Source organism: Delphinus delphis, chromosome 2 (assembly GCF_949987515.2).
Source record: "Delphinus delphis chromosome 2, mDelDel1.2, whole genome shotgun sequence".
Classification (NCBI taxonomy): domain Eukaryota; kingdom Metazoa; phylum Chordata; class Mammalia; order Artiodactyla; family Delphinidae; genus Delphinus; species Delphinus delphis.
The window spans coordinates 106,934,214-107,200,889 of NC_082684.1; the positions used below are offsets into that span (position 1 = coordinate 106,934,214).

A 266,676-nucleotide genomic window follows, 5' to 3' on the forward strand; every position below is an offset into this window, starting at 1 on the left:
GTTCTGTACCACATCTCATTTTGCTTGAAATAACCAGAGTGTTTCCTAGTTCCTACTCTGAATGATACGGATATGAAGGTGAAAAAGAATTTGTTCTCACTGGGGAGATTCACTGGTTCGCGCAACATATATGGATTGGGCACTTCCTTCCTGCAGGCTCTGTGCTGGGTGCTGGGGATACGAGAGAAACCAGACACGGCTCTCAGCGAGCTCACAGCTGGGTGGGTGTGTGGGTGAGGGCGGGGGGAAGCTAAGCCACCATGGCCATGTGATCCACACCACAGGGTGCGCTGGGAGCCCAGAGGAGGGTCCTGGCATCAGTCAGGTTCAGTTTCAGGAAACAGAGACCTTTCCAGATATTTTAATACAAAAGGCACTTAGTATAGGGAATTAGGTGCTTACAGATCTTTGGAAGGGCTGGTGGGTGGGCTGTCAGCTGGGCCTCCAGAATGACTTCCAGAACTGGGCCTCTAGCAAAGCGACCATCCTGCCACAATCACAGCCACGCCTTCAACTTTGCATCAGTGTGGCACTCCAATGTCATGGGGAGAGCTGCCTGAGCTTCCCAGGCTGGGATGGCCTTCCAGGCTCATCACCATGTGGTTGCAGCAGTAGCTCTGGTGACCTTGGGCATCTTGTGTTCTCAGATGAGAATGTTCATGGCCCCTGCACGCTTCCTGAAAGAGGATGCAATCAGAACGCTTGGTCACCATCTGGTTTGGATCACCCCCATGGGCTAAGCGTCACCTCATCGACATTTAGTCTCTTTCAGACCTGGTTGGTCCACAGCTACCTTGACTCAGGTACCTGCCTGAGTCCAGCCAGTTGTGGCCAGGGGAGCACAGCTGGTTTGCTGGGGATGGGGCCTTGGGCATGGCAGGCCTTTGTGAGCCTCCTGGCAGGATCCCCCCCATGGCCACTGACCCCACCAGATGCCAACCTGAGCTGCTTCCCGGCTTTATGCTCCGACGGTAATGATTATGTGATTGAAACTAACCTCTGCCACCTGAAAGTGTTTCTGGAACAAAGCAGGGAGGGACTAAATAAATAAATAACCAGACCAATCTAAACTGAATGGCACATTACAATTACCAGACATTACAATTTCCCCTGAAGGACAACAGACAGAATCTTGTCTCGAAATCCTGACAATTGAATGCCAAGGCAAGATGACCATTTTCTTCCAGAAGCAGGATACCTGGGATGTTCCCCTACATGTAAACACCTGATCTCAGAGAGTCTTGCTCTCATTTATCCCCCAATGAATGAATGACTTAAACCTTTTTTTGTACCTGGGATGGGATGGGGTCTGTCCCCTTTTAACAGGAGAGCAAGACAATCTCCACAAAAGTTCTAGGTGCTTAGAGTTTAGCGCAACTTAAGGAAATGTCTCTGCAGGAGAGAAATATGCATCTCTTTTAATCCCACAGCCTATATTTTGAGCTTAAAATCTTTAGTGACAAACAAATGGCAAGAAACCCATTTACCATCTCTGGTGGGTGGGCGGAGTAGTCACTGCAGGTCAAGGCTCCGTGGGTGGTGCTGTGCTCATCCCACAGGGGGCACTGCTCGCCAAGCCGGGCCTGGCCGGGATCTAATAGATTAGGACATGGGATTCGCAATTTTGCAGCTGGCAAAACAGGCCACAGGGCCCTGGCCAGGGCTTGGAGCCCATGGATATTTCAATCCCTCAGGAACTGAAGGTTCTGCCCTTCTCTGTCTGGAAGGACACACTGCACTGATGCCATGGCCCCCAGGATGGATCCTTGTGGGGACTTTTTTTTCAGTGATTTGTAGAAATGTCACTTCCAGAAGTTGGCATTTGTTTAGTATGTGAAGTATGTACAAGTATGCAAATGTATATCAGAGAAGCCAGTTCAGTTGCCTTTCTCGTGGCATGCACATGTGGATTGAGATGGCTTGGGGCTGATTAACATCAACGTTTTAAGAATGAAATTGTCTTATTGACCAAGAACCTCATCTTTTTCCGTTGCGGAGCACAGGCTCCGGATGCGCAGGCTTCGCGGCCATGTCTCACGGGCGCAGCTGCTCCGCAGCATGTGGGATCTTCTCAGACCGGGGCACGAACCCGTGTCCCTTGCATCGGCAGGAGGACTCTCAACCACTGCGCCACCAGGGAAGCCCAAAAACCTCAACTTTATCTTAAACTAAGATACGTTAACTGAGTGTCTCCTTACTATATAGTGTTCATAATGTTCCATTCTTCTGAGGGAGGAACTTATTTTCAGGTGTGGATTTTTGTAAACCGGCTGAATTTCTTGCTGGTGTCTGTTATTTTTAAATTTTATATGTTGAATTATACATTCAATGTATATTTACTATATAAATTAGGTATTCTATAGCTGTATATATTAAAATTATATTTATGATGTGATAGTTTTCAAGTTATGGTAGAAATAAATCAAGTTTTCTTTTTAAATACTTCTCTGTATCAGAGATATCTCCAGTATCATAAATTGTTGTGGAGAATCTTGTGTATGGCCTGGTCTTATCTTGGTGAAATTTACTTCGGTGAAATTTAGCTAAAGAGATAAAAAAAGAAAAGCTCGATCATTTATTCAGCAAATATTTAATGAATACTTAATCCGTGAGAGTTCTTTGCATCACAAGCAACAGGAAATCAACCCAAATGAGCTAAAGCAAAAAGGGGCTCTTGCCATTGGAAATTTCAACATTGACTGGCTATTTGATGGTAAGGAAATACTGTTCACTTTTTGGTGGAATGCCTGCTTGGCTCGGCGTCATTAATAAGCCCAGTCCCTGGCTGTGGGGACTGAGTCAGCTCCTCAGCCCTGGCCAGGAGTCAGGAAGGGACTATTGGTGTTGGCCAGGGGTGGGGTGGGGTGGAGGGAGACAATAAGCGTCCACCTCTATGTGCCAGGTTCCATGCTAGGGACACACAAATGGACAGGGCACGGTCTCTTCTGGTCAGGAAGCTTCTCATCCACAAGACCAAGGATTTGCATTTCCATTAATTCCCTTTTTCCCTTAAACTACACAGGTTTGACATCAACAATTACCCCTCTGAAATATGAAGCACATTTTGAAAATAGCCCACACCTCTCATCCCCAGTTTTACACACATGCCAACTTGATCCCATAGGTGGTAGACGGAGACCTGGCACGGCAGGAGCTGACCCCAAACGAGCCCTCCCCTTCCCATGTGTTTTTGCTAGAAACAGCTCAAAAGAGATGGTCGCCTTCTGCTTTCTGAAGTCCGGTAGCACAGGTGTGGTTATTTCAGGGACAAATGCCCTGGAGGTGCTCATAGTGCTGGCACAGCTTTTATGGAGGTGCTGACGTAAGAATAATCACACCTTACACTTTGTGAGCGATTACTCTGGGCCGGGCGCTGTTCTCAATGCTTTACACGTAGAGCTCATTTGACCCTTGCAGCAATTCCATGGTGCTGGTGCTATAACGTCCCCATTTTACAGATAAGGAGACTTATGAACTGCGTGGTAAATAATATTTGGTTAAAAGACCCCTCCCCTCCCCCCTTCTTCATCCTGTTCCTCCTGTTCAACTCCCTTGGGGGTCCCACTGGTCAAGCACAAAGGAGGAAGACTCATGAAAAATATTAATAAACTCACATGTTGTACACACTGCTGTATTAGAAATGGATGACCAACAAGGACCTACTGTATAACACAGGGAACTCTGCTGAATATTATGTAACAACGTAAATGGGAAAAGAATTGGAAAAAGAATAGATAAATGTATATGCATAACTGAATCACTTTGCTGTACACCTGAAACTATCACAACATTGTTGGTCAACTATACTCCAATATAAAAGAAAAAGTTTTTTTAAAAAAAAGACCTGTATCACTCAGATACAAATATAAAGTGTTAAAAAAATAATAAAAATAAACTCATGTTGCCTTCTGACAAATATTGGGGCAGCTATTAGCAATGACCTGGGATCTTACGCCAGTCACTCTGGTGTGAGCCCGTAGCAAATCCAGGATCAGTGTTGGCTTTCTGTCTTCTCAGACTCCCTTTCTCACATGGGGTGTTTAGTGGGCTTGCAGAAATGCCTGGTGGGTTTGGAATCATACAGTGCTTGGGTCCTATTCCAGGCCCTGCGCTCACTGTGTAATTTTTGGATAAGTGAGTCAACCTCATACTTGTTACTGGAGACTTTTTCCTTTTTCCTCTGTAAAATGGAATAATAATAGTACCTACGTACCAATAGTCCCAAAGGGGTTATTGAGAGGATTAAAGCAGATGGTACCCTAAAATGTTGAGCCTGTTTCATTTGGCAGTGGTAGCTTTTGATAGAGGTAGAACAGTGATATTTTCTCTCTGAGTCAGAAACTGCTGAAGCTGGGCTTGGCAAACACGACAGAAAACGGTCACCAGGAAGTAAGCTCACTAGAGGGACCCTGGAGGAGCAGGCCGTGACCGAAGAGTCCCTTAGTCAGCAGCAGTGATGCAGAGTCTGCACCAGCCTGCATCTCCAGCACCAGCCCATGTCTGGCACGTAACCTTGGAGCTGGGGGCCTCAGCTTTCAGGGTGAGTGGGTGTTTACTGTGTAACGCAGTTATTGAAACCCTTGCCCCTAGAGCAGGTCTCCCTGGGTTCAAATCTTGGGGAAGCTCTACCACTTACCCGTTGTCAGGCTTTAAGTGCCCTACTTTATCTCTCTGTGCCTCAGTTTCCTCATCAGTAAAAGGGGATAATAATAGTACCTCTATCCTAGGGGTCAATGCGAGGATTAATTAATTAGATGCCAGAAACTGACATCTAATAAGTGCTGTTGTTATTACCAAGCTCCAGCCACGGCCTGGAGCAGAGCATCCAGTGAGACACAAGGTCAGTCTTCCTGGGCATTTACAACAGTGGAAGGGGAGATTTAAAAAAAAATCAGCTTTTGTTACAACTGAGGTACATGCTTTCCAAAAAAGTACAGTGTTTCAATTTGGACAGGGGGTTCCTAATAAATTTGTCTCTTGCTATGTGGGAGGAGAGGTCCAGGGAATTGTAGGGAAATGTACGTGGCTTCTCAGGTATTACTAGTAAAAATAGACTTTTCTAGAAGGACACACTCTCACAGGAGCTCCCGGAAAAGACGGGAGGGAAGGTTGGGGAGCTGGGCTCAAAACCCTGGAAACAGTGCAGCTGGGCAGGAAGTGCTCATGCCTCCGGGTACCCTCCCTCAGCAGGAATCAGTGTCAATCAGTTTTATTCTTGCTGAAGATTCTGATTCCAGGGCCAGGGTATCAGACTGTCCTGAAGTAGCTTCTGGGAGGCGCAGGCATCCTGCTGGACATTTCCTGACACTGAACCTATGGGGAGGGCTGTTCTCTTAATGGATATCAGGCAGGTCCAGCAACACCATCCCCGGAAGTGACATTCAGGTAGGGCAAGAGAGCTTAGCTTTTTTGTACCATAGACACCTTCTAAGAATAATGTTTTTTAAATGCATAAAACACATAGGATTACAAAGGAAAACAAAGATAATGAAATATTAGAAAAAACAAATAGATGATATAATATGTAATTTTTTTGTTAACTCATGAAAAAGGAGATCAGGGCAGTGGCCTACCACACTGTTATTCTGAAGTACAGATGAGTGTATATTAGCCATAAAAAGGAATGAAATTGGGTCATTTGTAGAGACATGGAGGAACCTAGAGACTGTCATACAAAGTGAAGTAAGTCAGAGAGAAAAACAAATACTGTATATTAATGCATATATGTGGAATCTAGAAAAATGGTACAGATGAACCTGTCTGCAAGGCAGAAATAGAGACACAGATGTAGAGAACAAATGTATGGACACCAAGGGGGGAAATGGGGGGGGTGGGATGAATTGGGAGATTGGGATTGACATATATACACTAACATGTATAAAATAGGTAACTAATGAGAACCTGCTGTATAGCACAGGGAACTCTACTTAGTGCTTTGCAGTGACCTAAATGGGAAGGAAATCCAAAAAAGAGGGGATACTTATCGCTGTACAGTAGAAACTAACACGACATTGTAAAACAACTATACCCCAATTTAAAAAAAAGAAGAAATGAAGTACAGATGAGTGTAAACAATATTTTGAAAAATCTGCAGCAACTGTAATGTGTCATGGACATATCTGTGATTGCTACTGGGGACAAAGCCCCAGGTGCTGCTGATACTACTGTGGCTGGTAGCCTAACCTCATAATTGAAGGAAATGCTAAATTGCAGTAGGAGATTAGAAGAAATAATGAAAATGTTTTCCCCATTTAGGGAGTCCCTGATTTAAACTGAGAACCTCTTCTCTCGGCATTTTGTTAAATATCAGTGGTACAAGGTTATGTGAAAAAGCCCAGATTTTAAGACACTGAATTTTCATTTGCTTGTATTTTTTGCCAAAAGAAAGAAAAAAAATACATTTGTGTGTATATTAAATACATCTAGAACAATGTATAAACAATATTTCATACTTAAAGAAAAGGGAAATGTATGGAAGGATCTAGGTTCAACGCCAGTGCAACCTTCACAAGCCTTGGTCTGGGGCTTCTCTCCGCCTCTCTGGGCAGGATCAGTCCGCAGGACAGGCGGAGGAGTGTGTTTCCCTGGGTATCCCCAAACCACACCCCTGAAAAATACCGAAGTCGGTTTTTCAAGTCAGTTCACGGTGTCCTGGCACACGCACGGCCTGGGAGGTGGGCGTCCACTTTTTGTGAGGCCTGAGTTTTGTCCCTAGTCAGCTGTGTGTCCTCAGGTCTGTTTCAAATCTCTCTGATCCTTGCTTTCCTGGGTCTCCAGCATCCAACTCCCAGGCTCTCGTTATCCACGTGGGCCTTATTCTGCGGCGCTTTGCAGTTTATCAGAGGCACCTGGAGCAACAGGAGGTGGATGCAGAGATAGGAGCCCGCAAAGACTGGAAGGCAACCTCTGGTAGCTCCTCGGGCGCGGGGGAGCCGGACGCGCCGGGGCGAGGGCTTAATCTACCGGTGGCAGATTCGGGTTCAACGAAAGGCAGTATTTTTACCCATCAGAATTGCCCAGGATGAAGAGAGGGAGGGTGTTCCCCTCAAACGTGAATCTCTGTTATTCCCACTTATCAGTTGATTTAAAATCGGGGTTTCCGCGTAGGATGCCCCCCCCCCCACTCTACCAGCGTGGGGGTATGAGCCCGGAAGGTACATTTTAGAAAAATACCACTACTCCCGCCCCCAGGGCAACTAAGGGAGCAATTTCAGTGGGTCATACTGGGTGTGGAGTGTGGTGGTAGTTACTTCGGCAGATCTTGGTGTTCCCAGACTTCCACGTGAGGTGGTAATCGGCGACAGCGTTTCGTACTGTCCCGGTATTTAATTACCAAGAAGGAATAAGGCAAAAATTGTAAATGACCCCTACGACCGCGGCAGGACTCGAACCTGCAATCTTCTGATCCGAAGTCAGACGCCTTATCCATTAGGCCACGCGGCCGCTCGACAGTTGATCGTCTTTAGACAATCTAAAAAGTATTATTACCGCCCACCGGCTTGCCCAGGACGAATCCATCTGCTTCTTGAACAGGGGAGGTTGGACCTTGGTTCCCAGAGTTCTTCAGGGAAGGCCCACCCGGAAGTCCTTCCTCCCCACCCCGCGGGCGGACCGGTCCACTTTTGGCTCTCCTATTGGTCGCGCTGGGAGTCTCCCTCTTGCCTCTCGGGTAGCGGCGGGAGTGAGCGGGGCGCAGACGGGAAGTTGCGGCTGCCAGCGAGGCGGACTGCTTCGGTGCAGGCCACACGCCACCCCGAGGCTGCATAGGCCGCGCGGAGGGAGACGCCGCGTCGCCGGCCTGGGGTCGGGAGCCGCAGACCAGGAAGCACCGGGCGGACTGAGGTTTCCGGCGGGTTCGCCGTTGAGGGGAGGCCGGGTCCCTGAGCGGCGGCGCGGCCCCTCCCTCTCCAGTCAGGGAGCGAGGCCCTGAGCTGGGCGGAGGCTGGTCCCAGGGCGCACCGCGGCGCGGCCGCCGGGCTCAGGCTAGCGGTCGGGCGGGCGGGCGGCCGGGAGCGCGGGGGCCGCTGCCGACGCCCCCTGCAGGGCGCCCTCGGCCTGCTGGGCCCAGGCTCAGGCGTCGGTCGGGGCCCCGCGGGACGGCGGCCCACCTGACGGGTTCGAATCCGGGCGCTGTCTCCTAAAGGCGCTAGGCCCTCGGGCTGCGGCGGTTGCGATGAAGGCAGCCACCATTTGCCGAGGACTTGCCGAGGGCCGGGCCGCGCGGCGTGTTTGCCCTGTGTCACCCAAACAGCAGCCCTGTATGACAGGTAGAATCCGTAACCCCATTTTACAGAGTAGGAAATTGGGGCCTAAGGAGCTTGCCCAAGGTCACACGTCTCGTAAGAGCCAGAGCCAGCATTCAAACCCGCGTCCTCCTATTCAGAGTTTGCCCTCTTAACCACGTCTCTCACCTTCCCTGATGAACTTACGTGAACCTCAGTTTTCCTCAGGAGGGGTATTGCTATTTCCCAAGGTTGTTTGATGATTCACTGAGAAAATGTACCTAAAGGCGCCTGGCACTCTGCCTGGGCCGCAGAAGATGCTTAAGGAATGATGGCTGTTAATATCACACATGTTACGTGTGTCATTAGTAACACTGTATATCATCTGTCTTCTTTAGGATTTGTGGGTGGAAGGCAGGCATGGTCAGAACCATTTCACTGACAGGAAAACAGAGACAGGACGTGTCTCTCTCCACGTCTCTCAGCCAGTAGAAGCTGCCAAGCTGGAGCCCAAAGCCAGGTGTGCTGACTCCCAGCGGGGGGCTCCCTGCACCAACCATGAGCCGCCTGCTCTGGAGGAAGGTGGCCGGCGCCACCGTCGGGCCAGGGCCGGTTCCAGCTCCGGGGCGTTGGGTCTCCAGCTCCGCCTCCGGCCCCGTCCCCAGCGACGGGCAGCCGCAGCCGTCGCCGCCGCCGCGGCCAGTGCCGTCCTCGGAGGGCGGGCAGCTGCGGCACAACCCATTGCACATCCAGATGCTCTCGAGAGGGCTTCACGAGCAAATCTTCGGGCACGGCGGGGAGATGCCCGGCGAGGCCGCGGTGCGCCGCAGCGTCGAGCACCTGCAGAAGCACGGGCTCTGGGGGCAGCCGGCCGCGCCCTTGCCCGACGTGGAGCTGCGCCTGCCGCCCCTCTACGGGGGCAGCCTGGACCAGCACTTCCGCCTCCTGGCCCAGAAGCAGAGCCTGCCCTACCTGGAGGCGGCCAACTTGTTATTGCAGGCCCAGCTGGCCCCCCGGCCCCCGAGCTGGGCCTGGGCGGAGGGCTGGACCCGGTACGGCCCCGCGGGGGAGGCCGAACCCGTGGCCATCCCCGAGGAGCGGGCCCTGGTGTTCGACGTGGAGGTCTGCTTGGCAGAGGGAACTTGCCCCACATTGGCGGTGGCCATATCCCCCTCGGCCTGGTGAGTACGGGCAGGGGTCAGGGGACTTGAGCACATGTGGGGGGCCCAGCTTAATGGTTTGGTGAGCTCCCACTATGTGTTTGGTGGGTGGATTTCCAGGGACTGTGGACTCGGTGAACTAAAACAAGCTTTGACCCCAGCATTTACAGACCTTACTTTCTGGTAGGAAGGTATGGGTAGTAAACAACACCCAAGCAAATGTCACGTGGTGATAGGGGCTGTGCAGAGAATCACGTGTGTTGAACTTGAGACTGACTGGGAGACCACTTGAGATCACCTTGATTTGGTGCCTTCCCACTTGCCCTAGTAGCTTCCTGAGAAGTTAGTCCAAGACATTTGAACAGTGTTTCCATTTGGGGATGTTATTGGTAATTTTGGGCAGGAGAAACCTACCTTTTGCGGGAATGGCCCAGGCAGTATAGGACACTCAGCATCCCCAGCTGCTCCCTTAAATGCCAGACCAAATCCTCGCCGCCCCGACCCATTTCAGTGTTTCCAAATACCCACTCCCCTCGGGAAACTGCCCCCACCCAACCCGTGACCACCCCCAGCTGAGAAACTGCTTCCTTCCCCCAGCCTTCCAAGCAGGCTTGCAGGCATTTTTGTCCCCAAAAGGTATATTCAATCTCTCTTTTCTTTTTAAATAACTTTCTAAGTGCTACCCAAGTTTCTTTTTCAAACAATGATGGCAGTACTTTTCTCCCCTTTTTTATTCTTCATTCCAGGATTAAAATACTATTTACAACCTTAATGCTTTCAGGCATGGCCAGCAAAAAAGTTGGCAGTTTCTTTATTCCTATTGGAAGCTACATCTTTGTAAAGAAAGCTGCGAAATGTTAAATATGCAGTTGAAAATGGTGAAAGCATGGCTAAATAGATAAGGTAGGCATTAACGGCTGAAAAGAGCAAAACTAGATGATTCCTCATTGATGTAGTTCCAGTTAAGATGAGAATCTCAGTGCTTACTGTGTAACTTGATGGTCAAAATAGAGGGAATGCTGTCCATCATTTGAGAAAGTAAAGTAGACTATGGTGGCTGAAAGGAAATTAGGAAACCAGTGATAAGAAGGACTTGTTTTTTTGATCTTTGGTCATTCTTGGCCAATTTCCCTGAAGTCCCCCTTTTCTTTTCCTCCTTCTTCCTCTCCTAATTTTTCATCTCTTTCTCTCCCTGTCCTTCCCATCCTCCTCTCATTCTCATTCCATTTTTGCCGGTGGTACTGGGGGCACTGTGCAGTTTGCCTGGCGGCAGAAGTCATTGCTGAGGACTGGACTCATGCTGGGGCCTTCCTTCTGGGAGCCTGACTATGGCGGGGGGTGGGAGGTGCCAGACGGGACCCTGACGGCAGTCCACTTTTAACCTGGGCACATCCCTGCCGCGTGGCTGTGTAACATCAGGTTCCTGAGCAGCCCGCAGTTTCCAGTGGGAGGGAAAAGCCTTGGATGGCCCAGAGGGCAGCTTCCCGAAGGCTGCTGGTAAGGGCTTTGGTCATCAGACCAGAGGGACATTACACAGGCTGTCAACACCGATCTAAGATTCACAGGAAAAGTGTAGTGTTAACGGCGTTGGTCCTGACTCATCTTAAATTTGCCAGAGGTGTTTGCATTTTGGCGTTCTTCTTTTTTTATCACAAATAAATTTAAAAAGATGGTTCTCACGTACAGCTGCAGACCCGGATCTTGACACCAGTCTGGCTTTTTATTGCAACTAAAGTCCCTGTCATCACCACAGCCTCAAATATTTGACATCCTTCAGCCTTTTCTTCTGTGTTGTGTTTGTTTGAGGGCTTTGACATGTTGAATTGAAAGGGGAGGAGGTTTCAACTTGAGTCCCTGAGCGTTTTCCCATCATTTGGAGTGTGAGTTAGATTTTACCAGGTTTAACACTAGGAACCTCTTTTTGCTGGTAACCCCTTCCCCCAAAGAAACTAGTTTTATGTTTGTTTTATCTGTTGCGGCAGATAACCCCTCCTCCCCGCCGTAAGGGAAACGGGCAGCTTGTTCGCAGCTGTGGTGGCCACACATGTGGCCTCGTCACTCACTGTGATGCTGAGTGGCCTTGACCCTTTGGTGTAATCTGCGGTTCACAAAAGGCTTTTGCTCAGCAGCCATTTCCCCACACTTAGTCTTGTGGATCTTGAGCAAACTTGAGCCTTTTCCTGAATCAGTGTCCGGCCCCCAGCAGGCAGCACTCATCCCCTGCCCCTCCCACCCCAACCCTAGCACATATTTCCTAGCACATGTGCATACATTTCCTCCATTCTGGCACTTTCCCTGGTCTCTCACTGAGGGTGGTTGTTCAGAGACACAGCACCTTCTACAAGGTGCGTGTTTCGCTCTTTGTCCTTCAGAATCTTTCCAGCCGTCAGATGATTCATCCTGTACACGTGTGCAGCATTTGTCTTTTTTTTTTTTTTTGCCACTTTGAATTAAAAAAAAAAATTCCACTTTGGGTTTTATTATAATTGTCTCTTTTCTTTACTAGCACTTTGAACATTAGCCATTTTGTGCTTATCAACGTGAGGGGTTGATAACGGTCATTAAGACACCTCAGAGCCAAGCACAGACTTGGTGAGCCCTGGGCGTAACAAACACCTTGATGGCCCGGGCTGAATGCCCATCTGGGACCCCCGGGACTGTGGCACTTAGCTCCCTTTCTCTCTGTGGAGGTTGAAAAGTAAAGCTTTTGTAACTCCTCCGCACTCCCAACACATACCCGGGCAGCACCCCGCCCGACCTCTAGCTCTAGGAGCACCCCGTGGTCTCCCTTGTACCCCCAGCTGCTAGCGTAGGGCCTGGCATGTGGTGGTAGGTGTGCAGTGGGGATTGTGGGGTGGAACTTGAATGCCTCCGTGCTGAACCTGCCTGCCTCTCACCTCCCTCAGGTATTCCTGGTGCAGCCGGCGGCTGGTGGAAGAGCGTTACTCTTGGACCAGCCAGCTGTCGCCGGCTGACCTCATTCCCCTGGAGGTCCCTGCCAGTGCCGGCGGCCCCACCCAGCGAGACTGGCAGGAGCAGTTAGTGGTGGGGCACAACGTGTGCTTCGACCGGGCCCATATCAGGGAGCAGTACCTGATCCAGGTATGGTTCATGGGGCCAAATGTAGCCTCTGGCACCGGGTGGGCTAAGAGCCCTGCTCTCAGTGGCTAGGGAAGGCATTGCTTTTCCTGGCCAGTGCCTCCATCACCTTTGTAGAAGCTACAGGGCCTCCTGTTGACCAGCCCTGCCCGTGGTCCCTGTACCCAGCTGTTCTGTCCCTAGGGTCTGCCTGGCACAAGACCTGAGTTGTCAAAGGGTACTAATGGCCCTTATCTCTGTGCGGCATTTTAGAGCTTAGCGTGGGTCTTTGGAGGCTGTGGGCCCCACGGCCTGGGCTCCCATCCTGCCTTGGCCACTGGTGAGCAGCTCGAGCCTCTTAACATCCCTTTTACAACTAAGGAAACCGAGCCTCAGTTTCCTTATTTGTAAAAAGAGGGAGATGGCGGAAGCTACGTCATAGGATTGTTGAGAGGGTTTGAACAGTGCACACATCAAACACTCAGAACCATAGTTGTGGCAATTCTTAATTCTGTGAAAAGTGCCCTAGGAGAAAGGCAGGGCAGGTGAGAGTAGCCTTAGCCTCTAGCTGAGTGTGCTGAGGCTCAGACAGCCTTGTTGACTTGCCCAGGGCCACAGAGCTTCTGAGCGGCAGGGCTGGGGGCCGAGCCTGATAGCTTGGAAGGCCTCGTTTTGGCCACTCTGTTCCCAAGGTGCCCCTGGAGCTGTTGCTGGATGCTGGGAAGGCCTGTGTATTGGGATTCAACCAGGCCTGCGCTTTCAAGCGTGGCTAGGGTTTGAGAAGGCAGGCCCCTCACAGGTGGAGGGACAAGCGTGAGCAAGCATGAAGACACTCTTTAGCGCTGGGAGGCTGTGGGCTGGGAGGGGAGGCTGAGGTGGGGCTGGTGGGCTGAAGTGCCGAAGCAGGGGTAGGCTGGCCCCTCAGCTGCAGCCTCTCCTCCTCAGGGCTCCCACATGCGCTTCCTGGACACCATGAGCATGCACATGGCCATCTCAGGGCTAAGCAGCTTCCAGCGCAGTCTGTGGATGGCAGCGAAGCAGGGCAAGCGCAAGGCCCGGCACCCCACACAGCGAGGCCAGAAATCCCAGAGCAAAGCCAACGGCCCAGCGGTGAGAGCACACTGTGGGAGGCCCCCCTCCCCGGCCGGCCTGTCTGGCTTGAGACTGAGCTGATCTGCCGTGTCCCTTGCTCTGGCCTCCAGATCTCATCCTGGGACTGGCTGGACATCAGCAGTGTCAATAATCTAGCAGACGTGCACAGCCTCTACGTGGGGGGGCCTCGCTTAGAGAAGGAGCCCCGCGAGCTGTTTGTCAAGGGTAGCATGAAGGACATCCGTGAGAACTTCCAGGTATGGTGGTGGAGAGGGGCTCTGGGGACATGGGCTGTGGCAGACCCCTAGTGACCCTGGGGAGTGTAGCTGCCAGACCTGACCCTGAGAGGCCCGGTGGTGGTAGTGGGATGGCTGCCCACCCAGCGCCTTCCTGTCGCCTGTGCCAGGACCTGATGCAGTACTGTGCCCAGGACGTGTGGGCCACCTATGAGGTTTTCCAGCAGCAGCTACCGCTCTTCTTGGAGAGGTGAGGGAGAGCCCCTCTGGGAACCCATGGGGGTCAGTGGGTTCCTGGTACCCGGGCCCACCGTAACCAGGTGGTGCTGGGCCTTTCTCAGGCTGGGGGCCTTAGCCTTTCTGGGCTGAGAGCATGGAGCCACTCTGTCCAATGGTGGCCACCTGGGCCTTGGACTCTGGGGTTTCTACAGAGGCCCTGGAGGGGGGCGCTGAGGCTGTGCTTGTTTCATGTGCGTGGCCCTGGTTTGCTAAGCACCGTCTCTGAACCCGGATCCTGACCCAAGGACTTCACATCCGTCTTGGTTATGTTTGCTAGTGAGTCAGATTTATGATGTGGTCAGAGTCATAAGCGTCAGCCAGACCTGGTTCTAATCTTAATTATCCTATCCAACTCATTTGACCTTGGGCAAGTTACTTGGTTTCCCTGAGCCTCAATGTTCTTATCTGTGAAACATACACAAATATACTTGACTACAGTTGTGAGGTTCTTGTATGATCTTTTGTGTGTGGGGGGTTGTAGCACAGTGCTTGGCGCTTAGTCATTACTCAGCAAATGGCAGCCATTTTCATTTTTGTGATCTGTCATTCCCCCCATTACCCCTGAGGATGGGATGATATTATTCCCATTTTATAGATGAAGGAACTTAGGCTCAGAGAGATGAAGTGACTTAGCCAGGGTCTCATGGCTGGGAGACGGTAGAGCTGGGGTTTCAACCCCTGTCTCTCTGACGTGGGTGGTTGGGTTGAGGATCGCCAGGCTGGCCCAGGGATTGGGCCAAAGCCTTGCCTCCTGTGGTCATTTATGGCAGCCCTGGTGTTTGTCCTCAAGGTGTCCCCACCCGGTGACTCTGGCTGGCATGTTGGAGATGGGTGTCTCCTACCTGCCCGTCAACCAGAACTGGGAGCGTTACCTGGCGGAGGCACAGAGCACCTACGAGGAGCTCCAGTGGGAGATGAAGAAGTCACTGATGGACCTGGCCAACGATGCCTGCCAGCTGCTCTCAGGAGAGAGGTAGCCAGGCCTTGGGTGGCTGGATCCCCCTGCAGGGGATGGGCAGGTGGGAGGGCTGGCCTTCGGCTTGGCCTTAGCCCTGCCCTGGTGGACTGGCTGTGCAGGTACAAAGAAGATCCCTGGCTCTGGGACCTAGAGTGGGACCTGCAGGAATTTAAGCAGAAGAAGGCAAAGAAGGTGAAGACGAAGGAGCCGGCCGCAGCCAGCAAGTTGCCTGTCGAGGGGCCCAAGGCTTCTGGGGATCCCAAGGATCAGGAAGGTGGGGAACATGGGCGGGAGGTGGAGCAGGGATGGACCCTGGGAAGGTCCTGACCGGGGTGTCCCTTGGAAGGGGTTGCTCCGGCCTTCTGGACATGAGTAGGCTGGGCAGGCCTTTGTGAGAGACCCTCCTCTGGTCCTGATTGTCCTCCCCGACCCTGTGCAGACCCTGGCCCCCCCAGTGAGGAGGAGGAGTTTCAGCGAGATGTCATGGCCCGCGCCTGCTTGGAGCAGCTCAGGGGGACCACAGAGCTCCTGCCTAAGCGGCCCCAGCACCTTCCTGGGCACCCAGGGTAAGCCCTGTCTCCCTAACATGTCCAGCGGCCATCCTTACCCCTCCCTCCACCCTGGGACACCTCTATTCTGGGCCCCAGCACAGGGGGTGGTGTGCATATGGGCCCTTACTAACCTGCTGCCATCTGTTCCTGCCGTCTTCCAGTCCTGCTCACTAGTTTGCTCTGACTCCTGGGTCACTGGACTTAAGCGGTACAAGTGCACTAAGCACCTGCTGTGTGCTGGACCTCATAGTAGCCTCTGAGAGTACAAATAGGAACATAACTCCTTCTTTCTAGTAGCTTCTCCCTGGGAGGAGCCAGTTGTGCAGACCAACCAGCGCAGCTGGACTTTATATCCATGATGAGACAGAAGAGTCATCAGTGTTGAGGCAGTGCCTGACTCTGCTTGGGGAAATCAAGGAAGGCTTCCTTGGGGAGGTGACCCTTCATTCACACCCCATAGAGTGGCAGAGATGAGAAAATAGGGGCAGCCAGGGTGAACAGCAGAGTACCAACTTTTTATTTGCCTGAGATGAGGCCGCCTTAAATTTTGTGCCCTGAGTGCCTCACTTGCCTCACCCTTGTGTTGGCTCCGGTGAACAGCACGTGAGGGATGGAGCTCTGAAGGCTCTGGTGTGCCTCTAGAGCAGTGGTGGGAGGGCAGATCTACTTGCTCCCTGCATGAAATGGACTGGGGAAGGAGTCCAGCCCTAGGTTATGCATGTGGGTCCTGACTTCTGAGTAGTACAGGGGGGCTGACATAGGATCTTTCCTTCTGGGATATTCGAATTATTCTAGGGGACTCCGTGGGGGTCCTGGCTGTATCCCAGAGGGAAGGGATGGTGACTGTAGGCCGAGGTCACCAGAAAGCCTTGGGGTCTTGGAGAGTGGGTGGGGCCCTTGCCGTCACACACTGTCCTCCCCCGACTACCATGACACTGCTCTCTTCTGGCGGGGCATAGGTGGTATCGGAAGCTCTGTCCCCGGCTAGATGACCCTGCGTGGACCCCAGGCCCCAGTCTCCTCAGTCTCCAGATGCGCGTCACACCTAAACTCATGGCGCTGACCTGGGACGGCTTCCCTCTGCACTACTCGGAGCGGCATGGCTGGGGATACCTGGTGCCCGGGCGGCGGGACAACCTGGCTAAGGTGCCACCAGGCAGCGGCCTAACGTCGGCTGGGGTGGCCTGCCCCTACACGTAAGGCTCTGGCTCAGGGAGGAAGGGGCTGGAGGCTAGGCACCCCTGCCCCTTGGCTAGAGAGACCAAACCCAGCTCAGGCTAGTGGAAAGAGCTCGGGTCTGAGAGTCTGGGTTCTAGTTCTTTGTTTGGTGGCTGCCTTTTGTGTCTGGACCTCAGAGCCCTGTGGGGCTGAGGGTGTGGTGCTTGGAGTGGGTGGGACTGAGGCCCTGCTCCTGGGCCCGGCAGCCCAGCTGCCCTCACAGGAGTGTGCAGAGGGAGGGCTGTTGGAAGTGACGGGGGATGAGCTTTGTCCCTCATTTTTGAGTGTAATTTATTGAGCACTGATTATATTCTGTGTTAATAAACGTTTTACAGTGCTTCCCTTGTTTGTCTCCCAGGCAGTCCCGCGGTTATCTTCATTTTAGAGTTGGCAAAACAAAGGCCCTAGGGAAGTCAGTTTCTTGTCTGAGCTCACAAACCCTTGAGCTTTTGACAGGCAGGTGTTGGGGAGAAGCCATAGCACTTGAAGTGGCCCAGAATTGAGAGTCCTGGCTCTGCGGGGCAGCCTGAACCACCCGTGGGGCCTTAGGACAGAGGGGCAGGGATCAGTCTGCCCCTTTGCAGCTGAAGGATGGATGAGCGGGCAGGAGCCAGCCTGGGGCAGGGCCCAGCCCTGACTTCCCACTGCTGGGCTCCCAGACCTTTTCCTGGGGAGGTGGTGGCTCTGGGGAGAAGCGCTTAGATTTGAGTCAGCCCAGGCCTCGAAACCCAGCCTGCCACCATTGTGCCGTCATTTTCAATTTGTCACTCCCTGTCTATGAACCAGGGGAAGTGCTGTCCACTTCCGCCCCAGAGCTGATTCTGAGGCTAAACGGAGGGAATCGCGGAAGGCCCCCAGCGAGCTGCCTGGCCCGGAGGGGGCACCCGGTAACCAGAGGCTGCTGCTGCTGTTCTCTGCGCAGAGCCATCGAGTCCCTGTACAGGAAGCACTGTCTTGAACAGGGGAAGCAGCAGCTGGAGCCGCAGGAGGCAGACCTGGCTGAGGAGTTCCTGCTCACCGACAGCAGCACCATGTGGCAGACGGTGAGGGCGGGCTCTGAGCCTGAGCTCTGGGGAGGGGGCTCTGTTCCCTCAAGGAAGGGGTGGCCTTTTGGGTGGAGGCGGGGTGCTGGATGCGCTCAGTTGTCCACCTCAGGCTGTCCTGGGCTGTCTGCGTGTTGCAGGGAGGGGTGGTGGATTTGGGTCAAGCCAGCCCTCTGCTTCACTTCCTTGGTACCTGGGCCCATCCAGGTGGAAGAAATGGGCTGCTTAGAAGTGGAGGCCGAGGCCAGGATGGAGAACTTGCGAGTGGCAGTTCCAGGTCAACCCCCAGCTCTGGTGAGCTGGGCACCTGCTCAGGGGTTGTCTGGGTGGGTGTTGGGTGGCAGGGCCCTCCTCTTGTGCCCAAGTAGCTCTTTCCCCCCAGAGAATTCCCAGGATCTTGGGGAGCTGGGAGATGGCTGCCCTGCCTTTGGGTGGCCCCATACTTGGAGGCCAAGGAGGAAGCCTGAGACCTCATAGCCATCCTGTCATTTCCCAGCTTACCTGCTTGCCATTTCAGGCCCTTTTCCCACCCCCTACCCCATGGCCCTCGCTGAATGCAGGTGCTGGAGCAGGGCCTGATCTAGGTGTGTGGCCCCCACAGACTGCTGCTGGTGGCCCAAAAGCCAGCCAGCCAGCTTATCACCATGGCAACGGACCCTACAATGATGTGGATATCCCCGGCTGCTGGTTCTTCAAGCTGCCTCACAAGGTGTGTGTCCTGGTGTCCTCGCTGTGCTCAGGGTGCACAGTAGGCCTCCAGAGTGACTCAAACAGGGAGACTCCCTTTTTGCAGGAATGCTGGTAGTAGTGGCGCAGAGTATGATCTCAGACAAATGCTGTCATCTCTCTGAGGCTTTGTCTTCCTTCTGAAAATTGGGTGGTGAGGGGCATGGTGGTGGAATTAAATGACACAGGGCATGTCAGGTGTCTGTGCCACATCTGGTACATGATAGGATCTGTTGACTGATGGCTGTTACTGTGAGGGGAGCTAGGTGTGTGTGAGGGGAGCTAGGTGTGTGTGTGTGTGTGTGTGTGTGTGTGTGTGTGCGCGTGCGCTGCAGTCAGGAATTTGCCCCAGACCGCTCTGCTTGAGGTTGTGGGCTCAGTGCTGGGCAGAGCCCAGGCACACAGGGCATCAGTTCCCCAGCTAGGGGTCTGCCATGTGCCTCCAGCCCCTGCTTCCCTTTGCTCGCTTCAGGATGGTAACAGCTGCAATGTGGGCAGCCCCTTTGCCAAAGACTTCCTGCCCAAGATGGAGGACGGCACCCTGCAGGCTGGCCCAGGAGGTGCCAGTGGGCCCCGTGCCTTGGAAATCAACAAAATGATTTCTTTTTGGAGGAATGCCCATAAACGTATCAGGTGGGTCACTGTGGGAGGGCAGAGACATGCTGTCTGTCCATGCCTCTGGCTGGGTTACTGCAGTCTTGGGATCCCTTCCCCTGCCTTCCACCCAGGGGCCCCTGACAGCCTGTGCTGCAGTGGAGGGACAGCCTGGTCTAGAGGCCTGGCTGCTTGTGGTCCTGGTGCCATGGGACCGTGGACAAGGCTCGTTCCCTCTCCAGCTGCAGTTTCCCTGTTATGTAAAAAGAGTGGTACTGTAGGACCTTCGCGGCCCCTCCCAGCTCTGTGGCACCTTCCATGGAGGGCTAGTAGCCTGTAAGTTCTGTTGGGGGCTGGGAGTGGGTCCTGTAGGCTGGGAATGGCAAATGGGTCGAAGGCTAGTTCTGAGGGGTTTGTGGCTGCCAGCGGCACACTCTTGTGAGAAGCGTGCTGTGATGGGTTGGTAAAGTCTGCCCTGAGCCTGGAAAAGGCAGTGGTGGCAGGGCTGGTGCTGGGTGCCTCATGGATACTCCAGGACGGGGGCCGAAGCTGCGTCAGATGCCTAGCTAGTTCCCGGTGGCTTATGCTCCTAGACGGTAGATGCTAGGCCCAACCTGTCAAGTCAGTGGGAAAAGGGTTGAGGCTGGGCAAGGAGGGGGCACAGCAACCCCCAAAGCTGGGCAAATGAGGGCCGTGTTGTGATGGGGGATGGAGTGTGTGCTCCCTATGGCTGTGCTGAGCAACCCGTCTGTCCCCATAGCTCCCAGATGGTGGTGTGGCTGCCCAGGTCAGCTCTGCCCCGTGCTGTGACCAGGTATGTCCTGGCAAGTGGTTGTGGGAACGGGAAAACGGGGGCGGGTCCTAGGACCCAAGCAAGCTGCTGAGCCTCATGTTCTCCCCCCAGGCACCCACACTATGATGAGGAAGGCCGCTATGGGGCCATCCTGCCCCAGGTTGTGACCGCTGGCACCATCACTCGACGGGCTGTAGAGCCCACATGGCTCACTGCCAGCAATGCCCGGGTATGTGTCCTCTGGACCTCTGGTCCTGCCCTTTCTCTCCTGTGTGTCTAGAAGCTGGGTTGCAGAGGGACTTTGCTGAGGAGCATGAAAAGGAACCTAAGATCTGGGTCAGGCAGGACTCAAGTTCAAATCTAGCTTCACAACTCATCCAGCTTTTCAGCAAATATGTTCTGGGCACCTGCTCCTGGCTGGACATTGACAAGGCATGCTAGGCACAGCTATTGTGGAGTCTAGATGGGGCTGGGTATAGAGCCAGGCACGGAGCAGGGATTCTTTACCTGGAACTGTGGAGTTTGGGGCACTGCTGGCTGGCATTCCTTAAAACCATCCCCTCAGGAAGGGCTCCAGCATTCTCCCGTCTAGTCAGGCTCCAGGGATGGGTGGGAGGAGTCTACTGGGGTATCTAGGTCGGGGCTGACCTCACTCTTCCTGCAGCCTGACCGAGTAGGCAGTGAGTTGAAGGCCATGGTGCAGGCCCCACCCGGCTACATCCTCGTGGGTGCTGATGTGGACTCACAGGAGCTGTGGATTGCAGCTGTGCTTGGAGACGCCCACTTTGCCGGCATGCATGGTGAGCAGGAGCCGGGGCCGGAGCAAAGCGGTGGCAGCCTGATGCCTCGCCAGGAGGATTATTTCTGAAGCCTGTTTTCTCACTCCTGCCTCGCCCCCCAGGCTGCACAGCCTTTGGGTGGATGACACTGCAGGGCAGGAAGAGCAGGGGCACCGATCTACACAGTAAGACAGCTGCCACAGTGGGCATCAGCCGTGAGCACGCCAAGGTCTTCAACTATGGCCGCATCTACGGGGCCGGGCAGCCTTTCGCTGAGCGCCTGCTAATGCAGTTCAACCACCGGCTCACGCGGCAGGAGGCAGCTGAGAAGGCCCGACAGATGTATGCGGTCACCAAGGGCCTCCGCAGGTGAGGGTGCCTCTCCCATCCACGTTACCCCAGGGCCTCAGGCTTGCTTTACTACCTTTACCGCCCCATTCTTTTCTACCTCTTCCCATTACGTGAGTCCTCACCTGGCCCCTCTTCCTCCAGACCCCTGTGACCTAGTTCTAGGGTGGTTTGTCCTTGGGTTGTGACATCTGCTTGCTTAATGCTCAGTTTTTCTCATAGAGTTAAAGCTGTGCTTTTGTTATGCTGTCAGAGCTCTGGTCTTGCAGAGTGAACAGTAACGTGGGGTTGCAAACTCACGTGCCTACAGAGAGTGAGAGCAAGTGCAGCAGGCGGTTTAGTAGGACAAGTTGACAGGAGGGCCTATGGAAAACCAGAGACTTTAAACTGATTTTGACAGAGGAGAAAGCCTTCCCAGGCTTCAGTTTGCTTCCGCCTATAGTACCTATTGTTTGCTCAGGGCCTCAGCAGCCTCCTAGGAGGGTTCCTGAATCGAGTGTGAGGGAGGAGAGGTGCCTTTACAACTTGCGTGGGTATAACATACGGTGTCCACGTTTAATTAGCTGACCTCCTCATGGAAAGACTAAAAGTTAAGTGATAACAGTTCAGTAGTAACTGCATAAAGGCAGAAAAGGGGAGCCGAGTATTGTCCAGGGAGGTGAGAGGAGGACATGGGGTTGGGGGTGGCATGCACCGTGGGCGGTGTGTGCTGGCGGAGGCAAGGCAGTGACGACAGAAGAGGTTGGGCCTTAGTTGTGGAAACCTTTGCTGGCCTCACAGAGGAGTCTGGACTGAGGGGTGGTGGGGAAACCCTGGTGCACCTTTGAGCAGGTGAGTGGCGTGGCTCTGGAGCCATCTGGAGACAAGCCTGGTGATGTCTGAAGTTGCATTGAAGCTGGGAGTCTGGGGCAGTGGGGACTGAGAAGGGTCAGTCGGGCCTGGCTGTAGGTTGTCTTCTGTCCTCTCCCTTTCAGGGAGTAGCCTGTTCTATCCCCTCTATGCGCACCGCACCCCTCCCCCCCAATGTGGGGTGATAGCTCTTGCTGCCTTCTGGACTGCTACATGCCACCTGTTGGTCATGGGGCAGTGCAGTGTTTAGGGCATTAGGACAATAATAACAGTAGTGGTTCTCGTGTTGGAATATGTCCTTTATCGGGCTACCCTCATGTAGTCCCCAGAATCCTGGGTTCCTGTCTAGGCTCTACCTCTTCCTGGCTGTGTGATCTTACAAAGTCACTTAGTATCTCTGAGCCTTTTCCCCCTCTGAAGTGGAGCTTGTAGGGGAAAGGCACGACCCCAGGGTGGTTGTGGAAGTGGAGAAGGGATTGAACACTCCTAGCCCAGGGTTTGGCATAGAAGAGGTGTTCCCGTGGGAATGACAGTTGTGACACTGCACACCCCCCCCCCCCCCCCAAGGTATCGGCTGTCAGATGAGGGCGAGTGGCTGCTGAGGGAGTTGGACCTCCCTGTGGACAGGACCGAGGATGGCTGGGTTTCCCTGCAGGATCTACGCAAGATCCAGAGAGAAGCTTCTAGAAAGTGAGAACTGTCTGTGTGTTAAGGATGGAGGGTGGGTCTGGGCTGGCCTGGAGAAAGCTGGGATGCTTTGTTTTTAGCTCTAAGATGCTAAAAGACAAAGCTTGCCCTTTCTTTGTTCCTTGCCCCCCAGATCACAATGGAAGAAGTGGGAGGTGGTTGCTGAACGAGCCTGGATGGGGGGCACAGAGTCAGAAATGTTCAATAAGCTGGAGAGCATTGCGATGTCTGACACACCATGTACCCCGGTGCTGGGCTGCCGCATCACCCGAGCCCTGGAGCCCTCTGCTGTCCAGGGGGAGGTATCCTACTACCCTTGGAACATGGGGAGAGGGTCGCAGGGAGGGCAGGGTTCCTGTACTACCTCCTACTCTAGTGAACTGGTATGTGGTTTAACCCTTCTCGCCTGTGCCTACCTTCCCTCCCCAGTTTATGACCAGCCGTGTGAATTGGGTGGTGCAGAGCTCCGCTGTGGACTACTTACACCTCATGCTTGTGGCCATGAAGTGGCTGTTTGAGGAGTTTGCCATTGATGGGCGCTTCTGCATCAGCATCCACGATGAGGTTCGCTACCTGGTGCGGGAGGAGGACCGCTACCGCGCTGCCCTTGCCCTGCAGATCACCAACCTCTTGACCAGGTAGGCAAGGCCCGTGGCCTCTCTGGCATGACTATATACCAGATATGTGGGGCTTGGACCAGGCTGAGCATGATCTGAATTTTCATCCCCCCAGAAATAAATGTTCCCACTTTTCTCTCTGATTTTTAAAACTTGTAGTAGTCTTAAAAAAGACTGGCCTCAACCTTTAGAAAAAATTTTTTGGGGGATTGAAAGTGTCATATACCAAGACTAGATCACTGAGGTAGTGAGAAGGTAGAAGCCAGGGCAGTTGTTCCAAAGAGTAGTTCTCAAATTGTGCTCCCCTCAGAACACACCTTTCTGTTTTGAAAATCAACATGACAGAGGCTTTTCTCAACCCGTAGAAAACTGAGATATTTTCTTCCATTCGTAAATGTTAATTCTTAAGTGCCAGAAGTTTGTTATTCTGAATACTGACAGAAAACACTGTTAATGGGGAAACTCAAATGTGATTTTAAAAACGTATTTTTTTATATATTGAGTTGTGTTTTTTTGTAGTAAAATTCCTAGTTTATATGGTTACATTAATGATGTTACAGTTTCATGTTGATCTGCCCCAGAACCAGTTTGGGAACCATGATCTATCCTGATTAATGGGTAAATAATGTTTTACAATACTCAACACTGTCTCCGCTGCCCTCTTAATCATCTCCTGGGGGGTTATGTTTAACAGAGCTAATGAAAGTCCTCGTATATTCAAATTCTGGCCCAATAATTGAAATTTTGACATCAATAAAGTATACCAAACTGGAAAAAAAAAGGTGTGTTTTGAGTCCATAATTGCACGTGTCTCAGCGGGAGGTGTTCGGCTGCTGGATAGCGGGCAGTGCTGGCCCTTCAGCTTTCTTTGCTAAGTGAACAGAGCTGGCTGGGGGGAGGCTCTGCCTTACGGATACCAGGTCATCTCTCCTGGATTCACAGCAGGGACATGACTGTGAGAGGAGGTCGGGTCTCTTTCAGGTGCATGTTTGCCTACAAGCTGGGTCTGAATGACTTGCCCCAGTCAGTCGCCTTTTTCAGTACAGTCGATATCGACCAGTGCCTCAGGAAGGAAGTGACCATGGATTGTAAAACCCCTTCCAACCCAACTGGGATGGAAAGGAGATACGGGATTCCCGAGGGTGAGCACAACACCTTTGTTCCTCGTTACTCACTCGTAGGACGTTAGGCATAGAAAGTGGTCTTGGACAACACGAAGCTTGGGGCACCAGAGGATAAGAAGTCTACTTCTTGTGCTGTGTTCTGGGCTGTTTCAGTTTATAATGTGCCCTGGCTCCAAAGTGAGCATGATGCTCAAATCACAAAGGCATGTGTTTCTAGAAAGCTGTTCACAGTAAATGAAGGAATGTTTGAAACTCTGGTTTCTTCCATCTGTTCCCTTCCCTCTTCAACCACAACGGAAATGTTTGAAGATTTACTGTATAAAGTCAAAGTACATTCTTAAGTGAAAAAACTGTGCTTTGAGTGCCAAACAAGTAAATCAGAAAGCTTATTTTCTATGTGTCTAAGATAAACTTATTTTATACAAAAAAGAAAACAGATCCTCCCCAAATGTAACATTACCATTCCTGGCAATTACTCTGAACCCTTCTGTACTTTTTGACGTTAACATTAATTAAGTTCCTTTTCTCACTTCTGACCTGTGAGTTAACAATTCTTGAGGAAGCATCCTAACCAATTTGCACTATTTTTCAGGTGAAGCACTGGATATTTACCAGATAATTGAACTCACCAAAGGCTCCCTGGAAAAATGAAGCCAGCCTGGACCATAGCTCTGTCTGGAGGCTCTGTATTTGCTCCCGTGGAGCTTCATCGGGGCAGTGCAGGCTCCTAAACTCAGGCTTTCAGCTGTGCTTTTTTTGCAAAAGGGCTTGCCTAAGGGCAGCCATTTTTCAGTAGCAGGACCTGCCAAGAATGATTGCCTCTAACTGATGGTGCAATTAGTTCAGAACCAAGATGCCAACACTGGTGCAGGCTGTAGGACAAGGGGGCATTGTTGCTTGCTGGGTGAAAAGAAAGCAGAAGCCCCAAAGTTCACATTAACTCAGGCGTTTCATTTATTTTTTCCTTTTCTTCTTGGCTGGTTCTTTGTTCTGTCCCTCATGCTCTGATGCAGTGCCCTAGGGGAGAGAAGTAACGCTCTAAATGTGATAAGCCTGCTCGGAGGCAGTGGAAATAAAAACAAAGATCCTTTATCTTCTCATCAAAGCCTGTGTTAGTCATGCTTTCTCCCCTTTCCCACTCCTGGGAGGTAATTATGTTGGAGAAGGGAAGAGTTCTACAGTAGAGTAAGGTGGTGCTAACTTCTTTTTTTTGGGCTTTTGTTATACCTGGGGACATGCGTGGGACAAGATGACAGAGAAGGGGCATCAAGATGCTACATAACTCCCCTGAACTCAAATGCCTAATAGGCAAAGGGAGTGGATGGGGCCAGGTGCATTATGGCTTGGAGTGTGATAAACTGAAGAATGTAAGTTAAAAATTTTTGAGACGCTAGAAATCCAGGGTGTTTTATGTAAACTCCCAGTTTATGTTAGACAAACCGAGGTGATAGAAATTTTAGGCACTAGAGGTAAGGAAACATTGAGTTCTGCTTCAGAGATGCTATAGGGCTCACGGTGTGCTGCTGTAACTGGTTTGTTCCTCTCCGTTTTAGTCTTATCAGAGGGCAAAAGGACGATAAGAAACTGGCATGACAACCTGAGCTGATCATAGAGTGGCCCTCCTTCGAATGAGGGCATGATAAAAGAGGAAGTAAACTGCTTTCTGAGCCAGAATGCTTGGGCTCGTGATTTTCCAATGGTTCAAAAGATCACAGGGGAAGACCCACAGAAAGGGGTCTTGTTTTCATCACCCCCTTTCTGGAAATGTCTACCCAAAATGTATACAAGCCTGGGCAACTGGGTATGGTTCCAAGTTTACAACCCCTCTCTTGAGGAGCCTGTTTCATCTTTGACCACCTTTTGGCCCGTTCTGTGGTGGTTGCTCCTCCACTAACCCGTGGCTGCCCCCAGACAGGCTGCTAACCCCAGTTAGAAAGGGTGGCTAGGGCTTGCTGCACTTCAGTCAGAAGCAGGCACTGACCTCTTCATCGTCATCCTCATCCTCTTGAAGAACCATGTCCAGGATGTTCCCTTTGATCTTGAAGTCTCGTGAGGTGCTGAGCTTTATGTGCTGCATCAGGTTCACCTGTGACAGGATTGTAAACATGGGCACATTTTCCTACCGATAGGTCCTGCCCAGGACAGCCTAAACTATCTCTGACAAACCCTTCAGTTCCTCTAGGAAGGCACACACCCACTTGAATCCATGAATGTTTGGATTCAGGCCATCAGAAACAGAAAAGAACTGCAGATTTTTCCCCCACTGCAGTTGTGTTGCTTCAGTTTGCCAGGTCCCTTCACAGGGTAAATGGGATTGGTAGAAAACAGAGTATGTTTACCTTGGACCTCTTAGAAAGGTGGATGAGAAATTTTTCATACTGTTCAATGGCAAAGATGAGGTTAGGGATTGGCTTGGTTTCCCGAAGAGCTCTGGCCTACAGGGCAAAGAAGAGAAGACCTAAGTTTTGGGTTCAAGGTGTTTTGTTTTTTTACATAAATTTATTTTTGGCTGCGTTGGGTCTTTGTTGCTGCACACAGGCTTTGTCTAGTTGTGGCAAGCGGGGGCTTCTCATCGTGGAGGCTACCCATTGTAGAGCATGGGCTCTAGGCGTGCGGGCTTCAGGAGTTGTAGCATGCAGGCCTCCGTAGTTGTGGCTCATGGGCTCTAGAGCACAGGCTCAGTAATTGTGGCACACGGGCTTAGTTGCTCCACGGCATGTGGGATCTTCCCGGACCAGGGCTCAAACCCATGTCCACTGTGCTGGCAGGCGGATCCTTAACCACTGCGCCACCAGGGAAGTCCCTTCAAGGGTTCTTGAAGTCCTCTGAAGCTGTCTGTAGCAGAACTGCTCATGGCTTTGGAAGAAAGCTAGTCAGTCTTCCAATCAAATGCAGTTTTACTTATATACCAGTAATTAAGATTTTTTTAACAGTTCACTCTCAGCAAAGGACCTAAATGCTAGTGGAGATTGCAATGAATCCTCCTATTTATAATTCCTAAATATCTGTTATCTAGAAACTGGCTGAGGGATGGACCATTTGTAGATACTTGGTTGCCTGACTTGATATTCTTGTAACAATGAGCCCACTCTACACTACCTCTATTTCCTCTCTAGTCTACATATGAGTTTTCATTGCTGGTATTAATATATCTCTTTCCCCTCAACTTGAATTGTAACTTGTAGATCCTTCCATATGTTTCTTAAGTATATAGACATGTTTCTATATATATATTTTGAAACTACAAATGAGAACATTGTTTTCATCTTTTTTTTTCTTTTTAACATTATCTTGGGAGAGAATCCTATATCTGAACATTTAGATTTGTATTTTTTTCATGTCTGCATAGTATTCTGCAGTATAAATGTACTATAAACCCATTTAGCCAGTCCTTTATTAGTGGGTATCTTAGTTTTCCCAGTATTTCACTTTTACTTTACAACATCGCTAGGACTATTCTGTACATAGGCCTTTACAATTTCTATATCCTAAAAATGCAATTGTTGTAGTAAAGAGTGTGTGTGTGTGAATGTATAGGTCTAAAATTGAGCAGTTATTGCCACACTGCCCCCGTAAGAGAGTACTGAATTCTCACCTTTGCCAGCAGTGCACTAGAGAACCCACTTCCCTGCACCCTCTCCAACTCTTTCACATCCTTTAGGGAGCACGTTTTGCACTCGCTAACTTTTCCTAAAACTAGTTCCTTCTCAATGGTTATCCTAAGCTATTTCTATTTTTAAAGAAAGAGCTCAAGATTTTCCGGTACTTCCTGAATAAAGTATATGTTTTTTGGTTCAGAGGGAAAAGATGTTCCATCTGAACATAAAGTCCATGAGCTGAGAAGGAGCCATACACAAACATTTCCCCCCCCAGCTTTACTGAGATATAATTCACCCATTTACATTGTACAGTTCGGTGTGTTTTCGTGTATTCAGAGAGTTGTATAACCATCACCATAATCAATTTTAGAACATTTTCACCCCCGCCCCGAAATCCTACACCCATTTTAGCAGTCACCTTCCCAGTTTCTCCAACACCCCCCTTCCCCCCACTCCCCAGTTCTAGGCAACCACTAATCTGTCTTTTTAGATTTGCCTTTTCTGGACATTTCATATAAATGGACTCATATTATGTAGTCTTTTTCTGACTGGCTTCTTTCACTTAATATTTTCAAGGTTCATCAGTAACCACTTTTTTTTTTTGGCCGTGCTGTGCGGCATGCGGGATCCCAGTTCCCTGACCAGGGATCAAACCCATGCCCCCTGCAGTGGAAGCTCAGATTCCTAACCACTGGACCGCCAGGGAAGTCCCAGCAACCACATCTTGATCACTGTCAGCAGCTTACCATGGCTGTGGGCCCAGCAGCGGTTTTCTCCTTTTTCTTTTCTCCTGTATGTTTTAGGCTCTTACTCTTCTTGTTCTAAAGAAATAGAAACAAATTCTGTCATTCCTGAAGATTGTTCTGTAGAGCTAGCAGGCTAGTGGTAAATTTCTAGTATGATGATTACAGTGGAGCATGGGGGAACTCTTAGGGGGACCAAGTCTGGGTGAAGAGATTATCCTGCAGCAGATGCCAGAAGGTGGGAAGCATTCTGGGACGCTTTATAATCCTCATTTTTCTATTTTTTGTTTGGAGGTTTACCATCTTGCTCTTGGATGCATCTAGCACATGGAAGTGAGGGCAGGACCAACCATTACTATAGCAGGGCAGCCAAGGGACTAGTGAGGCACAAAAGGACTGTCACGGTTAAGTAGGAATAGGTGTTTCCCAACTGGGAAGTTAGCTAAAAGGGTTGCATAAAGAAGAGGAAGCTGGAGAAGCTGTTCCCGGAGTGATGTATCTTACATGACAAGTGGTTACATGCTCCAGAAGGGTTTAAAGGTCATAGGAACATTTATTTCCCTATGTTGTACATAATTAGAGAATAAAGAGCTCCTGGAAAAAGGAAGAACCAATAAGAAAGGGAACCAAGAAGAACAGGATTCTGATAAGGCAGAAGAGAATTGAGACATGAGTCAGGAGATACCACCCAAGTGTGAGGTACACAAACAGGAACCTTTTACCTGAAGGGGAGTTCTGTGCCCTCCAGGAATGGAACATTACCACGTTCCACGTGACAAGGAAAAAAATTAAAAACAGAGACCTGCAAATGGAGACAAATTATACTACTGGAGCTATATGAAAGGCAGGAGGCTTGGTCCACACGGCATGTTCTGGAAAATAAGAAAATGCAGGGATCCCAGAGATGCTGGTATGAAGAAACTTGCTTTTGGCCCTGGAAGGCAGGGTAGAGGGTGAAGACTTTTTAAGGGAGGGGCAGAGTATCAGCCATAGATAGAACTCATGTGGACCAAATGGGAAGTGAGCCATCTTCCTAAAAGTTGTACCCAACATGGCACCTTGTTGGAACTCCCTAAATCAACCCCATCTACTGCCCATTTCTGCTGATTCAGGTAGGACTAAAATTGTAGCTGGAAGAGAAGCAGATTTTTTTTTTTTTTTTTAAGATGTTGGGGGTAGGAGTTTATTAATTATTTTTGCTGTGTTGGGTCTTCGTTTCTGTGTGAGGGCTATCTCTAGTTGTGGCAAGCGGGGGCCACTCTTCATCGCGGTGCACGGGCCTCTCACTATCAAGGCCTCTCTTGTTGCGGAGCACAGGCTCCAGATGCGCAGGCTCAGTAGTTGTGGCTCACGGGCCTAGTTGCTCCGTGGCATGTGGGATCTTCCCAGACCAGGGCTCGAACCTGTGTCCCTTGCATTAGCAGGCAGATTCTCAACCACTGTGCCACCAGGGAAGCCCAGAAGCATCTTTTAAAGGTATACAGTTCTGAGCAGGATGCTAAGGGTTTTGGAACAATGGCTTTCATTGCTTTCTTCCCACTGAGATCCAAGGCTATGAGAAAAAGAAAGGGGCTATAAGAGAATAAACAGCTCTCTGAAAGATGTGGCAAATGCAATCCAGATTTCTAGATAGAAGTTGGAGTTAGTGGAACCGTGTGGGCTCTTGCCCAAGGTCACTCATTAAGCACATCTCACAAAGAGAAAAATGCCTGTGGATCAGCTGACTTGTCAAGTAAGGCCTTAAGTCAAATATGAATCGAGAAGGGGGGAAATATCCAGGGAATACATAAACTGGTTTTTCTGTAATGTAGAAAAAAAGATAGTCTAGAAGGTGCCTGGTGATAAGCAGAAGAAGAGCTTGAGAATGGGGTCAAACACAAAACCCCAAAACCTCCCAACATTTTACATGTCAATGAGTACCAAGTATGATTCTAGAGCAAGGGGTAACCAACTACAACCCAGAGGCCCACTGCTTGTTTTTCAAAATAAAGTTTTATTAAACACAGCCAAGCTCATTCATTTGTGTATTGACTATGGCTGCTTTTATGCTACAACAGCAGAGTTTAGTTGTGACAGTGACTGTATGGTCTGCAAAACCTAAAAGCATTTACCATCTGGCCTTTTGCAGAAAATGTTTGCTGACCCCTGTTGTAGAGTCAAAGTACTTGGGTTCAAGTCTCAGCTTGGCCTCTTAACTAGCTGTTCTTGGTCTTTTCTTTTTTTTTAATTTTTTAAAAAATTAACTTATTTATTCACCTATTTATTTATTTGGCTGCGTTGGGTCTTTGTTGCCGCACGTGGGCTTTCTCTAGTTGCGGAGAGTGGGGGCTACTCCTTATTGCAGTACGTAGGCTTATTGCGGTGGCTTCTCTTGTTGCGGAGCACGGGCTCTAGGCATGCACGCTCAGTAGTTGTGGCTCACGAGCTCTAGAGCGCAAGCTCAGTAGTTGTGGCACACGGGCTTAGTTGCTCCACGTCATGTGGGATCTTCCCGGACCAGGGCTCGAACCCATGTCCCCTGTGTTGGCAGGCAGATTCTTAACCACTGCGCCACCAGGGAAGTCCTGTTCTTGGTGTTTTTAATACCTAATATTACTATCTGGCAAAACGTTCCATAGAGTTCAGCTTGGGAAATGATGCTGTAAGGCCACGTTCATTTTTTAGTACAGCTAACATTAGAGAACACTTGCCTGATGTTGTATTAAGCACTTTCCATGCATCACCTCATTCATTCTCACTATGGTGCTACTTTACTTACATTCCCAAAGGATGCCCAAAGGCATGGATTTGGAATCACCCAGAAATAAACCAAGTCACTGAGCCCAAGCATGTTTGTTTCTCCCCTGCTCCAAGTGTACACATATCAAATGCCTTCTCTCTCTAAATCAAACTTTTTTTTTTTTATATATAAAGATTTCCTTGCTGTAAAGACTTCAAACCTTGGCTTGTTCTCATATGGGCACCTTTGGCTTACTGTAAGTAGGGAAGAAACTTTATATACGCTTAGCTCAGGTGACCTAGTGGTCCCCTGGGAATATAAGGAGTCCTTTCTTACTTGAGGATGCATTTTGGTACAGACTCTGAATCACTTACCTGTATGTAAGAAATGAAAGAATAGCATAGCGGGGTCAGATGCGAACCTGACAGCTTCACCTGCAGCAAAGGAGAAGGAAATCAATGTAACTGTAGGAATAAGATGCTTTCCCCGTTCCTAGGAAAGGCATTCTCAACTCACCAGCTTTTCCATATTTTTCGGAATTCCTCTGGAGTGCTGACACACCTGGAGATACTAACAAAAGATTCCAAGATTTAGCATGCCCTCCTATATAAATGTCCCATGAAACTATAGGTAGTGACTCAGTGAGCCAATGGAGTATGACTTATTGCTCTGACTGGAGAGGGAAAAGAAAATAAGCTACCATATTCATGGAGAATCCTAGACTCAAGGCTTCCTTTTTCCCCTCCTCTAAGCTCCAAAGCTTCCCAGACAGCAGGTAATAAAGGGTTTCTGTTTCTGACTTGTTCTGTTTATTGCTTTAAAAATCCTTCAGGCTGGTAGTCCCTGTATCTAGAAAACCAATGACTTTGCTGTTTTTGCTTTAGAAAAAGCCAATAAAGATTAGAGGTTCTCAGTATTTCTACCACAGAAGCTTAGTAGCCATACCTTGTAGCCTGAGCTGCACCTTCTCAGAAATGGCCACACTGCTGTTTGGGTACATGGTGTGAGGCGGTCTACTATCTTTCTTGGGCTGTCTGTGCCTTTCTAAGTATTTAATGTGGGTCGTTGCTAGAATCAGAACTAAATTACCTAGTTCTTATCACTCTCTGAATGTCTGCTGAGAATCAAAATATTGCAAGTACAAAAAGAATTTCTTGTTAACAGATACTAAGAAGCATTAACTTAAACCCAGGGCAAGTTATGCCTTTTATTTTTAAAAAATAGACTTATTCCCTACCCTAGTACCTGACCTGTGAGGCATTTAACACTCACTTGTTAAAGGAACAAACACCTTGTCAGTGCCCAGACTGGTCTGCAATAGTCTAATTTTTTGTGCAACTGGAATCAGATTAAGTTCTATAGCTATAGTTTAGACTGAGCCTTAGAAGGTGTTTGAAGAGGCATTTACTCTCCATCAGGTGCTACATACTCATATGCTAAAGAAACAAGGGCCTCTAAAAAGAGATTTAGAATTATGCCTCAACTGTTATTTCTGGGCCTGTGGAGACGGCTGTCACCTACTGATCAAACCATCACTTGCAAAGATGTAGGCAAGAGCTCTCTGCACAGGGGCATTCTGCAGCAGGGGGTAATGTCCTGGCTGGGTGGGACAGAATGATAGTAGTGACTGTCTCTCCAATACTCACATATCTGACAAGCGCTGTAAGAATGGTGTACATTTTGCAAAGGTCCTTTAATAAGGTGTCCACACAGCTGCCTGATGGCAGGGCTGTCTGCACCAGCTCGTGGAAAAATGTAAGCAGAGTTCCCAATTGTATGATGATGGCTTTCTCAATGGGATGATTTGGTAGGGTTGCCTGAGAAGAGGCTTCTTCTGAAAGGAAAGGAAACTGGCATATTCAAACCCAACTGGCCTTATTTTCTAGTTCAAGTGAAAGAGATTTAGAAACCAACAAAACATCATTAACTAGGAAGTCTGTAGGGAAAATGAGCATGTATTTAATTCATCATGCAGAATACATTAATAATCATGCTGTCATAAGGCACACTACCTTCTACTTCCTTCATTACTTTGGAAATCTAGCACAAACAAACAGAGCTCAGTGTATCTGCTCTTATGCAGTCCTCCAGTTCAGATTTTAGTTAACTTACCTGGTATAATTTCTTGGCTCACTTGTCCCTTAAGCTTGGTGATTAGCCAGTCCACTTCTTCTAGGACCTTCTCAGCCTGACTCAGAAGAAGTAACTGTGAAAGAAAAGAATGCCTGGCATGGCTCATTGCACACAGCTGCTGGTGTAATATGATAACCATGGCCACCTGCGGGTGGGTTACAGGCCTCAGGAGGCGAGCCACTATAATTCACTCTTCACAGGGAATAAAATGGAAGGTAAGACAAGGCTATTTCCAAAGGGTCGGGGATCAACACTTACACAGACAGTAGGGGCAGCTGTTCTCAAATTCACCACTGCAAAGTGGTTTGTTTTCTCCACTTCTACATCCTGGGGAGGGAAAGAGAGGTGAGATATGACAGTAAGGCTGTTCCCCTGGCCTCTATCCCCTCTAACTCAGGGTGTTGTATTAAAGGCTCACTATGGTACCTGGTCTATGTCTCCAAGATGTCCATGGATATCCTGGGACAAGTCACGCAGCAGGGTCACAGGACTCTTACACAAAACATGGAGGCTGAAGAGCAAATTCATCAAGCCCTTGCAAAATGAGGCATCCTCTAGGAGTGGGAAGGAAAGAAAAGCTAAGTTATAATCCAAGTCAGTCCTTTGGCGGGTGTGGGGTGCCTAACTGGAACATGTAGCTCGTCATATTTCAGGCACAATATCCCTGTGCTGCACACATTCCAATCAAGGCAGCTCTCCCACAAAGGTGCACTTCTATCCACGAGTCCAAACAAGGGAGATGTTTCCCATTATTAGTCACTATCACTGCATAACTAGCACACAGGTCAAGAAATAGAACACTACCAGCACCCCAGAACTGCCCCCTCCCCCCACCAAGGAAACTGTTATTCTGCCTTGTAACTGTAATCCAGTTTTGTCTGATTTTGAACTTTATCTAAATGGAATCGTACAGTAAGTACTCTTTTATCTGTCTGTTGTCTTTTGTTGAATGTTATGTGTGTGAGATTCCTCCATGTTGTGTGTCAGTGGAGTTTGTTCATTCTCATTACAGTATTCCACTGTGTGTATACAGCACAATCCCTTGATCCATTCTACTGCTGATGAATGTTTGGGTTCGATTTTGCCTATCAGAATAGTGCTGCTGTGAGAATTCTTCCACCTATTTTTGCTGGGAGTGGAACTGCTGGATCATAAGCATATGTTTAATTTTAGTAGTTAGATATTGCTAAACAGTTTTCCAGAGTGGTTATACCAACTTACAGCTCCAGTAGCAGTGAACGAGAGGTTCAACTGCTCTATATTCTTACCAACACTTGGTACTGGCATTGTGTGTGGTTTTTTCATTTTGGCCACTCTGGTGAATTTTCTAAATGTTGTTTGGTGGTGATGATTTTATATAAAGCCTAAAAGGAAACATGTCAGGAAACTTACCCCAGCTGTTTTCCTTGCAAATCTTAGTTGTCCAGGATAACATCTGCACAAACTAGAGATCATTCAGATATTACAGAAACATGCCAAAAGACAGACCTAGGTGTTGCCAGACTAAAAGAGCCCTAGACCTTTCCAAGTCTAAGCAAATCACCTGCTAAAACACGTGCCTGGATCTAAAGTGGTAGTAATCTACTAAAAATAGCATAAAAATAAGTCCAAAGTTATGAGAAGACTTATTGATACTTTTCTCAAATATAGCATATGACTCAATTCTCAATGCCCTCATTAAGGGCCAAAGGTCCTGGGGTCTGGGCTCTTACCCTTTGAGCTTCCTCTGCCCCTACCACCACAGTCTAGGGCTAAAGTACCCTTTTTCCTCTTCCCATGCCCCACATTCTCTGCATTTGAGACATCTTTAAGGATAGTAAGCTAACAGAGGTGCAGGAGAGTAAGATCCTGGCCATAGTGATAGTTGAATTAGCTATTAGGAGCCAAGAGGCCATAGGAGGTTAAAAGGGAGGAGGGATAAAAAAAAAAAAGAAGAAGAAAGAAAAAGAAAAGAGTTCAGGGAAGCTTAAGGTCTTGGGATAGTAGGTCCTATGTTGCCAGATACACACTCAGCTTTCTGCTTCAGCAGTTGTTTGGGATAGGCTTTCAGCCACAAAGGCACTGAAATGCCGTGATACTTAAGAGTAAAACAATGATTAAGAATCTAGTTTTTGGGGCTTCCCTGGTGGCGCAGTGGTTGAGAGTCCGCCTGCCGATGCAGGGGACGCGGGTTTGTGCCCCTGTCCGGGAAGATCCCATGTGCCGCGGAGCGGCTGGGCCCGTGAGCTATGGCCACTGAGCCTGCGCGTCCGGAGCCTGTGCTCCGCAACGGGAGAGGCCACAGCAGTGAGAGGCCTGCGTATCACCAAAAAAAAAAAAAAAAAAAAAAAAAAAAAGAATCTAGTTTTTGATCTGTTGGGGAAAAAGATCAATTTAGAGGCTAACTGAAAGCTCTCTGTGAACTGATATAAAAAGTTTCCAGAATACAGTGATTACTGTAGAATACTGATTTCCAGAATACAGTATTAAATGAAACAAATAAATAAAGCAGGATGCTGAACAAGCTTTTGTGTGAAGAGGGTAGGGTCAGGAATAAGAATCTATATTCATATTGCTGTATAGGAATAAAAAACTCTTTACATAAGAAACTAAAAGAAGATTATTTACTTATCGGGGGAAAAGAAGAACTGAACAGATGGAGGACATGAATAGAAGGGAGACCATTTCCTGTAAATCTTTTTATAATTTCTGGTTTTCAAATCATACAACTTTATTACCCATTCAAAATTAAATTAAAAAATTTTAAACAGACTACCTGAAGTTACGAGGGGGTACGTGATGAAAATTAAATTTAAAAAATTTCCTGTTTATATTAGCCTTTCCAAATCTATTTATTTTCCCTCAGATGTCACCATGTTCCAATTCTCTGTCCGTGTTTCCTTCCTAATCCTGGGCTCCTTGCAGCAAAAGTAGCAATATGAAAGAATGAAGCTGAAAGTAAAGTGCAGATGCGTTGTTTGGATCTAGGATGACATAAGTAACAAAAGGATTTTCTTTGGGCTACCTGGAACTAGGACAACAGGAAAATCAAGTCTGCTTTCCAGTGCTCAAACACCATAACACACAGGGCTGGTCTGGCTAGTGCTTCCTAAAGCAAGGCCTTACACAAGGAGGCTTGCATCTTAGCACTCCAACTTGTCTCCTCACAGATCAGGAAGGAGGTGTGGTAGAACCACACAGCCCTAGGCTCTCAAGGACTCTCTTTATCATCCTCTAGGGAAATCACTCCTGAATGGAACAGACCCACAAAATGTGGCACTTCTCTTATTCTGTATGTGTGAATGCTCATATGGGTACATACATTCTTCGTGTATGTGTGCAGACCCATACACATATACCTAAAACCTGTCTGGGCAGAACTGATTCTATTTTAGGATATGATCATGCTTTCTGACTTATCACCTTTTGTTGAATCTCTCCCAAACTCAGTACCAGCTAACCTTGATGACAAAGTTAACTGCTGAATGTCAGCTACCTTCTTGATAATTAACATACTTTCATTTTAGAAAAGAAGAGAAAACACCAGGAGTGGGGAAAAACCCACATTAAGAAGGCTGAACTCCACAGATAAACAAGATTTTTTCTGTAGTGTTTACTGTTTACCCTTGACAGTGGCCAAACAAACAAAAGCAGTAATTATAACATGATAGAAACACTATGTTGCGAAAGGTACATCTTATACATCTTATATTAATTCAGAAGCATAACTGAATATATTATTTTAAATAAGCCAGATTTCAAGCAGACATTTAGATATATACTTTAGGACGTAATACTCCCCATCTTCTGAGGGATGCTAAGTGGGAGTGAATGAGTGGTACTCATACCTGAGTGGAGGAGGGCTCCAGCAGCTTGGACAAATTGGAGAGAACAGTGACGAGTAGGAGGGCTTCTTTGCTGTTAAAGTCTTCTTCTTGGCTGCTAAGTATATTCAACAAGGACCTCTGAGAAAGGAAAAGTATACACAGAAACATTAGCAGACATGTTACTAACAGGGAGAAGAGACATCTACCTGGAGATTCCTAAGGCTGGGACAGAAAGGATTCAAAAACACCAAAAATCCGGGGCTTCCCTGGTGGCGCAGTGCTTGAGAGTCCGCCTGCCGATGCAGGGGATAGGGGTTCGTGCCCTGGTCCGGGAAGATCCCACATGCCGCAGAGCTGCTGGGCCCGTGAGCCATGGCCGCTGAGCCTGTGCGTCCGGAGCCTGTGCTCCGCCAACGGGAGAGGCCACAACAGTGAGAGGCCCGCATACCTCAAAAACACCAAAAATCCAAGAGGATAAAAGCTGAAAATAAACCTGGATTGAACAGGTGGTTTCTTACCCTGTTTCTGATTCTAAGTCTAAGTGTTCTCTTGAGAACTATGGACTCCTTCTCCAACCCCCTGCCAAATGTACATCAGGAATGAATTGTGCACCCAGTTTTTTTTTCTCTTTGTTTTGGCCGTGCCACACAGCTTGCGGGATCTTAGTTCTTTAACCAGGGATTGAACCCGGGCCCATGGCAGTGAAAGCACTGAGTCCTATCCATTGCACCGCCAGGGAATTCCCGTGCACCCAGTTTTGGATGGTTCGCAACTCCCTGAAGCCCATCCACTGACCTCAGGGCTAGACCACGCCCCAATGCTGGTATTCCCTCACCACCTGAAACACTGTATTTTGTCTGTTAGTCTCTTCCCACTATAATGTAAGCTCTGTGAGGGTAGGGTTTTGTCTCTTTTATCCCTTGCTATATCGTCAGCACCTGGAACAGTCCCTGGCATATAATAGGAACTTTAAAATTATGTATTAAAGAAATCTTCTGTGATAAAAGATTCTGATATTGTGACAACTAGTGGTTAGAAACTAATAGGAGAGACTTCCCTGGTGGCGCAGTGGTTAGGAGTCCACCTGCCAATGCAGAGGACACGGGTTCGAGCCCTGGTCCAGGAAGATCCCACATGCTGCAGAGCAACTAGGCCCGTGAGCCACAACTACTGAAGCCCGCGCACCTAGAGGCCATACTCCGTAGCAAAGAGAAGCCACCACAATGAGAGGTCCGTGCACCATGACGAAAAGTAGCCCCCACGCTCTGCAACTAGAGAAAGCCCATGGGCAGCAAAGAAGACCCAACACAGCCATAAATAAATAAATTTAAAAAAGAAACTAATAAGCTTCACTGTCCAGTCTTTATGCAATCTGACGGACAATGCCAAATTACATTTGCATGCATTAATGGGCTCCTGGTTGTCTCTCTGTATCAGCTCAAACAGTGATTCTTAGAGGCAATGACTCCTGCAGGTTGGGGTGGCTTAAATACACATCCTTCCTAGAATCCTTTCAAATGCATTCTCTCTCATTCTAAGAGCTCTGTCTTGTTGCTTGAATGATGACCCAGAAGAAATTCCTGTTCTACTTGCTCACTGTCTGCCCATTCTCACCAGCTGGCCCTGCTAACAGTCCCTTTCCAAGGATCCTCACAAAGTACTGCAGTTTCCCAGGCTTCTCACCTGAAACTGCCGGATCTGGAATGCTGCTCTTTGAGTGACACTGACTTCCACCTCTTCCTCCTTATCTGTGGCATCTAGGAAAGGAAAAGAACTCTATCTTCTTTGAAATGGGCTTGGGCTTTTTTTTTGCCTTTTCATACTAAAATTTTAGGAAGCCAAAAAAGTCTGGAGGCAGATTTAATTATATTCCTAACATTCTGCAATTTCTTAATACTATATTCCATTTTCCAGTCACTGTTTGTGAATAAATGTAATCCAGTAAGTGTCAATTCTGAATCCACTAGATGTCACTCCTTACCAACATTAGGACTTCTCAGGTGTCCTCTGGTAGGTTAACAACTAGAATCAAGAGGTTTGGTTAAGAAAGACAAACTCAGAGCCAATTTATCAAAATTGAAATGCCCACCCAGAGCCCTGAGAAACTGATGAATCTTGGGCTGGTAGAACTGTTGCACGACACTGAATATTTTCTGCAAACCCTCCAAGCACAGTAGCGAGATGCTCTTTCCTTTCTCTTTCTTTCCCGACTCTTCCACTGAAGTAGGAATTGAAGTGTATCTCCAAAGCAAGACCCTGGGGAAAAGTGATTTCATTTTCAAAGTCAGGTTCACTAAGGTACAATTTACATACAGTAAAATTCCCATCGTATAGATGTATAGTTCTATAAATTTTGACTAACTTACACAGTTGTGTACTCAGCCCCACAATCAAGATATTTCCATTACCCCAAAAGTTCCCATGTGCTCCTTTGTAATCAATTATTTCTCCTCGATTTTGCAAGCAACCACTGGTCTGTTTCCTGTCCCAGTGGCTTTACTATTTACAAACTATCATATAAAAATGGTATCATTATGCAGCCTTTAGAATCTGGCTTTGCTAACAGCATATGCTTTTGAGATTCACCTATGTTGCTGCATGTATTGGTAATTTGTCCCATTTTATTGCTGAGTAGTACTCCAGGGTATGGATGTACCACAGCTTACCCATTCACCAATTTATCCACCCATCTATTGACAGACTTCTGGGTTGTTTCCAGATTTTGCTGTTACAGATAAAGCTGCCATATACAAACCTTTGTATCAACATCTACTTTCGTTTCTTTTGGGTAAATACCTAAGAGTGGGGTGGGAATATCATATGGTAGGTGTGTGCTTAACTTCTTAAGAAACCGCCAAACTATTTTCCAAAGTGGCTGCACCATTTACATTTCTGTCAACAGTGTATAAGAGTTCAAATTCTTCCACATCTGTGACAACACTCTAGTATGGTCAATCTAAACTTTTAGGCATTCTAATAGGTGTTTACTGATATCTCATTGTGATTTTAATTTGCATTTACCTAGTGTTTAATTATGTTGACCATCCTTTTGGGTTCTTATTTGCCATCTATACATCTTCTTTGGTAAAGTGTTCAAGTATTTTACCCATTTTGCAATTTGATTGTTTTCTTAACAAGTTTAAGAGTTCTTTATATACTCTGGTTACCAGTCCATCATCAGACATGTGTTTTGCAAATATTCTCTCATCTGTGGCTTGTCTTTTCATTTCCTTAAGAGTGTTTTTCAAAGAACAGAGTTAAATTTTTTAAAAATATCAACTGTGCTTCTGGTATTTCATCTAAGAAATTTTTACCTAAAACAAGGTTGCAAAGCCTTTTCTGTCTTCTAGATGTTTTACAATATTTGGTTTTACATTTATGTCTCTGATCCATTTCAAGTCAACTTTTTGTATGTAACATGAGAAATGGATAAAAGATTCATTTTTTCACATATTCATGTCCAACTGTTCCAAAACTACTTGTTGAAAAGACTTTTCTTTCTCCATTGTCAAAAGTCAAGACCATACTTGTGTGGATCAATTCTGAACCATCTATTTCTGTTCCATTGATTCTAGCAATACCACACTACCTTAAACACAACAACTTTATAGTAAGACTTGAAATCACATAGTGGGAGTCCTCTAACTTTGTTGTTTTATTTCACATTTTAGTTACTTTAGGTCCTTTACTTTTCCATATAAGTTTTAGAATAATCTTGTCAATTCCTACAATAAAGCTTGATAGGATTTTGATTGGTGTTGTGTTGAATCTATGGATTAATTTGGGAATAATTCACACCTTGACACACTGAATCGTCCAATCCCTGGACACTGTATGTCTTTCCATTTACTTGAGACTTCTTTGATTTCTTTCATTAATGTTTTATAGTTTTCATCACATCAATCTTGCATGTTTTTGAGATTTATCACTAAGTAGTTTTCATTTTGTGACACTATAGTAAATGGTAGTTTTTAAAATTTCAATTTCCAGTTGTTCACCACTAGTATGTACATAAAAATACAGTTTTCGAAAAAACTGACCTTGAATCCTGCAACCTTATTAAACTTAATAGATCTAGTGGCTTTAAAAATAATTCTTTGGAAATTTTTATGTAGACAATTATGTCTATAAAGACAGTGTTATTCTTTCTTTTTCAATCTTTTGTCTTTTATTTCTTTTTCCTGTCTTACTGCACTGACTAGGACCATCTCCAGTATGATTTTGAATAGTAGTGGTGAAAGCACAAGGGGGAAAGCACTGAGTCTTTCTTCATTAAGTATGCTGTTAACTATAGGGTTTTTGTGGATATCCTTTATTAGACTGAGAAAATTCTTTCATTCCTGGTTTGCCAAGAGATTTTTTTTTTTTTTTAGATGTCGGGGGTAGGAGTTGATTAATTAATTAATTTATTTTTGCTGTGTTGGGCCTTCGTTTCTGTGCGAGGGCTTTCTCTAGTTGTGGCAAGCAGGGGCCACTCTTCATCACAGTGCGTGGGCCTCTCACTACCGCGGCCTCTCTTGTTGTGGAGCACAGGCTCCAGATGCGCAGGCTCAGTAGTTGTGGCTCACGGGCCTAGTTGCTCTGCGGCATGTGGGATCCTCCCAGACCAGGGCTCGAACCCGTGTCCCCTGCATTAGCAGGCAGATTCTCGACCACTGCGCCACCAGGGAAGCCCTTGTCAAGAGATTTTATCATGGTTTATGTTGAATTCTGATTGCCTGCATCTACTGGGATGAACATATGGTTTTTTCTTTAGTCTGTTGACATGGTGAATTACACTGATTGATTTACAAATTTTGAGCCAACGTTGCATCCTAGGAAAAATTCCACTTAAATGATAAGTTATTCTTCTTATAAACTGTTGGGATGAATTTGCTAATTTTTTTACATCTATATGCATGAGAGAATTTGGTCTGTACTTTTCTTATTAATGTCTTTGGCTGGATTTGGTATCAAGGTAATTAACACTGGTCTTATGAGTTGGGACATGTTCCCTCCTCCATTTTCTGGAAGAGTCTGCATAAATTGGTGTTATTTCCTAAAATGTTTGGTAGAATTCAACGGTGGAGACATGCAGGTCTGCAGTTTTTGTTGAGGGAAAATTTTGAATCACAAATGCAATTTCTTTAATAGAGATAGGATTACTCAGGTTACCTATTTTTTCTTGAGTGAGGTTTAAAGAAATTTGTGCGTTTAAGTTATGAAGTTTATTGGCATAAAGTTAACATTCTGTTATGAATTTTTAATATGTGTAGAATCAGTAGTGATGTCTCCTCTTCCTCATATACCTGGTATTTGTAATTTGTGTCTTCTTTTCCTGGTCAGTCTGGCTAAAGTTTATTGAATTTATTGATCTCAACTAGATTTTGGTCTCATTTTCTCTATTGTTTTTGCTTTCCTTTAAAAAAAAAATTTATTTATTTATTTGGCTGCATTGGGTCTTAGTTACGGCACGTGGGATCTTTGTTGCAGCATGTGGAATCTTTCATTGCGGCACATGGGCTCTAGTTGTGGTGCGTGGGCTCAGTAGTTACAGCACAGGCTTAGTTGTCCTGAGGCATGTGTGATCTTAGTTCCCCAACCAGGGATCAAACCTGCATTCCCCTGCATTGGAAGGCAGATTCTTAACCACTGGAAAACTAGGGAAGGCCCCTGTTTTTATTTTCAATGATTCTACTTTTGTCTTTATTATTTCCTTCCTTTTGCTCACTTTCATTTTAACCTGATCTTCTATTTTCTTAATGTAAAAGCCTACATTAGAGATTTCAGATTTCTTTCTAATATAAACACTGATTGTTCTAAATTTCTACCTAGACACTGCTTTAGCTGGACCATACAAAATTTGGCACGCTCAAATGTTCATCTTCATTAAGATATTTTAAAAGTTCTGACTTTCTCTTTGACTATGGGTTATTTAGAAATGCATTTAATTTCCAAATATATGGGGATTATCCGCATATTTTTGTTACTGCTTTCTTGTTTAGCTCTGTTGTGGTCAGAGAACACGCTGATTTCTATTTTAAAAATTTGTTAAGTTTGTTTTATGGCCCAAAATATTGGTCCATCTTGATGAATGTACCATAAGCACATGAAAGGAATGTGTATTTTGAAACTTATTTAATGTTCTATAATGTCAATTAAATCAAGCTGGATGATAGTGTTGTTCAAGTCTTCCACATCCTCCCTGATTTTCTATCTATTTCTACTGATTACCAAGAGAGGTAGATTATTATTTGTATATTTCTCCTTCAGTTCTATCCATTTTTGCTTCAAGTATTTCGAAGCTCTGTTGTTAGGTACATATACATTTAAAATTGTTATATCTACTTGACAAATTATTTAGTCATTATGTAATATCCCTCTTTATTCCTGGTAACAGAATAACGTTTTACATGTGACTAACAATCCACACCAAAATATGACTAGGAAAAAGAACTCAATATAGTGACTGTACTTTCACCTTTAGGGCAATGCCCAACCTCAAACCCACCTTCATCCCCACCCCCAATTTCTTCTCTTGGAGACTCCACAGCAAGTGGAAACGGTTTCTAAGGGTGAGTGGGGCTTACCGAGTTATGTCACAGAGGTTCTGAAAGACCTTCTCTGGGTTTTTGCCATCAGGGCCACTCACATGCCCCATTTCCTTTAGTTGCTGTACCTTCTGCAGAGCCACACTCACTGCATAGCGCATAAACTCATTGCTGGACCTTAGAACAGACAGGCTCTCTTCATGACTTTGGGTACTGTCCCTAGAGAGAGAAAAAGAGAAAGATTCCTCTACAGCTATTGGGACCTGGAATTAGGTTTTCTAGAGACTGTTCAGGGTAATAGTACAGAGCAAGCTCTAAATGACAGACTCTAAGCAGCCCATGCCAGAGTCACTGCCATGGCTGTCCTACAAATATCATTCTCAGTGTTACCTCACTTTCTCCCCCTCCCCCACTCCTTTAACTCTGATGAAATTTAAATGTCTTAGTTTTCTTTAGTGGTTTTTTGTTGTTGTTATTCTTCTGTTTTTTTGGGGTTTTTTTGCGGTACGCGGGCCTCTCACTGTTGTGGCCTCTCCCGTTGCAGAGCACAGGCTCCAGACGCGCAGGCTCAGCGGCCATGGCTCATGGGCCCAGCCACTCCGTGGCATGTGGGATCCTCCCGGACTGGGGCATGAACCCGTGTCCCCTGCATCGGCAGACGGACTCTCAACCACTGCGCCACCAGGGGAGCCCCTTTGTTTTTTTTAATTCAGGTTTTTCTTTCTTCTTTTTTTATCTGTTAGCGTGTTTGAGCTACTTAGGTTGATTTTCTTAGAACACATTGTTGGAATTCATCCTATTTTTTCTTTCACTAGTCCATTGTTTCTGATTTTTCCTTTAATAATTCAAAGTATCTCTTTAATGCCTAGGTAGGATTGTTCTGCCTTCATTTCAAGAAAATTACAAACCTCCTACCTTACTTCTTACTGTATATGTGCTAAGAACTGTGTGAATCCAAGCTAGGTAATATCACTGAGCCTGGGTAGGTATTTTTATCTTCACCACACTGCTGTCTTTAAGCACTCTGTTAGAACCTTACCTGAAAAGAGCGGTGAGAAGATCAGACACAAATTTCATGGACAAAAAACTATCATTTGTTTTGTTGGCCATTTTAGTTTTGCCTTTACCAGCTTTTTCATTAAGGATGTCAGAGAGTTCCTTGTAACACATAAATAAGCTCAGAACGTCCTCAAACTTATTCTTACTGTGTAAAAAAGAAAAAGAGACCATCAAGGACAAGCATCAGAATATTGTGGTTTATTTTCACAAACAGTAATAAAGAAATCACAATGCTTCTTTAGATGTCATAGTTTAGACCCAACATTACAAATGAATGGATCTTCATTAACATAGCACTCCCAGGTCATACCAATCTGGGTTATTTCTTTTCTTCCCTTATTTATACCAGTCACTGCAGAGAATGAAAGTTCAATACTACCACCAATCAAAATTTCTCTGTTAAAATCAGGAGTTCTTATGTTCAGGGTCTGGGGAATTTTGAATACATTAAAGCCTGCTGGAGGGACAAAATTCACCAGCCTCTTTGGCATATGCTTTGGTGTTCCCTGGTAGAAAGAACATAGATTGGTCTTAGGCTACATGTCCATTAATAGATAGTGTATGGTCTGTGGTCTGTTCATACCTAGCATATTGTGTTAAAAAAAAACACACACACACACACATAAAATGAACTACAAGTAGAGTCACAGCAATACCTTACCTGAAATTACTTACAGAGAAATTATATTCTATTAGAACCTCACAAACTCCCATAACAAGAAAAGCACAGATATTGTTTTTGATGCCAATACCAGTGCTCTGAGAAAAATCTGCTGATTTGTCCTAAAAAACAGAAGATAAAATTAATAAGCTACTAAAAACCTCCATTATTCAACACAGCTGAGACTTAGCAATTACCAGTTCAAAGTCCTCTAGTTCACTCTTAATCATTCTACTAGTAATAGACTCCAACATATCATCTAAGTCTTGGTAGAATCCCTCTTCTTCCTCCTCCTCTTCTTTCTGCTGTAGGGGCATCACTCTACTCTTATACCAGGCCAAACAGTGTTGAATACAACAAAGCAGACAATCCTGCAGAAGAAAATAATAATTGAATATTCTTGTTAAAGGATAACCTATGAAGCTGTTGATAATCAACAAATAATCCTTATCTATAAGGCTAAAGTAAGTTATTCATTAGCATCACAAGTTAAGTCAATCTGGATTAACAAAACTGGAAAAAAAATAATTGAACTAACAGAGGCATTGTTTTCTGGCCTTTCCCAAAGGCACTGGCTTCATAAGTAGCTGACACCTAAGAATGCAACATCAGATGTGCTGCCTCTGATTTGGTACGAACACCATGGAGCCAGGCTGTGAAATTAAATCCTCTCTAGCTCCTTTGAGTCACAGAGGCTATTCTAAAGATAGGGGTTTATGTTGAGGGAATCTTTGGGAGACCAATCTTTAGCATCTCTGATCCAGGCTGAGGACATCTGTTATAAGTCACTTGGGATGAGACAGTTTCAGTTTTTATCTTTTCTTCTCTTTCTGAGGCTAGACAACTAGAATAGAAAACCAACCTGTCCTAGTTCCTCTGAAGGTTCGACAGAATGCCAATTCTAGCTCAGCCTAAATCATATACCCCAGACTAATGAAGCAGGTCCCCTGGGTTCATCTGCTTCTGGGTGACCTCCTTCTCTCCATTCTAAACTATATTTATTTAGTATATGTAATCAAAGAGCCATGAACGGGAGATAAAATGCTCCTTGGGAGAAACAATGGATGCCTTGATTTAGTAAAGTGCTGACATGCAGATATCTTACCAAGAAAACCAAGGTGAAGATGGGTCAGAAAAGATAAGCAGTTAAGAGTTAAGAGTAAAAATTCACTGGGAGTACCAGGAAGAGCGCTTCACAGGGGAAGGTATCTGTTTCTGAAGATCAACCATATCAACAGGGCTGATAGTTTTACTTAAGAGTAAAAATAATGGTTCTGGAAGGAGGGAAAAAAGTCTCACCAGTGGTTCCTGTAGAGAGATCTGATCTCCTTGGGTCAGAATACAAGCTTCTAATTTCAGAGGTGGCAGCATATCAGGTTCCGGCTCATAGAATTGTTTTAACTGTGTATGGTAAGGAAAAAGATACCATGGCTCATGAATGTTTTTCACTTTTTTAGCGGGTCAAGCTAATAGCACCTTTAATGCTTTCTAAGACATTATTTCCCAACTGTCCAAAGAACACTGCAGCAAAATTTGTGTTGCTTTGACTCAACCATATCCTTTGCCCTTGCTTTAGGTACTGTACCAACTGAGATCTTCTTTCCTATTTCCACTTCATAACCTCTCCTATAAAACATCATACTCTCTCACACCAATTCCTAAATTTGTATAGGCAATCAGCATTTTCAGTATAGCTTGAAGGTTAAGAATATAGGCTCTAGAGTCAGACTGGCTGAGTCTAAAATCCCAGTACCACCACTTATTAATTCAATAAAGGTATCCATGCGTTGGTTCCTCATCTGTGAAATGAGGATATTTATTAATATAAATGTATAAATTCGTATAAGGATTAAACATGCTAACATATGTAAGGAGCTTCAAATACTACTTGGCACATAACAGAGCTCAAAAAACTGTTAGTTAACTCAGCCATAAAAAAGAATGAAATAATGCCATTTACAGCAACAAAGATGGACCCAGAGATTATACTAAGTCAGACTGAGAAAGACAAATACTATATGATATCACTTACATATGGAATCTAAAATACGAGACAAATGAACTTACTTACAAAACAAATAGACTCACAGACACAGAAAACAAACTTATGGCTACCAAAGGGAAAAGAGGCAGTATAAATTATGACTTTGGGATTAGCAAATACCAACTACTGTATATAAGATACATAAACAACAAGATCCTACAGTATAGCACAGGGAACTATACTGAATATCCTGTACTAAATCATAATGGAAAAGAATATGAAAAAGAATATATATATATAACTGAATCACTTTGCTGTACACCAGAAACTAATACAACATTGTAAATCAACTATACTTCCATTAAAAAAAGGTTATCATTTTTTTTTAACTTTTGGAGTCTGTAGAATTTTACAGGTCCACATACTAACCTAAGTTGGGAAGCACTGGTCTATGCCTTCAGTCATCATTTGCGATGTTAAATGTGCAAATGTAGATGGACTGATCATTACAGTTTGACAGATACAGTATACCAGGATACAAATTTTATATAGGATCAGGTCCAAGGCCCACTGAAAAGCTTTCGATGAATAGTATAGGACCTCCCAATGATTTCTCCATATCTGAGACCGTACTTTCAAATGGAGCTTCGTTAGCAGAATTATCACAAAGCAATGGCATAAAAAGGACGGAGAGGGAGAGGGAGAGAAAGAGCAGTTCCATTTATAGCAAAATGGTGGACTAGGGTTTAGAGAAATCCTCATGGTAAAGAATAGTAAATAATATTGCATTAAAAATTTTATATAGACATATTTATTAAATAGATAGCTAAGAGGAAAGGAAAAGGAAAGTAAAAAGGAATCATGAAATTAAAGACAAAGCCTAGGGTCCTCATGCGGTGGAGGTTGGATCAGAAACCTTCACATAAAGCTCGAATTCTCAGGAGATATTCTTAGTGGATAAACCTAAAAAATAAATCCAGCATATGGAGGAGGATGGTAGAGGGATATGTATCTGCTTAACTGACCCCTGACTTCAGGTGAAGGGGGAAAAATGTCTCTCCTGGGACTTTCTAACCACAAGCCAGTCTCCAAACGTAGATGGGGTAGCATTCACACTACCTGTGTAGTCCGAAAAATCAAAAGCCAAAAATCTAGCTGAAAGTTTAAAGAAAGATAACATATAACTTTGAAAAAAGTTAAGGGAAAAAAAGGAAATAGAGACAATTTCAAATTTTACATAAACTAGACAAAGAGGGAACATCCCTAAATCATTTTATTAATAAGCTCATACTAAACCAAGGAAGTTCAGTATAAGAAATGAAAATTACAGGCCATTCCCTCTTATAAACATATATGTAAAAGTCTTAAATGAATACCAAACCCAGTAGTGTATAAAAAAGGTAATATATCATCATCAATTTGAGTTCATCCCAGGAATGCAATTTTTTTTTTTTTTTTTTTTTTGGCCGTGCCACACGGCAGGCAGGATCTTAGCTCCCTGATGACCAGGGATGGAATCCACGCCCCCTGCAGTTGGAAGTGCCGAGTCTTAACCACTGGACTGCCAGGGAAGTCCCCCCACCATGTTGCTTTAAAAGATTAAATAATATAATTCATCACAGTAATAGGTTAAAGGAGTAAAATCATAACGGTCATCTCAATAGATACAAAAATGTATTTGATAAAATTCAACATACATTCAAGAGTAAAACAACAGATCTGAAATGGCAGAGGAGAAAGTAAACTTGAAGACAAATTATGAGAAAATATCAAATCTGAAGAAAACAGTGTAAAAATATTGAGGAAAAATGGGACAAGTCTCAGAGATGTGTGGAATAATATCAGGCATTCCAACATACATACCAATGAAGTCACAGAAGGAAAGGAGAGAAAAAGGGAATAGAAAAAAATATTTGATGAAATAATCAGTGGACATTTCTCAAATTTGGTGACAAGCATCAACTTAGAGATCCAAAAAGCTTAATCAACTCCAAATAGGAGAATAACATGCTTGGACTCTTGAGCTACACGATCTGAGTTCAAATCCCAGCTCTGCCACTAATTAACTGTGTGACCTTGGGCAATTTAAATTACTTAACCTCTCAGACCCTTAAAATATAAATCTGTAAAATGGAGATAACAGTTTTTATTTCACAGGGTTTTGTGAGGACTAAATGAGATCATCCACCATATAATGCTTCATAAACTGCTTGGCCTTCTGTAAGTGCTAAACGTTAGGTACTGTTGTTATCACTATTAGTACATAACAGTATCTTGAACTCTCTCAATATATAAAAAGATTCATGTAATGAAATATTATTTAGCCATAAAAAGGAATGAAGCACTGATACATGCTACAACATGGATGACCCCTGAAAACATCAGGTTAAGTGAAAGAAGTCAGTCACAAAGGACCACACACTGTATGATTCCATTTACATGAAATGTCCAGAATGGGCAAATCTATAGAGACAGAAAGAAGATAAGTGATTGCTTAGGGGTAGGAGGTTGGGGGAAGGATGGGAGAATTAGAGGGTGGTAGCTAAATGGCATAGGGTTTTTTTTCCTGAGGTGATAAAATGTTCTCAAATTGATTATGGTGATGGTTGCACAACTCTGCAAATATATGAGTTATATTTTTTAAATGGGTGAATTGCATGGTACGTGAATTATATCACCACAAAACTGCTATTAAACTGTTATTAAAAAAACATTCAAATAAATTCTTTTTTTTTTTTTTTTTTGCGGTACATGGGCCTCTCACTGTCGTGGCCTCTCCCGTCGCGGAGCACAGGCTCCGGACGCGCAGGCTCAGCGGCCATGGCTCACGGGCCCAGCCGCTCTGCGGCATGTGGGATCCTCCCGGACCGGGGCACGAACCCGCATCCCCTGCATCCGCAGGCAGACTCTCAACCACTGCGCCACCAGGGAAGCCCCAAATAAATTCTTAATGAATAAACGTTGAGTAAAAGGTCTTATTTACAGCAGATATTCTCCAGTTGAATTCTTCTCATCTTGATAATCCTCTGAAATATTTCATAATTTAAAGCTTTTTTTAAAACTGAGAAATACAGAAAATAACCTAATAGACATTCATTAATATGTCACTCAGATTTAACAAATGTCAATATTGTGCTATATTTTCTCCAAATCTCTCTTTGTCTTCTTTCAGAGATAAACATAACAAATAAAGCTGCTGATGGCCTCTGTACAAATGGTTCTTCAGAACGTCCTTCTAACTTAGGATGCAGACTGTTAACTGAGAGGGATAACTGTCAGATAATGGCAATAAGTGGTGATTAAAATAAAATAACATGAAATAGCATCACATACCTCAGGCATGGTCACAATGCACCACTGCACTAGTTGGGAACTATTTCATATTTTGAAAATTATGAAGAATGTCAATCGCCTCTTAATTGCCTTAGTATCTGTTCCCTTATATCCATAAAAATACATTTTACCTGTGAGAGCAGAGTTTGCATGATTGAATTAGCCAGCTGAGAATTTCTTCGAAGGACATCATAGAACCCCTAAAAGGAATCAAACAGAGGACAAATAAGCTCTTTGATGAATAAATGAACAACAATATCCTAACAGATTTAGGTCTATGATCCATTACAAGGTAATTTTTTTTTTTTTCCAGCATCTGTAAACTACATTTACTGAGTGCTTACTGGGCACATCGGATACAAAAGAGTTGGGACTGGGGCAGGTAAGAACTTAAGAAATTAAATATACACATTAATTTTACCATGAATTTAACTACTAGGGAAGTACAAAATTTGTACAAGTTATACTTTATAATGAAATTTTGATGTCTGTCCAAAGGGTAAGTTATACATACAATGCAGTAAAAATGTTTTAAAATTGTGCTTAGTATCACAGAACTGCCCCGAAATGGGTTGATAAAATGCCTATACAGCATTATACAGATGTATTTCACATTAAAGATTGCTTGTAAAGTACAAATACTTTGACCCCATTGCTGAGAAATCTATGGCTGACAACTGTATGTGCAGTTCCTCTAAGAAACATCGCAGTATTTGTAGTCCATCTCGCCTTTAAACTCCACCTTATTTTTAGTTTCACTTACGAGTTCTCTTCAGAACCGTTTATATTTCTTTTGTCTGATCATCTTCTTTGAGTTTCCTGATTTCATTTTTTAAACAATTTATAGTTTCACGACTTGCTTTTAATCTCTTTAAGCTCTGCAATTTCAAAGTTTGTTTTTTTTCCCCACAGCTTCTAATTTTTCTCTGGTTTTCACTTCAAGTTCTGCAAATTCTGTTTCATGCTTATAGGTTCCTAAGGTAAGCTGACGAGATGTTGTTGTTAATAATTATAGCATCACTGCTGTTGGGTCTTGAAATATCATTTCATCATAGAACTCTGAAACCACTGTCTTTTTTCCCAGCATTGCACTGGTGTCTGATTGAAATAGTTTTTTTTTTTTTTTAATTTATTTATTTTTGGCTGTGTTGGGTCTTCGTTTCTGTGCGCAGGCTTTCTCTCGTTGCGGCGAGCGGGGGCTACTCTTCATCGCGGTGCGCGGGCTTCTCATTGTCGTGGCTTCTCTTGTTGTGCAGCACAGGCTCTACACGTGCAGGCTCAGTAGTTGTGGCTCACGGGCTTAGCTGCTCTGTGGCATGTGGGATCTTCCTAGACCAGGGCTCGAACCCATGTCCTCTGCATTGGCAGGCAGATTCTTAACCACTGCGCCACCAGGGAAGCCCCTGAAATAGCTTTAATAAACGATACGGGGTTACAGGTCTTCCATTAGGATCAATGAAAAATATTTTGATGATTATTTCGAATTCACCCCAACCTGTTTCAGTAATTTCAGATGGAGGCTTAGTAACAACTCTTAAAGGATTGCCATAGCTTTCATATAACTTAAATTGGATTTTCTTCACGTATGCTGACATATCCTCATTTCTGTATGGTTTTACATATACTGTCCACTGATGGGTGTGCCCATCCTCTTCTCTTTTCTTTCCAAAATATGGGGCAACATTACCATAAACTATTGGTTTAACGACAGTAACCCCCTTCACTCTCCCGCCGGAGTCAGGTTCAAATTCAGCCATTCTCTTGAACATACTGTCCTACGGAAGAAGCCACCGCTGCCAGGGAAAGAGACTGGGGCCAGCGGACTCGCCGCTGTGCTCCTCCCGCGCGGGCCCAAGGAGGAGGGTTTCTGGCCGAAGGAAGACGAGTCAGCAGTGCTCAGGGTGCTGAGGAATCACCAACGCCTCACGGCAGAGGGCGTCACGGAAGCCCATTCAGCCCCACGCAAGACGGGAAAGGTGGCGGCTACAAGGTAATTTTTAAAATTTGGAGGTAGATAAGATTGCGATTTTTTTTTTTTGAATATGGATGACTGTGCAGAAAAGAGTTATCATTAACACAGTGGTCTGAGATTGCTATCCTTAGAAAGGTCTGCTTCCAAGGTTGGCCCTTGGCTGGTGGCTGGGAATTTGGCTGGTAAACAGTTTTTTCCTATACTGATATAAAACTCCCTAAACAATGAGAAGCTTACTGTGCCTAAACTGTTTGTACAAACAATATAGTTTATGCTGAAAACCTGATTTCCCTCTGGGAGTTAGGAATTTTGGTACGTGCTAAGTAAGGGTGCCTATGTGACCAGCTGCCAATAAAAAGCCTTGAGTGCTCTCTAATAAGCTTCCCTAGTAGAATATGCTTTGCATATGTTATCACAACTTATTTGAATATGCTTTGCATACGTTATCACAACTCATTTGCTGGAAGAATTAAGTTCATCCTGTGCAATCTCACTTGGAGCGGACTCTTAGAAGCTTGCACCTGGTCTCCTGTGGACTTCACCCTATTTGCCTCTCGCCTCTGCTGTTTTTTGCTTTCTATCCTTTAACTCTAAATCTCAGCCATGAGAACAAATTTACGCTCAGTTTTATCAGTCCTTCTAAAGAAATCTTTAAACACAGAGGTGGTTTTGGGGACCCCCAATACAACAAACAATTGTTCCAGCACCGTTTGTTGAAAAGATCATCCTCTCTCCACTGAATTACTTGGGATTTCCGTGAAAACTCCACTGACCAGGGACTTCGCTGGTGGTGCAGTGGTTAAGAATCTGTCTGCCAATGCAGGGGACACAGGTTCGAGCCCTGGTCCGGGAAGATCCCACATGTCACGGAGCAACTAAGCCCGTGTGGCACAACTACTGAAGTCCACCTAGAGCCCGTGCTCCACAACAAGAGAAGCCACTGCAGTGAGAAGCCCCCGCACCGCAACGAAGAGTAGCCCCAACTCACTGTAACAAGAGAAAGCCTGTGCATAGCAATGAAGACCCAACACAGCCAAAAAATAAATACATTAATTAAAAAAAAAAAGAAAAACCTTAACTGACCAACTTTATACTTGTTCAGTTGTTTTGTTCATTTTAGGTGGTTTACACTCCACATTAATTTTATTATTATTATATACATTTTAAAATGTATTTATTTATTTTTGGCTGCATTGGGTCTTCGTTGCTGTGCACGGGCTTTCTCTAGTTGCAGAGAGCGGGGGCTACTCTTCGTTGCAGTGCACGGTCTTCTCATTGCAGTGGCTTCTCTTGTTGTGGAGCACAGGCTCTAGAGCACAGGCTCAGTAGTTGTGGCGCACGGGCTTACTTGCTCCGCAGCATGTGGGATCTTCCCGGACCAGGGCTCGAACCTGTGTCCCCTGCATTGGCAGGAGGATTCTTAACCACTGCGCCACCAGGGAAGCCCCACATAAATTTTACAATCAACTTCTTAATTTCTAGAAAAAGAGCCTGGGATTTCATTGAATCTACAGATATTTCTGAGACTTAAAAACATTAACAATATTAAGCATTCTCATCTGTGAACATTGCATATCTCCCCATTTATTTAATTCTTCTTTAATGTCTCTCAGCTATTTTGAGGTCTTCAAGTGTACATATCTTGTGCATATTTTGTTGAATCTATCCTTAAGTATTTTTTTTTATCTACTATAAATATTGCTTTCTTTCAATTTCAAACTGTTCATTGCTAGAAAATAGAACTATAATTGATTTTTGCATGGTTACTGATCTTGCATACGACCTTACTAAACTCATTTTTCGCAGACTTTTTGGTATTGTCTATGTACACTAAGTGAACAACACAGCTTTACTTCATCCTTTCAAATCTGTGTGCCTTTATTTCTTTTTCTTGCCTTGCTGCATTGGATCAGACCTTCACTTTAATGCAGAATAAAAATTTTGAGGACAAATATCCTTGTTCCTGATCGAAGGGGAAACACATTAAGTGTCTCACTATTTATATCAGATGTAGGATTCATAGACACCCTTTATCAGGTTGAGGAATTCCCCTTTAATCTTAGTTTGCTAAGAGCGTCTGAGAGTTTTACCACAAATGAATGTTGAACAAAGATATTTTTAATTATTATAAAAATTCAATGCTTGCCAGAGTATGCCAGTACACTTTAAAATGTTCTAATCTTTAACCCAGCAATGTGGTCGAATATTCAGGTACAACAACACTCATGGTGAAAAACTGGAAACAACAGAAATGACCCAGGACAGTTAAATAAATCACTGTATACACAAAGAACACTTTTTAGCATTAAAAATTATGTGTCAAAGAACATTTCATGAAATAGGAAAATACATATTACAACATAATATTAAGAGATAAAAGCCAGATAAATCTTATGATTCCAATTTTGTATAAATATACATATATGAGTGCTGGGATTAGTAATAATATTTTTAAAAATATTTTCCTGGGGCTTCCCTGGTGGCGCAGTGGTTGAGAGTCCGCCTGCCGATGCAGGGGACACGGGTTCATGCCCTGGTCCGGGAAGATCCCACATGCCGCGGAGCGGCTGGGCCCATGAGCCATGGCCGCTGAGCCTGCGCTTCCGGAGCCTGTGCTCCGCAACTGGAGAGGCCACAACAGTGAGAGGCCTGCATACAGAAAAAAAAAAAAAAAAAAAAAAAAAAATCCTGTATTTTCTATATTTTCTACAATAAACCTGAAAAATCCGATGTCTGGTACAGTGCCTTGCAACCACTGTAGCTCAATAAATGTTATTTTAAAAAGGGCAAATAGGGGCTTCCCTGGTGGCTCAGTGGTTAAGAATCCGCCTGCCAATGCAGGGGACTCGGGTTCAAGCCCTGGTCTCGGAAGATCCCACATGCCGCAGAGCAACTAAGCCTGAGCGCCACAACTACTGAGCCTGTGTTCTAGAGCCCATGAGCCACAACTACTGAGCCCACATGCTGCAACTACTGAAGCCCGCGTGCCTAGAGTCTGTGCTCCACAACAAGAGAAGCCACCACAATGAGAAGCCCGCAAACCACAAGGAAGAGTAGCCTCTGCTCGACAAAACTAAAGAAAGCCCGCGTGCAACGAAGACCTAATGCAGCCACAAATAAATTTAGTAAAAAAAAAAAAAAAAGGGCAAATAAAAGTATTACAATAGCTGTTCTCTGAAATGACTTCCACTTAATCTACTTGCTAGATCATCTAATGCTCTCCATCCTATGAAATATGTATGCTGAAGTACACAGCATACTAAATGCTAGCAATCATAGTGCAATCCCTCATGACTGCAAACTTTTGTTCCCACTGGCTGAATTAAATCCTAATCACAAGTCACTTGTTCTCTCAGTTTTTGCTAATTGTACCATCATTGTTAATTATGTGATCTAATCAGACATTCTGTAAACTGTTGGAAACCAAGTGCAAAATGAAAAAGAAGTTGTTTCTGGGAATTCCCTGGCCGTCCAGTGGTTGGGACTCTGCACTTTCACTGCCGAGGGCACAGGTTCAATCCCTGGTCAGGGAACTAAGATCCCACAAGCCATGTGGCATGGCCAAAAACAACAACAAAAAAACGAGAATTTGTTTGCATAGAAACTAAGTTGAATGTTTTGGAAAGACTTAATAAAAGTAAATCTCTAAAACCAATTTCTGATGAATTAGGGGTAAGACAATTCTAAAAACTTAGGGGAAAAACTGAACATATCTAGAAGATTTCTATACTAAGACTGTATCTGAAGTGTTTTAAAGTTTTTATCCTACTTTACATAAGCAAAAACTTGAAATTATAGGCAATACATTAAAGTTATGGTTTGTTTGAGAGACAGGAAGTTCCAAATGGCAGACTCATACTCAAAACCAAAAGGATTTGGCCTTAAAGCAAAAGACTGGTAAATTAACAGTACATTTAAATATTTCAAATTAAAATAAAACATTTAAGGTGTTTTAACTATTCTTTATGATTCCTCACCTTAAACGACTTTTTGGCTAATCATCACTAACTACTGGTCCTAACTGCATTAAATAAGAGCATATTTACTGTACTTTGATAATCAGAAAAAAAATTATTAAAATTAAAAGGATTATTAGCGGAGTTGGGGAGGGAAGTACTACATCTCTTCACTCTGCTGATTTACCTCATAAAGCATGAGTCGAACATCAGCCTGCTGGCCTAAGCATCTCCTCAAACTATCCATGATCTCAAGGCAAAAGGTTTCATTGGCGACAGAATTGTAACGGCTATGGACATCCACATGGACCTGAAAAGAAGAGAGGCCAGTTCATGTCTATCTTACTAGAGTAAGTAGTTTCTATTAAGGGGGTAAAATGAGCTGATGTACTTGGTCAAAGAACCTTACATTTAGCTTTCCCCATATGCCAAAACCCAGGACTGAGGCAGATATTATAATCATTATTAGGCCATGATAAGTTATCACTCTTATTCTAGTTTGGACTAAGAGAATTTTCAAGCACTTAAAAAAATTAACTCTTCCTTATTCCTTAAGATTTTCCTTGGCAATGTCACCTGCTTAGTAAGGCACACAGATTATTTCATGCTTCTAGAATTCAGTAGTCATAATAAACTTTATTTTACATAAAAGGTCTAAAAGACTTCCTTACATGTCTTCAATAGCTAGAAGAATTGAGCTATTTTTGGTTCCGTGAACTCCTGAGAGGTTTAGGGGTAGGTAGTTATTTTCTTCAGATATGGACTTGACAAAGAATAACACTGCTTGTTTGAGTCATATAATAAATTCAGCCATTATAGACCAAGAACTCCTAATCCTCACTTCAGGCATCTTAGTGAGGAAGTTAATACTGACTGAGGTCAAATCCCAGTTCTACCCATTACTGGCCATGTCACCCTGGGCAAGTTATTTAACCTGTCTCAGTCTCAGTTTTCTTACCCTTAATTTGGGGATAATAACAATACATAAATGATAATAACAATACATAAATGATACTCTCAGTCTCAGTTTTCTTACCCTTAAATTGGGGATAATAACAATACATAAATGATACCCAGTGTTCCTAATATTTAATCTATGCCATATGTTATAAACAAAAGTTTTGTATAGTTATACCAGAGCAATAAAGGATTCTTAATGAAACTAGTAAACAGATACGTCTCTTATTATAAATCGTATATTACTGAATTTAAATGACAATTTTATTGCTGCAAAACCTAGATTATCACGTTACTGTAAAATGTTTTGTTTTCTCAGGTTACAGGTTTTAATAGATGTACAAAGTAAATAAACTATTAAAACTGGGGACAATAACAGTATTTAGCCTCAGAGAATTGCTGTGAAGATTAAATGAGAAAATAAATGTAAAGCACTTAGCATAGAGTCTAGCACAGTGCTGTCCAGTAGAAACACAATACAAATCACAAATGCAAGCCACATATATAATATTAAATTTTCTAGTAGTCAAATCAAAAAAGTAAAAAAACTGGTGAAATTAATTTTAATATTTTATTTAACCCAACACAGCCAAAATATTATCTCAACACATAATCAAAATTAAAAATTATTAACGAGATAGTTTACATTCTTTTATCTCACACAGAGTCTTCAAAATCCAGTGTGTGTTTTACACACAGAGCAACACTCAATTTGAACTAGCGACATTTCAATCAATATTCAGTTCAACAGCCACCTTGAGGCTAGGGACTACCATATTGAAAAGCACAGTTAACACACAGCAAATTTTCCATTAAAAAGTGTTGGCTGATATCATCATCATCATCAGACTCTCAGTTTCAGGATCATTTGTACAACCAGAAAAGGAGTAAAAGAAAAGAGTATGCACATCATCAGCTCCTGCATCAGTGCACACACTATAAGCTGGTGTGAAAAAAAATCCTTACCTGGCTAATTCCAATAGACTGACTGCACTGAGAAGACGACAAGCTGCCTAAAACTTTAAAGTTCTTCAGGAGCAGCAAAAACCCAGCAACTGCAGATTTTCGGGCATCAAGCTGCCTAGCTCAGGAATAGACAGAGAAGAAGTTACCAAACAGTACTGATTTCACAGGAATAGGCTTCTGGGTCAGAAAAATTCAGTTACTTCTGTACAGGAAAGGAATATGTATAAACAATGAAGTACAGAGCAAAATAAATTGAATTTATATACTCAAAATAAGGCATTGGGGCTTCCCTGGTGGCGCAGTGGTTGAGAGTCTGCCTGCCGATGCAGGGGACACGGGTTCGTGCCCCGGTCTGGGAAGATCCCACATGCCATGGAGCGGCTGGGCCCGTGAGCCATGGGCGCTGAGCCTGCGCGTCCGGAGCCTGTGCTCCACAACGGGAGAGACCACAACAGTGAGAGGCCCGCGTACCACAAAAAAAAAAAAAAAAAAAAAAAAAAGGCATCGGCTGTTCACAGCAATTAGTAGTATAGGAATTCAGCTGAATTTTGCATTATCTACTTAACCTCTGGCACTATCTATACTTTCTTCTATCCTGCTGACAAGTCTATGAGGGAAATGAGAACAAGAGTGCTGAAAGGCTGTACAATGGGTTGATAACTCAAATGTAAGTACTAAATATAGCAAAGGAAATTGCTGATTTTCTCTGAGTTTAAAGGAGCACTTCCTTTCTTCATAGAGGAGTGCAGTGCTTGGTGCCTTATAAACCCTCCATCCAGAAAAATGATACACTCATCTCACTGAGGCTCAATGATTAATGCATGTTATAGATGCTACAATATACAACCTTGGCCTATCAGACATGCTTTTGGGTAAGGAGTAACAACAAACTGTCAATTCTAGAATAGGGATAAACAGCATATGGCTACTTACTAGTTGCTCCTCTGAATATCCATGTGTATTATAATATGGCCAATGTGGTATTAATTTGGTATCTTATCCTTAAAGTAACAAATGCTTCCCACATATTACCCATCTCATAGTATCTTTAGGAGATGGTATTATCATCTCTAAGTTTGGGTTAGGAATTTGCATGACTGCTGTGAATAGGTTGTACTAGAGATGACTGCAGAGAGGACTCTAAGTAACATTAGAAAGCATCACTTCCTCAGATCTCATGGGAGGCTACATACCTGGCAAACATAGCTTTCCGAAGGACAAGTATCAAGGAGTCTCTTATTGACAAGCTGACTTTTAGAAGGGGCTGAAAGAGGAAGAATCAGTAGGTAAAAACAGCAATTTGTTTATTAGCCTTAGCACATTTCTACTCAATACTGTTACCATTTGGCTTTTATAAGAAAGTTTGGCTCTGTTTTATAAACAAGTTGCATTGTTTATTACACTTAGTAATAAGGACAATTTTATATTTTGAAATGCTAAATTGAAACTAGTTGTGAATACCTTTAAACCTACTGTCCTCAATTAATAATTTCCTAAGAGCCTTTCAATTACTTCACTAACTTGAAACTGAATCAAAGGAGAGAGAATAGCACTATGAAGAGGGGGTAAACTTGGAAAATAGACTCTATTTTAATAGAAAGTTTTATGTTCTAGAATCAAGGAAAACAGTATTTCTTACATGTATATGTGTAAGAAATACATCAGACCTCCACTCGGCAGTTCAACCTCAGTTGTGGTGAGCTCTTTAGGAGTCAAGACTTACCTGCACTGCCTTCATCAGCCCTTGTACGGTTTGAAGGGGCAGAAAGGACAAATAGTCAAAAGTTTCTGTGACTTTAGAAGAACAACTTTGAAGAACTAAGGGTGAATACATGATGATATCTGAAAGCAGGTCTGAAAAACAGAATCTATAATCAGTTGCCTCAAATAACTAAAAACGTTTCAAATAAAAGGAACATAAAATGGAGAAAGAAATGGTAAAAAGTTTTTTGTTTCTTTCTCAAATAAGTCAAGTACACTGCAACATAGATTTCTACTGATTCTATGTATTAAGACTTTAAGGTCAATGTAACCAGGATACTTGTAAAATTTCTTCTGGTGATAGTGTAAGACTACAAAAATTAAACTGTCTAAAAGAAAGGAAGAAACCCATTATACTGCCTGAATAAGTAGTACACATTGTCTTCATATTTCCAAACTGAAATAAATCAATAAATATTTATGAATTTCTATTATATGCAAGCATAATAATATGGTCCTATAAGGAATATTCAAAAGCACAAAACCTGGTCTCTCTTCCTTCAAGAATGTTAATTTAGCTGGAAGTGAAGAAAAAAATATTTTAAAAGAATGAAAGAATAGAATGATACCAAAAATCTAATAATTCCAAACATTGTTTATTGTCTAGCAAATGGTAAAGAGAGAGTTTAAACAGGAGCGCAAAGGAAGAGATCATTATGAGATGGTGTGCTTTAGGAGAGCAAAGAGAAGAAGGAATTTAAGCTGGATTCTAAAAGATGGGTAACATTTAGATGCACAAAGAACTGGAAAGAACTATTATATTTAAAGGGAAAAGTACGAGTAAAAGTACAGGAAAGGCAAGTGTAAGACATATTCAGAGGATGGTGGGGAAATCTGTGGAGACAGGGTGAAGCATTCAGAAAAGTAAATAATGGAAGTTAATGCTGGAAAGGTAGGTTGGATCAAATTGTCAAGGACTTTTTTTGGCCGTGGCACGTGGCTTCTGCGATCTTAGTTCTGCGACCAGGGATCAAACCCAGGCCCATGGCAGTGAAAGCACTGAGTGCTAACCACTGGACTGCCAGGGAATTCCATCAAGGACTTTAAATACCAGGATAAAGAGCTGGTAATTTATGAAAGGAGGTATTAGTGAGTTTTGAATGACAGAGTGGTATTTTAGGAATACTGATCTGGCGGCAATTTGCAGGCAGAATCGCTGCAGAGAAAAAAGAAAGCAGGGAAACCAGTTAGGAAGCTGTGGTAGTAGTCTAAATGCAAGGTTATAAGACTGGGAATTAGGCAATGGGTGTATGTGTGTGGGGGAGGGTATAAAAAAGAAGAAAGAGGTAACAGTATGACGGAAAGAATGAAAGAACTTAGGTACCAAGTGTATTTGAGAAGATTAAAAGGAATTCTAGCCTCTGAGACTCAGAGCCGTGTTTCAGATAACAGAAACAGGGACAACGGAAAGGGGAATTTGTTTGAAGGCAACAGTATTGCATTTGAAATAAAAGGAAAAAAAATACTAAATGGAAATATCCAGCAGGAATGAAGTCACTGAAGCAGTGAACTAAGGAAAGAGGAGAGTCTTGACATAAAGATTTGGGAGCCATGCCCACAAAAGACCCCACCAAAATAACTGAAATCATGAGAAGTGGTACGATATCTGCAAGTAAGATAATATATAAAAAGAGGGACAGACACTGCCCACCAAGATGGAGTAAGAGTAACCAGATTTATCTTCCCACTTTAAACATCTACAAGAAAATAAGCCAAATTACATGAAACAACAATTTTCAGACACCAGACAAGAAGCAGTACAGACAATGATCCCTGAGAGAAGGGAAATAAATGAGGAGAGGCTTATAATAATTGCCCCATCTTACTGCCTGGAGGGTTTCTAGGCAGTAGCACAGAGAGGGGAAACTCAGAATCCAGCGGTCTTCCTGAGTTACAGAGACAGAGTTGACAATTCAGGAAAGCTAAGGCAGCTAGAATTCATAGGGCAGAGTACCAGAAAGGAAAGAGCTGCATGGAAAGAGGGCCCTGGAGATGTGCAGGTAGCTCCCCTTGTATGTTAGCTGCATGCTAGTCAGTGCATCTGTATGAAAAAACAATCTAAGTCAGGGAAAAAATCACAGGCAAGCAGTAGGCAAATCCATTCTCAGAGGTCATAAAGGACAGGAAATAGTTTATATTCACAACATCCACAGTGGAGACACCTCATAATATACAAGGAGCATTGCTTTAATTGTAGCACCAAGTTGGCCCTAGATTAAAGACTGTCTGGTCTTATATAACACAACATAAAAATAATCATAAAAAGGATTAAATGCTTTCCAAGAAACTTAAAGCTCAATAATATTCGAAGGAAAAAAAAATCCAGCAAATTAACAATGTGAAGTTCACAGTATCTGCCATCCAATCAAAATTATTCATCAGGCAAAGAAGCAGGAAAACACAACTCATGACGACGAGGAAATAAATCAATAAAAACAGATCAGAAATTACACAATGATAAGAGTTAGTAGACAAGGACATTAAAAGAACTAAAATAAATATATGTTCAAGAAGGTAAGGGAAGGGAATTCCCTGGTGGTCCAGTGGTTAGGACTTGGTGCTCTCACTGCCAGGGGCCCAGGTTTGATCCCTGGTTGGGGAACTAAGATCCTGCAAGAAGATGTGGCACAGCAAAAAAAAATAGGTCAGGGAAGCATGTTTAAAAAAAAAGACAGGGAAGATACGGAAGACATAAATCAAACATCTAAAAATGAAAATTTTAATGGATAAGATCACTGCAGAAGATTTGGGAATCTGAATTTACAGCAATAAAAACTATCTAAAATGAAACACAAAGTAAAAAAGACTAAAGAGGGCTTCCCTGGTGGCGCAGCGGTTGAGAGTCCGCCTGACGATGCAGGGGACACGGGTTCGTGCCCCGGTCCAGGAAGATCCCACATGCCGCGGAGTGGCTGGGCCCGTGAGCCACGGCCGCTGAGCCTGCGCGTCCAGAGCCTGTGCTCTGCAACGGGAGAGGCCACACAATGAGAGGCCCGCGTACCGAAAAAAAAAAAAAAGAAAAAAAAAAAAAAGAAAAAAAAAGAGAAGGGAGAAGAGGAAAAAGGGAACAAAAAACAGACAAAGTAGAAAACAAATAGCCGGATGTTAATCACATTAAATGTAGATGGCCTGCCCTGATTAAAAGTCAGAGACTGTCAAATTGGATAAAAAAAAGTAAAACACAATTGTATGTTGTCTATAATAAAACGCAAGTTAACTATATAAAGACATAAATAAGTTAAATCTAAAAAGATGGAAAAAATATACCATGTTAACACTGATAAAAAGAAAGCTGCAGAGATTATATTAATATCAAAGTAGACTTCAGAGTAAATAATATTGCCAGGAACAAAAAGGTCATTTCATAACAATTAATGGATCCATTAACAAAGAGGACATAACAATCCTTAATGTTTATGCCCTATAATAGAGTTTTAAAATTCCTGAAGCAAAAACTGATAGAACTGAAAGGCACAGACAGTCATTTCTATAAATACAAAGTCAGAGATTTCAACGCCCCTCTCTTAATAGTTAACAGAATAAGTAGACAGAAAATCAGTAAGGACACAGGAGACTTGAATAATCTGAATTCAGTGATTTATAGAAAACTACCTAATAATAGAATACATATTATTTTCAATAGCATGGAGAACATTTATCAAAATGAACCATATTCTGAGAATAAAACAAGTCTCAATAAATTTTTTAAAATTCGCATCATACAAAGTATGTTTTATAACCACAAATTAGAAATCAATAACAGAAAACCTGGAAAATCTACAAATACTTGAAAACTAAACAACACACTTCTAAATAACCCACTGGTTAAAGAACAAATCACAAAAGAAATTAAAAGTATTTGGAACGGAATGAAAATAAAAAACAAAATTTATGGGATGCAGCTAAAGCAACGTTTAGAAGGAAATTTATAGTTTAATGCTTTATTGAAAAAAAAGAGAAAGGTCTCAAATTAATGACATATGCTTTTAATCAAAAGAAGCACAGACTGACCCAAAGTAGCAGTAGAAACAAAACAAAAAAGAGCACATATCAATAAAACTGAAAACAGAAAAACAACAGAGAAACTCAATGAAACCAAAAGCTGGTTCTTGGAGAAAAATCAATAAAATTGATAAACCTCTTGCTAGACTAATCAGGAAAAAGAGAAAAGATGCAAATTATGGCTTTTAGGAGTCAGAAAGGGCAAATCAATATAGATCCTACAGACATTAAATGGAATACTCGGAACAACTTCATGACAATAAATTTGATAACTTAAGATGAAATGGTCAAATTCCTTGAAAGACACAAACTACCAAAGTTCACCCAGAAGATTCAGATAACCTGACTAGCCCTACTTCTATTAAAAGAATGGATTTTGTAGTTAAAACCCTTCACACAAACAAAAGGAAACTTCAATCATCAGGAAGGAAAAATTAGCAGTATCAATATCTAGGTAAATATAACAGACCAGAAGTTGGCACACTTTTTCTGTAAAGGGCCAGACAATAACTATTTTAGGCTTAATGGGTCATGTGAGATAGATATATATATCACGAGTTGGTATATGTATGTATGTGTGTGTGTGTGTGTGTGTGTGTGTGTGTGTGTATATATATATATATATATATATATATATACATCAACTCAACTCTGCTGGTAAAGTATAAAAGCAAGATAGACAACACATAAATGATTGAGCATGTCTGTATTCCAATAATACTATATTTTATGAACTCTAAAGTCTAAAATTTTCATGTATCATGATATATTCTTCTTTTGATGTTTTTCAATCACTTAAAAGAGCAAAATGAACCCAAAGCAAGCAAAAGGAAGGAAATAATGAAAAGCGGAATTTGGTGAAATTGAAAAAAGAAAAAAAAAAAGAGAAAATTCAAACTAAAATCTCATTCTTTCAAAGATTAGTAAAACTGGCAAGCTTCTAAGCCAGACTGGTAAAGAAAAAAAGAAAAAAGACATATCACTGATATCAAGAACGTCTAGATTTGGAGATCACGTGATTTCTATGTAGAAAATCCTAAGGAATTGCCAAAAAGCGACTAGAACTAATAAGTGGGTTTAGCATGGTTGCAGGATGTAAGGTCAATATTAAAAAAGCAACTATTTCTACACAACAGCAATCAACAATCAGAAATTGAAAATTTTAAAAATACTATTTACAACAGTGTCAAAAAAATGAAATAGGGATCGACAAAAGATATGCAAGATCCACGCAATGAAAACTACAAAACATTGCTGAAAGAAACTGAAGAAGTAAAATAAATGGAGAGATACATTGTGTTCGTGGGTTAGAAGACTCAATATTGCTAAGATGCCAATTCTCTCCCCAATTAATCCATACATTTGAGGCAATCTCCATCAAAACTTGAGACCTTTTATAAAAACTGACAAACTGATTAGAATATTTATTTGGAAATGCAAAGGACCTAGAATAGTCAAAAGTTAAAAGACTTACACTATTGCTTTTAAGACACATTATGACGCTATAGCAATCAAGACATAACACACACATAGCTCACTGGAATAGAACAGATTCCTAAAATAGACCCACACATGTATGGTTAGTTGATTTCAATAAAGATGTCATGGTACCTCAATGAAGAAAAGATAATCTTTTCAAAAAATTGTGTTGGAACAACTGGATAGCCTTAAGCAAAAAGATGAACCTTGTTATGTCACATCCTATAAAAAATTTAACAAAAATGGATCACAGATCTAAGTATAAGAGCTGAAACTATAAGGCTTCTAGTAGAAAATATAGGAGAAAATCTTAGTGACCTTGGGTTTGGCAAAGATTTTTTTAATACATGACATAAAAAGCAGGAACTATACAAAACTGATGAACTGGTAACTGATAAATTAAAAATGTTGGTTCTTCAAATGACACTGTTACAAATATTAAAAGTCAAACCACAGACCAGGAGAAAATATCTGCAAAACATATATCTGACAAAGGACTTGTATTTAGAATATATAAATAACTCTTACAACTCAGTAATAAAAAGGGAAACAACTCAATTTTTTTAAATGGACAAAAGACCTGAACAGACATTTAACCAAAGAAAATATAGAAATGACAAATAAGCATGGCAAATGTTCAATATATCATTAGGCATTGAGGAAATGCAAACAAAAACACAATTAGAATGAGTAAAATTAAAAAGACTGATCATACCAAGAGTTGGTCACAATGTGGAGCAACTAGAAACACTGCTTATAGGAATGTAAAATGGTACGACGACTGTGGAAAATAGTCTGGCAGTTTCTTAAACTATAAAGCCTACACCTACCATATGGTGTACCCATTCCACTATAACATGTTTCCATACAGAAATGAAAGCATACATCCTCAGAAAGACTTTCACATTAATGTTCATAGCAGCTTTATTCGTGATAGCCCCAAACTAGAAACAACCTAAAAACCTGCACACAGGTGAATGGATAAATAAATTGTGGTTATATCCGTATTAGGGAATACTAACAATAAAAAGGAAATCAATTATTGATACGTGTGACAACTACAGAAAAATCTCAAAAGAATTATGCTGAGTGAAAGAAGTCAGACCAAAAAGAAAGGAAAAAAAAAAGGAGTACACACTGTAGGATTCCATTTACATAAAATTTTTTAAATTTATAGTGACAGAAAGCAGACCAGACTAGAGATGAGAGATGGGAAGGAAGAGAGGGATGCAGGAACAAATTACAAAGAGGCACCAGGAAACATTTGTGGGTGACAGATATGTTCATTTTGACTGTGGTGATACTTTCTGTTTCGCTGGTGTATATGTATGTCAAAAGTTATCAAACTGTTATACTTTAAATATGTGGACATTGTTGTACCTCAATTATACTTCAATAAAGCTGTAAAGAAAGAAAAAAAGTAGAACGAAGTGTCAAGTACAGAGCTTTGGAGAACCCTGACATTTAAGGATAGAAGAAAGAAAAGGAATCACTAAAGAAGAAAAAAAAACTGATCATAGGCAGGATAAGATGCAAATTATTACAGTTATCAACTTCAGGGGAGTTGTAAACAGTGTAGAATGATAGAGAAATTAAGAAAGTTGGTGATTAAGAAAAGACCAGTGGATTTAGACATTAGGATATATGTATTAAAAGAGCAAAACATTCAGAGGTCACCAAAGAGACCAGTACTGAAGTCAGAATGTCAAGGGTTAGGGCTTCCCTGGTGGCGCAGTGGTTGAGAGTCCACCTGCCGATGCAGGGGACACGGGTTCGTGCCCCGGTCCGGGAAGATCCCACATGCCGTGGAGCGGCTGGGCCAATGAGCCATGGCCGCTGAGCTTGCGCATCCGGAGCCTGTGCTCCGCAACGGGAGAGACCACAGCAGTGAGAGGCCCGCGTACCGCCAAAAAAAAACACAAAAAAACAAAAAACGAATGTCAAGGGTTAAGAGAACGGGAAGTCATTGAGTGACAGCAGAAGGACAGCACTCACCTGAGAAGTATTCAAACAAAAAAGAGAGAAAGTTGATGCAAGACAGAAGTTCACTCATTAGTTATATGCTCTTTTCCTTCTTGACAACCATAGACAATATAAATGCATTTATGTTTTACTGGCATCATAATCAAAGATGTCATTAAAGATGTCAATCTACTGTATCATTACATTTTTTTCCAGAACCAAAAGCGTTATGACATTTAAATAAAAATGTTCCTGACAACTTTATCCACCCTTCCAAAGTTCAATACCTATGAAATGAGTGATGGGGGAGGATCCTCTGGTAACAACCCTGTTGAGGACCTGCTCCAGAATTTCTTGTCTGATCATCTCATGGATCTAAAAAGAACAGAAGAACCAATAAAATATTCCTTGGTGACCTTCAGCTTACAATTATATCAAATGCATGTTAGGCAGATTAAAGAATAGTTTGAAAAAAAAAAAAAGAATAGTTTGAATATGGGCAAAACTGGACTGTTTATTTCAAAGACAAATATAACGTGAATCATCGGGAAAGAATCACTCAATTCTACCCTCATTCTGTGCTCAGACAATTCATTAGCAGGGCAAACTTTTATTAGCCTAAAAGAGAAATCATATGAAAGTACTGCTACATATAAGGTCCAGCATCAAACAGGAATAATTCTACCTAGGTATCTATTACATGCCAACGTCCATATTCCTGACAGTATGCACAACTTTTATTTTAAAATTTAAAAGCCCATGAAAATTTCTGAAAACCTAGAAAATCTTCACCAAGCCCTTCCTCAGTTTCTACAAGCAGAGCAACTGCCTAAAAAACAACCTGTTTTGAATTTTTACTTGAATTTTAGTTAAATTTCATACCTGAACTTGATAACTTTGGGATACAGACTAATTACTTTCAGACCCTGGACTAATAATTTGATTATTAGTAAATTCTATATTCTATAGATACCTTGGCAAAGCCAACATCTGTGTGAAATCAAGTGGAACCTTCTTAGTTTTAAAAAAGATTAATTTAAAAACAAAAACCATTTTCTTATTCTAAGAATGTTTTTAATCAGATTATGGTTAAGGAGAGTCATATGTATCTAATACACAACTCTCAAGGACTATTATATGACATTCACTTCATGGTTCTGGATCAGAACATCAGATTTACATTTAAATTGGCCTCCAAATAACATTTTCAGCAGATACGTTTGTTGTGTAGATACAGTGAACAACTGAATGTAAAGAAGATGTCTTAGAGAAATCACTGGCAAAGCAAATTTGTTTAGTCTCAGATATGATCTTTTTTGAACTTGAAATGAATTTTTGAAAGCTATTTCAGAAATTAAGATTCAGATGATAGCCATAATATGGTAATGAATTAAAAGATTGTAAATTCCCCAATTTGGTTCTTCAAAAACAATGAACCATTAAGAATGATTCTTCAAGCTTGATGTTCTACAGCAACCTAAAAGATTATTTTTTGTATAAGGGAATTTTAAAAACCCAGAAATGATTTACTGCTAGAGGAAGAAGAGGAAATCATGAGGAAGTTAACTTATATTCAAACTTCTAAAACATGGTCAGGAAGAACAGAAATTGGAATAAATGAAAATCTCATATAAATAAAGAGTGAGAAAGTAAGTATTCCATCAAACTGGGTCTATAATGTTTCAATCACTATCCCAATCTCTGTTCTGGGAAACTGCTACATACTCAAATTGCCCTGTCCCCCAGACTCCCAAGTTAATGCCCTATTTATTAGGGAATGGTTGCTAAACTAGAGTCTCACCTTGAAAGTTTCCAACAGGATATTAGCTCCCAGCTTACATGCATGCTGGTTTGGCATTCTAGAAAGACCTGAGCTGGCTTCAATAGTTTTTCCATCAAGAATCTTCTTTGGCCCATAGGAATCCATTAAAATGAAGCCAAGTTCTACCAGGCCCTGAGTAACATGATCCCAACTGTGAACACTGCAAGAAAACAAAGTTTAGTTAAGAAGAAAAACTTAGTAAAATACCTTACCTCTATATTCTCTGCCGTGTTACGTATTTCCCAAACTTGACCTGGATAACCAACACTCCACATAAATTCTGAATTTCTTAATGAACAGTAATGGGAATGGTAGGCAAGCAAGCTCTACCGACAGAACACCAAGAAAATCCAAAAACTACAGAACATTAAAAAACATATGAAGCAGAGCAGCACTCTGAGAGGATGACAACATGCTGGAGGATTAGGGCAATGCCACACCTAGAAGATTAGCCCTTGGTACACCCTACCACTATCCTCAAGTCACAGAGGCAGAATGTGTTAAAAGATACAGCACTCTCAGACAAACTAATGGGGAATATCAAAAACGATAATAAGGAGATAAGCAATAACCACCAAATACAAGAAAACAATATCACCACGAAAGAGAAGCACCAAACTCAATGAAGACAACTAATCGCTAAGGGAAAAGGTTAATGGGACAAAGAGAAGATTTTAAAAGTCTAATGAATATCCTCAGAGAAATAAGAAAGAGTATTATAGCATGAAACAAAAAATGAACTGTTATGAAAATAGAACCAATTAGAAATTTTGGAAATAAAAAACATGACGGATAGAGTGAAAAACTCAATAAATGGACCTAAGAATAAAATGGGCAGAGCTGAAGAAATAATTATTGAGAAGAGCGAGCTAAGGAATTTTTGTTGAACTTGACACAAAAAGACAAAAATATGAAAAACGTGAAAGAAAAATTAAGAGATACAGCACACAGATCAAGAAATTCCAACAGTTAATAAGAGAGAAAAAGGGGAGACAGTACTCAAAGAAAATAGAAGAAAATCATTACAGAGTTTAGGAAAGACATGACTCCTTACAGTGAGAGGGCACACCAATTACCAAACAGAAATGAATTAAAAAGGAACCTACATAAACACAAATTGTGTTAAATTTCAGAAGATAAAGGATAAAAATAAAGTCTTAAAAGTTCCCATGAAGAAAAATAACAGATTATCTAAAATAATACAAGAATCAGATAACCATCAGACTTTTCATCAGCAATTCTAGATGCAAAAAGACAACGTGAAACTGATTATAAACTCAGAATTTTAAACCTCGTCCAACTATTTCTGTTCAAGTGGAAGAGCAAAACAAAGACATTTTCAGATATGAAAAGTTTACTATCCACAAACCATATCCGAAAGGATTACTGCAAAAAATATATACTTATGGCATATCTCCAAGTGAAAAGTATGAGGTTCAAAAGATAAGATGTAAACAAAGAAACCAGTAAAATTATGAAGTCTAAATAAGTATAGTCTGTTAATAATCTCAACAAGAATGAAGTGGAGAAATGTTTGCTGTGGGCTAAAGTTACCATCTTGGAGGGAGGAGACAGTTGTAGTCGGTTTGCTACAAAATGTTTATCTGTAACATGAAAGAGCTCATACATGATTGGTAAACAGGGGAGGTAAGTATAACCTGGAAGTTTTATTGGTTCATAGGTGATTTTTTTTCCTAGTACATTAATGTTCTGCACCTCTAAGTATCTGCAGGTAAACACAAAGTATGCCAATAGAGCTAAATATAGCAAACCATGGAGACAAACCACAGACAAAGCATGACACAGTAAAGACCGTTATAACAGCTAACGTATATTCTGAAATACAACATTAAACATGAAAGTAACAACCAGGATGGTTACCAGTTTTTTCAATTTGATTTAAAATGGATTTGCCTAAAACTGCTAATAATTTAATTGTCTAAAACTGCTAATTCAATTCCATCCATCAGTCCCAAACTCCCAACAGTTAAAGTAAATAAAACTCAGTTTTCTACTCACCTAAAAAGCCAATGAAGACTCAGGTCAATAGAGTAGTAATAGCATTAAAGGAAATAGCATGAAAGGAGCAAAGGTACCTACTTCAGTTTTGTATCCTTGCTATCAAGGTGGCCAAGAACTCAGCCCTTGGGATTCAAGGATCTTCTGATCTTAACACTAAATACCCTATGAACCTTATGGTTCATGAACTTACCTATTCTTTACCACTTCCAAGATCATGGTTGAAACACAACATCTATGAGGAACTAGATCCTGAAGAAATTTTGAGCCTTGGAGAAGCTGAAGATCCTTAAAGCTTTTTATAACCAAAGACTTTAAAAGGTCAAATACCTAATATAATGAAAGAAATAGGAAAATGAAGCAAAAAATGATAGCCCATACTATAGAATCTTAACCCTGTAACTGTTCCTACTTGCTGCCATACACTCATATCCCTATGACAACTGTTTCACTGATGAGTATGATACAAAAATTACGACTTTCAGTGGGAACTTAAAAGAGCTGAAGATAGAGGTCTTCCTTGAGAGAAAAAGGGCTAAAAATCAATATTACCCACAACCAGAGAAACACATATGAGAAAAAAGGGTAAAGGATTTTATATTTTCATTCTTTCAAATAACAGATTCTCATTAATTTCAAGTTGATCAGGGACAGTTTCTTAGAAAGCTACAACATAATACAATTGCAATGAATACCCAGCTAAACTTCCCATTCTTGCTACTTGGACTGTGTGATGTTTCCACTCTTATTCCCATCTCGCCACCTGGCTTACCACACAATAGGAAGTGGAGGTATAAACCAAGTATCTGAAGAAGTCTTCAAGCAGCCCACAGAGAACAGTGTGGGCCTACATTCTTATAGGGGAATATGCTGCTGGCAGGGTGGGAGTGGAATTGTTTAGGAAAAGATAATTTAAAAAAAACAGACTATTGTACACTTTATCAACTACAGAAGGAACCAAAAAGTCATTCATAAATACCTGTTCCTCAAATCTTTGTATTCTTGTTACAGAGAGGAAGAGGGCAATGCTGAAAGGACATATATTACTACCGAAATCTCCTTGCTGTCCTGCCTAGAACAATAAATCAAAAAGGAGTCATAACTTACATCTGAAAAGAATAATATATCCTACTTAAAAACAAGTCCTTAGATGGATCAGAAACCTAAATATAAGAGCTAAAACTATAAAACTTTTAAAAGGAAACACAGTAGGAAATCTTCAAGACTTTGGATTAAAGATTTCTTAGATACAATAACAAAAACATAATTTATATAAGAAAAAACTGATAAATTGGATCTCATTAAAAATCAAAACTTTTGTGCTTCAAAAGACACCATTAAGAAAATGAAACAAGCCAGAGACTGAAAAAAATATTTGCTAATTACATACATGATAAAGGACTTGTACCTATGATATACAAAGCATTCTTAAAACTCTTTAAGTCACAATCAAAAAATGGGCAAAAGATCTGAATAGACATTTCATCAAAGATATCAGAACAACTAAATAAGCACATGAAAAGATGTTTGGTTATCATCAGTCACTAAGGAACTGCAAAGTAAAACCTCTATGAGATACTGTTTCACAGCTATTAGAATAGGTATATTAAAAAAAAAAAGACAGTAACAAATGTTGGCCAGGATGTGGATGAACAGGAGCCCTCATACAGTGCTGACGGATATGTAAAATGATGTAGCCACTCTGGAGAACAATTTGGTAGTTTCTTTAAATTATAAACATATGGGACTTCCCCAGTGGTCCAGTGATTAAGACTCCGTGCTTCCACTGCAGGGGGCGCAGGTTCGATCCCTGGTCAGGGAACTATGATCCCACATGCCACACGGCATGGCCAAGAAAAAAATTATATATATATATATATATATATATATAGAGAGAGAGAGAGAGAGAGAGAGAGAGAGAGAGAGAGAGAGAGAGAGAGAGAGGAGAGAGAGACAGACACATAAATGTATTACATAACCCAGAAATTCCACTTGTAGGTATCTACCCAAGAGAAATGAAAACATATGTCCACACAAAGACATGCATGTGAATGTTCACAACAGCATTATTCATAATAGCCAAAAAGTAAAAACTCAAATGTCCATCAACTGGTGAACAGCTAAACAATGGATATGTCTATACAACGGAATACTATTTAACAATAAAAAGGAATGAAATACTTGTAAGTGCTACAACATGGATAAACCTCGAAAATTATGCTAAATGAAAGAAGCCAAACACAGAAGATTACATATTGTATGATTCTATTTATATGAAATCAGGAAAGGTAAATCTATAGAAACAGGCATGAAGGATCTTACAAGGTGATGAAAATGTTCTAAAACTGAATTATGATGATGGTTGCACAATTAGGTAAACTTATGAAAAATCAATGAATTACACACTTAAAATGGGTGTATTTTTTTTTCTTTTTTTTTTGGCTGTGTTGGGTCTTCGTTGCTGTGCGTGGGCTTTCTCTAGTTGCAGTGAGTGGGGGCTACTCTTTGTTGCAGTGCGTGGGCTTCTCATCGTCCTGGCTTCTCTTGTTGTGCAGCACAGGCTCTAAGCGCACAGGCTTCAGTAGTTGTGGCACGTGGGCTCAGCAGTTGTGGCTTGTGGGCTCTACAGCTCAGGCTCAGTAGTTGTGGCGCACGGGCTTAGTTGCTCCACGGCATGTGGGATCTTCCTGGGCCAGGGCTTGAACCCATGTCCCTTGCATTGGCAGGCAGATTCTTAACCACTGTGCCACCAGGGAAGCCCCAAATGGGTGTATTTTATGTTATGTAAATTGCACCTCAATAAAGCTTAAAAAATAGATCTTTGAGCCCTGAAAGAAATGACAAGAAACAAAAGAAAAAAAGGAATACAGCTTCCCTGGTGGAGCAGTGGTTAACAATCCTCCTGCCAATGCAGGGGACACGGGTTTGATCCCTGGCCCAGGAAGATTCCACATGCTGCAGAGCAACTAAGCCCGTGCATCACAACTACTGAGTCTGTGTGCCACAAATACTGAAGCTCGCACGCCTAGAGCCTGTGCTCCGCAGCAAGAGAAGCCACAACAATGGGAAGCCCATGCACTGTTATGAAGAGTAGCCCTGGCTTGCTGACTAGAGAAAGCCTGTGCACAGCAATGAAGACCCAACACAGCCAAATATAAAAACAAATAAATTAATCAATTAAAAAAAAGAAAAAAAGGAATAAATATAAAATCAAAGATGAATAAAACAGAAAACCAACAAACAAATATAAAACAGTCGATAAAGCTGGTTCTTTGAAAAGATCAATAATATAGTTACTGTAAACCTAAATAAAAAGAAGAGTGAACAGATACAGAGAAGACAAAGGAGCTTCAAAGGCTAGTTCCCACATCATGGTCTTTAAATATCCTTTCCTACAAAAGGGACCCAAGGCTCCTTAGAGAAATCAGGATCGGGTAAGGAAAGTACAAGTGTGTCTTGGATAGCTTATGCCACAGAAGTGCTCAAAGACTAATGGGGCCATGTTAGAAGGACACATAAGCCTACCTCAAGGATCCAATTAGCCAAATATGGGTCACTTTGGGTACTGCATACGAGCAGATTGAATTTTAAAAGGTTCATTGGCTGCATAACAATATCAAAAAAATGGGGGGTGGCTCTTTTCACAGAAGAAAACCAGCTAATAATGTAGAAGGAATGACAGAATTAAAATTTTCTAATCTTAATTCTACTATTTTGCAACTCCGAGTATAATTAGTGATTTAGGCCAAGAATCATCAGTAGCCGGGAAAACAAAATCCACTGTGTGAAAGGTTGCTGAGGAAAAGAATTTTCGCATGCCTCGAATTATGATCCCATGGATTACTTTCTAATTACAAAGGGAAACATATACCTTTGCAAATGAAGAAACCTGATGGTCATTGCCTTGATCAAATGATTTGGCTAAGACTGCCTGATACTATGAGGCTTCTGACATAATGCAATAGAATAGTGGTTGGCAAACTACAGCCTCTGGGACAAATCTAGCCCATCACCTAATCTTGTACAGCCCATGAGCTAAGACTGATTTTCACTTTTTTAATTGTTGAGGGGGAAAAAAAAATCAAAGGAAGAATAATATTCTGTGACACACGAAAATTAAATAAAATTCAAATTGCAGTGCCCATGTAGTTTCATTGGCACACAGCCACAGTCATTCATTTATGTGTTGTTTCTGGCTGCCTTCCTGCTACAACAGTAGGGCTGAGTAGCACTGACAGAGACCGTATCACCTGCAAAGCCTAAAATAGTTAGTGTCTGTCCCTTTAGAGAAAGTTTGCTGACCCCAACAAGAGAAAGTATACAACATCACTTATGACATATTCTTGCCAAAAATGTTTAACTTGAATCTAATCATGAGGAAAAAGACAAATCTGACAATGAGAGACACAAGAAAACTGGGCTGGATGCTTCAAAAAACTCAATGAAAAGGTATTAATCCTTATTCTTAGGAGACATCTGTGGAAGTATTCAGGCATTGAAGGGTCATGATTTCTTCTTTTAAATGGTTCAGAAAAAAATCTATACTTGTGAGAAAGTGAGATAAGGTAAATGTAGCAAAATACTTAAAAAGAGTTCAAAACATTTCTAATTTTTATCTTACTACTTCACAAATATTTAATGATGAATGACTTAGCTTCACAAAACCTCACAATATATTACTAGAAATAGGCAATTTCCCCAATTCACAAATACGGAAACAGAGGTCAAGACTGAAGCTCATAGAATAATGGAGTTAAGGTTAAATTTTGAGTTTCCTGCTGAACAGTCTTCACCTTTTTTTTTCTTTTTAAACACTAAAACACTTAAGGTATGGTTTTAAAACAGAACTTGCTTAAGAATGTAGTGATATCATATATCTTCCACTTTCAAAGTAAAAAAAAAGAGATCCTCTAGACCCAGGGTAGTTCTACAATATTTCTATGTATTTGTTTCCTGTCATTAATCAGCATAAAAGAGGCTTGAGTTCAAACATCCCTGTTTCATAAAGAGATCCTGGATCTCCTTAAGAGTGTGGGGCTACCTTTAGGAGTTTCAGTAGTTCTCTGCCTAGTTCACAGTCCAACTTGATGGCAAACACAATGTGTAGAATAATGGTGCCTTCCACGTGACGAAGTTCACCTGATGGTACAGTAACAAAATCCAACAGCCTAAAAGATTCAACAGAACGGTATGAGCTATAGTTTGGGAAAGAGACAACAGTCCATATGCTCATATGAACAAACAGAAAAACTCAAGCTGAACTAATATGATCACTGGAGGCAGGCACAAAGTACAAAATCTACTGTCTCATTCTCTGCTCCTTTTTTACAAAACTTCTTGAAAGAACTGTCTACAGTCATTATTTCCACTTCTTTACCTCTTCCCAGTTCAATTCAATTCAATTAGGCTTCTGTCCCCTCCCTAACCTCCCTTTCCAATGTTATTTGTAGCCCTTGCAAGAATAATCAAATGACCTGTACACTGTCAAAACCAATAACCAAATTTCATCTTAATTAAAGCCTCAGCAGATTTGACACAGTTGACCCCTTCTTTCTTGAAACACTTTCTTCTCTTAGCTTCTGGGGCATTGTCACTGGCCTCTTAATTATTTGTGCTGGCTCATCCTCCCTTTAAATGGTGAATGCCTCTGAGCTCAATCTTGGGTTTCTTTCTCTTCTCTTCACGATTTCCCTAGGTGACCCTATCCAGTCTGAAGGCTTTAGTCCTTTCCAATCTGTATTTCCTGTCCTGACCTCTAAAACCCCAGACTGCCTGCTCAACACCTCCATATGGGATACTAATATACATCTCAAACTTACATGGTCAAAACTGAGCTTATTTCCCCCTAAACTTGCTTTTTGTCAGTCTTTCCTAACTCAGTATACAAGACCACCTTCTAATCAATTGCTCAAGCCAAATAACTAAAAGTTATTCCAGATTAGAAGCAGTAGGCTGAAACAGGATTAAAAGCACGAACTCTGCAGCCAAACTGCTTGAATTCAAATCCCAGGTCCACCAACTTATGGCTACATAACCCTTGGAAATTCCTTAATTTCTCTGTGCCTTGGTTTCTATATATGCATAAAACAGAGGCAAAAGAGAGTTGCTGTAAGGTTTAAAGTGCATAGAACAGCACTTGGCACAGAGCAAGCACTCTGTTAAGTATTTGTTTAAAAAAAAAATCCTCTTTTTCAGTCACATCATGCTGTGTTCTGCCTTTGCACTAACTGTTCCACCAACTGAGAATGTGCTTTTTCCTGATCTATATATTGTGGCTCTTACCATTTAGGCTTCAGTTAAAATAACACCTTCTCAGAGAAGTTTTCCCTGACCACTCAACCTAAAGTAGCTATACTGTCACTGTCACATCATCCATTTGAAATATACGCATAACACTTTTCACTCTAATATTTTTGTTATTTATTTTCTTTTCTCTTCTCGTTGAAATATCTCCATGAGAGCAGGAACCTTGTCTGACTGGTTCATCACTGTAGTCCTAGGGCCAAATAGTTTCTGGCACAAAGTAAACACTTAAATAGCTTTTAAGCTTGCAATTTACAGAATAATTATTGCTGTTTTCCTGGAAAGATTAAAATGAAAGAGTTGAAGAGACTGCATTATTCTTTTAATTTTATTACTGAGCAGCTAAGGGGACTAGGGAAATTATGTGCTGAAGTGAAGGTATGGACTGAACAGTTAGATAACAATAAGATGAATTTGGAAAAATGATTTTATTTCTATACTGTGATACTCACTCATCACCACTCTGTTCCTCACTGTGCTGCGTATCTAGCTTGTTGAAGAAAGCTATGATTCCTTCCAAAACCTTCTTCCGGCTTCCCTGAAAAAAATACAAAATAAGTAAGGTCTCTCCATAAAGGGCAAGTTGAACTTAAAGTTCTTTTCAGCTTGAAGGGTTTTCAAGTATGAATTTAAATAAATTATAACCTAGAGTCACACTAAGAATTTATAGAACACTTTCATGTTGAAATTGAGTTTGAAATACATCTTAATATCAGATTTTAAGGGGCCTATAGTCCACCCTTTCTGAAATCTTTATCCCTTTTACTACCACACACACACAAAATGTGGTACTACAAGAGATAATGTATGTTTACTTTGGTTGAGGGCCATGACCTTTTTACTAGATCAAATCATCATACATGAAATAAAAGCATCTATGCCCTAGTATATAAAACAAGAGTATGAATAAGCTGAATGGTACTAACTGGGCATTTCACCAGAGTTAAAAAAAAGCAGATTTTTCATTTATACCTTTGAGGAGAGAACCAGAAGCTGATAGACCAAGGGTGGTATTTCTTGAAGATTCAATTTGGAGAACATCGTCAACACTTTTTCCACCACAATTTCCACCTCTTCTGCAGTCAGAGGGACATCCCTGTGGACCAAAGAGTCTAAAGATCAGAGCCTAATTTGGGAGATATTAGAATACTATAACTACCTCTTTTGATTTTTCTCTAATGCAGAACCTTAAAGGGGACCAATAACCTTACCTAAGCAAAGTTATCTTGGAAAAAAAATCATAAAGTTATTCTTTAAATAAGAAATCAAAGCAAAAAAGAGTGGGGGTAAATTCTGTAACAGAAAACAGAGGTACCGATACTCTTATTTAGGGAACAGTGGTATTTGACCTTGCTACATTTCAGTTTCTAGTAGCTAAGTTCTCATAGCAGGATATAAAAAGAAAAGGGAATGATGATGCTTACTTGAACATGGAGGTGAGTTGGATTACATATTGATGATCCCATCTGATTAAAGAAATTGACAAAGGAAGTTTATGTCATTTAAACTTATTTACATATTACTTTGTAAAATTAGTAAGGAGGAAAAAATTAGGGCCATTTCAAGTTTGATTTGGTACCACTGGGAAACAAAATCAAAGAAATGACATTTAAAACAATGAAATAACAGCTTTTAACCTATCAGACTGGCAAAATCAAACTCTGATGATATTCAGTGCTGGTGAGATTTTGGGAAACAAGTACTTAACATACCGTTTTAGGGGATGTACACTGATATAATCCTTCTGGGAAGACAAGTTGGCAATACTACTTATCAACTTTAAAAATGCACATAACCAAAGACCCACCCAACTTACTATTAGAAATATATTCCATGTACATGCTTATAAAAGGTCACCTAGACATATAAGGATGTTAATTCCAACACTTTTTATAATAGCAAAAAACCAAATAGCCAAATATTATTTATCGGCAAAAAACAAATAATCTAACAATTGGACACTAGCCAAATATTATAACAGAATACTATGGAACTATTAAAAAGAATGATGTAAAGTGGTATATGCTGACATGAACATGTGTTAAATGAAAAATCAAAGGTATATTACAATGTAATGAATAAACTCTTTTGGGTAATTAAAAACAAATAAATGGATAAATATACATGTGCTGATTCATGCCTAAAATTATTTCTGTAAGGGACTTCCCTGGTGGCGCAGAGGTTAGGAATCCGCCCGCCAATGCAGGGGACATGGGTTCGAGCCCTGGTCCGGGAAGATCCCACATGCTGCAGAGCAACTAAGCCCGTGCGCCACAACTCCTGAGCCTGTGCTCTAGAGCCTGCGAGCCACAACTACTGAAGCCTGCGTGCCTAGAGCCCTTGCTCCGCAACAAGAGTAGCCACTGCAATGAGAAGCCCGCACACCGCAACAAAGAGTAGCCCCTGCTCACCACAACTAGAGAAAGCCCACACACAGCAACAAAGACCCAATGTAGCCAAAAATAATTAATTAAAAAAATATATATATATTAAGGATTTCTTACTATAAATATACACACAGATATATATATATAGTAAGAATTTTTCATCTTTGAGGTATGTCTTTATATACTTCATTTTTAATGGCTATAAGTTACATGGAATGGCTCTACCTTAACTTATTGATACATAGCTTACATACCATAACTTACATATCTCCATTATTGTATGCTTAAGTTGGTCACAAATTTCTGTGTTGAAATGTTCATGTATGAAGATTTTCTTATATGTTGCAATTTCTCCTTAGGGTAGATTCTCATATTTCTGGTTTAAAGATACATCACTTATACATCTCACTCCCTCAAAAAAATATAAAAGATAGTGGTAGGGTGACTTTCCAGCCTTAAGGACCTTGGGACTCCAAATACTGCTATAGGGATAAACTGCTGTGTTAAGATGGAGAGTCAAGTAAATAGAAACTATATGTATAGTCTTAGAACAGAGAATACAGTAAATAATCTCTCTCAAAAATTCATCACAGACTAAATGGTTTTATAGTGGTAGACCATAAACCAAAATGGACTAAAAACTTGAGTGGTCTAAATTCCTAAAATAAATGATAATTCTTTTTTTGGTCACTTGTAGTCCTGAGAAAGTTCTACACATTAATAAGACTCACCTGCCAGAACAGAGGGTGTTAATCAACTGCTTCTTACATTCTTCCCCACTTAGTTCACCTAGAAATGCAAAATACACTGAGGAATAAATTTAATTCAGTGAAGAGAGTAAAAGCCACTAAGATTGGAAGAAAATTACCTTTTCCATAAGCTAGATTTTCCTTTTTGGTAGCAAGGGCGGTGAAAATGATGGGTAATAGCTCCAAAGATTTTCCATTCGTTAGGTTGCCCTGTTTGACAGCATCAACAAACTCACTGGCTAATTCAACCAATAATGCTCCTGGAAAATTGTGAACCTAGAAGTTGATGGGATTAAAAAAATGTTAAGCAGAAATCTAAATGTCTGATATCTCTTTCTAAGAAATACTCTTTTGCTGAATTAATAGAACTGGCATTGAAACCTAGAACTGGTCCTATAAGTGATTCAGGGAATCATTCTGCTCTGGTATAAACATAATTGTAAAGGATTTCATAGATCAGGATCTTCCACCAGTTCCCTGATGTTTTCAAATACGCCAACTCTGCAAAGAGATACATGTCCATGATACCAGAAATGTAACGTAAACATCTAAATGGTTTATGGCTCATCCATCAACTATTTTGTTTGATAACTGTAGTTCTTATTCATAAATAGGAGCTATGGTAGGTTTGGCACACTTAAGTTTTCCCTCCCTCAACAAATTACAAACCCCCCAAAATCCACCCAAAACCAAAAAAGTTTTTGTTTTCCATCTCACCTCCAGCATTAGTAATCCTATGATTTCAGATGCTACTTCTTTCTGCAAATCCCCCGATTCCAACAATTGGACACAACAACTGTATATCTTAAGTCTCCTAAGAGCTCCAGCTTCCTCAGAACAGGGGAAACCTTATTGTTTTAAACAGGTGGTACAGAAACAAAGAAAGAAAAAAGGCAGAATTCTTACAAGGTTGAAGGGTAAACAGGAAAAACAAACAGCTTTGTAGTTGAATATAGAAACAGAATTATCAAACTACTTATTACTATGGTGTTTAGAACAGCAATATTTAGGAGCTTTGAAAAAGTATTTAATTTAGACAGAAAACTGAAACATTACCTTTTCTACTTCCACCCATGTCATTAATTTTTTAAATAATTTTATAGTGCAGAAGAAGGAACACCTTCTAATATACTTTAGAGCTTTTCTGGGATCCAGTAACCCAAATTAAGTGCCTTTAACATACTTCACTTCAAAACATCATCACTGATTGATGTCAGCAGGAATGTAGAGTAATAAAGACCTTGGAAAATGCTCTCCTCCATAAAAGCAACTAGAACACTAACAAAAATAGTGAAAAACAACTTGTTCAGGATTCTGGAAATTAACCAGACTTGCAACAATCCAGGGAGAGTTTATTTAAGATAAACAGCTGAATCTAAGTGAGAATAGCAAGCTCTGTTGTGTTTCAACATGCCCTCATTCCACCTCCTAACCCCTACCCCCCACCAGTCCAATAGTCTTTAAAACCAACAGTTCACACTCATGGTACAAGCCATCAGTCTAGCAGCCTCTGGAGGGGACAGAATATGACTGGAGCTCCACCAAAGCCCAGTTCCCAGATAACTGTCATTATTTGACCTGTCTGGCTATTCCCTAGAAATTTTCACTCGCAAGACTTGTCTTTACTTGACCTGACTTAGAACTTGCCCAGTGCAATCTTTTACCAGGGGCATTTGTCTAAACCAGTTGCAAGTGATAACTTTTTCAGCTGCCTGGATAGCAATAACAGTTGGGCATGCAACAAGCTGACCAAAGAACTTAAAATATAAGCCTGGAGAAAGGTGCAGAGGGGACTCTGAAACATTCTGACATATTCCTAGGAACCTAGGAAGCCGTGAAAATACTTAGGGTTGCGCACATGGAAAGGGCTGTGAGTATGGCCAGGCAACACCCAAGAGGACCCTAATCTCTCACCTCTGGATGATCCTGAGGCTCTACACAAGCAGAAGGGCTAAGGAGGAGTTATAAGCTACCTGCCTGAGAACTGAAGGTGTGCACCTGACATGCACAGGGTCCCCCAGCAAAGGCTGGGAAACTCACTGGTTCCAGGCATTTTAAAGGAAATCTTTGCCAAATCATTAGCTGACCACAAAGCTAACCAAACAGAGACTTCAGTGGCCACATAAAACAGTGCCCATACACAACAAACAATACATATTTCACAAAATTAGTTCAGAAGAACAACTATAAAAACAAAAGCAACACCACAACAGCAACAACAGATCTGGGGGAGGGGGATGGTATCTGATTTCCAGAATTCCCACAAAATATCGTTTAAAATGTCCAGTTTTCAGGAACAAAAAAATAAAAAACATACAGGGAAACAAGAGCATGGTCCATACACAGGAAAAAAAGGAATCAATAGAAACCGTCCCTGAGAGTGCCCAGATATTAGATTTACTAGACAAAGACTGAAATCAGCTATTTTAAATATGTTCAAAGAACAAAAGGAAACCATGTCTAAAGAACTAAAGGAAAATATAAGAATGATGTTTCACCAAATAGAGAATATCAATAAAGAGACAGAAATTATAAAAAAGAACCAAACAAAAATTCTGGAATTAAAAAGTACAATAATTGAACTGAAGAATCCACTAGAGGGGCTCAACAGGATATCTGATCTGGCAGAAGAAAGAATCAGAGAACTTGAAGATAGAGCAATTGAGATTATCCAGTCTCAGGGACAGAAAGAAAAAGAAGAAAAATGATCAGAGCTTCAGAGACCTGCGGGATCCCGTCATGAATACCAACATAGACATACTGAAAGTCCCAGAAGGAAAGGAAAGAGAGAAAGGAGAAAAAAGAAGTAATGGCCAAAAACTTCCCAATTTTAATGAGAACACTAATCTACGTTCAGTGAATTCCCTGGCAGTCCAGAGGTTAGGACTCTGGGCTTTCACTGCCGAGGGCCTAGGTTCAATCCCTGGTCGGGGAACTATCCCACAAGCTGCACAGTGCAGCCAAAAAAACAAAGCAAACAAACAAAACCCACATTCAAGAAGCTCAAAGAACTCCAAACAGGTTAAACCCAAGAGATCCACATTTAGACATACCATAGCAAACTATCAAAATCAAAGATGCCTCATCATAAAAAAAACCATATGTGAAAAACCCACACTTAACATCATACCCAATAAGTGAAGATTGAAAACTTTTCCGTAAGATAGGAAAAATACAAGGATGCCCACTTTTTCCACTTCTATTCAACATAATACTGGAAGTTCTAGATAGAGCAATTATTGCATTTAGTGCCACTGAACTGTACAGTTAAATAAAAAAGTTAAAGACAAGAAGAGAATATTGAAAGCAACAAGAGAGAAGCAACTCATCTGGTAAAAGGAGTACTCAATACGATTAACAGCTGATTTCTCATTTTAAAAAATCATTGAAGGGCAGAAGGAAATGGGATAACATAGTCAAAGCACTGAAAACTCAACAGCCAGAAAAACTATCCCTCCAAAACTGTCAACCAAGAACTCTATAGCCAGAAAAACTACCCCTCCAAAATGGAGAAATTAAGACACTCCCAGATAAACAAAAGAGAATTTGCTGCCAGAAGACCTGCCCTAATGCTAAAGGGAGTCTTTCAGGCTGGAATGAAAGGACACCAGACAGAATTTGAATCCACATGAAACAGAGAACATCAGTAAAGGTAACTACATAGGAAAATATTAAAGACAGTATAAATGTACTTTGTAATTATTTTTTCTCCTGATTTATAAGACACCTGCATAAAACAACAATTATAAATCTGCACTGGTGGCAATAAATGTGTAAAGATGTAATTTATAGGACAATAATAGCACAAAGGAGGAAGGGGGAGAATGAAGCTATATGTAGAGCAAAGTTTTATAACTATTAAATCTAAGCTGGTATTAATCTGAACTAGATTGTTATAAATTAACTCATTATTGCCCAGGGGAATTTTTGCAGAAACTAATGCATGTGGCCGGTGACTTTTATTTTGGCTGGCCAAAAAATTAATTCTGTTATTTCACTAACACTTTGTGTGTTATTACATTCAATAGTTAGACCTGACACACCTGTAAATTCTAATTTTTGTAAAATGTTGTCTTCAAGCCACTCTTCTGTAGAAGCAAAGGAGCATTCTCCTGCACCATGAATTTCATTTTCACTTTCTGTATCAGAATCAATCACTAAGGTTTTTTGTCTCTTTGTTGGTCTAATACTCACATCGTCTGAATCAGAATTATATTCGGAAGAACTATCATCTTCTGAGACACTAGTATATATGCCACTTGGACAATCATAGAAAGTATCTGCATAAAATTCACCAAAAAATTTTTCACTCAAAATTTCATGATGTGTCACTTTTGAAAATTTTACATTTATAATATACACAAGATTGAAGCAAAAACCAAACGGAGCAAAATGTGAATGATAATGACAATCATAAGTTGTCTCATGAACCCTTGATCAATTTCAAGCTCTAACAACTTCTCATGGTGATGTTAATTGTAGCACTCTCTAAAAATGTATTGATATGTCTCCGGTCAATAATGTGTTAAGATGTCAGTTCTAATCGCCAAGGCAAGCACTAAGAAAGTAACTGAAAAAAATAGTGAAAAAGATTACAAAGGAATTAAAATGGTACACTAGGAAACACCTACTTAACATATAACACACAAGGTATTAACAGAGGAACAAAAAGACACGACGTAAAGAAAACAAACAGCAAAATGGCAGATATCAATCCTACTTTTTTAGCAATTATGGTAAATGTAAAGGGATAGATACTCCAATCAAAAGGCAAAGATTGGGACTTCTCTGGTGGAGCAGTGGTTAAGAAGCTGCTTGCCAGTGCAGGGGACATGGGTTCAATCCCTGGTCCGGGAAGATCCCACATGCCGCAGAGCAACTAAGCCCACGAGCCACAACTACTGAAGCCCATGCGCCTAAGGCCCATGCTCCACAAGAGAAGCCACCACAATGAGAAACCCGTGCAAAACGAAGAGTAGCCCCTGCTCACTGCAACTAGAGAAAGCCTGCGCACAGCAACGAAGACCCAACGCAGCCAAAAATAAATAAAATAAATAGATTTATTTTAAAAAAGGGCAAAGATTGGCAGAACAGATTTTTAAAAATCCAATTATGTGCTGTCAATCAGAGACACAATTTAGATTCAAAGATACAAATTGTTTAGAAAAGATATACCATGAAAACCATAACCAAAGGGGGCTGAAGTAGCTCTAAAAATAACAGAAAAAAGTAGACTTTAGGACAAAAATTACTATTAAAGACAAAAAAGGGCATTTTATAATGATAAAAGAATCAAGGCATAACAATTATAAACATATAAGCACCTAACAAAAGAGTTCCAAAATACACAAAGCAAAAACTAACAGAACTGAAGGGTGAAATAGACAATTCAACAATAGTTGGAGACTTCAACACGCCACTTCCAATAATCAACAGAACAACAATTAGAAGATCAACAAGGAAATAGACTTGAACACACCAGATCTAACAAACATCTATATAGAACACTACACACAACAACAGAAGACACATTCTTCACAAGTGCACATGGAGCATTCTCCAGGATAAACCACACATTAGGCCATAAAAAAATTCTCAATAAATTTAAAAGGATTATAATCATATCATTTATGTTCTGTGACCACAGTGGAATGAAACTAGAAATCAATAACAGAAGGAATCTGGAAAATTCACAAATATGTGGAAATTAACATAATCTTAAATACCAATGGGTCAAAGAAGAAAGCACAGAGAAATTAGAAAAATACCTTGAGATGAATGAAAACAAAAACACAATATTCCAAAAGCTATTGGATACAGCTAAAGTAGTGCTCAGAACGAAATCTATAGTTGTAAATACCTATATTAAAAAATAAGATCTCAAATCAATAACCCAATCTTCCACCATAAGAAATTATAAAAAGAGGAAACTAAACTCAAAGCAAGTGAAAAGAATATAAAAGTAAAATCAGACATAAATAAAAGAGAATAGAAGAATAGAGAAAAATCAAGAAAACCAAAGCTTATTCTTTGAAAAGATCAACAAAATTGAAAAATCTTCAGACTGACCAAGAAAAAAAGGGAGAAGAATCAAATTACTAAAATCAGGAATGAAAGAGGGGCATTACTACCAATCTTACAGAAATAAAAAGAATAAGGTAATACAATGAATAACTGTATACCAATTAATTACAAAACTTATATGAAATGGATAAATTGTTATAAAGACACAAAGTATCAAAGCTGACTAAAAAAGACAATAGAAAACCACAACAGACCTATAAATAAAGAGACTGAATTAGCAATCAAAACTCTTCTACAAAGAAAAGCCCAAAACCAGATGGCTTCCTTGGTGAATTCACGAAACATACAAAGAATTAACTGCAACCCTTCACAAACTCTTCGGAAAAAAAGAAGAGGAGGAAACATTTCCCAACTCATTCTACAAGGCCACTATTATCTTCATACCTAAACCAGACAAAGACATCCTAAGAAAACTATGAACAGTACCCCTTGTGACTACAGATGCAAAAATCCTCAACAAAATACTAGCAAGCTGAACCCAGCAACATTTTAAAAAGGATTATACTCTATAACCAAATTGGATTTAACCCAAGAATACAAGAGTGGTTCAATGTATGAAAATCAATATAATATACCATAGAAATAGAGTAAAGGATAAAAACCACATGATCACCTCAGTAGACACAGAAAAAGCATTTGAAAATTCCAATACCTTTTCATGATAAAAAACACTCAACAAACTAAGACTAGAAGGGAACTTCCTTAACCTGATAAAGGGCATCCATGAAAAACCCACAGCTAACATCACACTCAATAATATAAAACTGAAAGATTTCCCTGAGATCAGGAACAAGAGAAGGATGTTTACTCTCACCAATTCTATTCTACTGAAGGTTCCAACTGGGGTAATTAGGTAAGAAAATAACAAAAGGCATCTAGATTGAAATAGAAATAAAGTATCTATTCACAGTTGACATAATCTTGTTTATAAGGAATCCACAAAGAAGAAACTACTAGCGCTAATAAACAAGTACAGGAAGGTAGCAAGATATGAGATCAATATACAAAAGTCTATTGCATTTCTATACACTAGCAATGAACACTGAGAACATTAAATTAAGAAAACAATCCCATTTACAATCACACCAAAAAGAATAAAATACTCAGGAATAAATTAATAAAAGTAGTGTAAGACTTGTACTCTGAAAAGTACAAAATACTGTTGAAAGAAATGAAAGAGGACCTAAGCAAATGGAAAGATATTCCATGTTCATTAATGGAAGACATATTAAGATAGCAATACTTTTCAAATTCATATATAGAGTCAACAAAATCACTACCAAAACCCCAGCTTCCATTCTTGCAGAAATTGACAAGCTAATCTTGTCATATGGAAACTCAAGGAACCCAGAATATCCAAACTAATCCTAAAAAAAGAAAAAAAGTTAGAGGACTCACACTTCCTAATTTTAAAGCTTACTACAAAGCTATTCTAATCAGGACAGTGTGGTACTGACATAAGGAGAGACACCTAGATTTTGTGAGTCCAAAAAGAAACCATCACATTTATGGGCAATTGATTTTCAATAAGGGTGCTATTGAAAATGGGGAAAGATGAACCTGGACTCCTACCTCACACCATATACAAAAATTAACTAAAAATGGATCTAAATTTAAAAGCTAAAGCTATAAAACTTTGAAAAGAAAACACAGGTATAAATCTTTGTGACTTTGGATTAAGCAATGACTTCTTAGATATAAAACTAAAAGCGCAAGCTACAAAAAAAATAAGTATTAGGCATTAAAATTTTGTGCATCAAAGGATACCATCAAAAAAGTGCAAAGACAACCAGAATGGGAGAAAAATTTTGTGAATCATATATCTAATAAGGGACTTGTATCCAGAATATTTAAAGTAATATTAGAACTCAGTAATAAAAAGACAACCCAATTTTTAAAAGGTCAAAGGATTTGAATAGACATTTCTCCAAAGAAGATATACAAATGGCCAGTAAGCACAAGAAAAGATACGCAACATCATTAGCCATCAGGGAAATGAAAATCAAACCCACAGTGAGATACCACTTCACACTCACGAGAATGGCTAGAATGAAAAAGGCAATAACAAGTGTTGACAGAGGATGTGGGAAATGGGCATCCTTATTTCAGTACCGGTGGGAATGTAAAATGATGTAGCAGCTTTGGAAAACAGTTTGGCAGTCCCCAAACAGTTAAACATGGAGTTACCGTATGATCCAGCAATTCTACTCTTATTTACTAAAGAGAAATGAAAATATGTCTACACAAAAACTTGTAGCAGTATTCATAATTGCTCAAAAGTGTAGACAACCTAATTGTCCACCAACTCATGAATGGACAAGTATGATATATTCATAAAATGGAATATTATTCACCAATAAAAAGGAATGAAATACTGATACAGGCTACAACATGGATGAATCTTAGTAACCTTATGGTAAGTGAAAGCCAGTCACAAAGGACCACATATTGTATGATTCCACTTATATGAAATATCCAGAATAGGCAAACCTATAGACAGAAAGTAGATGAGTGGTTTCTTAGGGCTGGCGCGGAACAGAAGTTTAGGGAAGCAACAGCTAAGGGATGCAAAGTTTCTTTTAGGGGTAATAAAAATTCTTGAAATTGTGGTGATAGGTGTGCAACTCTGTGAATATACTAAAAGCCACTGAAATGCATTATTTTAAGTGGTGAATTGTACAATGTCAATTATATCTCAACAAAAAATGTACACTTTAAAAGGGTGAATTTTTTAGTATGTGGATTATATCTCAATTTTCTAAAATGTCATCATTAGCTAACTACTGGTTTACACCATTGATTTAACAGGATTAAAATGGTTATGAGGTAGTGTCCATATATACTTGGTAATTCATGATACTTTTAAACTAGGATTTCCAAATCTATGTTTTTATATAAGGTAAAAATAAGGTTATTTACAGAAGTGGGAGCCATGATAATCTGTTCCAGGTATGTCTACCCAAGAAAGAAATTACTCTTATTTCTTCCACTTATTCTTATTACTGTCACTTAGCATGTATAGACAGCTGCTTTTGATCTTTCATTATTTCCTTTTCTCTGATATTTCTACAAAACAGTCATTTAGCAAGTTTCCAATTTTTAACCAATTAAAAAATTTTTTACCTCGTAGAGAAATGGAAATAAAAACAAAAATAAACAAATGGGACCTAATGAAACTTAAAAGCTTTTGCACAGCAAAGGAAACCATAAAAAAGACCAAAAGACAACCCTCAGAATGGGAGAAAATATTTGCAAATGAAGCAACTGACAAAGGATTAATCTCCAAAATCTACAAGCAGCTCACGCAGCTCAGTAACAAAAAGACACAACCCAATCCAAAAATGGGCAGAAGACCTAAACAGACATTTCTCCAAAGAAGATATACAGATTGTCAACAAACACATGAAAGAATGCTCAACATCATTAATCATTAGAGAAATGCAAATCAAAACTACAATGAGGTATCACCTCACACTGGTCAGAATGGCCATCATCAAAAAATCTACAAACATGGGGCTTCCCTGGTGGCGCAGTGGTTGAGAGTCTGCCTGCCGATGCAGGGGATGCGGGTTTGTGCCCCGGTCCGGGAGGATCCCACATGCCGCGGAGCGGCTGCGCCTGTGAGCCACGGCCACTGAGCCTGCGAGTCCGGAGCCTGTTGCTCCGCAATGAGAGAGGCCACAACAGTGAGAGGCCCACGTACCACAAAATAAAACAAAACAAAAACAAACAAACAAACAAAATCTACAAACAATAAATGCTGGAGAGGGTGTGGAGAAAAGGGAACACTCTTGCACTGCTGGTGGGAATGTGAATTAGTACAGCCACTATGGAGAACAGTATGGAGGTTCCTTAAAAAACTACAAATAGAACTACCATATGACCCAGCAATCCCACTACTGGGCATATACCCTGAGAAAACCATAATTCAGAAAGAGTTATGTACCAAAATGTTCACTGCAGCTCTATTTACAATAGCCCGGAGATGGAAACAACCTAAGTGTCCATCATTGGATGAATGGGTAAAGATGTAGCACATATATACAATGGAATATTACTCAGCCATAAAAAGAAACGAAATTTGAGTTATTTGTAGTGAGGTGGATGGACCTAGAGTCTGTCATACAGAGTGAAGTAAGTCAGAAAGAGAAAGACAAATACCGTATGCTAACACATATATATGGAATCTAAGAAAAAAAAAGTCACGAAGAATCTAGGGGTAAGACAGGAATAAAGACACAGACCTACTAGAGAATGGACTTGAGGATATGGGGAGGGGGAAGGGTAAGCTGTGACAAAGTGAGAGAGTGGCATGGACATATATACACTACCAAACGTAAAACAGATAGCTAGTGGGAAGCAGCCGCATAGCACAGGGAGATCAGCTCGGTGCTTTGTGGCCACCTAGAGGGGTGGAATAGGGAGGGTGGGAGGGAGGGAGATGCAAGAGGGAAGAGATATGGGAACATATGTATAACTGATTCACTTTGTTAGAAAGCAGAAACTAACACACCATTGTAAAGTAATTATACTCCAATAAAGATGTTAAAAAAAATTTTTTTTTCCATGCATAGGAAGATGTGTTTTTGAACCCTTGCAAGGAGAGACACAATTTACTCGAGGGGGTAAGAAAAATAAACCAAGTTAAAATTACCTGCTAAGAGTGTGAAGCGACTTTTAATTTTTGCTTGTAGAATTTTATTCTACTACAATTTATAAAACAACTATGAGTCACAACCAGCAACAATGTAGAACTGGCCCTTGTTCAAGATATGGAATAAAAATATGCCCCACTGGGAATGAAGAATCTCTACGTAAGTCACCTAAGATACTCCATTTCATTAAAACTCAGAGCACCCTAGCCTCTTTTGTTAAGCACAGATTAACTATTAAACATTGCTGCTCTCTTCACAATTTTTTTTTTTTGGCTACACCGCAGGGCCTGCGGAACTTCCCCGACCAGGGATAGAACCCGTGCCGCCTGCAGTGGAAGCACGGAGTCTTAACCGCTGGACCACCAGGGAAGTCCTCTTCTCCACAATTTTAAAAGCACAAATAAATCAAAGCGGATTTTATGACGTGCATCCTTTACAGGCTCCAAAACCAGCAATCCAATCTCAGGTAGCCACTTCAACCCCCTATAGCAAAATTATTTATGTCCACAAGACAGGAGACTGCTGCTTTAGTTGATTCTGTAAAATCCCCAAAACAGAAAAGTCTCAGTGGGGCATCAAACAGTAAGAAAAGTAGCAATATGCACCCAAAGTAAACAAATATACCAATGAATCCAGAGAGATAGAAGTGGCATTATTATTACCTTTGAAGATGGCTCTCAGGAGTGCTCCAGCAGCTTTTCCTTTCACTGCCTGATTCTGAAGGAGATTAGCCAGCTGCAAAGAAAAGAAAAAGCTACAAGTCCCTGGCAACAATTTCCCTACCTGAATGACCTAAACTCCCGGTATGAAAAACACACATCTGTCAAGTTCATATCCTTCAGAGACTCCAGGTATCACAAATAACGTATTTATTTACATATAGCAGGGTAGATCTTAACATGATGCTGGGCTGTCAAGACTGAAATTTATTCATACATTCATTCTACAAACGTTTATTAAGTATTTAATCAGCACTAGGTATCAAGCTATGTTCTTGGGAATATACATTCATTCAGCAAATACTCTTTGAACATGTTCTTCTTCCTAGGCATTAGGGATACAAGGATGAACATGATAATCTGACTCAGTTTACAGTAGAGCAGGAGGGAAAAGGACGACAAGAAAAAAAATCAGAAAAAAAATCTGTAACAGAAACAAAAGACTGAGACAATAATTGAGGAAAGGGAAGCAACTTCAGCTAGGGTAGTCAGGGAGAAAGCTTCTCTGAGGTAGGTGACATTTCTATAGAGACTTGGAGGATGAGAAAGAGCTAGTTATGCAAAGGGAGGAAAGAAGAACACTTCAGATAAAGGTATTGTTATGTGCAAAGGCCCTGAGGGAGCAAAGAGTTTGGCATATTGGATGGCCTGAAAAAAAAAAAAAGACCAATTTGACTGAAGAGTAGTAAGAAAAGAGTGGCACAAGATGAATTTGGAGATGGGCAAGAACCAGATAATAAGAACCTTGTAGGCCATGATAGGAAGCTTAGATTTTCTCTAAGTGCAACAGAAGTAACTAACGAGAAAAGAGGAGAGTGATATATAGATGTTTTTTTTTAAAAAAAATCAGTCTTATTCCTTTTGTAGAAAATAGGTTGTGGGAGGGTTTAAGAGTGAAATAGGGACATCTGTTAGGAGATTGTTATCAGTGATCAAATGAGAGATGATAGTGGCCTACAGCAAGGTAATGGCAGGGGAGATGTCCTGAGTTGAAATGTGTCCCCCTCCAAAATTCATGTTTAAGCTCTAACCCCCAGCATCTCAGAATGTGATCTTATTTGGAAATAGGGTCATTGTAGGTGTAAATAGTTAAGCTTGAGGTCATATGGGTAGGCCCTAATCCAGTATGACTAATGTCCTTAGAAAAAGGGGAAATTTGGACAGAAACACATACACAGCGAGAATGCCATGTGAAAGTGAAGGCAGAGACCATGGGTGACACAAGGCAAGGAATGCTAAAGATTGTCAGCAAACCACCAGAAGCTAGGCAAGACGCACGGAACAGATGATCACAGCCCTCAGCAGGAACCAACAACAATGCCAACACCGTCATCCTGGACTTCCAGTTCCTAGAACTTTAAAAATAACTGTCTATTGTTTAAGGTACTCAGTTTGTAGTACTTTGTAAGACGAAGAAAAGTACAGATGGCCCCGAACTTATAACAGTTCAACTTACAATTTTTCAACTTTACAATGGGGCAAAAGTGGTAGGCATTCAGTAGATACTGTATTTCGAATTTTTATCTTTTCCTGGGCTAGCAATCAGCTGCAGGATCACAAGGATAAACAACTGATACACTATTCTGTACCCACGCAACCATTCTGTTTTTCACTTTCAGTACAGTATTCAATAAATTACATGAGATATTCAACACTTTATTGTAAAATGGGCTTTGTGTTAGATGATTTTGCCCAACTGTAGGCTAATGTAAGCATTCTTGGCACGTTTAAGGTAAGGCTAGGCTAAGCTAGGATGTTTGGTAGGTTAGGTGTATTAAATGCATTTCCAACTTAGAATATTTTCAACTTAAAATGGGTTTATTGGGATGTAACCCCATCAAAATTTGGGGAAGATCCGTAGACTGAAGATATATTTGAGAGCTTGATCAGTAGGACTTCGCTATGGTCTGAATGTTTATGTCCCCCCAAAATTCACACGTTAGAATCCTAATACCCAATGTTATGGTATTTGGAGGTGGGGCCTTTGGGAGGTGATTAGGTATGAGGGTGGAACTCCCATGAATGGGATTAGTGCTCTTGTAAGAGATCCCACAGAGCCCCCAGGCTGCTTCTACCATATGAGGGTATAATGCGAAGTCTGCAACCCAGAAGAGGGCCCTCACTCGACCACACTGGCACCATCATCTAGGATTTCCAGTCTCCAGAACTATGAGAAATAAATGTTTGTTGTTATAAGTCACCCAGTCTACCGTATTTTGTTACAGCAGCCTGAATGGACTAAGACAGACTTCCTCATGCTTTAGACGTGAAATGGGTGTGGTGATGAAGGAAAAGAAGAAATCAAGGAGGACTCAAATTTCTGGCTTAAGCAACTAACTGGGTAGATGGTGGCACCATTTACAGATATGGTGAAAATTTCGGATTAAGCAAGCATCTAAATCATCCAGAGGGCTTGTTAAAACAGAGAACTCCACGTGCAGTTTTTGATTCAGCAGATCAGATGTGGCGCTCAGAACTGTTACTCTTAAGATATCCAAGTGGAGATGTCAAATCGATAACTGAATATGCCAAAGCGGAGCTCAGTGAGAACATGTAAGATCATCCAGGGAGAAAATGTAAAGAAAAAAGAGACACCAACAGAGAGGGATAGGTGGAAACTCTATTATTTTTACAACTTTTCTGTAAGTCTAAAATCAACTCAAAACAGAGTTAAAAAATTCTTCCTGGATTTAGCATCCACTGATGCTTCCTGCCTGATCCAATCTTTATCATGATGGTTGCCAAATGATGATTTTCTAACTCTGTGGTAAGCAAGAGCCCTCCTCATCATTTATTATCAATACAGACTCACAAATTTCTATATTTTTCAGTGGTTTATAATTCATAACTGAACTTGACTATTTCAATGTTCAAATTTGACCAACGGAAGCCCCTTCAAGCTGTCTTTATCAGGTTTGGGGTATCAATGTTATACTTTATAAAAAGCACTTGGAAGTTTTCCTTATATATGCACATTTTTCATTATGTATTATATATACTCTAAAACAATTTATGTGGCATTGGGACTATCTCTTACCTCTGATCTCTAAAGATTTGGTAGACGTTTCCTATGAAACTTCTGGACCTGGTATTTTTGTGTCAAGTAATTGCTTGATAACTCTGTTTTTCTTTTATAGAAATTGATCTGGTTAAGCTTTCCATCTCAAATTGGGTCAATTTAATTAAACTGTATGTTCCTAAGAAATTATCCATTGCATCTACATTTTCAAATTTATTTGTAGTAGATATATAGAGTAGTCTCTTAGTAATTTTTGAGATTTTTCTCTATATGAAAAGTTATTTCCCCCATGTCATTTCTTATTTAGTGTATCTGTGCTTACTCCATTGTTTTCTTGATTAGTTAATAGTTTTGTCTATTTTTCAAAGAACCAGGATTTTTATGTATTAATTTGATCTACTGTTCTCCACTTTATTACCTTCTACTTTTATTCTAGCAGTCCCTTTTAGATTCCTCTATTCTCTCTAAATCTTTGAATGTAAATTTTCCCACTGCTGGATATGTCAGTCTTCCTTGTCATGGACTTGCTTTATGTGTTTTATAATTTTTTACTCTTAAGCACATCTTCTATGGACATTTTTATCAAATGGACTGAATGCATATATTGCTGGAATGCTTATCAAATTTATAGAGGATATAAAATGATGATTAATACAATGGTCAACTCAGGATACAAGAAGAAGATCTTGATGGAGTGAAATCAAATTAATCTAAAAAGATAAGTAACAGATTTAAAATAAAAATTTTAATGTGGGTTCTAAGAACTAACTATTGAAGTTCGGAGATGAAGGAAATTTAGCCTATATGCAAAAATGACTTGGGGTTTTTAGTTGCTTGTAAGAGCAATGAGACAATAATATAATATTGCTGCCAAAAAGTTGACTCTGCATTAATGGAAGAATTAGGGAAATATTAGTGCCCCTCTACTCTAGTGGTAGAACACATGTGGAGCCCTGTGTTCAATTTGAGGTACAAAACTTTTAAAGGTAATGTTAACAAAACAGAAATATTCAGAGGACTGTGTTCATGTTAGCGAAGAAACTTAAAATAGGAAGAGCTGAAGGACCTTTTCTAATATTTATTCAGCGTCTACTGGATGCCTATTGAGGGTCTATTAGATGTTAGATGCATACAGTATCTCATTTCATCCTCACAAAAACCAAGATAGGAATTCTTTTTGTGATAAGCATGAATCAGAGAAGTAATTCATAGCATCTATCATGGGTTTTGTTCTAATTCTTATTTTTTACTTATTTTATAGTGTAATGTTAAAGCCTCCTCAAATTCCTTTTGGAAGCAGGTAAGATAAAAATTCTAAGTAAATAAATAAATAGAAAGCAGGTTTCAACCAAATTGTAACTTGTCTATAGGATGATTCAACTCTCAACTCATGCAAAGGCTGTCTTAAAAAGTGCCACAAAAAGCAATTTCTGGATAATTTCAAAGAAAAAAAAAATCAGAGCACATCCCTGTATCAATTCCCAGTTAGCATAAGGTAACAAAGATTAAGATGCACCTAGCTTCAATGACCACAAAAACTAGCACATAAAAAGTTCCTTAAAAACATAACACTCGGGGCTTCCCTGGTGGCGCAGTGGTTAAGAATCTGCCTGCCAATGCAGGGGACATGGGTTTGATCCCTGGTCCAGGAAGATCCCACATGCTGTGGAGCAACTAAGTCCATGCGCCACAACTACTGAGCCTGTGCTCTAGAGCCTGTGAGCCACAGCTACCGAGCCCGCGCGCCTAAAGCCCGTGCTCCGCAACAAGAGAAGCCACTGCAATGAGAAGCCCATGCACCGAAACAAAGAGTAGCCCCCCAGGGCTTCCCTGGTGGCGCAGTGGTTGAGAGTCCGCCTGCCGACGCAGGGGACACAGGTTCGTGCCCCGGTCCGGGAAGATCCCACGTGCCACAGAGCAGCTAGGCCCGTGAGCCATGGCCGCTGGGCCTGTGCGTCCGGAGCCTGTGCTCCGCAACGGGAGAGGCCACAACAGTGAGAGGCCCGCGTACCGCAAAACAAAACAAAACAAAACAAAAAAGAATAGCCCCTGCTCACCGCAGCTAGAGAAAGCCCACACGCAGCAATGAAGACCCAATGCAGCCAAAAATAAATAGATATAACATTAAAGAAATTTAAAAAACAATAATAATACTCAAAGTCTTAATTTGTCTATACATATATACTAATGTTTAAGGTTAATTTTAAGGAGGGATTATTTTCCATGTAGGGATCTGAATAAGCTGAGATCATTTATAATGGAATAAGGAGAAGTATATCAGGAGAGAAAGATTAGAAAGCCTAACATAGAAGGTAATTATTGTCCCATTTTATAATCATATACTTATAGTGAAGACACAATGTAAATTGGTTGTTTTTCACTTTTCCTAATAATTTCAAAATATCTTACTACTTATGAACTTCTTTAGGGAAAAATATAAATGAAGCATCAACAGGCAAATCTAATGTCTCACATCAATAACTACAGTCTGGATATTGCTTTCAAATAGGATTGTTCTAAGAACTAAAAAGTATACTAATTTGCTTATACGGTTGCATAAATGTCATTTAAATATTATACAGTTGTAGGGATTTCCCTGGTGGTTCAGCAGTTAAGACTTCACGCTTCCACTTCAGGGGACATCGGTTTGATCCCTGGTCAGGGAACTAAGATCCCGCATGCTGCACGTTGCAGCAATCAATCAATAAACAAACAAACAAATACAGTTGTATAAATGTACACAAATGCCCTTAAATTGTGCATATCTCTTCCTCTCTCCCATTTCTTTTTATCTATGAGTTGTTACCAAATAAATCCTTGATCCTAAGGAGAGTGGGGGATAGATGAAGTGGCAGAATTAATTTTTCTAACATGTCCCTTGAATTTGTTATCATGCTTGACATTTGCTTTTGGCAGAACATCCTTCCTAATACTCACATCATCTTCTTTCAGGGTTTGAAGAAATTTTTGCAGTCTGTCTGCTGTTTTTTCTGCTGCTAGAGATAAAATTTTCTGGTCCATTGTTGCACATATCAAGAAACTGGAAAGGGAAAATGTCAGAGCTGGATCAAACTTCCAGAAGGAAACAAGTTTGATTTTTTTTTCCCTTCTCTACCTGTTAACTGAGTATTTCATACATATTATAGACTACGTACACAGTGGGTACTCAACAGGCTAAGGATTACCAACTAGTATGAGTAGGTGATTCTTATCCAAACCAAAATAATCTTGAGAATTCCCTGGAATTTCCTTATTAGAAAGTTGTAGTCTAATCAAGTGGTTTCCTAATTCCAAGCCACATTTTTATTATTTTTTTTAAGCATCTACCCAGTATGCTGCCCAGAACAAAGCTATCATTTAACAGTATAGCAAATATATAATAAATTATTATTGACACATACACAAGAATATTATAACATATAATAAAGTAACACTTGATAAATGAATAAATCAACAGCACTGTAAATACATTTATACCCATTAAATGGTGTAAAAACAAATGAGAAGTTAACAAGGCTAAGAAATAAATGTGTGCTCAAACATCAAGAAGCCTTCCCAGCAGAGGAAAGCTTAAACTGGAACTTAAAGATTAAATTTAGACAGTCAAGATAACCACATGGTATACATTATTGGGAAGGAGAGTATCATGAACAAAGGCATTCATAAGACAATCTGAAAAATTTATTTGGGGAAAATGAGTAGTAGAGGGTTCAAGTAGGGGAGTAGTGAGTAGGAAAGCTACAAAGAAAGGGTGGGACTAAACTGCACAAGCTCTTAAAAGCCAGGTTAAGGAATTCAGATTTTATTCTGTAAATAATAGATGGCAACAAAAATTTCTGTAGTAAAAGATAATCTGACAAGATTGAAACAGTGTTTGAGGAAACTGAATCTGGCATCAATGTGCAGATTAAAGCAGGGAGGGAGTAAGGAGGAAGAACAGAGGCTAAGAGGCTACTGGGGGCTATTTTAGTGGTAGTGACAAAGGCCTGTCTTAGGGTGGTGACTCTGGGGAGTAGAAAGGAAAGGGTGAAATGGAAGCACATTAGACAGACAGGAGTTAGTGTGTAGCTATGGGAGTATTATGGGAAGGGGGAAATGCACACTGATGGAAAGAAGACCTGCTCCTCCTCCTGCATTTCTTCGTTTCCAATCTCTATAAATTGTACCATCATCCACTCAGCTGCTGAAACCAAAAATCTGGACAACATTCTTAACCACTTCACCTTCATCCTCCACATCCACTACCAAGTCCTGATGATGTTACCCCCCTAAAACATCTCTCAAGTCTACTTCTCTCTGAGATCCACTACCTCCACATTACTCCAAAGCCACCATCATCTCTCACCTGAACTACTGCATAGTTTCCTAACTTGTCCCCCACACAGCAGCTAAAATAATGTTTTTGAAACACAAACCAGATTATGTGACTTATCCTCCCTCAATCTCCATCCTTAACTTAAAACTCTTCAGTGGCTTTCCATTACTCTCATATCAGTCCAAAATCCTGAATTCAGGATAAAAAGGTCTGGTCCATGCTAACTCCCCTTCCTCACTCTATTCTCCAGGCACACTGAATTGTTTTCAGTCCTTCAAACCCCCAAGTTCCTCTCGCCACAGACCCTTACACATGATTTTCTGTCTGGAACTTACACAAATACCCCTCCTTTCATCTGCTGCTTGCCAATCTTTTATTGTTAATTCCTACAAATTCTTCAGATCTCAGCTCAATCCACACTTCCTTAGAAGCTCAGTCTAGATTAAACACTCCCCTATTACATTCTTTCAATGCAACTGTAATCTCTCTCACCATCACCACACTTTTAACATTACATTTGTAATTATTAGCTTAAGAACTACACCTCCCACTCCACTTCAAACTCCAGGAGTGCAGGGGAACCTGTCTGGTTTTGTTTAACACTGAACCTCCAGTACTTAGCACAGTATCTAGCTCATAAAAGGTGCCCAATAAATATCTGCTGAACAAATGAATGACTGAATCCCTACAATGGGCAAGACCCTGGGCCCAGCACTTTACACTCATTAATTTGATCCTCACACCAACCTTATGAGGTCTGTGTTATTACTCCCAATTTAGATAAAGATCTTTTGGGATTCAGAGAGATTAAGGAATTTCCCCAAATCCCCGAAGTTAGAAGGCTAGTAAGGGTAGAAGCAGAACTGAAATCCGAGTCTGTCCAGCTCCGGACCCCAAATCCCATGCTTTTACCTGCTACCCTCTGTTAGGGGCTGGGTGGCAGTAGAGGATGCAAACAAGGTATACCGACTAAAAGAGACGTCCAGCCCTAAGGGGAAGATGCTGAACTCTATTTCAGCAGGTACATTTGCTAAATTCTTCCTAAAACCAGAGATGAGTAACAGATAGGTGGCTGCAGATTCTTTGTCAAGAGGCCCTGAGGTTAGTGACTCACCACAGAAGTGAAACGCCGCGGGTCTTGCGCCGGGACTCCTCAGAGAGCAAGATGTAAACACAAATAGGGAAACTATAAAATGAGGCAGCTGGTGATGTGCGCTGTGACCGAGCTAAAAAGGCGAAACAGGTTTAGAGAAATTTCTCAGACGTAGGAGCTAAGCGCTGATGGAGAGGAAGAATTTAACAGGAGGGCCGAGAGTGTAGCACGCCCGGGGAGCAGGGACGGCCCACCAACGCGGAGGGAGACGGCAGGGCACATCGACCCTTCCAAGCCAAGGAAAACGCCAGAACGTCACAATGGAAGTGGGGTCCTCCTGTCCTCCCAGACCCGCTACCTCCCCGGGGCTGAGTCCCACCGCCCCTGCAACGCGCGAAGCCCCTCCAGACGGTCACCTCAGCCTCACCTCCTCCAAAAGCTTCCAAAAAGTCCGCTCAACCCAACGCCGCCAAACTTCCGTTACCAGGCGCAGCGGCTCCCGCCTCCCGCGGCTCACTTCCGCCGCCCGGGAGCACGCGCATGGGGCGTACCATTAAGGCAGAAGGGAGGGGGAAACTCCTGGGACGATCCCACTCACTGTGGGGGGGGCAGCCTTAGAACTCCAATTCGGGACCGCAGAGTGAGCCAGGGCAGTGTGGCCTGGGTGTGGCCACCACGGTGCCTTGACCAGTTAAGGCCTTCTTGTGTACTCTTGGGGAAAGGGTCAGTGAGAAAGGGGATGAATCTAGTGATAGCTGTAGAGGTCTTTGCATTGGAAGTGCCTGGAAGGCTCAGGAAGGTGTTCTACTCCTTGTGCCAGTGGAGGTGTAACTCCTGTAAAGGAAAAAAGGGTTGCCTGCCATTCCATTTCTATAGGGATCAAGGCTGTAGCAACTGCAGTTGTTGGCCTCAGTGTGCCTGAGGGGAGCTCAGGGTGGAGAAAAACAGGAAACATTTTGTGCTTTGGGTGTAAGGATCCTTGGATAGTTAAGATGCATATCTAAGGAAAAGTTTCAATGAACCCAGATTCTTGCATCTTCCCATACATAGGAAAGCACTTAAGTCATTAACTTGAAATATCTGTTTTTTGTGATCAGTAATCTTGATCTTTGATTACATGGATCTCCCCCCCACAAAAAAAACCCCGAAAACTCATATATATCCTGGCTCCTCCCTTAACTCTTCAGAGCAGGTCCTCAAAGCTATCTCAGAGGCTGTCTCCTGGGCTATAGTCCTCAGTAAGGTACCTGGATAAAACTTAACTCACAACTTTTAGGTTATGCACTTTTCTTTCAGTCGACAGCCCTAAAATGTAAGCCTCATGTGGCCAGGGGGCTTATTGCATACAAAATCTCAGCATTTAGCACAAAGCCTGGCAAAGCAGTAAATGCTCAGTAAATATTTCTTAAATGAACAACTGATAGTAGAGCAAAGAGAAATGGAGGAGAGGTTCGAGAACCTGTACTACGTTGAACGGGCAGCTTGTGCAAAGGGCCTGACAGCAACAAGCAATCCAGCGTCTGGCTGGTTCGGGAGGTGCAGGTGCTTCGGGTGGGGGTGGGAAAGCAGGGGCTTGTTAATCTTTTTCACATCAGGAGCAAGTGGGGAACAGCTGAAGTGGAAGGGCGTGATTGTATTCACTTTGTAGAACAATATTTCTGACAGGTGAGTGCTGCAGAGGTTATTTAAAAGAGATGGTGGGGATTTCCCTGGTGGTGCAGTGGTTAAGAATCCGCCTGACAATGCAGGGGACACGGGTTCGATCCCTGGTGCAGGAAGATCCCACATGCTGCGGGCAACTCAACTCATGCACCACAGCTACTGAGCCTGCACTCTAGAGCCTGCAATCCACAACTACTGAAGCCCGTGTGCCCTAGAGCCCCGTGCCACAACTATTGAGCCCGTGTGCTGCAACTACTGAAGCCCGTGTGCCCTAGAGCCCCGTGCCACAACTATTGAGCCCGTGTGCTGCAACTACTGAAGCCCGCGCTTCCACAATAAGAGAAGCCCCCACAACAAAAAGTAGCCCCCGCTCGCTGCAACTAGAGAAAGCCCATGCACAGCAATGAAGACCCAATGCAGCCAAAAAAAAAAGATGATGGAGGTGAGGAAAGTTGAAGGCAAGACCCCTTAGGAGGCTTTAAGTTGTCCTGGACATAGGTGGTGGTGGCCCAACCTTGGGGAGAGGTGGGAGGGGTTTGAGGAATATTCAGGTTTGAGTGACTGGGTGCACCCTGGTGATACTGCCAGTTGACTGACACACAGGGAAGGATGAAAGTTTGAGTTGATGATGAAGCCTTCAGATTTGGACTTGCCAAATGTGAGACCATGGGATGGCATGTGAAGGAATGCTAAGATCAGGGGGCATTCAGTCTGGAGCCTGTCTCCCAGTTCCCAGGGGTAGGATGGATCTATTTGGCCAGTTCTGGAAGAAACATAGCGGCTGGAAGAGAATGATGCCTCTCAGGTGCCTAGGTCTGCTACTTGTTTATGACGCTTCTTTTTTTAAAATAAATTTATTTATTTATTTATTTTGGGTTGTGCTGGGTCTTCGTTGCTGCACACAGGCCCCTCCAGCTGCAGCAAGTGGAGGCCACTCCTCGCTGCAGCGTGCAGGCCTCTCACTGCGGTGGCCTACCCCGTTGCAGAGCACAGACTCTAGGATTGCGGGCCTCAGCAGCTGTGGCATGCAGGCTCAGTAGTTGTGGCTCACAGGCTCTAGAGCACAGTCTCAGTAGTTGCGGCACACGGGCCCAGCTGCTCCACGGCATGAGGGATCCTCCCAGACCAGGGCTCGAACCCGCGTTCCCTGCACTGGCAGGCAGACTCCCAACCACTGTGCCACCAGGGAAGCCTATGACACTACTTAAGTACTTTTTACTTCTACCACGTTTCTGGCCCAATATTAAGCTGTGATATTTGGCTAAAACACAGCAGCGGGGTTGGAAGATTATTCCTGAGAGGAATCCTTTAGCTTGCCAAGGAATCAGATGACTTTACCTCATCTTCTCCCCACAAAACCACCTTTCCAGGCTGCTTCTGGGACTGAGCCAGGCAGCCATGAATTTGTGTAGCTCAAAAGGGCTCATTTGCCTTTTTGAACTTTCATTTTTGCATCCCAGGTGCACTTATTGCATTGCCTGTGTGAGCATCTACCCACTGGCGTTGACAATTGCGGCAGGGGGTCTTGCCTCCCCTTGTTGCATGAATGTATCATCTGTCTTTTCCATTAGTGCTAATGGGTGTTACATATGCAAAGGAAGAGAACAGACTTAGATTCATAACAATGTTTTTCACACTGGTGCAAGCTTCCTTACTAAGCAGCAAATCTTACCAATCTGCTTCAACTGACTAGACTCCATACACTGGTCAGCTAGTGATACACTGATTCTAGAAAACACAGCCAGTTAAAAACAGGTTTACAACACTGGAATCAAATGTTCTTCAGACCTTGTCAGTAGCTCATGTTTGGATAATAATATTATAGCTACTGGTATTTGCAGGAGTCCAGAGAAAAGTACAAATGGAGGCCCCCTATCATTCCCCACTCTATCCTGCAGTGTGAAGGGCTTCATATGCCTGCATGTGGACACCCAGCCTGAAAATCCACACCATGTCTCTCCTCTAAAGCTGCCCTTGGCTACCCTTGACTATGCTGTGCACACTAGCAGGTCCACTCTGGGGAGGGTGGACTTAGGAAGGAGCCTGTAAAGGCCGAGGAACTGAGCTTGGGGATGTTTGGGAAGGTACCCCAAGCATGGTCTAAAGGAGGGCACATGGGCTTCAGTGCGTTCACACTCCAAGTTTCTTGGACTCCTCATCATCTAGGAAGGGAGCTATTGAGGCACCCACCCAGTTCAAGCACTCCAGTTGCCTGGGTTTAAGGGCGGCATTGCTTGAGAGAATAATCAAGGTAGCATGTATAAGGAGCCTAGTGTTTAGGAGCACTTAATCGTGTAGTTCTGGTGATCCGTGTTGATGTTACTATTGCAAAAAGATTACAAGTCACTGAAGTTTCAGATGTTTAGTATTTTTTACCAATAAAGTATCTTTTGAATTAAAAAAAATAGTTTCAGCTCCCTCCGGCAATCCCACTTCAGAGTGTATATACAAAAGAATTGAAATCAGGATCTTAATCAGATATCTGTACACCCATATTCAGGGAAGCATTATTCATAATAGTGAAAAGGTGGAGACAACCCAAACATCCATGGGCAGACGAACGGATAAACAGAATGTGGTGTATCCATACAGTGGAATACTATTCAGCCTTAAAAAGGAATGAAATCCCTTCACGTGCTACAACATAGATGATACCGAAGGACATTATGTTAAGTGAAATAAGCCAGTCACAAAAAGACAAATACTGTATGATTCCACTCACATGAGGTATCTAAAGGATTCAAACTCCAAGAAACAAAAAGTAGAATGGTGGTTGCCAGGGGCTGGGGAGAAGGTGAATTGGAGAGCTCTTGTTTAACAGGTTTAGAGTTTCAGTTTTGTAAGATGAAAAAGTTCTGGATATCTGTTTCTCAACGATGTGAATGTACTTAACGCTACTGAAGTGTATACTTAGAAATGATTAAGATTAAAAAAAAGATCCTACTACGTGGGCAGGTCACAGGATTGTTAAGAAGAACCATCTGACTCCATCCTGAAGAAATTCCGACTTAGTAGGGTTTAAGGTAGAGGTTTAACAGCTCACCATTTGTAATCCCAGGGTCTGGAAAAGTGGCACACAGTGGGTGCTTCAGATATTTGTTAAATGGGTGCAAAATTATGAACACATCCTTAGAAAAATAGGTTTTTAAATTATTTCAATGAAATGTTAAATTTCAAAATGAAAATTTTGACTTAAAACTACATTACTGCTTTTGAAACTTCCTGTGAATCGGCAGTCATTTGAAGATTAAAAGTTCAAAACAACAAAAACAACAACAACAAACAAACAAAAAGTTTAGTTCCATTACCCTGCTCCGTCTCTTGTTTCTCAGAGGCCTGCCTGGAAGACAGGAAGAGGACTTGGGAAAGGGGAAGTAGGGTGGAAAGTAATCCTTAAAAATTGGCCCCTTGGGGACTTCGCTGGTGGCGCTGTGGTTAAGAATCCACCTGCCAATGCAGGGGACATGGGTTCGATCCCTTGTCAGCAAAGATCCCACATGCCACAGAGCAACTAAGCCCTTGTGCCACAACTACTGAGCCTGCAGACCACAACTACTGAGCCCGCATGCCACAACTACTGAGCCCATGCACCACAACTACTGAAGCCTGTGTGCCTAGAGCCCATGCTCTGCAATGAGAAGCCACCTCAATGTGAAGCAATGAAGAGTAGCTCCCGCTCACCACAACTAGAGAAAGCCCATGCGCAGCAACGAAGACCCAAAGCAGCCAAAAAAACCCCCAAAAAACTGGTCCCTTAAAACTGGTGATATTTGATTCAGGTTTATGGACTATTCAATTGTATTATAACAATGTTCATTTCCTCATTTGGATATTCATACTGTGGTTAATTAAGAGAATGTTTTGTTTTTAGGAAATACATCCTGAAGTATTTAGGAGAAGAGGGGCATCATGTCTGCAACTTACACTAAAATGGTTTAGAAAAAAAATATGGTATGTATATATTGACAGAGAATTGTAAAGCAAATGTGATAAAATGTTAACTTCTAGGTGAAGGGCATATGGGAAGTTTCTGTACTATTTTTGTGACCTGTAATTCTGAAATTATGACAAAATAAAAAAGTTTTTTGAAAAAATCAGGCCAGTTGTGAACCTAGTGAATTGCTCTGGCTTGTAAATAATCAGCAAACTTTGAGCAGCCATCTCTGCCCCTTTGATGACGACAGGTAGATGCCTCTTCTTCATCTTCCACTTCACGTGACCCTCTTCTGCTGTCACCCTAGATGGCTGCAAAACTGAGATGGATCCTCCATCCTACATGAGGCCTCTTGGTGCTTCTCTTCCCATCTCCCTGACTTCCTCATCTATGTCACCTCAGCCACTTACTCTCCTGGACACAGCCTGAGCAGAATCACTACTCAGACAGCAGCTTCCTCTTAGTCCAGTTTCAATGCTCAATTATTCCCACTTAACTATTCTCTAATTTTTGCTGTCCCTCACTCCTCCTTCATCTTGAATTCAACTTGCCCCCTTGTCTGTCCTTCCATCCCACCCATCTGGCAAATCCTAACCCTGTATGAGGCCAGCCATATTCTTTGTTGTGGCTATATCTGGATTGCTTGTGTTGTGCTGGAGGCTTCACGTGACTGTGTTCATGGGGACCCTAAAAGTCATTGTAGAAAACTCTAAAGATAGAGTTACCATATTATCCAGCAATCCCATTCCTGGGCATACATCTGAACAAAACTATACTTCAAAAAGGTACATGGGGGGTGCCTTCAAGATGGTGGAGGAGTAAGATGTGGAGATCACCTTCCTCCCTACAAATATATCAAAACTACATCAATATGTGGAACAACTCCCACAGAATACCTACTGAACGCTGGCAAAAGACCTCAGACTTCCTAAAAGACGCCCTCAGGCGACCTACACGCAGAGGTGGGGCCAAATCCAAAGCTGAATCCCAGGAGCTGTGCGAACAAAGAAGAGGAAGGGAAATTTCTCCATGGAGCCTCAGGAGCAGCAGATTAAATCTCTACAATCAACTTGATGTACCTGCATCTGTAGAATACCTGAATAGACAACGAATCATCCCAAAATTGAGGTGGTGGACTTTGCGAGCAACTGTAGACTTGGGGTTTTCTTTCTGCATTTAATTTATTTCTGGTTTTATATTTATCTTAGTTTAATATTTAGAGTTATTATCATTGGTAGATTTGTTTATTGATTTGGTTGCTCTCTTTTTTAATTTTATATACATATATTTTTCCTTTTTCTCTTTTTGTGAGTGTGTATGTGTATGCTTCTTTGTGTGATTTTTTCTGTATAGCTTTGCTTTTGCCATTTGTCCTAGGGTTCTGACTGTCCATTTTTTTTGTTTTGTTTTTTGTATAGTTTTTAGCTCTTGTTATCACTGGTGGATTTGTTTTTGGTTTGGTTGGTCTCTTCTTTCTTTCTCTCTTTTTTTATTACTTTTTATTTTTAATAATTTTTTTCTATTTTAATAACTTTATTTTATTTATTTATTTTTCTTTCTTTCTTTCTTTCTTTTTCTCCCTTTTCTTCTGAGCCATGTGGCTGACAGGGTCTTGGTGCTCTGGCTGGGTGTCAGGCCTCAGCCTCTGAGATGGGAGAACCGAGTTCAGGACATTGGTCCACCAGAGACCTCCCGGCCCCACATAATATCAAATGGTGAAAGCTCTTTCAGGGATCTCCATCTCAATGCTAAGGTCCAGCTCCACTCAACGACCAGCAAGCTACAGTGCTGGACACCCTATGCCAAACAACTAGCAAGACAGGAACACAAACCCACCCATTAGCAGAGAGGCTGCCTAAAATCATAATAAGTTCACAGATATGCCAAAACACACCACTGGCCATGGTCCTGCCCAACAGAAAGACAAGATCAAGCCTCATGCACCAGAACACAGGCACCAGGTCCCTCCACCAGGAAGCCTACAAAACCCACTGAACCAACCTTAGTCACTGGGGACAGACACCAAAAACAACAAGACCTACGAACATGCAGCCTGCGAAATGGAGACCCCGAACACAGTAAGTTAAGCAAAATGAGAAGACAAATACACAGCAGATGAAGGAGCAAGGTAAAAACCCACCAGACCAAACAAATGAAGAGGAAATAGGCAGTCTACCTGAGAAAGAATTCAGAGTAATGATAGTAAAGATGACCCAAAATCTTGGAAATAGAATGGAGAAAATACAAGAAACGTTTAACAAGGACCTAGAAAAACTAAAGAGCAAACAAACAATGATGAACAACACAATAAATGAAGTTAAAAATTCTCTAGAAGGAATCAATAGCAGAATGACTGAGGCAGAAGAATAGATAAGTGACTTGGAAGATAAAATAGTGGAAATAACTACCACAGAGCAGAAAAAGAAAAAAGAATGAAAAGAATTGAGGACAGTCTCAGAGACCTCTGGGACAACATTAAATGCACCAACATTCGAATTATAGGGGTCCCAGAAGAAGAAGAGAAAAAAAAAGGGGGGCTGAGAAAATATTTGAAGAGACTATAGTTGAAAACTTCCCTAATATGGGTAAGGAAATAGTCAATCAAGTCCAGGAAGTGCAGAGAGTCCCATACAGGATAAATCCAAGGAGAAACACACCAAGACACATATTAATCAAACTATCAAAAATTAAATACAAAGAAAAAATATTAAAAGCAGCAAGGGAAAAGCAACAAATAGCATACAAGGGAATCCCCACAAGGTTAACAGCTGATCTTTCAGCAGAAACTCTGCAAGCCAGAAGGGAGTGGAGGGCATATTTAAAGTGATTAAAGGGAAAAACCTACAACCAAGATTACTCTACCCAGTGAGGATCTCATTCAGATTCGACAGAGAAATTAAAACCTTTACAGAGAAGCAAACGCTAAGAGAATTCAGCACCACCAAACCCAGCTCTACAACAAATGCTAAAGGAACTTCTCTAGGCAGGAAACACAAGAGAAGGAAAAGGCTTACAATAACAAATCCAAAACAATTAAGAAAATGGTCATAGGAACATACATATTGATAACTACCTTAAATGTAAATGGATTAAATGCTCCAACCAAAAGACATAGACTGGCTGAATGGATACAAAAACAAGACCCATACATATACTGTCTACAAGAGACCCACTTCAGACCTAGCGAGACATACGACTGAAAATGAGGGGATGGAAAAAGATATTCCATGCAAATAGAAATAGCTGGAGTAGCAATTCTCATATCAGACAAAATAGACTTAAAAAAAAAAGACTATTACAAGAGACAAAGAAGGACACTACATAATGATCAAGGGATCAATCCAAGAAGAAGATATAATTGTAAATATATATGCACCCAACATAGGAGCACCTCAATACATAAGGCAAATGGCTAAGAGCCATAAAAGGGGAAATTGACAGTAACACAATAATACTAGGGGACTTTAATACCCCATTTTCACCAATGGACAGATCATCCAAAATGAAAATAAATAAGGAAACACAAGCTTTAAATGATACATTAAACAAGATGGACTTAATTGATATTTATGGGACATTCCATCCAAAAACAGCAGATTACACTTCTCAAATGCTCATGGACCATTCTCCAGGATAGATCATATCTTGGGTCACAAATCAAGCCTTGGTAAATTTAAGAAGTATGAAATTGTATCAACTATCTTTTCCGACCACAACACTATGAGACTAATATCAATTACAGGAAAAAATCTGTAAAAAATAGAAACACATGGAGGCTAAACAATACACTACTAAATAACCAAGAGATCAATGAAGAAATCAAAGAGGAAATCAAAAAATACCTGGAAACAAATGACAACGAAAACATGACGACCCAAAACCTATGGGACGCAGCAAAAGCAGTTCTAAGAGGGAAGTTTACAGCAATACAATCCTGCCTCAGGAAACAAGAAACATCTCAAATAAAAAACCTAACCTTACACCAAAAGCAATTAGAGAAAGAAGAACAAAAAAACCCCAAAGTTAGCAGAAGGAAAGAAATCATAAAGATCAGATCAGAAATAAATGAAGGAAATGATAGCAAAAATCAATAAAACTAAAAGCTGGTTCTTTGAAAAGATAAACAAAATTGATAAACCGTTAGCCAGACTCATCAAGAAAAAAAGGGAGAAGACTCAAATCAAGAGCATTAGAAATGAAAAGGGAGACGTAACAACTGGCACTGCTGAAATACAAAGGATCATGAGAGATTACTACAAGCAACTATATGCCAATAAAATGGACAGCTTGGAAGAAATGGACAAATTCTTAGAAAAGCACAACCTTCTGAGACTGAACCAGGAAGAAATAGAAAATATAAACAGACCAATCACAAGCACTGAAATTGAAACTGTGATTTAAAATCTTCCAACAAACAAAAGCCCAGGATGAGATGGCTTCACAGGCAAATTCTATCAAACATTTAGAGAAGACCTAACACCTATCCTTCTCAAACTCTTCCAAAACATAGCAGAGAGACGAACACTCCCAAACTCATTCTACGAGGCTACCATCACCCTGATACCAAAACCAGACAAAGATGTCACAAAAAAAGAAAACTACAGGCCAATGTCACTGATGAACATAGATGCAAAAATCCTCAACAAAATACTAGCAAACAGAATCCAACAGCACACTAAAAGGATCATACAACATGATCAAGTGAGGTTTATCCTAGGAATGCAAGGATTCTTCAATATACACAAATCAATCAATGTGATACACCATATTAACAAATTGAAGGAGAAAAACCGTATGATCATCTCAATAGATGCAGAAAAGCTTTTGACAAAATTCAACACCCGTTTATGACAAAAACTCTCCAGCAAGTAGGCACAGAGGGAATTTACCTCAACATAATAAAGGCCATATATGACAAACCCACAGCTAACATCATTCTCAATGGTGAAAAACTGAAACCATTTCCACTAAGGTCAGGAACAATACAAGGTTGCTCACTCTCACCACTATTATTCAACATAGTTTTGGAAGTTTTAGCCACAGCAATCAGAGAAGAAAAAGAAATAAAAGGAATCCGAATTGGAAAATAAGAGGTAAAACTGTCACTGTTTGCAGATGACATGATACTATACACAGAGAATCCTAAAGATGCTACCAGAAAACTACTAGAGCTAATCAATGAATTTGGTAAAGTAGCAGGATACAAAATAATGCACAGAAATCTCTTGCATTCCTATAGACTAATGATGAAAAACCTGAAAGAGAAATTAAGGAAACAATCCCATTTACCATTGCAACAAAAAGAATAAAACACCTAGGAATAAACCTACCTAAGGAGACAAAAGACCTGTATGCAGAAAACTATAAGACACTGATGAAAGAAATTAAAGATGATACAAATAGATGGAGAGATATACCATGTTCTTGGATTGGAAAAATCAACATATGAAAATGACTATACTACCCAAAGTAATCTACAGATTCAATGCAATCCCTATCAAACTACCAATGGCATTTTTTCACAGAAGTAGAACAAAAAATTTCACAATTTGTATGGAAACACAAAAGACCCTGAAAAGCCAAAGCAATCTTGAGAAAGAAAAACAGAGCTGGAGGAATCAGGCTCCCTGACTTCAGACTATACTACAAAGCTACAGTAATCAAGACAGTATGGTACTAGCACAAAAACAGAAATATAGATCAATGAAACAGGATAGAAAGCCCAGAGATAAACTCACACATATATGGTCACCTTATCTTTGATAAAGGAGGCAAGAATATACAATGGAGAAAAGACAGCCTCTTCAATAAGTGGTGCTGGGAAAACTGGACAGCTACATGTAAAAGAATGAAATTAGAACACTTCCTAACACCATACACAAAAATAAACTCAAAATGGATTAAAGACCTAATGTAAGGCCATACACTATAAAACTCTTAGAGGAAAATATAGGCAGAACACTACATGACATAAATCACAGCAAGATCCTTTTTGAGCCACCTCCTAGAGAAATGGAAATAAAAACAAAAATAAACAAATGGGACCTAATGAAACTTAAAATCTTCTGCACAGCACAGGAAACCATAAACAAGACAAAAAGGCAACCCTCAGAATGGGAGAAAATATTTGCAAATGAAGCAACTGACAAAGGATTAATCTCCAAAATATACAGGCAGCTCCTGCAACTCAATATCAAAAAAACAAACAACCCAATCCAAAAATGGGCAGAAGACCTAAATAGACATTTCTCCAAAGAAGATATACAGAGAGCCAACAAACACATGAAAGGATGCTCAACATCACTAATCATTAGAGAAATGCAAATCAAAACTACAATGAGGTATCACCTCACACTGGTCAGAATGGCCATCATCAAAAAATCTACAAACAATAAATGCTGGAGAGGGTGTGGAGAAAATGGAACCCTCTTGCACTGTTGGGGGGAATGTAAATTGATACAGCCACTATGGAGAACAGTATGGAAGTTCCTCAAAAAACTACAAATAGAACTAGCATATGACCCAGCAATCCCACTACTGGGCATATACTCTGAGAAAACCATAATTCAAAAAGAGTCATGTACCACAATGTTCATTGCAGCTCTATTTACAATAGCCAGGACATAGAAGCAACCTAATTGTCCATTGGCAGAGGAATGGATAAAGAAGATGTGGCACATATATACAATGAAATATTACTCAGCCATAAAAAGAAACGAAATTGAGTTATTTGTAGTGAGGTGGTTGGACCTAGAGACTGTCATACAGAGTGAAGTAAGTCAGAAAGAGAAAAACAAATACCGTATGCTAACACATGTATATGGAATCTAAAAAAAAAAAGGTTCTGAAGAACCTAGGGGCAGGACAGGAATAAAGATGCAGACATAGAGAACGGACTTGAGGACATGGGGAGGTGGAAGGTTAAGCTGGGACGAAGTGAGAGAGTGGCATGGACATATATACACTACCAAATGTAAAATAGCTAGCTAGTGCGAAGCAGCCGCTGTGTCCTCCCCTAGCACAGGGAGGTCAGCTCTGTGCTTTTTGTCCCCCTAGAGGGATGGGATAGGGAGGGTGGGAGGGAGACACAGAGGGAGGAGATATGGGGATGTATGTATATGTATAGCTGATTCACTTGTTATACAGCAGAAACTAACACACCATTGTAAAGCAGTTATACTCCAATAAAGATGTTAAAAAAAAAAGATACATGCACCCCAATGTTCACTGCAGCACTATTTACAATAGCCAAGACATGGAAGCAACCTAAATGTCCATCGACAGATGAATGGATAAAGAAAATATGATATATATATATATATATATATATATATATATATACACACACATACACACACACACACACACACACACACACACACACACACACACACAGAGTGGAATATTACCCAGGTATTAAAAAAAGAATGAAATAATTTCATTTGCAGCAACGTGGATGGACCTAGAGATTATCATAGTAAGTGAAGTAAGCCAGACAGAGAAAGACAAATATCATATGATACCACTCATATGTGGCATCTAAAAAAAAAAAAAAAAGACACAAATGAACTTATTTACAAAACAGAAATAGATCCATAGACATAGAAAACAAACTTATGCTTACCAAAGGGGAAAGATGCAGGAGGGATAAATTAGGAGTTTGGAATTAACATATACTCACTGTTATATATAAAATAGATAACCAACAGGGACCTACTGTATAGCACAGGGACCTATACTCAGTATATTGTAATAACCTATAAGGGAAAAGAATCTGAAAAATAATACATATATTATATATATATTATATATAATATATAGATATATATAACTGAATCCCTGTGCTATACACCTGAAACTAATACAACATAGTAAATCTACTATATTTCAGTTTGAAAAGAAGAAGTCATTGTAACCAATCTCAAGCCTTCAACACAGCCAATCTTCCCTAGTAAGTTTAACCTTTTTTTTCTTCATGAGAATTATTTCAAACTTTCTTATATCCTCCTTTCCTCACAGCAGGTGAGCTTAACTTTACACCAAACCTTTAAACTCACTGTCATCCGCACAAATTCTTCTCTTTAGCTTTCTGTAGCAATGGGAGAGTGTTTGACCAACCCAGCCAAGGCTGGTACTTCTGCTGGAGCAATGACTCCCGCTCTGTTCCATCTTCTCACCAAGAACCTTACTTACTATCACTTACCCCTCTCTGACCTTTGTCTTTAACCTCTCCCTTTCTACGGCTTCCTTCCTATAAACACTGCCATAAAAATATACCATAGACTGGATGGTTTAAACAAGAGATACTTATTTTCTCACAGTTCTGGAGGCTGGAAGCACAAGATGTTGTAGTTTTCTTCTGACAGGGCCGAAAGTAAGCTCATCACACGAGATGAATTGTGCCAAAACACAGCAGTAGAGGGCTGCCGCTCGCTCAGGCAAAACAGTGTCGTCTGTCCTGCTGTGGTAGCTTTTATTTAGACATTATCTATGTTTACATCTTAAGACTTGTTTTCTTAACATTCCAGAAGTGCCAAAGCAGCAACATATGCTTTTATTGATTATACAAGCAACAATGGGCTTTCTTGAAGACATGCTGTGCTTCATCCTTGAGCTCACAAGCAACACAAGGACATCTCCGTGTTCCCATCATTCTGATTATACTAAAGTAGCACAAGGACATTTCCTTGTGTTCCCATCATTCTGATTATACTGAGATCATTTCATGGATCAGCGCCCAAAGTATCCAGGACTGCCTGCACTTCTGGCTTACTCGCTAGCCCTTGGTCTGCCGAGGGGTTCTGGCTTATTCGCCAGCCCTCGGTCTGCCAAGGGGTTCTGGCTTATTCGCTAGCCCTCGGTCTGCCGAGGGGTTCATGGGTCACATCTCCTTTCCATGTCCTCAGTTATTCCACTACATTTCACTACACAAGATCAGGTGACTAGCATGGTCAAGACCCTCTTCCAAGCTTGCAGATTGCCAGATTTCTCATTGTGTGCTCATGAGGCCTTTCTCCATGTGTTCATGTGGAGAGAGAGAGAGCTCTGGTGTCTCTTCCTCTTCTAATAATGGCACTAATTCCATCATGAGGACCCCACCCTCATGACCTTATCTAAATCTAGTCACCTTCCAGAAGACCCACCTCCTAATACCAACACATTGGTGGTTAGGGCTTCAACATAAGAATCTGGTGGGAGACACAAACATTCAGTCCATAGCAAACACTTACATCTTTTTCTTTAGTGGTGGGGAGCTAAAGCCAACTTCCCATCTGAAAGCACCAACTGTTTTTTCCTCGTATTGTTAAACCTACTTAGTTAGAAAATATTCTTTCAACAAGCATACAGATTGATTTTATTGTTCTACTCCTCATTACTTTAATCTCTGACACCTCTCACTCCCCCACTGCCACAGGGCAGACTCTTTTTCATGGAATGAGCATGGCTCCCGGAGGAACTGGAGCTTTTTAGAGCACGAGGTGGCTGCCAGCCCTGTGGGTCAGCCCATGCTAGTTGGGGCACTCAATACCATTGGGTAATTTTAAGGAAGGTGTAGAATGTTCCTCGACTTGGGTTTTCCCATCTCTCAAAGGAGGGGTTGAGGCCCAGGCACCCCTTGGGGTCCTCCCTGGCCCAGGAGTATTAGTACTGTCCAAGAGGGAATGGCAATGACCAGACTCTTGCCCCCTGAAGCTGCTCCCAGGAAGGTGAGGTGATGTCACCTTCCCCAGCAGCCAGGGGGCAGGTGTGACTTCTCTGGGCAGTCACACCTGTGTCGCTCTCGCTTCTGGAGAAGGGGGCAGCCTTGTGCATTGAATAATGACAGGGCTTTAGAGAGACCAGGACTTGACTCTTTACCAGCTGTGTGGCTTTGGGCAGGTCTCCTTACCTCTCTGACTCTGAGTTCCCTATTCTGTGGAAACGGGGAATTTACTCTCTACTTCACATCTGAAAGGACTGGATGAGATAACACTGGTAAGGCTCTTGCCACTGTACAGAATGGGGGGCACAGCAAATGTAACCCCCCTCCCTCCCTCCCTCCAGCCTGGCAGAGAGAGCCAGGGAGCCCACAGAGTCCGCCAATGTGGCCAGCACAGGTGTCCGGGCCAATGAGGGCAGCATCTCTGCTCACACACTGGTACTATTGTTCCAGCCAGAGAGACTGGACATGAACGTGACTCTTGGGAGGGGGGAAGGGCAGGGCAGAGGCAGAGAAAAGCTGTGAGCAGAGGAATGTCATAGAAAGCTCTGCTCTTTAAACAGGGCCTCGTGGCCTGCCAGCATCCTGAAAATCTCTGGGAACAGTAGCTCACTTCCGTCGGGGCTATGCCATCAACTCGAAAGTGTTCTTGGTGCACAGGAGCGTTCTTTTTTGTGCTAGAGTCCATCACCCAGCTTGACAAAGCCTCTTCTGTGGCCTCCATAGTTCCTTCCTGTGGGGAGCCTGAGCCCTCACCTCCACCTCCATTATCTCCCATGAGCCTCACGCTCTGTGAAATACCTGGGAAAAAAATCCAACAACCCACTTACATCAGTTTGCTAAAGCTGCTGTAACAAGGTACTACAGACTGAGTGGCTTAAACAACAGAAATTCATTTTCTCACAATTCTGAATGCTAGAAGTCCAAGGTAAAGGTGTCCGCAGGGCTGCTTTCTTCTGAGACCCCTCTCCTTGGCTTGTAGACGGTGCCTTCTTCCTGTGTCTTCACATCGTCTTCTCTCTGTAACTGTCTGTGTCCAAACTCCCTCTTCATATAAGGATACCAGTCATATTGGATTAGGGCCCACCCTGATGACCTCATTTTACCTTAATTACCTCTTGAAGACCCTATCTCCAAATACAGTCACATTCTGGGACTTGCCTGGCAGTCCAGTGGTTAAGACTCCATGCTTCCACTGCAGGGGGCTCAGGTTCGATCCCTGGTCAGGGAAATAAGATCCCCATTTGCCATGCGGTGAGGCCAAAAAAAAAAAAAAAAAAAACCAAAACAAAAGCAAACAACAACAAACAACGAAATACAGTCCCATTCTGAGATGCTGGGAGATAGGACTTCCTCTAATTATTCCCACTTCTCAGAGGAGGAAACTGAGTCACTGAGTGGTGAAGTCACGTCTCACAGCTAGAAGGTGACGGAGTTAAGATATAAAAGTGGGCAGTCTGGTGCCCAAGCAGGCTCCTATCACTGCACGCCACAGCCTAAAAGTGGGTCAGCCTGTCTTGTCCTTTCCACACTCAATCTTAACCAGCTACATTTCCCAGCTGGCCTCACTCACTGCCCGACCACGCCAGGCCCTGCCGGGCTTGGGGAGAGGGTGACAGGCCAGGATTCTCCACAGCTGCCATTTCATCTACAATCACATTTAAAATTTCCCTCCATCTTGAGTATGTCTTACCCAGGGGTGTGCTTTCTCAGACCTCCCTGCGATGAGAGAGAAGACGGGGAGAAGCATATGGGGCTGGCCCAGATCCCATCCCCACAGCCCGGCTTCCACATGGCTGAGCAGGAACTCTGGAGCAGACGCACACAAAGGAGGGCTTTGAGGTGGCTCCAGCCAGCCCCAGGCTGATCCCCTCTCCCCCCCTGGTGCGTCACTTGCCCCAATCTGGGCCTCCCTGTGAGCCTGATTTAACGGGAAACTGTGGGCCGTGAGAAGTTCCTTGTGACACGCTAATTCCAACCTGCTGACTGGACCACGCCCCCAGAGGAGGCAACCTCCAGGCCCTGGAGGACACAGGCACCAGGTGTCCCAAGGAGGAGCCGCTGACTTGGCAGGTAAGTCAGTAGCAGGGGCCTGGCTGGGCCAGGAAGCCCAGGACTAGGGTGAGGAGTCAGCGGTGGGGAGACCACATCTCAGGCTGCTCAAAAACCGAAACCAGCTAGCCATTTTTCAGGTTGAGCCAGACCAACCTGATGGCAGACTTAGCAAATAACAATATAGGACACCCAGTTAAATGTGAATTTCAGATGAACAACAAATACTTTTTTAGTATAAGTATGTCCCAAATTTGTATGGCACATACTTAAACACTTCAAAAAAACTTTTGCTCGTCTGAAACTCACATGTAATTGGGCATTCTGCATTTTAACTGGCAACCCTAGATGGCAGGGAACAGCCTCGACACGGAGTGAGGGGTGGGTATATTTTCTTGTATGCAGCTCATAAATCAATATTTAAAAAATCAGAGTTAGTAGATTGGGCATATTTTAAAAAGAGTTGCTGTACTGACTTTAACCCTCCATTTCTAAGATCTAGGATCTTGTCCTGATGAGCTGCCTAACTGGCTGGGGGTGTCTAGCCACTGTCTCTCCTGTCTGAGCCCCTTGCTCAGGGAGTTCTATCAGCCTCTCCCTTTCTGTTCCAGCAAAATCCAAGGGAGAGCACAGTCGTATTTCAGTCTGTCTTGTATATATGCCTGCATATTTGGAAGTCTACCTGCTAGAAAGCTGACTTAGATTTTATTCCTGTTGGTGCATGACAGCCCCCAGAACCTCCCTGCCCTGCTGGGTCTGTGGAGTGGGAGAGGCAGGAAATGGGAGATCCTCAGGTATTCCCTGGTATCCTCTAAGTCTCTCTGTGCCCGTTGGGGTAATGATCAGTATGATGCTAAGAAAGGGAAGGGGAACTATGTTTTAGAGCAAAACACTGTGCTAGGTACCCTACAGAAATTATAGGATCTTCATTACAACTCTATTTGGTAGGTGTGGTTATTATCCCCAATTTGCAGATGAGGAAACTGAGGCTCAGAAAGGTTAAATAACCTACCGCCCTAGCTCATATGGGTGGTAAATGACAAAGCCTGATTCAAACCTGGTTCTCTCTGACCCTAAAGGGTTTCCTGTGACACCAGCTCTCCTAGGGAGTTTGCCTGGAGATGTCTTGGCTCTAGGTGTCAAGGCAAGTCTAGGTCTCAGGCAGACATAGGTTCAAGTCCCACCTCTGCTACTAATCAACAGTGAACAGATGACAGAACTGACCAACGGAAACCTGGTCAGAGGCAGGAGCAGGGTGGTGACGGGTCTGGGGACATTTAGGTAAGAGAGGGGAAAATCTGGAAATAGAAGAGTTGTCTCCAAAAATACTCAGTGGGTTGTCATGTGCACAGTGAAATTGGTTATGGTGGTCAGGCACTGCTTCTGTGTTCATTATTTAATTAAATCCTCATAAACTTCCATCTCCCTTGTACAGGGGACAGCCAAGATACAGGTTAAATCACAAAGCTTGCAAATGGAAGAGAGAATTCGAACCCAGGTCTAACTTTTGCCACAACAGGCTGCCTCTTGATGCTGATGGAAAGTTCACAGCTTGGTCTTAAGTCCCGATCCCTGGCTATTGAGGGCTGTGTGACCTTGGACAAGTCACTTATTCTCCTGGGCCTGTTTCCTCCTATGTAGAATGGGAATAATAATGCTGGCTCCCAGACAATGGATTTGAAAATAGCGCATCACAAGGCACAGAACACGCACCCAGTTATGGTTATGTAACTAGCCACCACCCCTCTGGAGAGTTAATTCACTGGAACGGGGCCATCCACTAGGCTGGGAAGTTTCTGAGGTGCCCCTTTGGGCTGGAAAAGGAGGGTCACAAATGGGAGGATGGATTGCCTTATCCTGCAGTGATCATGTAACTGAGAATGGAGGCTGATCCTAGTTTTTCCTAGTTTTTCCCTGGCTGGGCCAACTCATCTTAAGAACTGAGGTTTGAGGTATTTTTGTGTGTGTTCCTTCTCAAAGGGGGGTTTCCCAAAGTGTAGCCCAAGAACCACCTTCTTCGGAGCCACCGGGGGTGCTGTTTTAAAGTATAGATGCCCGGGCCCCAGTTCAGACCTCCTGAGTCAGAATCACAGGTGCAGGGTCCAGGCATCTGCATTTCTAACAAATGCCCCACGTGATTCTGATGCACTCAAAAGTTTGAGATCCACTGTTCTGAGACAATAACACAACAGTTTCTCCATACCACTGCAGCCCTGACTTCCTCTCCTAGGAAGGAGGTTGCCTGGAGAGGCCAGGACAGAAGAAGCGGGGTCCTTCATTTTCCGAGCACTCCGAGTCTTCCAGAGGCAGCATGTCAGAGGGGGTGAGTACCCCTGTGCCCTGGGGCTCCCCTCCATCCACCTTCCCTCCTTCCCTTTCTCCCTTCCTGTTTCTCTGTCATCTGGTCTGCTCAGGGTTATGGGCATTCACCCCTACAACCTCTCTGCGGTCCCTGACCCCACCCAAAGGGAGGAAGCTCAACGGTGACCTTGGGCAAAAGCACTAGTTTAGGGTCTGAGCAGACCCATTTGACTGGCTTGCTCAGGTTGCTGGGGGTCTCTTCCTGTCTTTTCCTGACTTCTCTCTGCCCAGGCGGGCACATTCCGCATGGTCCCTGAAGAGGAACAAGAGCTCCGTGCCCAACTGGAGCGGCTTACAACCAAAGACCACGGACCTGTCTTTGGCCAGTGCAGCCAGCTGCCCCGCCACACCTTGCAGAAGGTGAGGTGGCCCCGGGGTGTGCAGAGGGACAGGGTAGAGAGGCAACAAGGGGGAATGTTGATAGCATCCTCTCTCCTGTAGAAAAGGTCCAGCACCAGCTCTCCAGGTCATTCTGGACCTAAAGGACTGGCTTGTTCTAGGGGCTATTCTGAAGGTCAGGGCCATGGCAGCAGTTGGAGTGACCAGATGTCCAGGCCAGCCTATTCCAAGACTATGGCACCAACAGTGTTCCTTGAAACCAATGCCGAAACCTAGGGCTTCTGGACCAGGGATCATCCTAGACTCAGATGTGAGGAACATTGGTTTGCAATGGTCTTGGAGAACAGGGATCCACCTGCTGCCCCCATTGGATAGGAAAAGGCCTGAGTTCTAATACCAGACCGACTTCCAACTTGCTGTGTGACCTTGAGCAAACTTCTTTCCCTCTTTGGGTCTTGCTTTCTGTACCTGTGAAAGAAAGTTGTTGAACCAGTTCAGAGTTTATCAGACTGTGCTCTGTGGAAGGTGGCAGAGCTGTCTTGGGGTTGAGCTGGACCCGGGCTCCTGCCTTCCATCTCTGCTCCCTGGGCGTCTCAAGGGAAAGGTGCTCTGAGCTCCCCCAGACCTGCCTTTCCCCCTCATGCCATACAAGGAAAGAGCTGCCCCTGGCATGCTGAGGAGTTCTCCAGGCTCAGCCAAGGGGAGGAATAGGAGGCAGAGGACAGGCTGCCATCTGCCTGGTATCTTTGATTTTGGAAAGATCAGAAATGAGCCTGGGAGGCAGCAGAGTGAAGCGATTAAAAGTCCAACCTGAGTAAGAGTTTCAGCTTCACCCCTTTTTATCTGGGTGACCTTGGTCAAGAATACCTTGACCTCTATCAGCCTCAGTCTGCTCACCCTGAGAAATGGGGATAAGATGACAACCTTCCTGTGACGGATTGTGGCAAAGATTTAAAAACATAATGTATCTAAAGGACTTAGCAGTGTGCTAAGTCAGGGCTCCAGTAGGCTGTTGTGATTAGAAACGTTTAGCTCTCTGGCTGTCTCCTCAAACAAACCCAGGGTGAAAGTTTGACTTAATTTTCTCCAAATGTAATTGGCAGTCTGAGGTGCTGCCAGTGCAGAAGCTGCCCCTGTGGGCAGAGCAGCCATGGCCCCAGCTGCCGTGCCCTCTGCCCCTCAGCCGGTCTGGCACCTGGAGGAGCCGCCCGCACCCGCGCCTACCTGACTTCGTGCCTGCACCCCACCCCTGTTCCAGGCCAAGGATGAGCTGAATGAGAGGGAGGAGACCCGGGAGGAGGCGGTGCGGGAGCTGCAGGAGCTGGTGCAGGGGGAGGCAGCCTCGGGTCAGGAGCTGGCCGTGGCCGTGGCGGAGAGGGTGCAGGGAAAGGACAGCGCCTTCTTCCTGCGCTTCATCCGCGCGCGCAAATTCCACGTGGGCCGAGCCTACGAGCTGCTCAGAGGTGAGGCCTGCGCCGGATGGGTGGCCCTGGGAAGGCTACGGGGGGTGGGGAGTGAGGGGGGAAGGTCACGAGGAGGGCGTTGACCCTCACCCGGGCACTGAGACCGACTCCTTCACTTCCCTCCCATTCCCTGTGCCATACAAGTCACTCTCTCTGAGCCTCCTTTTCCTTCCCTGTAAAATGGGTGTGTGAACTACATAGCCTTCAAGATCCCTTTCAGCTCTGACAGTGAATGGATGAGTCTGGCAGGACCAGATTCCTAGAGGTCTGGCCCCGCCTCTCCACTCTCCTGAGTCTCAATGAGCAGAACTGAGTCACCCAAATTGGGGTAGTTTCCTCTCTCACCCCTGCTCTCCCCTTCCCCACCTGCCCAGCCTAGGTTTTGGCTCTGGAGCACTGCAGGGAAGGTGGGTATGAGCTTGACTCCCCTCAGGTACCCAAACCTCAAGCATAGTAGAATTGAAGATGGTGCCAGCCCTGGGGGTGAGTCCCAAGGACAGAACCAACCTGGCCGTGCCCACGGGATGAAGACCAGTGTCTTAAGGAAATCAAGTCCTTGGTGCTGGTGGAGGGAAGGGGTGTCTGAGCAGCCCCTATGCAGGCTGATGATTCTCCTTACTTCTTCCTTCCTTCCGCAAATGGTAATTCTCTGCTTTGCTTTGCCAACCGCTGTTTTAGGCCAAAGGATGTGGCAGAGAACAAAGCAGACAAGAACTGCCGGCCCTCGTGGGTCTTATAGTCTAATGGTGGAAATAATAAACCAGACAAATAAAATAAAAATATACAGAGAAAAATAAAGAAGGTGGATATAAAGGACTGAGGGGTTGAAGTTTCAGGTAAAGAGGCTAGGAAGGCTCCAGTGCAAAGAGAACTCTTAAAGTAAAACTCGAAGGAAATGAGATGCCTGGGGAAAGAGCAGTAGAGCAGAGGGTACAGCAAAGACGAAGGCTAGGTGGTGGGAACGGGCCTGGTGTGTTGGAGGAGCAGCGAGGAGGTCAGTGGCTTTCCCTTGGCAAATGCCTCCCCAAACCTTCTCTGGGCCTGGTCCCTCCGGGGTTTGGTGGAAGAGACAATCGCAGATAGGCGGGGACCTGTTCAGGATGGGTCAGGGTGGGGTTAGTGGGTGGTGGGAGTGCCGCTGGAGTCAGAGAGGGCCTCTGTGTCCTGCTTTGGGTTTTATCTGGGGGTCATTTCCCCACTCAGCTAACCCTGTGCCCAACTGAGAAACCTGTGCCTCTACCGTTGGGAAAGAGAAAAATACCAAATAGTAATTGTCCTTAGATTTAGGATTCCATCTTGTGTTTTTACAGTTTACTCATGGCGTCTGTACCTGGAATCTTGTTTGATTACCACAGCAATTTGGTGAGATAGGCCAATATTATCGTCTTATTTTTTGGAGAGGTAATATGGGGCACAGAAAGGTTGAGTATCCTGCTGGGTTACACATAGCATGTAGGTGGAGGAGCCAGGCAGGAGCCTGGGTCTCTGGATGCCCACCATGTGCCACCCCAGGATGGGCTGGCTCCCTGAGGGGCCTCTTCTGCTCCCCCTCTGCCAGGCTATGTGAACTTCCGGCTGCAGTACCCAGAGCTCTTTGACAGCCTGTCCCTGGAGGCTGTCCGCTGCACTGTCGAGGCTGGCTACCCTGGTGTCCTCTCCAGTCGGGACAAGTATGGCCGAGTGGTCATGCTCTTCAATATTGAGAACTGGGACTCTGAAGAAATCACCTTTGATGAGGTCAGTGGGGATTCGCCTGGCTCCCTCCCATCCCCTGGGCTGGGCTCCCTCCTCCAAACCTGGCCTCTATTGGACCCTCATTCCTGGCTCCCCAGGAGGCGAGGTTTGTGGGGGAATGGCCAGTAGCTCATGGCACCAGGCCCTTTCCCGGCAGGAGGAGAAATCCTAGGATGTGCCATGGCAGCTGGAAAACCCAGCAGCTTTGAAGGCAGGGCCCACTGGCTAGTACATTGCCAGCCCCTGGTACCCCTGCCAAGTGGGAGTGACAGCTGTGGGCCATAAGCTGGGATCAGCCCTGCCAAATGCTGAAAGCTGAGAGAGACACAGACCATATATATATATATATATATATATATATATATATATATATATATATATATATGTGTGTGTGATTTCACTTGTCAGGCCTTTAAGAGAGCTGTCCTAGCGGGGGAACTAGGGTTTATCTTGGGAGAACTTTGGCATGTGCCACCAGGCCTTAAAAAAAAAGTACAAACTCATTTTAGAAAATGCTGCCTAGTAGTCGCAACACCATTTATTTAGAAGTCCATCGTTTTCCCCAGTGGCTTGAGATGCCATCTTTATCATATTCTGCATCTTCATATGTGTTTGGATCTATTTCTGGACTTTCTATTCTGTGCCATTGGTCTGTCTTTTCATGCTTCAATATCACACTGTTTTAATTATAGAGATGGTATAGAATGTTTAATATCTGTTGGGATTAGTTCTGTCCTTAATGCTCCTCTTTTTCAGGGCTTTTCTAGCTATTCTTACATGTTTACCTTTCCTTATGAACTTTAGAATTAATTTATTAAGCTCTAGGAGAAATGTCAGGAGATTTTTATTGGTATAACATTAATGTAAATAACAAACTTGGGGAGAATCAGCATCTTTATGAATGCAAAATCCATGGCCAGTGGTACTATCCACAAAAAAGGGATGCCTTCCCTTTTACATTTTGAGCTTCCAGGAGTGTTTTATAGTTTTCAAACCTTATGCATGTTTGTCAATAAGTTTGTCTTAAGTATTTATTTTATTGTTGCTATAGGTGGGACTTTCTCTGCCATTATATCTCCTACTTGGTTATTTTTTGTATCTATGAAGATTATTGGTTTTGTATGTTAATTTCATATCCTGGTATTTTTACTGAATTCTTCTGTTATTTATGTTACTCATATAAATGACTCTCTCAGATTTTCTAAGAATACTGTCATATTATCTGTAAATGGGGGACATTTTTTCTTTTCCTCTTCTAGTTCTTATACCCTTGATTTAAAAAAAAAAAAAAACAACTTGGATGCACGGGCCACTACTTCCAACACAGAGTTGAAGAGTGGTGGGGAAAGTGAACATGCTTATCTTGTTCCTGATCGTATTAGGGATGCCTGTAGTGTTTGCTACTGAATAAGATACTGGCTTTAGGACTGAGGCATACATACGTATGGTAAGGAAGAGACTTACAAATATTTTTTCTTGTTACATAAGTGATATCTACTCATTTTAGAAAATACCAAAAAAATCACAAATTTAAAATCATCCACAATTCTACCATCCAGAGATTTCTACCACTGACATCCTTCCAGCCTATTTTTTCTAGAAACCTAGAAACATATGTGAACGCATATGCACACAGACATACATATTTTTTCTTATAAAAATGAGATTGTATGCTACAATAATACACCATGAATGGATATCTTTCTATATCATTAGTCTTATATATCACCGTTCTAGAATACTCCATGGCATGAATACACCATAATTTCACCAGTCCCTTATTGCTGGACATTTAGGTTGTTCCACTATCATAGGGGTACAAGGATAAACACTCTGGCATCTAACCGTGGATATGACATTGAAGATTATTTTCTTGGCATACATTCACAGAGGTGGACTGTCCCAGCTCAAAGCCTGTGACAAATTACCTCTGGGAAGGGGTATACCAGTTAGCTCTCCCGTTAGGACCTTGAGTCTTAACTGTCTTTGTGGGTTGGATCTTACAGCCCGTTCACGTTGTGCCCAAGATCTTGCAGGCATACTGTTTCATCCTGGAGAAGCTACTGGAGAATGAGGAAACTCAAATTAATGGCTTTTGCATCATTGAGAACTTCAAGGGCTTTACCATGCAGCAAGCTGCTGGACTTCGGGCTTCAGATCTCAGGAAGATGGTGGACATGCTCCAGGTGAGGCCACAGAACCCTGTCCTGCAGGAGCCTCTCACGGGTGGGAAGGCTGGGAGGCTGGGCCGGGTTTCCCGGTTTAATGATGCTAGCAGGGACCTGAGAAGACAGCTGCCTAGTGCCCAAAAGAGCAATGACAATCACAGCCCCAGCCACAAACACTTCGTGGTGATCAACAGTTTGCCACGTGTTCACATTCATTAATTTATTAACTTCTTAAAAGCATTCTCTCTCTGCTTCCCTGCTTCGCTTTACAAACCTGGAAATCTAGGCTCAGAGATTTGAGTGACTTCTCAAGGTCACACAGCTATCAAGTGGCAGAGGCGGGACTTGAACCTACACCTTCTGACCTAGAATCCCATTCTCTGTCCACATATGTCATGCTGCCTCCCTCTGGATGTGAATTTCTCCTGAGAAAGAGATGTCATTAATGCTCCTGACAACTTACTCCTATATACTCATGTGTCAGAAGTCCTTTCTTAGACCTAATCTAATCTTAAATCTGCTTTGCCTTGGAAAGGAGAGATGGGAGGTGGGAGTCATGGGAGGGGACAAAGGACAATGAGGCATGACAATAGTGTACCTCTGGTCTATAATAGTTTGCAGTCCGCTCAGAAGGCAAGTGGATTTGAAAAACCTTGGTCACCTAAAAACCAAGCAAGGCTACCATTTCATTTCCTTATTCCACCTAATTACAAGGTTTTGTGCATCTGCAGGATGAGTGTTGGGTTGTGTGGCCTCTGGGGCATCCTTCCTTCAGTTTGGAGCTGCAGTGAAGCCAGGGCTCCCCAGCTGCTGGCCTGGGGATGGAACCTTCAGTGGGCTATCCTCTGGGGCAACCGACTGATGACAACTCTGTCCTCTTGTCATGGGGAGAGGCAGTGGGAGAGTGAGTGGGAACCTCTGAGGTCATGGGGCATGTGGTGGGGTGCTGTCTGTCCCTGCAGGATTCCTTCCCAGCCCGGTTCAAAGCCATCCACTTCATCCACCAGCCGTGGTACTTCACCACAACCTACAACGTGGTCAAGCCCTTCTTGAAGAGCAAATTGCTCCAGAGGGTGAGTGCGTGGCCACGCAGGGAAGGTGCCCGGTGATTGTCTGGTGTGTGAGTGAGTGAAGGGGGTTGTAGCAGGAAAGGGTTCAGGAGACAAGAGGGATGAAGGTGGAGGAGGAGGGCACCCCGCCTGAGCCCTCCTCAGGCTCTGTACCAAGGTTCCGAACCAAGTGGATCCCACAGACAGCACAACAAGGAGGACTTTTGAGAAGGCCATCACCAGGCAGAGATGGCATGTGTGCCTTTGTCCTGTCCCTCTTCTCCTCCCAGCCCTCATCCTAAGGGAACCCCCTTGCTCAGCTCTATCTCCTCCGCTTCCCTGCAGGTCTTTGTCCATGGAGAAGACCTCTCCAGCTTCTACCAGGAGTTCAACGAGGACATCCTGCCCTCCGACTTTGGGGGCACACTGCCCAAGTATGACGGCAAAGTCGTTGCTGAACAGCTCTTTGGTCCCCGAGTCCAAGCTGAGAACACAGCCTTCTGAGAACATCCCCTGCCATCTGATCTGTAGTTAGTGTCCCTGGGCCTCTCCTCAGCTGCCCTGGACCCAGAAGGCTGGGAAAAGGGCTGCCTGGGATGATTGTGGTTCCTCTGAACCTTCCTAAGCTTGGGTGAGCTCAGGTGTCACCCTCCTCCCAAGCTGGGGGGCAATAAAAAAGCAGGGGAATTCCCTTGAGCAAGAAGAAGTGAGGGCAGTTATATTCCTACTGCCTCTGAAGCTTTAGGATGGAGACTTGTGTGGGGTTGAGTGTCAAAGACTCTAATCAAGCTTCTCAGTGATTTTCTTTGTAATAGTTTTACTATTTAGGGTCTGTGAAAATAGGCAAGGAGGCTGGTTTAAAGGTCTCTCCCACCCCTAAAAATATAAAAAAGAAGATAAGAGAGGGGGAATATAAGTGAAAATGATCTGGCAAGTATAGTGATCTTGGTGGCTGGTAGGCAGGTGAAACGCTTTCCACGTGTAATTCCAGGGTGGAAGCAGCCTTGAAGTAGCTCCATTTTGGGGTGGTCTGGGCCCCTCAGTCAGGTGCAGTCTGATGTATGCAGTGGTGGTCAGGAGCTTGGACTTCCTTCAAGGGTAGCAGTTGTGTCCCCCTCCTGTCTGTGGGGTCTCTCCACCAAAGCTCTCTCCTCCAGACCCCTTGCCTCAACGGATGGTTTTACTTAGATTTACAGATGGTATCCTCTCTGAGCACTCTCCCAGTCCTCAAGTTATACAATGAAAGCTCTTCTTTGTCTTCAGTCTCAGACACCTTATAGAAATGAACTTCTACTTTCAAGCTCTGCATATTTAGACAAATATAAATGCTTTCCTTTCTGTGCAGTTGGCTTTCCTCAAGTGTCTGGTGACTTTTGAGTGTGTGCTGGGCATGCTGCTCTGTCTTGGGGAAGGCCTGGCTTCTTCTGGGCATGGGGCTCATAGGCACTGACAGATTCTTTTCCCAAGATCCTACACTGACTTTCCCAGTGGAGGCAGACACTTGTTCCTGTTGTCTGGCTCATGGTGGTGGGTGAGGGTCACCTGGCCTGGCTGCCTCCACGAGGTACCCTGATAATCATCCCAAGACTTCTCTGCTCTTGCCTCCTTCTGGGCATGAAGCACCCTTGGTGCTGTACCCACCTTTTGGGGCAGGACCTTCAGCTGTTTCCTGGGCTGTGGGTTCAATCCAATGCAGTCTGTTTTCACGCCTTTAGGAATTTCTCTGAACCACTGAATTCTCTTTCTCGTTTTCCAGTGTGGCTATGTACATGTACATATATATGTGACTGTACATATATATGCATTTACTTCTTATATCTTTTCTTTCAGTTCTAGGGTTTGCAGTGTATGCTCATCAGCCAAGTAATTTCCTTCTCTATGACGTTCACAGTCAACAATCTATGTTCGTAAATGATATACATACGACTCCAGAGCTGGAGGAGGAATCATAGCAAATTATTGTGGGTGGCTGACCAGTGAGGATTTCTCCCAAACCCTTCTTTAAACCCTTTGAAACTTTTCCAAATCAAACCTTACATGGAACTCTAGTATTAAGCCTAAAAAGAGTGGAGGTGATATGGTTGAAGGGGGCTCAGCAGCCTCACCCCGAGAGATCTCCTAGAACATCTGGAGCTAAGAAGGTATTTCAAGTGTGAGGGCACAAACATGCCGCTGAGGGGGCAAGTGATAAGAGAATGGGGACTTGCGTTTGCCAAGATAGAGGGCATTGGTGAGTCGACAGTACAGGTGTTGGTGGAGTAGGAGCAGGGATGAGGCTGAGTTTAAAAAATTAAAGTAGCGAGCATTTTTTAAACTTTCAAGATACACTTATAATTGTTTTGTAAAAGAGTTGTGTCCCAAATTTGAGGGAAACAGTGGCTGATTCCTCTTGGATGACTCCCATCTTTCCCCTGGCCCCTAATTGCCAGGAGCCCTCCTAGTCCCACCCTCTGATTTGTGGGAGCTCTAATTTATAAATGAGATCAGGATATGGAAAAAACTGCAGGCAGAGGCTCTTGGAGCAGCTTTGTCTTACTCAAATCCAAACGGATGCTGGTGTCCCTCCTAAAGTCAGCAGGGCTAGGGCCTTAGCTTAGGGAGGGTTTGACGTAAAAGCCCAGGGGCTTTCTGAGGAAGAAGCTAGAGGGTTGGGACCCAGCGAGTCGGTTCTGACCGTGGGCTGCCACCACCCCCTGCTGGCCGTGCCGTGGTACTGCCCCTCCATGCCCAGGGACAGACTAGCCAGGGGCAGGCCGAGCCAGACCTTGCCAGGAAGGTGGTACTGCCACCTTTGGGAACAGGTGCCTGAAGACCACAAATGTTAATGTTAAAATCTGATGTGCTCAGTCTCACAGAATCCGAGCTGCCTACATATGCTGTATTCCTACAAGTGGCCACAACCCCCGCATTAATGAGAGAGGAAGAGGGACAGTAAAATACTCTTGAAAGCCAGCAAATATGGGAAGGGGGACCACTTGCTGCTCAGAACACCTTCCTTTCTGGAGACATCTGGGATGAGGCAGGGGTTCTGCATGTGAAAGTAATTTGAGCATAGCAAAGGTTGGGAAGTCACAGTGATGCGTCATGTGGCCCTTTGGGGAAATACTATCTGTTAGCAGATGGAAGCATTTGTTAAGGTGTGGATGGAGGTCTCAGTAGGGAAATGGGCCATCAGCCGCAGAGAGCCTTTGAGCAAGACTGGTCACTGCTTAGAGCCTTGAGTTTATGTAAGGGACGCTGTAGGAGGCCAATGCTCCCTGGTATCCTGGCAAAGTCTTCCTGGAAGAGGGATGCCCAGGTCTTAAGTCAACCAGGAAAAGAGCTGAAGAGTCACCTTCAGGGTGAACTGGACCACCTTTCATCCCACTTTCAATGGTGGGCGTGGCTCTGGTGTTGAGGAAGCTTAGCAGTGCAGGGTCTGGAAGCTCACAGGATACCAGAGAGACTTACTACTCAAAGTGTGGTCCCAGGAGGGCACTGCTCAACATAACACTTTGAAAAACATTATTTTATTTGATTCTCTCAATATCTAGAGACAGGCATTCTTATTAAAATTATTCTCATCTTAGGGGTTAAAAAAAAAAAAGAAAAAGGAAAACCCAGGGTCCAATACTGATCAGGGTCACAGAGCTAGGAAGTGGCCTGGATGGGACCCTAACCCAGCAACTCTGGCTCCAAATCCCTTGGCTCTGTTACTACCAATGCTTTGTCTCAAATGTTTATTTCTGGGGATAGAGGAAATGTAGGTAGAGGTGGGGAAGAGGAACCATGGAATTAGAGCTTCATTTATTCCAGGTCAATTTCACCAACATCATCAGATAAAGGAGGAAATAACTTTAAGGGGAAACCAAACGGTCTTCAGTAGAGATGCTGGGGTAATTCCAAATGGGGTAGACAGCACGAATCAAATATAAGTCCTGAGTGCACATAGCCACAGAGAGAGAGAGAGGTTTAACTTTTCTTTGGGGAGAGATTGAGCAGTTCAAGGCTAAACCACCGGTAAGGTCATCCCAACCACTCAGCTACATGTGACCCTCTCTAAGGGGGGATACACCAAGACAGAAATGAGGAGGGAGGCTGTCATACGGCTGGAGGGCCATCCAGTTAGGTGTTTGGTCCTTAACATGGGAAAGTACTCCCTATAGAGCTAGAGCTGAGAGGCCTGTTATTGGAAGGTATAAGAAAAAAGACATCAGCACCCTTGGGTCAGCGAGTGATTGTAGATAAATGTCACCGACAGCAAATCTATGGGGTAGAATCAGGAGAGGCACAGCTGTGCGCTGACCACATTGGCAAGCTGTTGGCATCGATCTGCCTAACACCCTGGACCTGAAATCTCTTTCATGTGGTACTTTTCATAGGTAGTATTCTTTGCAAGTTGGTTTTCTTGGATCAAAGTCGTCTGGCTATTTTGTGGGTGATAGGAAGTGGGGTTGGTGCTGGGGGAGAAGCTTGCTTACCAGCAAGGGATACACTTTGGAATGCGATATTGGGCATTTTTAGGCCTCACTAATGCATGTCCTCCAAAACCAACACTCCCCACCCCACTTAGCTTGTCAAAGGTTTTGCATGGCCAAGGAGGGAAGAAAACTCTGAGTGCAAGGTCCCTGGGGTGGGGGGAGCACGGACTGGCACAACTGTCCTGGCTGGGCCAGGGCTTGGCCCTTGGAGACCCTTAGCTTGGATTCTGACAGATGCAAAGGAGAAGAAAACACCACCATTACTCAACCAACCCAGTATAACCTTAATTTAGGTCACGTTCACCCAGTCTTTTCAAAGAACACTATTAGAAAAGGAAGGGACTCATGCGTGGCAACCACCATTTACATCTCACCTTACATTCTGTCTACATGGTTCACTTTATAGAGCAAGTATTTAAAGTGCTGATATCTCACTCTTCCCAGGCCTTGGCTTTCTTCCTGGAGAGGATGGGCTTGTAAAGACACCTGTGGGCCGCTCATTTCCTTGGTATTTGCAAGGCTGGGTTAAAATCAGTTGTGATGAGAACTTGGTGTTTTGTCCATTTCTTTCAAGCTCATGCTTCGGTGAAGACACAGGAAGAATCCTTTTAGATAGAAAATCTCCACTACAAAGGACGCACAGCCACGCCACATTTTTAGCCTTTTATTTTTTTAAGTAAAGAAATTCCATTGAATCAAAGATAACAAAATTACAGTTTTTGTTTGTAATGATCTTTGTTTACCACCACACAGAATCAAAACAGAACCAAAAGTAATATGAGAACATAAAATGATCAAGGACACCACTGTTTAGTATAATTTCTTAATAAAGGTAAATATCCTCATATTTAGAAAAAATTGCATTGCTAGTTGCAAATCTTAAACACCTCAGTGCTGGAGGATCCTGTATTCTGCCTCCCCCACCCCCAATCCACCAGCACGGAGGCTTTCAGAACACAAACTCAAAAATACATTATTTTCAGGGCAGCATTTGAAGTTTCAGAAAGTCCAAAAAAAAAAAAAATCAAACAAAACAAACAAAAATTAGGAATGTGAAAGTGATGGTTCTCAAAAATCAGTCTGGAAGCAGATCTGCCAACAGAAGAATGGGGTTCATGGAAGTCTAACCAGGAAAGGGGGAGATGCAAACTGGCTACCCCCTCCAAGCCCCCAGCCCCTGGTGTCGCTAAGGCAGCTGCAGTGGCAGAAGTCAAAAGCTCAGGTACAGTGAAGGTCTTCCTGAGGCAGTGGGAGAGACCCAGATCACCTGAAACTGGTGTGGAGAGGTGACAGGATTCTACATGGACTTGTGCTTTAGGAAAACTAAAGAGGCCAAAACAAAAACCAAACCAAACCTAACTCCCACACCCAGGAACTCGGTCCACCCACTGGGAGGGAGTGGCTGGCGCTGGGACTGAGGGCTCAGCAATTATTCTATGTGACTGTTGGCTGCTCCATGTGGGTGGTCTGGAAGGAGAATGCCTATTGAGAGGAAGGGTATTTCTGCAGGTGCTATACGTGGACTGTCCCCAACTTACGGCGATAGATTTCTTGGCTAATGGGGACCAGAAAGGGGAGATGGCAGGTTATAGGTTTTATTACTGACAGGAGTCGAGTTAAAGGACTTAATTCACTGGTTGGAAATTAACTTCAGCTTATTCATTAGAGATAGGTGAATGTTTTACCCACAATACATGCTAGGAAAAACGGTTCAGAAAACGTGGTGTGTGTAGGGGGCTGACTCCTTCAAAAGGGGCAGCTGTCTACCGTCTGGGGTCTGAGAATGACTGCTTCCAAGGGCCACTTCGGGGGGATGCCTGGGCTACAGCGTCCGAGGCGGTTGCAGCAGTGACACAGGCAAGAGGAAGCAGCTGTAGCTTTGGATAGCATCCCAGTTCTCACTGCGAGTACGGGCCCGTTCCCCTTCAAATAGAATTTGGCAAAAGCAATCCTAGTTTATGAAGAGGGGGCACTTCCCTCTGCTTTGATAACAGGGGGGAGAAGAAAACCTTTCCCCCAATTGCTTGGCCTCTAAATGCCAAAGGCAGGCCACTTTTCATGGTTTTTTGAAGCATCCAAAGTGGCTTTGAACAACAGAGTGAGGCCAAGAAGGAAGAAAGGCGTCAGAGATGAGGTGTTTGGCCAGTTCTGGATTGCTCTTATTGTCAAGGGGTGGGGGCACCTAATGTAATAAGGAGCGTACAGGCCACATGGAGACATTTTCTGGTTTTGCTATAGCTTTGCTTCAGACTTCTACAGCAGAATAATTTGAATTCCAAAGCCACAATAGTGTTGTACCACCAGGGGATATTCTAGAGGCAAGTTAAGGCTTTCTGGGCAAAGAGAACAATTCCAGATGATATTGTGAGCGGATGCTGCAGTGAAATGCTTCTTAGTAACTCTCCTGTCCTGCCTTAACGACAAAGACCTGAGTTTTCAACTCAACGTGATGTTTCAGTGATCTTCACTTTAGCACTAAGTCAGAAGCAATGCCACGGGAAAAGAAAAGCCTCTCACAGCTCAGACATCTGCTTGCCCGGCAAACACAAACAAGAACACATGTATTGTTTCCCCGGAGCTGGCAAAACGGATCTCAAGCCACACAGTGACAAAGAGAGCTCTCATTCAGATGCCAGGCATATAAGCTCAGCTACCCAGAAAGTTCAGCTTTAATGAAGACTGTAGTTTTAGAATGAAAGTCTGAGCAGGAAGGGTTTCTGCCCTGGGAACTCTCAAAGCTTGCCCGAGTCACACAGAAGGATGGGGATATTCACCTCGTTCCAACGGTCAGCACCTGTCCCAGTCATAAGACCACCCTCAGTACAGAAAGAATATTGAGATGACAATGGAGGCTCTGAAGAGAAGCCAGTCAGAGACACAGGGCTTTGGGCAAAATCAAGGGTCTTCACCAGCAAAGGCTGAATGCAGTAGCTCCCTCTCTCCAAGTCCCCTCAAGATCAGCCCGAAGTCTTGACTTATCTGTTTCCACTTGCAAGGGCTGTAAGAAGGCCAGCGGGAATGTTCTGGCAAATGATGTGTAAGTAGATTAAGTAGACTTAGAGATGGTCTAAGATGAGGTAATTGGAGCTCGGAGAGGTGAAGTGATTGCCCACAATCCAACGTGAATTAGAGACAGGACAAGAATCCAAGTCTCCCAAACCCTGGTTCCCTAACACCATGTGAAGAAAAGCACGCTCCCCTTGCAGGTATATTCCCACTCTCATGTAGAAAACGCTGCGGGGAGGTTCAAAGAATATAGTGACAACAAACAACTTTCTGCCTTCCTTCTGCTCTGGAATCACTGGTGCAAACTCACGGGCGGGAAGGTAAGAGGTTTTCCTCAAGTCTGTTAAACTCCCTACTAACATAATTGCATCAAGGAGACTTGAGACCATTTTTTCAAGTCAGATAATCCTGACTTGACTGGGATCTTCATCACTGTCTTCAAACTGTTTAGAGGCAGGGAGAACAACCCGGAGAACTGTTAAAAACCTGCTTGGTTTTTAACATGTTCTTCCTGCGATAGAACTGTCTAGGTTTCCGCAATTTATATCCTTAACCTGACTTTATTGTATTTTTAACCTGATTGTAAAATATAATATTCAAATACTCTTTGAAAATTCTGCCTTGTTTTAGCCCAAGAGGACCTCAGTAGCAAGAAGAGCCCTCACATTATCATCAGGAACGAAGGAAAAGCAAGGAAAGCTGGAGGAAGGAAAAAGCTGACCTACATATAAAATGCTGCTCCCTTGTTTATTAGGCGAGCTCGCATCTCTGTAAATTCAATGCCTCTGTGCTCTCATTCAGGGACAAACAAGAATTTTCCTGTAAGATAGCCACAGTTACACTCTTATTTCCATGCCTGAGAGCCTGGAGCTTGAACAGAAGCCTTCAGTTGATTTCATGTGAGCCAAAATGGAATGTAAGTGCCATTCAGAGGCACACACTAAAAAGATTTCAGCTGGGAGGCGGTCTCCACAGTCCCGTGGGGTAAATTCCGGTTATGTGGCAACAAAGGCTGTGCCCCGAGCCCTGCCTCTCCTCCGTGGGCCACCAGAACTGCCGTGCACACCAGGCTCCGAGGACTTCTGCCCCCATCCCTGCCAAGTGTGTGACAACAGGACTGTTTTCTCCTCCTGAATGGAACTGGTACCTGGCCACTGCTTTGTCGGAATAGATCAAGGGATGTGACCTAAGGCAAATGAAAAGGAGCCTCTTGCTTCCTGGGATGGTGATTCAACCCCATTAAGTTATTGCTTCGTTCATCTAATTTCACAAAAAAAGGTCTTGAGACATGAAGGTTGTAGCAGGATATATGACCATGAACCTTCTAGATTATAGCTGTGGTTGTTGGTTGGAGGGAAAAGTAACAGAGGGGAGAGACTAGCTTCGAAATTGAGGGGTAGATGATAAAGTGCCAATTTGTACTAAAAGAACATGAAAAAGAAAAGCACTTGAAAAGTAACAACTTGGGGGGAAAGTCACAATGATGAATTTGGTGTGTGTGAGAAATTGTACCGAAGCAAAGTCGAGACCATAGAAGTCTCAGTCTCTTCAGATACGGCTGTTTTTGATGTTATTATTTAGGATGACCTGGTGATTGTCAGAAAACAACTTCTTCAGGTTACAGACATTACTGTCACATGACTTGGACCGATGCCCAAACTACATTCACCTGCGGCCATGAGGGTCTGCATCCAGGCCCTCAGGTGGCTCCCTTTACCCCTTAAACATCCACATACAGACCCACTATTTACATTCCTGTCTGTCCTATAGCAAAGGAGAGGAAGCCGGGAAATTTTTTTTATTTATTTAAAGTATCTATAGGTCATTTCACTTGTAATTCTGTTTAGTTCCAGATAGCAACTGCTGATTTTTCAAAGTGCAGGGTTTTTAGATATTCAAGTACCACAGGATTGGAGGAAAGGAGTACTTGAAATGTAGAGTGACTTTTCATTTGAGAAGATAACACTCTGGAAAGATCTGTCCAACACGCTACAAATATGAGCTATTACATTACAAAATCTGGTTTCAAAATCACACCCTCTTCAGTTGGAAAGATATTTCTCCAAACTCAGATCCAACTTTTGAATTGTTTGGTATCAAAAGCCAGAGTTAGAGAGACCTGGGTTAAAAAAATAAAATTATAACTGAGTGTTTAAAAAAAAACACCAAAAAAACCCCTCTTTATATGAAATGAGGGACATAAAAAAAAAAGAAGGAAAGGCAAATGACGTCTACATGCTTAGAATAGCTCTCAGGCTCCCCTGGAGAGGTGTTCTCTCAAACCTCAGTAAACTGAGTTTGTCATTGAACTTCAGAACTGGTAGTGATATCAGCAATCTACCTGGCCCAAGTCCCCCATTTTACAGGTGAAGAAACAAAAGTTCAAAGGGACTTTTCCAGGGTCATATAGCCAGTGAGAGGCAGAGTCAGGCATGGCCTGAAGTCTTCACCCCCAGCCCAAGCCCTTTCTGAGACATCACATAGCGATCGCACCAGGGCAGCCGTACACGACAGGCCTTGCAGCTTTGGAGGCTCCTGGGATCTAAGAGATGCCTCTGACTATGAATTTCAACAACACAAACTACCGAGATGTTTCTAATTTAAAGGCTCTGCACAACCGTGCTTCTCAAATTTGCCTGGTGAGGAGAATCACCTGGGGCACTTGTCAAAAATTAGAATCCCCAGGCCCCTTCCCAGACCCACTGAAACAGCTTCTCCAAGGGGAGGGACCCGGGAGGCTGAATTTGTAACAAGCGTCCCAGGTAACTCTCATCAGCAGCAACCTGTGGGAAAACTGTCTTAGAGGACAGTGAGGGAGAAACTTGGTTTGTGAGTCAAGGGAATTTTCTTTGCCACGTAGGAGGCTACAGTCTTGGCCTGGGAGGCCCAGGGTCCCCGGCTCCCAAGCTGAGCTGCATCTACAGCATTGGCTCTTTTTAGGGTCTACGTCAGGACACATACACCACCACAAAATAACATACATCCTTCACTGCTCTTGGGGAAAAGCCTTCTGATTGGCAAAGCAAAATTGCTGTTCAGACACATTTTTAATAGGGAAACTAGATGTAATTGGCTTGAAAGCAATCAGATGCTGACACCGGACAGGAGGGTGAAAACTCCGTCGCTTGTCACCATGGCTAATAATGCAGTGGAGAAAACCAGTAACTAAGCACAAAAATAGCCTGGAGCTCCCAGGGACGGCCACCTACTTCAAGTCAGGTGTGTCTAGTGGGTGGTCTCCGTTGATGGTGTGAGGTCAGATCCAGGTCACTGAGGGAGATGGGAGACCTGAAACAGCCGGTGACCAGGGCAGCTGGTGCGCACCAGAGTCCGGGGGCTGCCTCACTCCAGGTCGGCCTCCACCTGTTCCGTGTCAGAGCACTGTGACTTGTTGCGTTCCCACTGGCAAATGGCATTGGCGTACTCCACCACCAGCTTATCCATCCATGTCAGGGGCTCGGGGAACAGCACGGACCCCTCAAAGAAGCCCAGGTGGCCCCCGTGCAGGGGCAGCACAAACATGACATTCTCCCGTTTCTCTGTAGGAGAAAGGCAGCTGAGTGAGTCACTGTTCTCTGACCAGCTCCAGGGCAGGAGGTGCAAAAGGGAGCTGACCAGGGCGGCCCAGGCTTTCCCCACAGGCGAAGGTGTCACCTAAGTGGGCATCTGATTTCTACTCCCTCTGCCTCATTCACCAAAGCAGGAGGGAGATTTGGTGGGGCAGGCAACATGGTGGGATCTAGCAAGTTTTGGAATAGCAGCTTGGCTTTGGAGCAGAATGGGTACCGCCTTAGGAGATCCTTAAAACTCTAAGTGGGGGCTTCCCTGGTGGCGCACTGGTTGAGAGTCCGCCTGCCGATGCAGGGGACACGGGTTCGTGGCCCGGTCCGGGAGGATCCCACATGCCTTGGAGCGGCTGGGCCCGTGAGCCATGGCCGCTGGGCCTGCGCGTCCGGAGCCTGTGCTCCGCAACGGGAGAGGCCACAACAGTGAGAGGCCCGCGTACCGCAAAAAAAAAAAAAAAAAAAAAAAAAAAAAACTCTAAGTGGTTCTCAAACTTGGCTGCATATTAGAATCACCTGGGTTTTTTTTAAATGATCCCTATGTTGCATCCAGACCAATGAGATTTTGATTTGAGGGTAGGGGTGGGGTGGAGTTGGGGGGTGGTAGGTGAGAGAGGGAGGACCCAGGTGCTTGTGTTGCTAAAACTCCCCAGCTGACTTGATTGTACAGCCAAGTACCTCCCAACTTCGTGTATCCAAATCACCTGGGAGACTGCCTTAAAATGCAGATTCAGCTTTAATAGGCCTGGGGAAGGAGCTGAGATCCTGCATTTCATTTTTTAAAAAGATATTTATTTATTTATTTGGCTGCACTGGGTCTTAGTTGCGGCATGTGGGATCTTTAGTTGTGGCATGCAGGCTCTCAGTTGCAGTGTGCAGGATCTAGTTCCCCGACCAGGGATGGAACCTGGGCCCCCTGCATTGGCGAGCGTGGAGTCTTAACCACTTCGCCACCAGGGAAGTCCCCAGATTCTGTGTTTCTGACAAGCTCCTGGGCGATGCTGATGCTACTGGTGGGGACCAGCCTTTGAGGAGGGACTCATAACACTTAACACTCTTACTTACTAGAGAACCAGATGAATTCAATGGAGTCAATGATTTTTCATTACAGAACTTTATTTTTCAAGGCTAAAACATAAAGCTGCGTTAAAAGACGGCCAAGCTCTCAATGGCACGTGCTAAACGGCCATTTGAGAATTATTAACCTGGAGCTTGACTTTATGAGTCCACGTTTAAGTTAGTCCTGCATGGGCTGGTAAAGCCATTACCGAAGATATGTGCAAAATGGGCAGCCAGGTACAGTCAGGTACCACAGGGAGCATCTCTCTTCCCAGGGGGATAAGTGACAACGGGTCCCTTGCTGGCTGCTCCAGGCCTCTGAGGCGCTTCCTGGCACTCACATTTCTAGCTCTGCAAGGGCTCTTTTCTTGTCTGACCCCCTTTATTCTTCCCTTTCGGCTGCTATTTTGTAAGTTTCTGTGTGACAGCATTACTGCTATGGATGTTACTTTAGATATGCAGAAGGAAACCAGCATGGCTGCTTCCTCTCACTGCAGCCCACGTGGCTGCTTTTGTGTAGGGAGCCTGTGGTTTGATAGACGGTTGACACATAGCTTTTTATCACATAATGCACCTGCGATACACGTATTCACTCTGAGCGGAGAACGGAGCTCTGTCTGGGCGTGGGTCCTTTATCTGCTTGCTATGTTATCTACTCTTTAACTTGGGGTCATGAGAGAATCAGAAGTACCCCTTTTCCCCCTGGTTAACATATGGTATTTACAAGAGGAAATGTAATTACAGAGGACTGGGAAGGGAGATTAGGTACAATGCAAAGTAACTTTAGATTGTGACCCAAGTGTTTCCTTCCGTTACCCTCTTTCTAGTTTCTCCCGTAGCTCCTACCTAGCATGCTGTGAGGTCGTGCAAGCCTGGGGCAAGATAACATTCTCCTGAACAACCTTCTTTGCTTTTTCAGTTGCTTATATTTTTATCCTCAAAGCAGATGGGGAGGCTGTCTGTCACAAGAGGTAGCAAAACTGGCTTTTTTGTTTTGCTTTTCAGGTCAAATTTTAAGTCTAAATATCTCTTTAAGTCAAACTCTCAGACTTAATGGACCCACATCCCTGAGGCCATAATTTCACAGAACACCAGGGGACTCCCCGAACCTCTTGGCTATGGATATAAATGATGATCCTGTCTCTTGCACCAGGAGAGAACATGAAAAGGCTCTACCCAGGCTCCATCACAGCCCCAGAACTATCAGGCTAGAATAAATAAGAACACTGCCAAGAGATACCCTGATCGCCAGGATATGACAGCACGATGAAGGTGACATACTGTGGCAATTTGCTGAGCGGTTGAGGGAGCAGCAGCAAGAAACACTGACCTGAAAGAGATTTTGGAATGGTTAGAAGACTTTCATGCACCAAGGGGTCATCGGCTGCATTCACCAACATGAGAGGTACATAAATCTGAAACAAGAAAATAAAGCAGAATTAAATGCTCAGTTCTCTTTTTTTAGACCCCGTTGATCCAAGGCTCAAATACACTACCGGATATGTCTTTGAAGCAAAGGGAAGAGGGTCAGTGCTCCGTTTCCTGAACATGTGGACTCAGGACACCTCGTATTTCCTGGTGGTGGCAGGAATGATAACTGCTGCTGTGATCACAGCCCTGGCAGGCATGTGCAGGAGCCAAGCTCGGTGTCCTAGGTGACCCACGTGCTCTGATGGACCACGGGTAAAGACTCTACAATACTCACTGGCAAAATATTTCTGATCGTCCGCACAGTGTCTCATATTAGCCATACCTTTCCGAAAAATGACTTTACAGAGTTATGTACATATTCATTCAATTTATATGGTGGGGAGGAAATAAGGAGTGTGCTCCACTCCAGAAAAAGCAGGCTTTCTAGAAGAATCTGAAGGTTGAGAACAGGTGCAGGCTGGTGGATATCGGGAAGCTCTTGGCAGCTTTGCATTCAACATCCATTTATCAAAACAGCCAGTAAGCGTCCTTTTTCATTTTAGCAGAGGTGGTGCTGATGGGGGTGCTCAGACATTACTGAACAGCCACGCCCAGGAACGTAATGACTGGTTGCCTCACCCGGAGGCCCCTGACACTGGCTCTGGACAGCTTCACGTTTCTGTAATGGCTTAAATGAAGACATGAAAAGCCTGGATGATGATGCTAAAGTAGGAGGGGCGGCCGATATGACACGAAGGCAGAACTGCCATTCACAATGGTATGCTTAAGCTGGGGGAGTGGTGGACCAAACAACAGGCGGACATTGATAGGGATAAATGGGAAGTCCTGTGTTTGAGTAGAAAGGGCTATTGTTCAAAGACAGAAGGGGAGAGACTGATTTGGTGGTGGTTCAGGTAAAAAACATGGGGGTTATGATTGGCCACAAGCTTAATTTAATACAAAGTTTATTGTAGCTGCTCACACCTGCATTAATATAAACCAGTCTACTTCGACAAAACACATGCTCCTCTATCATTCTGATACAGAAATGCATCTATTTCACTCTGTGCTTGCCAGATCATGGCAGGAACTTTGAGTTCAGTCCTAGGCACCACACCAAAAAAATACACGATGACCAAAACAGGGTCTAGGATTATAAGAAATCTACATGGACTTCCTGGGAGGAACCATGGTATAGGAACCAGGCAGGATTATACAGTCAAAGGAAGACTAAGAAAAAAATGGGTGTGGTAGCGATTTTAAGGGCTTTCACCGCACTAAGGGGCAGCTCTGGGATATTATATGGAGGTCACAGAGGAGCAGAGTTTGGTTCAATAATAAACCCAAGTCAACAACTAGAGCAGTTGGAGCCAGATGCTGGGAGAGCTTCCACCAGGGAAGCTTAGGAGGGATGCTTGTTACATCACGGGTGGAGCTGGGTGGGGTGATACTAATTCTGAGATGCTGTTTCCTGAGTTGACGTGGTCACTCACCCTGTGCAGGTACCTCACGCAGCTTTCTTCCTCGTAATATTCCTTCAGGGAGTTATAGCCATGAAACTTCCTGGACACACACACACACAAAGGAAAAAGACAAAACAACACTTGAAATAAGATTAGAATGCTGAATTGATTTTATTACTGTGCCAGTTCCCACACTAGCTCCTCACATCAGCAGAATATACACAGGCACCAGAGTTAGGGGTTAAGAGCACCCAGCTTTGGCATCCGGCTTCAAATCCTGGCTCTGTCACTTACTGACTATGGACCTTAGGCAAAGGGTTTAACCTCTCTGAGCTTCTCTGTAAAATGGAGCTAGCGACAGGAGCTTCTTTAACGGCACTGAGATTTATGACATTAAAGTGACATTTTATTAGCACAGTGACTGGCCCAGAGTAATTACTCAGTAAGTGTTATCTGTAGTAATTATTAGCAGATGTTACATCTTTTTGAGACAGCATAAAACCAGATGTCACTGTAGACACTAAGAAACTGCAATTCGAAGACATTTACTAGAACTTTGTTTTCAACAGAATTCTTCCGGGCAGAGTGATCTGGACCACTGTGAACTGGAATGAAATATGTACTGGATAATAGAAATGAGACAGGGATTCAAAGTCACCGACTCTGTCCTCCATGGAGCAGTAGTCAGAGACACACTGACATTGACAAACCCTTCGGTGCTTCAGCAGGCAGGTCCTGCAGCTTTGCTCTGCCCTGTGCTCTGAGAGGCCAGCACGATTCAGCCTGGAGCTCTGACACCAGGAGACAGGGTCAACCCCAGGTCAGAGGATCTCTGGAAACCTCATTTCATTCTGACACAGATTAAGGCCTCTGGTTTGTGAATAGTAGGGGTTTTTTGTCCCGACTGGGGTCTTCAGGGTATCTCGGCTCCCCTGTAGCTATAGATCTCTTCCACTCCCAGGCTCCTTAGACATCTCTGCTGGCGAAGGACCCTCAGGTTGTACTATTTGGGCCAAACTTGACAGGGAGGAGGCCGAGTGCAGAAATCATCTCTAGAACATTTGTCTCCGTGAAATCAGCCCCTCTGAGGTCTCAGCGGGCCAGGAAGGCACTCTCGTCCTCCAGTATTACTGGTGGCGGGTTGATGAGGAGGCTGCCCAAACTGGTTATGATCATGAAAACTGCTACTATCTAGCACTATTAAAAAAGGAAGAGGGCTTCCCTGGTGGCGCAGTGGTTGAGGGTCCGCCTGCCGATGCAGGGAACGCGGGTTCGTGCCCCGGTCTGGGAGGATCCCACATGCCGCGGAGCGGCTGGGCCCGTGAGCCATGGCCGCTGAGCCTGCGCGTCCGGAGCCTGTGCTCCGCAACGGGAGAGGCCACAACAGTGAGAGGCCCGCATAACGCAAAAAAAAAAAAAAAAAAAAAAAGGAAGAGTTTTAGGAAGAGTTGAAGAACACTCTCTTTTGGGCTTAAAAAAATTTAGAAGATGAATGAAATTTAAGTAACTTTGTTTTCTTTTTCTCATTAGTGTAGTGTCTGCACCACAGTAAAGTTGCACACCCCATCGTAAGTGAGGCTGGGTATAATTCATTCTCACCTTCTGAACGTGCCAGCAATTTCCCAATTTCCATTTCCTTTGAGTAACTGTTCATGGGCATATTTCAAAGTTACTTGGTGTAAGAAGGCTACTAAAATCCCATAAGGAAGGTAAATACAGATCTCATACTCTTAGGTCAATATGTGCCTATCTATTGGATGAACACTAGCTTGCTTTAGGCCACACCTGAAGGTATCAAGTGATCTCTAAATAAAAAGGATGACTTTTTCAAGAGAACGATGAGGTCAGAGATTAACTTTACCTCTTCCAGCTAATGCTAACCTCAGTCAGAAACTACTGGTGCCAGGAAAGAGGACACTGTCAGTGTGGTGACCTCAGGTGCCTGGAGAGGCCTGGAAGGGCGGCAGGGAAAGGGCAACCGAGTGAAGTGGGCGGGCTTTGCATATTACACTCAGAGGAGAGTCTTTACGCCCCTAAAGGAAGAGGCTCTGTCCATTTTTCTTGTAACACACAGCTCTCTCGGTCTATTTTTGGTTTTTCTACTTTTGATAGAGACATAGGCAGGTACAAGAAATATTTTCCTTCTCCTTTTACTCCAATGCCACATGCAGTTTATGTGACATCTGATCCCTGACCGGTGTTGAGGACTGTGGACAACTAGGGCACGCATACCCCAGCTCCCCAGTTCAAGCTCAGTTGGCCATGCAGGAATGTAGAACGAGTGGTCAGAGCCTCTTCCTATTTTTTTTTTTTTTTTTACATTTTTTGGCCATGCCATGCCATGTGGCATGTGAGATTCTAGTTTCCCGACCAGGGATCTAACCCGCACCCCCTGCATTTGAAGTGCTGAGTCCTAACCACTGGACTGCCAGGGAAGTCCTCTTCCTATTTTTTTAAGAGACATTAGAAATTTGGATTTCTCTGTGAAATCTTCAGTTTTTAAACAGTAGACATTAAAAAAAAAAAAACAACCAAAACCCTTAACACTAAAGTGGGCAGAGGAAACCCCTAGCGCTGGGCAGCAACGGCCTGCTACCTCCCGCCTAGCACCCTGCCCCAGAGCATGGGCACACCTCATCACATTGTCGTCGATCTGCATCAGGGATGTGGCTGTGTAGAGGCGGCTCAAGTCTGTGTCCTCCAGGCTCTGAGGTTTCTTAACATGGTCTCCAAAAAGAGCTTGCCTACAATGAGACAAGAAGCAAACAGAGAATGAAAAGCAGATGATAAACCAAATCATCACACTGTACAATGAAATACCTTACAATTTTGTCAATCATACCTCAGTAAAGCTGAAAAAATTTTTTTTTTAAAGCACATGATAAACAACCACAGCCGAGCCTACTTTCTTGCCCAGAGGCAAGCCAGGAGAGGGTCTCCGACATAGCGTCTGCGTGTAACTTAGAAATAAATCCCTTCAGGCTTCAGAATGTCCCAGAGGACACCCTTGCACCGTTGACTTTTGAATAACCGAAGAAGGATCAACAGCAAGACCTTATTTTCCTTGCCGCTGTCTAAGGGGCAGCTAGACAAACTGAAGATTGTGTTTGAGCCTAGGTGACTATTACAAAGCTGGCCCTGCAGAGAGGTCTCAGGATGGGCTCTGTGGCCTGTGGTGGGCTGTCAGCCAAACAGTGGGGGGCCTTAGTCTAAAGTTGTGGAGGCCCCATCTTTACACTGGTGTTGACACTGCCCCCTTTAGCAGAACCCCTTTCTCTTTATGAGCCCTTTGTGTCACTTAACAAGGAAGATAACGGTTAACCCATTCAGCATTTGGGCAAATCAACAGCCCTCCAATATGTTTGCTAAAAAGCTAACGTATACTCAGAAGAGTAATTATTTCCAGTAAGAAAATGATCCTTCTGGAGAGGATGACAACAAAGGCAGAGATCAAAATGTGCACATTTAGACGTCCATTCCCAGCAAGGGCTCTCACTCACACAGCTGAAGGAAGACTGAGTTTGCTTTGAGGTTTGGCCCTACAGTGGGAAAAATTCATTACGGAAACTAAATGCTCTGGTATCCATTCACAACCTCTTCCAAAGAAGAGGAACAGATTTCTTAAAAATTTTTTTTTTCAAAAGAGTATTAGGAAGATTATATACTTAAAGGATAGAATTCACAATTTAAAGTGTGTCCCAATAAAACTAGAACAAAATTTTAAAAAAGAAAAGACAATGCTGATAGAGAAAAAAAATTATAATAAAGTATCCCTAAAATTTCTAGGTGTTTGGCTTTCTGTGGTAAATTTTAAAAATGTAAATACCCTGAGAGCACATCCAGAGGACTCTGCCAGTTTGTTAAGAATTACAAGATGGACCCTTTGGACTAATTTATTAATGGCAAGACTGGGCCCTGTAGCAAAACAAATGTTCCCTGGGAGGAAGGAGTTCACTTTCCATTGCAGAAGTATGGGAAGACAGACAGAGGACTTGGAATTGGTGTCTGATGGCCTGGTTTCACCCCTGCTGGAACCTCAGCAAATCCCTGGATCCATCCAAACCTCAGCTGAGCCATACCCGAATCAGGGCCCAGCACACAACTGATGCTCACACACCATGATCTGAGCAGAAAGTCAGCCAGCCCGGGGGACATAAGTCTCCCTGTGCCCTCCACTCACCCAACACCAGGGCCTGGGGATGTGCCTGACAGCCTGAGGGGCCTGCAAGCGCCAGCCTTGCCCAGGCGCCATGTGAACCCCACCTACAGGAAGCCCAATCTAGGGTGCTTGGCTGGCCAGGTGGGCAGTACATTTTATTTTAATCACTGAAAAAAAATAGGATAAGAAACTGATCATTCAGTCAGGTTGCTTTTCCTAGGATGGCATCAAAACCCCCCTAAAATTGTACTTTTTGAGTGCCCAATATGTACCAGGCTCTGGGGGAATCAAAACACGCCCGAGCCCTCCAGTGCTTTCCAGTTTAGTTCATGATGCGGGACTCACACTGCGGAGGCAGCAGAGAAACGACTTGTCAGGGGAGGAGCTAGCTTCACAGAGGCAGATACCCGAGACGGACCTAAAAGGATGGGCTGGGTTTGGACAAGCAGAGATGAGGGGAAGGGGGTCCTCAACAAGGGCATAAGTGGTGTGGGAGAGGCCAGAGGGCACGTGGGCCTCTGAGCGGCCTGGTCCAGCTGGAGAGGGAGGGAGGCATGGGGGAGGAGGGAGAGCCAACATCGCTAACAATAATCACAACGATGAAATCATCACTAATACTTCTTGAGCGCTACTGAAGACCAGGTGCTGCTCTAAGCACTTGTCAGGCGCTAACCCACCAAAGGATTCTGAGCAGGAGACAGGCAGGCAGAGCATGGACAGTGTGGACACCATGCTTGGCATCAGCAGCCAGACTCCTGTCATGCTGCTGCTTGGTCACAACCCCAAGAGCCAGCAGAGAACGATTCTGGATCCCCAAGCACAAAAGCATCCTAAGGAGAAAAGCTCCCCAACAGTGACAAGCCACCCTCAGGATTGCTCGCATTTGGGAAAGAATGGTGTGGAAACGGTTTCTCTTTCTTCTTGGACTTTTTGAAAATTATGGAAGCAGAAAGCGATTTGGTGAATTTGGTAGCTTGGGACAAGTTTGTTTCTAACCAAGTCACAGAACAGTCAGCAGACAATGTGTACCACCTCTGCCTTTTTTTTTTTTTTTCCTGGAGAAAGAGGAATTTTGGCTTTTAGTGAAATAAGCTCAGAAAGGAACTGTCTCCCAAGGGATAGGGAAGGCAACACACCTGTGCGAGAGGATAATTTTCTTCATGTTGTCGGCCATGAGGAAGTTGTAGAAGCGCCGGCACTGATCCCACTGCATGAAGGTTTCCTGGGCCCTGGAAGAACCACAAGTGACAGTGAGAGGGACTGTGTCCTGGAGAGGAGAGGATGGGGCTGGCGAGGGCAGGAGGCAGAGCTCTTGCTGCTGGAGAGCGCCGGCTCCCTACGCTGGAACGTGGGCTTGGATGCGTGGTCCTCAAACTACCTGTAGAGACACCAGAACAGCTGAACGCTGCTGAACATGAGGCCCCAGCCAGAAAGCTCTCTGGGGCCACAGGCTTTGTTGCTGACACTCCTGACGCCCTCCTTTCATCACCTTGGTCTTCTCTTCGTCACAGGACCTATTCAATTGTCATTTGAACATGTTCGCTACTCGGCTTCCTACCCTGCAAGCATGTTTTTCTGGCTTAATAACAGGAGTGTGTAAAGGGAGGGGGTGTGTGGAGAAAATAAGTGCACGGAAAAACCTGAAAACACTTATATGTGGAATCTAAACAATACAACAAACTAGTGGATAAAACACAAAAGAAGTAGACTCACAGAATAAACTAGTGGCTATCAGTGGGGAGAGGGAAGGGGGGAGGGGCCGTGGGGGGAAGGGTTATTATGGGAGTGTATGAAATCGTGTGTGAAACTTTTAAAAATGGTAAAGCACTATAGAATTTAAACAATCATTCAATAACAGTTTAAAAAATGGGACGGGAAAAAAAACCAACACTTGTTGCCATTTGTGAGGCAAAGGAAAATCATATACTTTGAGCTTTCTTTTGATTAGCCTTAGCATATTCAAGGGGCAAGGAACGGAAGAAGTAGCGAGGCCATCAACCCCTTCTAGGCCCAGCTGCTGGGGCTGGTCCTGAGTCTTTTTTCCTCTAGAGCTAGTGTGTGATTGGCACGGCAAGGCCTACCGACGTGTGGGGTCACCAGGCAGGCAACACCCCTGCTTCCAGATCAGGAGACCACGGGCTCAGAGACGTCAAGCGACCTGCCCTGGGTCACACTGGAACCGTCAGGTATGGCTGAGTCTAAGCCAGGCCTGCCTGGCTCCAGCACGTGTGTTCCGCCACCATCACCTTATCCCTCCTCTACTCGCCTCTGCGGCCAGATTTCCTCACCCACGTGTCAGGTGAACAAACACCGATGTTGTCATTCCCAGGCTGCCGCTCAGCCCTCCCCACTTCATGCTTTCTTCCCTCGGGGGGGTGTGAACCCAGACACAGCTGCCATGGAGGCCACGCTAACCTTCATTTTGCAGATTTCTGAGTCTTGAGGCCTGATTCCATCCTGGGAATGAGTCTGGGTGTCACTATTCCCGTACAGATTCCATTGGCCTCATCTCCCAGATGGCCAGAGAGGGGACTCTTGAGAGAGGGTGGTACATAGGTATTTTTTTTAAAAATCCAGGGAGTTACAAAAGTAATTTCCCCAAAACTGCCACACTTCAATTTTGGAATAACAAACATTTCCCATAACATCGCGGTTAAAAAATCAGAACTGGTGGGAAGTTAAAAGTGAAAGGGTTTGTGGATTTAACGGCCTATGATGTGCTCATAAAACATGGACTAAAGCTCACAGTGAAGACTAACACTGCCTTCAAAGGTCAAAAGGTCATTCTATAAATGCACGGGTTTTTTGTGGGGGGCTCCCTGAACACTGTAGGAGCAGAAAGGACGGGCCGGATCACCATGGGCAGGGCCCCAGCTAAGGCAGGACTGTGGACACTTGCCTCTTGGTCTGAGGGAGGAGGGGGGTCACCCAATCTGTGACCCACAGCCTGCTGCCAGGGCAGGTCTCCCTCCTCTGACCTTGGACCCAAGCTGTCCCTTCTTCAGAAAGCCTATGGTCTCAAAATCCCAGCTTTCTCTTGCCCTCATCCTTTTCTCCCTTTGCTGACCTTCTAACTGCTTTTGTTAGTATCTCCTTCATATTAGAGGAACTGCGGAGGTTGGGAAGGGAGAGGGCACTGACCATAAATTTAAGCTATGAGAAGATGCTCCAGTGCTGCAGATTCCTTGATTGAATCACCCCAGAGGTGCCACTCACTGAAAGGCTCTGGGAATACACGGGGGCCCCGGGCTCAAGGGACTGGGCTGGGACCAATGTTTTGCCCAGTCAACGCTGGCCAACATTGATTCCTCATATCTTCGGTTTACCACTCAGTATATTTAAGGGATGTCTTTCACTACCTCTGAATATAAAATTAAGGGATTGAAACCTAATTTTATATTAGTTTTAAGAAAACATAATCAAGACCAACATATTATAAAAACATTCATTTCATATATCTAAAAAATGACCTGGTTTCTTCAATACCACCACCACCAACAAACTGAAAAGAAATAAAAGAGGGGGATCCTACAGACTAAAAGCAACTGAGGAGACAAATCAATAAATGCAATGTGTGGACATTATGGGGATCCCAATTCAAACAAACTGACTGTTAAAAAAACTTCCATGAGACAATCAAGGAAATCTGAACACTGACTAGAAACGGGATGATATTAGGAATTATTAATTTTTCGGTGTGATAATGGTATTGTGATTATGTTTAAGAAAAAGTCCTTAGAGTTTTTTAGTGCTACTTAGCGAAATATTTACAAGTGATATGACATAATGTCTGGGATTTGCTTGAAAATAATCCAGTTTACGGGGGAGTGGTACGTGGATGAGGTGCAGAAGAAACAAGAGTGGCCAAGAGCTAAGCATGGTTGAAGCTGGTGGTGGGTACACGGGGGTTCAATATCCTATTGCTTTTATTTTGTATGTGTCTAAAATGTTCCGTAACAATGAAGAAGAAGGAGGAGGAAAAGAAAGATAGAAAATAGAAAATCTTTTGGATTATGAGCTACTGAAAATTATTTACCCTGCTGAGGACAGCCAAAGATCAAAGTCAGTTTTAACTGTTAACCCTGAGCCTCAACAACCATTTTCAGGGATGGCAAAAGACCAGCAGGTGGTCTGGAACCATTATATACATGGCCCGTCAAGAACCTCACTCATGCAGCTCCCACTGAAGCCAAACTCCAATTTATCTGTCATGTTTTTGCAGTGAGAGGAAGCAGGAGGCAGAACCAGGCTAGAGGGGCAAACGAGCCCAGGGCTTGGGGCTGGTGATGGGATGAAGGTCTAACAAGATGTCCAGGCCACCTGGCTGGCAAGAGTTAGAGCAGAGACTTGAACTAGGGCCCATCTGACCCCACTGGGTAGTTCACCAAACTCTGCAGAAGCCACTTCACCTCTCCAAGCCTCAGTTTCCTTATTTGTCAAATCAGAAGGTTGAACTAGAGAAGCAGTTTTCACACCCAGATTGCTCTGTGGCTGAGGTAGGTAGACAGTTCTATCACAGGCCTGACAGAGGCCACCCTGGGGGCCTTGGTGTTGCTTTCATTGCTTCTGTTAATGGTGGATGGACTTCTGCAGACAGTGGTGGATGTTGTGAGTGGGGAGCCGGCCAACCGGTGGTGTTAAGAATGGGTCTGAATTCTGGCCTCGGCTGAAGAGACCTGAGGGATGGGCAGGCTCCTGGGCATGCATCTCATGAGGATGAAGAGAATGTCTGCCTGGAAACCAGATGACTCAGTCAAGAAGGTTTAAAGTGAATGGTGGTGGTCGTAGGGGAAGAACACTCAGATGAGACTATAACATAGGGTACCATGGCGGACAGACTTCAAGTATGACAGGGTGATAAGCATAGTGGTGTCATGAGAACAAACGGGAAAGAACGGGGAGGGAGAGATGACATTTATAGCCTCAGATACCGGTATGCCAATGGAAAGAGCACGCACAGGTGAACTCAACTCGGCAGAGTCATAAGATATGAGAGGTATCAGTGAGACTTGCTGAGATGAGAGCAGGATTGGAAGGAACCCTGCGATGGACACTGTGTAGCTATTTAAAATAAGGTAGACAAGGAGAAGCAGAAAAGTGCTATATGACAAGAAAACAGAGACCAAGGTGGAAAAACATGTGGGGAATGTTTGGGTGAGATCTGCCACGTCAGATGGAAGAAATGAATTTTCATTTTTTGATGCAAAATGGGCACCAAAACCAGGGGACTTCAGCTCTCTAGACACTGAAAGAATCCCTTACTTGGCCACACAGCAGAATATCCAAGTTCTTGACTTGCCTCTAAATAGCTATGTTCTCCAGAAGAGAGAAGGGATGGCAGGAACTGCTCCCAGGCTGAGCTAGATACTGGCCCACCAGGAGAAACTGGCTGAGGACACAGCAGAGATGTGTGGAACCTGGGAGAATGCAGCTAGGTCATAATTACAGGGAGGAAAGCCTTTGTATAATCCAAAGTGAACCCTTGTTGGAAGGAAGGCAGGTTTCACAGACTTCAGAAAGAACGAGATGACTCCAAAAGGGATGATGCCCCCTGAGAGTTGCAAAGCCCTCAAAAATGATTCTGTCATTGAGATGGCAAATGAGAAAAGACAGTACCTCAAAACACTAGTAAGGTTTCACTGGGAGTCTTATTCCAGAATGACATGTATGGATTTTTAAAGAACTTTATCCATCCATCTACCTATCTATTATGAAAACCAATAAAGTTCTTTAAAATGCTGTTATTTCTAATCAATGTAACATTAATAAGAGATTACCTGTACTGGTTTCCCAGCCATCTGCTGGTGAGAGATTTCTCTTTGCAGGGTTAAAAGAATTTTAAAAGGTGCTGTGGCAAGAGATGGATATTTTCTTTTCTTTTTTTTTTTTTGGCCGTGATGCACGGCTTGCGGGATCTTAGTTCCCTGAGAGCAGGGATCGAACCTGAGCCCTCTGCAATGGACGCGTGGAGTCCTAACCACTGGACGGCCTCGAAGTCCCAGGAGATGGATTTTTAAATCACTTAGAAAAGGGTCCCAACAAAACAGGGGTCTGTAATTATGTTCAGAACAATCAATTAGGCAAGGAAGAGCTGAGACAACTGCTTTATGCTCCTGGGGTACTGCTCAGAGAAAGCTCAACTTTTCCAACTCATACTTTGCAAAATGAGTGGACAAGGCATCCATTAAAAGGAATTAAAGTTGGAAGAGAATGAACTGGGAGAAGAATGCATCTAACACCCAAAGAAATTCAAATCTCCTAGCGCATATAAATTTCATCTCAGAGTGCTGGGAGACTGTGAGAACACCACATAGCTTTCCTGTGGTCTTTGAGAAAATATGGAGGATGAGAATGAGAGACAGGTTCTATACGTCTGGGATGGGCAAGCATGACTCTCACATTCCAAAAAGGGGCACCACAAATTAAGATTGGTGAAGAATTTCTTAAATACGGTCCTAGGCAATATTAAAAAATAGCTTGAAAGTAATATGCCAATGAAACCTTAAAGTATATTAAGTATTTTCCCAGAATGCTTCCACACCAATATAACCAATATTTTTATTTGCGAAGGGAGGGGGTTCCCCTCCAGGCTTTGCCAATATGCAATCATTAAAATTTTTTTTTAATTGTGGTAAAACACACATAAATTTTACCATCCTAACCCTTTTTAAGCGCATAGTTCAGAAATCTTAAGTATATTCACACTGTTATATAACAGATCTCCAGAACTCTTTCATCTTGCAAATCTGAAACGCTATACCCAGTTAAATGACAACTCTCCATTTCTCTCTCCCTACAGTCATATTTTTGCATAGTTACCTTCCCCCCTACGTTTAATATACACAGTCTGCCATTTTATATATTTTCTTAATTAAAAAAAATACAAGCAGCCTTGTTTTCTACTGAATGGGTACATCATAGCTTACAACTATCCCTCTTGCTGGACACGTGGGTTATTTCTAACTTGGCCCTACAAGAGAGTCATACTGCAGTGGGGCAAAACCAGGACGAGCCTTGAACAGTGTGGCCTCTGGGAGGAAGATGGTGGCACCTCTGTGCCCAAGACATCCAGCAGAAGGTTCCCGGCTGGCAGCTGGTTGCCCTTCAGGGGCAGGGCTGACCTGTGGAGAGGTCGTTACCTCCAGCTACTTCAGCTTGAGACTGCAAGCAAAAGAAAAGCTCTCCGTACCCTACTAGGGACTGGGCCCAGAACTCTTCACACCTGCCTGTCTGGGCTTTGTGGCCAGACAAGGGTAGGGATGGCCACCCACCAACCCCCTTTCTTCCTTATCAGAATATTTTCCCTTAGGATGCACTTTTACAGGAATGGGATTAATGGGTCAAACGGCATATCATACACCCTCATTTTTCTGATTACAAAAATTAACAATGAAAAGTAAACAAAAATCCCCAAGGACAAAACATTTGGTTAGCTTCATAACCCAGTGGTGGCAAAGTTAAGCTCTTTTTTTTTTTTTTTTTGCGGTACGCGTGCCTCTCACTGCTGTGGCCTCTCCCGTCGCGTGGAGCACAGGCTCCGGACGCGCAGACCCAGCGGCCACGGCTCACGGGTCCAGCCGCTCCGTGGCATGCGGGATCCCCCCGGACCAGGGCACGAACCTGTGTCCCCTGCATCAGCAGGCGGACCCCCAACCACTGCGCCACCAGGGAAGCCCTTAAGCTGTTTCTTAAGGTTGGAATTCTGTCCATGGAGTTTTGTCTAAACTCAGCAGATTTTCCTCCTTTGCTGGGCTCTGTTAAAAAAATTACTGAGTATTAAAATTATTTTACAGCTCGACTATGAACACAGGTTTGATGAAGTTACAGCTCTACAGAGGGACTTTATGAACGATAATGCTTGCTTTTGTCATAAACTTATCCATAGTCTGGAGTTTGCCCATTTGCAAAAGAGAGAATATATGCATAATTCGGCAGGAAAAGTGGGGCCTGCCTCTTCCTTGTGACAGGAAGGCCCTGCTAAAAATGCTGGGCTGTTAAAGTGGCTACGAGTTAGTGGTGCTCATGCACTCACTTAGCCAGAAACATACTGCATTTAGGGAGATCTGATGGTTCCTCCACTGCCCTGTAAGGGGCCTCTGGCCCCACCTCACCTCCTTCCAAAAATCCCTCCCCACTGACTCCCCACTTGACTGAAGACTTCCTTGGCACCCATATGCCTAGCGTGTCCCCATTAGTGACATTTATTTGTTGGTTTGCTGCTGTGTAAACATCATTCTATTGCCATTAGGCAGGTACAGACTATCTCTTACACCCAAATGGCAACAGAATGCTTGTATTTACTCATATTATTATTGGCGGATTCTTCAGTGCAAGATTGTTGAGGGCTTCCTCAGCAATGACGACTTGATTTTACCTGAAATGAGACTACAAGACCTTCCCTTCCCTTTTCTTTAAGCTCCACGAAGGTGGGGAATTTGTTGGCCTTGTTCACAGTTGTGTCCTATTACCTAGAAGGGTGTCTTGCTGAATGAATCAAAGAATCAATGAATGAATTAATCACGGGTAATCTTTAGGCATCACTACTTCTCCCTCTTGCATTTCTGTCTGGTTGCTATTCACTGGATGCATTTATAATGAAGGTCTTCATGACAGCTTCAAACGATTAATTAAACCAGAGAGTTAGGCTGAGTCTGACCACACACATTTCCAGGGCTAGTTAGTTGGCTGCTCTTTATCCTGAGGCAACATGTTAAGTCAGCTGGATATCATGTAGTTTTGGCACATCTGTTTCCCTCCTTCACTGGTTCAGCACCTCATCAAAGGTGAGCTAGTTTAGCAGCAGCTAGTCTGCTCTAACTACAGCAAGCAGGTGCTGGCTTCTGAGCCTAGAACTGGCTCTGGCTAGTGGGGAGGTGCGCTATAGGGACGAGAAGCCAGAGGGAGGGGATGGATCACTGACAAGCGGTTGTGTAGACTCAACAAGGAGGAATTTACCGGAAGCATGAACTCCTGTGTGGCCCCTGCAGAGGCAGACGAGCCCTCCCCGCTCCACCTTGGCATATAGGAAGCATGGCTGCCATCATCCCAGTGCTGAAAAGGCTCATTGCCCTCAAGCCTTGGCAGGAAAAAAAAGGTTATGCTGGTTTAAAGTAAGCCACTGTCATTTAGCAAGTAGATCTCATTAAACTGTTGGGGGGACCTGAACTCATTAAAATGTTGGGGGTGCACATAGGCGATGGTGTCTCCTTGACCTGCTGCCAGTTCCTGTGTGTAGGGCCACAGGATCTTAGCCTTAGCATTAGTTCTCTGTGCTCTAGAGGATAAAGTTGCCTGTTTCTCTCCTCTTTGCAGGAGGCTGATGTGACAGTGATTATGAGTATCAAGATCTTTGAGGTCTCAAAGAGAAGTGGTGTAGACCACGCCTGCAAAATGTTCAGCACCTCACAGATGTTGGTCAGTTTCCTAGCTTAAACCTTTGCCTTAGTTTGAACACCGTGGATCGGCAAACGCGTGAGTCGTGTGCTTGGCCAGCAGCAGATGGCGCTGTTGCAGCAAAATGAAATCAGGCTGTTGCTGAAGAGTCTGCGCGTTGAAAAAAAAATGAAAACAAACTTGTCCTACATCCTCCTGCTTGTCAAATCCAGGGCTCTCTGAACACAAAGTCAGTGTTCACAGTAATTTGACAGCACTTGGTTTAGGAGGGGACTTCAGCGATTCTGATTTTTACAGATGCTAGAAGCCTTGCCAAAAACGGGACCACTTGCCAGGTGACAAGGGCCTCCTGCCAGGCCCTGCTCCCTCCCTCGGATCCTGTGGCGGGCCCTTTGCTCATTGCTCTAATATTCCAGTCACTGGGCAGGATGGGACTTCGGTTAACTCTGGTTACATAATGGCTATGAATTGGGAGTTGAATATTTTTAGCCAAGCCAAAATAAAGGAACATGTCCTGGCTCACCAGAGTATAGAGAGGAGTGAACGGGAGGATTCCCATCAGGAGGACAAGGGGACTAACCTAGTCCTGCAATATTAGAGCTGGAGAGACCGCTGAGGTCCCCAGGCCCAATGACGGCTAAACGTGGCTAAATCTCAGGAGTCACCTGTGAAATGTGTCCAAACGCAGATTCCTGGCCCTGTGACGCAGATGCATGAATCAGGATCTCCAGGGCTGGGGCCCAAGAAAATGAGTTTATTTCTAACACGATCCTCCAAGTGATTCTTAATGAAGTGAGGCAGTCGTTAGTTCACTAGATTGGTCTTTGTCATCCACTGATCTAGTCCACTTCTCCTTTTACAATGAATAACGATGATAATTAACAGTTACTGACTTAACTTTCTACATGCCTGGCACTGTTGCAAGTAGTTCACGCCCATTAACTCATTTGACCCTCACAATGGCGCCATGGGGTAGGTACCATTTATTATTACCGTCATCTGCATATTGCAGGTGAGGACAACCGGAACCTAGGCCCTGGCGCTGGAACTCAGGGAAGGTTCCAGCAGGGATGTCTTTCATGTCTATTTTTGGGTACATTAAAATTCTCCGTTTTGGCCAGCTTTAAGGCTCAGGCAGAGGCTGAATTCCGAGCTTGCATTTGCCCTTTGGATATGTTGACTTCACATTCCAGTAACAGATATTTTTAGAAATAACGTAGCCCCTTATCCATTAGAAAATGACAAGATAGGTTTAAACTACACCATGAGAGATATAGGTGAGGCAAAAAGGAAGGATTCATTTATTAACTATAAGGACTCTTTGGCATTAGACTGGATCAATCAGGGAGCTTTTTGTTTGTTTTTACTTTTTTTGTGTGATTTTGGATTTCAAGAGTTCTTTAATAAACTGGTCATACCCACTGGTAATACAAAAGACATTATCATGAGCAGTGAGTACAGGAAAAAATATGAATGCATTTAAAGAGTCTGGAAAGATGTGTGTGTGAGTGTGGTGTGTATGAGTGTGTGTGTGTGTGTGTGTGTGTGTGAATGTGTGTGTGTGGTGACTCTGGAGTGATCTAGGACAACACTGATCTGGTGGGAGGTCAGAGCAGACGATAATGCCCTCCTAGGACTCCTCCTTCAGGGTTCTGTTGTTGGGAGACTAAGGGGAGAGGTAAACCTTTACCCAGTAGGTCATCTCTTGTGTGTGATTCTGGGATGCCTGAGAGAGATGACTATTTGACAGTGAGGGCATGGATTAAATGGTTTCTAAAGACCCCTTCCAGATGCCACCTGAGACTCAATTCTTTGGTAGACAGGAGGAATCTGGGGTCATAAGGCCCAGTTCTCAGACCCTGGTTCACCAAGTCTCCTCTGTTTTCATAAACCCACAGTTCTACAAAACTCCTGGAGCAAGAACAGAGTTAAGTCGTCTCACAGAGACTCCAAAGGGGAACAGCAGCTATTAAGGGGGGCTTTGGCTTATTCAATTACAGATCTGATCCCAAAATAGAGCTGCATATCCCAGGCTTAAGGGGTCTGATAAGACAAATCCAGTGTACGATGTGGAAGCAAAACAAGGTGAATCCAAGACCCAGAAACTTCTGCTCAGTCTGCCCCAGCATTTCCCCTGCTCTTCATGGACCAATGTCTGGTGCACTGGGGCATCTCAATAAACGAGTGCCAACTGGAGGACCAATGGCAGAAAGAACTGGGAGCATGTGGCCGGGATCACTCACCTCAGTGCACTGTAGCCCTGGCACACGCTGACGCAGCACAGAACCTTTTCTTGGTTGGCCTGGGTCTCTCCCAAGTATTTACACACGATGTTACCGCCCAGGCTAAAGCCCACGACCACCAGCTGGGTCAGGGGATATGTCTTCTTGATGTAGTTTACCATGGCTCCAAATTCCCAGGTGCAGCCTATGGGCAGAGAGGTAAGATGACTTGGTCATTTCGGGTGCAACAAAGATTGGAGAAAATGTGAGCTGGAAGGTTACTAAGTGGGTGTTAAGACTCTAATAGAGAGAGAGAGAGAAATATATACGTACGCAGCCAGCCCTCTGTATCTGCTGGTTCTGCATCCGTGGATTCAACCAAATACAGATTGAAAATATTCAGAAAAAAAATCCCAGAAAGTTCCAAAAAGCAAAACTTGAATCTGCCGTGCACCAGCAACTATTTACATAGCATTTACATTGTATTAGGTATTATAAGTAATCTAGAGATGTTTTAAAGTATACAGGAGGATGTGCATAGGTTATACGCAAATATTATGCCATTTTATATATGGGACTTGAGCATCTGTGGACCTTGGTATCCGTGGAGATCCTGAAACCAATCCCCTGAGGATACTGAGGGATGACTGTATAGGAGTGTGTGTGTGTGTGTGTGTGTGTGTGTGTGTGTGTGTGTGTGTGTGTGTGTGTGTGTGTGTGTGTGTAGAGAGAGAGAGACACACATACATTCAGCCAGACAGGCAGACTTCTCTTTGGCTGCCTGCAGCGAAGTTCCCAGATGCCCCTCAGTATTAGAGGAAACACGACATTAGTAGTGCCCATGAGGGAAGGGACCATGTATCAAATGCTTGTACAATGCTCCTTTAAAGATGGGTTGTAAGAAACCTATCTGGATACTCATGGAAATTAAAACAGATATTCAGGGTGTACATGAGCACCTGTGTTTGCACACACAGGTAAACAAAAGCAAGAGCAATACTCTTTGGGGTTAGATTCTTAGGCTACAAAATAGGATGTTACACCCACATGTACAATGATTCATGGTGTTAAGAAAAGTACCAAGTGGATGTTATTTACAGGACTGCCTTGTCAATGTGGGGAAGGGAAGGAGAGACAAACTTTAGTCCAGAGGGACGGCCAAGATGCTCTGTGGGATTAGGATAAAATGTTCTTGGTGACATAGGGACAGGTGCCGTGGGAGACAGACCCATTCAGAAACATACAGAGGAGACTTCTGAACGGAGAGGGTGTTTGGGCCCAGTCTGCCCAGGAGGGATGATGTCAACTGGTATCCCCTTGGGAAGTTGGTGAAGTCATGTTATGTCTCAGCAGCTTTGCGAAGAGGAGAAGGTTAGTGGCCATACAAATGAAGGGGTTCATCACATCCTTCTAAGGCCCAGCCCCAGACTCAGCAGGGAGACAACTTAAAATAAAACCTAACAGGGAAAGTGAGGGACTTTGCCAAGAGGCATGTACGAGACAGACCAGCATGAAGACGGTATGGATTTTGTTCGTTGAAAAAAAAAAATGAAAACAGACTTCTTCCACATCTTCCTGCTTATCAAAGCCAGCTCAGAGGGCTGGACATTCCTAAGAGAGTTGAACGGCTCCTCTTCTAACCCACAAACCCTGAGGGACACGACCTTCTGAGCCGGGACAAGCTCCCCCTTGGATCTGTCTTCCTCTTAACAGTGGAAGGCCAGCACAACCCCATGCAGGGGTTCTCAGCCCATGGGGCACAAAGAATCACCTGGAGAGGGTGTTAGAAACGGGCATTCCTGGGTTTCACCCCTAAAGAGGCTTATTCAGTAAGATGGTGGCCAGGCCCAGGAATCTGCATTAAATGTGTTTTTTTTTTGAGTTAGTTATTCATGCACATGGTGCAAAATTCAAATGACATAAAAGATGTGGTAAAAGGTACTTTCCTATACTCTTTTTAAAAATACCAATGGCAGGGCTTCCCTGGTGGCACAGTGGTTGAGAGTCCGCCTGCCGATGCAAGGGACATGGGTTCGTGCCCCGGTCCGGGAAGATCCCACATGCTGCGAAGCGGCTAGGCCCCTGAGCCATGGCCGCTGAGCCTGTGCGTCCGGAGCCTGTGCTCCACAATGGGAGAGGCCACAACAGTGAGAGGCCCGCGTACCGCAAAAACAAAACAAAACAAAACCAATGGCAGCATACATATTGCTTAGCACTGTTTTTTTTTTTTTTTAACAATATGTTTCGGAAGCCATTGTGTAACAATACACATAAAGCTGCCTTCTTTTTTATTTTTATTTTTAATGAGGTATAACATACACCCGGGAAAGTGCACAATCGATGAATCTACGCATTTACACCCATGCAACCACTGTGCAGATCAAGACGGAAAATATTCCTGACACTCCTAGAGGCCCCCTCGCGCCTCTTTCCAGACAAGATCCCCCAGACTTTGACTAACGATTGCAATTTGAAAGTGTTCGGAGCTCCTGAGGCTTGGAAGGTGGCAAAAGATGCTTAAGACTAGGGGAAAAACTGGGGGCCAAGAGCTGCTCCCTCCCAACATGGAAAGACCCAGGCGTCACCCTGAAAAGGAAGTACGTCTCTCTCTCCATTGAGATATAAGAGATCAAGTCTCCTATTTTTCTCCCTCCTGCACCCAGCAGAGGGTGGTGCACCTTGCAGCCCTTCAATAAATAGCTGATGAATTGAGTGGATTCTGAAGGCCTCTGATGGGTCCTGGTGACAGCCTCCTGGAGCAACAAAAAGCTGGTCCAGAGGGAACCCTGACTCTTAACTTAGGAATCTGAAACGCCAGACTTTTGTCCCCACCTAGGTTATTTATCCAAGTTTCTCTTTTTAAAAAGGTAGCAATAGAAGGAATGTTATATCTCTGGGAAACGCTAGGTTTAAAATGGGGAGATGTGATGTAAAAGAGGGGGGAGTCTTCAAACACACTCAGCTGATATCACGGCTGCTCAGGCATGCAACATATAAAGAATTCAGAACTCCTGTTACAGACATTTGTTCACCTCTCTTAGGCCATAAGAGGCCTTAAAAACACAGCATTAATGAGGCAGTCTGGCCCCATGGCTGAGTGAAAGAGCTCTGTGGTCACACTGTTTAGGGTAGGCCCCTTTAGTGGCCCCCAATGCTCTCAACTTCCCAATGATGACAAGCAAATCCTGGGGTACAAGGAAAATCTATACCTCTGGGCTCCCTGCTGGAGGCTCAGAGTCCACAGATACAGCATGGGGTCTGGCAATGGGTACTTTTAACAAATACTCCAAATGATTTTTATCCTAAGGGAACTTTGGAAAATACCTTGGGCAAGTTACCAAACCATTCTGGGTCTGTTTCTGCATCTGTAAAATGGAGGTAATAATGGTGAATACCTTACAGAGTTGGTTTGCAGGACTGAGTAAAGTGATGTAGGTAAAAGGCTTAGACCAGGGCATAGTAAGTATTCAATGTTAACTATTATTATAACTGTTACTTCTCTTCTCTTTTAAAAATATTATTTAAGTACACCCATGTTCATAGCAGTTTTTATTCACAACAGCCAAAAGGTGGAAGCAACCCAAGTGTCCATCAACAGATGAATGGATAAACCAAATGTGGTACATGTATACAATGGAATATTACTCAGTCTTAAAAAGGAAGGAAATTATGACACATGTTGCAAAGTGGATGAATCTTGAGGACATTATGCCAAGTGAAAAAAGCCAGACACAAAAAGACAAATACTGTCGGATTCCACTTACATGAAGTACAAGGAGTAGTCAAATTCACAGAGACAGAAAGTAGAATGGTGGTTGCTAGGGGCTGGAGGGAGGGGGAATGGGGAGTTGTTGTTTAACGGGTATGGAGTTTTAATTTTGCAAGATGAGAAGTGTTCTGGAGATTGATTGCACAACAATGTGAATGTACTTAACACTACTGAACTGTGCATTTAAAAATGATGAAAATGGTAAATTTTTGTGTATTTTACCACAATTAAAAAAAATCATTTAAACAAGGGATTGTAGCTTAACACTTGAAAAGGCCAATTTAGATTTCTAGATTTTTCTCCAAAGCAGTGTTCTGTGATCTGACCGCACATTAGAATTACCTGAGGATCTTGTAAAACAACAACAAATACTAATGCCTGGGCCCTCCCCAAACTAATTAAATCAGACTATCTGAGGGTAGGACCCGGGCATGGGTGTTCTTTTATGAGTTCTACAGGGGACTCCAAAGTGCAACCAGGGCTGAGAACCACTGTTCCAGGGAACAAGGATCCGTTTGGCTCAGACTAATAGGAGAAAGCATTCTTTAACGCATACTCCCACTTGGTCTCTGGACCAGCCTCTTCAGACTTCCCTTTCCACTTGCAGTAAGCAATCTGCCCACACGGAGGCACTGCCCTGCCTTTTGGAAGCTTCTGAAGCAGGGCTGTTGCCCTGGTAGCTGCTTTCCAAATATTTCCTCAAAGCCAGGTTTCTGTAGTGGGTGAACCCCTGCTCAACCCAACAGGGCAGCTCTACCGGGTCCATCAAACTCCTAACAAAAACAATCTTTAAAGCCCTAAATACCCACAACTGCTTTCTGGTAATCGTTCTTGTAGAGTGGATCAGAAAAGCTGCATTGAGGTTAAATATTACTGCAAGAAAAATGCACTAGCCCAGCGGTTCTCAAAGTGTGGTCCCTGGCCCAGCGGCATTAGCATTGCCTGGGAATTGTTCAAAATGCAAGTTCTTATGCCTCACGCCACCTACTGAATCAGAAACTCTAGGGGTGGGGTCTAAACAGAGGGCTCATTAAGACACAGATTGCTAGGTCCCACCTCCAGAATCTTTGATTCAGGAGGTCTGGGTGGGATGAGAATTTTCATTTCTAGCAAGTTCCCAGGCAATGTTGGTCCAGGGAACACACTTTGAGAACCCCTGTCTGAGTTGATAGGAAAGGTGGGTAAAATCTTCAATTTTCTGTATCTTTTGGCCTCTCCCGTTGCGGAGCACAGGCTCCGGGCGCACAGGCTCAGCGGCCATGGCTCACAGGCCCAGCTGCTCCGCGGCATGTGGGATCTTCCCAGACCGGGGCAAGAACCCGTGTCCCCTGCATCGGCAGGCGGACTCTCAACCACTGCGCCACCAGGGAAGCCCTCTTTTGTCTTTTAAAAGGGCGGTTCAGAGAGATGCTTCATGTCACTCACAGTTAAATAAATGCAAATTAAAACGACAATTCACAATCCTTTTCCACTGCCCATATTAGAAAAGATCAACTTTGCCGATACCCAGCACTGGGGAGGGTGTGGGTACCGGGACTGCTGGTCCATCCACTGATGTGGGAGTGGGCACTGGAATAGCCTTCAGAAGGCAATGTGGTAACATTTATTAATGCTTTCAAAAGGACAAACCTCTGGTCCTGCAATTCCACTTTGGGGGACTTTATACTGCAGATGTGTGCGAAGATATATGTGCAAGAATGTTTCCTGCAGCGCTGTTTGCAGCAGCAAAGGATTGGAAATAACCTAAATTTCCACCAGTAAGAGGACTAGTTAAATTGCTGTGAAAAAGAATGAGGTAGAGTCCGGTCTGCTGATGTGGAATGACCCTGACCCAGCTTACTGAGGGGCCAAAACAAGAGCGAAGCAGTGGGATGGCACCATCTCCTGTGTGTACTTGTGTTTTTAAAGGGATTATATGTGTACACATATCTGATTGAATATTTGCTGGAAAACTATAGCAGTTATTATATTATTATTTTTTTTTTTGAAGAGGAAAACCAGGGGCTAGGATGGGAGGAAGACATAGTTTGACTTATTGCTATACAGATTTTTGCACCATTTGAATGTTTTTCCTGTGTATATACATTACTTTTTCAATAAAAATCCAGCCAGTTAAAAAATCTAGTGAAAATCAAGAATAATTTCTTAAAAAGATGTTTAAATATCCTTAGACCAGTTTCAACTATGTTAAATACACCCGACACATCCCTCATGCTGGGGCAGTGATGTGTGCAGCTTGTGATGGGGACATTATTTGCCTGTACAAGAAATGGTACTAAGGGACGTATTGTCAATTGTTTCTACCACCATTTCCTTGGGACTCTGCCTAATTTTTTCATCCCTTGGCTAATTATTTGTATCTTTAAGTTTTGTTCTACCATTGAATGAGCCTCTCTATTAGACTATAAACGCCATCAAGCAAAGATATTCCTGGTGTTGTTCACCACTGTATCTGTGGGGCCTGGCACTCAGCGGGCACTCAGTCAGTATCATCCAAACGAATGGGAAGGAGTCACTACGTTCCAGGCCCTGTGCTAGGCCCTGTGAGTGAGTGGGAGCAACGGGCTTTGGACCCATGTCTAACCCCATAGCCCAAGTCCTTTGTCTTGTATCCCAAATCTACATAAGTAATTGCACGGCCAGGATTTATTTTTCAATTGTGAAAAGTCTTACTTTTTCACCATCTGATGCCTTTTGGACCTACCTATCTTTATCCAGGTCTGAGACTAATTATTTGAGACCTAGAGGAGATGTTCAGATGTCACTGGGGCAGTTACAAAACTTGGATTTTGTAACTCGGATTTGCTACACTACTGAGGAGCAATTACAGCTAATCGTGTAGGCACTTTGGGAGCCTCAGTTTAATTCGATTCAAGCACTTCTGATCTGGATAAAAGGCCAGGTCTACATAATCCTAGACAAGCTGTTGGGTGTTTTGTGAAGAGCTGCCATCTCTCCCAGGCAAGGGAAAGGCAAGGACATGGTGTCTGCCCAGCTCCAGGATCAGCCCGCTGGTAGATGCAGGGTCCTCCCGGGATCTCCACCGGATGTCAGTTACCAAACACCCTCAGTGTCTGGGAACCCCTCCCTGGGTTCTTTTATTAAGAGCTGCAGCTACCTGTTTTTTTAATACTAGGAGGATTGTAATGAGGTTCTATGTATTTAATCCTTAAAGGATTAGCACCAGTAACAAGATTTAGGTATATAATCTTTTTTTTTTAATGTTTCTATAGCCCACTTTAAAAAAATTTTTAATCATATTTAAGTGTACAGTTCAGTGGCACTAAGTACATTCACATTGTTGTGCAACTCTCACCATCATCCATCTCCCGAATTTTGCACCTTCCTAAACTGAAACTCTGTCCCCATTAAAGAGTAACTCCCCATTCCCCCTCACCAACCCCGCCACCGACCCCGGCCCCTGGCATCTACCAATGTACTTTCAGACTCTGTGAATTTGACTGTTCTAGGTCCCTCGTATAAGTGGAATCAAACAGTATTTGTCTACAGAAAAATGTATATTGGAATGCATTTTTAAGGTTAACTTAATATATGTCCTGCAAACAGATTGTACCTTTTTCTCCCCCCTGTGCTATACAGTAGGCCCTTATATAATCTTGTTGCAGCTTTTTTTTTTTTTTTTGTGGTACGCGGGCCTCTCACTGTTGTGGCCTCTCCCGTTGCAGAGCACAGGCTCCGGACACACAGGCTCAGCAGCCATGGCTCACGGGCCCAGCCGCTCCACGGAATGTGGGATCTTCCCGGACTGGGGCACGAACCCGTGTCCCCTGCATCGGCAGGCAGACTCTCAACCACTGCGCCACCACGGAAGCCCTTGCTGCAGCTTTTTAAGACGACGAAATAGGAGGCACTAACCTGGCCTTAGACAGATGAGTACCACAGGCCTATGTTGGAAAAGCAAACTGCCGAGGACAGGAGAGACCTTTTTCTTGTACCATCTATTTCAAAAGCCATTTCCCCCAAAATGGCACTAACATGACTCAGTCAGCTCAAATACAAGGACCCAGAGACGTGGTCTTCCTTGTGGATGGAGACTTTGAGTCATCTCTGTATCCTCCACACCAGGCACATGGTGGGCGTGCCATTGATGGAGTTCGGTAAGAAGGAAGTTTGAATCATGCGGCATGAAAGCACACAGTATCAGCCAGCGTGACTGAGCAGGGGACGGGAAAGAAGAACCTAAATGTCCTTCCCACTAAATTTAATGCAAGAGAGTGGTCAGCTACCAACATGGCTCACTGGCAGACTGTTGGCGGCCTAGCAGCCCCTAGCATTTTCATAGTGAAGGTGTGTGAGTCATTTCCTAGAGCTGTGGGCAAGCTGCTGCAAAGCTGACTCACTCGGGAAGAAAACAGTTGTGGAAATAAAGTGAGAGCCTTCTTTGCCCACCATATGAATTTGCCTTGTCTTTAACTCTGAAACAAAGATTTTCGCAAATGAGTGCTGTTGGCTTTGTTTCCCGGGGTACAGGATGCTGAAAACTGCCCTCTTCTGTCTGAAGGTTAAATATTCAGATCTCATCCAGAAAGCACAGACCTGTCGAGGCTCCTCCACAGTTCTGCTCACAGTATTACTCCCCAACATGTCCCTAAACTCTGGGCCCCTCCCTGGGCACCCTCTCCAAGCTCAATGACTCTCAGCAGATGGTCTTATCAGATGTTTTACTAAGATGCTTGAACTTCTGCAAATTCACTACCTTCGCTTCCCCATTCTCCCTCTCTCTTCACCCACCTCCCCCCCCCCCACTCCCTTCCCACAGTGTCCTTCTGCCATTATAACACTTGACTGTTGCAGAGGCAACACAGTTCCTGGCTGTCATCTGGAATCATGAATACGATTCAAAATGTAGTCTGCATCACAGATGTAGAGAACAAAGTATGGACACTAAGGGGGGGAAAGTGGCGGTTGGGGGCAGTGGTGGTGGGATGAATTGGGAGATTGGGATTGACATATCTACACTAATATGTATAAAATACATAGCTAATAAGAACCTGCTGTATAAAAAATAAATAAAATAAAATTCAAAAAAAACTAAAATGGAGTCTGCATCAATTAAAATGGTAGACATGAAAAGCTTACAGAAACATTTATGTTCATGATCTAATCAAATATCTTCAGGTAGATTGAGCAGTTACTTCTACTTCTAACAAAGTAGAAGTTTCTTAAAAATCACTGTCTGCAACTCTTTGTGGCAAAATGCCTTGGATCATGTGGGTGACCGCTACAGCATGCTGTATAGCAGAGTGACCATACACCTTAGTTTGCCTGAGAGAGTCCTGGAGTTTGTCTGTTATTCTGATGCAGTTATTAGTAAGGTCCTTTTTCACTCTCATAAGTGACCCAGTTGGGTTGCTAAATTATATGGTGACCCCAGGTACAGGGCTTCCCTCCCTTCTAAGATGGAAATGCTATCCCCTAAGCAAGGCAAAATTTTCTGATCTTACATTGAGGTTCCAAAAGACAGTTAAAAAAAAAAAATCCTGTATTAAACCCAATTGGACATTAATGAGCTCCTCCTCCAAGCAACAGAAGATGATGCTGTGATTTCATGTACCTCTTCTCAGCTTGATGTCTAATGTAAGAAAGCCAGATGTTTAGAAATAAGGGAAGAGCCCACTTCACTGTTTAAACTCACAGGAAAAGGTAATTTAAATCGCTTGAGACCATTTTCAATGTCAAAATGTCCTAGGCTGGTGTTCGGTCCTAAGTTCTTAGGAGGCTCATGATTCTAAGGGACTCAGTCACCTTATTGACTGAGTCACCAATGCAAGGTTATTATTTTTATTCCTTTCATCTGATATAGAAAAGACTTTTTAAAAATCTTAAATTTTTCCTCTAATCAAGATCAAACTCATATACCCTTTGTCACTTGGCTCTTAACTTGGCTCTTAACTTTCTGGTCATAAGACATCAAGGTCAGTCTTAGAAATGGAGGTCAGAATAACCACAACTGGATCATTCTGGTTTTTAGTTCGTTTCCTTGGCTGGTGGACTTGATCCAGCTCTACTTTGCTCTGAATATGAATACTGGACTGCTGGGATAAGGCATTTAGCCAAAGATAAAGATGGAGCAGAATATTTCCTGAATTTACTGGTCCCCTGCAGCATCACTGACGACATTACTCACATTCCTAACACCGCCTAGGTTAAAAAATCAATTAAGTCAATTGTTCACTACCGCAGTGTTCCAATTAAAGATTAGGCCCTGTATGATAAATACACTTCAAAAAAATCTTCAAGACTTCCATGCTTTCCTTCATTTTCAAGTGTTATTCATTGATCTCATCCAGAAGATAGGGTTATGGACCCCCGGTCTGTTCCAGCAAAGTATCGTACTTAAATAAGAAATTTAAAAGACTGATAAATTCTACCCTTGTGGGTTCTACTAGTCATCCTAACAGTTTCACATTTTGTCTTTGGTCAGATCAGATAATGTCATGTAACTCATCAAAAGGGAAATCTTTAATATCTGCTGGTTAAAAAAAAAAATCTATGAACTATTCTGAGGCAAGTGGTAAGGAAATTTTTTAAAGAATGAAAATAATTTTTAGAAAGTTAAAATATAGCTAATAAACATGTACTACGATAAAAACAACTTTCCAGTACTGATTTTGAATATAGAAGCCAGTAACATTGAGCTGGAGGTGTGTGACCACCCCCCCTACCCTCAGCCTGGGCCCACCAGATTTGGCAAGGAGCCAGTACTGAAGGTTATGAAGCTGGAAAGCAAGCACTGCACCCTTCAAAATAACCACTGGGGCCTTGCCATACCTGTAAAAAGAGTCATAACTCAGACCAAGCTCAAAACAGAAATTTATGCTCAACGAGCACTGCTTCTCAAATTGGCCCTTATGACAGTTCACAGGCAGTCAACTGTTTGAAGCCGACATAGAGGCTAGGCCATTTAATTGTTCAAGTAAACTTTCACCTTTTCTCCTCTAAGTGGGCTCACAGAAAACACAAAGTAAGAGTGAAAGACTAATAAAGACAATAATCATTGGCATTTACTGGTATTTGCTGGGCCTCATGCTGTGTACTTTTATATTAATGCTAACTTCCCCAACTGTGGAATTCAAATTCCCATCTGTTGGACTCTAAAACACTGCCTTTTCCTTATGCAGGCATTCCCTGAGCAACTCTCTCTAAGTGATACGCTATATGCAGGAGATTAACAAGAACATAATATAAAAATTGAATATTAAAATCTGGCCCCTGTCCTTAAAAAGGCTGCTGTTGGTAAATATTCTTCTTGGACAAGCCCAGCCAGTAAGTGCAGACTGATTGGGACTGTTTCCCCCCCTTCCCTCGATGGTGAGCTGTTCTTCACTAGAATGGGAGCTTCCGGAAAGCAGGGACTTGAATTCCCACCTGTATTCTCATCACAGGGTCTGGCCTCATGAATGTCTGTAGGATGTGAGATAAACAAAAACCAGAGCCCAAACCCAACAGGCCTGTTTCTGTGGCTCTGAGAAGCTCCTGGCTGCTCTTTTGCCTTAAACCTAAAATGTATCCGACTGGGAACCATTTCCTTACTCCTTAGAAGTATCAGCAGGATGCAGTCCCTTACATGGAAAGGCTATGTAGTTGTTCAAAAGCATGGACTCCAGGACTAGACTGCCTGGGATGGAAACCTGGATCACCCACTCATCAGCTTTGTGATCTGGAGCAAGTTACTCAACCTTTTTCTAAAAAAAATTTTTATTGTAGTATAGTTGATTTACAATGTTGTGTTAGTTTCAGGTGTACACAGCAAAGTGAATCAGTTATACATACACACATATCCACTCTTTTTTAGATTCTCTTTCCATCTAGGCCATTACAGAGTATTGAGTAGAGTTCCCTGTGCTATACAGTATGTGCAAGTTACTCAACCTTGCCGGGCCTCAGTTTCTTCATCTGTAAAAGGGGGATGACTGATTTAATACATCCTATAAAGTACTTAGAACAGTGCCTGGCACACAACAAGTGCAATGTAAGCGACAGCTACTAATAAAAACAGTAATGACCACTACCACCATAGTGGGGACAAATCTTTTTAATGCTCAACTATCTCCCTGCTCCCCTTTATTCTAATAAGCAATATCATAAATAGGAAATGAACACTACGGCAGAGGTGGTACTGAGTTGAAGTTAAGAATCACGCAGTTTGAATGCTGGTCCTACCACTTACTGGTCGTGTGACCCCAGGCAAGGTACTTAACCTCCCTGAGCCTGGGAAGTGGGGAAACTAACGCCTACCTCCGAGGCATCAGGAGGATCAAGGGAAGTAATACCCGTGCATGCTCAGCACATGCCTGGCACTGTTAGTGTGAGATAAATGGTAACTGCTGTCATGCAGGATTTTCCTTAATGAATTTATCTTTCAAAGGCAGAACTAAGGATTCATGTGATTCTAAGTCACAAGAATGTAAGGTTATCCATTTAGGAAATTCTTCTGTTCAAGAGATCTATTTTCAACAATTTCTAATCACATCAGCAAAGATGCCCAATAACAAGGGATTAGTGCTTACGTGGTTTAGAACAGAGTTAGTTTGATAAGCAGGAAAAGGTCTTTTGCAATTTTCTCAGAAAGAGAGGTGTGTGTGTGTGGGGGGGGGGAAACAGGAAATGAAGAATGAGGGCTTCATGCTGATGCCCTCTTTAGTTTGCTCTGGTCAAGGTCACAGTTTCCAAAGGCCCCAAGAGTATCACAGTGACTGGAAGGCCTGCCATCTGCTCCAGAGCGACACGGTTTACATAAGGACAGGTCATACAACCATAAGGCACACCTGTTTGAGGCACGCTAGTCTGCACATCACCTTCTATCCACAAACTGTCATTTCGCACCCTTCCTCTCAGTCCTCATTCAGGCAACACCGACCTAGTGAGCACTTTCTATGGGCCAAGCAGGGTTCGAGGCCCTGTGGGGCTAGAACAGGAGCACAAAGACCCCGGGCACTTGTGGAGGGGAATTGGGGATGGAGAGACAGGAAATAAACATGTAAACAAATACAACATTTCATCAAACCATACGTGCCTTGAAGAATGTGAAGAGGGGGATTAGACAGAGAATGACTGGGGGCGAGGGGAGTCTTGGAAGGGTTCTCTAAGAAGGTGCCATCTTGGTTGAGTCCTGCATGACAAGCTGAAACCTGGTGAGACAAGAGAAGGGCCCTCCACACAGAACTTGGGCAGACCTGAGGTCAGCAGGCCCCTCAGGCCAGTGCCTGGTGCCCTCGTATGTTCTGGATGGGCTGTGCCATGTCCCAGGTATCTGGACCCCCCTCATGTCACATCCAGTTACCCCACATGGAAGAGGCTGACTTGACTGGGTCTATTAAAAGTGAAGGGAAGGAGGGACTTCCCTGGTGGCACAGTGGTTAAGAATCCGCCTGCCAATGCAGGGGACACAGGTTCGAGCCCTGGTCCGGGAAGATCCCACATGCTGTGGAGCAACTAAGCCCGTGCGCCACAATTACTGAGCCTGCGCTCTAGAGCCCGCGAGCCATAACTACTGGAGCCCATGTGCTCTAGGGCCCGCGTGCTGCAGCTACTGAAACCCGTGCACCTAGAGCCTGTACTCTACAACAAGAGAAGCCACCACGATGAGAAGCCCGTGCACCACAACAAAGAGTAGCCCCCACTCGCCGCAACTAGAGAAAGCCCGCATGCAGCAACGAAGACCCAACACAGCCAAAAAAAAGAAAAAAAAAAAAGTGAAGGGAAGGAGATTTAAAAGAGGCTTAAGAAACCTTTGAGACAACTGTAATATATGGGACCTGATTTAGATCCCGAATTGAGCAAACTGTAATTAAAAAGGAAAATAACAAAGAAAGAAGTTAGCTGGGGAAACTGAACTGCTATGAAGGAATACTGTTAAAGTTTTAGGTGTGATGATGGTATTGTGCTATGTTTATGTTATGGACTGAATTGTGTCCTCCCCAAATTCATATGTAGAAGTCCTAAGCCCCAGTACCTCAGAATGTGACTGTATTTGGAGACAGGGCTTCTAGAGAGGTAATTAAGTTAAAATGGGGTCATTAGGGTAGGCCCTAACCCAATATAATTGGTGTCCTTATAAGAAAAGGAGATTAGGGCTTTCCTGGTGCTTCAGTGGTTAAGAATCCACCTGCCAATGCAGTGGACATGGGTTCGAGCCCTGGTCTGGGAAGATCCCAGATGCCGCAGAGCAACTAAGCCTGTGCGCCACAACTACTGAGCCTGCGCTTTACAGCCTGCGAGCCACAGCTATTGAAGCCCGCACGCCTAGAGGCTATGCTCCGCAACAAGAGAAGCCACTGCAATGAGAAGCCTGCGCACCGCAATTAAGAGTATCCCTCGCTCCCTGCAACTAGAGAAAAGCCCGCCCGCGTGCAGCAACAAAGACCCAACGCAGCCAAAAATAAATAAATAAATAAATTTCAAAAACAAAACAAAACAAATGGTATGGATATTTGACAAAAAAAAAAGAAAGAAAAGGAGATTAGGACACAGACAGAGACACAGACATGGACACACAGAGAGACAGCCATCTATAAACCAAGGAAAGAAGCCTTTGCAAACCTGCCAACAGTTTGAACTTAGACTTCTAGACTCCAGAACTGTGAGAAAATACATTTCTTTAATTTAAGCCACCCAGGCTATGGTATTTTGCTTTGGTAGCCCTAGCAAACTAAAACAGTTTATAGAGAGTCCATGTACCTTAGCATCACATTGAAACAGTCACAGATGAGATGATAGGCTGTCTGGGACTTGCTCCAAAACAATCTTGGAAGGGGGATGCAGGAAAGGTGTGGTTTATGGATGAAATAAGATTGGCCAGAAGCTGAGTACTTGTTGAGGTTGAGTGATGGGTACAGAGGGGTTTATTCTGAGTTCATTTTACTATTCTCTCTACTTTTCTATATTTTGAACATTTCTGTAATAAAAAGGTAAAAGAAAAAAACTGAAGAGGAAACAAAGAATGTGTAAGACCTACAACTGTGGCTCTCAGCCTGGGGCGGGGGGAACCTTACACTCCTGGGGGCTGGCCCCTGGCCTTGGTATCTTTCAGAAGTTCCCCAGGGGAATTCTAATGTTGATAACCACTGAACTAGAAGTTCTTTATGGGAGAAATAAAGGAAGACTTGAAGGGAAGTTCCACATTCCTGGATAAGAAAACACTGTAACAACGAACTTTTCCAAGTTAATTTATACAATAAAATTTCTATTCAAAAATTGTGATACAGTGTGCTAGAGTTCACCAAAATCTACTTCCCTCTCTGGGAACAACACACCTCCCCCACCCGACTGAAGTTAGATTTGACCATGTAATGTGCTTTGGCCAATAAATTGTGACCTCTACGGGTAATGCTCCAGATGGGGGCTGCTCCATGAGCCTGGGTGCTTGAGTGAGGATGGTGATGGGACATAGGACACCCCCGGCCAAGCCAGGATGGATTTGTCATGTGAGGAAGACATAAATCTTTGTTTTTAAACCAGTGAGATTTGGGGGTTGTTTCCACAGCATAATCGAGTCCATCTTGACTGGTACAGAAACTCAACACAGAACTTGACAAAGTAATTCTAAAGTTCAACTGAAAAAATAAACACGCAGAGAGACAAACGCACACGCTGAAGAAGCAATGGGTCAGGGTGAATCCTATCAGATATTAGGCCATATCACAAAGCAACAGTAATTAAAAATGAATGATATTAGGTGTAGAAATAAAAGTCAACAAATATATTTATACTGAAGTATAGAAAGTCCATAAATAGGCAACTAGTCAATACAGGACTAAGTGTGATGAAGATTTTTCAGTTCTAGCTTGTTAACAGTTGAGCTGCCTCACTTTACCAGTGAAAAGTAACAAACATAGGCTTTGCTCTAATGTATCAGGCCAGCTTTGCTGAAGGATTGCTCCTTATTCATCAGTCCAGGGAACCGTTTATTAAAAACCCATTCTTTTATTTTTTAAAATTGCAGTATAGTTGATATATAATATTATATAAATTACAAATGTACGATATAGTGATTTACAATTTTTAAAGGTTATACTCCACTTATATTTATAAAATATTTGAAAATACTCCATGTTGTACAATATATCCTTGTAGCTTTTTTTTTTTTTTTTTTTCGGTCGTGTTGAACGGCCTGTGGGATCTTAGTTCCAGAACCAGGGATTGAACCCTCGTCCTTGGACTCCTGGACCACCAGGGAATTCCCCTTTATAGCTTATTTTATACCTAAGGTACAAAATAAGAGGTTTCTACCTCTTAATCCCCTATATTGCCCCTCCCCCATTCCCTCTCCCCACTGGTAACCAGTAGTTTGTTCTCTATGTCTGTGTATCTGCTTCTTTTTTGTTATATTCACTAGTTTGTTGTATTTTTTAGATTCCACATATAAGTGATATCATACACTACTTGTCTTTCTCTGTCTCTATTTCTTTCTATTTTCTTGTCTTTCTCTGTCTCTATTTCACTTAGCATAATGCCCTCCAAGTCCACCTGTGTTGTTGCAAACAGCAAAATTTCATTCTTTAAAAACCCATTCTTTTAAACTAAAGTCATATTAATAGCACTTAAGGAAGTACTAACACCTTCTCTAAGCTACCAAAGACTTTTTTTTTTTTTTTTTTGCGGTACGCGGGCCTCTCACTGTTCTGGCCTCTCCCGTTGCAGAGCACAGGCTCCAGACGCGCAGGCTCAGCGGCCATGGCTCACGGGCCTAGCCGCTCTGCGGCATGCGGGATCTTCCCGGACCGGGGCACGAACCCGTGTCCCCTGCATCGAGGCGGACTCTCAACCACTGCACCACCAGGGACGCCCCCAGAGATTTTTTTGTTTGGATTTCAAGTGCCTTAAGTTCTGGATTTTTGACCTCAGGTCACATTTGTTTGACCTTACTAACCGATGGTTAAACAATGCACCTCAACAGTTAAAAGATGTACTGATAAACAAAAGAACTAAATAGCACAGCTAGAAAAATCATCCATATCTTTAGGTACCTGTCTTTCTGGAAAACTACTAAAATAAACTATAGGAATTTATTTCTAAAATTCTGATGAAACAAACGGTGACAACAACAAAAAGGGTAAGTTAAATTACTATGAAAGATGTGGGTGCTGAGCTCACCCTAGATGGACTCACTTCACCCCACGGATTTTCCTTCTCAAATTCTGCTTGCCAGCCCAGATGTGCCACTCTCTTAAAAGGCAGCTGTAGGGCTGTTTACCCCACAGCCCCCATCTCTCTATTTTTGAGCTCCAACCCCTCCTCACCTTGAGGACCCAGTTCAAATGCTTTTTCTGGGAGGACCCTTCCTTCCACGCGTGACCCTTGCCTATGGAGACAGGCTGGATTCTCCACCCTGCTGCTGTGCGCCCACCAGACACTCTCAACTGGTGCACTCATCATACTGTATTGTAATTATTATTGATATTCCCATCTTCCCCTGCAGAACACGTCTTATTTATCTGGGCCACACAGAGCACTGCTAATCTTTCACTAGCATTATAGGATCTTCAAGTATTTGAATAAGTCGAACATTTCATAAGTGGATACTATATGTTAGGTACTCAATCGCCTGCTAAGTCCTTAGTGACCCATATTTAATTGTAAAACTGTAACCCCCACTTTGCAGTTGAAGAACCTGGAACCGAGGTTAAGCAAATTCAAGGTAACACAGCTGGCCAGTGGCAGGGCTGGGTAGCCTCTCTGTGACCACGTCCCACACTGAGCCGACTCGTCTCTGCTCCTTTAGCCACCAGACTCCTCGACTTGTGTGCGAGTGCCCCCCAGTCTAGACTCCTGTCTCTATAGCTCAGCACTCTGAGGGGCGGGGGCCTGGACTGCACAGGCCTAGCTCCTCTCCTAGGATTCTGGAGGCCAGGGCGGCAAGATTCAGGCTCTTATCTTGGCTCTTCCACTTACGGGTTCTCTCCCTGCCCGAATTACTTAAACTCTCTGTGCTTCAGTCTCTCCATCACAATTTCACTCACTGCCTCAAGGGCTGCTGTGGAGATGGAAGAGATCACGTCCATGGGAAACGGTGGTGCTGTGCTGGGCACATGTTAAGTGTTCTCGTTGGCATTTCTTGTCTTGTTGGCACTTCGTGCTGTTAGGTAGCACTCCCGTCCCAGACCCTGCGGCCAAGCCACACTTCCCCATCCTCTACTTGTGCACCCGAATTTGTATATCTAAGTACAGGACCTTATAATTGTTCTCCATTGTTTTCATTTTTGTTAGATACTGCCTGTTTCTGCCTTTTGATCCAAACCTGTCTCTCACTTACTCACTACTCCCCATGTGCCTGTGTTACGTGTAAATCTGGAGCTTCACCTGTATCTTCAAGCTACTGACCAAACTGTTGAACAGAAGGGAGGCTGTAAAATGGGTGTCTTTAGGTGGGAGTGCACACGGAGGAGCAGTCGGATGGGAGCCCCCAGCCTGGCACAGAGCAGGTGCCCCCGCTCACGCTTCCTTACCCACCCTCACATGCCACCAAGGGTGGAAAAAACTGGAGCAATATTACTGGAGGACAATCTGACAATATGTACAAGACGTGTATAAAAAATGCTGACTCTGAAATTCTACTCCTGGAAATTTACTCCCAAGAAGACACTAAAGAGAAGAAAAAAGTTCTATGAAAAAATATTTATAGCATCATTATTTAAAATGCTGAAAAACTTTAAATAACCTAAATGGCTACAAAGAGGAATGGTTAAATAAACTATAACAGGGTAATCACAGCAATGTGGCTCTTTAAAAAGATTAAATATAATGACTATGCATCTTTATGTTAGTGAATATAAAGTTATTTAAATTAAGTTACCATAGATATACACACTATGACTGCATCTAAATAAAAACTATGTGCACACAGATAAAAGAATGGGAGGATGAAGAAAGAGAAAATTAGTTATGGTGAGATTATAAATGTAATTTTCATTTGTTTCCCATGAAAACACCTTATAATTGATGTGGTTATAAACACCACAAATGTTGGTACATATACAGACACATATTTTAATGTTTATTATTTATGTGTGTTCAGTTAATCTGAAGGGAGAGTTAAATAAGATTTAAGAACGAGCGGTCCAGAACACAGAGCCTTACCTAACAAAGGACTTCGATGAAACTCAAGAAGCATTTGTCTAAATATGAGATCCAATTCCCGTCCTCAAGCAGCCTGAAACCCACTGAGTTGTTAATGTGCTAGACTCCCTTCCCACTAACATCCACATGCCTCATCACAGCGCTGGCCTGCCACTCACAAGAGTCCTGAGGAATGAGCATCAGGAGGGCATAGTGATGAAGGGCATTAACTTACCAGCAGGGGGCGCTGTGCAAGACCTTCCCCTGTGAGCTTTAGTTTCTGCCTCTGAGATTGGCTGAGATAGGGGTTGTTCCAGTGCCCAGCTGAGAGGCTGATGTGAGGCATGGCTTCTCAAATGCCCAGTACACATGGGCTGCTGTTACAATTGTGTGCCCCACCAGCTCTTTCAGATGGGCACAAATTCTAAACTTAGAAAAGTAAGGCAGAAGCAGAAGTAGCAGCACACTTGGAGTAGGAAAAGAAATAAGGGGTTCTCCACTTGGCTGTGCCCCAAGCTTACCGTAGGTGAACATGCGTGGCGAGGTCAGTTCAATGTTGGGCAAGGCGCCCAGGTGGTTCAGCACGGCACACCGATAGCCATTTTTCTGGGCGTAGTCAACGAAGGTGCGGATGTACTGCTTCTCACTGTGATTGGCAATTCCAGGGCAGATGACCATGGTAACATCATCTATGTGGTGGAGGAGGAGATTCCGAGATAGCCAATAAATAGTGACATGATAAATGGTCACAACTACACTTCATTGGCTTAGCCAACAGTAGGAGAGAATTTAACATACATCTTGTCACTCATTTCTCTGGGAAAGAATATCTTTCCCTCTAGCTGGAACTCTCTATAGCAGTGTTTCTCAAATTATTTGTGGTGAAGGGTCAGTTTTTAAAAGTTCCAATCCATTATGGACAGATGCTTTTGAAAAATAAAATATAATCAAAATTAACTACTAGAAAAATGAAATGAAAAAGATTCAAATCTCAATTTTTTAATTATTAGAGTCAATGGATATAAAATCACTCTGTCAAATTCTTATACAAGTTTCCAAGCATTACTCTTAATTTCTATATGAAATTCTGTATGAATGAATGAATGAAAAAATAAAAAGCAGTGTTTGTTTAGACCTCTTTGATCCAGCAATTTTACTTTCAGGTATTTATCTTACAGATACATTGTACATACACAAAACAACATATCTACAGTATAGATTGTAATAGCAAAAGACCGAATATAACATAAATGTCCAGAAATAGGGGTCTGCTTAAATAAATTTTTGCATATCCAAACGATGAAATATTATGTAGCCCTTAAAAATAATGAGACATCTTTACATACACTGATATGGCAAGCTCTCTAATATGTATTAAGTGGAAAAAGCAAGGTGCAGAAAAGGGTTATGATATGCTATTATTTGTTGGGGGGAAAAGACATCTATGTTTATAAACGCATCCACTAGCTCTGGAATCAAACACAAGAATCCTAACAGTGGGTACCACTGTTAGGGTGGGAGAGAGACTTACACTTTTACTGTATATCCTTTAGTACATTTTGAATATTCTATCATGAGCATGAACTACCTACTTAAAAATATGAATATGTGTTTTTCTTTAAAAGAAAAGTGGTGTTTGGGTTATTAAATCTAATCACAAATTTTCCTTCTGAAAGTTAAGAACAATTTTAAAATTTGTACGCAATATGCATAAAGAAACTTAAAATTTTTTCTAAACCTTGACCTTGTAATTCCAATTCTTGGAATCTTGCCTTAAATTTTATGAGTAAGGATGCTTATCAAAGGATTATTTGAGAGCAACAAAATTATAAGCAAGCTAAATGCCCAAAACCAGAATGATTAAATTATGGTATGACCACATTGGAGACTATTAAGCAATTGTTAGACTTTTGTTATTGAAGACTTTTAGACTTTTAACTATATGGGGAAATATTTATATTATAATTTATAATATAATGTGTAGTAATTTAAATTTTAGAAAAACTTTGCATAGAACCGAAGGTAAATGGAACAAAACGCTAACAGTGGTATGCTGGGTGTAGGATTACAGATGATTCTTTTCTTTTTTTTAAATGTTTCTACATTATCTACATTTTCTATGAGTGAGTATTTATTCCTTTTGTTGTCAGGAAGAAATCATTAAAAAGGAAAAACGGCTGCTTTTCTTAGAGCGTTTCCTGGAAGCATTTCTGCCTTCCAGAACCACCTTCATCAATCCTTTCTGGGCACAGGGGTGATAGAAAGACACAGACAATCACAAAAAAGAATCAGTTTCGTCCTTTTCAACTTTCCACCTCAGTCCTAGAAGAGCAGGTTAAATTAAATTGCTTAAATTTTGTACTTTAATAGTAGAAGAAGTCAGAGCATTAGAAGCAAGGGAAAAAATATTTAACTTTTTTAAATGGTAGAGAAATAAATATTTGAAAGATCAGCTACAAGGCTTAGAAACACAATGTGAACTCCTAATCTATTCATTTATTCACTTCTGTGACTGTTTATTCGACTCTGGGGATTCCTACATTCTAGCAGACAGATGATAAACAACTATGCAAATAAGCTCAGAGAGTGGCAGGTACCATGAAGAACTAGAGCAGGAAGGTGTGATGGATTTCCTGGGAAGGAAACACTAGTTAGAGGAGTCAGGGACCATCCCTCTGAGGTGACATCGGGGCTGAGAGCTAAATGACAAAGAGGCAATTGTGTGAAGGTCTGGGACAAGCATTCCAGACAGAGGGAACATAAGCTAAGTTGTCACTAGCTACTCAGAGGTTCTAAGTGTTTTAAATAACTGAGAGCCATATTACATTTACTGGAATTTACCCCTAAATATTGACTGAGTTCCTGTAAAAAACTAGGTGCCTTTGAATACTACAGAACTCAAAAGACATGTCCTCTTCCAGTAGTAACAGCATTCAAAGGATGCAGCCATCTAACTCCACTTCCTCAGAAGTCCTCATTGTGAAGCTTTTTATGAATGTTTATTGTGCAGTCTGCACAGAGCAATGAGAGTTTTATCACCAGTAGAAACCGTGGTTGTTTCTGAGATATAGGTGTCCCAGACCTCTGGAAACCTAAGCAGAGGGTATATGAGAGCCTTTGTTATCTGCTGTTGTCCAACAAACAAGACCAGCTACACTGCATCTCTCAGCTTCAGTTTCCTCATCAGTAAAGTAGGGATAATAAGGCACTGACTTCTCAGGGTTGTTGTGAGGATTAAATGAGATAATAGCATACATAAAGCACTTAGAATAGTCCAGCTTCTGTTGCTGTCATCAAACCAGAGGCCTGGTCCTGGGCTCCAAGTTCTTATACCAAGCTTTTCTATTTCACAAAAGGACTAAAAAACTGTGTTCAACAATGCTTTCTGAAGAGCCCTACAGGACGCCCGGCAAGCACACGCTGGAGCCAGTCCTTGCCAGTTGCTCCTAAGTGATGCACCTCAGCAGACTTCCTACAGGACCCTGAATGCGATGGTAAGTATCAATGGCTCGAGCATTTATATTGAGGCTCCCTCACGGACTAGTTCCCCTTCCCTGAGTGATGGCCCAATCATATGACCTAAACTAGCTTACCTCCCACACAGTGCTCAGCCAAGGGCTCGAAGAGGTCAAAGGTCGAAGTGGCTCCGTCAGACATGGTGATGAACTTCCGGTGCCCATACGGGTGTGGTGACCTCACCCTTCCCATCTTCCCATACAAGGCTGTTTGGATGTGTCCACTTTTCCCCCAGATCAAAGGTGGAATATATCTAAGAAAGAAGGAGAGGAGAGGTCAATTTTCCCACACTCCTTGAATAATCCTCTAAAAAAACTTTGGAGCAAGAGCTTTTCAACCTCTTTTTTTTTTCCTGACAAATTCTGTTCACTAAGCACAAACATGAGATTTTTTAAACCTTATACCCATGCCATGATTTATCTCCTTTTCCCATTTAACGCATCAGATTAGCTTTAGAAATCAACCAGGGCATGCTTATATAGACAGGATTTCAAATTTAAAGTGTTAATTAATTCAACACGGGTTATTGCCGTAATAAATTAATTCAACACGGGTTATTTCCATAATGTAGAATAGAAAGCAAGCAACTAATACATTTTGAACACATGCTACTTGACAGGGTTAGCCTCATTATCAAATGAGCTAATGTATATAAAATAGCTAGCACGGAACCTATGCAAACTAAATGTTCACTTCTTTGCCTTCCCCCAATAAGGCAGGCCACAGCTGCAGGGGTTACCCCATGAACCAAACCTGCTACCTTGTTAAACTGGGAAGGGCTGCAAAGCCTCCTAAGAGTCTGTTAAGTGCCTTGTGCGCGTGTGTGTGTGTGTGTGTGTGTGTGTGTGTGTGTGCGCGCTGGGGGGCACATTGTATGCTCTGGAGAATGTGCTAGAAGGGCAGAGCAATGTAAATGTTTGTTGGATTAATGAAGGATAAAGTCTTGTTAGCATAAGCAAGGCATGATACCACCCTAACAACTGTCCTTCGTGAAAACACAGTGACTCTGTTCCTTGGTAGGAAGGGCAAAAATCACAAACTAGTTAACCACTGGGAAAACAAGGTGTTCCAAGTTACAATTAAGAAATGATTATAGTTCACAACCACAGGGCAAGATGATCCCATTCACTGAAACTGCTATTGGTTTCTCTTCTTCAGCTTTGAGCCCAAGCTTGATGCATGAGCAGGATTTGTGTTCTGTATTAAACTAGAGACATAATATAAAATGGTAATGACATCAATCCTTCACCTCTGTAGTGTATCACAGTGGTGAACATTTTATTAAGAATTTACCTTAACCTGCTTGCCGATTTGTGCCTATCATTTCTATCAGACCAGATGATCCCAGACCCTCTTCTTAAATTAAACCAGATTTACTCTCTGTTTTGGCAATTCATTAAATCTACACAAATTTAAGAGAAGGGAAGTCATCACCTTAAGCAAGCCAGTTCCCAGATAAGCTTCCTCTCTGGGGGCAGGGAGGAGAAGGAAGAGTTTTTTTTTTTTTTTTTTTTGCGGTACGCAGGCCTCTCACTGTTGTGGCCTCTCCCATTGAGGAGCACAGGCTCCGGATGCGCAGGCCCAGCGGCCATGGCTCATGGGCCCAGCCGCTCCGCGGCATGTGGGATCTTCCCGGTACGGGGCACGAACCCATGTCCCCTGCGTCGGCAGGCGGACTCTCAACCACTGCGCCACCAGGGAAGCCCAAGGAAGAGTATTTTTAAGACCTATGGACATGAAACCACTTGCCAGCATCAACCACAGGTGCAAATCTCAGCGCAGAGACCACGGCCTTTAGAAAGCAGGCAAAGGCATTTTTAAGAGATAAGTGGATTATGACAGTAACAAAAAGCAAGCTTATAAAATAATGTCAATAGGACAGCTGAATACTATATAAGATTTAGATAACCGAATTTATAAAGGGTTTCAGACTACTAAGTTGGACAATAAACTGTGCATACGGGGAGGGGAGTGGTCCAAGAAACCAAACTTCTGATTGTTCCTGGAGGAGAAGTTGGGAGAAAATTTTGTTTACAATATAAATTAAAAACAGAAATGTGCTGAGGTTAAAAATGTCAGAAGAATGGGTTAAATTTCATCTACTTATCCTCTGATCTCATTTAGAATATAATATAATCATAGAAAAGATGACAAGAGCATAAAATTTCCTTTTGGCTACTCAGATTTCCTGTACAATCATGACACAGGTGATCAATCCTGATGCCATGCTCCAGATTCAAGGTCCTGTCACCGCCTCTGAATCTTGGCAATTGCCCCCCAAGTGGCCTCTCAGCCTCTAGTCTTGCTCCCATCGACTCTGGCATCCCCCCACCAGTGGAGGGATAACTAACACACAAACCTGGCCACGGCCCTCCATTGCTTGAGTCCTAGTAGCTCGGCTTAGGAGGTGCCACCTTGGTGCCTGCTTACCTCCTTTTGCCTAAGTTCCAAAAAACCTGAACCACCGTCCACTCAAGAGTCACTTCCAATCAGGTTTTTTGGGAAGCTCCCTGTCTCTGTGCCCCCTGGAAAAGCACCCTGCACACCCTAGCACCCACGAGGCTTGATTAAAATACACCTTTTTCAAGCACACTCCTCCCTGCCACCTGCAGGGCCTGGGCTCATTCTCCTTTGTGTCTATCCTCAGGGCACTCGAAACACACGAAGCACGTAGGGAGGACTCGAGGATGAACAGAATACAGACCCACTTAGTAAATCTGAAAAGACAAAGATATGCTTAAAAAATCATATGCATCAGGATGATGTGAACTTGGCTGTGGCATCATTGGTGTTTGGCTGTTGTTCTCCTTCCAGGCTACTCAGCACCATTCTCAGACTGGGCTGGGATGAAATTCTCAAGCTGTTCCTGTGTGTGTGCATGCGTGTGTGCATGGTGTGTGGACAGGTGACTGCCTGGGACTTTCTCAGTTCAGTGTAAGGTCAGTTGTACACAGTGGAAGTTTCACTGTCTATAATTTTATGACAATACCACCTACTGATAAAACACTTTTTAATTAACATCACAGTAACCCAACACCAGGGCTTACAAGATTGAGTTTTTGCATAGCATTTACTGTGGTGGAGCTTTATTGTGTTTTTGTTTGTCTTCATAACTGATCCACAGATCATAGGAAAAACATTAAGAAAGTAAAAACCAGGGCTTCCCTGGTGGCACAGTGGTTGAGAGTCCACCTGCTGATGCAGGGGACATGGGTTCGTGCCCTGGTCCAGGAAGATCCCACATGCTGCGAAGCGGCTGGGCCCGTGAGCCATGGCCGCTGAGCCTGTGCGTCCGGAGCCTGTGCTCCGCAACGGGAGAGGCCGCAGCAGTGAGAGGCCCGCGTACCGCAAAAAAAAAAAAAAAAAAAAAAAGAAAGTAAAAACCAGAATAGGTGCCCACTCACGTGGTTCAGTTCAGGGAAGAAATCTGGACCAAAACAACAGAATATTTTGAAATTTATATAAATATGGAAATATTTAATTTTTAAAATTTATTTATTTTGGGCTGCCTTGGGTCTTCGTTGCTGTGTGCAGGCTTTCTCTGGTTGCGGTGCGCAGGCTTCTCACTGTCGTGGCTTCTCTTGTTGCGGAGCATGGGCTCTAGGCGTGCAGGCTTCAGTAGCTGTAGCATGTGGGCTCAGTAGTTGTGGCTCACGGGCTCTAGAGCGCAGGTTTAGTAGTTGTGGCGCACGGGCTTAGTTGCTCCGTGGCATGTGGGATCTTCCCGGACCAGGGCTCGAACCTGCATCCCCTGCATTGGCAGGCAGATTCTTAACCACTGCGCGACCAGGGAAGTCCCTGGAAACATTTAAGAGATGTTGCTGAAGTGGTACATGGAGGAATATGTTTTACTCTAACTACCTATGGGGTAGTTTGTCTGAAAATAGAGCCGCCAAATAATTCCACCTATTCCTGCCCCCACAAGCCATTCTTCCCGTCAGGAGCTAGATTCCTACCTCCCCTACCCCACCCCTATGGATCTAGGCTGGCCTGTGACTTGTCCGGTCTGCTGGACGTGGTGGGAGGCCTGCTGTGCAGATCTGGGCCTGGCCCTTCAGAAGCCTGGCAGCTTCTGCTTGTATAATACCTCCTTGGAAGTCTGGTGCTATGCTATAAAGAAGCCAGGCCTTGACTACCCAGTGATGAGGGAAAAACGGAGGGGGGCTAGAGAATGAGAAATAAAACCAAGAACTGTGTGCATTTAAAATTTCATAGTACCACCGAACTGCCTCCCAAAAGAGAGGGACCAATTTACATTCCTACCAATTGTGTATGAAAGTACCTGTCTTCCTCACCCTCATCAATAATTGGTGTTTTAGGGCTTCCCTGGTGGCGCAGTGGTTGACAGTCCAACTGCCGATGCAGGGGACACGGGTTCGTGCCCCGGTCCAGGAGGATCCCACATGCCGCGGAGCGGCTGGGCCCATGAGCCATGGCCCCTGAGCCTGCGCGTCTGGTGCCTGTGCTCAGCAACGGGAGAGGCCACAACAGTCAGAGGCCTGCGTACCGCAAAAAAAAAAAAAAAAAAATTGGTGTTTTGGCTACTTTGATAGGCAAAAAATGGGTATTATATTTCAATTTGTGTTTCTTAAGGTTGATCCAATCTATGGCAGAAAAAAAGTTTCTTACTTGAATTTGCATTTCCTTGATTCATGTGTTTATTAGCAGTTTGTACTTCTTTTCTGTGATATCCTTTGTCCATTTTTCTATTATAGTTTTCTTTTTCCTTTTTTATTTTTATCACTCCTACATTAAGTCATTATATATTATATTTTGCAAGGGTTTTCTCCAGTCTATTGTATATTTTAATTTTATTTTTCATCTTATATAGCTTTTTATATTTTGTGGTTAAATTTATTAATTTTTTCTGTTAAAACCTTTGTGTTTTGCATTTTGCTTTAAAAGGGGCTATTCCAATACCCAATTATAAATATATTCAGCAATATTCCTTCTATTATTCCTATAGTTTTTAAAAATGTATTACCCTGAAGTCACTTATTTTTGAAAATGATGCGAAGTAAAGATCTAATTCATTTTTAATCTAATTCAACTAGTTAGCTAATTGTCCTTACTCCATAAATGGCCCATCCTTTCCCTACTGATTTCAACGGTCATTTTAAATATATACCAAGTTCTCAATTAAATATCTGGATTTGTTTCTGCATTTTCTATTCTGGTTCATCGATTTCTTTGTCTATTCTTATGCCAATATGGCACCACTTTAATTAATACAGCTTTATGGAATATTTTGAAAGTTGATGGTGCAGGCCTACTTCACTCTACTTTTTCAAAATTTTCTTGGCAGACTTTTGACATTTTAGTTTCCAGATGAACTATAGGATTAGCTTGTTCTATGAAAAATTTTGGAGTTTTAAATTGGAAACACACCAAACATATACTACTTTGGGAAGAACTGACATCTTTACAGTTTCGACTTGTCCCATTCAAAAACATGGTGTGAGGGGCTTCCCTCGTGGTCCAGTGGTTAAGACTCCACACTTCCAATGTAGGGGTCGATCCCTGGTTGGGGAACTAAAATCCCACATGCCACGCAGCACGGCCAAAAGATAAAAAAACAAACATGGGGGTTTCCCTGGTGGCGCAGTGGTTGAGAGTCTGCCTGCCGATGCAGGGGACACAGGTTCGTGCCCCGGTCTGGGAGGATCCCACATGCCGCAGAGCGTCTGGGCCCATGAACCATGGCCGCTGAGCCTGCGCGTCCAGAGCCCGTGCTCCGCAACGGGAGAGGCCACAGCAGTGAGAGGCCCACGTACCGCAAAAAACAAAAACCAAAACCAAAACCAAACATGGTGTATCTCTCCATTATTCAGGTATTTATGTCCTATAGTAAAACTTTATGTCTTGCTTCACGTTTCAATACTCATTTTTTACTACACTAATTTGCATGCATTTCTACATTTTAAAAAGCTATTCTTAGAGTTAGCATCTGGGCATGTTTTATTCCTGACTCCCAGAAAGCAGAAGTGATGTCTTCTACTTCTTTACTTATCTAGATGGTATTTTGTCCAATGTCATGCTGTGGTCAGTGGTTAATGAATCCTGTTACTAAGAAAGAAGCTAGAAGATCACAACAAAATCTAGAGGCCAGCATGTCTTTATCTTCTGAACCTACTTATAATCAACATCTGGCTATGCTAATGGAATTGCCCAAAGGGAAAGACCACAAGGGAAAATCTGGACCTCCCTCCCTCCCACATCCCTCCAGACATGCGCGCGCGCGCGCGCACACACACACACACACACACACACACACACACACACATGCTGCCTTTGGGCACATGGAGTTCACACGAGCAAGGACAGATGGTTGCTGGGCTGTTTATAAGACAGTTGAAAAAAAAGCCGACTAATGCTCATCTTTGCCCTAAATCTGTGGGTGACCAATTCTTCCTTATGGGACTTGGGTCCCTTGGTTGTAGATCAAACCACTTTATAGCTATGGGACCCAGACTTAGCCGTTATTCCCTTTGATCCTCTCCAGTACCTCTCTACCAAATCGGCCCAAGGCCTGGCACACAGTAGGTGTTTAGGATATGTTGTCTGAGGTTGAGCCCCCCACCGACTCCCAGCAAGTCCTTCCCAGTGAACCAAATGCCCATCAGCCGCTACTCCTTGGCATTTTAAATTTGTATCAAACAGGCTGCTTTGGTTAAAGCAACAAAACCCAACTCCAACTAACTTAACTCCTCTTATATTACAGGGATGCTGGGGTGCTCACCAAATGGACAAGAGTCTGGAGAACCAGGCTTGAAGAGCACAGGATCCAGGAAGGAAACCAGGGGGCTGCTCTAGCGATGTGCTCTTTACACAGTCAGCAACATCACTGCCCCCCACCCACCTGGAAAGAGTCAATATCCCGGAAGTGAGGTGTCTAGAAGCAGGGAATTTCAGAGTGGGTGGGCAGGGCAACCTTGATTTACTACCTACATGCAATGGGAGAGAGGAACTTCCCCAAAAGGAAATTTGTGTGCCCCTGGAGAGGAAGAATGGATGCTGGGCAGCAGAAAAGTGACAAATGTCTCCTACAAGGTTTTTAGCTGGACATGTCTTTGGTTCAAAAAGCTTTTTCAGTGCCCCTGACACTCCACAGCCCCCATCAAATCACAGTATTCCCTTTAGTTCTTCCAAAGTCTCCTCTTTCTTTCTGTCACTGTTCCCTGAAACCGGGTCCCAACTCTTAGTATTTCACATCGTTCTAAAATGTATCTATTGATATTTTAGAGCCTCTTCAGAAAAGCTTCACCTATAATACAACATAGATCAGAAACAGGCAATCTACTTGCTCAAGCATTGTTTTTTTTTTTTCTCACACAGCCATCTTTCTAAAAGCTAATTTCATTAAAAAAAAAAAGAGTTTGTGTTATTTTCTTTAAAGGAGACATCTAGCAAAGTAGAGTTTTTATGACTCCTGGCCAATGATCTTTACTGGTCTTAGAGTAAAATAGTACATTTTACGCAGCCCATCATTTTGCCCCCACTATCTTTTTGAGTTAAAATTCACATAACATGGAATTAACCATCTTAAAGTATACAATTCAGTGGCATTTAGTACATTAACAACATTGTGCAATCATCACCTTTACCTACTTTCAGAATATTTCATCACTCCACAAGGAAACCCTATATGCGTTAAGCAATCACTCCCCATTCTCCCCTTCCCCCAGCCCTGGGCAACCATTCATCTGCTTTCTGTCTCTATGAATTTACATATTCGGGATATTTCATGTAAATGGAATCATACAACGTGTGACTTTTTGTCTTGTGATTTTTCACCTACATTACGTTTTCGAGGTTAATTCGTGTTGTAGCCTGTGTCAGTACTTCATTCCTTTTTATTTCATTTCATGGATATACCACATTTTGTTTACTCATTCATTTGTTGATGGACACTTGGATTGCTTCCACCTTGTGGCTATTATGAAGAGTGCTGATATGAATGCTTGTGTACCAGTTTTTGATTGAATACCTGTTTCTAATTCTTTTTGGTATATACCAAGGAGTAGTATTTCTGGGTCATCTGGTAATTCCATGCTGAACTTTTTGAGGAACCTCCAAACAGTTTTTCATAGCAGCTGAAACATTTTACATTCCCACCAACAACGTACAAGGGTTCCAATTTCTCCACATCCTTGCCAACACCTGTTATTTTCCATTAGAAAAATTATTACTGCCATCCTAGTGGGTATGAAGCGGCATCTCTTGTGGTTTGATTTGCATTTCCCTAATAATTAATGACATTGAACAGCCCTACCATTTTGACTCTAGGCTATTTTCTTCCACTCTATCTCTACTTCTATCTCTGTCTGTGATACTGATCACAATTTAAAAGATGAACCAGTTGATAAATAAATGTATACTGGACTTCCCTGGTGGCACAGTGGTTAAGAATCCACCTGCCAATGCAGGGGACACGGGTTTGAGCCCTGGTCCGGGAAGATCCCACATGCTGAGGAGCAGCTAAACCCATCCACCACTACTGAGCCTGTGTGCCACAACTACCAAAGCACGCACGCCTAGAGCCCAAGCTCCACAACAAGAGAAGCCACTGCAATGAGAAGCTCGTGCACCGCAATGAATAGTAGCCCCTGCTCGCCTCAACTAGAGAAAGCCCACGTGCAGCAACGAAGACCCAAGGCAGCTATAAATAAATAAATAAATTTTAAAAAGTAAATAAATAAAATAAAATAAATGTATACTATTAGCCTCCTGTTCACTTCACAACGGCTACTACTGGTAGAAAGAATCAAATCAGAATAAAATTGGTAACAGTTAAAACAGCATGTGGTATAATCCAGTATTGCCTAAATTTTGACAAAAGAATCCAGTTTTCATAAAAGCATTTAGACTTGCAAAGTTTAACCTAGAGAATTGGTCTTGATGAAAAGGAGAGCCATAAGAGAACTTTCTACGGTCAGTAACATACAATACGAACAAAAACTGATTCCAAGCTTTGTAGCAAAAGTTAAATGGAAAATAAACCTGATGAAGATAAAATTTAACTGTATTATATTAAAAAAATCAACACGGAGTCAAATTGGCTCAGTAGGATTTGCTCCTGAAAATAGTCTAAAACTCTTTAATGTTAGCACAACTCTAATGAAGATACTTGTATTTAAAATGTCCTTGGATTCAACCTCTCCTGAGCCTTCTCCCAATGGGAGTGCAGGTGGTTAGAATTCAACTAGAGGTCCTCCTTCCCAGCCCAATCCCGACAAATGACTCGGGACCAACAAAGGAGATGATATGAACTGAAAAGGAACCACGTGGAAGAGCAGATCCCAAATGCAGGGTCCACTCAGGGGCTGTGGAGATCCGTGGGAGTCATCTGAGAAGTCTTGCTTCTCCTCCTTCACAAGGAAGTAATAGGGTTCATGATTTCACAGAGAAAAAGGAAACAGGAGGGAAGGGTTACCATGCTCTAATTATCTGCAAGAATGAGTTGAGATACATTGAAGACAAAGGTCGCTGGAACCTTACTAGAGCAAAGGAATATCACCTGGACTGAAACCTAGGGCCTCTCCCTTCATGACTTTGGGCACATTAAGGATGTTCCCCAAGCCCTTTACCAAAGGAAGTCAGGAGCATCTGAGGTACTAGTCATGGCTCCATCACCATTATTTATTTACCTCCTTTGAACACAAAACATTTTATTTACTTATAGCACTTCACAATTTTTCAAAGTCCTTTCTGTATAGGATTTCATTTGCTTTTTAAAACATTTATTTTTACTTTTTAAATTAACTAAATTTTTAAATTAAAGTATAGTTGATTTACAATGTTGTGTTAGTTTCTGGTGTACAGCAAAGCGATTCAGTTATATACATATATACATACTCTGTTTCAGATTTGTTTCCATTATGGCTTATTATAGGATATTGAAGACAGTTCCCTATGCTATACAGCAGGACCTTGTTGCTTTCATTTGCCTTTGATAACAAGTTTGTGAAATGGGCAGCTGTTGTCAACCATGGGGACCCTGCGGTCCAGAGAGTGAAAGGCTTGGCCATGGCCACTTGTCACTCTGCTAATCAAGGGCAGAGTTAGGACTTCAACTGAGGCCTTGACCACTGCGTCCAGTGCTTGTTTGGATGATAAAATAGGCGTGATGAGGAAAATAGATGCTTTCATTCCGGAGACTCCTATGACTCTATTAGTCATCCTTTAAAAATATTAGTTATCTAGAACCAGTGTAAATGAGGCTTAAGGTATCTTAAATAGTCAACGACCAGCCTCTAGCTTTAAAAATACATCAAATTAGCATACGTGTATTCCAGAGTTGTCTGTTTTTAAGGCTATGGCCGACCAGGGGCTTCTCAGCAACACGGGGAGCCCCGGGAGGTCACTCCTGATACAAATCTGCTTGTTGAGTTGGAAGCTGGCAACACACAGGAGAAAGGACAAACACTCAGACCACGACCTGGGCCTCCAGCAAGCCCAACAGTCACGACAAAGGGGTCATTCGGGAGTGACCCCTTCTCCTGTTTGAACCTTGCTCTCTCCTCCTCAGGGTCATTCTGTTAGTGTAGTGGTGTCACGTTTCACCCGTAGCCTGATCCTCAAGGATCCTCGAGGATCCTTAAAAGGTCAAGCCATCAACTATAGTCAAATCACCCCCCAGAATACCCTACAGGAAGGAAGGAACACACTGTCTGTAAGCAGAGCCCAGGTAGCTCTTGTCCAGTGCCGGGCAGATGGCTGGGACTGCATTAACACAGATGGCACTGGTGGCCTGAGGTTAGGGCTGTGTTGTGAAATATAAAACCCCCAAATCTTTGACTTCCCTGGTGGCACAGTGGTTAAGAATCCGCCTGCCAATACTGGGGACAAGGGTTCAATCCCTGGTCCAGGAAGATCCCACATGCCACGGGGCAACTAAGCCTGTGCACCACAACTACTGAGCCTGCGCTCTAGAGCCCGAGAGCCACAATTACTGAGCCCATGTGCCACAACTACTGAAGCCCATGTGCTCTAGGGCCTGCGTGCCACAACTACTAAGCCTGTGTGCTGCAACTACTGAAGCCCGTGCACCCAGAGCTCGTGCTCCGCAACAAGAGAAGCCACCGCAATGAGAAGCTTGCGCACCGCAACGAAGAGTGGCCCCTGCTTGCCGCAACTAGAGAAAGCCCGCGCACAGCAATGAAGACCCAACGCAGCCAAAAATAAAGTAAAATAAATAAATTAAAAAAAAAACAAACTCAAATCTTTAAATGAGAGGATGCAGCACGATGCTCCCTCTTGCAGGAGAGGCACACAGGCCCTGGCACTACCAGCGGGGATGTGAGGCTCCCAGCTCACACACCATGGGGCCTGCACTTGTCTGAGTGGAGAGGCCGGTTGAGGGGCCAGCACAAAGGAAGTGTGTGTGTGTGTCTGTGTGTGTCTTTCTTGGTGTAAAGACTTGGATCTATACAAGTTAAGTCACATATGATACAACTCCACTGAAGACTAGAAAGAATATCAGGATAATAATTAAATATTGTAATGTTAAAAAAAGTAGTGGGCTTCCCTGGTGGCGCAGTGGTTGAGAGTCCGCCTGCCGATGCAGGGGACACGGGTTCGTGCCCCGGTCCAGGAGGATCCCACATGCCGCGGAGCGGCTGGGCCCTTGAGCCATGGCCGCTGAGCCTGCGCGTCCAGAGCCTGCGTTCTGCAACGGGAGAGGCCACAGCAGTGAGAGGCCTGCATACCGCAAAAAAAAAAAAAAAAAAAAAGTAGTAATTTAATTTATCCCCAGCCTAAATTCCAGGCACTGGGCAGAAGAAGGAACACCCAGTGCAGAGCCATCTGTCTGCAGGATTCCCCCAGACATCCACAGCTACCTCCGGGATTCACCTAGGACTCACTCTTGAGGTTTAATAGGTCATCCGGCAAAATGAGCGGCCACCTTCTCAAGGGTTGGTGACTTTCGACTGTCAGCATCTGGGAACTCAGCACTTGACTGGAAGCCCAACCAGCCCATGGCCCTGACTTTGTTCCCAACACAGAGGTTCGCTCCACAGACACGGGTCTGCCCTCGGCTTCCCTCTCCTTCAGCAAAGCCCAAGCCCAAGGGACACTTCAGTGATGGGCAGAAAGCAGAGGGGTCATGTCATCCTGGGAAGCCCTCCCAAGGGAAAAGCTCCCTTTGCGTCGGCCCCACAGAGCGCTGCCTCACAGCTGCTCCCATTTCTCTCCTGAGAACCTCACTTTCAAGTGGCTGATAATGTCTTTCCCTGGGTTTGAGCCAAGATGCCGGCCAGGGGTCAGAGCAGGTGCTGGGACTCTTTAGGAGACAAGGGCTCAGGATGTTTCCTCAGCTTCCCCTTCCCAGCAGGCCCTCCACTCTACTCAAAGCACAGCCTCAGGTAAAGAAAAACAAATTTTCCATTTCAGGAAAAATATTTGTCCACTGAGAAGAGATTTACTCAGACCAAGAGATTTGTTTGGAGAGTGAGCACACGGATGAGGAATGCCTCTAGGAACACGTGGCTGGCAGCTGGGACCAAACCAGAGACATTATCGGAACTGAGCTGGCCTCTGCCTATGTTTTCTTTTGGCTCTTACATGTTGAGTCAATAAAATTCAGAGATTAGCAAGACACAGTGCCTGACCTTGTAGGGTTCACAACCTGGGGGTGGAAGCGCATGAGGGAAACACAGACAACTACTGTCACAGTGAGAAGGAGTGGGCAATGGGGGCAGAAAGGCAGGATGGGAGGATGGTAATGGGGAGACAATCACGAGGCTGAGAAGCACGAGTTTAACTCAGTACATGATGGGGAGTGTTAAGGACTGAATGTTTGTGTCCCCCCAACATCCACATATTGAAGCCCTACCCGCCACCCCGCATGTGATGATATTTCAAGGTGGGATCTTTGGGACATAATCAGGCTTAGAAGAAGTCATGAGGGTGGAGCCCCCGTGATGGGACTGGTGCCCTTATACGAGGACGATGAGAGACCAGAGCTCTCTCTTTCTCTCTCTCTCTCTCTCCACCATGCAAGGACACAGTGAGAAGGTGGCCATCTGCAAAGCCAGGAAGAGGGCCCTCACCCGGAAACAAACCTGCTAGCACCTTGATCTTAGACTTTCCAGCCTCTGGAACTTTGAAAAATAAGTATCTGTTGTTTAAGCATCCCAGTCTACTGTATTTTGTTATAGCAGCCTGAGCTGACTAAGATGGAAGTCTAAGGTTCTCAGAGAGGGCAAGTTTCTGAGCAACCAACCTCTGAGTCAAGGACTGGGCTGGTCACGTCTCTCAATCTTCACAATACCTCTGAGCAACGATATCGCCCCCCCACTTTACAGATGAGAAAAGTAGAGTCTTGACTTGCTTGATATCACAAAGTCAGGATTAGAGGACAGATCTCTGATGTCTGTCCAGAGCTTTTCTTACCACGCCACACTCGAGACCCATCAACTCCCTCAACTACAAGTTAGAACAACAATTAAACATTTTTGTGCCTGCTCTTTTCTGTCTGATCAACTGGCAGAATATTATATTAAATCATGTTTTTCCAAATTGATAACTGAATTTGTTGGAACTTGTCTTTGGTGTTCTTCACGTACATTAAACAAAAAAACATTTCTTTGATTTTACATGTTTTTCACAACTGTAACCATCTTCTTTAGATTAGTGAAGTTTTTTTCTGCAGGAGATCCATCTGGAGGGTAATTAATTTGGATATTCACATTGATTATTTCAAGATGGGGCCAGAATGTTAACTCATACTGAATAGCTCCCCAAAGATAATGAGACCCAGAAGAGTGATGATAAAGAGGCTAGAGGTACTTCTGGAAAGGCAAGAGATGTTTGGTTTGGGGAAGCATTTTTACCTACTTTAATGAGTGAGAATAAATTAATCAGGACAAGGATCAGTGGGGCAGGGGGTTGGGGTGGGGGGAATACTGGGAACAGAGCTTTGGGGCAGCTCCGGAAGTCAGAAAATTGACTTCCGCCTCCGTGTGTGTGTGTGTGTGTGTGTGTGTGTGTGTGTGTGTGTGTGTGGACAAGCCTGTGTCCCCACAGAGGAGGTGAGGGAGCAGGGAAGGGGCAGAACTCTTTAGACTTAGGGGAACAGTTTGTAGATACTTATCCTGGATCCTGAACTGCCAGAGCCTCCCCTTCATAGACCTTGAACCCAGGACTCTTGCTGCTCCTACCACAGATCCCTTTGGTTCCCTTCGTGGCCTCTCTTCCCCTGTCCAGCCTGGCTGGCCTGAAGCCAGATGGTCTTTTGTGTGCCTACAACACTGGGCCTCACCCTTCTCCACTAGGACACAGGCCCCTGGAAGCCCCCTCTTTGCAGGAGGCCAGAGGTGGAGGAGACCCTGCATCACATGACACCAGTCCTGCTGGGGAGGCAAGGCTGAGGCTGGGAAAGGACTTCATCATTTTAGGTTTGGAAACAAACACCTTGGGCCTTTTATCTCAAAATGTCAAGTGGCATATTCAGCTTCCCCAACACCCATTAATAGGCTCATCAGAAATATGATTTGGGGGACTTCCCCGGCGGTCCAGTGGTTAAGGACTCGCCTTCCAATGCAGAGGGTACGGGTTCGATCCCTGGTTAGGGAGCTAAGATCCCACATGCCTCGCAGCCAAAATACCAAAACATAAAACAGAAGCAATACTGTAACAAATCCAATAAAGACTTTAAAAATGGTCCACATCAAAAAAAAAAAAAAGAAAGAAAGAAAGAAATACGCTTTGAACACAGCATTTTCCCCACGGGGCGGGGGTAAACAGTTCTTCACAGCTGTCACACATTACATTTTCAAAACTGCTGTTGTTAGATGCTCTATTCCTGAACTGCAGGATGATGCACAGGAAAATTCCAGTGCAGAGCGGGTTGTTTCTGCCTGAAATGACCAAAAGTGGCCTAAGGAAATGAGAGAAATCAGCTTCTGTTCCTGAGACTGGTTTCTAAATAAATACAGGACACTGGCCCATCTACGACCCATTGTGTACCTTGTGAAAGCCATGAAACGCAAATGTTAGCAAGAACAAGCGCATGAGTGACAATAAAACCACTTAAAAAGAAACCACACATTTTTTGCTCTGAGGAAAAATAAACTCAATTTTAAAGTTCAAAGAAAACCAGTTAAAACCCCTCAGAACTGCATTCACATGTTAAAGGTCTCTGATCCCATTAACTTCCTGCATATTTTTTTTGTTTGTTTGTTTTTTGGCTGCACCATGCAGCATGCGGGATCTTAGTTCCCTGACCAGGGATCGAACCCGCGCCCCTTGCAGTGGAAGCGTGCAGTCTTAACCACTGGGCCACCAGGGAAGTCCCAATCTTCCTGCACATCTAGCTCTGGTCACAGTCCTCTGTATACAGAAGGGAGGAAGCACAGTCCTCTCTCCTCATGTATATCTCAACCTGGTTTGGACACTATGTTCTAAGTGGGCTCGTAGTTTATTACGAGGCTCCAGGGTTCCACCAAAAAATACCATACATTAAAGAACTAGTCTTGCAAAGACCCAGTCAAATATTAGTTACCTAACTAGGGGACTACATCACAGCTCCTGGAGTCTGGCACTCAAGATGCTAAACTGTTCCCCCGCCTTACCTTTCTTATCGCTAAATCATGGATTTGAAAAAACTGCCTCTGCCGACCAGACAGGGCGCATGGTGATGCACAGCACACAGAACACCTTCATTTTGTCCCTGTCTCCCCGCTCAGCCCTCTTCTGTCTGGAGGACACGCAGAGAAATGTCAGTGGTCTGCTCTTTGCCCAACCCTTTTTGGCCACGTCTCAGGCCAAGATCACCTCAAAAATCTATTCCAGGGCTAGGCAGGAAGATAAGAGCTGAAATATCACATCGTATCTGCTACTATTCCTAGTGTGGGAGGAACTGGAATAGCTACATGTGAGGTTCCTGGATTATCTACATGGAATGCCCCTTTTAAGAACACTTTAATCAAGAGATTACTGTAAGAATTAAAATGTTAGCATTCAACATGGGCACATATCTTGCCTTTCTTTGATATGCAGAAAATAATTCACAAAATGGCAAACAATGACATTAGAAAAAAGATGGTTCTTAAAATAGTTAATTAAAAACATGCTTCTATTGTCAGTAATTATATATATCCTTACTACTGCCCCACACTCAAAACCTGGCTCTGTTCTTGTTCCCAAGGAGTTCACAGTCACGAGAAGGGGATAAGAAGGAAGTGTATAAAGCTCTTTAGGGCTCAGGAGACCGGAACAAACGAGCTTGCGTTGGAAAACTCAGCCTCGCAAATATGCCAGTTCTCCCTAAATTATCTATAAATGTCACAGAGACACAGTAAAAATAACAGGATTTTTATATCTGGAATTAAACAAGCATTCTAAAGTTCATATGGAAAAATGAACGAGCTGTAATAGTCAAGGAAATTATGAAAAAGAAGAGTAGTGAGGGGGTAGCAGAACCAACCCCACTGCCCAGAGTAAAACGTATTAAAAAGCTACAAATCTGCTTATGGTATATATTCAGGATTATCACCAGAATGGAACAGACTGGAAATACGTCTAAATGCATCCAGGAAACTTAGCAGGAGAAAAAGGTGGTGTTTCAATAAATGGGGTAAAGATGACTTGTTCAATAAGTGGCATTGGGCAAAGGGTAGCCATCTAGAAAAAAATGAAGTTGGAGCCACACTTCACACCAGGACAAATTCCAGAGAGATTAAACATTTCAAAGTAAAAAATGAAAGCATATATGTGCCAAAAGAAAGTTTGGTGTTTTTTAAAATAATTGTACAAGGAAGAAGACCTCTCAAAGGAAAATAGAAATCCCAGAAGCCAAAAGAAATGATCCAACGATTTGACTATGCAAACGTTTAAAAAAAATTCTGCATGGCAAATACCACCATGAGCAAAGTCACAAGACAAATGACAAACCGAGAACAAATATTTGCAACTCATACCACAAAGGGCTAATCTCCCTAGTACTTAAAGAGCTCTCTCAGGTGATTCTGAAAAGACCAATGACCATCAGAAAATCGGGCAGGGGCTACCAATAGGAGGTTAATAGAAAAGGAAATAAAAACAGTTCTTAAATATAAAAAAGATGCACAGCCTCTTTGATAAAAGAAATACAAATTAAAACCACAGTGAGAAAATACTTTTTGCTTATCAGATTGGCAGATATAAAAATGTAGGAGAACCCCTTCTGTTAGCAAGGTTTGGGAGAAACAGCACTTTCATACTCCCGGTGCTTGTGAGGATAGCCCTGAGGGCATTAGCTAACACAATTTTCCACGCGCATCCTCTTTGACCCAGCAATTCTACTTCCAGGAGTTTATCCTACACAGACACGTGTGCATCATGATGTAAATGTAAAATTATCTGTTGCAGCATTGTGAAAGCAAAAGTTTGGAAATAAATGAAACCTCCCTCTAGCAGACTAATTAAACAAATGACGGTCCATTGTGGAATACTAAGAAGTCAAGACATATGTGGAGGAAGCTCTTCCTACATTCATATGGGAGAATCCCTCGGTGGTATTTCATGAAGAAAAGCAAAATGCAGAAGAGTATACAGAATACTACCATTTGTGCAATAAAAGGAAAAGAAGCGTGTGTGTGTGTGTGTAATTGTTTTTGCATAAAATATGTCTGGAAAAATAGTCAAGAAACTGGAAACATTGGTTGAAGGGAAACATTGGTTGATGATGTCTGGGGGAATCTTTTCATGGGAATGTAACCTTTCTTTTAAAAATAAATATAAATATAAGCTCAATCCATTCCTCAATCCAGGAATTGAGGATGTTTATGATATGTGTAACTATAATAAATTTACTCTGATAAACCTCAGAGCCTACAAGGGCAACACTGAAGGACAGAACAAGGTCATACACTCTGCTGGTTGATGAGAGAACTACTGGCAAATGCAGACACTGCTTCTTGAGGAGAAATGTAAAAGGAAGGAAATGATGCAGCTGCCCTGGAGCTTTCAATAAGAGGAACACAGTTCCAAAAGGCTGAAAGAAGCCACTGTTGAAGGCTGTGGTTTAGCCCTGTTGAAATGGCAGCCCTTTGCTATGACGTGAGAACAGATAAATATTTCCTCAAATAGTCAACGACTCCATCCTTGTGAAAACTCACAGCAACTTAGGCACCAAACCTTCATACTTGTCCACAGGACAAGAGAGCATCACAAAATCATACAGATAAGCATATTCTAGAAAGTTCTGCTAAAGCAAAGCACATCTCTCTTTACACATGAAGGACAGATTCAAAAGACAATGGCTGGTGTCACTGCTTATACCTATTATCAGCAATGAACTACAAACGACTTTCAAAACTATGAAGGATGAAACGTATATTCAGAGTCCTCAGTTTTATTTCATATCAATCTAAAACAGCTAGAAGAAATCAAAAGTTTAAAAATCATCAAAAAAACAAAATAAAAATCATCTATATCCTCACAACCCTTATGAAACGATTTTCACTTTTGTTTCCTTTTTACCTGTATCTACTTGAATATAGAGTATTGATACAGTTATAATATTGGTATATCAATATGTAGATATATAATTTTGTCCTCTGTTTTTTTCACTTATTCCCTGTTTTTACATATAGTTATAATACTAAGTTCTGGATGACTGCACAAAATTCTAACCTGTTTATTAGCTATAGTTTAGAGAGCAAACATTTATCTGGCACCTTCTATGGACACATTACATAATGTATTTTACCCCTCACAGCAACATGTATTATCAGGACCTCTCTTTACACACCAGGAAACAGTGTCTAAAGATCCAGCAGGCAGTCGACCTTGCATTTGAACTCCACATCTCTGACCTGATACCCACGTTCTTCGCCCTGCATTATACCACTGCTGCCTCCATTGGGGATCCTTTTGTTCCCAAGGTTTATTACTACAATAAACAACGCTGGTAGAATATCTTTCCACGTCTCGTTTTTACCTTTCTAGAATTTTTTTCATTTTTTTCAACACAGTAAAAAAGTCCAACAAGATGCCTCCTTACCCTTCTCTACTCCCAATTCCTGCTTCTGAAAGACAAGTATTTCAACTCTGTTGGTTGTCCCTACTCTCTTATACCACCCCAAAACATGCATTTTCTCCACCACCCCACCCATTCTTTTCAATATTGTTATAGCAACATGTTTGAATTAATTTTCAGCATTTATATTATAACTATGTAAATATCAGTCACAACTAAGTCACATATTGTATTTTTCTTGTAGGACTCTTCATTTTCCCTCAGGTTACCACTTTTATCTTTTCCTCATTAGCTTAGTTTTCTTGGCACCAATCACCAACTTATTTCCAAACTCTAAAGGACCTGTAAGTCACTGGACAGTCAAAGACATCAGACAATCACCTGTTTTGCTTGATCCTGGAGACACTGCTCAAGGAGCTCTCTGTGCCTGCTCCCTCTGGAAGGGCTCCCCTTCCCCCCATCCTGCGAGGCCCCTTTGCCTCTCTCCTGTGTTGTGGACCCCATGGCCACACTCCTTGGCTAACTTCCTTCTTTTGGTGGAAGTTGGCTTCCACTAGCTTCTTGAGAAAAAGTAAATTGGAAAAAAACGTTTTTGAGACCAACTCTCCATATCTGAAAATGTCTTTATTTTACCCTCACAGTAGGTTTAGTTTGTCTGGTATATAAGTCCAAGTTAAAAACCGTTTTACCTCAGGATTTTGAAGGCCTTGTTCTACTGTCCTTCAGCTTCTGGTCTGCCATTGAGTGTCCTTGTGTGTGCTCTATTTCCTTACTCTCCGCAAGTTTTTGGGATCTTGCTTTAGTGCCAGTGTTCCAAAATTTCACAAGAGCCTTTATTAGGTCTTTTTCATTCTCTGGGCTAGGATTTCAGAAGTTCTTTTCAATCTGGAGTTTTCAGATCCTATACTTATGGGATAGCTATTGGGATACTTCTTTGATAATTTCTTCCCCTTCACTTGCTCTAGCCTCTTTCAGGAACTACGACAATTTGGATATTGGATTTCTTGGACTGATCCTCTAATATCTCTTCCACTTTTCTTTGTTATTTTTGTTGTTACTGTTATTAAGCTATAAGGACTTCTTATTCTACCTGCTGGAAGAGATCTTCATTTAATCTTCTAGTCTCTTTATTAATCTTCTCCATTTGTGCTCCAAAAGCTCTTCCTGTTCTCTGAACGATGCAATTCTTCTTGCCACAAGGATGTACATCTTCTCTTCCCTCTGAGTATGCTCATGACAGGTTTTCTCCAGTTTACTTTGGTTCCCTCCATTGTGTTTCCTCCCCTTCCTTTCATCTGCTTGCTTTATATCTTTGCCTTTCATGTTCAAGGCTTTCCTTACATGTCCAGCAACTCTTGGTGGTCTGCTTCTATGGCAGGAGAGTTGATGCCCAGCTATCTGTCTACATAGGCCGGGCCTGTTAATCTGTGGCTTCCAGCCGCTCTATTACAGGACCCCCAAATAGCAGTCTTTGGGACTTTTCCCTTGGGCAGGTTAGTTTCCCCAGAGGGGAGTCCCTCCACCTCCATGGGGAACCTGGTCATGGCTGGGACTTTCCACGCACAGACTCTGTGGCCTGGCGCTTCACTCCCACTCTCAATGTGCCAGTCTCCTGCCAGGGCGGAGGCAGGGCAGTCACCTGCTTGTGTGGGATGGGAAGAGAATGGGGCACTCTCCACCAGTCTTCGTGGTTTCAGACATCTTTCACGCCCCATCCTCAGGGATGCCTCGCTCCTGAGTCTTCAAATCAGCCTGACTCTTGCAGAGTTCTCACTCTGTAGGCTGGGGTTTCAGCTGTCTCTGCTCCTCTAAGTTAGTTTCTACTTGTCCATCTGCTTTCCACTCTCCCCTCTCCTATCCTATTCTCTATGTTCTTGAGAATTTGTGCCTTTTTCCCCTTATTATCATTTTAGTGGGGATTCAAGAAGAGGTGAAGATAAACATGTGTTCGATCTGCCACTGTTAATCAAGCCTGTTAGCTTTTCTCTTTGTTTAAATGATTTCTTTGTGTTAAATTCATAGCAGTGGAATCAACATTTTTGCTCCTTTATTTATGATCTGTGTCTTTATGTATTTGCTCAGTAAACATTTATGGAGCACCTAGTGTGTGCTGGACATGATCCTGGGCAGTGAGGACACATGGCAGAGAGAAAACAACAAGGACTAAGGAGTCAGACAGACCAGGGTCCAATCTCAGTTCTTATAACTCTGCACCTTTGGGCAAGTCAATTCACCTTGTTGAGTTGCATTTACTTATTAGTTAAAAACTGGAGGGTAGAAGTGAAGAATAATAACACCCATTTTGCAGGGTTGTTCTAAAGATGAAATAAAATATATTGAAATCACTGAACTTGGTGGATAGTAGCCACTCAAGAGACAATGGTATTTGTTATTTTTGTTGTTATTGCTGTTAATAGTAAGTTATTTCATAATTTATCATGGAATACCAACTAGTAAATAATTTTAATGCAGATGAATGTAAATTCTATAATGGAAGTCCCAGATGCTGTGAGATAACCAACAACTCACTCCGAGTGTGGAGGACGATAACCAGGAAGGCTTCCTCAAAGGGGTGGTATCTGTGTTCTCTCAAATAAGGAGTCTGTGTAAAGGCATGGAAGGATTCCAGGTAGAAGGAATGACAAGTGTGAGACACAGGCCGGAGAGAACACAGGGTATCAGGAAATGTGGAGTGATTTGATGTGTCGGGAACACAAGGCATGTGGGTGGGAGAGAAGCAGCAAGGCTGCTTAGAGCAGGGGCATGACATGACCAGATTTGTGCTTTAGAAGACAACTTGGTGGCCTGCAAGGTATAGAGAGGGTAGAGAATAGATGTGCAGCTATGGGATCAGTCCAAGCAAGACCTGATGATGCCCTGAACTGAGGCAGAAGCAATGGGATTGTGCGGAGAGACAGACTGAGGAGGTTGAGCTGATAGGAGTCAGCGGCTGTGGTCACCATCATACTCCCTCCTCCTGGATACAGGGTGAGTCTGTGTGCCTGAAGTTAGGCGTGTCCATAAGCCCTGCTTTAACCAACGAAATGGGAAAGAAAATGACTGAGGGTCCCTTCTGGGTAGCAGTGAGTTGTCTCAGCCCTTTTCCCACCTCCGTGGTGGCCATGGAAGCACACATGGAGATGACACCTCCATCAGCTGGGGTCCTAGCGGGAATACAATCAGTAGAGCCCTCCTGCTGGTTAAAGTAAACATGTAGCAGGAGTGAGAAATAAATGTTTGTGGTTTTAAGACACTGAGATTTAGGGGTAATTAGTTACCATGGCATAAACTAGCCTATCTTGACTAATGCCGTGTCCAATTTAATTTCATATTGATCATATTGCCAGATTTTCCTCTGAGTATCCAACAATACTCCATTTTTAAAAGTTTCATTGCTACCAAGGCTAAACATTATTTGGTATTTATTACTCGTCTTTCCTCTTGTGGAAATTATCTAGTCATATCCTTTACCCACTTATCCACCGAGGTCTTATATATGTCCAAATATTCTTGTATGAACTTGGTGTACATGATGCCCTTTGTCATTTGTATAACTGATCTAGCTAACAATGTTAATATGAAAATAGCTACAATAAAGCAGCTATACTTACTGAAGTCTTACACATGCTAAGCGGCCTATAAACCGTTTCCCATTGCTGTCTCTTTTTATTTTCATACTGAACCTATGAAATAAGTGCTCTTATGCCCATTTTAGGAATGAGGAAACAGACACTCAGCAAGGTGAAGTGGCCTGGCCAGGAGGGGCCAGAGCTGGCATTTGAGTCCAGGTGGTCTCACCACGGAGCCCGGGCTCCACATCTCCCTGAGCAACAGCTGCTAACTTCTCCCTCTGCCTGGCGCCCCGGCACTCACCTTCCCAATCTTGAGGAAGACCTTCATCCAATTTGACTTTCTCCTCTAGCTTCCTATTTTTTCCCCTTCCTTTCTTTCTCAGCTTTGGTTACCACATTCATTTTTTTTTCCCCCTCAGTTTCTATGAGCTGACTTCTTTTCTGACCCTACTACTGAAAACTCACCCTCAAAAATCCCTGATTCTGGGACTTCCCTGGTGGTCCAGTGGTTAAGACTCCGTGCTTCCAGTGCAGGGGACGCGGGTTTGATCCCTGGTCGGGGAACTAAGGTCCCACATGCCACACGGTGCAGCCAAAACATTTTTTAAAAAATCCCTGTTTCTTTCTGGCCGAGCTCCAAGGCCTTTGGTCAGCCCTCATTTTTCCTCACTTTCTATGGTTTCTGACACTGTCTCGTGCCGCGCCTTCCTTCTCTAGCTTCTGTGGCAGCCGGGGCTCCTGGCTCTCCTCTAACCTTTCTGACTGCCTATCTCTGGCTTGCTCACTGGCTCTTCCTCACACCCTCACCTGCCACAGCCATCAGTCCTCAGCTCTCTCTGCCCCTCTGTCTTTCTCTCCCCCGCCGGCAGCCGCTCTGGGATCTGCATGTCGGGCCTTAAGCCCACACCTAAGCCACACCGTTGCCACATTTGCACCTGGGCACAGGTACATCCTACAGACTGCCCCAAACTAAACAGCTTTCCCCAAGAAAGCAGTTTCCCTACTGGACTTCTCTATTTCTGTCAATGATTCTATTCTTCTCTCAACTGCTCAGTAACCTCTGCATTTTCTGTGATTCAGCCCTTCCCGCCCGATGCCCAAGGCCATTCCATTATTCACCAACATTTGATTGATTGATTCTATTGATTCTACCTTGAAAGGCATCTGGAATTTGTCCCATCCTTCCCTTTCCTACCACCACTAGTGGTCGTGGGATCAAGTCCAAACACCTCCTTTCTGGGAATTTGAGAATCCATGTGATCTGACCTCCTCTTTCTCCCCTGAAGACCTGGGGCTCTCTGCTGTAATCAGAAGCTCTTGTCACACCAGATCATGGCATAGGGACCTGGCAAAGAGCTGGCCGGGAAGCAGCTATGGAGACTAGGCTAGTGATGGGGCCAAAGCACACTAGCAAACAAAATCAAGGGCACAGTGAACAAAGGGCAGAGAGGGCGGCAGGTCCAAAGGCTACACAAAGAGCACCAAGAAGATGTTTGGGAATTGCAAGAGAGATGGTCAACGTCCAGCCAAATGAAGATCCTGGAAGTGGGGCGACAGGAGCAGAGGGGCTGTGGGGTCAGGGCACATCAGTGACAATGAGGAAACATGCCAAGTCGGTGAGGACTCCATCATCTTGTTACGCAGGCCAGCTGGCTGGAGGTTAGCAGGACAAGGGGAGAGATGTGGGTGGGTGAAGACTGCTGGCCCGGAGAGCAAAGTCGGTTTTCTACCGGAAGCATTTGCTTAAAGGATGGATTTCACTGGCTCACGCTCACACCAACCTCTCTATCTTCTCTTCTTTCCAAACCAACTCATCTTTCAGGATCACACAAGACCTCAACATCCAAGCCACCATAGTACCATCTCCCTCTTTCTCTAAACTCCTTTATCACTTACCTGAATTACTCATTCTGACACTTAATCACCTGGGTTCCTACCAAAACTACCTAAAAACATTAGGGTGCTCTGACTCTGTGCAAAGTAGCAGCCATAGAGAATAAAGAAAATTTTAAGATGGTGTCTGTCCTTAAGCCTCTCAGAATACAGAAGAGAGATACACACATGGAAAGATATCATTTACATCCCTGTTGTTAGGTAGGAGCCAAAGGGGCAGAAGAAGACTGCAAGTCTGAGAATGCTGGAAGAACTAGGATGTGGGGAGGCCCTGAGGGACGAAGAGGACTTTGACGCGCAGAGGAGATGGAAACACGAGAAAAAGGGTTCTGTGTGTGTGGGAGGGGACGAGTGTGGTATACACACAGAGAACAGACTGGAAGAGCAGGTTACTAAATATTAACTAACTTTAAAAAATACATATTTATGTATTCACTGAGAAGAATCATCCTTCATTGCAATGCTAAGGAAGGAAAAGTCTATACTGTTACGGCTTGGCAGATTTCAAGTTTAAAAAACATACATGGGGAATTCCCTGGTGGTCCAGCAGTTAAGACTTGGCTCTTTCACTGCTGTGGGCCCGGGTTCAATCCCTGGTCAGGGAACTAAGATCCCACAAGCCGTGTAGCACGGCCAAAAAAATAAAAGAAAAAGAAATTAAACAAACAAACAAACATGGAGTTTCTCACTTTATATTAATAAGGAATTACTGTTCAAGCTTTTGTTATCTGGCTGAAAATACTAGTTCTGGAGAATCTGGTGCCACGTGTCAACAGGAAAGTCAGGTTGGTTGGCAATGGCATTAGTACTCAGTGGAAACATGGAAAAATACACAACCTGCTGCTTCTCGTGGACCTCTCCGTTCCCACAAGGCCAGAGATGGTTTGGGATCAACCACTGGACCTCCAGGCTAGGAGGTTTCCCAAATGCTCCGGATTATAGACTCTTACTGTCTACCTCAGAAATTAAGCCCTCCAACTTGACGCCAGGCACCCTCGCTGACCGAGAGTCCTCACTCTATGATTAGAAATGACATGGGGTGGAGATTTAGGGTGGTTCACAAGCTGCCACAAGGGCTGACTCATTTCCAGGGCTTGTGGTGACACTGCACCGCAGGCAGCCGCCTTGGGCAGAGGAAGTGCTTGCTCTGAGGAGGACACAGCCCTTGAGAGAGGGCACTGCTCAGTCTGGCAGACAGTTACTTGGGGTGGTAACAGGGATGGCATCTCATCCAATCATGTGAAACAACAATTCGTGAAGGATTACAGCTTTCTGTATGAGTAAAAGCTTTGCTTCCTAGAATTTCACGGAGGGGTAGATTTCCTTAGAAATCCAGGAAGATGCTTTCCTTGAGTTAACCACCAAGCAGATTCTGATCCTAAAACCCAGTCCCCCCAACAGACTCCATTTGCTCAGAAGGTATCCTTGAGGCTGCTGCAGAGAACTGGGGGCTTCCAAAATTGGTCGCTTCACACACGGCTGCTTCAGACAAAGATGAAGTAAAACTGCAGTCAGCTCTTAACCCTCTACACCGCTGGATGGCAACAGGGGCAGTTAGAGTTTAAAAATCATATTTATTAACCCTCTAGAACACACTTTCAAAGTCAAGTTGCTGTCTTAATTATACTTTACTAGTAAAGCATATACTGCTTTGCAGTATCGAGTGTACTGTCATAGTGAAGGGAGCCGTGCCGTGGAGCAGGCAGACAAAAGGATTAGTTTGACATCAAAATTGGTAAGCACTAAATTTATAGGATCAGTAGAACATAAGAAACTGATAAAAGTTGGCTACACTTGGAAATTTTAGAGTTTCTAGATAATGAGGCCCATTTCCTGCTCCTGGATATTGGATTGATTTTCAGTCAACTACATATTGAGAAGGACCAGAAACGTGGATCTGATCCCAGGCAAATCCTGTAAAGTAAATTGGATTTAGTTAAGTTGTTTAAGCAAAATTAAGGATGATTGGTGGACAAAGATGGTCGCTGGAGCCTAGTCTGGGAAAGACTGAAAGAGAGGGTGACTTGGCAATGGGACCGGCCTTGCACGGAGCAGAGGCCCACTTGCCCATCCATATGTGCTGGGTTTGACACCGTTGTGATGGAATCAGCTGTAGCACATGCTTCTTTTGCCTTTCTGAAGGCACGGTAGAGCCCTGAAGAATAAACTCAGGCATGATGAACAGGGGAATAGGTTGGTCATACGTTTTTGGAAACTGAAATTGACTGCTTTAAGGAGTGCACGGCACATGGGAGATGTGCTGCCTTCCATCTGAACTAAATCAAAGAAGTCTTGAATATTCTGGATTTGGAAGCTTTTAGATCTTTCAGCAATTCCTGCATGAAGGCACAGAGTCTCTAACAAGAAGCTACAACCTGTACCAAGGTTAGAGAAAGTGGATGAATTTCTCCACAGGGTCAGCTTGCTCATCTTAATTCAATACAAGAGGCCTCAAAGACGGTAGCATTTTCCTCCTGGCCTCTTGGATAAGTGACCTGCTAGGGCAGAGACAGTACAGGTGGGCAACATCCAAGAGTTAAATTAAACCTGACCACTGGCGAACTGAACACCTACCCCTAATGCATACCCCCTTATAAAAACCTCACCATCTGATGGCAGAAGACAGTAACAGAGGGTGGCCAACGCACCCCCGTTTGTCTGGTACTTCCCTGGTTTTAGCATCGAAAGTTCCCTGGGAACACCGGGATGTTTGGTCAGCCTAGTAACAGAGGACGGTAGCCAAGGTTTAACAACTCTCAACTTTCTCACCTTGACCGCTTTGGTTTGGGCCATGTCATCAGAAACAAGGAATTTTAAGATGAAGTCACCTGAGAACGTGTCCTCACTGAGGCTAACCATCAATAATCAGTCTCAACAGAGATGATTCTGAGTCTTTCATCTTTCAAGAACTCTCTTGCAATGTAAGTTTCCCAAAAATGTGCTTGAAGGTCTGGTGCTTACATAATAAGCTCACCAGAGCGCTACAGATCCACTTATCAATTGTTAATGATTTACCACAAGCATCTAAGGAAATATTTGCACAGTTCTTAAAATGGGTAAAATCAGGTCAATAGAATTAAGACTCTTGGCAATTAGGAGATTATCCTATAAACAGGACAAAGCTTTAGTGTTCAGCCAAGGAGGAAAGGATCTAAATCTGATTTGGAATGTCTCTGGGAGCAAAAGAGGGAATTAAGAATTTAAGCCCAAGATAATCAAATTCTTTTCAACTTTAACTCACTATAAATAAGCAGTGCTGGCTCCAGAATTTCTACCCAGGAGGGGCCTAGGGGTGGCAATCTGACTGGAAGGGGACGTGTGAAGCTGCTTTTGCATGGTGTTTTATTTAAGACTGAGAAAACACCAATTGTCTATATCCAAGACCCTTGCCCTAGCTTCCCCTGTGACACTGCGCCTGCAAATAGACAGTAAAATAAAAAGGAGGCAAGGAAGGAAATGGGAAAGGGAGTAGGAGTTTATATACGGAGTCCTTTGCTCTTTAGATTTGGAAAATAATTCCATATACTGCAGTATCAGAGAGATCTGAATTAGTGATTTTCTGTTGAGTACTTCTAATTAGGACAAAAATAGTGTATCTTGCATATATATACATATATATATAGTAATTTTATATATAGAATCAGGCTTTTATTTGGGGTACATAAAAGAAAAATGAATATTACTGTTAGGAAGGGAATGTGTATGACTGCAACAGAGAGGGAATTGGTATTGCTTGAGAGAAGAAATAATTAGGAAGCACAGTTGTGCAGAAACCAATAACATTTTAGTTTTAGTTTTTGTTTTTTGGTTGTGCCGTGTGGCATGCAGGATCTTAGTTCCCTGACCAGAGGTCGAACCTGCACTCCCTGCGGTGGAAGCTTGGAGTCTTAACCACTGGACCGCCAGGGAAGTCCCTAAAAATTTTGTTCACAATGAAAAAGGTTTTAAAAATGACCTTTTAAAAATACCTCCCAACAATGGAGTCTCAGAGAAGTAGGTCTTCAAATGTTCATTAATCAAGACTAACGGAGGACCACTGGCAGGAAGCTAAAAACGTGGACTAATTATGATGAGAACAACATTTCAATAGGATTCTTGTTTGGAGTTTGCACTCTTGGTGAGTGAGGAGAGAAACAGAAAAAAAGCACAGAAGATGAACCCATTACGATCCATGGAAAGGTCATGGGGTTTCTGCCATTCTCTTATCAGTGTCCGAAGCAGCTTCAAAGAGGAAATGCTCAGAAAGGGCACCATGGCATAGGTGAGTCAACTACTATTTTTGACTTGGTGTTGGAATGGGTGTGACCCTCTTCTTCAAGTTTCAGGTATCTCTCAAACTCACAGAGAATAATAACATCCAGTTCTTATTAATACCGGTGGCAGCTGGTTGCAGAAGAAACCCATTACCTTTTTGTCTCTGTGGAAGAAAGGACCCACAAACATGTGGCTGAGGTTTTGATCACACTGCTTCCCTTCTCCAGACCCCGTAGGGACTCACAGATGTCTCTTGCATCCAATAAAAACACCTCAGCTATCTGCTTTTAGGCTTGTCTATTAGCTAAGTGCTCCATCACATTCCTCCTAAATGCCTTCATCTTCAGCTATACCATGACCCATACTGACAGGTCTGCTAATGAGTGAAAAAGTAGAAGCCTGGCTTCCCACGGGGAATATATACATTTTAATAGCAGGCTTCCAGAGATGGGGCACCTGCTTCCTGTCTTCGTTTTCTAATGAGGACCTGGTGATGGAAAATACAAGGGAAGGGCAGAGGTTGCAAACTGCCTTTCTGCATAGACCTGGGGTTGCCCTGACTTAATTTAAGACCAAACAACCAATCTATCTACTTTCAGAGACAGCATGGTGACTTCCTAATAAACAAAACTTGATCAGAGCTGAAGGTACACCTGATTCCCTGGAGTGCCCCTGAGCAGCACTGATTGCATAAGCTGAAAACAGTGTGGTTTCTTTCGCCTGAGCACGTGGCATTCACCAAAATGGGAACATCCCTCATCTACACCTGTCTATGGAAAACGAGAGACAGAACGGCATTATACTTAAAGATCTGGCATTGCTAGGAAACCTGTTCTGTCTGGTCAAGAGTATGGCTCTTGATGTGGAGGTACGTGTACTCCACTGATGAAGAAAAGAGACAGACACAGATCCCTAAAGAACAAAATGAAATGTGCTAAATGGACACAGAAGCTACATGCTGGGGAAACACGGGTAGGAAGATGGAAGAGGGCCTCATTCTGGCTGAAGAGGAGTTGGAGTAAGTCAGGCAAATTTTCTCAGAATTGAAGCTATTTAAAGTTTCTCTTACAGGGTAAGGAGGTATCTTGGTGGAGAGAGAAAGAAGGGATTTGGGGGAGCCAGGGATGAACACTTAAGGGGTAGGCACTTAACAGGCAATGGGAGAACGCCATGAGTGGTAAGGCGGGCCAGGTAGGCTGGGGTCACACTGTAGCACCCTGGGTGCTGGCCTGCTTGAAGAACCCAACTCAAGTGGTATTGTGACAGAGTGGGGCAGAGGCAGGGAGGTGACTCGGGACACTCCTGTAAAGCACAAGGGAGTGACAGTTACACAGGTGAATATATATGCAAAAGGCCCTGAGCTGTATACTTAAGGTTTGTGTATTTTAATATATATAAATGATAGCTCAAAAAAGTCCTTAAAAAAAATAAAAGCCCATGGGATTCAGTGTTCCCTTGTCTTAGAGCAAGGGGAGTGGGAATAGTTAGGAGAGGGCAGATACACAAGAGAATCCTTCTCTTTGGGTTCTTGCCCTTACCTTGTAGCCAGGGCTCCCCAACCCCAGGGTCCTTCCTGCAGGAAACTCTTCTGGTGCTTGGTGACAATGCAGTGGTCCTAGACTCAGAGGATGTTAGTGCTGAAAGGGTACTGCAGAAAAGCTACCTGTTTCATTTTATTATTTAATTTAATTTTAATTTTAATTTTTTTTTTCTGGCTTAAGTAGCAGAAATTATTTCTCACAATTTTAGAGGCTGGAAGTCCAAGATCAAGGTGTAAGCCAATCTGATTCCTGGTGAGAGCTCTTTTCCTGGCTTGTAGAAGGCCACCTTCTTGCTGTGTCCTTATATGGTAGAGACAGAGCACTGGTATCTCTTCCTTTTCTTACAAGGGCACTAATACTATCATGAAGGCCCCACCCGTATGACCTCATTTAACCCATATTATCTCTTAGAGGTCCCATCTCCAAATATCATCACATCAGGAGTTAGGGCCTCAACATATGAATTTGGGGAGGGACACAATTCAGTCCATAGCACAACCCATTTCCCAAGCCACACTGGGATGGTTCAATGTGAGTTAGAATGGGAAAAGAGGCAGTATACACAGCCAGAATAATGGGGTTAATCAGCCCTGTTTTTTTCATGCATTACAGTTGAAGAATTACCATCAGAAACACTCAACCTTTTCTTCATGGCTTAAAACTAGAGATATATGTAAAGCACAGCTCTAGAATGTTCCCCTCTTCATGGCTCTGTGACTTCTAGTCACTGAGTCATTCACCCCCAACAAAAAGCTGGGGTATTAGAAGTCTACGTGGTGTCTGCCACATGTATAAATAAAAAGAATATTGATGCTGTCTTGGGTAGTACTTTCCTATCATAGCTTCATGATGAGAAGTAGCTTTGTAAGACTGTTTCATTTTATACACAAGGAAACCAAGGATCAGAGGGCCTGTCACTTGGTCCAGGGTTCTGCAGCTAGTTTAGAAGAAGACCTCAGTTTGTATCCTAATCTACATTTCAAACCAAGCCTTTTTCTCTACACCACTGCTGCCAGCGGCCATTAGGAAATCTGAATGGTTGACATAATTCTGAAGCTGTTAAAAATCAAATATTAGAAGATAAGTAGCAGCGTGGATAAATGTCCATGGTATATCAAGTGCTTTGTTTTGTTTAAATTTTTTGACTGCGCCACAAGGCATGTGGGATTTCAGTTCCCCCACAGGGGATTGAACCTGCACCCCCTGCATTGGAAGTGCAGACTCTTAATCACTGGACCGCCAGGAACATTCCCAGGGAACACGAAGTGTTAAAGCAGGTTACCAAATGCTATATATGCCCCTGATTTTGTTGGGGGAAAATATCTGCAGCAGAAAAAACCCCACAGGGGTGATGACCAAAGTAGTAATGATATGAATCTCTGAGGAGGAGACTTACAGAAGACTTTTGTATGTTTCACTTTATTCTCCATTTAAAAAAATGAATATGCATTAAATTTTTTATTCGGGAAAAAACGGAGATCTGTATCGTCAACTACATTTTCTAAATACTGATTTGATCTTTTAGTTTGCTTGTTTCACTGAAAGCAAACACTTCTTGAGAACAAAAAAAAGGAATTGCTAGGTAAATATTGATCTGTTGCTAAGTGAACAAGAGACATATCATCCCATCTTAGAAAAGTTTTCTTCCAGACATTAAAAGGTTCACTTCTAATGTATCTTTAGATAGGTGATCTCAAAACAGATTTAAAAACTGACTTCAGTGCTGAAAGGAGGGGAAAAAATCCCTATTCTCCTAACAGGTTTTCGATGTTCACCTTTCACCGACTTTTTTTTCTACACCAGAACAGCAAGAGACTATGTCCTGATTCCGGACATGAGTCATAGTAACTGGCCACTTTCAGTCAGGGTTACTGAGTAACACCATTAGCTTGTTGTAAATCAATTAACTGACATTTCTAGCCTAGATGATTGTTTGTGAAGGCTGCAGACAGGCTTCCTCTGGGAGAAAAATCTTCAAAGTCCCAGGAGAAGCACTTTTACCCATAACAGATATGTTTCCTGCCCTCAGCTTCAAATATATGGAAGGCTGTTACAAACACGCCACACAGAGAAAGAACATCAAGGCCACTGGCTTCCGACAGGGATTAAAATAGAAAGAGGGTCATGCAGGAATCGGAAGACCACTCTGGGGCCAGTCCTGCTAGAGACTCTTGTCGTGGGCTGGCCCCTCACTGCTATCGGCTTCCTCTCTCTCACCTGTACCCTGAGAAAGGTCTCTGTCCCACTCCCTGTGGATAGGAAGAAAGCCAGCTCTGGGGTCACAGACTTGGGTCCAGTCTCCGCCTCTGTTACTCCTCATTTCCCCATCCTTAAAATGAGAGGAAAAATGAATCTAACCTCAAAGTTGTTAAGAGGATTAAATGGCATAATGCTTATGAGAGATACTCAAAATTTTAAATGCAGTAATGTGGATGAGAGTAACAGGAAAACATTTTGGTGATATGCTACGTGAACACAGGATATAGTTTTTCCCAAAATTAAGAGTATAAATAAAAAATAAGAACCTAGTTAAAAGATGGAGGGGAAATGTGAATCCTTTTGCCCTTTAATAATCATTTGTCACGATCAAGTCAGAGAATGTGGGTGTTTGGCATTTAGCTGTTTTAAGTAATGTTCCAACGTGCTCTAGGAGGGCTGGTCCTGTGCTCAACAGGACAGGTCTTGGAAGTACATAGTTTCTGGGGAATTGTCCTCTCACAGCCACCTTCAAACCATAGCTAAGTCCTAAACATGCACCAGCTCTGCCTTTAACCTAGGCTGACCTCCACCTCTCCCTGATTTGGGTTTCACCAGGAAGGAGCATGGCAACTGGTTAATGAAGGGGGTGGTGGGAGAGAGTGGCCAGAGCCACGAGGTCCAAGGAGACTGTGACCAGGGATGCACTTCCATCTCAGGAGGGAGGGTGGGGGCAATCGCAATAGAGGTCACGTAGCGCCAGGACAGTTCCATAGGCTCATCGAGAAAGAGTGCCAGGAAGGGGAAAAAGCAAAGAGAAACTGTTGGACTTATGTCTCTGGGGTATTTTTCAAAGAAAAACAAGAAAAGAGGTTAAAAAAAAAACCTGCCAAAATCAGCTCTTTTTTTTTTTTGAACACTTTTAACAATTATTGTGGAATCAAACCTTACGTGATGTTTATCCAGAGCCTGGACAGGAGCAACTTTCCCAGGGCTTCCTCTAATTACTTAGGAAGCAATGCTGGCTCGAAATGTGTACTCAGCTGCCTATAATCTTGTAGGGCTTTTAATATCTTGGTTTTCAAAAGCTCTCTACAAAGAGAAGACCTGGGAACTGGGTCTAACTGGGTCCCACTCAATCTGAAATCGGGTGCAAATGTTCCTTGCCAGATGAGTGAATTATCTAAATTAAGTATGGAAGAAAAATGCTGGACAATTTTGAAAACATACTGATTCTGTGCACGCTCCTCAGAGAGGAGCGTTTTCAATGCAAACACTGCTTGCTAAGAACACTACATCCTTGATAATGGTTGTGGAGCCTACTGTAATGTAAAGTCCCTTCAGCAGGGCAGGTCCAAATTTACTATGATGACATTTATATGGTACATGGCAGTCCACAGGTGTTAGGCAATATGACGGAGTTATAAGTCTCTCTCGACTTGATAGCAACTTTTTGGAGTCATGGCATTATTGTTACAACTACGAGCAAACTGTACACAAACACCCAAAACACCTGCAGCCCACAGCTCTTCACCCATGGGTAACAGCACATGAAAATGAACTAGACAACCAAAGAGGACAAAGCAAGAGCTCAAACTCTCAGGTGTCTCTGCTGCCCATCTCCTCTTAGAAGGGAATCATTCACCCAACAGAGGCGGTGAGAGGTTATACTGGGATAGAGGGAAGAGCTTCTGCTACTGTCCACTGAGTATAAGAAACTTCGTTAGGCGCTCCAGGGACACGGTTGGGATAAGACAGCTCTCCAAGCAGCATCCATCTGGAAAGCCAACCTGGCAGAATGGACTAAGCTTGAAGAGGCACAAACAAGGTGAAGCAGCAATGATGAGGAAGGAGGAAGGAACTAAGACCCCAGAGAGCGTGGACTGCTTCACGTGAGAGGCTTGTCCCAAGCGCTGCAGGAAGACGGAGTTATTCAGAAGACGTCAACAGGGGAAGATTTCACGAGGCATCTCCTGAAAACAGCACGTGTGATGATACCCTTTGTTTTACAACTACGGTTTCCTCTATCAGAAGCAGTGCTCACCCCTGCCACCCCCAAAACACAGACCTGGCTTCTGCAGGGAAATCTGGTTCACTTGCAATGAAAACCCTCTCTTTAAGTGGATTCTCTTAGTTAATGCTCAGTATATTTTTCAATAAGGCAGAGGGACAGTACCCAATGAATGAGCCTGTGCTTTTTTTGCTCATTAATTATTTTGGGTCAGGATGATTTCTCTGTCTTAGAACTGGCAACAGAGCATTTGATAAAGGGCTAGAATATTGTCTAAGCTTTCTGCATCTACCTTAAAATGACAACTGTTTTCTGCAAAGTCCTTGTCATGGATGATGACACCACCCCGTGGAGGAAGGGATGTTTCCAGGCAACAAAGATCTGAGGCTGTCTCCTGCCCGCCAGGATTCAAACGCCAGGCTCCTATTGAGACGGTGGCTACTTTAACACCAATGACACTATTTTACATGGATGCCTTGAGGACACATTGTGAGAAGGTTCTTCTTTGAACACTGCAAAGACAGATCAGCAGGCCAGTGTACAGGTGGGTTTGAGGTCTACTCACTCTTTGGTCAGAAGAGGACAGGACTTGAGCAGGAAGCATGAGAGCCCCGAGTCCTGGAAGTAGAGTTCAGGCGGGGCCGTGGGGCTCTTCAGGTTCAAACACCGGACGATCACATACAGCACAGCAGCCACTGCGGCCAGCTTCACCCCGTCAAACACGGCCGGGAGCTCGGGGGTCTCCAGCATGGCATTCATCTTGATCTGGGGAGCAGGGGTACAGGCAGGTTTAGAAGCACGTGGGGAGGGGAGGAGCCCACCACACACAGACAAAGCCAGCGATCACCTGTCACGATCCAGATGTGTCCGCAGAACCCACCCTGGCCGATTCCCATAGGTGCCTTACAAGTGCCAACAGACTGGCAACAACCCAGATCATGAACAGTCCTGAGCACTAATAAACTGGGCTGGGTGGTGTTTTTTTTAATCTAATGAACATTTATTTCTAAGATGAGCGAATTGGAAAATGCTGTGAATAGCGTCCTGTTGAGAGCAGGAGAAAGGAGTCCAGTCGGAGAGGTACAAGGGGGACCAGGAGGCGAGCTCTGATTTCTGTTACCAGGCAATCTTGACTCTCTCTGCAGACTTAACCTGCACCTGGAGCACCAGCTGCACGTGAGGCGCTGTGTTTACAGCCTTGGACAGAGATGTGAGATGGGACTGCTGTTGCCACCAGGTGAGGCTGTACTGCCTGCTGGACTCACCTCTGTTTTCAGAGCAGGAAGGGCCTGATTCAGCCACCTGCTCCTTTGGAGGCAGCCCTGGTGCTGGAGCCAAGTTCAGGCTCAGCCCAGGTCGCAGTGGTTCTTGCTCCTGGGAGTTGTAGGCAGTGTGAAATGGAACTTGGCCACATTTTTCCCCACCGAAGGCAACTGACTATAGCCATTAGTCCAAAATTGGGCTAAAAGTGGACCAAATTCAACTGCTAGACCAAAATTAAAAACTGGAGTATGGAAAATGTACATGCATATCTGGCTTTTCATCTTCTCAGGTAGCTTTATTTTGTACACAGAACACGCACACACACACACCACTTCAAACATAAAAAACCAAACATCAACAGCAACAAAACTCCATCCTTTTCCTTGCTGCAAGGCAGGAAAACAGAACATCAGCTGTTACCTTAAAAATCAGGGAAACCACAAGCTAACAAAAAGGAGAAAACGGTAACTCTGGCAGCCAAGGTAGCTATGGCAACAGCTTCCCCTGGAATGGTTTCAAGTAGCCTCTGCTAAAAACAGTATGAGAACTCTGGTGGCCAACGGCGCAGACAGAAGAGGCAGGACAAAACAATCTCTCAAAAACGTGTTTGGGGCATAACCGAATGAACTCATTTGAGACCTACAGCCAGGCCAGAGAGGTCTCAGAAGCCCTCTTCTAAAATCGAGGTGATTTTGGCAAATACAGGACCCAAACACACTGTAGACGATCTCTGGCAGGGGTTCCAACTCAGTGAGGAAAGGCAATTAAACATCCCACAAGTTATCATATGACATCACTCATATGTGGAATCTAATTTAAAAAAAGAAACAAATGAACTTATTTACAAAACAGAAACAGACTTACAGATATTGAGAACAAACGATGGTTACCAAAGGGGAAAAGCGTGGGGGTGGGGGGGGGAATAAATCAAAAGCTTGGGATGAACACACACACACCACTATATATAACACAGATAACCAGCAAGGACCTACTGTACAGCACAGGGAGCTCTAGTCAGTATTCTGTGATAACCTATATGAGAAAAGAATCTAAAAAAGAATGAATATATGTATATGCATAACTGAATCACTTTGCTATACACCTGAAACTAACACAACATTGTAAATCAACTATACCCCAATTAAAAAAAAAAAAGACCCCAGCTCCTTAACTCACCATCAGGGCAAGAAAATAATTTTTTAAAATTTATCTGGCATGATTTAGAATCAAGGCTGGACCTCAGAATATACTTTTCAGCTACATCAACCTTTGACCTTTTATGAGCTGACAGTTTCCTTAAAACTTAACCTCTGGGGACATGTCACCTCACTCCTAGGGCCATGTTCCCCAAAGGCTGTTCCTCAAACCCTTAAAACAAGGATTCTTTTAACTTGGGGTCTGTAGGTCCCCTATGGAATTCTAAGGTCCAGGAACTCCCTGAAATTATACATGAAAGTGTGTGTGTCTGAAAGTTTTCTGGGAACAGGGTCTGCAGACTTAATCAGATTCTTCTAGGGGCCTGTGACCTAAAAAGTACACAGCACTGCACTCAAAGATGCCCTAGGGGTTCCACCTGTGGCCCCTGTCCCTCATCTCTCCAAAGCCCTGCCACCTATGCCAGTCAAACCGACAAGAAACAAACATCCAAGATGACACAGCTTGTTAATAGGGATTTTTTTAAAATTTATTTTATTGAAGTATAGTTGATTTACAATGTTGTGTTAATTTTAATAGGGATTTTTAAGTGTAGTTAGTGAAGGGCCAAAACCAAAACCTAGCAGGAATTCCAGTTTCTCTGACATGATGCTGGTGATATGGAACTGAAACAGACATCCTTCTTATCCCCTTGGTTGCAAAGAGAGGAGAGGAATGCATTGGATGGCTTGACCAGTTTCCTGGCTGGTCTAGAGTAGACTTATTGAATTAAAAACGTACAAGAAGTCCCTCTGTCCCCACTTCCACTCCTACTTATTAATGTCAGGGAAGGTCGGGAGAAGAAGCAAAAATAAGAGTCTCGCCAATATGTACCTACGTCACCTGTTCCTCTCTACTGCGAATATGAACTGTTCTTGAAAATCTGTACAGCTGGGCCAGTCAGGTCAGATCTCATTCGATTTAACCTAAAAGCTGAAAAGATCGGATGGTGATCTATTAAAGGCTGAGAAAGAAGCAATTTAACTGAAATATAAGCATAGTCTAAGTTTTTCTGCATTTAAAGCCTTTAGGGAAAAAGACAATTTCTTTAATTAACACATGTGACGCACTCTTGGCTGTTTGGACAGACCTGCTGGCAAAGCCTCTGTGAATCCACAGACTGACAGGCTCTCTGTGGTTTCCAGGACGAGTTATCTGCTGCGTTCAAAACTCTGGCTAACGCAAACTCACACTGCTTTTGTCCTTTAACTTGTAACGTAATCTTCAGAAACACCTGACAGGTACCATCTCTGTGTGACCAATGAAATAACTTAGCCAGGTTTAGGTCAAGACAGCAGGCAGTTGACTTGTTCCATCTCTCCCAGGTATACAGCAACGACAGGAAAAAATATGAGCTGAGAAAAAGTAAAAGGGCACAGATGGGCTCAAAAACACAGTTCCAGAAACAGAACAGAACTGAAAGTAATAAGTGGGGAGCCGTAACACCTGTCAAATCTGGTCCATACTGGGGGCTGGAGACTGGCTACTCAGGGCCATCCGGAGCTAAAAGTGCTCACCATGAGATGGGGAACCAGAGCCAGGCCCACTGGGCTAAAGATCTGTGGCTTCGAAAGCAGCAGAGGAAACACAAGAGAGAAAGGGGTGGGGGAGGGACAGCCAGTGTTTATATAGCACTATCTATGTGTCAAGCTCTGCTCTTCATACTTTACCCATCCTAACGCTATTAACTGTACCTCTGAGGTAGGTACTATTATTATCCCCATTTTACAGATGACGAAACTGAGGCATAGAAACCTCCTTGAGTAACGTGCTCAAGGTCACACAGCTAGTAGGCAGAGAAACCAAGATTCATACCAGGCTCCGAAGAGCGTGCTTTTAACCACTACGCTGTGTGAAAGCAGGAAAAGTAAAGAAAGAGAGAAACAAGAAAGAAAGTGGATATTACCTGAAAACACAAATGAGACACCAAAAGCTTGCTCAAGTTCATGTGGCTGTAAAATAGTAGAGCTGGTATTGAAGCCCAATTTTCTCTGATTCCATCACACCAAAATGATTTAAAAAGAAAATGAAAGCCAGTTGAAGGGGAGATTCAATTAACCTTCAGAGTAGCCTTGTTCAACTTCAAATTTTTATTATTTCTTCACATTCTGAGACAAATTAGCCACAGAGGCCCAGGCTTTTTTGGGGAGGGGACTAAAGAGCAATGTCTCCAGCCACATCACAAGCTACTTGACCTTTCCAGGGCTCGGCTGCCAACTAAAAACAAGGGATGTGCCAGATCAGAGACCTTAAACTGGCAACCTATGGGATGGCAGTGCATTTAACTGGCATTTTAAAAAAATGAATTTATTGGCTGCTAAGTTATAAACACCAGGAGATTTCAGATAAAAATCTGGATCTCTGGTTTCTCTTGAGAAAAAAATCTGAAGATTTGGCAACACTGATCCAGCATTCTCACATGGCAGCAATGAATGGAGCTGGGCGGGGCTGCCCCTCTAGACAGGCCATGCTCCCTCCTGGTTGCCACAGTTCCCACCACTCCCTATCATGGCCCTCAACAATGACCTCTGGCCTACTTAATCATTGCTGGTATCTGAATGGTCCCTGAAGGCATCCGAATGTGCAAACCTTGCAGAAATCTAAGGTCCTTACTAGCCCTGGATAAGTCTATATTGATAGAATATTCAAAACATAACACTATCAGTATATGTATAAATGATAAATTAATAAAAAACAATTATGGGAAGGCAGAGTAGCAAATAACAAGATGTAGTATGTTTTATTTATTGATATTGACACTGATGTTTATTTATACCTTCACTCTTTTCCACAAACTATTTGAGATAGCTTCAAGAGAACGCTGAATAGGGAACTTCCCCGGTGGTCCAGGGGTTAAGATTCCATGCTTCCACTGCAGGGGGCGCGGGTTCAATCCCTGGTTGGGAAACTAAGATCCCACATGCCCCCTACACAAAAAAAGAATGCTGAATAGACTTACACAGAGAAAGATTCAGAAATGTGGCTGACTGCTGATTGCTTCCTGGTAAGAAGTCTCTCCTCCTTTCTTTCAACACAAATCTGGAAAATGCACCTAAGCTGGAAAAAACTAACTACAGATCCCAGGCTCCATGGCAGGTAGGCAAGTCCACGTGACTAAATGCTGGCCAGTTCTGGGGGGGCTGCTCTGCTTTCTGGGGAGAATCCTTAAAAGGCAGGGAGTTAACTCTTCTTCTGCCCTTTTCCCTCCCTGCCTCCTTGGAATGCAGACGACAGGGCTGCAACTCCGACAGCTATCTTGGGCTGTGAAGTGACCTTGAGGTCACTCTAGGAGCCACATGGAGAGGACAGCAGAGGAGAAAGACAGAGACCTGGAGTCCCTGATGATTCCATGGAGCCATCATGTCAGACCCAGACTGCCTACCTCAGGATTTCTCTTATGTGAGAGAATAAACCCTTGCATGTTTAAACCACTGTTATTTCTAGACTCTTGTAGTCTGTAATTTCTAATGACACAGGAGGAAGTACTATCTCCCCAAATCTTTATGGATGCTACACTGGTTGGGTTATTATTAGAGCACAGGCAATTTTTCTTTTTCTTTTCCAAAATTCATAATGACTACAAACTTTTTTTTATTACCAAAAAAAAAAGCTTTAAAATAGCAACTAACAAAATCTAAAAAGAAATTAAGAGACTCTAAACAAGGAAAATACCTAGGTCAAAATATACAATTGGGACTTCCCTGGTGGTGCAATGGTTAAGAATCTGCCTGCCAATGCAGGGGACACGGGTTCGAGTCCTGGTCTGGGAAGACCCCACATGCCGTGGAGCAACTAAGCCCGTGCGCCACAACTACTGAGCCCGCGCGCCTAGAGCCGGTGCTCTGCAACAAGAGAAGGCACTGCACCGCAAGGAAGAGTAGCCCCCGTTCGCCACAACTAGAGAAAGCCTGCACAGCAATGAAGACCCAATGCAGCCCAAAATAAATAAATAAATTTATATATATAAATGATATACAACTAAACATATGACTAAGCCTAGAATGTGTCTGAGCTTTCTGACTGCCAGGGGGAAAAGGGAAACCTAGTCAGACCTATGGTTTCTCCAAAATGCAGAGCTAATCCGTAGTACACTCTTCTTACCTCCAGAGAACACAACAGATACTCAAAGAAAACAGGGTTCTTCTGGCACAGATTTATAAAAAAAAAATTCTGCGGGACTTTACATATGGGGATCTTGAGTGATGTGATAGGTAATGTCCTCCTACAACTTTTTTTAATAGCAAATGAAGTAGAGAATTAATTTCCTCAACGTTTGAAAAATGCCAACGGTTTAAAATTGAATTTGATTCGGTGAAGGCAATCCTATGAGAGGTTTCTAATTATTACGGTCCAGATACAGAGCCTTGAGCTGAAGTCCTGAGGAGCAGGGCGGTTCTACCGCATGTTGCTAAGGCCACCTTCCTTGAACTTCAGTGGGCTTAAGGACTTGATGACCTACTGTGTGCCTGGCTCTGTACTAAGTATTGTGTAGAACCACAGTTAAGTCGAATTCTCATTTTAACTGGGGAGAAAAAGAAAAGAAGTTTATGTTAGGGCTACATATACTTTAGAAACTTGGGGACCAGAATAAGTAGTCCAGGAAAAAAATAAGTGGGGAAAGGACTTATGGAGAAGTTAGAACTAGAACTGCACCTTAGTGAAGTATAGATTTAGAAGAAGTGTGTGTAAGTCTGTGGGAGAGAGATTTTGTGGTGTGTGTGTGTGTGTGTGTGTGTGTGTGTGCGTGTGTATGTGCACGATATACATTAAACAAGGAATTAACTGGCAATCGTAGAATAAAACTCTTGATATTCATTTAAACTTATCTTGCTGAATTTTATTTTATGGTCTTCTTTCTATCTAAGTTTGACCTGCCACTAAAAATTAATATTCTGCACTTGTTCCAGACATAACAAACTTAGCTTCTATTGCGCTATTTTGTGTGCCCCTTCTCCCATTCTGGGCAGGTGAAATCCAGTTAAAGTGCACTTCAGGCAGCTTAGGGCCAGGTATGCGGAAGATGGAAAGGAGACATCTCCCCACCCACACCTCACACGCACCCGATCAGCACTTCCTCCACCCTTCCCTGCTCCCACCGCAGTCTTCTTTTGAGTGAGATTTAGGTGCTGTAAATGATAGTTAAAATTCCATTTGTCTTCTCGACATTAACGAAGAAATCCAAGGTGCTGTCAAAGGCCCAGCAGTAAAGGAACTTTCGGTATTGCCCTCAGTCTCTAAGACAGGCTCCACTGGCATCTCCGCCAGTGCGAGGGCCTGGGCTTCTCACTGTTCCCCATGACTAAGAGTGTTATTTTAAGATGGAGGGACAGATTCAGCGAGAGACGCCCAGTCTGGGGGTTCTGAGACCTGGGTCCTCGTGCCTGCTCTGCCCCTTCTCAGTTGGTGACCTTGAACAAGTCCCTGAACCTTTCTGGGCCCTAAAGAACTCATTTGTAAAATGAGAGGATTAGATTAGAAGTCAATGATACCAAAGGTCTCTCTCAGCTCAAAATTTCTGAGATTCTAGGGATAGAATTGCAGTCCTTGGCTAAAGAGCACAGGAACACTCTCTCTGTGCTCTGTAACAGAAGATAGCCCTGTTTTCCAGCCTACTACATGGACCATTAAACAGTAAAACTCATAAGAACTAACGACCCTCAGGGCCTTTGTTCTTCCTTCAAATAAGTTAAACAGTTCTATATTTTCAGCTGTGCCATTTATGCCAATAATTCCATCATATTCATTCCACCTCCATGGGTGAGTGATGATTTCAGCCTTGGAATATTAATGTTCACTGAAAATCTAAAACTTACAGTGAAGAAAAAGACAAGCAGAGACCTCAAACACAAAAGACTCATTACCTGGTATGATGGGGTGTATACTGTTCCCCCAAAATCCACGTTCACCAGGGACCTGTGAATGTGACCTTGTTTGGATATAGGGTCTTTGCAGATATAATCAAGTTAAGATGGGGTCATACTGGTTAGAGTGGCCCTTAACCCCATGACTGGTGTCCTTGTAAGAAAAGAGAAATTTGGACACAGAACACAGAGGAGAGACCATATGAAGATGGAAGTAGAGACTGGGGTGATGCATCTCTGAACCAAGAACACCAAGGATTGCCAGCAACCACCAGAAGCTAGGAGAGAGACAGGGAACAGATTTTCCTCAGAGCCCTCAAGAACCTGGCTGACACTGAGAACCTTGCCGACCCCTGATTTTAGACGTCTAGCCTCCAGAACTGTGACAGAATAAGCCCAAATGACCTCTCATGACTCAGCTGTTCCACACCCCTATTCTTCAGAGGCTGAAGAGACCCTCTGCCACATGCTTTCGGAAGTTATCCAGACAAACTCCAACCAATACATACCAATAATCAGCTAACAACAAGATACTCCCAGGCTACTTGTTAACACAAGGCAAATTGTATTCTGTGCACAAATGTTTACTAGCTTGGCCTCTTTGCCTCTGTGATTCAGCTGTCAGGACCATCCTTTCCTCTCCTGTTATAGGAAAGTGAGGGAGCCCAGAGACGGAGACATCACGGGCTAGGAGGGGAGGGCCCTCTTTCCCTTGCCACCCAAAGGACCTGACAAGCAAACTTCAATACATACGTGGGTCCCATGGCAAATACTCCTCAAGGAAAACCAAACCAAACTCCTAAAGGATTTCTCTCTTCCAATCCCAATCAGGTTGAAAAGGATTATGTTTAGGTTCAGGCCCTGGAGTGAGGTAACCCCGTGTTAAATCCTGGCCCCGACAGTTCTGGTGTTTGTCTTTGGGCAAGTTTCTTACCTCCTCTGGGCCTCCTCTGCAAACTGAAGGTGTTAATACACAGAAATTATTTTAAAACAATCCTTGACATACAGTAAGTGTCCGTCCCCCAAATATAAGCCATCCCATCCCCACCATTAAACTCTCCTCCATTTTGCCTAAGTAAACGCTAATCTGACAGAAATTACCACAAAAGATACTTTTTTCCCAGCTGACAGGCCTCATCAACAATGAAATAACTAGTGGATCCACTGCTTGGGTCTCCTCCAACAAGTTTAAAATTAATCCCAGGACACACTCTTGATTCTTCTAACGCGGAACCGTGTTAGACTTAATAAATTGTTGTATAGTAAGTGTTCATCACCAAGGTCCATTAACAGTTCCAAGGTGTGTTCTCGTTTCTGTGCTGAAAGGGGTCTGGCGGTGCACAGCCTGGACCCCCTCCTTCCGATACACACAACCTCTCTTCTGCCAAGGGACCCCTCCTTTCCCGCAGAGAGACCGTTCCTTCATCTGCACCTCCTTCCTGCAGGTAAAACCACTCGTGTCTGGCCCAACTCTCCTAGCAAACCTCTTCAATGTCCTGAAATAAAACCCTACGCCAGCATAGTAAGCCTCAGGCAGGCTTCCTTCCTCAAGAATGCCCTATGAGTAGTGTAGCAGACAAAACCTCACGTCATCCCAATCTGTCAGCCTTCTTGGTGGCAACTTAGATAAAAGTAGTTAACCCGAAATGTAGGCAACATGACACCTTTGGGGAGAAAGCAGGGAGGAAAAGGGCCAGTTTCTCATCCCTTTATCTGCCATTTAACTAAAGAAATCAGGGCTATTGCACACACAGAAAAAAGTAACTCCACAGAAGGGGAGAAACAAGCCCAGAGCAGACTGCTAGGACAAAGCCCCACCACCCCCACTGAGCTGTTTCTCTGCACTTGTTAAGTGCTCACTGCCACGGGGCTGGGACAGAGTCAGAGGCACGGCCAGAAGGTTCTGAGGTATGTCCTAGTCTACCCAGGCCTGCGTACCCTTGATAACCTGGGCCGCTTTGGGCCCCACTCTGATCTCACAGGGAGATTTCGATTCCCTGGGTGAGCACCTCCGCCAGCAGCTCACAGCACCGCCTCTCAGCACAGCCAGGCTGTTCTAGTCCTGCGTGTCCTTCTCCCAGGGATAGTCCTGTTGGCTGAGTCTTCAGGGTAACTGGGTTTTGAAATTCCCCTTCTCACCACCGCCACTACCTCAAGCCCCAAATGATGGAGAGCCCTGGCAACGACGGGGCCAAAACCCTGTTTTCCAGAGATGCCAAGAGACACTGATTGATTGATTAATTAATTAATTTTTGAACATTAAGCATCAAGTACCCAGACCCTTTCCTTCAGCAGATCAAACCAGGGAGCAGCCCTGGGGGCCTGGGACCAGGTTATGACACTGGGATGTGGGTGGTGGCAGGGAGACTGAAAGCAAGATCTAGTCCCACATCCCTTACAAATCAGGTCCTATGCAGTGAAGGGAATGTCCTAAGTCACACACAATTTGGTAAAGAGAAGAGAATTTACAGATAATTAAATACATTTAGGTTAACCTCACTCTCAGTTGCATTCAAATTTAAGAGCTTGAAATTGCCTTTTTGTGCAAACTCACTCATGTGATAATAGTTTTATTTAACCATATTCTTCCACAAAGTCATAAGGCCACACATTCATCCTGCTGAAATTTCAGAAAATGTCCTACAAGTTTCTAGTAAGAGGAAAGTTACCCTATGAGAGAAAATGTGAACCTCCTGTTTACATATCAGGAATGGCTACTAACCCACAACTTTCACAAAGTCACTAAATTAAAAATAGCTGGAGACTGAGTCACCAGTTAAGCATGCACATTTAATTGGGCACTTTTACATGCATTTACTAAATTACTGAAAGGCAGCTGGCCTCTCTCATTAGCAAATAGTCTTGCTCAAAGAGTAGTACTTTCAAGTGGAGGACAATGGGTAAAAACACTTAGTAAAATCACAAGCAAAATTGCTTTCTCTACCATCAAGAAACCATTCAATGCACACCTGAGAACAAACCAAAAATCCTAAGCTAGGTGTTTCCTCTATGGAGATGAGAGAATTTTCTAATAGGACAGGCATTTTAATGGAGAGATTTGCTAATTCTAACATTGTATTAAAAAACATATACTGCAATTAGGGCTTCCTTCGTGGCGCAGTGGTTAAGAATCAGCCTGGCAATGCAGGGGACACGGGTTTGAACCCTGGTCCAGGAAGATGCCACATGCTGTGGAGCATCTAAGCCCATGCGCCACAACTACTGAGCCTGTGCTCTACAGCCTGCAAGCCACAACTACTGAGCCTGTGAGCCAAAACTACTGAAGCCCGCACGCCTAGAGCCCGTGCTCCGCAACAAGAGAAGCCATCGCAATGAGAAGCCTGCGCACCGCAGCAAAGAGTGCCCCTGCTCGCTGGAACTACAGAAAGCCCACGTGCAGCAACAAAGGCCCAATGCAGCCAAAAATGAATAAATAAATTTAAAAAACCGTACACTGCAATTAAAATCTGTAATATCAAAAGAAAATCCCAGTTTGCCTGAACCCAACAAACTCAAGTGCCCGGTTTACTGGAATTTTTAAGAGATAGATACAGCTGAAGAGAAGAGAATCTCCAGATTTATTCCACAGAAGAAACTTTCTGGGGCATGTGCTGGAATCTCACCAGCAAAAAAGCTTCCAGAAGGAGGAAATTGGGGATGGGGTGGGAGGCACGGCCCTTGGCTAAAAATCATTGACCCCATGGAACTCACTAAAACAGAGAAGAAAGTTTCACCTAGAGCTGCAAAACAAAGCACTTACAGCTACCTTCAGTTAATGAGAAAATAAAAATAATCAGCAGTCCCCATTCCTGAGCATTCTGGGGTGTCCCAAGGGCCCCAGAGCCAGAATGGCGCACAGTGCCGCTGGAAGCTGTAATGTGAGCATTACCAAGGGCAGCCCTTTATAATCCTGACACTTGCTTTTCACTGCACAGGCAGCAAGAAGTATATCTGTGAGGAGACCAGACCCACAGGTCAAGCCCCTCGCCCCTCCCCTAGGGAGAGACACTCCTGCCCACTCGCAAGGCCAGGGGCAGGGCTGATCTCCTCCACCCCCCCGCCTCTCTCAGTTCTGGGCTCTCTGATGATGAATTTTGCCAGTAGTGAGAACAGTAGCTCCCCTCAGGGCTCAGTCTAGAAAGCAGGAAAGGTTCTGGGCTTCCTGTCCTTCCGAGACTGAGAGAAGGTTCTAGGGGCAAGGGTATGCAGCGTGCATGGCATTTTAAGGCATGCTTTATTTCTGTTTTATATACCTCGGGCACTGTGACTAGAAAGAGTATCTCCTACTAGCTTGGAGTAGTAAGCTTAAAGGTCACACGGATTCCACTGTGACAAGTGCCCAAGTCCTAGAAGACAAACTCTACCAGCTAAATACAGATACATATGAAGGACTGATTCACACTCACACCCTTAGGCTAAAAATGAAGGACACGATATTAATGCGAGATAGTCACCCTTCTGGGGCTGAACAAGCCAGCCCCAGTACTGGGCCTCCAGGGAGCCCCTACCCAGCCTCTGCCATCAGTCCTGCCGATTCTGAGAGCTAGACAGAGCCTCGTCCCCAACTTCTAGGTCACAACCCAAGTGGAAGGACCCAGACGTGCTGGATTCTGGATGTCAGAAGAGGGAGGGAATCCCATTTGTGTCTCCATACAACTTGCTTCCAATGGTATCTGGAATTATTCTCCCCTCTGAGTATGCTATGCTCTGTAGCTCTGGGCACATCACTTGCCCTCTCTGGGGATTTTGAAACTTACCCTAAGGGCCTGTGTGCTATAATCAAATGACAAAGATTATATTTTTCTCTTCCAGTTTTATTGAGATGTATTTGACATACAGCACTGTATAAGTTTAAGGTGTACAGCCTAATGATTTGACTTACATCATGAAATTTATCACATAAGTTTAGTGAACATCCATCACCTCACACAGATACAAAATTAAAGAAATAGAAAAAAAAATCTTTTTCCTTGTGATGAGAACTCAGAATTTACTCTCTTAACAACTTTCATAAATAACAGACAGCAGTGTTCATTATATTTATCATGTTGTACATTACAACCCTAGTACTTTTTTATCTTATAACGAAGTTTGTACCTTTTGCCCACCTTCATCCAATTTCCCCTCCTCTCACCCCCTGCCTCTGGTAACCACAAATCTGATCTCTTTTTCTAAGTTTGTTTGTCTGTCCGTTTTTGAAGTAAAATTGACCTACAACACTATGTTAGTTCCTGTTACACAGCACAGTGATTCAATATTTCCATACTTTTCAAAATGATCACCACAAGTCTAGTTATACTATGTCACCATACAAGGATATTACATAGTTATTGACTATATTCCCCACATTGTACATTTCATACGGGTGACTCATTTATTTTGCAACTGGAAGTTTGTACTCTTATAATCTCCCTCACCTATTTTTTCCACCCTCTAGCAACCACATGTTTGTTCTCTGTATCTAACTTTGTTTCTGTTTTATGTTTGCTCATTTTTCTTATGTTTTGTATTTTTAGATTCCACAAATAAGTGAAATCATACAGTATTTGTCTTTGTCTGACTTATTTCACTTAGCATAATACCCTCTGGGTCCATCCATGCTGTTGCAAATGGAAAGATTTCATTCTTTATTATGGCTGAGTAATATTCCATATTATATATAGTATATATATATATATATATATATATATATATAGATATATATATACACTACATCTTATTTATCCATTCATCTCTAGGTGGGCACTTAGGTTGCTTCCATATCTTGGCAGTTGTAAATAGTGCTGCAATGAACATAGGGGTGTATTTATCTTTTCTAATTAGTGGTTTTTTTTCCTTGGATATATACCCAGGAATGGAACTGCTGGATTACATGGTAGTTCTATTCATAATTTTATAATAATGAGGAACCTCCATACTGTTCTCCATAGTGGCTGTACCAATTTACATTCCCACCAACAGTGCACGAGGGCTCCCTTTTCTCCACACCCTCTCCAGCATTTGTTATGTGTTCTCTTTTTGATCACAGCCATTCTGACAGGTGTGAAGTGGTAGCTCATTGTCATTGTGATTTGCATTTCTCTGATGATAAGCAATGTTGAGCATCTTTTCATGTGCCTGTTGGCCATCTGTAGGTCTTCTTTGGGAAAAACGTCTATTCAGGGCCTCTGCCCATTTTTTAATCAGGTTCAAATGACAAAGGTTTTAGAGTCAGAGGACTTGTGTTTGAGCTTAGGTTGTGCCAAGTGACCTTGGATGAACTACCTAAATTTTGTGAAAGTTTCCTTTTTTTCTATAAAACGGGGTAGGGGAGGTTACCTTACAGACTATTGAGGGAAAGAAGCTGATGAAATTTTGTAGGTAAAAAAAACCTCTTTATAATTATAAAATACCCATACTCTCAAGATGAGGTTTGCAAAATGCTTTGAGCGTTTTAGAGGAAAACTGCCTTATTACATATTTCAAGATTATAAAAATGTCAGTTTTAAAGAAACAGCTAGGGAATTTTCAACACATGAAGGACATGGGAATTGGTCCCCAGGCAGTCTTGAGCTGGACTTCATCAGACCCTTCTACTGAGGACACTGAAAATCTAGAAAAATAAAAATTCAAAGGCTCTGAGATAGAAAGGGCAGCCCTCTGGGTTGATATATTTTGGGGTCTTAACTAAATAGATGGCTTTTCCAAGTAAAGAGACAGAATTAGGTTCACACCCTCGAAAGTTCTTGTCTCCTGGTCCATCCAGCGCAAACATCCCACTGCTGTTCTGGGCCTTTCCCCCTGTCCTCCCACTTTGGAAGCGAGCTTTCTTGGCTTACTTTAAAGCCTGAGGGCAAGTCCCCACCATTACTCCTAGTTGCCCAGCAGCCTTCCTCCTTTGGTTTTTGTCTAAATTTTGCCTGTATCAGGCAGGCATTTTCTCTGAGTCCATCTCCACCTCTGCTCAAGGCAGGTGAGCCGCGTATGGAGCAGAGACTCAGCCACGAGCTCACTGTACAGGAGGTCCTCCTCTGCCAGGCTTTCCCCACGCATATGTGATGCCAATCACGTTTCTTGGGAGGCAAGGAACTAGCCATCAAGGAAGATTTCCTTGGAAAGGAAGGAAATGCTTCTCCATCATCAGGAAAGTGATCCCATTTCCCCCAAATTGATTTACCTGTATAAGTTGGAGCACCCTCATGGATAAAGCAGTGGTTTGTAAAAGAAAAGGATAGACCTCCCCCTGCAAAAAAGTGTGTTAATACCACTGGGGGAGATATTTGCAAAACTACATCCTGCTTCTGACATTCCACCCTGCTCCCCACGGGTACCAAAGACACCAGCTTCATTCTAAGCTCTGTGGGGACTATGAAAGAAGTATAATACATGGCATCCAGGAAATAATTAGCAAACAGTGCAAATCCATGTATAATTCAGAATGAAATCCTGAAGTTCCAACTATAAATACTAGAGGAATTCAAACAAAGGAGGCAGAAAGAATGAGATGGGCTCAGATAGCTAGAGAACCATGGGAAGGGATGGAACAGAAGAAGAGAAAAAGGAGGGGTGGGTGCAGACCTCAAGCTAGCCTCACAGGCCAGCCAAGGATGCTGGGCAGCCAGGAGAGTGGCAGGCAGGGCAAGAGGGACAGGTTTGGGAGCAGTGGGAGTGAGTCACTGTGGAAGAAGCTTCAGGGTTTTTACTCCCGGGGGAATTCCAGACATCAACCTGGAAGATGGCACCTTGGTAGAGCCTACTGTGCTGGCCCAGTGGGCGACTGATGGGCCTCGTAAGTGTGAGAAGGCTTTGTTTGGCTGTGTGTAACCTGACCCGTGGGGTGTTGGACAAACATTGTCATTCACCATGTGAAAATCACCCCAAGCCGCCATGACAGCTAAGTAGTTTTCATACAATCTGCTCAACTATACAGGAGTCTTCATTTGAGGGCCATCCCCTCCAGAGCCTGAAAATCATCCTGTTTCCTCCCTTCACATTTTGCAAATACTCTTTCATAACTAGAAAATCAGCAAGCTTCACTTCCACATAAAAGTGATGATTCATATCCCTTTGATCTCTGTTGGGGATTCCGGTCTATGCCCTGCTAATTCAATCCTCAGTGTAAAATTGTATACTAGTTTAAATTTAGGGTGTGGAGCATGGGTGGGCACTCTGTAAATATTTATTGATTGACTGAGCCTGTGGGAAAGGCCCAACGCATCACCATTCTGATCCTTTGAGCAGAATTTTCTCATGAGGAAATTATTACATTAGGCTGAGAGGTAAGGGCCATTATGAGTAACTGCCATACTACCGTGGGTCAAGAGAAGAAGCTCAGTGTGACCTGGGCTGTCAGTAGCTTTTGGATATTTTAAAGAACATTTTGAAGTTCAGGCAAATAATTATCCACCGAAGTGAAAGTTTTCCACTTTTCATCACTCAGAGAAGCTCACGTCCAATGCCATATTTCTTTTCACCTTTTCCCCTGTTTATCTAAAGTTTCACAGAGTTATAAATCTACTTCAGAAACTGCTCACCAATAAAGAAAGAAAGAGAATTCAAAGCAAAAACAGGCTGTTCTATGTGGCAGAAGGAAGGAAAAATGCCCAAAGAGAAGGTAGGCAGAAAACTATCCATTGACTGTTGGCATTCAGATAAATACTGAAATACCATTAGAAGACTCATGATTTGTGCTTTTCACTCCAAAACATCCAGTGCAACAAAACTGTCTATGGCATTTTCCAACTGATGTGAGCTTATCTGATCCAGAAAATATAAATTTGAGTACAATTAATCCTAAGGTTAACCTAGATTGAGAGGTTAGTGGAAATTAAAAAATAGGGATCCTTTTTAATATCTAAGAAAAATGGGAAAATCCTTCCTTAAATATCTGTGGTATCTGAAACAGGTTTATGTAAATAGGTCAGAACAAGTCTTGTTACAAAGATTTCTACCTCATTGAGAAGCTTCCTGTGGGTGTGCACGGATGGTGGGGTAGTAAGGCCACTCACAGTAGGGTGATGGGCTTTGGGGACAGATAGGTCTGGCCTGAATCACAACTCTACCACTTACTGGTTGTATGACTTTGGGCAAATTTCTTAACCTCTTTGCACCTCAGTTTCCTTACCTATTAAAACGGGGATGATAAAGAGTGCCTTATTATTAAAATGAAAATTTTAAATGCAAACACAATCTTTGGCAATGGTGTGTCCACCAGACATGGCAGAAGAGGGGCTCACTTTATCCAACAGGTCTAGAGGGTCCCAGGGCAGAGACCAAAGTCTGTGTCTTCAAGCCCAGTTAGTCCAGCTCCTGGACTTGCCTATGAGCGATCACTACCAACCCCAATTTAACCATCTTCTGCAGGTGATGAGTAGATCACGGATGTACTACAAGTTCCTGCATCCATTCCAGACCATTAGCTTATCTATCAGCCCCCCAGAGAAAATATTAAGTCTGTGAACCACAGGTTAGGGGTCAAACCCTCATCTTGGGAACCAGTAAGTGCTCTCTGGCTAATGCCAACTAACAAGTCACCATATTTTCAAAAGGAAGGAGCAGAACTAGACAAAAATAAAATTCCTATTTGTGTAGCTCAACAGTTTATCACAGGCTTGTGATTTAAATACATGACCTCAGTAATTCCTCAAACATGTCACAATGGCTTCCCTGGTGGCACAGTGGTGAAGAATCCACCTGCCAATGCAGGGAACACGGGTTCGAGCCCTGGTCCGATCCCGTGTGACGGAGCAACTAAGCCATGCGCCACAACTACTGAGCCCATGTGCCTAGAGCCTGTGCTCTGCAACAAGAGAAGCCACCACAATGAGAAGCCCGCGCACTGCAATGAAGAGTGGCCCCCACTCGCCACAATTAGAGAAAGCCCACACTCAGCAACGAAGACCGAACGCAGCCAAAAGAAAAAAAAAAAGAAACATGTCACAAAGTGCATTGGTGTTGACATGGAAACCAATCTGTAATTTACTGTTTACAAAGTATGCCCTTAGACATTACCTCATTTGGTACTTATGACAGTTCTGTGAGTTATTATTAATGCCATGGAGGAGTCTGAGGCCTGGAGACCCACCCTGGGCCAGGTCTAGAAAAGGCTCTAGGAATACAGAGAAACAAGGCACCTGTCACACAGCTGGATGGATCCTGATACCTTTTGCCCCATTGACAGACGCTCTGCAAGTCCTCTCCCATCCAAAGAGAGCCTTAAAGAAATCTGCATTCCTCTCATAAACTCTTTGGTGGCAAAGTCAAGATTTCTCTTGCAATTTCAGTGTAACATCCAGCTTTCTACGGGGAGTCAATAAATAGACTGATGGGTGATATTAATGATAGACAGAGAGAAATGGTCTGTATTTTCTAAATTGGGAAAAATATCCTTGGCTATAATCTCCTTGGCATTTTCTATCATCTTACTATTTAGAAGGGCACATTTTTCAATGTCATTGACAAGAGTGAGTGAGCACTTTATTTATCTGATTGGAATAGAGAAGGGAATTGTAGCCAGGGTATATGGAATCTGAGAAGCTAAGTCTACGGTGTGAATACATTCCAGGCCACACAGGGAGCTAGCTAGCTGTGAGGGGCTGGGAGCTCAGCAAACATTCATGGACAACCACCTCTGGGCTAAGCATGGGCCAACGGTGGGGCAGAGGGTGTCCAGGCTTCAGGGGAGAGCCTGGATGGCAGAGGCCCAGCAGAGAGAGGGCTCAATAAATGTTGAAAGATTCCAGTGCAATCACATCATCCTGGGAATGATTGTGCTTCCCTCAATTTTTCAAAAGCAGTAATGTCATAATTGGATACTTGAGAAAAGTTAATAGGATGCCAAACAATACATATGGAGATTTGCTAAAATCCATCATTCCATGTTAAGCGAACAAAGCAAGGAACAGAACAACAAGCACAATATGTGGCCAGTTATAGAAAAAAGAAAGATACAGGATAGAGATATACATACATTTGCTGCGATATGCATAAAATACCTCTGAAAGAATATATAAGATACTAGTGACATTCATTGCTTTGGGGGAGGTTTTTTTTTTTACTGTTTACTATGTCATAGCTTTTGACTCTTATACTGTGTGAGTGTATTACCTGTTCAAAAATAAATAAATAAATATGTCTACAGGGCAAATGACCCAGTTTCTCCAAAAAACTGCAGGGAAAAAAAGAAAAGGAAATGGACTTGTAGTTTAAAAGGGACATAAATGGCAGAGCCACCAACCACAGTGTGTGAACCTTAGTTGAATCCTGATTCAAAAATGTTAAACTGAAGAAAAGTACTTCTGACATTTTTAGACACTTAGAAATTTGAACGATGACTAGATAGCTGATGATATTAAAGAATTACTGTTAACTTTTTAAAGAGTAATAATAGTACTGTAGTTAGGTTTAATAAAGGAATCCCTATCTCTAAGAGATATCACAGAAATACATATAGATACAACTGTATGATATTTGGGATTTATTCAAAATTGATGTGAGCTGGGGCAGTGGCTGGTAAAGAGGAAACAGTGGTGTTGGGTACTCGGGAGTTCCCTATATGATTCTCTCTACTTCTGTATACCTTTAAAATCCCATAATAAAAGCTAATAAGTGAATGAATGATTATTTAGCCACAGTACAAACAGTCTCAGTAGTCACTGAGGTTCAGGTTCACACCTGGCTTTCAGTTATGGTCAAATCTCCACTGTCCCTGGGCTGATGAGTTACTTGTGGTGAATAAGCTTCAGGCTGCTCCCAGGTATGGCCCTCCTGGTAAGTGTGTGGGTCATGTAAATATCAATAAGAAAACTTTATCACTAACTCCAAAATTAAACAAAAAGAATCAAAGACATTACTTTTGGAGGGCTCCCCTCCACTGGGACGGACACTTAGTGTGGACTGCACATACAAACAGGATCTCATTCAGGCGGCACGGCAATGATGCAAACTAACTCTTCATTTCGACTCAATGAATATTTCTAAAGTGTTCAACACATGGAAAGGAGCCATGCATGACACAAACATGACTGGAAACCTCAGTCATGAGGTTAGATTCCTACGCTGGGGTCTTTCAAACTCAGGTGCTAGTTGGCCCCCTCTACAGGAAAAAAACGGTCCCGCCGGATCCTCTGGGGACTTTTTATTCAAATCTTAAATTTAAATTGAATTACTTTTATTCGATTATTATTTCTTATATTATTTCTTAAAATGTACGAACATAAAACCAGACATAAAGTTTTCTTAGCACTTTTACAATTATGGAGACTAAAACGAATGTACAAATAAATACAAATACAATTACCCAAACAGTATAATTCAGGTTAACTACACTAACGTAATGAGGCTGATGCCATTTCTCAGACCTGAAATCCCCAAGACAACGTCAGGTGCTCCCACCCGCTCCTGGGCAGGTTGTATGAGTACCAGGCGCAGTGTGGTGACTGTTCTCGCACCCCTTTCCTCTGCTGGGACCCCCGTTTCAGCCTTCCTTTGCACACTTGGCTTCACCTGATGCTAGCTCCTCTTCTTCACGCTAAGTCCATCTCTGTATTTTTCTCATAGCAGGTTAGCCTGGTTCTAACTCATCAGAAATTCACACACACCTAAGGGGCACTGAGGTGGTGTGTGCCTGGACCTGGATATAATTAGGTCATCCCCGTGATCCAGGACATGCTTTTAAAATATTTCCAGTTATCATTAACATGAAACCTAAAAGTCTGAGTGTTCTGAATTTAAGGAGAACTCAAAGAAACTCAAGAATATACCCTTGGCCTTGGACTGGGAAATACCCATAACACAGAAGGAATGTCGTGGTACTTACTTTTGCTGGAGGAGAGCAAAAGGTGCCATGGGGACTCAGGTGATAAGTCACATTATATCTCAGAAACAACGGGAGCCACCACCTGACACATTACATCAAGAATTTAAGGAGTGTAAGCAGACGCTTCAAAAGCCTGATGTGTAAACCCATCGCATCAAATGGCCTCATTCCAAGTTGTGGAGGTCCCACCCCAATTTCCCTCACTCCTCATTGTTAACAACTACAACAGGGCACTATATTATTGTGGGTTTTTTAGTACCTTTTTTTTTGGCCACGCCACGTGGCTTGTAGAATCTTAGTTCCGCGACCAGGGATCGAACCCAGGCCCTCGGCAGCGAAAGCGCGGAGCCCTAACCGCCGGACCGCCAGGGAAGTCCCAACATAGCACTTTAGACATGAACACATCCAGCCCCTGCTGAGTCTGAGAACAACTCCCACCAACAGCTCACATCAATCTAAGATGCTACAACTGCACATCGACATTGTGTGGTCCATACCATCTTAAAAAAAAACACTGGGCACAAAACCACATCAAATGATGCCATGGCTAGGTTAGCTGGCTAAGTGAATGGCCTGGCCAGCAAAAGAACAGCTGGCACTGTTTAAGGAAACTGAAAAGTGGAACCCTCCTTGAATAGAATCCTCTACCTCAGACCCACTCAAACGCCACAATTCGATTTCCATGAGCTCGACCTTTTTATCAATCTAAATATGTTCTGTTTAGAAGGCTGTTCTTTATCCTCGGATACGGACCTTCCCACATTTTTGGGGTTAAAAAGTCTTTTCTTAAATGATGGCGATGATGGGAGATGACAGGGCTTTTTTAATGCCTTACTTGAAAAACTTAAAATTTGGCAATCCTATGTTGGACTTGCTGATTTGTTTTCTACTGCTCTCATTGACATGACTTAGTAAACAGTACACAAATACATGCCTGGAGTGACTCTGCAGAGAAATGGGGCAGATTTTTCAAAGCTTCTATCTCTTCTACCCCAGACGGACTGGGAAGAGGCTGACTGATAACATCACCTCCCTCTCCTCATATTACATAACACAGCATCTGTGGTACAACTGATTGATGACGTGGACACCCAGCAAGGAGCAAAGATCAGAAAGTAATTACTCTCAATAGACTGGCTGACTAACACCATAAAGATTCAATGCAATTCAACACTCTAAATTAGATTGGGAGGGAAATAGAAACAAGATGAAGATTAAGGCACATTTTTTTTTATAGCTTATTCCCAGGAGGATTGTGTTCTATTTATTTTTTTAATATTTATTTATATTTTATTTGGCTGCATCGGGTCTTAGTTGTGGCATGCGGTATCTTTAGTTGCGGCATATGAACTCTTAGTTGCGGCATGCGGGCTCTAGTTCCCCGACCAGGGATCGAACCTGGGTCCCCTGCATTGGGAGCACAGAGCCTTAGCCACTAGACCAGCAGGGAAGTCCCAAGACACATTTTAAATAAAAGTGAGAAACAAAGCAACAGGCAACCACTGGGAGCCACAGAAGACCATGAGACCATGTTTAAACCAGCGTGGTTATCCAAAACATAAGGGCAGCCACAGAAAATTCAAATGTGAAGACCCCCTAAATTCTCTTCTTAGAATAGTGATCAGCAAAAGCTTAGCAAGGTCATGTGAGGCTCAGAGACCTTGGTCAAGTGATATGGAGAATGGGAAACACTCCTAAGGAGAGCAACAAATATCATATTCCCAAATGTTGTTTGGGAAAAATGCTTCACAGAGGCACAGGTGTGAGAGCTGGTTTTTCATGGGGTGAGAGAAAGGAAGGGGTGGGGCCCTTAACAAAGCTTTCCAGACAGGAAGTCCCGTCATGAAGGGCAGGGTTCCTCTCTGATGCCCAAGGGCGAGAACAAACAGAGCCGGGGCTGGGGTGCAGGAGACAGGATTCGACGTGGTAGAGATGCTGAAAGGTGTATCAGGAAGGCCGGGAGCTTTCACTGGAGACCAGAGAAAGCATAGCAAGCTTTCCCAGGCAATTCCAGCACATTCTGCCCAGAGGGCAGGTGAAGAGCCTGAGGGCCAGTGCTCCTCATTTTGTAATGTCCCCGCTCTCCCCTCATAGGATGACCTTCAGGAGAGGCCCTCCCCCTCACGCGGCCTCTTCTCAGGCTCAGAGCTGCAGGACAGAGAAGAAAAATATTTGCCCCCAAATAATCCACAAAATGCTTTAGGATCTCCATGTGAAGCTGTTGCCTAAATAAGACTGGTTCTTAGCAGCCTTAGAAACAGAATCGAATATCTAAAATAGATCACCTTCGTAAAAAATGAGGCTGAAGCTCTTTCCATACTGCGAAGAAACACTAAGTGAAAGAAGGCAAGGTTCCAAATAGCATGTATCGTTTGCTACCATTTGTGTTAAAGGGAAAGATAATCATAATGGATTTGCTAATAGATGTTATGAAATATCTCGGCTGTGCCTGGAACACCTCTGGAGGATGAAGAAATCAGTAACGCTGGTGCCTCTAAGGAATAAAACTAGGTGGTAGGAGTCTGGGGTGGACAGAGATGTATTTACTACTTCACTTTTGCGCCTTTCGAATATTTTCTTTCATCATGTAAATGCATTACCTGTTAAAACAATTTTTAAAATTAAAAACACTGAAAATTTTAAAATGTAAAATAAAAACAAAATAGTCTTTCTGCAGCAAACCAAACACCCTTGTTAATCTGGACAGCTGTCTTCCTGGCACACACCAGATGCTCAGTTTGTTGAACTTAATGAAGCTCCATTCAAAGACAACAAAAGAAAATCAGAAACCAGGCAAACCCAAGGGTATCAGTGTTCCAATTCTCTAATAAGCTCTTTACCTGTCTGCTACTTAACTATGGCAAAAGATCGGAAAATGGGTCCTTGGGTCACAAGCCCTGCACCCAACTGGGTCCAGTGCGCAAGCTTCATGGGTAACAATAGGTCTGGTGGCCTGCCCACACCAGTCATTTTATAAATAGAAAATGTTTAATCCAAAAACATGATGCCTTGGAACCAAGACCACAAAAACAAACATGCAGATATGAAAATCATCCTGAAGGGAGATAATGTCAGCACCTGCAGGGTATCAATGCAGAAATAGCAGCATGAGGGTTAAAAACAACACGCACTGGCCAAAGAGGTTGGAACATGCAGAGCTGCTATAAAATCCTAATGCCAGAGAACATCAAGAGGCGGCCTGAACTCCTTGTGCTCTGCTCTAGGGACAGCGTAGCCCAAGATGAAACAGGAAGGCTTAAACACCCTTTGCCCCAATCACCTATGCTCTTAAATTGGTCAAAGAGTACTCAAAACTCACCCTGCAATGAAAACCGGAAAACTAAGCAGTAGGTTAGAGCAGAAATTCTGCCACGTGAATTCCATTATATTGGAAGACTCTCTCTCCTAGGGCTTTTCAAAGAGCCAGGTTTTAGGCAAAGAACAAGGCAGACTTCACCCCAGTCTTCCATAGGACCAAAGAAATTAGTTCGTGCTCTGGACAGGAGCTTGGAACAAGGGCAGCGGGGAACCACTACACTCTTCGTGGGCCCTGCCAGAGATTCCCAGGAGGAAGGCGGAAGTGGAAGAAGTAAGGAATAACAGCAAATAAGAAGCCCTTTCACCAAGACGTTATGAGAAAAGAGAACAAGAGAGTGAGAGAAAGGGGCCCTTATTAATACACAAAGAAACTAAAACAATTATTCTAAGATGGCTGAGTTCCAGAATGTCCTAAACAAAAAATCCAAACTCAGAATCAACCCTTAGGAAGGTGCCAATCGATAAATAGTTTGCTTCATTCTAGAAAACATGTAAAAACAGAGAAGGGAAAACCCAAAGTGACCGGATTCCTGCAAGAAATAAAGGTGACAGGTATCTTCTGATTAAAAGAGAATTGGATGGCGGACTGAGAGTAGATATTTATCAGAACCGTGAAGGTGATAAAGAGAATGAAGGTGAAAGTAGAAAAGAAAGGGAATTTCCCCAACTAGAACGAGAGAAAAGACCGTTCCGCTGCATGTCCCATCTGGTTTATTTCAAGCTCAAGAAAAGAACAGGAAAAATGCAGTAAAATTAGTGAAAGAGCTAGATTACCAGCAAGAATCAGTCATACACTTGTGTTTCTGCCAGGCAAGGCAGGCGTTGCTGGTGCACCCCCTGCTCCAATGACTAAGTAACTTACTTCAATGCATTTGACACACGATCCCTGAACTTCCGAAAAGCACTTAATACAGTGGCTCATGAAATCTTCATCTAAAAATGTTCACCCATTTATAATCACGCTGCAGCACACTGACAACTGGAAAATAGGGCCAAACAGAGGGAATAGATATTTGGAAGGATGCCATGGAGATTGGTATCATCAGGGACTTGGTTTATCATTTTGAGGGATTTCCCCCACCCCCCTTTTAAAGAGAATCAGATTTGGAGTCTAAGAAGAGTGTAATTACAACGAGAGGACTAACAGAGAAAATGAATTACCTGATTCAATAAAAGACAAAAATAAGAAATGAAATGCGACGTGACTTGGAAAACCCCACAGACATATGTGCTAAATACAATGAAATCTGAAATATATTTAATGAACTGGGGGAGAGGAAGCAGGGGAAAAAATTAGCTCCTGATAGAAAATACTGGGTGGTAGGTATGAAGAAAAGCTGTATAAAAAGGCAACAGAAGATCGTATTTGGCAAATCTATAGTGCTTACTGTGTGCCACGCACTGTTCTAAATGCCTCAGATATAGTAATCTTCAAAACAACCTTCTAATCTAAGTACCTTATTATTCCTGTTTCATAGGTGAACAAACAGAGGCACAGAGAGGTTAAGTAACTTTCCCAAGGTTACAGCTAGTAAGAAGCAGGGCTAGGATTCAAATCCAGACACTCTGACCCCAAGATCTGTGCTCTTAACCTCTCTAGACTCCCCTAGAATTTCAACACAGAGAGCGAGATAAGTAGTCTAGGAGTGAAATACAAGTCATGCACTGGCTAGATCCAGGGTCAACAGATCATGGTTCTGTGATGACCAGTCAGTCCTGTGACCTCCCCAGGCCTTCGTTTCCTCACTCACCTGTGCATTGAGAAGACAGATTAGACAAGCTCTACCTAAGGTGTCTTCAGCTCTAAAATGCCGCAAGTTCATGCGACAATCAGCAGTATATGGACAGGTCTGCTTTCTGAAGGGTTATTCAAAGGTTAATTCATCCTAAAACAAGCAGCAAACTTGCTATTAAGGTTCTTCCTCTGCCTCCTGACCTTCAGAAGATTATTCCTCTTATTATATAATAATATATATAATTATATATTATATATATTACTCTAATAATAATAGATTATTCCTCTATTATGCCTCTATTCAGGCAAATGACAGAGGGTAGTGAAAGGGGTACTGCATGGTTTTTCTTTTGGACTCTACTTCGCGTGGTTGCAATAAAATGGCCCTCGAAAAGCTCTGGGCCAGATCACATTAACTCTGCCAAACCTACAGTCCCACCCAGGCACCTCTCAGGAGTCTGATTTTGGAGCCTGCCTTTGGATCTGGTTACTGGAATGCAGGTGAAACTGACACACTGGAGGTGAAGCAACCAAAGGAGAGGAATCAGGAAGACCAAAAGACGCACGCAGCCCACAGTAGTTCAAATTAAGGGTTTCATAATGGCTAAAGAAACCTTATCTTCTTGGTATGGTCCGTTCTCTTTGCTAACACCCACTCTTGAGAGTTGAGACCACAAGTTCATTGTGGATGAATTCAACACCCACTTTCAAACTAATGAGCCCCCAGCAGTATTCTTCTCAAGGTAGGCATTAAAGGTCAGAGTGCATCTGTGAATGGAGAAGGGCCTTACAGGTGGGTCATGCAGTCCTCCCTTGCGAGTCCCTTCTAAGCATCCCTGGCAGGTGGCTGTCACCTGGCCTCTGCCTGGTCACTTCCAAGGTCGCGGTGTTGGCTGCCTCGCCTAGCAGGGCCTGCGCTGCTGGACAGTTCTCACTGTGGGGAAAGACCACGAAGCGCCTAGAACAGTGCCTGGCACGTGGGCAAGCTAAATAAGTGTGCCTCCAAGTGGGTCAAAAGCTGCCTCCGTACAACTTGAACCCATCATTCCTGGGTGCCCCCTTGGAGCCCAGAAACGCAGAGGCCCCTCGGATATTCGGGGCTGTAATCAGGTCCCTCGGCCCTCTCCTTGCAGGTGCCGAACCCGGATCTCCATCACCAAGGCTGGAAGAGCCCCTCCCCAGACCCCAGAGGTCCCAAGAGTGCGCACTGATGGAGGGATGGCCGGTAGGGAGGCCGCAGTCGGGGTTGTCCCCATCCTCGGTATCTGAGGCTGAAGGGGACAAAGGGCTTTCAGGAAGGCGTATCCCACCCGATGCGTTCCAGGCTGCCTCCCTCCCCGCCGGCCCTGGGGACCACCGCGGCGACAGGTGACAGGCCCCCCGAGGATCCGGGGCGCTCAGGCTGCGGCGCGATGGGCCGAGCCACGACAGGGACCGCGGGGCTCAGGGGTTTGGCCCGACTGACGGGGGGCTCAATCACGGCTTAGCGGAGCTCGCTCCGCCGTGGCTTTACCTGCTTGTGGTTGACTACTGCGGCCCAGTTCGCCCCCAGTCAGGTTCCCGCAGCTCAGCAGCTGCCGCCGGCGCTCATGGAAATGCAGCCGGAACCCCTGGCCAGTGCAGCTCCCGCCGCTACCGGCCCCGCCCAAGCAACTGCCGCCACGCCCCTGACGACCGCTTCTGCCACGCCCCTAGCCACGGAAACCCGCTCGTTCATTGGGCCGCCCAGCCGCTGCTCTACTAGCCCCGCACTTCCATTGTACCCTGAGGGTAGCCCATTGGTCAACGGAGCTGCTCCTCAGAGCGGAGGCGGAGCACTTAGCGAAGAGCTCCAAGACAATTGGTTATTTTTCACGTCTTTAGCCCGTTGGCCGAGACACTATAGGATAAAGCCAGCCCGGAGGGGGCAGGGAAAAGAGAGGAGGGCTACTGGAGGGGTGTTGTTTGACGTTGACTGTGGCGGGTTGCAAAGAGGGAGGAGGCAATTGTGACCGCAAGCTGGGTTGGACGATTGGGTAATGTAAGGTGTCGTCTGGGGTTGGGAGGAGGGAGGCTGACTGGTAGTTCAGCTGCCGGGTCTGATGGCTCCAGGCCGACAGGTGGACTCACCTGTAGTCCAGGACACCAGGGGCAAAATTTGGGGTCGTGTCCCGGGGGAGAGGAGTCAGGTTAGTGAGTCACCAGGCCTCAAGGAGAGGAAGGATGAAGAGGCAGCGGCTTCTGGCCCCTTCCAGGTAGGAAAGGGTGATGGGGCCGTGCCAGGCAGTGTGGACCTCAGTTATTGTCCCACTGTTCTTTCAGCCCTTAAGACGACCTTCTCCCAGTTGGAGGCAGCCTGGAAGACTGTAGCCTTTGGAATCATATCTAGAATTGAACTCCCTGTTGGCATGTACAGGTTGTACGGCCTTGAGCAAGTCACTTAACCTTTCTGCTTGCATCCTGATTTTTTTCATTTGGCAACTGGGAGTAACAATAGTAGTTGTTGAGAAGATTAAATAACTCCGGTAAACGCTAAGAGTGCCTGGCACTCAGTAGGCATTCATTCAAGACTAGTTCCCCACCCACTTACACATTGGTTTATGGAATTAGGTCCAGTTCTAAAATTCTGAGTCTGAAACTGCTTTTGCAATGGCATGTGCTTTTACCACGAATGGAACACTTGACTGTCTTGAAAGGCCAACTGCTCTAGGGCAGACAGGGCCACCCTACCAAGAGCAGGGGTTGAGATGAGAGTAGCCATTTAGCCAGAGAAGGGAAGTGGTATTTGTATCAATGTTAAATTTTTTCCAACACATTTCAGGATTATGACAAAAATGGAGCTTCCTTTTTCCTGTTCACCCATCCAAGTGTCCAATGGCTCATGTTTCATCCCTTTGAAGGCTGATCAGCACTGGACCAAAAACCACTGCATAAAAATCTATCTGTCAGGAACTCCTGAAGCCCATTGCCCACTCTGAAGGTGTGGAAGTCCTAGAATGTGAACAGAAATAGACTCTCAAGCCTGAATTTAGCCCCAGATCCTTTGGATCTGCCTTTGAGAGAACCCACACTTGTGGTTTTCTAGGGTGAAGGAGGAGAAAGAATCCTTTGCCATTGCTGTATTTTTGTCATTCCGTTGTCAAAAAATTTTTTTTACCTCAGCATTTATTTATTCCTCTATATTCTCTTCTATTTTAGGAAAGAAAAACCCAAAGGATTTTAGTGAGGGACGCCCATAGTTCCGACTCTGTGTTAAAACAGTTTGAGCTTCCAGAAAAAAGCTTTAGATCTGTGGCCAGTTGGATGTGTGTGTGTGCACGTGTGTGTGTGCACGTGTGTGTTCATGCACTTGGTTCTGCTCCACAGTTTTCCAGTTGTTGTGTCTTTAAATAGTACTGCTTGGTGGCCATACATACGTCTGCACGCGTGCTGGGGAAACAGGTTTGCTCCTGCTTGTGTTTGCTGAAGGAGACTGAGATGTCTTGTTAGGCCTTGAAAAGCATGTAGTGGCTCCTGATATCCGGGAAGATTTCTCCAGCTTGATTCAGAGCCACAGAAAGCAGCTGTTGGGAGTAGATTGCAGATGGACTTATCATTGTGCCAATGGATTTTTCCACCCATGTCAGGAACACAGCTTCAGCCAAGAGTTCCAGAAAGGGATGTCCATCCAATTCGGGAATTCTAAAGCACAATTGTGTCACCGAGGCTCAAAGGGAGGTGCAGAATGAGGCCAGGCAGAGGAGAAAGAGGGAAAGGACACGTGCATCTTCTCCTTTGCAGCTCTGGCTGGTTTAAATAACCATTACCATTTGCAGCACACAGAACTGTTTCCTTATTGGTCTCTGGTTTCTGTTTCCTCTCTTCTGCTTTGGCTCTTGCCATATTCTGTTGAATCATACTATTTCCCTCTATAAAGAGTTTCTGTGGGAGGCCATTTAGGAGACAGAATGGACTCAAGTTTAGTAGCCTATTGGGATTGAGGATTTGGTGAGGCTTGGCTTGGGATAACCAGTGGTTAGGACGTGGCTATGAAGTACACTTTTGAAAGCATAAGAGTGCCTTGTTATAAAGGAAACAAGGGAGAGGGTGTGCACCCACTCACGTTCTGGAATGACTAAAGCTCCATCAATTTACCGAAGTAGAAGTGGCTCTAAACTCACCTGGGGCCTCTCAGCAGGATTTGTGAAAGTCCTGGAGGTCCTCAGAGAGATAGCGAGCAGCAGAGGTCAGAGAAGGTAGTGAGCTCTATTTATTCTTTCCTAGCAAAATCAGTGATTCACTCAGCCTGTCATTTTCATTATTCTGTATCCTTAGTGAATGATTGAGAGCAATGGGCTTTGGCCCCTCTGCTGCTGGGGCTTGAATCCTGCCTCCGCCTCTCCCAGCCTTGTGACCTTGGGCAAGTACCGCACCTCCCTGTGCCCACTTTTTCCCATAAAATTCAGATGACAGTATTTGTGCTTCCCTTATGGGGTGCTGTGAGGAGCAAATGAGTTAATAGATGTAAAGTGCATCAAACAGTGCCTGCCACATATCTAGCTCTTAATAAATGTTTGCCCTAGTTATTGTAGGAACCCATTTAAGAATCTTTCTCTAGGGACTTACCTGGTGGTCCAGTGGTTAAGACTCTGCACTTCCAATGCTAGGGGGTGCGGGTTCGATCCCTGGTCGGGGAACTAAGATCCCACATGCCTTGTGGGAAGGCCAAAAAAAAAAAAAAAGAAATATAAAAAATTTCTTTTCCTCTAAGTGCTAACTCATTTTCTAAGTTCTGTCCCTCAGAAGTAGTGGTCACAGGATTCAGGATTTGGTTTTATGTAGACTTTATTTTTAAAAATAGTTTTAGATTCACAGTAAAATTGGGCAGCAAGTACAGAAAGTTCTCATTTACCCATTGCCCCAATGCATGCAGGATTTTTTTTACTAGTTATATCTACCACCTAGTGAGAGAAGCTTTTCCTTCAGAATACCCTTACCAGAGAGGGTTCAGAGGACTGAGTTAAGGGTTTTTTTCATATTCTTTTCCATTATGGTTTATTACAGGATATTGAATATAGTTCCCTGTGCTCTACAATAGGAACTTGTTGTTTATTCATTCTATATATAATAGTTTGCATCTGCTAATCCCAAACTCCCAATCCATCCCTCCCCTACTCCCCCTCCCCCTTAGCAACCACGAGTCTGTTCTCTATGTCTGTGAGTCTGTTTCTGTTTTGTAGATAAGTTCATTTGTGTCATATTTTAGATTCCACATATAGGTGATATCATGGTATTTGGCTTTCTCTTTCTGATTTACGTTACTTAGTATGATAATCTCTGGGTCCATCCATGTTGCTGCAAATGGCATTATTTCATTTTTTTATGGCTGATTAATATTCCATTGTATATATGTACTGTATCTTCTTTATCCATTCATCTGTTGATAGACATTTAGTTTGTTTCCATGTCTTGGCTATTGTGAATAGTGCTGCTATGAACATAGGGGTGCATGTATCTTTTCAAATTATAGTTTTGTACAGATATATGCCCAGGAGTGGGATTGCTGGATCATATGCCAACCCTATTTTTATTTTTTTGAGGAAACTCCATACTGTTTTCCATAGTGGCTGCCAATCTACATTCCCACCATAAGTTAAGGTTTTTGAGACCAGACCTCGTCAGCATCACCACTCTGAGGAAAATGGGAAAGTCTGTAGCTGAGAGAATAGTGATAAAAGCTGCAACCTGGGTGTTCATGAGATTCCCCTCAAGGCCTGAGATACCTTAGGCTCTGAGGACTCCAAAATTGTCACTTTGTTGTCTGTCACACCAAGTGCTGCCTGTGTGTAAAGTCTAGGCAGTGAGCTCAGAATGCCCCAGGGCCAGGCCTCCTGGCTAGCTTCTGATTGATAACAGAGATGAAGTTTGTTTAGAAGTTCTAAGTGCCAGCATGCAGTAGTTCCACGAGAACAAACTATGGTGAAATTCAAGGGTTTAGCCTCTTTTGTTATTAGGAAAGCTTCCTTCTGGCTAGTCAAACAGTGCTGAACAATAACCTTGTCTGTGATTCAGGCTGCTTCCTTAAACCTACATGTGAAGTTGTCTATAGTAAAATCATAGGGTGGTTTTATGCCCAGGACAGTCGTGGTTTATGCCTACTGTCCTGGCAAAATTTGAATAGTGTCCCCCAAATTTGAAAGAGTGTTTTTCACTGTCAAATGGTCTCAGTTTGAAAGATAAATTGGGTGGTAACTTTTACACTTACATACATAGGACCCAGAACTGAAAATTCTCATGTAACACACACACACACACACACACACACACACACACACACACACACACAGCTGTTGTAGCCTTATAATGTCTGCAGAGTGTCAGACAGGTGGTTGGCTAAAGATGACTTCTTAGTCACCATGTATTCCTTTTCTTGACGTCATCCTTAATTACAGTAATAAAAATTGAGTTGTTCATGCTGTTAACTCAAGAGGAATCAGTAAAACTTGTGCATTAAGTAAGTGCTTTACAATCATTTCCTGCATAATTTCATGTTCTTGAGCTATTTTTTATTTCCACCAGGGAAGCCCTCTTGAGCTATTTTTGAGCTGTTTACATCCTACCAGAGATCCCTATATTGTTTTACCAAATATTTGAGTTAACGAGAAAGTAAATATTTTTACCAAGCAAGACATTTAGTATCAGAGAGAGAGAACCAGGAAGTGAAGTCCCATCCCTATATAGGGCAAGGGGAAATATTTGAAGAGATGACTAAAAAGGACTGAGCAGTAAGCAATAAAGTGTAATCAACATGAACAATTATTCTGAGGAGGGAAAAATTTCTTCTGATTTGGATTCTTACAGATTTGAACTGGCCCTTGAAGGTCTATGGGCTGAAGTCAGGCTGGGGTGGCATGACATTCCAGTTGGGGGAGGACAACAGGGACAGAGGCCTCTAAGTGGAAGAATACAAGTTGATTTGTCCAGAGAAGAGTCCAAGTGGAGAATCAATAGGCGAGAAGATGGAAAGATAGAGTGGGCCCGTGACAGAGGCTAGTTAATACTTCATCTAAGTTGACGGCTTCCTCTTAGCTGCCTGAGGATTTGGCTGTCCTAGCTCAGTGCATGGCATGCCCCAGGCATCCTAAGCTCCAGGCATCTGCATATCACCTTCATCATTTTGACCCTATCTCTTTACTACCTGCTTATTATTTACTTAATAGTTTCATTAAATTCATTCATTTTTTATATTAAATACCTTCTTCTGTATCATCCTAAATCAGTGGTTCTCAACTGGGGGCAGTTTCACCTGCCAAGGGACATTTGGCAATGTCTGGAGACATTTTTTGGTTGTCAGAACTGAAGGGAGTGGTGTTGGTATCTAGTGGGTAGAGGCCAAGGATGCTGCCACACAGAACAGCTCCCACAATGAAGAATTATTTGGCCCAAAAGGTCAGTAGTGCTGAGGTTGAGAATCCCTGTGGACCCAAGTAATAACATCTATAATACAGCAAGCTTGGTGTGCTGGTTATAATTATTCTACTCCACATTATAATAATTTCATAACTATTAAATTTTAAAACGTTCTTCCACATGCTACTTGATCCCAACAGATATTTGTATACCCATGTTCATAGCAACATTCACAATAGCCAAAAGGTGGCAACAACCCAAATGTTCATTGATGGATGAATGGATAAACAAAGTGTGGTATATACATACTATAGAATACCATCCAACCTTTAAGATGAAGGAAATTCTAACACATGCTACAACATGGATGAACATTGAAGACGTTATGCTAAGTGAAATAAGCCAGTCACAAAAGGACAAATATTGTATGATTCCATTTATATGAAGAGCCTGGAAAAGTCAAATTCATAGAGACAGAAAGAACAGTGGTTATAAGGGACCACAGGAAGGAGGTAATGGGAGTTATTATTTAATGGGTAGAGTTTCTGTTTTGCAGGATGAAAAAGTTCTGGAGATGGATGGTGGTGATGGTTGTACAAAAATGTGAATGTGCATAATACCACTGAATTGTACATTTAAAAATGGTTGAGAAGCATGAAAGTTTTTGATTTTGAAGTCCAATTTATTTAGTTTTGTTTGTGCTTTTGGTATCATATTTAAGAAGACTTTACCTATCCCAAGACCCATGAAGATTTACTTGTATACTTTCTTCTAAGAGTTTTATAGTTTTAGCTCTTACATTTAGGTCTATAATCTATTTTGAGTTAATTTTTGTGTACGATGTGAGGAAGATGCCCAACTTCATTCTTTTGCATGTGAATATCCAGTTGTCCCACACCATTTGTTGAAAAAGCTATACTTTTCACTCTGAATGTCACCCTTGCTTGTCAAAAATCAATTAACCAGAAATGTATAGGTTTATTTCTGGACTCTCAATTCTATTTCATTGATCTATGTGTCTATCATTATGCCAATATTACACAGTGATTACTGAGGTTTTGTAGTAAGTTTTGAAATTGTAAAGTGTGAGTCCTCCAAATTTGCTCTCCATTTTCAAGGTTGTTTTGGCTATTCTGAGTACTCTAATGAATTTTTCACTTCACTTATTGAACTTTTGATTCCAGAATTTCCATTGGTTCTCTTTTATAAATTCTCTTTACTGAGATTCTCTATTTAATGAGAATAAATAGAGAATGTGTCATCAGACCTTCCTTTACTTCTATAAATATACTTCTATAAATAAATAATGTGTCATCAGACCTTTTACTTCTTTAAACACAGTTTCCTTTAGTTCTTTGACCATATTTATAACAATTATTTTGAAGGCTTTGGTAAGTCTGACAACTGGGCCCTCTCAAAGGCAGTTTCTGATGCCTGATTTTTGTGTGTATAGGTCATACATTCCTATTTCTTTGCACGTACCGTAATTTTTGTTGTTGAAAACTGGATATTTTGGGTAATGTAGTAACTTTGGATATGGATTCCTCTCCTCTCTGGGGCTTGTTGTTATTGTTGGCTTGTTTGTTTGTTTAGTGACTTGGCTGGACTATTCTAGCGGAGATATATTACATACAACAGTGTTAATTGTATTTATTATGTTGTACAACTCTCACTTTTCTTGCTAAGATTTAGATTTTCTTGAATAAAAGTTTCTTAATTTACTGTGTGCTCTTAAAACAAATTTCAGAGACTACAAATTGTTGCATTTGGGGTTTTAATTTTTTAAAATAGTTTTCACCAATTATGGTTGTTTCACTGGGGAGAGGGTTCATGGAGCTCTTCATGGCACCATTCCAGCAGTCATATGCTCTGTTATGATTATTTGTCATCAAGTACTATCTTAGTCAAGTTAGTCTGAAGGCAATGTTCAGGGTAATTTATTGTGGGAGAGACTGGAGCCAGATAGAAGAGACAGCAGGCGATTGATTAGCTTAGGTGTAAAGTGATAAAGATATGAACTTGACAGAGGGAAGGAAAAGCAAGGAAGGAGTGATGTGATTACAGAAAGATTTGTCAGGACTTCCTGCAGGTTAAATCTGGGGTGCGAGGGGAAAGGAAGTGTCGGAGAGGATTCCAAGGTGATGGTAATATGGAGGAGGAAAGACAAGTCTTATTTAGGTCTGGTGAGATCATGGTAACAGATAATATGCAAGGAAAAGGGCAAATAGTACATTGGGACTAGAAAGGCAGGATTGGAGATTAGGGGAAAGGTTGAGTTTTGTAGGCAAGGGTTTTCATTTATTTATTTTTATTTTTCACTGCACTGGGTCTTCGTTGCTGCGCGCAAGCCTTCACTAGTTGCGATGAGTGGCGGCTACTCTTTCGTTGTGGTGCGCAGGCTTCTCACTGCGGTGGCTTCTCTTGTTGTGGAGATCAGGCTCTAGGCGCACGGGCTTCAGTAGTTGTGGTGCACAGGCTCAGTAGTTGTGGCACACAGGCTTAGTTGCTCTGTGGCATGTGAGATCTTCCCGGACCAGGGCTCGAATCCATGTCCCCTGCATTGGCAAGCGGATTCTTACCCACTGCACCACCAGGGAAGACCCAAGGCAAGAGTTTTTGGGTCAAAGTTTTTATGTAACCCTTTGCAAAGTTGCCCACATACATGATAGTGGAAGTCATGAGAATAGATAAGTTTCAGAGAGAGAAAACGAGACCAGTTTACCTTAAACTTGGGAAAATGGACTTTTAAGAGGCAGGAGGAGGAAAACAGTAAGGAGATTGAGAAGTTAGCACAAGACAGGTAGGAATAATGATAGCCAACCCTTATTAAACCCTTACTAAGAGCCAAGAACTGTTTTACATGCTTTCTTGAATTTAATCCTCACAATAACTCCACAGGGTGGGTATTATTGTCCCCATTTTACGAATCAAGACACTGAGGCTAGAGAGGGGAAATAATGTGCTCAAGGTCACACAAGTGGTATGCAGTCGAGCCAAAATGAAAATCTAGGCATGCATAACATTCATACCAAAGTGTGTACCCAAAGCAACATACACTAATGTTCATAGTAGCACTGTTTGTAACAGCCCAAATGTTCATCAACACTAGAATGGGTAAGCTAACTGGTATATTCATATTCAATGGAATATTATACAGCTTTGAGAATGAACAAACCATTGTCATAAGGAACAGCATGGACATAATGTTGAGCAAAAGAAGCCAGTTCTGAAAGAGAACATGTTGTATAATTCCATTTATATAAAGTTCAAAAAGAGGCAAAATGAATCTATGGTGTGAATAAGTCAGGTCACATCTGTGGGGTAGTAGACACTGGGAGAGGGCATGAAAGGGGTCCCATAATGTCCTGTTTCCTGATCTCAGTGGTGGTTACACAGGTATGTTCTTTTATGAAAATGTATCAACCTGCACACTTACAATTTATATACTTTTGTGTAATAGGTAATACATCAATAAAAAGTTTACTCATACAAAAGAAAGCAAAATAGAAGTAGGCCATATGATCTGAGGACATGCCCTTTTAACCATGAGCTGTCAAGATAGCAGGTGTCCTGTTTCCTCTGCAACACGTAAAATGCAAAGGAAAATGTAGAGGGGATCCTATACAATTAGAAAGGTAAAAGAAATGTAAGAGATAGAGATTGACCAAATGCAACACATGGGTCTTATTAAAACAAATTGTAAAAATAATAAAATAATGAAACAATCGGGGACTTTGAACACATTGTATTTTGGATGATATTAATAAATTGTTGATTTTAGGTATATTGTATTGTTAATTTTTTTAAGTCTTTATATGTCAGAGGTAATGACATGTTTATAGATGAAATGATGTGATGTTTGGGATTTGCTACACTCATTGGGTATGAGTGTAGAGGTGAAACAGCCTTGGCCAGGAGCTGATCATTCTGGAAGGTGGAAGATAGCTACCTGGGTTTCTGTGTAACATTCTCTCTACTTGTGTATATGTTTGAACATTTTTTAGGTAAGAAGTTTTTTAAAAAGAAGAAAACTTACATTCAATGTCCCAGCAAAGGAATTACTTCCCGTGGCTTCATTTTTTTTTTTTTTTTTGCAGTACGCGGACCTCTCACTGTTGTGACCTCTCCCGTTGCGGAGCAACAGGCTCCAGACGCGCAGGCTCAGCGGCCATGGCTCACGGGCGCAGCTGCTCCGCGGCATGTGGGATCTTCCTGGACCGGGGCACGAACCCATGTCCCCTGCATCAGCAGGCGGACTCTCAACCACTGCGCCACCAGGGAAGCTCTTCATATTTTTAAGTTTGTACTTCCGTTGAGAGAGACAAGGAGAGAGCAGGCACGTGGTCACAGAGATCACAGGGGCAGGGAGTGGTCTTGTGATGCCCATTGCTGTAGTTCTGTCTCTGCCCCTGCTGAGACAGATCCCTGAGACACGGGGTCAGCTCTGACAAGGTCACTGTAACTCCCACATCTGGAAGTCGGCTTTCAGTCCCCCTTTCTTGACTTCTTGGTAGCCTGGGACTCTGGTGGCAGGAACCTCTGTTTTCCCTACCTCCCCCATTAGTCTGTATTGTGGACTCTCCTTCCTGGGTCTGACTCTTGAGCCATGAGTTCTTTCCTAAACCCTCTGCTCCTCTCCCATATACTCTTGCCAAGGGTTTCATCCTCTCCCAGTAGCTTAAGTGGCTGCCAGGCTGCCTTTCAAGATGCAATTTTAATCAATCTATTCCCTCGTTAAAACCCAGGAATGGTTTCCATTACCTAAGTGATAACATTCAAACTCTCACGGAGGCACAGGATGTCCTTCAGCATCTCTTTACACCTCCACCTCCAAACCACCTTCTCTCTTCAGCCTTCCCTCCTCCCATTCCCCTTCACACCTCCCTGTCAGCCAGTTACATCATCACCATTTCTGGAATGTGTCATGCTATTTGTTGCTCCCATACCTTTGACCCCATCTGGAACACCTACCTATACACTTCCCCACCTGGAAAACCCTACTCATCCTTTGGGACACTGCTGCGAGGTCATTTCATTCATAAAGCCTTCCCTCACCTTCCTGTGGAGTTCATTCATTCATTCAACCATTCATTCATTCATTCATTCATTCAAAAATATTTATGCTCAAGGCCCTCAACTAAGTCTGAGTGCTAAGTCAAGAATCCACATGGTTCACACTTTACATCATAGCTCTTATCTCATCAATACTATTGACTTATTTATATAAATAGCCATTCCTGTACCCCACCCCTTGAAGGCAAGGATGGTGACTCATTCACCTTTGTACCCCAGTGATGGCACTAAATATGTTTGTTCAATTGAATTGAAGGAGAATAATTACTCAGAAAAGACCTTTGGGGTTGACCATTCAAACAGCCGTGATAATCTTTGGGTGTCTGTGTGGTAAAATTTAGGTTCAGGGATGGAGAGAATGAGTCCCTTGTTCCCAGGGGTTAAGGAGAACCTAGGAATTGGCCCAGTTGTAGGCCACGTGCTTAAAAAATACATTCATGAGAAGGGGCAGGAAACAGGATGGCAGCAAGATTGAGGGATGAGGGTGTTCAGAGTATTTTAAAAGTCATAGAGAGGAGCCCATGGGAAATAGACTTAAGAGGCTGGTGAGAGGGGGCAGTGACAGAAGCAAAATGACAAAGGCGACTAGGTTTATTTTTGTGGGGGAGGGGGACCAGATGGGCCTTGGACTGGCCTGGAAACAACTCTTCCTCTAAGGTAGAAGGCAAGGAAGAAAGCAACAATAGAGAGAGAAGGAGTAATAGCAGCTGCTTGGAGTGCCTGCCTTGTACCAGATCCTTTACATCTTTTATTTCACTTAATCCCCACAGTCTTCATTTTCAGATGAGGAGAATGGCTCAAAGCATTTCAATGACTCTCCACCCTGGCTATACATTAGAATCACCCGAGGAACTTTGTAAACTGTGGCTCTGGGTCTCCCAGCTTTTTTGATTTAATGTGATCTGGCATAAAATGCTGGCATCTGAATTTTTTATGTTCTTCAGGTGATTCTAATGTATAGTCAGAGTGGAGTACCATCGTAAGGAATTTGCTGGAGGTGGTCCACATGTTGGGATGGAATTCAACTCTGGTCAGTCTGATTCCAAAGCCCGAATGCTTTCCCCTAGCGCAGTGGTTCTCAGTGTGAGGTCCCCGGCACTTTTCTAGCAAGCGGGGGCCCTACTTACTTGTTAACCTACTAAATCAGAAACTTTGGGGTGGGGCCCAGCAATCTGGTAAAGCAAGCCCCCCAGTAGCTCTGATGCACAATCAGGTTGGAGAACCACTGCTCTAAAAGCCTTGCTACTCAAACAAAATTGTGATGTACACACGCACAGCACCAGCATCATCTGGGAATGTGGTAGAAATGCCATACCTCAGGTCCTACCCCAGATCCACTGATTCAGAATCTTTTTGGCAAGATCCCTAGGGTCTTTGCATGCACTTTAAAATTTGAGAAGACCAGGGACTTCTCTGGCGGTCCACTGGTTAAGACTCTGATTCCAAGGCAGAGGGTGTGGGTTGGATTCGATCCCTGGTCAGGGAACTAAGATCCCACATGCCACGTGGTGTGGCAAAAAAAAAAAAAGAGAGAGAAGACCAGTAATTCCCAAACCTGGCTGACAATCAGAATTAACTAGGGAGTTTTATTTGTTTGTTTTTTAGAGTATGAATTCCCTAGGTATCCCAAGTTTCTAATTCATTAGGTCTGAGGTCATACATAGGTCCCTATTTTTTTTTTTTTTTTGCGGTACGCGGGCTGTTGTGGTCTCTCCCGTTGCGGAGCACAGGCTCCGGACGCGCAGGCTCAGCAGCCATGGCTCATGGGCCCAGCCGCTCCGCGGCATGTGGGATCTTCCCGGACTGGGGCACGAACCCGTGTCCCCTGCATTGGCAGGCCGACTCTCAACCACTGCGCCATCAGGGAAGCCGTAGGTCCCTGTTTTAAAGTTCCTCATAAGTGTGATGATCAAGTAAGTCTGGGGACCACTCCACTTCACAATGCCACCTCCCTGCAGAAGAGGAAATTTTCTGAGTATACTCCTTGTCCCAGGCACCTCAGAAGGTGTTTTCCTTACAACTAGCTTGCCAGATTTAACAAATAAAATTACAGAATGCCCAGTTCAATTTGAATTTCAGATAGTAAATAAATTTTTAGTATGGGTATGACCCAAATATTGCATGGGATTATACTTATTAAAATTATTTTCAATAGTAAAAAATTAATTTAGTGAATTTACTAATAAAAAGTATAAATTTGATCAGTTTAAATTTGGTAAAAATTGTTTAGAAATTATTCATTGTTTATCTGAAGTTCAGATTGGATTGGGCATTCTGTATTTTGTTTGGCAACCCTACTCACAACAGTACCAGAGTTTCAAGGAGAAAATTGGTATAACCTTAGGGAGGGAAAGAAGAGGCAGGGTCTGCCGGGACATCAACAAGAAGTAGATGAATGAATGGCTGAATGTCAGAAACACCATGTCCAGTGTTCTCAGTCAGATAAGCTAAGTTATGCCTAAGGCTGCTGTGAGAAACAACCCTCACATCTCCACGGCTCACAGCCACAAAGACTTCTTTCCTGTTCATGTTACATGCCCACAGAGGTCAGCTGCATCTCCTCTTCATTCTGCGATCAAGGCTCATGGGAGGTTTCTAATGATATTTCTGGTCTCATGAAAAAGGAAAAAAAGAGAGTGCTTGGCCATGTAATGATTCACAAAGCTAGGGTGACGAACATCCCATTTTGCCCAGGAATGGGGGTATCCTGGGACACACAACTTCAGTGCTAAAACCAGAATAGTCCTGGGCAAATCAAAATGTTTGGTCACCCTAACAAAGCTTGTATTTGGAAGTGACACATGTCACTTGTGTTCACATTACATTGGCCAAAAAGGTCACACGACCAAGTTTGTCATCAATCAGGTGAGTTTTTTTTTTTTGGCTGCGTTGGGTCTTCGTTTCTATGCGTGGGCTTTCTCTGTTTGCAGTGAGCAGGGGCTACTCTTTGTTGCTGTGTGAGGGCTTCTCATTGTGATGGCTTCTCTTGTTGTGGAGCAAGGGCTCTAGGCGTGCGGGCTTCAGTAGCTGCAGCACATGGGCTCAGTAGTTGCGGCATGTGGTCCCTAGAGCCCACGGGCTTCAGTAGTTGTGACATGTGGGCTCAATAGTTGTGGCATGGGCTCTAGGGCACATGGACTCTAGGGCACATGGCCTTCAGTAGTTGTGGCACACGGGCTGAGTTGCTCCACGGCATGTGGGATCTTCCCGGACCAGGAATCAAACCTGTGTCCCCTGCATTGGCAGGCGGATTCTTAACCACTGGACCCTAGGTGGAGGGAATGTTTCTTGATTAGGTCTTAGTCCTGCTCTCAGGGGAAGAGGGGATTTGTCAGGCCATTGTCCTTCATAGTTCTTGCCTCTGCCATCTTGGAGGTCCTTCTTATTCTATTTTCTTCCTAGGGAGGGCATACGCCCTCCTGGGGGCTGTGAGGTTTTTTGACTTGCTTTCTGCGGTAGATTGTATTAGTATTCAGAATATTCATTCCCCCTCTCTATGGGTCCCTCACTACTGGAGGCTCTAAAACACTCACCCAGGGACTTCCCTGGTGGCACAGTGGATAAGAATCCGCCTGCCAATGCAGGGGACACAGGTTCGAGCCCTGGTCCGGGAAGATCCCACAGGCCACAGAGCAACTAAGCCCGTGAGCCACAACTACTGAGCCTGTGCTCTAGAGTCCATGACACAACTACTGAACCCTGTGCACCTAGAGCCCATGCTCCACTACAAGAGAAGCCACCACAATGAGAAGCCCGTGCACTGCAATGAAGAGTAGCCCCTGCTCGCCACAGGTAGAGAAAGCCTGCAAGATGAAAGCCAGCAATGAAGACCCAACGCAGCAAAAAAAAAAAAAAAAAGTCTGGTGCCATGGTTAGATGAGAATTTAGGTTGTCTCCTGTGAGACGAGTGAATTTATTTTACAGAAAAAAGGGAAATAAATATTTGTGACCAAAGGAGAAGGTTGGGGTAGACTGTATTATTATCCAAAATATTTGTTGCCCCTCTAGGGCTACTCTCTTTGGGGTCCCTATCTACGTGAGGATTATATTTGCAACTTGATTGACCTTAGGCTTAGCCACGTGGTTTCTTTGGCCAATAGAATGTGAGTAAAACAGACAATTGTCACTTCTGAGCAGGAGTTTGAAGAGCCAGCTCGTGGCCCACCATCTTCTCTTTTCCTTCTGCCACGAGACTAGTGATGTTCCAGATAGGAGCTGCTCCTTCAGCCTGGATCCCAGAGCAGAGTTGCAGCCAACTCAACATATATGTAGTATGTTTAGAGTAATAAGCCAGAGATATTTGGGTGGTGCTTGTTACCACAGCATAACCAGGCCAATCCTGCCTGACACAAGAGTAAATGAACAAGATTACATAAGTATACCTCTGTATGACTCCATTTTTGTAAAGTTTGCAAACAGGCAAAACGAAACAGTATATTATTTAGGAACAAACCTGGGGTGGCAAAATTATAAAGAAAACAAGAGCATAATTAACACAAAATTCACGAGCGTTGGGTTTCCCTGGTGGCGCAGTGGTTGAGAGTCTGCCTGCCAATGCAGGGGACACGGGTTTGTGCCCCGGTCCAGGAAGATCCCACATGCCGCGGAGCGGCTGGGCCCATGAGCCATGGCCGCTGAGCCTGCGCGTCCGGAGCCTGTGCTCCGCAACGGGAGAGGCCACAGCAGTGAGAGGCCCGTGTACCTAAAAAAAAAAAAAAAAAATTCACGAGAGTGGTTCCCTCTGGTTGAAGGTAAGGGAGACAGACATGATTGGAGAGTTTTAGACTCTTCAGATGTTATATTTCTTCTTTTGAGTGTAGATTATGCAATTTAAAGAAAACGAAAGCAAAAGCATGGCAGATTATGTTTTCCAAAGATGGACACAATAACTCCTGTTTACATACTCTTCTAGAAACTTGCCACCCCCCCACGCCTTGAACCTGGGCAACTGTGTGACTGCCTCAGTCAATATATCAATAGTATGGAAGAAGGGAGGCTATGTAACTTCTAAGGCTGGATCATGAAAATGGCATGCACTTGTGCTTTGCTTTCTTGTACACCTTCTCTTTCATCCCAGCTACAAGCTAATTTGAGCAAGCCCAAACTAGCCCACGTGGAGAGACCACGTGTAGGTGTTGGAACTGACAGCCTAGCTGAGGTTCCAGACAACACCCAGCATCAAACAGCCAGACATGTGAGTAAAGACGCCTCCAGTTGGCCCCAGCCCCCAACCATTGGGATATCCTCAGCCTCTGAGTCTTCCCAGCTGAGACCCCAGACATCAGGCAGCAGAGACAAGCCACCCCTGCTAGATCCTGTCTCAATTCCTGATGCACAGAGCTCATAAGCATAATAAAATGCTTGTTTTGGGGCACTGAGTTTGTTATGTAACAGTGGATGACTGGAACAATTTAAGAAATACACATAAAAAAACTGTGTCAGTTACCTATTGTATAAAAATCTCTTCACGGGCCTTTTTAAAGTGAGTTTGCATATGTTAGATGGTAGGTGGCCCACAGAATGGCCTGCAGGGGCCCTGACAGGAAAGGTCCTACAAGGGGAAAAGTCTAGGGTCATGAAGTCTAGGGCCAAGGTCTTTGAGAAAGAAATTCTCCCTTATTCCTTGGTAAAGAAAGTAGAAGTTTAGTCAGTCTTTATGGCGAGAGTTCCACTGAACTTGGTTCTTTCACTCACTCACTCATTCATTTACAAATTCATTCATTCATCAAACAGTTGCTGATCATATAGTAAGTTCCAGGCTGTGAATGTAGAGCTCAGTTAAGTCAGGGTCCCTAGTCTAGAAAGGAAGGCCAGGAATCAAGATGCCCGTAGCACTCTTGTTCTTTTTTTTTTTTTTTTTGCGGTACGTGGGCTTCTCACTGTTGTGGCCTCTCCCGTTGCGGAGCACAGGCTCCGGACGCGCAGGCTCAGTGGCCATGGCTCACGGGACCAGCCGCTCCACGGCATGTGGGATCTTCCCAGACCGGGGCACGAACCCGTGTCCCCTGCATCGGCAGGCGGACTTTCAACCACTGCACCACCAGGGAAGCCCAGCACTCTTGTTCTTTATTTTATCCTGTAGGCTTATACTTAGGATCTAGTTTATTGGGGTGGAGGATAAATACTCATAGAATAAAATTATAGAGAAAAGCATGGGAATGATTCATGCAAAGTTCAAGATAGTAGTGCCTCTAGGAGGATGAGAGTCTGATAAGCTGGGGCAGGAACTCCAGGGGGCTTCTAAGCTTCTGATCATGCTCTGTTTCTTAAGCAGGGAGGGGGGTACGGAGGGGTTCATTTTATTATTATCTTTTAAGCTTTACATATATATTATATCCTCTCATGTGTGAAGTATTTTTCAATAAAAGTTTGTAAAGATTGTTCATCACTGAGAGGTTTATTAAGTACAAATTTGGAAACGATCAGGTGCTCATTATCAGCAGCCTGGTTAAATAACATAAAATATCTGTTTAATGAAATACTAACAAGACATTGAAATAATAACGTAATCTTACCTTATTGATATGAAATCATGTCCATAATATAGTAAATGAAAAAGGCAGCTTAGGACTTCCCTGGTGGTCCAGTAGTTAAGACCCTGCACTTCCAATGCATGGGGCATGGGTTCGATCCCTGGTGGGGGAACTAAGATTCCACGTGCCGTCCAGTGCGGGGTAGGGGGCAGGGGGAAGACAGCTTAAAAATTATATATACCAAGTGCCTATTGACAGATGAATGAATAAATAAAATGTGGTATACAATGACATATTATTCAACCTTAAAAAGAAAGGAAACTCTGACATGTGCTGTAATGGATAAACCTTGAAGACATATTGCTAAGTGAATTAAGCCAGTCACAAAAGGACAAATACTGTATGATTCCATTCTCATGAGATACTTAGAGGAGTCAAATTCATAGACAGAAAGAAGGATGGTGGTTCCAGAGGCTGGGTGTTGATGGTGGAGGGGAATGTGGAGTTAATGTTTAATGGGTCCAGAATTTCAGTTGGGGAAGATGAAAAAGTTCTAGAGATAAATGGTGGTGATAGTTGTACAACAATGTGAATGTGCTTAATGCCACAGAACTATATGCTTAAAAATGGTTAAAATGGTAAATTTTATGTTATGTATATTTTACCACAATAAGAAATGGCTATAATATATAATACAATTACCTTTCTCTGTGTGTGTGTATAAGAGAGAGAAAGAGAGGAGGGAGAGAGAAGGAAAATGTATAGAAAAAAATCTGGCAGAATTTATATCAATATGTCTACAATGCTTATCTTTTGTTGTTCAGGTCATAGATGATCTTTATTCTCTTTCTTCTACTTCATGCTTTTCTATATACTATGGTTCTTTGGCTATGAGTAAATTTTACATGTGTAATTGGAAAACAATAAATCTGATTTTAAAAGAAAGGAATCCCATGTTTCATCAAGAAGTGGCAAAGTAATCCTGAGGAAAAAGAACAAAGCAGGAGGCATAACCCTTCCAGACTTCAGACAATACTACAAAGCTACTGTAATCAAAAGAGCATTGTATTGGCTCTTGGACAATATGGATCAATGGAACAGAATAGAGAGCCCAGAAATAAACCCACACTATGGTCAATTAATCTTTGACAAAGGAGACAAGAATATCCAATGGAGAAAATACAGTCTCTTCAGCAAGTGGTGTTGGGAAAGTTGGACAGCTGCATGTAAATCAATGAATTTAGAACACACCCTCAAACCATGTAGAAAAATAAATTCAAAATGGTTTAAAGACTTAAATATAAGACATGACATCATAAAACTATTAGAAATGAACATAGGGGCTTCCCTGGTGGCACAGTAGTTAAGAATCCACCTGCCAACGCAGGGGACATGGGTTCGAGCCCTGGTCCAGGAAGATCCCACATGCCAAAGAACAACTAAGCCTGTGCGCCACAACTACTGAGCCTGCACTCTAAAGTCCACGAGCCACAACTACTGAGCCCGTGTGCCACAACTACTGAAGCCCGTGCATCTAGAGCCTGTGCTCCACAACAAGAGAAGCCACCTCACTGAGAAGCCCATGCACAACAATGAAGAGTAGCCCCCACTCGCCGCAACTAGAGAAAGCCCGCATGCAGCAATGAAGACCCAATGCAGCCAAAAATATAAAATTAATTAATTAATTTTTTAAAAAAGAAACGAACATAGGCAAAACATTCTCTGACATAAACTGTACCAATGTTTTCTTAGGCCAGTCTTCCAAGGCAATAGAAATAAAAGCAAAAGTAAATAAAGGGGACCTAATCAAACTTACAAGCTTTTGTACAGCAAAGGAAACCAAAAATAAAACGAAAAGACAAGCTATGGACTGGGAGAAAATATTTGCAAATGATGCAACCAACAAGGGCTTAATTTCCAAAGTATACAAACAGCTCATGCAACTCAGTAACAAAAAAACAAACAACCCAATTGAAAGATGGGCAGAAGACCTAAATAGACATTTCTTCAAAGAGATACAGATAGCCAACAGGCACATGAAAAGATGCTCAGCATTGCTAATTACTAGAGAAATGCAAATCAAAACTTCAATGAGGTACCACCTCAACTGGTCAGAATGGCCATCATTAAAAAGTCTACAGATAGGGCTTCCCTGGTGGTGCAGTGGTTGAGAGTCCGCCTGCCAATGCAGGGAACATGGGTTCGTGTCCCGGTCCAGGAAGATCCCACATGCTGTGGAGTGGCTGGGCCCGTGAGCCATGGCCGCTGAGCCTGCGTGTCCGGAGCCTGTGCTCCGCAACGGGAGAGGCCACAGCAGTGAGAGGCCCGCGTACCGCAAAAAAAAAAAAAAAAAAAAAAAAAAAAAAAAAAAAAAATGAAATAATGCCATTCACAGCAACATGGAAGGACTAAATAAAGTAAGTCAGAAAGACAAATACCATATGATATCACTTATATGTGGAATCTAAAATATGCCACAAATGAACTTATCTACGAAACAGAAACAGACTCACAGACATAGAGAACAGACTTGTGGTTGCCAAGGGGGAAGGGGAGTGGGGGAGGGATGGATTGGGAGTTTGGGATTAGCAGATACCAACTATTATATATAGAATGGATAAGCACAGGGAATTATATTCACTATCCTGTGATAAACCATAATGGAAAAGAATATGAAAAAGAATGTATTCAGGTATCTAACTGAATCACTTTGCTATATAGCAGAAATTAACACAACATTGTAAATCAGCTATACTTCAATAAAATAAATTTTTAAAAAAGAAGCGGCAATGTGACTGATTAAAGAGATGACACAGTCAAATAAGCAAGATTAAAAAATTTAAAGGAAATTATTCTCCAATAAAAGTGACTCATTCAGTCAGTCAACAGTAGAAATCAATAAGGTGAGATGGGCCAGCTTCAGATCTCCTCTTTGACATATTCATTCCTATTTTACAATAGAACATCTGAAACTACGCTTATCCTCTCTTTGCCAGCATTGGAACCACCTCTCTTTATCCATTCCTAAATGTCTTTTCTTTAAAATCAATTCCTCAACCTCCTCCAGACTTACCCTAGTGCGCGTCATGCCCAAACAACCTTAATATTCCTGAATGAGCAACAGCTCTGGGGCCCTCAACACCCTTCTTCACACTCTATGCTTTTTCTTGGACCTCAGCCTGGCCTCCGGACTCCAGCTGTCTTTCCTTCCAGCCCTGGGTCCAAAGGTTTTTCTCTTTCCATTTGTGGCTGCATCCTCCAGAAATCATGTCTTAAAAGTGTCCTCAAATTTTGGTGCTCTCTGTGAGCCTCGGCCTTGCTAGCTCTGCCTATTCCAGTTCCTCTTGGCTGGGTCTACTCTTCCTCCACTTCAAGCTCAGTCATGCCCCACTCACCCCTTACTGTGTAGCTTTGGCCTTATGACCAGGTGAAGCTTAGAATTAAGTCTTGCAGAGACAGGCTTTTCATAAACTACTGGGATGTACAAGCTTCCAGAAGTGCCATTTGGCAATTTGAAAGAAGATCCTGAAAATATTTATAGCCTTTGAAACTCTGACCTTATAATTCCATTTCTGGGACTCTCTCCTAAGGAAATGGATGGACAAGGATTAAAGCATAAATATGAATCACATAAGTTAGCAAAACAACAGAAGCAGCCTAGATGTCCAAGAGCAGAAGATTGATCAAATTAAGCAAATTATAGCATATGCCTATTGTGGACAGTTATGCAGCCATTAATATGTTTGTGGAGTATCATTAATGCCAGGGGAAAAGTACGCTTGCTCAAAGTGATATATTTGGTATGATTTCAAGTAAAATAAAAAAGTCATAGAACAAAAATAAAAAAGAAATATGTCAAAATATTAATAATTTGCCTCTGGGTGGTGAGATTACAGGTACATTTTTTCCCCCTGTTTGTCTTCATACTTATACTTTTCAAGTGTTCCATGGGAGTACAAATCCCTTTTATCATCTTCAGGAAAAAGCTCCAAAAGACTTTCCACACACAGAAGAAGAAATGACTCAATTACACTTGGACTTGGTGTCTGAATGGCTAGGCTCTCAAGTACATCAGCGTGGTACATGGAAAACATTACTTGTCTTTTTGTTGATGTCTTGTCAGAGACTCCTGTTTAGGTTGCGTGGGGGCAGATAGGCCTATCTGTGCTCTGCCTGATGGAGTGCCCCAGCTGGACTGGGCAGGGATGGTGGAGTAAGATTTTCCCGTGGCACCTGTGACTAGGAGGAAGCACCGCAGCTCTGCAGCAGGAAACTCAAGCTCCCCATTTCCCACTGACGGTGGAGTCTGATTCCCCTGCGATGACAGCCTGCCCTTCTACCTGATTTCTGGGGGTCAGCCACTGCCCCAGCGCTCACCGTCTCTGCACTAGCATCTGCGAATCTTATGCATCTTGCGTATCACAGGCCAGCCAGTCACATTTCTCAACCCATCTCTACATTAGAGTCAAATTCTCCAACTCTGAGGGTTCGAGGGTTTTTCCCCCTTTATTGAAACCATTGTCTGTCCAGCATGGTGACAACAGATCCAAGGCTTCCCCCCCAATTTGTAAGTTATCATCATCTGACCGATCTTATGAATTTTGGTCAGATTTGTGGGTCAGGGAATTGGAACAGGAAGTAATCTGGAGGGGTCCTCCGAGGGGCAAATAATAGCCAGTTTGTGGCTCCTCCAGCTTTGGGGGTGCAGGTGGTCAGGACTGTGCCAGCTTGCCCTAGAAACAACGCACGTTTTGTTGAGGCTGCTGGTAGATGCCCAGTCTGGGTAAGGAGAGGTACCCCTCTTCCTGAATGCCCTGGCATATGGGCATTGCTGGTGCTGGCCTGGAGTCTCAAATGAGACTGAGGAGGGGTATATGGGTACAGTGGAGAAAGGAGCCCTACTGAACATGGAAGGGGAGCCTGAAGGGAGGTGCTGGAGAGGAGAGAAAATTTCCATTTGGCTTTTCCAGCTTCTTGCCATGTCCCCAGAGCACAGCAACTTGGCTGCTATCCGAGTGCCCCATCCTTAGTCTTCCTTCATGAATTTTTCATTTCAGGCAAAGAGCCCTTATCTCTCACTGGGACTGCTTTGGGAGCCTGCTTTCACAGCAGCTGGAGATGGAGCAGATGAAGAATTGCATTAAGGTGGAATCATCTGTCCCTTGAGAGAGGAAGGGCACTCTGTGCTCCCGGAAGGACAGCTCCTACCCCACCCCCCATTACTGTAGGCCTCTATCATTCACAAGAAGGTTGGGCTGCAGTTTTATTGAGATACTATTGAGGGCGGAGAGAGAAAGGCTTTGAGGTCACTTACTGTGGTCTTGCCTGAGGGTGAGGTCTCTCCTGGTACCAATCATTGGACACAAGGCGGGTCCACAGCAGAAAAGAGGAAGAGAGAGGGGACTTGGCCTCTCTCATTCCAGATTTCTAGGAGTCCAGATGTCTGGGGGCATGCCCCATGATGGGGGGTTAAAGATGTCATTTCTCCCTGCCCCCATTCCCAGGACCATCCTGGCCCAGAGCAAGAGAAGCCCCTGCTCTGTACCTCCTCTGGCTGCATCCCTTCCCACAGGCAAAAGAGTCCATATACCCATCCTTTGATGGGTTGAATTGAGGTGCCCCCAAAGATATGTTGAAATCCTAACCCCCAGTACCTCAGACTGTGACCTTATTTGGAAATAGTGTTGTTGTAGTTGTAATTAGTTAACATGAGACACAGACCTATGGGAGGAGGAGGCCATGAGAAGATGCAGCAGAGCCTGGAGTGATGCAGTAACAAGCCAAGGAATGCCGAGGATTCCGCAAACCCCCAGAAACTAGGGAAAGACCAGGAAGGAGCCTCCCATACAGGTTTCAGAGGGAGCACAGCCCTGCTGATGCCTTGATTTTGGACTTCTAGGCTCCAGAACTGTGAGACAATATTTTTTTGTTTTTCTAAGTCACCCAGTTTGTGGTACTTTGCTACAGCAGCCCTGGGAAACTAATACACATTCTCAGACTAGACTCTGGGTACCAGGATCCCAGAATTCCTGACCAACTGGCACCAAGCCCTCCATTTGTCCTCTTGCCAAGGACCCCACCAATGTAGTGGGGCCTGAAATTGGAGGTGAGGAACTAGGGAGTCATAGTCCTGGGGTCACTGGTGCACTGGGAAGAGGGCTGTGAGCTGCAGGGAACAAGCTAAACCTGGCAAGCTAGAGTTCTGACACATGGTGCCCTCTGAGACTATTTTCCTTTTGTTATTCTTCAGCTTTTAGGACGGTCTTGTTGGAAAGTCCCAGTTGGTTTTTACAGCTTACAGCATAGCAGGGATAAATGACCATCATTGAAGAGGAGCAGTGCCACCCTGAGGCCAGAGTGGGAACTGCAGCAGGAATCATTGCGTGATTCCCAAGGGGGCCGGCCTCTAAGAGCCTGACGCACCAGATCTGCCACTTCCTGATTCCACAGCCACAGCTACATT

General features: G+C 43.4%; 4 protein-coding genes, 1 non-coding gene and 1 pseudogene across 12 annotated transcripts; 2 read left to right on the top strand and 4 right to left on the bottom strand.

Moving 5' to 3' along the window:
- Positions 1–7,370: 7,370 nt before the first annotated feature.
- On the bottom strand, positions 7,371–7,443 carry TRNAR-UCG (transfer RNA arginine (anticodon UCG)). The gene has a single exon. It is a non-coding gene; the product is annotated as a tRNA-Arg (tRNA).
- Positions 7,444–7,696: 253 nt separating this feature from the next.
- On the top strand, positions 7,697–25,085 carry POLG (DNA polymerase gamma, catalytic subunit). Of its 2 annotated transcripts, none has more exons than XM_060005448.1 (23): positions 7,697–7,842; positions 8,621–9,403; positions 12,289–12,484; positions 13,406–13,570; positions 13,663–13,809; positions 13,959–14,038; positions 14,858–15,040; positions 15,145–15,299; positions 15,465–15,591; positions 16,536–16,772; positions 17,717–17,837; positions 18,045–18,131; positions 18,334–18,546; positions 19,036–19,196; positions 19,918–19,971; positions 20,062–20,179; positions 20,615–20,750; positions 20,852–21,098; positions 22,494–22,616; positions 22,747–22,915; positions 23,043–23,251; positions 24,212–24,372; positions 24,947–25,085. In XM_060005448.1, the coding sequence occupies exons 2-23, from the start codon at positions 8,781–8,783 to the stop codon at positions 25,003–25,005; spliced, it is 3,771 nt and encodes a 1,256-aa protein (XP_059861431.1). In that variant the 5' UTR covers positions 7,697–7,842; positions 8,621–8,780; the 3' UTR covers positions 25,006–25,085. The 2 variants fall into 2 exon arrangements, with proteins under 2 accessions (XP_059861431.1, XP_059861432.1); XM_060005449.1 differs by having other exon boundaries at positions 18,439–18,546.
- A 154-nt stretch (positions 25,086–25,239) lies between these two features.
- On the bottom strand, positions 25,240–101,635 carry FANCI (FA complementation group I). 7 transcript variants are annotated; one of them, XM_060005440.1, is made up of 39 exons: positions 101,569–101,635; positions 101,163–101,274; positions 98,671–98,773; positions 92,658–92,730; positions 81,974–82,104; positions 81,376–81,532; positions 81,239–81,296; positions 79,545–79,586; positions 79,093–79,216; positions 78,573–78,658; positions 76,859–76,985; positions 72,797–72,889; positions 72,011–72,147; positions 69,778–69,958; positions 68,264–68,351; positions 60,496–60,626; positions 59,966–60,036; positions 58,773–58,887; positions 57,037–57,159; positions 51,053–51,121; positions 46,904–47,005; positions 45,802–45,975; positions 45,605–45,726; positions 44,924–45,088; positions 43,924–44,103; positions 39,444–39,610; positions 39,038–39,111; positions 37,376–37,492; positions 34,941–34,992; positions 33,975–34,102; positions 33,807–33,875; positions 33,528–33,621; positions 33,062–33,249; positions 31,932–31,985; positions 31,790–31,849; positions 28,700–28,774; positions 26,694–26,789; positions 26,336–26,440; positions 25,240–25,371 (listed from the first exon to the last, which is right to left on the bottom strand). In XM_060005440.1, the coding sequence occupies exons 3-39, from the start codon at positions 98,752–98,754 to the stop codon at positions 25,309–25,311; spliced, it is 3,975 nt and encodes a 1,324-aa protein (XP_059861423.1). In that variant the 5' UTR covers positions 98,755–98,773; positions 101,163–101,274; positions 101,569–101,635; the 3' UTR covers positions 25,240–25,308. The 7 variants fall into 7 exon arrangements, with proteins under 7 accessions (XP_059861423.1, XP_059861428.1, XP_059861426.1 ...); XM_060005445.1 differs by lacking the exon at positions 79,545–79,586; XM_060005443.1 differs by lacking the exon at positions 101,163–101,274 and having other exon boundaries at positions 101,569–101,615.
- Positions 51,552–52,690, bottom strand: LOC132419740 (YEATS domain-containing protein 4-like; annotated as a pseudogene).
- Positions 101,636–120,779: 19,144 nt separating the features above from the next.
- On the top strand, positions 120,780–128,892 carry RLBP1 (retinaldehyde binding protein 1). The gene is made up of 7 exons (XM_060003630.1): positions 120,780–120,812; positions 121,082–121,210; positions 122,448–122,652; positions 124,211–124,389; positions 126,414–126,572; positions 127,517–127,627; positions 127,949–128,892. The coding sequence occupies exons 1-7, from the start codon at positions 120,801–120,803 to the stop codon at positions 128,105–128,107; spliced, it is 954 nt and encodes a 317-aa protein (XP_059859613.1). The 5' UTR covers positions 120,780–120,800; the 3' UTR covers positions 128,108–128,892.
- Positions 128,893–132,711: 3,819 nt separating this feature from the next.
- Positions 132,712–242,922, bottom strand: ABHD2 (abhydrolase domain containing 2, acylglycerol lipase). The gene is made up of 10 exons (XM_060005450.1): positions 242,813–242,922; positions 215,698–215,897; positions 180,779–180,954; positions 177,707–177,874; positions 158,360–158,543; positions 147,860–147,952; positions 145,198–145,308; positions 142,595–142,664; positions 141,022–141,106; positions 132,712–138,608 (listed from the first exon to the last, which is right to left on the bottom strand). Exons 2-10 carry the CDS (start codon positions 215,889–215,891, stop codon positions 138,412–138,414), a joined length of 1,278 nt encoding a protein of 425 aa, XP_059861433.1. The 5' UTR covers positions 215,892–215,897; positions 242,813–242,922; the 3' UTR covers positions 132,712–138,411.
- Between the last annotated feature and the right edge of the window lie 23,754 nt (positions 242,923–266,676).

Bases quoted from the DNA above. Each gene is read 5' to 3' on its own strand.
- POLG (XM_060005448.1), top strand. From the start codon at position 8,781: ATGAGCCGCCTGCTCTGGAGGAAGGTGGCCGGCGCCACCGTCGGGCCA. The intron at 13,571-13,662 runs GTGAGAGCACAC...TCTGGCCTCCAG, and splicing joins GCAAAGCCAACGGCCCAGCG to ATCTCATCCTGGGACTGGCT. The intron at 17,838-18,044 runs GTGAGGGCGGGC...GGGCCCATCCAG, and splicing joins GCAGCACCATGTGGCAGACG to GTGGAAGAAATGGGCTGCTT.
- ABHD2 (XM_060005450.1), bottom strand. From the start codon at position 215,891: ATGAATGCCATGCTGGAGACCCCCGAGCTCCCGGCCGTGTTTGACGGG. The intron at 177,875-180,778 runs GTAAGCTAGTTT...TCCACCACATAG, and splicing joins GGCTGAGCACTGTGTGGGAG to ATGATGTTACCATGGTCATC. The intron at 158,544-177,706 runs GTAAGCTTGGGG...CTCTGCCCATAG, and splicing joins GCCACGCATGTTCACCTACG to GCTGCACCTGGGAATTTGGA.
- RLBP1 (XM_060003630.1), top strand. The intron at 122,653-124,210 runs GTGAGGCCTGCG...CCCCTCTGCCAG, and splicing joins AGCCTACGAGCTGCTCAGAG to GCTATGTGAACTTCCGGCTG. The intron at 127,628-127,948 runs GTGAGTGCGTGG...GCTTCCCTGCAG, and splicing joins AGAGCAAATTGCTCCAGAGG to GTCTTTGTCCATGGAGAAGA.
- FANCI (XM_060005440.1), bottom strand. From the start codon at position 98,754: ATGGACCAGAAAATTTTATCTCTAGCAGCAGAAAAAACAGCAGACAGA. The intron at 44,104-44,923 runs GTAAGGTTCTAA...TTCTCTCTCTAG, and splicing joins CTTCTCACCGCTCTTTTCAG to GGACAGTACCCAAAGTCATG. The intron at 34,993-37,375 runs GTATGAGTACCA...AATGATCTCTAG, and splicing joins TGGAGCCCTCCTCCACTCAG to TTTGTGCAGATGTTATCCTG.